The 225,680-nt window shown below is 39.4% G+C and overlaps 2 protein-coding genes across 13 annotated transcripts; both read left to right on the top strand.

The window, feature by feature from the left end:
* The first annotated feature begins 1,289 nt into the window (after positions 1-1,289).
* tekt1 (tektin 1) lies at positions 1,290-8,287 on the top strand. Its single transcript, NM_001016652.2, is given in 8 exon segments — positions 1,290-1,322; positions 2,208-2,419; positions 2,969-3,134; positions 3,879-4,007; positions 4,294-4,437; positions 4,799-5,021; positions 5,898-6,094; positions 8,045-8,287. Coding segments are annotated over 7 exon segments (1,209 nt in total). The 5' UTR covers positions 1,290-1,322; positions 2,208-2,229; the 3' UTR covers positions 8,205-8,287.
* A 24,450-nt stretch (positions 8,288-32,737) lies between these two features.
* Positions 32,738-217,898, top strand: cdkl5 (cyclin dependent kinase like 5). 12 transcript variants are annotated; one of them, XM_031896710.1, is made up of 24 exons: positions 32,739-32,873; positions 33,555-33,647; positions 33,744-33,864; positions 56,551-56,613; positions 89,323-89,389; positions 99,147-99,204; positions 103,872-104,065; positions 108,242-108,276; positions 159,840-159,885; positions 171,704-171,840; positions 175,907-176,027; positions 181,824-181,883; positions 182,351-182,441; positions 186,679-186,868; positions 193,325-193,405; positions 193,507-193,664; positions 194,432-195,452; positions 199,048-199,149; positions 203,180-203,285; positions 203,461-203,584; positions 207,227-207,323; positions 209,564-209,686; positions 214,888-215,007; positions 216,470-217,898. In XM_031896710.1, exons 7-24 carry the CDS (start codon positions 104,002-104,004, stop codon positions 216,860-216,862), a joined length of 3,069 nt encoding a protein of 1,022 aa, XP_031752570.1. In that variant the 5' UTR covers positions 32,739-32,873; positions 33,555-33,647; positions 33,744-33,864; positions 56,551-56,613; positions 89,323-89,389; positions 99,147-99,204; positions 103,872-104,001; the 3' UTR covers positions 216,863-217,898. The 12 variants fall into 12 exon arrangements, with proteins under 12 accessions (XP_031752572.1, XP_017946961.1, XP_031752565.1 ...); XM_031896706.1 differs by lacking the exon at positions 99,147-99,204; XM_031896709.1 differs by lacking the exons at positions 33,555-33,647; positions 33,744-33,864.
* The last annotated feature ends 7,782 nt before the right edge of the window (positions 217,899-225,680 follow it).

Raw genomic sequence — 225,680 nt, 5'->3', positions numbered from 1 at the left:
CGTGGGGAAAGGGTGTGGGGGGAAAGGAGCCGTCTTTATTCCTTGCATAACTGTTCAGAAGAGACAGGGAGTGGGATGCAGGGAGCGGGGACTGGACTTTCAGCATAAGGCTAATGCCACACGAGGCGTAGGGCGGATATTTTCGGCAAGTGTAAAAACGCTTGCTGAAATTTCCACCCTACGCCTCCTACATGTGTCTGCACCCGGATGAATGAGATACGCTCGGGTGCAGGCACATGTTGCCGATATACGCATGAAAACGCGAAATAATGCAAAGTCTCGCGTTTTCATGCGTATATCGGATACATGTTTCTGCACCCAAGCGTATCTCATTCATTTGGGTGCAGGCACATGTAGAAGGCGTAGGGCGAAATTTTCAGCAAGTGCTTTTACGCTTGCTGAAAATATCCCCCCTCCACCTCATGTGGCATTAGCCTTACTTACCCCTACTCTGTTCGTAAGTGACAGGGAGCAGTACTAGCAGCTGTAGCATATTAAAACGTACTACAGCGGAGGCAGAGTTAAACTGATGTGCTTTACTGCCTGGGACTTAGCTATTGCTGTGGAAACAGTGCGATAAGGACACCGCAGGCTAAACGCCCTAAATTACAATTTCTTCCATTTTGCCATCGTTAAAGAGAACCTGTCAGTTTTCAGTTAACAAGAGGAATGTGTTTAGAGTATTAAGTGTAATGACATACCATAACTTTTTTTTTTTTTAAAAATGACCAGAAGCAGTAGTTTTAAAACTGTGCACAAGTTACTGACTTTCTGAAAAGTCAGAGAGCAAAGCCCCATGAAAAATAATTCATTATCAGAGAAGAACTCCAAGTTTACTGTACTTCAGCCAGCGCCTCGCAATCCCTGCATCCTCCTCTTTACAAGCGGAGGAGTTTCAGTGATAATGCGTGAGGCACCATTCCCCCCTGCAGCCCCCTCCCTGTGCCTGTGACCGGAGGAGGAGTTTGATGAGTCCGTGTAATGGTCCGTTCCCCTCTGCAGCCCTCCTTGCTGTGCCTGTGACCGGAGCCAGAGGAGTTCCCCCTGGGGGGGGGGGCAGTATGGCTGCAGGGGGAAACTCCTCCAGCTCCGGTTACGGTATGTCATTACACTTAACACTCTAAACACATTCCTATTGTTAACTGAAAACTGACAGGTTCTCTTTAAAGATAGATAGCAAGCGGAAGTACCGCCCTCGTTGCCATGGGGGCGCGTCTACTCCGTTTCCCATAGCACCAGTTTGTTGGGGCTGCTGTCAGTGAGGAGAGGAAGGACAGAAGTTGGACAGACTATAGTAGACATCTGCATATACAGCCAAGCAGGTAAGAAGCCTAGTGAGCCTTCTTGTATTAAAAAGCCTCTTATTCCGCTGTGGATGAAGGGGAATCATTCTGAGTGTTAGTAGCTGCCACTGGCCATTAAGTCACTTTAGCTATGTTGGTGGGTGATGCAGCAGCCCATTCACATTTATACACTGACAGCAATGTAATGCAACTGAAGGAATACACAGTGGGACTGACAACTACACCTTGGCATTTTCCTTTCCTACAGAGTTTCTGATAATAATTTAATTATCTCTTTTTATATACAAGCATTTTTTTTCCTATGGCTAAATGATTTGGCTCTGGTGGCCTAACACACAGGCATTTATATCTGCCAACCCAATCCCATACGGCAGCTTTTTGTAAATTGCATGTTTGGCCATTTCAGGGCTCTGTACTAAGCAGGGAAGCAGGGTGCGTTTACCATATTGACACTCAAGGGACCCTGGCTAATGCAGAGGCAGATTCACATCTGACACTGCTGTAGACATGGCCCCCCAGCCATCTCTTCCCCTAGCTGATCAGTGCATGTGTAGGAATGTCTTTGTACATGCTCCAATCACCTTGGACAGAGGTACCACCCAGCTTAGCACTCGTGGAATGTCCTCAAAGCTGCCACCTTAGGTTTGTGCCCACAGGTGTTTTTATAGATAATATGCCCTGCCCTTATGAATATGCTGCCACTAGTCAAATGTATATTAAATGCCATAATTTAGCAGGTGTAGGTAAAACACACGCCAAATAATATCACATAATGTATTGACGGTGGAGGAATTTTGACAAAACATAGCATTTTCCCTATGAATTGTAAACATGAGCCTAAAATATTATGCTTTGTAATTTCTGCAATAGTTCTGCAAACTTCCTATTAATACTTTTTTTCAGATTCAGCGCAGTAAGGAATACAATGGCTAAACTGGTCCAGCTTCCACCCAAGTTCCTTCCTAAAGAGTGGAATATTGCAAACAAGACATGCTATGCCAGAGCAGAGTCTCAAAGATCCAGATCTGAGAGACTGGTCGCAGAGAGCCAGAGACTAGTTGATGAGATTGAAAAGACAACTCAGAACTCGCAAAAGGATGTCAACAAAAAACTAGGTATCAATTTCCTCATCTATCCATCCTTTAGTAATGTGTACTCAGAGCTAATGAATCCTTTTCTGGGGCTCCACCATGGGGGTGTATTAGACCATCATCAAAAACAGACACTGTGCTTAATGATTCAGTTCCAGCTATTAATGAATTTCTTATAAATCATACCCTCAAGAATTATATCCGGATAACGGATCCCATACCTGTAATTGTATAGTGGTAGCAGTCTGATAAACTAGTTTTTATATAATGAATATAGTGTAAAAAAAATAATTCTTAGGGGTTCAGCCTTCAAAATGTTTATTTGAATTCTTGATCACATGCATGGCCAATTTACCCAAGTGACCACATTAGACAGAGCCACAGACCCTTTTCTTTGCCCCTGTACTTTTACTTGCCAGGGCTTCTAGCGTTCATCTTTTTCAATTACACTGTTCGTTCAGTAGGCAGCACAAAGTGATTGCCCGTTTGTACCTTACATAATAGTTTGAAAATTAGCTGTATTGTTAATTTTCATTGAATAAATAATTAAATGTTATGTTCTCGTTCATTTAGATCAAAGGTTGGAGGAGATACAGTTCTGGAAGAAGGAGTTAGACAGCAAGCTGGAAGACACTGTCAATGATATAGCACAGCTGCTGGCATATAAAATTCGACTTGAAAAAGCTCTTGAAAGTTGCAAAGAACCCTTGTCTATAGCACAACAATGTCTAATAGAACGGTAAAAACAGTCTTTAAAATTCTCCATTATGTTTCTGTACGGAGCCGAGTGATCCCCTTACCTGACCAAAAATTCTGGTTTATGGGGGATGCATTCTTTACTACAAATTGTTGATTACATTGGTCCTTGACGTACTTAGCTTTTTTTTTTTATTTACATAAATCGGAAAAAGTCCCATAAAGTTTTAACCAATCACAAGGTTCATAGTAAAGCATCAATCACATGGCTTATAACATTGTGACATAGGTTAAAAGTAATACATACATAAAATGCGTAGGGCTTAAATGTACTATGATGTATTAAATTCTTAAATAAATAGCATATTTTAAGCAGCATATCTACGTCAGTCCGGTTTTGTTGCCAGCCCATGTGTCAAGAATTTCTTTGTTACCAGGCAATGAAGACCAGGAGCATATGCATTTAAAGAGATCAAAGACTAAAACTGGAAGTAAAGTCCCTTTCCAACTTCCTGGTTCTTACAAGGCAACTAAAACAAAATTAAAGTCCACTGAGAAGCCTCTTTATAATAAGCTGCTCTTTATCCCATAGTCTAACAAAGGCCAAATTGGGAGGAAGGGAATCATTTGTTAATACAATGGATTGGTAACTAGTTTCAATGACCTTGTAAGAATTAAGATGCTGGAAAAAGTTTTCATATATATATATATATATATATATATATATATATATATATATATATATATATGTCTTTTAATTGATTATAAGCTGTCATCCCTATTACAGAGAGAAAAGAGTTGGCATTGACTTGGTTCATGACGAGGCAGAACGGGAACTCATCAAAGAAGTAGAAGTGATCCAGGGAGTAATGACTTTATTAGAGCGCACAATAGAACAAATTACAGAGCAAATCAGGTAAGTTCTTTTAAATCAGAATCTATTCACCTGAAGGGGGCGTGGGGTTGTTAAAGTTTTTGAATATACTTTATATTTTGCTTTTCACTGGCTTGAAATTTTAAATGCTGTGTGTATGACAGTGCCAGTGACTCTGCTAGAGGAAAGGTGATTAACTGTGAGGCAAAACTGAGATTGTTATTATTTATTCACTTGTGAAAGTCTCTAGAAACTCACTGTATATTGCATATTTTTACAATGGTCAATGTGGTTGGAAGAATTGAACATTTTTCTTTAACCTTTATAGAATGAGCCGTTCAGCTAAATATTCACTGGAGAAAGACCTGAAAGACAAATTCCAAGCGCTTAAAATTGATAACCACTGCGCAGGTTTAACAAACAACAGTCCTGACATTGACTACAGTGCTAATACCGTGAGAATCGAAGCAAAGTAAGCAAGTTACTTTTTCTAGTCTGCTGCAAATTTCCTCTTTTAATGAATGGGCAAGTTATATTTGCCCAACGCAACTGCCTAAATGATCCCTATAATTTCCCAAGCACTAAGCTGGTGTGACTACACACCAGATACCCAGAAGGTTGAACCACCGGGAAGCCAAGAGCAGAGCTACAGCTTTAGCTGCAGAGGTCTGCTGTACAGGCAGTATTATTCAGCAGCCCAGTAAGAGTCTATTATAAAAAGCATTGTTGAGGGGCTTTAGTTTGCTTTAAATGCAATAAATAATTTTCAGTGTCAACATATGTGGTTCATTTAGCTTTGGCAGTTAACAGATTTTACTGCATATTATTTCCAGTTCTGTGACACCCATTGAATGGGAGGATTACACCAATACTAACATTTTAAAAGCTGAGAAACAGAGGAACAATGCAATAGCGCTCCGATCTTTGATTGATGGCATCTTGTCTGAGACAGCCAGTGACATATGCAAGCAGTGCGACACAGCGACCTACGCCCTGAAAAATCGCATACAGGAGACAAAAGATGCTAAAAATAAGTTGGAAGAGCATCTGGCTAAGGTACCCTTGCAATATTTATTTTGTGTATCAGAGTCATCCTTGTAACTCACACAAAATCATTCTAAACCTTTTTGCCACTTGGTTGGGGCTGGTTTTGCTATCCAAATGCAATGTGGCACTCAGAGGCGTAACAATAGAGGAAGTAGACACAGCGGTTGCAGTTGGGGCTCAGGGCCTCCATTTTACATTTAATTTAAAGGTAAAATTTTATTGTTTTTCCAACAACAGAAGCGAAAATAAAATAGGAAAGAAAAGTAAATAAAAACAAATAAACACATTAATGATGCTATACATTAGGTTACAATGAGACAGTGGTTGTGCGTTCTGGCTTAAGGGGCAGATTATTTGTCTAGAGGATAAGCTAGTAGGTTGGCAATGGGCTTCGTTGGCGTCACTGAACCCCAGGATTCATGTTGCACCAAACACCCCATACTTTCTCGAATTTGTCCGCTGCTCCTCGTTTCGCCATTTTACATTTAAATCCTTAATCCACGCTGGCTCTGAGGTAGGAGAGTGGGAAGCAGGAATTTCTATGTAAGTGGGTGGGGCGCATCAGGGCAATGGGAGGGTGTGTCAGGGCCACCGGGCCCCTTTAAAGAGTTTTTTGCAGGGGGATGAGTGCAGAGTAGTTACGTGAATGGTGGCACTTCTGAAAGTGTATATAAACAGTATATGTTCTGTATGCATGCAGAGGTGTTTAGATCAACAAGTAAAGTAATACACTGGCAGACAATGTATTTGCAATGCTTTGAATTTCTTACCAAAATAAGACCTTAATCATTGCACCGTCAACAGGAAGTGCTCCATGCTTTTGAAAATCATTTATGTTATATGTGTACCAAATCTCCAATAAAAACAAAATACTTTAATTTTGAGGTAATGGATGAGATCAGCTCACAGGAGAAAAACATAGAAATCTTAAAGAAAGCCCTAGCAGACAAAGAAGGACCCATGAAAATGGCACAAACACGCCTGGATACAAGAACCTTACGCCCCAATGTGGAGCTGTGCCGAGACCCTGTTCAGTACAGGCTCATCAATGAAGTTCAAGAGATAACAACAAATGTAGAACGGTAAGAGAATAAATGTTTCTATTTGCTTTATATTGCTGTGTTGGGGGGCCAATATCCACTGTACCTATGCTACATGTCATTATGCAATGTTTAATATATATTAAAATGTAATCCTGCACCACGCCCTACAAAGAAACAGACCATTAAGAGTAATTCTCTAGAAACAAAATAGTATTCTGCATAACAAATGACTGAGCCAAGATATTACAGTTTGTTATTAAGAGGACTAAAAGACGCAGCTGTTCCATTGGTGGCAATTTCATAGGGACTGGTAAATAGGGGAAATAGGGTTCCTTTTAAATTAACTTTTGTATGCAGATAATGCTATTCTTCATTTGGTCTTCATTTGTTATTATTTATGATTTTTGAATTATTATACTTTTCAGCAGCTATCTGGTTGCTAGGGTTCAATATAACCTAGCAACCAGGTAGTGATTTGAAAGAAAAACAGGAATATAAATAGAAAAGGGCCTAAGTAGATGGAAAAACAATTACATAAGTAGATGGATAAGTAATGAAAGGTAACAATAACAATAAAATTGTAGCCTCAAAAACCAAGTTTTTGGTGGCCCATTTGAAAGCTGGAATGAATCAGAAGGCGGCAAACAATTCAAAAACTATAAAAAAATAAAGACCAATTGATAAGTTACTAGCAATAGACCATTCTATAACACACTAGGGGCAGATTTACTAAAACTAGATTTTTTTCTGGCCACGAAACTCGTATAAACTCGACTTGGTATTTTTTTGCATTTAGTAAATGTCACCATAATGTTGGTAGGGTCGAACAAAAATATAGTTTATTGAGTGAAAATCATGATTTTTTCAAGCCGTAAAATATGAAACATTCAAGAAATTGTAAAATTTAAATGGCCAATCATTTCCATGAATCCTCTTTATTTTTCCCAAACAGGAATAGCTCCAGCAGCCATTTTAGGAGCATTGGCGCTCATTCTTAGAAAACAATAATGTGTTTAAGTTTCACTTGAAACTGGGTGAAGTAGAAAACAATGGGATTAACTGTGTAGAAAAATGCCAGGCTGAGTCAAACTTGAACATTTCTAGTATTTGAAGCTTTCCACAGGACTCAAGGGTACTCAGCAGATCAAACTTGCCTATTTTTTTTGGCGAAAAAAAGTAACCTAAGTCTCGAATTAAACAAGTTATTTGTAAAAAATAAAAATTTTTCGAGAAACAATATTTCATACATTAAGCACTGCCAAAAACCTATTCATAAATCTCGAAAATATACACCAATGGTCGCACGAAAGATCGAAATTGCAACGTGTATGGCCACCTTAGGTAGGTGGAGCAACCTCCAGATGTGACCTTAATCTGGTGTCTGAATAAGAGGCAGCTGTGGTGGGATAGCCCATTAGCAGAGAGAAAGATATGAGCTACTGTGGGATTTAATCTATTGGGCTGGTGCAGGTGTTCAGTGTTCATTAGTAGTGATGAGTTAAATTTTCACAGGCTCATGTAAGTGCTGAACGCACTCATGAGTACAAGCCCTTAAGAAGGCTGAAGAGGCTATTTTCTAAAGTTTGCTTTCATTTTGTTTTCATTCATGATTTTCTGATTACACCAGGAACTACAGTAGTTGACATGTTCACAGTTTAGTACATCACTTACTACAATAATGTGTGTAATGGTGGGCAATTTACAGGGTTCCATGGGTGGATTGTACTACATATCTGGCCTGTCACTTATCCAAAGCCAGATGTGCAGTCCCTGCTCCTGTACCTGCACAGGAATACCAATTTTAATATAAGTAATGAGCTAGAATCAAAGGGGAAGCAGTAGTGTGCAAAATGATGAGGTCTATCATGTAAAGTTCTGTATATGCTTCACATTCACTTGTGTGTTACAACATGCTGCTTGCTAGCTATAGCAGACTGCTTATTACTGGCAAAGTTGATTGTTGCTGTTGTTGCTTTTATATTGTTACAGACTGCGTGAAACTTTGGCCCAGGCAGAGGCTGAACTAAAAGCTTTGAACCGTAACCAGCTTTCTCTAGAAGAAGAAATCCAAGTAAAAGAAAATTCCATCTACATTGATGAAGTGATATGTATGCAGATGAGAGAAGCCATTTCTATTAATGCTTTCTAGTACAGTCTTATCAGTAGGGGATGTTTTCCAGACCCCACATTGTGATGGATAATGACATAAACATTAAAGAGCAATCTGTGCAACTCTCCTGTAGCTTCAGATCTTTCTTAGGCTCATGACACACAGGATCACACGTACTCTGCTAACGTTTTTCCAAGAATCCCCTAAACCTGACTGAGACGCTTGTTAATAGTGTTAATGGAAACTGCGGTTTTTATTTTTAAGTAACAACAGGCTTCTCCCTTCACAATGAGAAAAAAAGGGTGGTTTACCTTTAAAGGAGAAGGAAAGGCTAAGTCACTTGGGGTGTGCCAAAATGTTAGGCACCCCCAAGTGACTTAAATCGCTTACCTTGTACCCCGGGCTGGTGCCTGTTAGGAGAAAACCGCACCAGCCCAGGGTACCTGTAACGAGCGTTTTTTTCTTCTTCTTTTTTTCTGTGGTGAAATCCCTGGGCCGGCGCATGCGCATTAGAGTGAAAAGCCAACTTCCTTGCTAAAGTTCTGCATGCACAGTGCGCCAACGTGGAAGAAGGAAGCGATCGCTGCTACCCCGGGCTGGTGCTGTTCTCTCCTAACAGGGGCACCAGCCCGGAGTAAAAGGTAAGTCACTTGGGGATGCCTAACATTTTGGCACCCCCAAGTGACTTAGGCTTTCCTTCTCCTTTAAGTTAACTTTTAGTATGTTATAGAATGGCCTATTTTCTTTAAAATTTGCAATTGGTCTTCCTATAGTTTTTTTTTTAAATTTTCCTTTCTATTCTACATCTTTCCAGCTTTCAGATGGGTCACTGAACCCAGTTTTTATTGCATTTTATTCCGTATCTTTTTATTCAGGCCTTCTCCTATTCTAATCCAAACCACTACCTGGTTGCTAACAAGACCCCAGCAACCAGATAGCTGCTGAAATTCCAAACTGAAGAACTGCTGAACAAAAAGCTAAATAAATGAAAATACAAATAATAAAAATGAAACCAACTTGTCTCAGAATATCATTGGCTACATCATAGTAAAAGTAAAATGGCTCACCCTCGGTATATGTTGCTGACTACAGTTCAATACTTCTGACCAGCCACAGAGCAGACTGTATTTGCTTGGTGCTTAAAAGGGATGTTTACCGTCAGACAATAGTCCAAATTTAAAGAGCTCCAGTCAGAAAAAAAAACACTTTTGTATATCATCTTTATTATATGAAATGTTTAGTTTTGAAGCTACAGAATGTAAGCTGTGGATCAGCACTGCTAAAACACCAGCTTGCGGGCTGCCCAAATAGGAAATTCGCACTGAACTGGTTACTGTACATGCCTTCCCACTCCTGCTTCATTTGGATTTCATTGATCTGATTGGCTGAATCTTGCCAGCCAATGGTATGAAGGACCAGCCCTGTCCTGTTCCTATTCACTCTCATTTTTCACTTATTCTAAGGGAACCGCAATTGGTTTTCATTTTTTGTGTTTTTTCAGATATTTCACTTTTTGTTCAGATGCTTTCCAGTTTGTAATTTCAGCATCTGTCTTGTTTACCTTAACCAGGCAGTGGTTTAAATGAGCGACTGGAATTTGAATAGGAGAGGGGCCGAATTTAAAGATAGGAATAAAAATTAACAAGCCCACTGAGCAACAGTTATTTGTCTGCTGAAGTCAGTGACCCCAATTTAAAATCTGGAAAGATGTAGAAGAGGAAGGCAAATACTACAAAAGAATAAATAATTAAGACCAATCGCAAAGTTGGTAGGAATAGGACATTCTATTCACTACTACTAAATTTAATGTAAAGGTGAACCAACCCTTTAAATATCAGCTTTTCAAACAAGTTGGGAAGGGACAATTCAAATCCCTCAAGAGAAATATGCTTTTCTAGTTGATTAAAGCAAGGGATGTGCTATTTCTGGGGGATACTTCTATCAAATGTTATCCCAAATTAAATCACTGGTGATGACCCTTCTATCCAGCCCATTTATTACAACAGTTCTGTCCATGGGCAGTCAATGCAGTATTTTGCGCAGGCCACTATTTACCCAAAAAAATGGCTCCGCAGGCTGGAAGACTGAAATAAAAATCAACCTTCACAAAATATCAAGCAGAAGAGAGGGAGAGACAAAGAAATGTTAGACCCTGTACCACATTCAAGAACAGGGTCATACTGGGCCGCCAGGACACCGGAAAAATACCCGGTGGGCCCAATAGGCCTAGACTTGATCCTGTTGCCGCTTCCCCTTCCCGCCGATGTTCTCCCCTGATGCGTTTCACATACGCGCATTCAGGGGAGGATGTCGGGTGGAGCCCCCTGTGGGATGGGGGGGGGTTAGGGGTGCGCGGCGGGGGCCCCTGCAGGGGACGTGTCCAGCGGACGTACCTTGGTACCAGTCTGACCCTGTTCAAGAAGACTGACTGTACTATGCTAATGAGTAATGTCCAAGGCAAACTGTCTCATAACAAACCCACTAGAACTCAGAGCCTAACTCAGCTGCTTCAGTCACCTTGCACTTGAGCCAACCAGCTTCTAGTCATGTAACACCATGCCTCCTAAAACTTGTATGTCAAAAAGCAGAACAATTGCCCAGGTTCAAATCCTCAATTGACACAGTCCATGGTAATGTCCATAAGATTATTCAACCTACACCCACAAATTCATAGTTTTGTGACTGGAAGTAAAGCAAATCAAATGTCTAGCAAATAATTTTCCACATTAAACCAGTAAAAGAGGAAATGCCCAACCACAATGACTGCAGTATTCAAATTTGACCATTTGGCTTAAGCGTCCCATAAAATCACTATTTTTCAACACATGACAGTTATCTGTACATCAATAATCTAATACAGTGGTTCTAGATTTTTATGCTGGTAAAACATCCACAGCAAAATTCTGGTGGCCACATTATTAACTACATATATATATATATATTAGATAAAATCTGTTATCCACCTCCATATTTTAATCAAATACTTAATATTTTTTAAAAATAATTTCCCTTTTCTCTGAAATAAAACAGTGATTTGTACTTAATCCCAACTAAGACAGAATAAATACTTTTTGAAAGCAAAACAATCCTATCTGGAAAACCCTGGGTCCTGTGCATTCTGGATAACAGGTCCCATACCTGTATATAAAGCCTTTAAATCTATAAAAGTATATAAATCTCTTTAAATACTTGGAACTACAATCAAACAGACAAATCACATAAACCCATTTTTTCTAGCACTATTCATCTTTTCTTAACACAAAAAGCACTAGATGGCACTACTGTACCTTGTTTTCCAGCCACACTAATATAGGCACAGAAGCACATGAGAAATCTACAGCTGTCCACCCATAGGCCAGCTCCTATGTGAGACAGTCAATGGCACTGGAACAAAATGGCCTGGATCCCAAACAATTAGATCACTGGAGTGATAACATGATTCAGATAGGATGCCTAAGAAGTGACTCTGATGAGTGGGGGAGATTTGTGAAAAATGACTGAGCTGGCAAAGCTGGTTGGTCTTTGTGTAGCCAGCATGTACTAAATAGTAACCACAAATGGAGCAGAAATAAATGAAAAGCTCACCAAAAATGTAACTGTATTTTTATGTAAATATCAGCTTTGCAGCTGGTCTTTCTTTCCCATTTAGTGGGTTATTGAATAATTATATTAATGACTAATGAATATAACATACAAAAATCAGAAAGAGGGACAAAAAAAAATTTGCAGCGTGCAGTGTAGCAAAATGACCATGTACATTTTTGCCCAAACCCCTAAAATACCACACCAATTTTACAAAAACACATAATTTTCTGGGATGTGACAAGAAAAGACATTTTGAGGTATGCTATTAAAGTCACTATCTCTCCCTACTATCCCAGTCCCTTCATAAAGACTATTATCCCCACTGCTACTATAAGCACCATCTCTCCCTACTATACCTGTTATCCTATAGCCAGTCCCTTCCTAGAGACTATTATCCCCAGTGCTACTATAGGCACCATCTCTCCCTACTATCCTACAGCCACAGTCCCTTCCCAGAGGCTATTAACCCCACTGTTACTATAGGCACCATCTCTCCCTACTATACCTGCTATCCCACAGCCACAGTCCCTTCCCAGAGGCTATTATCCCACTGTTACTATAGGCACCATCTCTCCCTACTATACCTGCTATCCCACAGCCACAGTCCCTTCCCAGAGGCTATTATCCCACTGCTACTATAGGCACCATCTCTCCCTACTATACCTGCTATCCCACATCCACAGTCCCTTCCCAGAGGCTATTATCCCCACTGCTACTATAGGCACCATCTCTCCCTACTATACCTGCTATCCAACAGCCACAGTCCCTTCCCAGAGGCTATTATCCCCACTGCTACTATAGGCACCATCTCTCCCTACTATACCTGCTATCCCACAGCCACAGTCCCTTCCCAGAGGATATCATTCCTACTGCTACTTTGTTGCAAGACCAAAAACAATGTCAGTGGCACAGAAGCAAATACTAAAAGTAATGTAGAAATCAGAATTGTGATAGTAACTGTTGGATTATCAGTATTTAAAACTTAATCAACACCTCCTTATAAAAGATCATGCAACCCTTCTGCTTCTCTGCTGCTTTGTATCAAGATGCAGGATAGCATGGAGCAACTAGAGTAATATACAAAAAGTATGTATTAAAAATATACATCTACCTATGTTAGTTAAAAATAATTTTAAGAGCGCCAACTGTTATGTTGGCTCTTTTCCATTGTTTTCTTTTTTCTCTTTTTATTTTTCCTTTTCTGTTAGTTCTATTACCTCTGAATGATCACAAGAACAATGTGCTTAATATATAAAATGTTATGCATGTAAAACTTGAAAACAAATGTAACAATGTAACGGCTGCTGCCGTGAAAAAGTCCCTCATAATTAGGTTTCAACCATCCTTGTCTAGGATAGTAACACACTTTTCAGCACTTCTCGTCTGTAACTGCGTCCCACTTCTTCCGGCGCGGGCTTGTATTTCTACACTTTCCTCAGCTCTTCGCTGAGCTAAAGTCTTTTGCTTTTTCCAGCACTCTCCCAGTAATGTTTCAATAGTCGACTATTATGAAACAGGCGAAAGCTTGTGGTGTACAGTACCAAACTACAAGAGAAACAGGACATTGTACCTAAACTCCAGGGCAGTGGGATGCAGCATTAACAGTCGGACTGTCCTGTTAAACCGGGACAGTGGGGAAGTGTATGTATGTATAACTTTATTTATAAAGCGATACTTATGTACGCAGCTCTGTACAATAGAAGTGTGATATAATATAATAAATAATAATGTTACTGAGATTGTATATCATCCATGTCAGTGCCCCAGATGAGCTTATAATTTTAGTTCCTTATTAGATTTACACACCCAAGAGCCATTTTATAGTCATGAGAACACACAAATATTGGGAGAACACTGTTATTGAACACAGGTCATCAAATCAGCATGGTAGCAGTATTAACCAACTGACTAGCATGCCACCTCCTTTGGAAGTTCAGTTGGTGGTTTGTCATAAAATACTATAACTTACTACATTAGATACTGCAGTAACACTGTCACATACAATAGTGGTCTCTACCCTGTAACCTTACTTGCCATAAAATAATGTGAATGTTTATGCAAAGAAGAAAGCATTAGTCACCTTGCAATGCGCAGCCACAATCACCTTGAAAGCTATATATGAATCACAAAAGGAGAGAATACGCTATTACTGTTAATATGTAAAAAAAAACATTCTTGCATTTATACTGCATTGGCATATAGCTTATCCCCTTAAGGGTATTGCTGGTATTTATGTACAGCAACCAGTGATACTTAGCTGGTGACCAATTCTTTTGTATGGCTTTGCATTCTGGAGATATGCTGTTTAGTCACTCTCACCTGCTACTAGAGAATGGTAAGTGTCTTATCTGTAACACACACAAACTAGTGGCAGGTGGACCTCTTGAGTGCTCTCATGGGCGTTTCTACATGTGTCCCCAATTGTGGATCTTTCCTGTGTTCCACTGCAGGTCTGTATTATCTTTGAGATTATATACTTGTGGTACAGGCAAGCACCAAACTCATGTGGAATTCAACCTGATGTGTTCCACCTGTGGTCAGAGCTTGTCTGGGCCACAATGTATAGAACCTTTTAGGAACTACAGGTTAATGTTCCCCTGTGGTGGAACGCAGGAAAGACCCACTGCAGGTGAACGCGGGCACTCTCGTGTGTAACAGGCCCAATAGCATACTTTCTAATCGCTGGGCCTAGGATCCTTTTTACACAGGTGTGGTTCCTGATTAAAAAATTATAACAAAAAAATAATGAAGATCAATTGCAAGATTGCTAGGATTAGGACATTCTATAACATACTAAAAGTTGGCTTGAAGGAGAACCAATTCTGAATCCTGCAAAAAGTGCTTGGGTGCTCAGTCTGAGACATCATCTGCTAAAAGCATCATATATCATAATCACATATACTTCTACCATGATGTCTGTGCATTGGTCGTGTGGGCAATTGATCTCCCCAAAATGCTTTGCCACTGACAAAGTGAATTGCTGGTAGGAAGGCATACGAAGCGCTTTGTTTTCTGAAGTTTATTTTGCACACTAGTTTCTATAGAGCTCCCACTCTGACCACCTGATGTTCCAAAAGGTCCTGACCTGTAGGCAAGAGAGCACATCAGCTGATTTATTCAAAACTTCATCTTGTACTGTTCCCACATTATCACGGTTAAAAATTTTCCTATTCACCAACTATGGCCATCAAATGTCCAGGGCCACTAAAATACAAAAAGGCTTCTAACAGGACCATGCCATGTTTTTAATGAGGCCTAATTGTGCCTAGCTATCGGCCATGAACCAAAGCACCATTGGTTGCTAAATAACACACCAAATCCTGTTGCCCCTATGAACAATTGCAGTGATTCAGTGTCTACAATGTCATGTGAGACCATCAAATCATAAAAGGAATTCTTGCCATGCTCTTAAATGTTGCTTAACCTCTAATTTAATATGATAAAAAGTCCATCCTGTGGGCATTACCAGTGTGGAAAAGGTCAGATGACCAATGAGCGACTGCAAATGTTTTACTGGGTGGTCTAAATTCCATGACAACAGAATTTATTTCAAATCCCAGAAAGGTAATTACTGCACATGGCTGTACTGTCTTTATATCCGCCAGCAACAGACCTAGAACTCCCTAGACCAGGGGTAGGGAACCTGTGGCTCGGGAGCCAGATGTGGCTCTTTTGATGGCTGTATCTGGCTCGCTGCCAAATCTTTAATAAAAAAAAAATAACGAGGGCGTGGCCTGCGCACGGAGTATAGAAGACGTGTTCTAAGCCTTAGAACACATCTTCTATCCGCTGAGCGCAGCGGCCCTCCTCTGCATGGTATCCGCATCCGGCATCCTTGGCACCCACCCTAGCTTGCCCTGCCGCATCCGAGGCCAAACATATTGTATGGCTCTCACGGAATTACATTTAAAAATATGTGGTGTTTATGGCTCTCTCAGCCAAAAAGGTTCCCGACCCCTGGGTTTAGAGCATGTTGGGTTGTATTCTTAAAGTAAATGTGTTCAATAACAATTCAAGCTCAGCTCTCTAGTGCCCACAGCTGTATTAATGGACAATAGTGCTCCAATGAGAATCCCAGCTAATCTGTGTAAATCTGGCTCCATGTTCTTTGTTGCTGTATTTGTAGCATTAAGCGCAGCCTTCCCAACATTAAACAAGTCTGTCCTTTATCCCCAAGTCTAGTTACAGTGTAATATAATGTAGCTAATATTTGACAAGTGAGGAAAGTTGCGGTCATGCAAAAAAATATTGCATGTGTTAAGAAAGTCACACAGTAGCCACATATCACAATTTTTTTCAGCATTTCACTAAAATTTTCAGCATTTTCGCAAATTTATAGGCAAAGCAAAACAGGACAGATTCGCCCAATGTTAGTATTTACATACAAACCTACTGCATACTAATTAAAATGTACATTGTAAGAAGAACAGCATGTTTGATGCTTCATAGCTTTTTTCCACTTATTTGACGAGACTGTGACTTTTTGCCGGGCCAACATTCTCTTCCTATTGTTGAGAATGCCGATTCCCAACACTGTGTCAGGCATCTCTCTGCTACCTTACATACAGAGATTATTCTGGCATTTTGGCTCCATTATATGACACAGGAATCAGACATGGGGAGAAAAGACAGACTTGTTCAGGGCTGGGGAAACTGTGCTTAATGCTTCCATCAAATACAGATGAAAAGTGCATGGAGGCAGATTTATACAGATCAGGTGGGATTCTCATTGTAGCATTTTATTGCAGCCGCTGGCTGTAGAGAGCTGGGGGCTGGGTTTTATTCAGAAATATTGCTTTAAGAAAACAGTCCTAATGGTGCTAGACTACAGCTCCCAGCATGCTTTACCCTTGAATATATATAGAGAGAGTTATATATAGAGAGAGAGAACAGAGAGGAGCACACCGTAACAAGTCCAAATGCCCTGGGTGCAGGTTAACTGGGAAAATATATAGAAAGGGTACCGCACACACAGGGGCTTGATGCATAAGAAAAATGTATTTATTGAAAAAATTCCAATGTTTCGAGCACGACCACTGTTCTTCCTCAGAGACAAAAAAATCCTCCCTTGCCTGAGGAAGAGCACTGGTCATGCATCAAGCCCCTGTGTGTGCGGTACCCTTTCAATAAAATGATACTTTTAGGTAGAGAATGCTCCCATGCTCCTTATCATTCATTCTTTTACACATACTGATCACTTTCTTTATTTTAAGGAGAAGGAAAGGCTAATAAAGAGTTAATCTCAAGCTGCAGGCATACCTTCAGTTCTCTCAATAATGCCCTTAAGACTCCCCATATTTCTCCTGTTCAGAGGATCAGAAGCCTCATAGGAAAAAAAAACACTAAGCTGTGTAAAGAAAGTTCCCATAATGCCTCACTCCTGCACCAAGACCAAGACCCATGAATATGCTTAGTTGGTTAGACTATGGGGCACATTTACTAACCCACGAACGGGCCGAATGCGTCCGATTGCGTTTTTTTCGTAATGATCGGTATTTTGCGATTTTTGTGATTTTTTCGGCGTCTTTACGATTTTTGCGAAAAAACGCGAGTTTTATGTAGCCATTACGAAAGTTGCGCAAAGTCGCGATTTTTTCGTAGCGTTAAAACTTGCGCGAAACGTTGCGCCTTTTAAGTTTTACCGCTACGAAAAAGGCACGACTTTGCGCGCAAGTGTTAACGCTACGAAAAATCGCAACGTTCGTAATGGCTACGAAAAACTCGCGTTTTTTCGCTAAAATCGTAAAGACGCCGAAAAAATCGCAAAAAATACGAAAAAGTCGCAAAATGTTCGTTTCCAATCGGAATTTTTCCAATTCGGATTCGAAATCGTGTCTTAGTAAATCAGCCCCTATGAGTCAGCTTCCTGCTGATTGGCTCAGATCCACATTTCCTCTGGCACAGGGAAACAAAGAGGCAACAAATCCTGTTTCTTTTGACAGAGAAGTCAGTGCAGCATTTCTGTGAGTGCTTATGGCTGTATTTATAGAGACCTTACTTGGTTTTTAAATTTCCTTCTCCTTTAAAGGGGTAGTTCACCTATAAATTAACTTTTAGTATAAAAACAACATTTATATTCTAAAACAATTTGCAATTGACCTTCATTTTTTATGGTTTTTCAGCAATTTGGGGTTTTGTTCCCAGCTCTCCAGTTTGGTATCTTAGCAGCTATCTGGTTACTATGATGCAATTTACCCTAGCAACAGGCAGTTTGAACAAGAGTTGGGAATATGAATAGAGGAGGACCTAAATAGAAAGATAAGTAATACAAAGTAACAATAACAATGAATGTAGCCTCACAGAGTAATAGTTTTAGCTGCTGGGGTAAATCCCCTATGTAAAAGCTGGAAAGATTTAGTAGAGAATGGCAAATAATTCAAAAACTATAAAAAAAAATAATTATCAAGGTAAAACTGGAGTTTAGTAAAGGTATTGCAGGTTTTGAGGTTTCTAAAATAAAAGACTAGCCAACCATACAGCATAAGGGAACACTGCAAATGCTCTTCATGATACAAAATCTAGAGACATATACAGACATTACCTATTGATTTTTTTTGGTTTAAATTTAAAATGCTGCCTTTCTCACACTATTTATGTCAGGGTTCCCAAACTATGCACAGTCAGTCACTGGTTGACTACGTATTCAGGGTTAGAAAAGTGGGCGGAGCCACAACAGCCAATCACATTTCACCTATTTACTTTCCATTGTAAAGTGTAAAATGCTGAAGTGTTTATCCCTGAGTTCCCAAACTTTGCATAGTTGGTCACTAGGGGACTGCAGTGCAAAAATAGTAAAAGTGGGTGGAGCCACCAACTGCCAATCAGATGTCAATCTTTGACATTTAAATTGCTGCCATTCCGTCACTATTAAAACCAAGGTCCCCAAACTTTGCACAGTGGCTTTTACTGTATAACTGTGGTCCAAGGTTAGAAAATGTGGGCGGAGTCAACAACAGATCAGATTTAATTCAGTGACTTCACGTTTTTCAACCCAACATGAAGTTTGTTCTCAAACTTCCCTTTCTAGTTCAAGATTGCAGTCTCTAATTTACAAATTCAGCTTTGCCAAACTCAAATTTTCAAGATTTATCAGTAAAACATTCTTGAAAATTCGAATAAAGAAATGACTCATAACACATACATTTTTATTTTTTCAGTTTTTACAGATGTCTTGTAAATGAATGGAACAATATGATCTTTGGTTTTGGCTCAGGGTCAGATTGGCCCCCCCGAAAACTAAGAAAAATCCCAGTTAATCCCGGTAGTGCTGGGCGGTATGACCAAAAATTTATATCACGGTATTTTTCAAAATTATATCGGTATCACGGTATTTGACGGTATTTTTTTTTCCCCATGCATGATTAGGTGACCACCCCAAACACCCGCCACCCGCACCCCCCCCCGCCACCCCAAACACCCCCCCCATCCGCACGCACCCCCCCACCCAACACCCCCCATCCGCACGCACCCCCCCACCCCAAACACCCCCCCATCCGCACACCCCCCCCCCAACCCCCACCGCACACACCCCCCCCACCCCACCCCAAACACCCCCCATCCCCTTCACATAAATATAACCCCCCACCCCACCCCATCCCACCCCCCCAAACACAACCCCATCCCCTTCACATAAGTATAACCCACCCCCACCCCAAACACCCCCCCATCCCCTTCACATAAATATAACCCCCCCCCCACACAACCCCATCCCCTTCACATAAAATATAATTACTGGCCAGGCACCCCCCAACAGCTCACATTGGTATCCGACTCTGAATGCGTCCTAGCGATGGCGCTTTTGTAGAGTGTGCGCGCTGACGTCACGTGCGCGCTGACGTCACGTGCGCGCTGACGTCACGTGCGCGCTGACGTCACGCGCGCACCCGGAAGTATTCAGCACACCGGTATGTAGAAAATTCATATCGGTTTCAAAAAAAAACCGGTGATCGGTTTTTACCGGTATACCGCCCAGCACTAAATCCCGGTCCCAATGAACCCTTCTTACTACACAGAGCCCGTCTCCCTAACTTGAACATCATTTAGAAACCCAAGTTATGGTGGCAGACCCAGGCTGCAATAGATCCCTGTACTTACCACCTTATAGCTCTTACGCCCTTAGTGCTATTGCACTTTTATCTGGGTCTTTGTAAATGATCCTCGTGTTGTTGATCTGAACATACAGTTAATCAAGTGTTAAAGCATGTTCAGGACTAGAAGTCCACAAAATGATCAAAGCATATTCCTTGTTCCCAGGTTTTGTTAGCAATTTATTCTTTGCAGTTTACCCATAAGAGTTGCTTCTAGACCACAGTGACATACAGTATAAACAACTGAATGACAGGTAACTAGGTAAGCAGCAAAGGTAGAAAAGGTACAGGGAGTCAAAATTCTGTTGTATCACAGGATTCATAAAGCAGCGCCATGTTCTCCCTATTATTAATTTTATATTAACTATATCAAAAGATGAAGCGTTTTTACATTACAGCATTGGCTTGTCAGATTAGCCCCATGTAAAAATGTTTGTCTATTTGCTCTAAAACTCAAGTAACCTCTTATATACATATCTTTAAGTATATACACACAGTTATACAACTTACAACTAATGTTGAACCACACCTCTCTAAATTGAGCAGTTGTAGCTGGCAAGCATATATGAACTCCATATGTAGTCTCATATCACCCCTTCAGCCTTAGTCCAGACAGGTAAATGTGCTCACATCTAAATATGTTAAAAAAGGTTCTGGCTAAGTATGTAACACGCCTGCGCCTTTATATGTAAACTATACGGGCCTCAATGTTCTCACTTGGAGTGTGAAGCTGTATGCTGGGATGTACTAATGATAACTGAGATACGTTTAACCCTTTGTAAGGAACTATTTCACCTCCAATGTATTCTTAAATGTATTTTTTTTGCCAATTATGAAGTAAAACATCAGCGGTCTGAATTGATATTGATTTAACCATCTGGATTCAAGTGCAACCCATAACCATAGTGGGACGTACATCATTTTAAAAATGATCAGTTTGGGTAAAAACAAGGGGCCCCTCACCAATCTATGACCCCATGCTTTGTGTTTTTAGGTTAGGGCACATCTAATGTTTATTTGTTTATGAATAAAGATGTACATTTATGATTTTTAACTATTGCTGCACATTTGTATCTAATCAGATTTAAGCACATCCAGCTGGCTGGATTAGGTCTGAGGGGGTGGTATGAAAGTATACACAATTACACTGCCTGGCAATACAGTTCATACAGGTGTACAAGTATATGGTCACAGTAAAATAAACACACACTTGGCAATATCTGAGTCAAAACTATGTTTTTAACTAATGGCTTTTAGTCTGCATCAATTAGATTTCATCATTTTATTATTTGGCACTGTAACAGTTATAAGACATTTATACACCCCAATAAATAAAGAATAACAAAGTATGGGTACTTCTGAATTAAAGGCTGTGTTAATGTATCAGAATCAGTCACTGCAGCTAAAAATACTTGACTGTTCTCAAACATGATTTTCTGTTACATTGTCTTGTTTTAATTAATATATTTAAATATAAATTTTATAACAAATTTGAAGAGCTGAAGTCCATATACAGTTTATATTTGTATCCATGGCAACTGTTGACACATTTTGCTTGAGCACTGGATACACTAGAGAGGTATGCTTGGTCATGTGACGTGATACAGACATTGTGACATCACAATGCCCAAGAAGGGTTACACACATCCCAGGCGCAGTGTGATCAGTCTATACTCAGACTTGGTGACTGGCAGAGGTGAGTACAAATTGGTCAAATATGTTTATGTTTAATTTATTAGAAAGTATGTTGTTCCTATATAAATGAGCAAGCCTATGTAAACTAACCTAAATTGTGTTAACAAAGATTATTCTAAAAGATGTGTATAAACATTATAAAAATATATATAAACCTCAAACAATGAATAATAACAAAAGCACTTTCAATGTGAATTAAAGTCTGTATTAACACTTACAGTATCAGAATTAGTCGCTGCAGCTAAAATTACTTGATGCTTCCCAAACCTGCCATTGTTGTACAGTCTTGTTTTAATATACTTCAATACAGCAATCCATATACATTTTATATTTGTATCTATTGCAGTTGTTCAGTTGTTCAATACATTTCACTTGAGTATTAGTTACACTAGAGGTATTTATATATATATGTGCCTATTATATACTGTATGCAATTGCATGTAATTTAGTTAAACATCATAAAGAGTCTTATAATTGCTACGATGACAAAACTGAAATTCCAGTTTTAGATTTCAATACTGTAACATGTATATGACTTGTTATGATATTTATCTCTACTGCCACAATGCTTGGTCATGTGACATGATACAGACATTGTGACATCACAATGCCCAAGAAGGGTTACACACATCACAGGCACAGTGTGATCAGTCTTTACTCAGACTCAGTGACTGGCAGAGGTGAGTACAAATTGTGGCCAAAAGTGTTTATTTTAATTTATTACAGTTTGCAAATCTGTATACACTGGCAGAGATGAACAAAAGTTTTAGAAAAGTTGTGTTTCAGAACTGATCGTTCTCTTTATTGCTTATTAGAAAGTATGTTATTTATACATAAATAAAGAAAGTCTACCATGAAATTACTATAAATAAATGTGTAATGACATAAGGGCTTACAATTTGCATTAAAAGCTGCATAAACACATATTAGAATTAGACACTTCTGCAACAAATACACAGGGATTGACAAGTTCCAGCTACAAGTTCTAATATGCTTAAATATAGAATTGAATGCAATTTAGTACAGGTATAGGACCTGTTATCCGTAGTGCTTAGGATTTGGGGGTTTTCTGAAAAAGGAGTCTTTCCCTAATTTGGATCTCCATACCTTAAGTCTACTAATAAATAATTTCAACATTAACTCAGCCCAATAGGATTGTTCTACTTCCAAGATAGATTAATGATATTTTAGTTGGGATTTAATACAAGGTACTGTTTTATTATTAGAGAAAAAAAAGGGAATCATTTTTAAATATTAGAATGATATGGTTAAAATGGAGTCTATAGAAGGTGGCTGTACTGTAATTTGGAGCTTTCTTGATAATGGGTTTCCATAACTGTAGTGTTACACTTCTTTTGCATTTTATATTTATATTCATAGGAATTGTTTAACACATTTCACTTATTATTCTTAAATCCTGATTACACAAGAGATTTTTCTGTATGTGTGTGTGTGTGTACATAAACACGTACAAAAAATTATAAATGCATTTGTATGTAAAAGTTAAAGATCTTAAAGAATCTTATAAATATTATAACGACAAAATTTGCTTTAGCCTGAACCTGATATTCCTATTGTAATTCTGATCTTTAATTCCAGTACCTAAATGCCTTGTCATGTGACATTATCATGACATGACTGTCTGTTTCTATAAAACCAGTATACACTAGCAGCATAAGGTTTTAGAAAAGTTGCGCTAAAGAACTTATATATAGTAATGAGCTAATTTTTTCAGCAGGCATGGATTCGCAGCAAATTTTGCCAATGGCAAATTGTTACGCAAAACTTCTGCTAAAATTAGGCGCAGTTGTGTCAAAATGGACATGACCGGGTCAAAATAGATAATTTACATCACAATTCTTTATATTTAGATTTGGTGACTGTCTAAGAGGAGCAGAGGGTCAGAAATCCCAAGTTACTGTCATTTTTGTTTAGGATTAATTGTGCACCAGCTGTGTATGAGTGCATGATAGTTATTGTTACATTACACTAGTGATCATGAGAATTAGTAGACTTTGTAAGAACTTGCTTTTATAACATAATTACTAATTATAATTTATCTTTTCCACTTTAGACTGTGGTTATACCATGGCCTCTGTTAGGCGCTTTGGCTGTATCAGACGACTTTTTAAACTTTTTCAACTGTGTTCTATAAAAAATAAAAGCAAAAATTCAACAAAAAATGTATGTAGTGCAGAAGATAAAGCGAAGACAAAAAAGCGTTCTGGATGTTTTTCAAAGTTTTGTTTTTTTAAGAAAACAAACAAATTAGAAGAACCGCAAACCTGCACCGAAAATGTTGAACTAAACACTGCCTTATGCACCTGCATAACAGTGAGAAACGAGCTCCCCGTCCCCTGCAAAGCAGAGCAAGAAAGAAGCACAGACTTCAGTGCCTGCGCAGATGAGGAACAGATATGTGAGCTTCCCACCCTCTGCTTAATAGAGGAAAGCACCAAAGAGGTAGCAATTGTGGAATCTGTAGAAACCACAGAATCCAAATGTGAAGATGAAAAGAATCTCTCAAATTTGGAACCTGAAGAAACAACAGAATCTGAATGCAAAGATGAAAAGGAACAGAATCTCTCAACCAACAGCCTAGAGGAAGAGAGACCTGAGACATGCAATGAAAATCAAGATGATTCCACCACTTGCAAAAAGGAGGAACAGAAACCTGAACCTGATTCCCCTCTTTGCAAAATAGAGGAACATCAAAGCAAAACGCAGAAAAAGACCAGAAAGGTTACAAAGAAAGGAAAGAAAAATAAGAAACAAACCATCAAGGTGGAATTAGAAGAAAACCCCTCCACTATCTGCCTAACGGAGGGAAATAGCAAAACGATGGCCAGAAAAGAGAGGAAAGCTAAGAAACGCCTTATCAAGGCAGAAATACAGAAACAACCAGAATGGGACTCTGTGGGCTTATACAGACCCCTGTATGCCTGCACAAATGAGCCATCCACTTACAAAACTGACAAATGGAAAACTGATCCAGATTTCACTCCTTGGATGAATAAGGAGCATGAAATCACACCCTTCTTACATGAGAGAAGGGACAAAAAGGAGGCAAGGAAAGGAAGAAAGTACAGCAGACAGACTATCAAGGCCGAGGAAAAGAATAAGAGAGAAAAGATAACGGATGAATACAAATCACGCTTAAGATTCTATGCAGATGAAGAGAATGAATTCTCTGATGATTCTTGCAAGTACATTGGAGTTCCAGGCCAGCCCTTCCCTGAGGGGACTGATGCCTGGATCCCTGAACTGAACCTGACACAAGAGCATAAAATGGCCCTGCGAGGCAGGGAATGTCTGGACGACAGAATCATTGATGCAGCTCAGTCCTTGCTGAAAATCCAGTTTGAGGCAGAGGGGCTTCAAAGCTGCCTCCTTTCTCAAATTGGATTTCATGCAGTTAAAGGACCATCAGTACAGATACATTATGACAGTGTAGAGAGACATTGGTTGACAAGCTGCTTTAAAATGGATCATGTGGAGATTGCAGACAGTGCTGTGACTAAACACCACGGTACCTTACTGAGGAAACAGATAAATGAATGCTATAGTGAACTAGTGAATGATCCTGAAGGAACTATGGAAATACTGGATGTTGATGAACAAGAAAACACTTATGACTGTGGGGTTTATGCTATTGCTAATGCATTTGAGTTCCTGTCTGGCGGAACCCCCATCTGCAAGTACGAGAGCAAGAAAATGAGAAGACATCTCATTGGTTGCTTTGAGAGAAGGAAGTTTACTGAATTTCCTAAAAAAGTAGATTCCTGTGTGGTTGAATTGGAACCCAAACTAAACATTACATGGCTGGATAGAAAATAAGCTGCAACATAATGAGAGAATCAGCTTCTGAATCTAATCTGCCAAAAGATGGAGATACTGTAAGTTACTTCTACTCATTCAAAAAAGGAAGGCAATATCATGGGAAAGGCCAGCCAAACGATATATTCTCCCAGCAACGTTAATCCTGGGATAATGAAGAGGCCGGAGAAGAGACTGACAAAACCCGTTCTGTAGTTGGGAATCTGATTGTTCTAATAAATTGATAATAAAAAAAACACACAAATATTGTAGTATTGTATTAATAGAGTATGCGCCGGCTCCTATGAAAAATAACAGAATGCCCCATTTATTATTAAATACAGTTTTCGGAACGTATGGCAAAACAGGCTTTATATCTGTTATTTAAAGAAGTTCTAGTTATTTGCTAAATATGAGGTGCCGGAATGTGATCTGAATAATCAGGGGTGCATCTGAATCCTATGGGATAACATTGTTGGTAGCCAGACTCCCACCTATCAGAGCAGAATTTTAATACTGACAAACATTTTCTTTAACATGAATCTGCCAAGGTCCCATGGGTTATGGGATGTCCCATACACTATGAATTCAACCTATGGTTTCCTTTATGTATTACTTCTATGAAATAACATAGGCTTACAAATAGGGATGCACCAAATCTAGTATCCAATTTGGATCCTAACTATTTGGTTGCTAATATCAAAATTACCTTAGCAACCAGGGTGTGATTTGTATAAAAAACTGATTTTAGTAGAGAACTTTAATAGAATAATAAGTACTAAAAAGTAACAATAACAATAAAGCTGTAGCCTCACAAAGCTATCATTTTTTGTCAGTGTCCCCTGCTTGAAAGGCAAATTATTCAAAAGCTTGTAAAAATAAATAATGAAGACCAATTGAAAAGTTGTTTAGAACTGGCCATTCGATAACATACTAAAAGTTTAACCACCCTTTTAAGATCAAGTGATTTTTTGTCAGAAACTGGGAAACTGTTTGGGAAGTTGGACTTTTTCTCTGCACTGTGCATGTGATTCTCTTTAACCCTTCTGTAGCCTTATTTGCATATGCAAATTAGGATTCAGTTTGGTATTCAAATGAACTGTTCACAAATTATTTGGGGGTCTGGCCGAATCCCAAAATTGGGTGCATCCCTACTTACAAAGCGTTTTCTCATTTCCATGTTAGAATTTACTGCTGTTTGTATCCCCAAATCTCCATGAAGACCAGTTACAAATTTGTTTGGAATGGGACATTCTATAACTACTTAAAGGTGAACTGCCCTTAACACTCTCACAAATCTCACATATGATAAAGGGTTAGAGCAGGGGTAGGGAACCTGTGGCTGGGGAGCCAGATGTGGCTCTTTTGATGGCTGTATCTGGCTCGCTGCCAAATCTTTAATAAAAAGAAAATAACGAGGGCGTGGCCTGCGCACGGAGTATAGAAGACGTGTTCTAAGCCTTAGAACCCGTCTTCTATCCGCTGAGCGCAGGCCACGCCCTCCTCTGCATCGTATCCGCATCCGGCATCCTTGGGACCCACCCTAGCTTGTCCTGCCGCATCCGCAGCCAAACATATTGTATGGCTCTCACGGAATTACATTTTAAAATATGTGGTGTTTATGGCTCTCTCAGCCAAAAAGGTTCCCGACCCCTGCCCTAGACAACCAAAAGAAGCCTACAGATAAGCCCGTCATCAATCGTCCCAGACCCTGTAGGTTTTAGGTGTTATGGGGGGCTGGCCTTTTCTTGGATTAGCCAGGCCCCCTGCTGTTGGTGAGCTGCAGACTTCGGAAGGTGGGTAACAAATGTTCATGTAAAATCGCAAGAGAATTGAATAGGCTTGGGGTGGGGGGGACATCATCTTCTAATCTATCTAATCCCATTGTGGCTTTGTGGGGACTTAGGGCTTTTACTCATGAGCAGTTGCTTCAGTGCTTCCTTGCGATGCGTTCCTTGTAGGGAAGTGCAGAAACAAATACAACCTATTCTTCCTAATGTGCCGTACTCACACAGGTGCATGTAGGTGCCAATCGCAGGTGGAATACAGCATGTTGTCCCACCTATGTTTGGCGCTTACTTGCACCTGTGTGAGTACGGGCTCATTGGCAAGAATAGGCTGTTTGTTTCTGAGGTGGAACGCAGAGGAACACAACGCAGGGAAGTGTAGAAGCAACCTCTCGTGAGTACGAGCCTTAAAGTTTTGTGACAAAATGAGCGGTAGGGACAGATGTGTGGCTAATCCAAGCACTGCAAGGCCCCCTTTAAAGGCCAGTTATTACTTCCCCCAGACGTGTAGGCTAATAGAGCCCGCACTAGTGGGAAATAGCTTTTTTTCTACATATGCCCCTTGCACCAGGAGGTAGCACCCGGTGTGGATAGGCATGTTGCAGCACATGCATGCACACAATGAGCAAACGACACTACAGTAAGTGCATGTGCAACGTAAGCTTGGAAGGTGCATCATCCTCTCCTACATCAAGCACATACACATAATGAGCAAGCTGGGAGACTCATTATGCTCATGAGCACTATACAACATAGCAGCCCACACTGCATGCTCCCTCTCTAACCAGAGTGCAGGATCTATTAGCCCACACCTCCGTTGGGGTAAACAGTTTGGGGGTGACAGGTTCCCTTTAAATTGATATGAGACGTGGGAGTTGCAGCACATACTGGACGCGGATGTCAAAAGTTAAAAAAAGAAACCTATTTCCAATATACATTCATTAAAAAAAACTTTTTATAAAAGATGCAATCAATCTCTTGCCTGCAGTTCCCCCTATCATTCCACTGGCTCGGATTACTGTAGTGCAGCCAGTGCAATCTTAACATTTGTACGGTCAGTATTACAGGCAAGGGATCACGTTTTTTTATAAATGGTACCGACTTTTTAAAGAATGTAAATTTAGGAATTAGGAAATAAGTTTCTTCTTAAATAGAGAATCTGAGACCATTAGGATCTCTGCTACCCATGTGTTTTTCGGTTTGTAACCATTAGGCCCCTGATAATTTTGTTTTATTGGGCCCCTTGAAGTCTGATGGCACCCCTGCCTACAGCTGTCTGTCCAATGGGGGCGCAATGGGAGCACTTATGCTTAAGGGTGCTCTTTACTTAGTAGCAGCTCAGTAAATGATCAGCATTGTCTATTTTAGTAGCTGTGACAAGTAGCTGCTACTAGTAGCTGTGTGTCTTTACCAACCTTTCCATTTAAACTGTCTTCTCACAGGCAAAGCAGGCGTTAGGTTTTTAGGAAGTTATGCAACCTGTGGGTGTAGGGGCCACCCCCCCCCCACTTATGTCACCACTTTAAGTCTAAATGAACTGCAAGCTTCTGCCTAAAGTGAATTTATCACCTCACTGAAAAATCACATTACTACCTGTTTGCTTAAAGGGAAAAGAAAGTCAAAGTCACTTGGGGGTGCCAAAATGTTAGGCACCCCCAAGTGACTTTGACCACCTACCTTTTACCCCGGGCTGGTGCCCCTGTGAGGAGGGAACAGCACCAGCCCGGGGTAGCTGCCGGCGCTTCCTTCCTCTTGTTTCGCTGCGCGCGCATGCGCAGTAGAGAGAAAAGCCGAACTTAAACATTAAAGTCGGCTTTTCACTCTACTGCGCATGCGCCCACCGCTGGCATTCAGGAAGAGGAAGCCAGAACACGGAAGCGCTGCGCTCCAGGTGCCCCGGGCTGGTGCTGTTTTCTCCCAACAGGGGCACCAGCCCGGGGTACGAGGTAAGCGGTTAAAGTCACTTGGGGGTGCCTAACATTTTGGCACCCCCAAGTGACTTTACCTTTCGTTTCCCTTTAAGTGTCTGCATGAGCACTCCTCGTCTGAATTCTCTTTGCCTGAGCTCTCTCTGCACCAACTCTCCTTGTCTGAACTCCTGGTTCCTGAGCTCTCTCTGCATGATCTCCCTGACTGAATTCTCAGTGCCTCAAGTCTCTCTGTCTGAATTCACTGTGCTTGAGCTCTCCCTGCCCAAATTCCCTGTGCCTGAGCTCTCCCTGCCCAAATTCCCTGTGCCTGAGCTCTCCCTGCCCGAATTCCCCGTGCCTGAGCTCTCCCTGCCCGAATTCCCCGTGCCTGAGCTCTCCCTGCCCGAATTCCCCGTGCCTGAGCTCTCCCTGCCCGAATTCCCCGTGCCTGAGCTCTCCCTGCCCGAATTCCCCGTGCCTGAGCTCTCCCTGCCCGAATTCCCCGTGCCTGAGCTCTCCCTGCCCCGAATTCCCCGTGCCTGAGCTCTCCCTGCCCGAATTCCCCGTGCCTGAGCTCTCCCTGCCCGAATTCCCCGTGCCTGAGCTCTCCCTGTCCGAATTCCCCGTGCCTGAGCTCTCCCTGCCCGAATTCCCCGTGCCTGAGCTCTCCCTGCCCGAATTCCCTGTGCCTGAGCTCTCCCTGTGCGAATTCCCTGTGCCTGAGCTCTCCCTGCCCGAATTCCCTGTGCCTGAGCTCTCCCTGCCCGAATTCCCTGTGCCTGAGCTCTCCCTGTCCGAATTCCCTGTGCCTGAGCTCTCCCTGCCCGAATTCCCTGTGCCTGAGCTCTCCCTGCCCGAATTCCCTGTGCCTGAGCTCTCCCTGCCCGAATTCCCTGTGCCTGAGCTCTCCCTGCCCGAATTCCCTGTGCCTGAGCTCTCCCTGTGTGAATTCCCTGTGCCTGAGCTCTCCCTGCCCAAATTCCCTGTGCCTGAGCTCTCCCTGTGTGAATTCCCTGTGCCTGGCCTGAGCTCTCCCTGTGTGAATTCCCTGTGCCTGAGCTCTCCCTGCCCGAATTCCCTGTGCCTGAGCTCTCCCTGTGTGAATTCCCTGTGCCTGAGCTCTCCCTGCCCGAATTCCCTGTGCCTGAGCTCTCCCTGTGTGAATTCCCTGTGCCTGAGCTCTCCCTGTGTGAATTCCCTGTGCTTGAGCTCTCCCTGCCCGAATTCCCTATGCCTGAGCTCTCCCTGCCCGAATTCCCTGTGCCTGAGCTCTCCCTGCCCAAATTCCCTGTGCCTGAACTCTCCCTGCCCAAATTCCCTGTGCCTGAGCTCTCCCTGCCCAAATTCCCTGTGCCTGAGCTCTCCCTGCCCGAATTCCCTGTGCCTGAGCTCTCCCTGCCCGAATTCCCTGTGCCTGAGCTCTCCCTGTGTGAATTCCCTGTGCCTGAGCTCTCCCTGCCCGAATTCCCTGTGCCTGAGCTCTCCCTGTGTGAATTCCCTGTGCCTGAGCTCTCCCTGCCCGAATTCCCTATGCCTGAGCTCTCCCTGCCCAAATTCCCTGTGCCTGAGCTCTCCCTGCCCGAATTCCCTGTGCCTGAGCTCTCCCTGTGTGAATTCCCTGTGCCTGAGCTCTCCCTGCCCGAATTCCCTGTGCCTGAGCTCTCCCTGTGTGAATTCCCTGTGCCTGAGCTCTCCCTGTGTGAATTCCCTGTGCCTGAGCTCTCCCTGCCCGAATTCCCTATGCCTGAGCTCTCCCTGCCCGAATTCCCTGTGCCTGAGCTCTCCCTGCCCGAATTCCCTATGCCTGAGCTCTCCCTGCCCGAATTCCCTGTGCCTGAGCTCTCCCTGTGTGAATTCCCTGTGCCTGAGCTCTCCCTGTGTGAATTCCCTGTGCCTGAGCTCTCCCTGCCCGAATTCCCTATGCCTGAGCTCTCCCTGCCCGAATTCCCTGTGCCTGAGCTCTCCCTGCCCAAATTCCCTGTGCCTGAGCTCTCCCTGCCCAAATTCCCTGTGCCTGAGCTCTCCCTGCCCAAATTCCCTGTGCCTGAGCTCTCCCTGCCCAAATTCCCCGTGCTTGAGCTCTCCCTGCCCGAATTCCCTATGCCTGAGCTCTCCCTGCCCAAATTCCCTGTGCCTGAGCTCTCCCTGCCCGAATTCCCTGTGCCTGAGCTCTCCCTGTGTGAATTCCCTGTGCCTGAGCTCTCCCTGCCCGAATTCCCTGTGCCTGAGCTCTCCCTGTGTGAATTCCCTGTGCCTGAGCTCTCCCTGTGTGAATTCCCTGTGCCTGAGCTCTCCCTGCCCGAATTCCCTATGCCTGAGCTCTCCCTGCCCGAATTCCCTGTGCCTGAGCTCTCCCTGCCCGAATTCCCTATGCCTGAGCTCTCCCTGCCCGAATTCCCTGTGCCTGAGCTCTCCCTGTGTGAATTCCCTGTGCCTGAGCTCTCCCTGTGTGAATTCCCTGTGCCTGAGCTCTCCCTGCCCGAATTCCCTATGCCTGAGCTCTCCCTGCCCGAATTCCCTGTGCCTGAGCCCCGAATCCCTGTGCCTGAGCTCTCCCTGCCCAAATTCCCTGTGCCTGAGCTCTCCCTGCCCAAATTCCCTGTGCCTGAGCTCTCCCTGCCCAAATTCCCTGTGCCTGAGCTCTCCCTGCCCAAATTCCCCGTGCTTGAGCTCTCCCTGCCCGAATTCCCTGTGCCTGAGCTCTCCCTGCCCGAATTCCCTGTGCCTGAGCTCTCCCTGCCCAAATTCCCTGTGCCTGAGCTCTCCCTGCCCAAATTCCCTGTGCCTGAGCTCTCCCTGCCCGAATTCCCTGTGCCTGAGCTCTCCCTGTGTGAATTCCCTGTGCCTGAGCTCTCCCTGCCCGAATTCCCTGTGCCTGAGCTCTCCCTGTGTGAATTCCCTGTGCCTGAGCTCTCCCTGTGTGAATTCCCTGTGCCTGAGCTCTCCCTGCCCGAATTCCCTGTGCTTGAGCTCTCCCTGTGTGAATTCCCTGTGCCTGAGGCGCTGTACCTAACAGGGACTGACAGGGCGGCCCATACATTTCTGTCCAACAAGTCAGGAAGTCCTGAGCCTGACAGAAGCCTCACTCCGCTTCCCCGCATGTATATGGCGCTGGTACGGGGGATATCCCTCCTCCATTTAGTAGCTTCTCCTGAGGGTCTGAAGGGATTTCCCCAGAGGCTGTGAGGCATTCGGTAAGGACGCCCCGCACATGTTCTGGCACCGCCCCCTATCTCAGCCATTCAGTGATGCTGCCGAGCTCTTAGCTACGAGGCGTGGCAGCCCGGACTTCATCTATTCCCGCAATATCTGGGCACACAGCCGCTTACCCACTGCTAGTCCTGGCCTGCTGCTGCGCACATCGCGTTTTGTTTTCCATCTCTCCTGCCTTTGCTACTGAGGTGCTGCCTAATGGGTAAAGCAGTAGGTGGCTGGCTGGGGGTCCCATCTCTCTGCATTCCGTACCTGCAGCACACCATACCCCATCAGAATCCAACCCCGTTTGTTTCCTTTCTATTGGCTCGGAAAGCATTCAGTCACGGAGCGCATAGCGTCACTGGCTAGGAATCACGGCAGTCTGGCGTTCTGTTGCTATGGATACCTCGCTTTTGCGGAAGGAGTGGGAAGGTATTGGTGCAGAGGGCTGTCATAAACTGTGGGCGGGCAAATGGCTGGGGCGGGGTTAGACGGAGGTGGGCATGGTTCTCTTTTTTTCTCTTCTTCTCCTGCCTTTGGTATTGAGTTGCTGCCTGACAGGGAAAGCAGCGACAGGCAGGCGAGCGAAGGAGGTGGGGAGAAGGTCCCCGGGCAGAGCAGGGAGGAGAGGAGGTGAGTGACAGTAGAGTGAACAGGAGTGGGGCTTCCCTGCCCCCTGGGCCTGAGGATCCCCCTATGCATGCTGCATGACAAACCCAACCAGTGCCCCTCTCCAACTTAACCCACTGTTCTCCTATTAGCACCTCTGCTCTGCAATCACCACCCTCGGTATAACCCAGTGATTCTGCCCGCACCTTTCTTTGTATTGCTAAAAGCCCCCTGCAGAGCCCTCCAGCCATCAGCACTAGAAAAGCATCCATAGGCATGATGTCTACTGAGATAAGCCGACAGCCCTGTCTCTTCCATTCCCATTGATCTGGCCCACACCTGCCCATATATATCTGCAGGAATTGCTACAGCCTTATACCATAGCGTACAGACACATTGAACTTCCAACAGCACCACAGCACACTAACACCGCTTTCTTTCAAGCAGCACCTGTCCCCAACACCCTGTCTCTTCAAGCAGCACCCAAGCCTACTAACACCCATTCCCTCCAATCAGCCCCCTTCAACAAGCTTTAATCCTTCTTTTCATGAACCTGCCCAATACCTTTCCGTATATTGCTGCAGTCAGAGCACCTGGGAGCATCCCTCTGCACATTCCTTTATCACATAACTGCTTATCAGTGATCATGAAGCTGCCATGCTAATCACTGCTATTATCTTGGCTATGTATCCCTGCCCTTATCAGCTGCATCTGAAACACACTGGCATTTTATACCGAGAATCCCAGAGATCATCAGTAGCTCTACCTCCCTCCCCATCCAGCTCATCTGAAGCATAGGTAAAGTAGACGGGGTTTCACTAATTATTTCTATTTATTTGACTCCTTTGTATCTAAAGGCTTTTAGTCTAGAGGCATTTCTATTGTATTGCGCAGGAATGTGATAGAAGCGAATTTGCAAAGTGGTGGAAAACCTGCCATTTTGCCAACCTGGCTGTTGCTGGAGATGTGTCCTATTTTTACACCACGGAAGATGCTGTTTCTTTCTCCCTCACTGGTGGGTAGCATGAGTAATCCTGGATGGCATCTTGCAGTTAGTACATATTGTAATTCATGCATTAGGTGGGTAGTATTATTAAGTCCTTATGTCTAAACTGTTTATAATAGGGGGTTTTTGTCTCTGCTTTGGAGAATTCATTGTGCTTTAGCACCATGTGAGGTGCTTTTAATCAGAGAATGAAGAATAGAACAGCAATTTCCTTAGAGCAAAAAAGGAGCATAGTGAAATAACCCATTCTTTTCTGTGATGCTCTTTATACGTTAGATACATATTTCTTCCATCATCTGTTGTTTCTGTTTTCTGTACATGCTGTTGCTTTTGGCAATTAATACTTTTGGGCCCCATGTTATAGTTTTAAGATGATTTTACCTACTATTCCAATATTTACTGTATAGTCCCAGTGTGAAGTGCAGTTAATACTAGTGATCTCCAAAACTTAATCTAGTAGCAGATGGGTTGGTTTTGCCTACAACTGACATGTCAGAAATTGATGAAATTTAACGCTTTTTTTTTCGCTGATTAATGTTTTCAGCTTTTTCTCTCTTCTCCATTTTGTACTTGTGTTCTTCCTACTATAGTGGAATAAATCCTAGATTTTATCCAATAAATCACTTTGTTTGATTCATGTATCTTTCACTGGTGAAATACTGTTTAAAAATGTTGTATATTTGATATTTGACATGTTTAGTTACAAAAGTAATCTGTATTTGTCAGCTCTGCTGACTGGGAATTTTCACACCCCATTGGTATTTTATTTTCACTGTAGGGAAAGCTACCCAGGTATCCTTCACAGAGCTGCCTTGTGAATGATGGAACTGAAAACAATGCATTATGAATCAATATACCCTATGTTCTATACAGCAAGTCCAAAGCTTAGGATAGTTATTTCAGATATGTTGTATTTGACAGACCAGAACTAAAGATGGGAGATATGATGCACGTGTGGTATTGAAGTACATATACATGTCATGTTAATACATGCTCCAATAAGGGTGAAGACAAATGGAGCTACTTAGTAGCAGCTAATTGTCACGGCTACTAAATGCCAGAAAATACCCTGCCATAGACAGTACTGAGAATTGACTCTGCTAAAGCACACAGAGAGACAATTATCAGTAAATGATCAGCATTGTCTATTTTTGTAGCCATGACAAGTAGCTGTTACTAGTTGCTCCAAGTATCTACACCCTAAGGGCTGTGGCAGACGGGGAGATTAGTTGGAGCGCAATCTTCCTTGTCGCGGGCGACTAATCTCCCTGAAATGCCATCCCACCGCCAGCATGTAAATCGCTGGTGGGATGGCATACACAGCGCCGAAATCGCAGTAGTTTCCTCTCAAGGCAACTAAAATCGCCGCGCCGTGTATACCATCCCGTCGTTCGCGACAAGGGAGATTTGTTGCAGGCGACTAGTCTCACCGTCTGTCACGGCCCTAAAGCAACATGTACTTTTCCATTTAAACACTGTCTTGTTACAGAGAAAGCCGGCATTAGGTTTTTAGGAAGTTACTTAGTAGCAGCTACTTGTCACAGCAACCAAATGCCAGTAAATACCCAGCCATAGACAATACTGAGATTTGCCTCTGCTAAATCACATGCAAAGACATTTATAAGTAAATGATCAGCAGTCTATCTTAGTAGCTGTGACAAGTAGCTTCTACTAGTAGCTCTGTGTGTCCTCACCCTAAGGGCTGAGACACACGGGGCAATTAGTTGCCACAACTTTTTAAAAAGTCACAGCAACTAATTCCTGCGCTGCAATCGTAGTTGCTGCAAATAATGTGTCTTCCCCTAATACTGCCAGACTCACAGAAGCTAGATAGCATATTTGCTATAATACAGTGGTGTTTTTAAAGGGTTTTTGCATTGGTTAAATCTGTAGCTTTGGCAGGAATTCTGTGTGGCATAAGTGTGTTTTTAAAAAGTAAACATATAAAAGTCCTAGTATGAACATGTGGAACATGTTTACCTTTAATGACCTGGGCCAGTAGATACATTATTATTATCCTTGACTGAAGTGCCAACATGTTACTCAGTGTTTTGCAGAGATTGTACAGAGCTTTCAATTCCATGATGTGCCAACTCACACTTTAGAATGAGGCAAACAGTTATATTCTGAGACATTTTGCAATTGTTCTTAATTTTATATTTGTAGTAGTTTTCACGTTATATATATTTTTATTTAGCAGCTCTCTGGTTTAGTATTTCAGCTGGATGATAATAGGAGAGTGATAAGTAATGAGAGTGATAAAATAACAATAAAATTGTAACCTTGCAGACCAATAGTTTTTGGCTTCTGGGGTCAGTGGCCTTCATTTGAAAAATGGAAAGAGGCAGAATAATTAAAGGATTTACCCCTTTAAGCTGGCCATACACAGGCAGATTTAAATTGGCGATTCGGCCCCTTCAGATTGAGTCGGTAGCACATCTGCCCATGTATGGTTCCTGTCAAACAGCTAAAAATTGCCTATAGATCTATCGAACATGTTTAAAAATCCCTAGAGAGGACTGCATCAAGATCGCCAGACAAGTGGGTCTTTCTATGCATGGCCACTTAAGGTCTACACACTAGTTTCACAAGGAGCCAGTTAGCCTACCTGTGTGTTCTTGAAATATGAGAGAAAAAACTAGGACCTCAGTGCTGCAAGCATTGAATTCAAATGAACGACACCTTTTTATTTAAGATTTAAATATTTGGAAGTACCTAGAAGGCGATCTAATAAAATTGTTTTGTGCCCATGCTGGGCTGCTGTTAAATAGTTATCACAAGCTCAAGATCTACTGGTAGAGCATTGTCTTTTGTTTTTCAATTATTTAACATATTAGCTCTGGATCTCTCCAGTTAAGCTTCTATCTAATTGTTAATATTCTCTAGCATCCATACAGTGGCTTGATTGACAGACTGAAACATGAGTAGCAACACAATCCAATAGAAAGATAAATAATACTAATTATTAATTCAGGAAAACATAAAAACCGAGGAAGTAAAATCAGGGTTCTATTGTTGTCCCAAATTCAGTGGTCAGTTAAAACTCATGGGACCCCTGGTCTGGGGGTGGGGACTGGTTACAAAGAAATAGGACCACTCATAGTTGACCTATGCACCTTTAAATGATGGAGCTGATGCCACTGCAGTTCATCATACTGGTGTATTAAGTCCTCAGTTGCACCTGATTACTAAAGTGGGTTTACTTGCTCTTCAACATTTTACTAATGATCTAAATAGTGCAAAAGTTCAAAAGGGAGGCGGGTCAACCTACTAGAAAGCTGGTGAACCAGGCACAGTAAAGATGATAGGACAGGTTTTTTTTTTTTGTAGTTTGTACTCAAAGTATGGAGCGGACATGACAAAGTAGCACCACTTGAATGCGATGTGTATTCTGTGGCATGGCTTTGCTCCTAGCAGGGCCGCTCTATTCTACTGCATCTCACTTTTCTAGGTCAGGAATTCCCAGTTATTGAAGTTCCCTGGCACAGTTACATTTTATAAACATAACCTGTTATGACAGAAAATAACTTTTTAAAGGGGATATCCATCTTTGGACAGTTGTGTGAATTGAACAGACAATTTTCCAAATCTTTTTTTTTTTTTTTTTTTAGATACACACCAATGTAATAGTGGGTTGTTGATCCTAAAAGTTTCACATTCCCCTACCTAGCTTTTAATCTTGTGCCAGACCCTGTGACAATGTTCTTCCATTCGCTCTAATTTACACATCTTTGATATGACTGGCTGGCACGATTTAAGCAAATGAGAATGGAGAGGAAGGACATGCACAGTAGTACTTCTGTCCAGAAGTTTCTTTTGGGCATTGGGGATCCACTGCTGCACTTGTATTTATCTTGACAGGGCATTGTTTTTAAAAAAGAAGATGATTTGGTAAAATGTTATTGCTGACATGGGCTAGTCAGACAACTGTAAGCAAATGTAATCAGAGAAATTTTTTTTTTCAAGTTTTCTTTAAGTTGAAAGGTGGAGACTTTTTTGATGGATAGTTATCCACCACACTATTCATTGTGTATGTATATTTTTATTTATATTGTGCCACTTATGTACAGCAGAACATTAAATTAATACAGCAAACAGAGTCACTACAGTAATACAAGGTTTAATAATAAATACAAATAAATTCATAGTAGCACTAAGGATTTCACAGAGTTAAGTGTAAAAGAAACAAGATGATGAAGGTCCCTCCCTGTAGAGCTTACTATCTAAATGGATTGTAACTTACAGACACAAATAGAGGAGGGTATTAAGTACGGCAGGTTACAGTGGGTGCTGCTGCAATATAAGTTCCAGTTCCCAGTTCAGGTTGGTGCTCCAAGAGGTAGGCTTTGAGTTAAGTTCTGAAGAGACATTGGTGTGTACCTATTGTCTAGACAATTTATTAGATCTAACTGTCTTCCACTAACCACTTCCAACACAAAGCTGCGTGTAGAGACAGATTGCCAAGAGGGGAGAACCGAAGAATAACTTTAATATTTCAGAAACCATACAGAATTTATAATCCATAGTGTTTAGAAATCGTCCTATTTCCATGAAATTGAGCTTATACAGATTTTTCATTTTTGCAAAAGTTTCCCTTTAAAGGTTGGAAGATGGGTATCACTCATTCTGTTATACATATTAGCTTTGCCTTCAGAGTCAGTTTGCAAGTGTTTGCTTTACAAACAGCCAAAAAAAACCCCAAAAATATAATTCTGCGTAATATTTTTCTCTTTCACTTTCTGGCTTTTATTTAGCTAACAAAGGATACTGTGGTCATACATAATTAAAATAGAAATGGAAATGAGATGCAAGCTTATATTGTGTTGACATGACATAACGTGACATAATGAAAGCCGGGCAGAACGGCTGTGTCACATGATATGTAACGTCCAACAGATCTTCATTGGTAGTGGAACTTTGATATGTTGCATGGCAAAACCAGCAAGTCATCACTGTGGAGCAAATGGGGCAGTACAGCCATTTCAAGAGCAAGCTGTGAGGGCTTTATTGTGGAGTGTTAGCTGATTCAATATTCTCCATATTTTAATGTTGTATCCTTAGGTGAAAATAAAGTACACAGGGGTTTGGGAGTCGTTCACCTTTAAATTAACTTTTATTATAATGTAGCGAGTGCTAGAGACAGTTTACAGTTGGTGTTCATTTTTATTATTTGTGTTTTTTTAATTATTTAGTTTTTTGTTCAGCAGCTCTCCTGGTTGGAATTTGAGCAGCTATCTTGTTGCTTGGGCCCAATTTAACCTAGCAACCAGGCAGTGTTTTGAAAGAGAGACATCAATATGCATAGAGGAAGGCCTAAATAGAAAGATAAGTAATAACAATAAAAGAGCAGCCTTGCAGAACAATATTTTTTTGGCTCCATTTAAAAGTGTCAGAAGAGGAAGGCAAATAATTCAAAAACTATAAAAAAAAAAAAAAAAAAAAACCCAGCAGACCGATGGAAAAGCCTGTTGCTCCCAAGTTTTCCCAGCAACAGTAGGCATAGTTGCGCATGATTCAGTTACAAGAGGGAGGATGGACGGAATGGTGCATAGCCCAACTATACAGAAATGCAAGCAGCATGCTTGGACGCAATAAATGGTGTCAATAAAGTGGAACATTTGAGTCCAATTTAGCGTGACTGTACTTTTGGCATGTGCTTTTTTTGTTTTTTATTGTTTTCCTTGTAACTTTTAAAAATATAGGTCATTACTTTACACAAGGGCATTTCTGATAAAATGCCCATTAATGAGAAAACTAGGGAGCTTTATGGAAAGTAAAAATAATAGAACTATTTGGTTGATCCAAAACTCCTAGGCTTTTAGACCATCCCAACTTCTGGTTTCTTGTTATGATATTATAATACAATATCAGTGTTAAAGTGCATAAGAAAGGTTGTGGGCAGCCTACCAGAGCGATAGTGGCAGCTGCTAAAACTGCAAGTTGAGTTAGTATAGCCTTCATACAAACTTGGGTTATGAAGCAAAAATAAATATACATTGATTTCTGAAATGGGTAGTTCACCTTTGATTAACTTTTAGTATCTTATAGAATATACCATCCTTACCAACTTTTCAGTTAATCATCAAATTTTATTCCTTGTAGTTTTTAATTATTTGTCGCCTTCTTCTGCCTCTTTCCATTTTTCAAATGGGGTTACTGACCCCAGCAGCCAGAAACTATTGCTCTGCAAGGTTACAATTTTTTGTTATTACTTTTTAATCCTTATCTTCCCATTCCAGCACTCTCCTGTCATCTTTCAGCCTCTCATTCACACCACTGCCTTGTTGCTAAGAAGGTTGGACCTTAGCAAAAAATGCACTTTCACTCTTTTTCTCTAAAGATTTTATGCCTCGTACTAAGTAATGATGTGCCATCATCATATTATGTTTTACATTTGTGATGTTTATTGTATGAATATTCCTCTCTCTATATATATGTAGTGTAAGATTAATGATGCTTTCTTAAGGGCTACTTGTCGGTTGCTATGTGTGTTTGCTACGACCAGTTGCTGTAATACGAGCTTGGTCAGTATGCTAATGGTGCCTGTTGAATTCTCTATGTGCGTGAAATAATATGCCTATATGCGCATGCGTGAAATTACCTGCCTTTGTGCGCGTGCGCAAATTCGCACGTTTATGTGCACGCATTAAACTATACACGCATGCGGCAAAAAATACGCCTCTATGTGCATAAAGTCGCACGCTTTTGTGTGCTCGCTAAATTACGCAAAACAGCCGCGTTACTCTGCGGGAAAGTGTTCCTGCGGAAGTGACGTCGGCATACGTGACATCACGTACCCGGAAGTAAGCCAGGTGTTCGCTATGATAAAAAATTGGCGCTTAATGAGAGAGGGTATTTATATTTTCCATATGAACTTATGCATCAGGATTCCCCTTGAGAAAGGCTCTTTGCCGAAACCTTGGGGTAATTCTCATCTTTGGCAAGTGTATCTGCTAACTTGTTTGTCTTCTTTTGCCTATGCACATTTTGTGGTATGTATTATTATCTTATAAATCTATGAATTATTTTTTGTAATCTTGCAATTAAAACTGACTGCTGTTAAATCTTTTGTATACGATATAAAGGACTATATTTTTTAATACTACCACTGTGCTTGTAGTGCAAACCCTCATCCTATTTAAAGTTACTGACCCCAGCAGCCAGAAACTATTGCTCTGCAAGGTTACAATTTTATTGTTATTACTTTTTAATCCTTATCTTCCCATTCCAGCACCCTCCTGTCCTCTTTCAGCCTCTCATTCACACCACTGCCTTGTTGCTAAGAAGGTTGGACCTTAGCAACCAGACTGCTGCTGAAATTTCAGACTAGAGGGCTGCTAAATAAAAATCTATATAATTTAAAAATTACAACAAATGTAAATTCAAGAACAACTGCAAAATGTCTCAGCATATCACTGGTTGCATCATACTAAGGGCCCGATTCACTAAAGTCCGAAATAAGGAGTGCTATTTATAGCATGCGTTAAAAATCTTATCACTTCTTATTTTTCGCTCGATTCACTAAAAGGACACTTGTCATAATTAAGAAGCGATGTTCTTGGAGTTATTTATCTTGCGACGACATATTTTCAAGCAATATATTACGCAGCGCACAACATATTACGCAGCACGTGATATTTTACGCAGAGCGCAAAATTTTCAGAACGGTAGTCTTCAGAAAGTAATGGTTACGTGGGTAATATATTGCGCTCTGGGTAAAATATCGCACGCTGCGTAATATATTGTGCGCTGCGTAATATATTGCTTGAAAATATGTCGTCGCAAGATAAATACCGACAAGAACATCGCTTCTTAATTATGACAAGTGTCCTTTTAGTGAATCGAGCGAAAAATAAGAAGTGATAAGATTTTTAACGCATGCTATAAATAGCACTCTTTATTTCGGACTTTAGTGGATCGGGCCCTAAAAGTTAATTTAAAAGTGAACAATACCTTTAATATTTCCATTAGAGTTTTCATTGTCTCTTTAACTGTTTCCTGGGTACTGGGGAGCTCCGGGTACAGTTGCAGAGACATGGATCTTCCCTGTGATAGTGCTACTGTACCTCTGAGTTGGTACAGTAAGTAACTACAATGTATGTATAATACATTTTCTAATGTTTTGATGACTTTAGTACTTCATGCAAGTTTTTGAAACAGTGTTGTTACCCTTCACATATGTACTGCATTGTTATAAAAAATATTTCACTCCTAACTGCTAGTTCATTGGGAAGTTTAGGTTTTCTAAGCTTTCGTTTTGCCTTGCAGACAATTTATAGGTATTGTTTATGGATTTTAGTCAATAGCAGAATAGAATCTTTCCAAACAAGATCTCAAGATCTTCATTCCATTAGTATGGCTTCAGCATTTGTCTCCTGTTTCATATGCTCTTGGCAAAGAAAAACCACATTACATGCATATGCCTTTATTTGCTGTGACTCATTTCTTTTATGACTTTTTGGCTTGTATTTAGAAAGCCGTCAACTGTGTTTTAAATTAGAATTTAGCTATTAATGCAGTTGATAAACTGTTCTTGAAGGACTTTTTTTGTTAATTGCTCTGAGAGTGAATACCACCCTTTGGGGCAAATGTAACTGAAATAAGTTAAGATTTAATATGCAAATACAATATATTTAATGCAGAAAAGCAATTGCTCCGGAAACAAAAAAGGTTCATTCAAAATTCCTAAAGGGTCCTGTGTATTATGGAGAGAGTATACTGTAACATGTACACCTGTTATTGGTGCTTTAACAGTATTTAGCAGTGTCAGGGTATTCTGGCAATAAAAGCATACAAAGCCTACATAACATACCACTACAAACAATATTTCTAGTCTTTTTTGCCCTTTGTTTTTAGTTTTCAAGAGGAGGAGTGTCTCATTTGAAAACTCTCTCCCCACTTAGTCCTGCCGCATAGGAGCAATTCTAGCTCTGTTTGTTGGCCAGATCTGGCTTTTCTCTATAGCCTGCACATAGAGCATTGTCCCTATATATGGTGTGAGCTTGCAGAGGAGATTAGGGGCTTTGCTGACCATTTTAAATACCCCTAGTCTTAACTTTGACATGCAAAGACCCTTATTCATTGCTCTCAGGCCAGTTGGTCCCTGGAAGTATGTATAGGATTGTGATAGGTGATGGGTGGGTCAAGAAAAACTCCATCTTCCACCTAACACTAACCCACACCCAACCTTAATTTTCGAAATATTGCAACCCATACCTGCGTCTTCTGCGAGCACCTCTGGTTTAAAGACAGGCAACCTTTGGGAGAGGAGGAGGAGTGTACTTCCCCAGTCTGCCCCGAACCCACAATGATTACACAACTTTCACGCCAAACCTGTGGGTTTTATTCCAACTTGTACATTACTAATTGCGATGCTAATTTGGTCTGGTAAATAATTTGATCATTAGGGCTATATCTGACTGGTTGAGGCAGATAAAATATACTAGTTTACATTGTGTTATTTTACTCTTTTAGTCGGGGAGACCCAAGTCCATTTAGGATCACACTTGAGGAAACTCCTACAATAGACAATGTGGCTTACTCTGCTCCACATAAGCCATTGTTATATAGAACTGGCTGATCTAAATGTATCTGATTAATAGATCTTTGAATATGTTAGATGGTATGCTTTATATTATGGTTAAACCCTTTCTGCACTATAACTATAGTGAGTTTCTGCTCAGTGTTAAAATGCATTAGCACTGCAGACGCAGTCTGGTTGGTAGGCATGTAAGCACGTGTAGCCGATATGCCATGGAATATTAGAGTAGATATTAAAACTGTTAATGAATTCCATTATACCACATAGAAGGTAAAAGCTGCCAAGTTCTTGTTGGATTTTAGAATCCATCATATCCATACAGCGTTGCTATATTGGTGCCAGAATTCTCCCACATTAAAGTTATGGGCTAGAAATGGCTGCATGCTAGGTCTTGAGAAATGTACCTTTTCAAAAGGCAGATAACAAATTTGAGTTCCTGCAACCATTTTCTTACTGGTGGTGTTTAAGTTAGTACCTCTGTATGAGCAGGTTAGATGTATGCTCTAATATCTGACCGGTGGTAGGAGCTGTTTTAGAGTACAGCCAATGTGAATCCAAGGCTCAAGCATATTAAAAACTGTGGTGTCCACCTGGAGATGGGACCACATGTAACCTTCTCCAGCAAGGGGACCTGATGAGTACCGGGGGGTTGAATACAGCAGGTTGTATGGGTTGTATGTATCCCAGACAGTAGAGCCTATGTCTTGTTGGTTTGCGTGTAGAATACCAAGAAGAGCAGTATGGCAATTCCAGTCTTTGAGTCTTGTCGTACATTTATGTTGGGATGGCAGGAAACCGCCCTGCTATACAGCAGGCTGACTGCAAAACTGCAAAAACTTAACTACCAAGTGCCCCCTGATACTGCACAGAAGCAAAAAAATATATTTACCAGTGCTTGCTGCTTAATGGTCTGGGAACAGTGAATCCTAAGGAAGTTGGGGTGTGTCACACAGTTATCCTACACACCTCTAGCTCTGATATTTGTATATATAATTTTTTCAAAACATTTAAACAGTTAATAGAGCTTCTCCAGCAGAATTTTGCATTGAAATACATTTTTCTAAAAGACAAACAGATTTTTTTTTAAATTTAATTTTGAAATTTCACATGGGGCTAGCCATATTCTTCATTTCCCAGGGTACCAGAACCTGTGATCTGAGAAACTTCAGTCACACTTTACTGCTGAGCTGCAAGTTGAAGTGATATCACCCCCTCCCAGGAGCTGATCAGCAAAACAATGGGAAGGTAGAAAGTCCCAGCAGGTCCCAGTAGATATCAGAATAGCACTCAATAATAAGCATTGGGACTCCTCCAGTTCTGATGTGTAGCGCTGGCTCCTTCTAAAAGCTCAGACTCGGACAATGCACTACACACCAATATTACAACAACAAAAAAATACATTTGTTCAAGAATAAAAAAGAGTGAATTATTTGCTATGGAAACAGTGTAATTTAGAAATAAAAAGTATACCATAAAAATCATGACAGTATCCCTTTAAAATGCAAAAGAGACCTACATAAAACTGTTTATTTTCCTTTTAAGTACAGGCCCGTAAATATCATTTTGTTGGTTCTAATGCATAAGTCTGTTAATACTAACCATATGCAACACAAGTTTAAGGTTAATACCATGCAGAGATGTTTCTTGGCCTGCAAATAAGTGCAGGCAGAGAAACAGCTCCTCTGCTCGCATCTATGCTCTCCCCAGAAGCACTTTGTCTACCTGGGTGCAGACACATGGAGCGGATTTTGCTGCCAAAATGTGAGTATGGGAAGTTAGGACCTCACACACCATGTGCCCTGTATGTTATGTCAGTGTTAGAGCAAGCTGTAGCTTTAGTCCTGTCTGAGCAGCCAAATACATACATACCTATTCATCAGCTCAGCCACAGCCACTGTTACGCTGGAAGCAAAACTGCAGCAACAGTAGCAGCCCTTTTTCAGAGATACCATTAGTCCCCTTACTCAACCTTGAATGCTTTTCCATTGTGGATCAGTGCTGTTAGGCAAATAAGTGGAAAGGGTTGGAGCTCATAAAATTCCATTAAACTGGCAGAGAATTTTCAGCTGGAGGGTTTCAAAAATAGCTATTGTGACTCTGTGTTATTGTTAGTAGCAATATCTGGATTTGAGATTTCTTTTAACAGCATTCTTAACATGTATTTTTCTTTGTGTCCCATGACCCAATTATATCCATTAACTTTAACAGGATGCCCTATGTGTACATTGCAAGCTGAAATGACAAAGTATGAAGCGCAATTGAGAATTTGGGGATATTAGGGGCAGTCATGAAAGTAAGTATATGTATATATATATAATATCATATGTCAATGTGCATAGTCACACTCCTAGAAGATGTAGATATATAAGGACTTGGAACTCTTGAGGGCTCTGTCTGAAAGCGCAGTGGGCAGCTTGTGATTTTTCCCACAGTCAGTTGCAACTAAAAACATTTTTGTTACCTAAAACCACTTTCATTGCAATTGTGCTTAAAAATGCACTTTGCTCATTGCACAAAAGTAAGCGAGAGGCACTCTATATAAACCACATAAAAAAACAAGCCATTTTGGCTAGTAACAAACTGCCTAACGCGTACCTATCAGGGCGGGAGTGACTGAAAAGCATTCACTAAACAGTGTAAAAGAACTAGTGGGTGTTAGCTGCAAATATGTTGATAGCATTTAAATAATGTAATGTTTAATTTTTAGGTAACTTCTTGGATGGGGAGAGGCATTCTAACGGCAAACTATACTAGTTTAGGATTCTGAAATGAGTTCTTCTCTGTTGTTGCCTGCCACTGACATTAATACCTTTGTTACCGTGTTGGGCAATGATATTCAATACTGGAACTGGTTTCATACAGATGGATACTTAATTGATGCATCTTGGATACAAGGCTCACCTTTTTTTCTATCTGCTGCGTTCTTTCCCTGGTGTAGGAGAATCAGTTGGCCATTTAGGTCTGGTAGATATTACACAGTATTTAAAGGAGAAGGAAAGGTATAAACACTGGGAGTGACAAATGTTATTTAGGCACCCCCCCCCCAGTGATTGTAATGACTTGCCTGATACCCCAGGCCGGTGCCCTTGTTGGCAGAAAATTGTACCACGCCAGAATACAAGCAAGCAAGCATTCCTCTTCTTCCCTTCTTTTTTATTCAAAATGCTGGGGCCAACACATCCACCATAGAGTGAAAAAGATGGATCTTTTGTTAATGTTTAATAGCCCTAGAGAAATGTACTAGAGCCACTTCAATGGCATGTTGTATTTTATAAAACAAGATTTTGGAGAATTAGGGAATATAAATATTGGGAAACCTATTATACAGAACATTTTGAATTGCGGGAAGGCTATCTCTGATAAAGTCGCTTTTAGGTAATGAATTCCAATTTTTAAAAATGATATCCTTTTTTCTCTGTATTAGTAAACCAGTACTTGACCCCATCTAAGCTTCATGAATTCGTAATGGTGGCAAAATCATCCTAGCATTACTGGTGATAGATCCAATACCTGTACATTATTTCAGCACTTTTTTGCATCATTCTAGACCAGGGGTCTGCAACCTTTAATACATAAAGAGCCACTTGGACCCGTTTTCCAAAAGAAAAAAAAACTTGGAGCCGCAAAACCGTGTCTGGCGGTGCGATGACGTCATCGCGGTCCGGCGGCCTCTCTGATAGGCTGCCGGCTAGCGGCAGCACACACATCATCCTCCGCGGTGAGCAGCGCCTGGAAAGCCACTGAAAGACTAGTCACTAGTCTTTCAGTGGCTTTTCAGGCGCTGCTCGCTGCACCGGAGCCGCACCTAAGGCCAAAACGAGCCGCATGCGGCTCTGGAGCCGCGGGTTGCCGACCCGTGTTCTAGACAGTACGTTGTGATGTAGAATTATTTATGTTTGATATGTGATGTGCAATGTTCCCAAAGGACATGCAAGTCTTCAGTTCTTGCTCTTTCTTGGTACTACTTTGGATCACCATTTTGCTGAAAAAATCTATTCAGTTTTCACACAACTTCACACAACTTCACAGGGATGGCATGATTTTCCGCTGTACCAAAAGCCCATTTGGTAAAAATTACAGATAGTGCCAAGCTTTTTCAGCACAAAACCCAGCATGAGTTAGTCAACTCATCCGGTGTTTTCTTTATGATTGCTCAAGCTCGAAAGCTCAGGCAATCATAAATGTGCCCTATAGAGTGGACTGAAGTCCGTGGATTGATTGTTCTTCTCTGGTTTTCTTAAGAGAGTAGAGAAAACAACAAATGTGTTATTAGCCAAAGGGATTTATTCAGCTTCTAAAATAAAATTGGAAAATAAATAATAATAATTTCATATTCTGTGAAGAAAAATATTTTTGTGCTGGTGCTGCCAACTGTTTTGTTCTGCCACTGGATTTAAGATTTAATCCCTATCGGCATGTTACTATAAAAGTCTTGATCGCAAGCATAAGCGATAATGAGGTTCAACCCTTGACATAAAATAAATGTCACTTGTGTATACCTTACAGTTGTGACATTCAGAACATAATTGTACACCTCTGTTCTGACAGCCGCACCCATGACTGCCTTAATCATGTCCATTTTGTTACATATGATACCTCATTTGCCCTGAAGGGGTTAGGACTGACTTGTGGAAAGCAGAGTTGTTGAAGGGTATGCTTTTTCTTTTTCTTTTTCTCTTTAAAATTTAGTTGAGATCAACATAAACAAATTCAATTCAGTTAACATACAAATTGTATGTGGAGAATACTCTGTTACTGTCAGTGCTTATGTAGACCATGCCAAACTAGCATAGTATATTAGCATCAGAGCAGTGCTATAAATCACATGCAGTTACATGTGTGCATTTTGCTACCCTTGTAAAACAGGTTTTTGTCATGGATATATTTTAGACTTATGCCTTAAGTCTTGTTTGACCCATTTAAGTTTATTCAGGGAAACTGGGGTTTGGTGTAAAATATAACAAGTTTTAAAATGGAAGTGTTGGATGGTGTGCTTTTATATATATGTAACAGGTTGTAAAGTAAGGAAGTAAATATGGAAGCAGCATTAATTTTTTTACATGGCTATTTTGCGGTGGTAATGGGCAATGAGTTATAGGCTATTTTTACAAATCCTTGGTAAATGGATGCCTTCATCTCTGTTCTATATGCCATTGTTTTGGGTATCACCACCCCCTTAACTAATGCAAGACCATGTCTGCAAACACTAGGTTATGCTCAATACAAATGTTGCAGTTTGAGGCAGTAGTGCAAGTATACAGGTGTGGTTGGGAAGGGATATTCTATCAGACAATATAACTTATATTTCACACACAAAATGCTAAACGTAATCAATATAAATCCAGTTTTTACATTGGTAATATGTTATTTTCTCTCTAATTTATATTAGAGAAATGTTTTCTGGATACTGATTACTCAATTTATATCATGTGAACTATTACTTAATGTGTTTAATAAAATCTTTAGCCAAAAAGGCGCTTACATGTTTTGTACATTGCACTTTTATTGGTTATTATTTTTTACAGTTATATTTTAATAGACTTTCACTACTACATGTTTCCAGTTTTCAAATGGGGCTCCCTGACCCCGACTGCAAAAAACTATTGCTTTGTGAGCTTACAGTTTTATTATTGTTATTTGAATTCCTTCTCTTTTTATTTATTCTTTTTCCTGTTCATATTTCAGTCTCTCATTTAAACTGCAATGTAGTTCCTAAGGTAAATAAGAGGCTAACAACCATATAGCTTAAATGCCAAACTGAAAAGCTGCTGAACAAAACCTGAATTGAAAAACCACAAAAAAAAAGAAACAAAAATTAAAGACAGATTACAAATTGTCTCTGAATATCAATGTATATATCATACTAAACATTATTTTAAAGCTGAACAACCCCTTTTACTATGGTACATAAAATATATACATTTATACAAACAATTTGAAACCCTAAATTGGCCGTTACTCTTTTTGTATTATATAGTCACTTGCCCAGGGTGTAGTAAATGCACCTGGAAATCCATGGGAGACAGTTTCTTAGCACCCTGACACACCTTTGGTATGGATATAGTATTAAAAAAAAAAAAACTGGTTAGTTACCATCTTGAAAAAGTTACTCCCATTTTAATAGGAAGGTGTGTTTTTATGTGTGATATGTAGTTGTCTGGCTCTAATTTCCAGGAAAAGTTGCTTTCAAGATGAGATTGAAGTACCCATTAAAATATACCTGTTTCCAGAAAACTGTGGGCACTGTTGTCATTTTCTCTGCATGCTGTAGTTATGGAAATTTTGTAGAAGTGCTGTAATAAGCACACCCATTTGGTAGAAAGCCTCCTAGGGCACATTAACCTGGTAGCATAATGTTGCTAGAAATAGTTTCCAGATGTTTAAGAATATCCTTCCATTATTGACAGAGGAGAAACCTGGCTATAAAACTAAACAGAAAACACACTGACACAAGACTATATAAGAATATTTAAAACACCCACGAAGACGAGGAATCTGCAAAACGTCCAATATATAATATCATAGTTTATTCTTAGATAGATAGTCTATCTCTATCTCTCTCTCTCTACCTAACTAATACTTAAAGGAGAAAGAAAGGTAAAAACGAAGTAAGCTTTATGAGAAAGGTTTATGTAAATACAGCCATAAGCACTCACAGAAACGCTGCTCTAACTTCTCTGAAAAAAGATTACTTGTGTCTGTAATTCCTGTGCCAGAGACACTCAGCTATCTCCTCTCTCCTGCTCCCCCACCCTCAAGAATGCTAAGAACTCACTCCCCCCCCTTAGGAATGTGGATCTGAGCCAATCAGCAGGAAGCTGACTTATAGGGGCACATTTACTAACCCATGAATCCGAATCCGAAAAATTCAGATTGGAAAACGAACATTTTGCGACTTTTTCGTATTTTTTTCGATTTTTTCGTCGCCTTTACGACTTTTCAGAAATTGTTGCGACTTTTTCGTTACCAATAGGATTTGCGCGGAAAAACACGAGTTTTTCGTAGCCATTACGATTCGCTCGTATCTTGTCGCGACTTTTTCGTATTGAGCGCTCGTAAGCGGCGGGCGAAACTTTCAGACTTAGCATGATTTTGGAAGCCTCCCATAGGACTCAATGGCACCCTGCAGCTCCAACCTGGCCCAAGAAAATTCACCAAACTGAAGCTTGAATGAATCCGAATCTTTCGTACTCTGCACGAAAGCTGCGAAAAAGTCGCGACTTTTCGTGCAAGTAGTAACGCTACGAAAAAATCGCAACATTTTGCAACATTCGGAATGGCTACGAAAAAGTTGCGACAATTTTCCGAAAAATCGCCAAATACCGATCATTACGAAAAAACCGCAATCGGACGCATTCGGCCTGTTCGTGAGTAAGTAAATATGCCCCATAGTCTTACTAACTGAGCATGTTCACTTGGGTCTGCATGTCTGTGCAGGAGTGAGGCATTATGGGAACTTTCTTTACACAGCTCAGCGTTTTTCTTCCTGTTTGGCTTCAGATCTTCTGAACAGGTGAAATATGGGGAGACTTAAGGGCACTATTGAGACAACTGAAGGTATGCCTGCAGCTTGAGATTAACTCTTTATTAGCCTTTCCTTCTCCTTTAAAATTAGGTCTGATGTCGCGAGCAGTGATTAGTTGCCCGCAATAGATTTCTGCTACCACGTACGACTAATCTCTCCTAAATGCCTTTTCCACCTGCAACAAAGGGAATCTGAGGTGGAAAGGCCTACACATCGCTTTGGTTTTCCGAAGTCTTGTGAAGTTTCCTCCTGCAGGCAACTTTACGTGACCGAAGCGATATGTAGGCCTTTCCACTACCAATTCCCTTTGTTGCCGGTGGAAAGGCATTTAGGAAAGATTAGTCGCCTGTGGTAGCCTAGATATATCGCGGTCGACTAATCTCTGCATGGAACATCATCCTGATAAATGGTTTCTTGCTTCCTTATTTGCTGCATAGTATAGCAAGGGCAGCCTATTAACAGACTTGGAGGTGAACAAAGTTAAAAATGGATAATCAAATACTTTTTTTTAAAATTACAATTAGAGGTATGAGATCTGTTATCCAGAAACCCAATACCCAGAAAGTACCAAATTACAGAAGGGCCATCTCTCATAGACTCTATTATAACCAAATAATTCTAATTTTTAAAAATGTTAACATTTTTCTCTGTAATAATAAAACAGTACCTTGTTCTTGATCTGAACTGAGAAATTAATCCTTTTGGGTTTTTTAATCTTTAAATGATTTTTTAGTAGGTTTAAGGTATGGAGATCTTAATTACGGAAATACCCCTTATCTGGAACACCCTAGGTCCCGAGGATTCTCGATAACAGATTTCATACCTGTACTTTTGCAAATAACTTAAAAACCATTTTAATTTTTAATTAATGTATAATGGAAAGTTGTCTTGAATTATATTTTATATCTGTTTTGGATGGGCAAGTGATGCATAATATTAAAGCCCTTATAATTTAGGACACAGGGACTTTCATTTTCATTTGGACTCCGAACAGAATTGATTTTTTTTCCACACTGAATGGCATGTAACCTTGAATACAGGAAGGACAGCCAGTTCATACCAATCCAACAAATTGGAAATGAAAGGCTTGCATATTTGTTTAAGATTATTGGACAATTTACCCTCCCCTCTGTTCCCTCTAGGAATGTATGACATAGTTAAAATGATTTATTTAATTGGTTTTTGAAAATATAGCTGAAGTCTATGTTATAGAACTGGAAAATATAACATGTCGTTAAACTGCTGAAGCTGAAGTTTTTATTAGTCTATTTTAACTAGGAATTCACTGAATCCAGGATTCTGTTTTGTCAAATTGAAGCACTATTTGCAGTATTGGAATATAACTGGTGTTCATATGTAAATAATTGTTTGATTCAGGATTTTCACAAATTCTTACTGAAGGGATTGGTATTGAGTTAGATGCACAAATGACAGATCTGGTAAATTTCTAATTTTAAGACAGTTGCACCTTATAGATGTTTTCACATAAATAAAACATCAATGTTAAATGCTTTTTAAAGCCAACTGGTTAAATTAAATTTACTGGTATTTGCATTTGACCAGTGGCATGTACAAATCATTTATGGAAATTGAAAAGCAACCTGTAAGGGAGGCACAGGCTGGCATAACTTTCAGTGTTCACTTTCAGTTCACCCAGCACACCCTTACCTCCTCCAAAAATTCTAACTCGGTGCACAGCCCAGAGAGTCGGCACTCCCGGTACAGTCCAACAAAAAATAGTTGACCGGCACAACAAGTGTAATGCAAGAGGGGCTTAGCCCCTGCGTGTTTATTAAAAAAACACAGCAACGTTTTGGGGGCCCTGCCCTTCGTCAGGTATTGCTACTATTTTTTGAATAAACACGCAGGGGCTAAGCCCTGCTTGCATTACACTCGTTGTGCCAGTCAACTATTTTGATAACTTTCAGTGGTCCTTCACTGAGCAGGAACCCATTGAGAATTAGGAAGAGGTAATAAAAGTACGAAAGTTAGTAACACACCACTTACTATGTAGGCAGTTCAGCTGCAGATGGAGTACAATTAGTGATATTGTGTCTGTAGTAGCAGTGGGATGATAGCCTCTGGGAAGTGTTGCTGTGGGATAGCAGGTATATTAGGGAAAGATGGTGCCTATAGTAGCAGTGGGGATAATAGCCTCTGGGAAGGGACTGTGGCTGTGGGATAGCAGGTATAGCAGGGAGAGATGGTGTCTATAGTAGCAGTGGGATAATGGCCTCTTGAAATGGACTGGGACTGTGGGATAGCAGGCATAGTAGGGAGAGATGGTGTCTATAGTAGCAGTGGGATAATGGCCTCTTGAAATGGACTGGGACTGTGGGATAGCAGGTATAGTAGGGAGAGATGGTGTCAATAGAAGCGGTGGGATAATAGCCTCTGGAATGGAACTGTGGCTGTGGGATAGCAGGTATAGCAGGGAGAGATGGTGCCTATAGTAGCAGTGGGGTAATAGCCTCTGGGAAGGGACTGTGGCTGTGGGATAGCAGGAATAGTAGGGCCAATGCACTAGGGCCAAAGGATCAAATTAGCCTCACCCACATGTAGGTGGCCATATCAGGGGAACAGTGTATGGCCACCTTAAGACATATTGCAAGGTGTAGAATACAGAATGCAAGACCTGTATGTCCCAATGACTGCAGCCATATTACTTACACTATTCAGTTCATTACTGCGGTATCTCAATGTATTGGTATGTATTGGTAATAACTTAAAATACTGTATTGTCCATGCTCTATGGGAGCAGCTTATTAAGCAGCAGACTTTTCAGTTGTCAGAGCAGGTCTGTGTCTGTATATTTCAGCTGGTAAAATGAATCATTCATTATCTCATTACTTTTACAGCCTTAGAAAAAACAGAATTTCCTCTGATTATTACAGATTCATTGACTGAGGTCAAAGCTCATTTTCACGTCTATGAGATAGACTGCAGTTGTGATATCTGCAATGAAATAGATGCCATAATTGGCTAGCAAGGTCACTGGCCACTCTGAACGCTTAATTTCAAACTGTACTGCTAAAGCATTTTCTTAAAGGGGACCTGTCACCCTAATAAATCATTTCAAATTCTTTTCTATTGCGTTAGTTGAGCAAAATAATATTTACTTACGCTATATAAATTACTTAAACCTTGTTTCCTTTAGTCTTGGAATTCCCAATCACAGCAAGCAGGCAGGTACCATTTTGTGTACATTGTTATTAAGGCAAACTTTGTATCGTCCCACATATCGAGCCGTAATTCTGATTTACCAAGAGCGCTTTTTGTTGCCCCTGTTAAATTCAGCAGCAGCGCCCCTGGTTTTGTTTTTAATAAAGGACCATTTATTATACTGCTGTTCGGGTGACAGGTCCCCTTTAAATCATTTTGCTATTTAGCCAGAATTGGCCAAGTAGGAGCGATATATACAGTATTCAGGGATGAGAAAAACAGATTGGAAATCTACTTTAAAGCATGGTTGCTTGCAACATTCTTTGTACAAAAGTCCCTAATGGAGGATCATATATAATACTCGATATTTATATAGACTAATTTTACAGTTTGATTAATAATAATAATGAGTACAGAACCTTGTTTTATATATATATATATATATATATATATATATATATATATATATATATAGTGACATTCTAACTGCCTGTACATGTACTTTTTGGGGGAATTAGCTATGGTAGGCAGGCAAGCAGAAGATCTGGAGCAAAGAGACAGGGACACCACTTTTTGAGGCAAAAACACAGGTTTATTTAGGGTAAATTCTTCCCAGCATCAACATAACAGCCAGTTCTTAAACAGTTCAGGTTTATGATGTGTCCCTTCTTCAGGGCTCTCAACTTCCATGGTAACTTCCACACTCTGGAACCTTTATGGGGTTTCACACCATCCCCAGTGACTTTCTCACATCCACGGTGACTCACACTCATGAACACTCAGGCTTCACCTTAAGCCTTGCTGACTCCTCTCAGCTCTAATCCGCCTGGTCACGAATCCCTCTGCTCCTCGCAGTGGCAGGTGGCACCCCCAGCCCCTCTGGGAGTTCCTGACACAGGTGGGCAGCCTTCCTGCTCTGGCTTTCCTGATTTCACTCCAGGAACCTATTCATTTGGCTTTTCCTAAGCTAGTAACTTAAACACAAAATTACCTGCTGCAAAACCAGGCATTTTACCCGGTGCTACTCATATCCCACCTTTAACACTGGTGAAAAACAAAACAAACAATGATGATTATTCATTGCATTTCTCACAATATATATATATATATATATATATAATATGTATAAATACCGCACTCACAGGACTTATGAAAACAAAAAAGTATTTATTAGCAAGGACTAACGTTTCGGCTAACACAGCAGCCTTTCTCACTTTGAGAAAGGCTGCTGTGTTAGCCGAAACGTTAGTCCTTGCTAATAAATACTTTTTTGTTTTCATAAGTCCTGTGAGTGCGGTATTTATACATATTATACTTATACTTTGCTATCCTGCACCCAGGCATTATTTATCTCTACCTTTACGTGAGTGCCTGATTCCTACACTTGTATATATATATATAATTAAAAAAAAACAGTCCTTCTGGTGTCTGCACATCCTCACTTGTTGATTCACAGCAATCAATTTTGTGACTTAGGCCACAAGTGCCAAATCATAAGAAACAAAAAAACACCAGCCTGTAAAGTGCTTTGAGTTCTGTGTGAAAATAAATTTTATATAAATCATTCCCTATCATTTTAGTAAAAATAGCTTTCTATTGCACCCTGGTCATAAAAACTAAATTTGAGCTAACACCTATGTGTAACTGTTTGTCATTGTCTGTCTCATTGTCTGTGAAATTTGTAATTAACAGATTAACATTGTCTCCAGTTCACCAATGAGCAAACACGCTGCTGTAAAAATAAGGAACTTAAGGAATAATTTTAGGTTAACTTTTACTATGTTATAGAGCAGTGATCCCCAACCAGTGGCTCGGGGGCAACATGTTGCTCACCAACCCCTTGAATGTTGCTCTCAGTGCCACCAAATCAGGTAGTTATTTTTGGATTCCTGACTTGGGGGCAAGTTTTGATTGAATAAAAACAAGATTTAATACCAAATAAAGCCTCCTGTAAGCCCATAGTGTGCATAGAGGCTGCCTAATAGCCAATCTTAGCCCTTATTTGGCACCTCCATGAACTGTTATGCTGCTTGTGTTGCTTTCCAAGTCTTTTTACATTTGACTGTGGCTCACTAGTAAGAAAGTTCGGGGATCCCTGTTATAGTGTCCTTTACTTTGTCATTTGATTTACCTTGTCATTTAAAAAACCTAGCTGGTGGGGCCACTGACCTGCCAGTGCTCGTACATTACAGTCCCTTTCCTATTCATCTCTCAGTCTGTCTTTTAAATCACTGCCTGGTTGCTAGGGTAAATTGTATCCTAACAACCAGATAGCTACTGAAATTCCAAACTGGAGAATTGAAAAAAACAAAAGATCAAAACCTGTTGCATTTAGAATATCACTGCATCATACTACGACCAAATTTAAAGTATGAAAAGGTGCAACCTAGTATACACTATTTAATATGTCTTTTCATTATTTTATATCTTGTTATAATTTATTTCATTTCTCTTTTTAAATGCATAGGTGCTCATTGCTTTGGTGACGTCTCTGATATTCATGTGATAAATTATTCATGTTGCTGCCTCGGTAAGACACTTTCTTTCCTGTTTAAATATGTATTGTTGGTCTTTGAATATTATTTGCTAAAATGTGTAATTCTACTAATTTCTGATTATGTCTTACACTTGACTCCCCCCCCCCTCAATCTAGTCACCCGCAATAGCAGGCGGGTCACCCATCATTGCACTTGAACTGAGTATGTCCCGCCATTGAAAGGCATAGGCAGCTGGGATCCCCAGAAACAGGGAGTGTGATTGGGGAGGTGACCTGGGTGGAATGGGGCATAGCCTGGGGCAGAATGGGCGTGGCCATGACTTACCTGCAAGTCAGTTCTTGACTCTGCATTTATATAATCAGATTTGGACTTTAGGTATTAATTATTTGACTCAGTTTCAGTATGTCATGCTGAAAGGATTTGCCTTGTGTATTTCCACTTTATTGTGTTGTTTTAAAACCTGTAGGTTCATGTTGTATGATCTTTATATCCTCTTTATATTCTCACTGGCATGAAGATACCTAATTATTCCTATTACATCATTGTTTCTTACTGTAACATGTAATCTGCATTAAATGAATACTGTTCAGGACAGATTGTAATCATTTTAAAGGGGTGGTTCACCTACAAGTTAACTTTAAATGTTATAGAATGTCCTATTTCTCACAACTTTGCAAATGGTCTTTAAAAATTTTTTTTTATTATTTGCCTTCCTCTTCTGCCTCTTTCTAGCTTTCAAATGGGGGTCACTGACCCTGGTAGCCAAAAACTATTGCTCCGTGTGGCTACAGTTTTATTCTTATTGTTACTTTTTATCACTTTTCTTTCTTTTCAGTCCCTCACCTATTTATATTTCAGTGTCTCATTCAAACATCTGCCTGGTTGCTTAGGTAAATAAGATCCTAGCAACAGCATAGCTGCAAAAAACAAAATAACTGTAAACCTACAAAAATAAAAAAATCAAGACCAATCGTAAATTGTCTTAGAATATCAATATCTACATCATACTTTAATTTAAATGTAAACTACCCCTGTAGGAAACATTTAAAGTGAATTTGAAGGGGAAATGCAACCAAGGTTATCACATATATAGGGCCATTATCTGGACCTCCGACTGACCCCCTCCCCCTTGCCGATTGATACATGTACAGAACCGTCTGCCCTCTCAGCACCAGATATAGCCACATGTGTATGGCCAGCTGGGGACGTTTTATTTACCTAGCAATCCGGGTAAGTAGTCAAAAATGCCTCCTTCTACATTTACAGTGCAGATTCACTGCACTGATTACGAGGGAGATTACCATGAGATTGAAGTCCTCCCATGACATTGCCCTTTGAATGCTCACTTTCTAGGGTGTTCTTTGTGAAGGAATGTTCACTTGCCTGGCGGAGGGACCGCCACTTGCAAAGTGATTTAGGGTGAAGACACATAAAGCTACTAGTAGCTGCTACTTTTTCACAGCTACTAGACTTACCGTATAGAAAATACTAGAAAATACTCTGCCATAGACAATACTGAGAATTGCCTTTGCTAAAACACACGTAGAGACAATCAGTAAATGATCAGCATTGTCTATTTTAGTAGCTGTGAGAAATAGCTGCTGCTAGTAGCTCTGTGTCTCTTCATCCTTAGGGGATACTGTGTCCACTTTCTATCTTCTAAATTATTGCTTCTTAAGTGAACTAGTAAGATGGGTGGCACTGGACTTAAAATCAATGAATCCATGTTTGGATTTAGCAACAAAACATATACATTTTTACAACCACCATTATCCTGTTCTGGTTGAATTGGTTATTTTCCAGTATCATGACTGGGCACAAAAACTGTGGTGTGTGATATACTACTGCTTCCTAAAGGCAGTGCTGTGCTTTGTTTTAAGAGACTTCTGTACTTACAGCCTCATGGTACATCACACTAAGGGGCATATTTATTATAGTGTGTAATCCAATATCACTGGTGATGTTGCCCATAGCAACCAATCAGCAATTAGATTTGAATGGTCACCTACAAGATCTGATTGGTTGCTATGGGCAACATCACCAGTGATATTGGATTACAGCTCAATTAACTTTTTCCGTGTTCTTCTCATGTATTGCCACATGTCAAGATCGATGGGGTGCATGGCATAGATAAACACATCACATCATTGTTAACACTACACATGAGCAGACAAATGTGTCACTGTAAAAAGCGTTCTATGGTTAGTGCCGTGGGGATGGGGGGTCAGTCTTGAAAGACCAGGACTAAATCCTTAGGCTATGGAGAACACAAACATGCATTTTTCTTGATGTTCTCTCTTCGTGTGGATCTGCTGTCTGGGCTCACTGTGCTTTGTTGTAGTCATGAAAGCTACGGATATTTGCTCTGATTCACATCATTAGCAACGAAAATCCATCTTGGTTCCTGCACAGGTGTACTGAATAGTTTTTCTCTAGGTCCAGGTTGTTTAGCTTTACTAATATAAAAGAAGTGTGTACACAAATGTGTAGAAAGCAAAGTAGCTGCAGTGCAGGCATGTGTAAATTTGCCTCTCCTTGATTGGTTTGTTCAGTTTCCGGATCAAGCCCTAAATCCATGATACTGGAAAGCACTTATCTTGTTCACATTGACGGTGGGTTAGCAAAATAGTCTTTTTATCTGCCAATATGCACTTAGATCAGTGTAGTTATCGATATGCTTAAGGTTATGTTTCTGTTCAAGCGCATGTAAATTTCATGTGTATGTTATATTATAAAATTAATATGCATGGTGTTAGCATAATGTACAGTTTTATTTGCAAAGGTATAGTAATTCTTTAGTTATGTGTATTGTGGGTGCACCACCGCTACACTAAGAGGGCAATTTAAGAACGCTTGAGCCTTTGGCTACTAAACCATGTGAGAGCTTCTAAACTCTTGCGTGGTTTCTTCATTCAAAAACCTTTGTTTCCTGCCAATCAGGTTCTTTTTCCCTGAATGGGTTTTCAACAAAAAAAAAATAAAAAGCTCAGCAGGTGCTGAGCCTTTTAATTTTTGAAAAACCTGTTCTGGGAAAAAAAAACCAATTGGCAGGAACCCAAGGTTTTTGAATGAAAAACCACATTAGGCACTCTTGCATGGTTTTAGTAGCAAAATACTCAAGCCCAAAGGCTATTGATTGATATATTGATATCAAAGGATCACTGCTGGCTTGAAATACATGCTAAAACTAGTATTATGAATAATGCGCTGTCATAATTAAGGTAACATTTTACCTGCTTTATGCATCCCAGTGCCACATGGACCATGTTCCACTTTGTGCAATTGGGCTCTTCATCACTTTCTCTGATAAAGCACCCGTTAATTTATTGGTTTTGGTTATTTGCAGCCAAAAAATGATTTTCTGTGGTACACTGCTAATTTGTCATTTGGAATCCCCCCCCTTTTATGTAAATGTTTTATTCGGCAGCACTTGCTTTTAAGCTCTCTGACCCACGGACCCTGGTGTGCAAATTTTCAGCCCCTGGCACGCCCCTACCCTGTCCCCCAACATGCCCATACTCTGCCCTGAAACACCCCACAACCCTCCGTCGACACTGGCCAGTAAGCTTCAGAGTAAATAGTGTTAACCCTACCTGGAAGTAACAAGGGTATTTTCTCTCTAAAATATAATGCTAAAATAGCAGGACTTTTCCAACGTACATATTTGTTACACCTTACATTTTTTCTCCTTTGAATTCTTCCAAGAGAAATGTAGATTGCATCCTGAGGCGAGCTGCCTCTGCTTAGCACAGTGATTTACAAACTATTAGAATAAATTTTGTTTGAAAGGAGAGACGTGCATTTCGAATTACATTGGTGTCTGCTACACTGTTCTTGGCACTTGCTTAATGGCTTTTGTCATACTGCTGCCCAAGGCCATCAAGTCTGATTAGCCATATTTATTTTAATGCATTAATATTATATATTTAATCAGCCCACAGGAAGTCGTTCAGTAACAAGTGTTTGTGTGCATCAGGCTGTATTTGGTATTTGGCGAAAAAAATGGATAGTGATGAAAATACAGGTATAGGAATTCAGCATGCTCAGGACCTGGGGTTTTCTGGGTAAGGGGTCTTCCTGTAATTTGGGTCTCCATACCTTAAGTCTACTAAAAAAAATAATTTTAACATTAAATAAACACAATAGAATTGTTCTACCTCCAGTAAAGATTGGATTTTAGTTATCATCGAGTACTAGGTTCTGTGTGATTATTAAAGAGAAAAAAAAATTGTAATTGTTTGCTTAAAATGGAATCAGTGGAAGATGGCCTTTCCGTAGATTGGAACTTTTTAGATAATGGATCCCATACCTGTACAAAGTACACTTTGTTCAATGTAATAAAATACTTTAGTGATGAAAACTGCAAAAATAAGAAAAAAAAATTATATTTTGTGATTTTTTTTTTTTTTTACATTGTGGTTTATGTGTTACAATAGCACATTTCTAATACCACTACGTTAAAGTCTGATCTATTTTTGGTGCAAAATAACTGCTATTTCAGTAAGTTTTATGACATACATTGTGCACTCGCACAAACAAATCATACAGTCTTTCTTCTGATGCGGATGGGTTTCTAAGTATATTTTAACTGTGCATAAAGGAATTATTATTCCCAGTATAACTAGTAATCAAAAATATATGCATTGATGCACTCTGCATTTTTAAATAAATGTGAAGAAGTCTTTTAATATTTAAAAAAATCTAGAGTGCGCCAGTGCATATCATTTTCTTTTATTATTTATTCCCTGTTTATCTTATATTATATATTTCAGTTTATATCTGTGGAGTTCAGCTCTAACTGAGCTGTAACAGATTAAAGGGGAACTAAAAAATGAATTGATGTAAACTTACTCAGAGTTATCCTATGAGCACTTTTGCAGTTGACATTATTTATTTTTTTGTTTCTGAGATATTAGCAGTTGAAAAGACATGTCAACCCCCCCAAAAAATGTTATGCCTAATAAAAGAAAACATGATTTCAATCAACGGTCCAATGTGAATTTCTTAAAAATTATTAGTGGTTTAAGAGTTATTTGTATATGTAATTGCTATAGAAAGCTGCTTAGAGTTAAATTTTCTTTTATTGGGCAAAAAATTATTTTGACATGTGTTGGTGCTCTAAAATGTATGCAATCGTGAGGGTATATTGACACACTTCATTAAGGTACTTGTGTCCAAACATGCTCCGACACTTCCATATGGTTGCCAATGCATTGTCTTGCCTCTTTGATGACGCAGATGCTTCTATTAAAGCTGAGGAGCCCTGTACCTACTCCCACTCTGGACTAGGCGGTCTCTCCAGTGTTCTCACTGCGGGTTGCATCAGTTGACGCATCAGACTTGCGTGCAGTGAATCAAATGAAAATGTATGCTCTGTGTGACTTCACAACACTGACAATTGCTTCCATGTTGATGCATCGGGCACAGAACGCAGATGCAACTATGCTGAAATTATGGTAAAAAGATTTGTATTATGGGTAAAACAGGCCTATTTGCATCCAAATTTGCACTTTGCACACTGCAAATGTATTCACACCAAGTGACACCAAGAGTATCAGCAACCCTGTTAAGTAACAATACATGAAGTGCATAGAAAGATAGGGTTGCTGACCCTCTGGCCTTCAGAGACAGCTGTTGAGCCAAAAGCCTGATAAACTGCTAATATATCGCACACCACTAAAATCTGCTCAGAGGACCACAACAAATAACTTTATATAAATTTTTTAGAGAACTCCTTTAACTGCTGGATGGTTTCAAGTTAAGCGCCCCTGATGTATGGCTTATGGGAGGTCCCATCCTTCCTACATTGCCAGGAGCCCTTTCTTCCTTTAAGGCCATGCTGCATGATATTTTCTTTCCTTGGGCTGATTGTTAGTGATCTTCCTGTGTTTGTTATTTCCATCCTCAGTGTTTTTCAGCGAATAGCTTGCAGAAACTTCACCAGATGTCTGTTAACGTTGAAGTTATTTTTGTAGAAACACACAATTTGTTGGCAAAAAGGAGCATCTGTCCCATCTGGTCTGCCCCACTTAAATGGATATTTTGTTTAAATGTATTTTGTATGTTTTCAAATAATAACAGTTACTCCATTAGTCCTCACAGCCCGCATGATGATACTGGAAGGCTGTATGCACATTATCAAATTGTAACTCCTTATGTTATTTATTAGCCTCCCCACCCTCTACCTTAATTATTATTGAGAAAAAAAGCAATTAAACTATTTTCATTTTATTGTAGGTTATAGAAATGTATCCCAGATCAGCATTTAGGTGCATGTATTTATTTTAGCAGGTTTTTTATTATTATAGGTATGTGACCTGTTATACAGAATGCTTGGGATATAGTTTTCTGGATAAAGGGTCTTTCTGTAATTTGTATCTCCGTGCCTTAAGTCTGCTAAAAATAATTTAAACATTAATTAAACCCAATCAGATTGTGTTGCCCGCAATAAGGATTCATTATATCTTGGGATCAAATACAAGGTACTGAAATAAAGTTAATCATTTTTAAAAATGTGAATTATTTGATTAAAATGGAGTCTATGGGAGTTGGTTTTCTGGTAAGTTGGAGCTTTCTAGATTTTATCAGCATACTATTGCATTTAACTGATTTACAAAAAAGAAATGACCTCAGATAAATGTCCCTGAAAAAGGACAGGATTGTAGTGGGTTGCAGTGAGCGTGAGAATAGTAACAACTGGAGAGAGCTCCAGGCTGAAAGTCCCCGTTACAATACAAAGCCCTATTAATAACATTGCCCACAATAAATTCTGTTACTTAACTGACTGTCATGACCATATCAGGAAAAAAACCCACAAACAGAATGCTTTGGCACATAGACAAGGCAAAGACTGCTAATCTTTAATTGTGTGACATGTAATTTGCAAGCAGATGCTAGTTTGGCTGCAGCAAGTAAACGCCTCTGTTCCAACATCTGCTGTCCAATGAATGATACAAGTGAGTCGCATTTCTCTCCGAGCAACAGACGCAGATTAGAAGTGACTGTGTGATATATGGGAACCTTCTGCCAAATGACATTTTTCCAGGTGGTATGCGTACTGCTACCAGACAGGCTTTTACCATGATAGAGAAAATATAGGGGGATTTAATATTTTTGCAAAATAGTTAATAGGTACCACCTAGTGCAGTGGTGGGCAAACTTTTTGGCTCACGGGCCACATTTACTCACCCCCGGGCCGGACTGGGCCAGGGCGGGCAGGGCCAGCGTTACGCCCCCTTAATCTGTGATGAGACTTGGCGTCGGCGGCGGGCTGGATTAAAAAGGCCAAGGGGCCGGATGTGGCCCGCGGGCCGTAGTTTGCCCACCCCTGACCTAGTGTCATGTAGACTGCGGAAGCAAAAGGATGTTTTCTGCTCATTCTCTGTTTTAATTGACACCAGGCATAAACATGATGACGTTTTGCTTTAGAAGAAAGTATGGAAGTTCGTGTGGAAGGGGCACACCAGCCTAGGGCTCACAGGGGATGCCAAGACATTGGCACACTTTAGAAATAACAATTTGTTCTGATGGCTCACGGGACATTTGTCACCTGTGGTTAAATCTCGGCTACCGCTGGTGACTAATCTCCCTGAAATGCCTTCCCACCAGCAATAAAGTAAATAACTTGGTTCAGCTCAACTGGCAACCTTGTTAAACAAGTGGATCTTACAGTTTATGACCAGCTTTAAGTGAGATTGAGAAAGAAAAATGATGGGCGGTAGAATCTTAGTAGAAAAGACAGTGTAATAGTTGACATAACTGTAGAATAACCAGTGGGGTAAATTAGAAGGAGTGTAATTCATGCAGATGATTTGCTACCGCTAACTGCAGCAGAGCATAGCATAGATGCACTAGATTTGTTGCCACACTTAAAGTGCAACAGAAAAGCCAAAGATTGCATGTGACTGTCACTTTTCACTGTTATAATATTCTTGCACTGTTTAAGGCAATTGTTTAATAAAAGGTACAAATGGCCTTAGAAGAAGAACCTAACTCAGTCCTAGATTCTCCCATGTAGTTTTCACATGCTAAACCATGGAATATTTTTCTTATCTAATTGATTCTGTCCCAAAGTGTGCTTAAAGGAGAAGGAAAGGCTAAGTCACTGGGGGTGCCAAAATGTAAGGCACCCCCAGTGGCTTTAATCGCTTACCTTTTACCCCGGGCTGGTGCTCCAGCTGGGGTAGCTGCGAGTGTCTCCTCTTCCTTCTTCTGTCTTTGCTCGCTTGCGCAGTAGAGTGAAAAGCCGAACTTTAACAAACTTTTTATCCCAACCCCGGGATTCAGAAGAAAGAAGGAAGAGCAAAACACATGCTGCAGCTACCCCGGGCAGGGTGCAGGGTAAAATGTAAGTGATTAAAGTCACTGGGGGTGCCTAGCATTTACATTTCTTGCCGGTGTGAGATAAGTCAAATCCATACCTATCAACATTGTCAATGTATTTAAACATCTGAGCGGTCAATCATACAGTGGTTCTTAAAAATTTGTAAACCCTTTAACATTTTCTATAATGTTTTATGTATGTAACCTAAAACATCATCAGATCAAAGAACAAGGATTAACAAACTGTCAAACACCACTGTATATTGCCTGCCCCGCCTCTATGCCTAAGGCATAAAGGTGGAGCAATCAATTACTTTCACTTTCCATTTAGCACTTTCTAGATGTGGCTGCATTCCTTACATTCTCCTCCCTCCTCACTGTGTATAAGTGTGTATCCTGTGCATGGACATTGGCATCAGGTCTCCAATTCTGTGCTACGACACACAGTATGCAGGCAGGGTGCAGAGGCTAAATTGGCAGCCAAGAAAAATAATTTGCACTATTTAAATTTTGGGGTCTGACGCACCAATCTAAGCATACTGGGCATCAAATTATTTAGTACAGGTATAGGACCCGTTATCCAGAATGCTCGGGGCCAATGTTATTCCGGATAAGGGATCATTCTGTAATTTGGATCTTCATACTTTAAGTCTACTAAAAAAACAATAAAACATTAAACATTAAATCCAATAGGATTGTTTTGCATCCAATAACGATTAATTATAAGTTAGTTGAGATCAAGTACAAGGTACTGTTTTATTATTACAGAGAAAAAGGAAATCAATTAAAAAATCTGAATTATTTGATTAAAATGGAGTCTATGGGAGACGGGATTTCCATAATTCGGAGCTTTCTGGATAACGGGTTTCTAGATAACTGATCCCATACCTGTATGGAAAAGGGCTTTGCTTTAAAATGGGTAAAACCAGAATGTATTGGTGGACAAGGATTCTTGTAACTGTGGGTGTGACTTCTAATTGTGGGAGGAGCTTATTTTTAGAACGCCATGCTACACATTGTGCACATAGCATCCCTTTTGTTTTTTTACCTCAGTTCAAGCACTGAGTGTAAGTAAACCTTATTTTGCTCAACTATTATTTTGGAAACAGGCTTTGAAAATTTCCCTAAACAAAACATCAGATTAAGATCCAGTATTAAGGAATTCAGGTAAAAAGGGTGACATTTTTGTTTGGAGAGGCTTGCAACAGATACCTTTCCAGTGCAGAGCGAGCTTTATATAATATTACATAATTATATATCATTATTATATTATGATATATTATATATGTATAGCAGTCAGTCTTAGTAACCCCCTCTCCCTTAAATGTAATTATCCTGCACCTCTGATGATATTTATAAGTGAAATACAAACGTTTTAAAGAAATTCCTAATACCAGCTCTACTGATAGTAACAGACTCTGGAACCACCCACACTACTGCAGGCCAACCAACAGTAGACTTTTCATCAGGACTGAAAAAAGGGGTGCGCAGAAAAGGCACAACAGTTGGGGGGGCACTATTGGTGGAGGAAGTGGGTCTTGTGTAAAAGGGTCATGGGTCAGTGTCATGGGCTTGATAAAAGGTCTTATGTGACCTGAAACGTTGCTGCTGTTGTTGTTTGCCCCAAAAAACTTTGCAATAAAGGCATTTTAATCTACAAAGACAAGAGGTGCTGTTCCTGTTCTTCTGTACCGTAAAGGGTCATGGGAATGCAGAGATCAGAGAGGGTTTTGGGCAGCTGACATGCAGTCACAAGCAGGGTGGCAGTGTGCACTATAAGCGCCTGTTCTACTTGTCCCAGCTCTTTTAGTCAGCATTGAGTAGCATAGAGTATATTATAATCATTTCCTTTCACAGCTATTTCTCCCTAGTCACAAGTGAGTTCATCGGGCCTCTGATTTCAAAACCCACTAGGGCAGCAACGTATTGCTCTGAAAGATACCCAGGGAAGCCACTGTTTTATACCTTAGATCCCATTACCTGGGCAGTATAGGTATGTTCTAAACAACAACACATAAATGATTTCTATAAAGCCTTATTAAAGGGAAATGCGCACCACTTTTTATAGGGAAAAATAGATCAAAGTTACATAAAAAGCATTTGCAAAATCAAGTTTTTTAAATGAAAGAAACCACTTTACTACTGTACCAGTAGCGTTATTTAACCAACAGTACACAGTCTGATTCCAGATACGCATAAAGTCTACAAATAGAAAGTTACACATCAGATCCACTGCAAAATATTGCTGTCCCCCATAGCTTCAGGTATATGTGTGGTACTGAATCTTGCATGCAGGCCTGAGCTTTAGCTGAATACCAAACCTGCCTATCTAGGATCAGACAAAAACCAGAATTATTATTTTAAGCCTTTGAAGAAGGATTTATGAAAAATGTGAAGAGCTTACCTATGTATAAGGTTTTTTTTTTTTGTTTATTTAAAATTCACACAGCTAGTTACCTTTAACCCCTTCATCACTGCCAGAATTATTGTGCTTTTTAACTTTACTTTAATTCCCAGGTTGCCTATGAAAACTATTTTTCTTTGTTCAGGATAACTTAAGCTGCCTACGTTTTTGTGCTTTTCAACTTGTGTAACAAAACTACTCTAAATACCTAAAGGTGAAAAGAATTCCCTCATTTTCCTAATACAGAGAAATATATTTTATGTGCAAAAATGCAAAAACTGATTTAGAAAGGCCAATGTTTCCCAAGTGTGCCAATACTACATTTGTGTAGCTCTATGAAGACTCCTGACTTTTGTAGATCAAAAACCCACAGCCATGCAATACCAGAAACACATAAACTTTAGTCTAATGTCAGAAATACAAGGTGTCTGGTGTATATTTTCGGCAAGCTGAAAATACTGCCTTACGCCTCATACCTGTGCCTGTACCCGAATGAATGATATACACTCTGGTGCGGGCACATGTAGCCGAAATACACATAAAAACGTGAGAGAATGCAAAGTCTTGCGTTTTTATGCGGATATCGGCCACATGTGCCTGCACCCGAGCGTATTTCATTCATTCCGATGCAGGCACAGATAGGAGGCGTATGGCGGTATTTTGGGCAAGCGATTTTCAGCTTGCCGAATATATGCGCCAGACGCCTCGTCTGACATTAGCCTAAGATTGCAGGGCCATAAAAAGGGCCCCAAAAATAAGCTGACTCCAGAAAACAATTTTTTTTCAAGAGTACACTTTGTTGCACTTAGCCTTACCACCCTGGCTGGTATTTTATCAGACTGGCTGGTATTTTACTGGCCTGATCGGTAAAAGCAATGTTATTAATAAAGAAAAAAGATAAAAATATAGGAAGGCTGTGCAATTCCAATTGCATCAAGCGGGTGATATAAATAAGTAACATCCTTTGGGAGCTGGTGCCTTTGCTCTCCAAAATGCATACAGCTGTACCATGTATATTACCTTGACATAATGATATTAGTGATATTTTGGAACAAGAGGTAAAAAGATCCTCGAACAATGATTGGGTTAGTAGGAGAAAACAATGAAGTGTTGTTGAGATGGTACTTGGTCCCAGCACATATAACCAAATGTATTCTATCTGCTAACCCTAAGTGCTGTAGAGGCTGTTCAGGGATGGGCACCATGCTTCACATAAGGTAGACCAGCCCAAATGTCCATAGATTCTTAATTAGGGTCTTTAATATGATATACTCAGTATTTGAAATAACAATTGCAAGACATCCTAGAACTGCTTGTTATGCAAAAAAATAAAGAGAGAAACAATTTTCAGTTTCATTTGTTTATCATTTGTAACATCTAAGAGAACAAAAAAGAAACAGTATGCATGTAAACTGCCTCAATTTACAAAAGTGAAAGAGCAAAAAGTTAAGAAATAATAAATTAAGATTTTCTCATATCACAAACCTCAGTCTAGGTCACAGGCAATAGTCATTCAAATAGCAGATGGAGTGAGAATAATAAAAAAAAAAAAAAAGCTTTATACTTCCTATAAAAGGCTTTATATGTTTTTAAACATATATTTTTTTTCACTGCTGCTTTGGTTTTGTTTTTTTTTTTATTATTCTCACTCCATCTGCTATTTGAATGGCATCTAAGAGAACCTTAGCTGGGGTATGGAAAATAAAATAAATTGCATTATGATACAGGACAAAATGACCAGCATGTTATTTGACACACATAAGAAATTCTTAGCAACCTGGAATAGATACAGAATAGATCAGATTCTCCCACAACTCTCCTTTCCCTATAGGATGACATAAGATAAACAGACACTTGCTGGTATTTTCTCAGTTTATTTAGTATGACAATAAAACATGTTCGTAAGTTGTGTTTTGTTTTAGATTTCTGTACAGTTGTTTCTGTACAGACTTTTCATGAATGTGAAATAAAGAGAAATGCACACTATAGTGATGCTATGGTAAATTTTAGCAACATTTAAGCTAAGGTAACTTTGCATAACAATTCTATGACATATGCAGCTTTATGTACTATCGGATATAAACCATTGTCTGTATGCTTATACATATAGGAGGGCCGTTGTGATGTGCAGATTGACCCAATACCCATGGGTCAGCGAGTTTGGTCCGACCTTGGCACATCAATTGCGGGTTGTGGGCGGGTTCAAGTTGAGCTCTTCTGCTCACCCTACCCGCCCACGACCTAACACTGCCAGCTTCCTCTTCTGGTTCTGTAATTTAAAGGCGCATATCTGACATGCCCCACCCCTTCTGTGATGTCATTGTGGGGCACACGCGTGTCTATAGAAATTAGAAATTACCTTCAGTGCAATGGGGAAATTGCAGTGACTTCCAGCTCAGTGAGTTTTACTTTCAGCGATTCCAATCGGTTTAAATGACAATGCTTTCTTTGTAAAATCGCTCAAAAAAGTGTCCCATAGCAATTCAGAGCGATAAGCGACTTAAAGTAGTATTGTTGGTTTAGTTACTGGCGATTTATATTCTTCTCTATGTAGAGACAATATGAGCAACTTGTTGCTGGAACCCACTTTTTAAAAATTGTGGCAACCAAATCTCGCCGTGGGACATTAGCCTTAAATTTATTGTATCTTATCTTTTCCATGTCCTTAGGTGCTGAAATAAAATATCTGAATAAAATAATGAATTTCAGGGGTTTTCTGAACAGTTAATTGCCAAGATGCATAGGGGTTGCCAGAGTTTGTTGCATGTAGAGTAGGGATGAACTGAATCCACTATTTTCGGATACAGACGAACCCCAAATCCTTCATAAAGGATTCGTCCAAATACTTAACCGAATCCTAATTTACTTATGTAAATTAAGATATGGAAGGGTTAAAGGGTCAAACAGGGATGCACGTGCAGCAAAAAACTTTTATCTTCCATGTTTATGTGACAAAAAGTCATATGATTTTAAGGATTCGGTTCAGCCAGGAGCTTGATTTGGCCAAATCCTGCTGAAAAAGGCCAAATCTTATCTGAATCCCAAATTGAATCTTGGATTCAGTGCATTTACCCAAAAATTTAAACAGTGTGTATGTATTTTTATACACATTTCACATTCTGGCTGGTAAAAGCCACTAAAAGTAAGTTGACCCCAAAAATCATATATTTATGGGAAGAATACATTCTGATAAATGCAATAAATAAATAAATAAGTCTTTTTATTCCAAACTACCAAACAGCAAAGCTAAGTTTAACTTTCTTTCTCCTCTCTCTCTCTATATGGAAAAAAAAATATATAATTCTTTTTAAAAATGAATATCATTTCATTTTACAGGGATTTTGTTTTGCTTTTATGATGTAAAGAACATATTTCTATATACCGTTTTTGGCATTGTATATTGTATGGAAATGTGCACTTCACATTGCCTGTATAACAACAGAAGCGTGGGATGCGGAACGTGGTCTTCTTGATCCAGCACCAGCCTTCTGAGTATGAGCTCACATTTGGATGGCTTTTTGTTTAGTGGCACAAATCTGTTAATCAGATAAAACTCTCTTTTAAACACTAATTCAGTAGCCTTTGGAAGAACAGGGGGGTCATTTAATAATGCACCAGTGCAAGAAGACCAAGGGGCGCACAATATTAACCCTTAGTTCTCATGTACTGAGCATCTTGATGTACAATCTAAGGGGCATTCCAGGGGATGTCCATTGGCTGCTTTTCTCTTATGAAAACATCACTGTATTGAAGAGGAAGGCGCAGCTCTATGCATGTCATTCTAGAAAGTGCAATACTCAGTGAGCTTTACACCCTGCCACCACCTTTGTAAATGAGGCTTCGTGTATTTTCTAAAATGGATATTTGCACAATTTTAAATATTTTTGGTATTGGGCATGTGGTCTCTATCTTACACCCAAACGTTTACCAGATAAACAAAACTGTTTTAAACTGTTTCAGAACCAGACATCCAAACAGAATATATAGATATATTTTTGAACTAATAATCAAAACACATGCTGGCACAAAAAGCAAACAATCTGAGAAGAACTGATGCAGTTAAAAAGTACATTTAAAGAAAACATTGCAAAAAGCCTTATGGGTATTTTGCCTTGAGGGGCACTTAATCACAGGTTATGAGTGCCTCTCAAGGTATAAAACACATAAAGTTTTAACCGCATTAATTCTTCTGAGATAGTCTGGTTTTTGTGCCAGTCTGTGTTTGAGGATTAGTGACTATAATTTACTTAATCTTAGTCTGGGGCATTGTGTGTTCACCCCCTTCTTTGTTACATAGTTACATAGGGTTGAAAAAAGACCAGAGTCCATCAAGTTCAACCCATCCAAGTAAACCCAGCACACACAACCCACACCCACCAATCCATACACCCACATACACAAACCACACATACAACCACCAACACTAACTGTAGATATTAGTATCACAATAGCCTTGGATATAACTGGATATTTTGTTCAGCTAATAGTGAGATAGATGGACTCTTCTAAGTATTTGGACATGTAAAACAGTTGGTGAGCCAATCTAATGGCTTGTTGAAGGTGCTGGGATTTATAACTCATGACAGATTGTGGGGATATGAGCCATTGCTGATTCACATCGAAGTGCAGATGGACATGCCAGAATTACAAGTCTAATATTTATCTTGTGAGCTCTGTGATAGGGTTAACATGTACATTATTTTGGGGATCCAGGTTGTAAGTTACTAAACAGCAATTAGGGAAAATCCAGCCAGAATGAACGCACACCTAATCCCCTTCTGTGTAGAATTCTCGGCTGCAAAGTACTGCGTTTTGCAAATTAGAAGTCTTTCCACTGGCACAAAAATCTGCCTGAAAGGAATCTAATTGGTGTTTCCATGGTGATATAGAAATTCAGTCACCAAGAAAAACTCTGTGCTTTTCCATGTGACTCACGGATATTCTTAAAATATAAATTTGCTTGAAAGGCAATAAAATCCATCCTCTTCCTAAATGTGGCATTTATTAAAATGAAATCTAATAACTAACACCTCACAAAATAATTCGTATATAAATCGTATATCTTGTCACTTTCTACATGGATTCAATTTGGAATAGGGTTGGTTTTAAACAGACATATATGAATGCATTTATCCCCATGACAAGGAGATGGGTTAAGAAGAGTAATTTAGGTGGTATAAGATTCTAAATGGACATGTTGGTAAAGATTTGGTCTGAACCCACCAACCATATTGATTAGTCCAGCAACTGTCAACTAATCATATCAGACCTTTACTGCCCAGTTTGGCTCCTAATATATTCACTGTGCCCCAGCAATGCCACTGTAGTGCCTAGTTTTAATTAACTTAACAATACCCCATTTGTTATAATACTGGGGACATAATTCCCCTACTTGCTTAGGAAATCTCAGTACCTGTAACATATGCACTGGGGTGAGTTGTGTCCCCATAGCTCCAGAGGTTAAGTGAGTTAATAAATCATGTAAGGGGTGGGAGCACATAGCTCTTTCTCTTTAGACCTGGTGCCAGGGTGGCTGCACTGGGCAGCAAAAGCCCCAGTAGAAGCTTTGTGCCCTATGGGAAGTCAATCCCTTAGTGAAGTCAGAGAAACTGGGGCCCAATGAAAAAGGTATAAACAGTGGATAGAAAAATTCTGTCTAGCCCACTCTGGGAGTTGTGAACTAGATGGGGTAGATAGAAAAATCAGCGTGTGCTTAACCAAGGAGGAGTAGATTCTCCTCAGCTACCTTGCCTAAAGTTAAGAAAGTAAATCTTTAAATCCACGAGAGGCTTCCACTGCAGGGGATTTGGGCCACTAGAAGCATTTATGACTACTTCTAAAGGGGTCTAACGTCTTCCACCTTTTGTGAGGGCTCGTCTAAGAAAGAGGGTCACGCTGTGACTGAGAACAGCTGGATTTAGGCAATACAGTAAAACATTGGTTACAATAGTGTCCAAAAGAAAACAAGCAATTTTGGTGCAATTCCATTATTTGTGATTAATTGCCACATGAATATATATATATATATAAATATCCTCGTCTTTAGCATGGCTATTTTCTGTAATGTTTACAGAATTACAAAGAAAGACTTGAGCAGCTTTTGGGGGGGAGGGGTGCACAGGTATAGGACCCCTTATCCAGAATGCTAGGGACCAAGGGTATTCCGGATAATGGGTCTTTCCATAATTTGGATCTCCATACCTTAAGTCTACTAAAAAATCAATAAAACAATAATTAACCCCAATAGGAGTGTTTTGCATTCAATAAGGATTATTTATATCTTAGTTGGGATCAATTAGAAGACACTGTTTTATTATTACAGAGGAAAAAGTTAATCAGTTTTAAAATTTTGCATTATTTGATTAATATGGAGTCTATGGGAGATGGGCTTTCCGTAATTCGGAGCTTTCTAGATAATGGGTTTCCGGATAAGGGTCCGATACCTGTAGTTACAACACGGTATGTAAAGTCACTTTCTTCTAACGTTTGCAACAACCCCTAAGCCCAGAGCAGACTGAGCATTTGCAGTGCCACTGACACTAAAAAGATGGCCTAACAGGGTCTGTAGGTGGGGAGCTGTTGTAAGGTTGTAAGTAACCTCTTAGCTGCTACATTAAGGGAACAGTAGTACAAAAAAATTAAACTGTATAAAAGTAATAACAATATAATATACTGTTGCCCTGCACTGGCACAGCTTGTGTATTTGCTTTAGAAATATTACTATAGTTTAATAAACAAAGCTTCTGTGTAGCCATGGGGGCAGCCATTCAAAGGAGAAAAGGCACAGGTTACATAGCAAATAGATAAAAGACCATTGTATTGTATAGAATTTATCTGTTATCTGCTATGTAACCTGTGCCTTTTCTCCTCTTTTCCAGCTTGAATGGCTGCTCCCATGGCTACACAGCAGCTTATTTATATAAACTATAGAAGAGTTTCCATAGCTAACACACAAATTATACCAGTGCAGGCAACAGCACTTTGTATTATACTTACTTTAAAACACTTTGAATTTTTGGTGTTACTGTTCCTTTAAAGGAGAAGGAAAGGTACAATCACTGAAATGTTAGGAACCCCCCAGTGATTGTAATCGCTTACCTTATACCCTGGGCTGGAGCTCCTGTTATAAGAATGAAGAGAGATGGAAGAGAATTGCTCCCTCGCAGCTACCCCAGGCTGGTGCGTATAAGGTATAAGGTAAGTGATTATAATCACTGGGGGGTGCCTAACATTTGGCACCCCCAGTGATTTTTATCTTCCCCTCTACTTTAAAGGAGAACTAAAGCTTAACTAAAGATGCAGGCTAGACATGTTGTAACATGTTCTGTACCAGCCCAAGCCAACCACAGCCCTTTAGCAATGAAGATCTGTGCCCCCAAAGATCCCCCAGTACCCCCTTATAGTCTTTTTTGCTAAATCACTGCAAATGCTCTGTGCTGCTGTCAGTTACTGAGCTTAGGGACCCACTCACAATATATTTTATATACAGCTTATATCAACAGCTGCTCAGAGCACACTCTCAGAGTGTCACAGACACTTCTAACAGAAGTGTCCAGTATGGTCACCCCCTGTAACAACTTTAAAGGACTGAATTAATACTACTATAGAGATATTGAACCTTTAGGCTGGTTCAATATGTTAATTATATAAAATATGGCTTGTTTTGCCATATTCTTTTTTAGCGTATAGTTCTCCTTTAAGTTTAGTATAGAAAACACATAATTTATAGCCGTATTCTCTTTAGGCTTTAGTTCTTCTTTAAACGTTAGTATGTGGCGACGTTTATGGCTAATGCCACATGGGCGTATTCTTGGCAGGCCGAAAAACGCTTGGTGAAAATACGCCCTGCTACTGTCAATTTAGCCTTCCTTTTGTCTGCAACCGAATGAATGGAATACGCTCAGGTACAGGCACATGAAGCTGATATCCGACGAAAATATGACGTCTCACTTTTTTTGCTGGATATCGGCTACATGTGCCTGCACCTGAGCGTATTCTATTAATTGGGGCGCAGGCACAAGGTATGCCAAATTGACAGTAGCGGGGCGTATTCTCGGCAAGCATTTTCCGCATTGCCGAGAATACGCCCGTGTGGCATCAGCCTATTAGTACAAACTCTTTGTGGGATCATATTGTTAATCAGAAACCACATAAACACCATTAAGCTGGTAAAGTGCAAGCAGTTCATACATATATATATATATATATACATGGGTGCTTTAGGATTTTCTGTCAGAAGAGCAATCAGCAACGTTCCTGTGCAGAAGGCAAGTTATTTAGGTGCAACACAACTGCTGCGCGTCGGATCACATTTCCAGGAAACATTATGAGCAGCTGGCAAATACATCATTGAAATAACTTCAAATTCTTAGTTGTTTTCTAAATTCACATGAGCGCGTGACTAACATCCTGATTTTAGCCATCAGCAAGAAGGGAAATGTTTCCAGTACGATATCTCTGTGTGTTTGAAGGCTTTCATTGTAATCTGGGTATTAAATATTGCTCCTTTACTAACATAGGTGCTCTAGGGTCGTTATTTATAGCAAACACAATGTTTACTAAAATAAAGCAATCACAACTATTTGCATTTTAATTACACTTCACCTTGCCAGTTGTTATTGCTACTCAGAGATTTGTGAAATAATGCCACAAAATTATCTGATGGATGACATGCCATTATTAATGTAAGCAGCAAACAGTGGGGATCATTTAAAAAACACTGGGTAAATTTGCACCTCTGCAGTTAGGTGTTTGCTTTCATTGTTCTGGAAAAAAAATCTAATCGCTGATTGGTTACTATGTGTTATTGCCTAGGTGCAAATTTGGCTACTGTTTGTAAATGGGTCAAACTGGGAAAGAATGAATACACATATCGTATGCAGAATGTGCAGGACCTGGGGTTTTTCTTAATTTGGATTTACATTTAAATCTACTGAAAAATTAATAAAACCCAACAGGATTGTTTACCTCTAATAAGGATTAATTTTCGGCTCTTAGAGTTACCAGGAGCGGCTTTTTGCCTCCCCTGGTAACTGCGGCGCTTCTGCTGCCTGAGGCAAGTTTCTCAACTCGCCTAATGGCAGAAGCGCCCCTGATTCCATACCTATATTAATAAATTCACTATTCATCATCATTATTATCTATGGTGCTATAGTGGCTATATTCAATTCAATGAGAAGTATGTATCACCTGATTCAATTCAAGATTTTTGTATAGACTTCAGTAAAGTCTTCCGTGTTAAACCATGGACAAACGTTTTCTCATTGGATTGAATCTGGCCCATTATGTCTCCTGCATTACTAATGTCAGTTATTGCAAGACAGTTAATTAACATGGACACTGTGTTAATTTTGAGCTTAAAAATGTTCTGCATTAATGGCTAATGAGCTGCAAATAGTCCCTGAAACCATTTGCATATTATTTAATCCCCTGCAATGTACTGTTCACCATGTGCAATGTACTATTCACTGTATTCATTGATGTGTAAGGAGAAGTCACACAAATCTGAATCATTTGGCTGCATCTAGTGTGTTACATGGTGTATAGTATTATGCTGGTGTTTATTTTGTAATCCACTTACAGGTAGCAATAGGTTGGCATCAATAGTGTATGTATATTGAGCTTTTATTCAAGATTTGAAGAGCCAGTGACTTGAGAAGGTACCATCTATTTACATAATTTTGTTGAAACCGCTACAAGACATATGTGATCTTGCTTTATAGCAGAGACTATATATAGAATCTCAATACACACCCAACAATCCGGGAATGTAAATCCTGTCGGGGGGCTGTTCTGCAATTGGATTAAGATTTATCAGTCCTGAAAGAAAATTTCTGTTGGTTGTTTGATCAATCAGACTACTGTACAGGTCTGCCTGTGTATTGTAGCCAATGTCCCACATGACAAAGCCAGATCAAACACCCCTTAGGGTGAAGGCTCGCACTATCACATAGTAACATAGTAAGTTGGGTTGAAAAAAGACATACGTCCATCACGTTCAACCATAATGCCTATATATAACCTGCCTAACTACTAGTTGATCCAGAGGGAGGCAAAAAAAACCCATCTGAAGCCTCTCTAATTTGCAGCAGAGGGGAAAAAATTCCTTCCTGACTCCAAGATGGCAATCTGACCAGTCCCTGGATCAACTTGTACTAAGAGCTATCTCCCATAACGTTGTATTCCCTCACTTGTACTGCACATAAGTGCAGAAATAGCCTTCTGCATTTTTCACTGCTTTTGTTTTACCAGTGGTGATCCATGCAGTATTTTTGGGCATTTTGTTGACCACACTTGAGGAGATTTAGGGTGGACAACAAAACATCCCATCTGCCATCACCCTTTATAGGTAAGGCAGATAACTTATAGGTAAATGGAATACCTGACAGTGATTTACTGATAAGAGTGGCAACAGTGGCAGTATTCTGTGCTTTTCCCCACAATTCACTTTCCCTCCATCTTTCTAGCATCAGTAGCATAGTTACCCAGGTCTGTATCCATGGGGCCCATTACAGACACAACAGCATGAGGATTGTAAAAGTATTGTGCAGGTCCGGTAGAGTTGGCACCTTTTTTTTAGAAAAAATTACTGTCATTCATATATTTCTATCTTTCCCTCTTGTTATTAACATTGGCATCAATTATCATTTTACCAGCTCCCAAACCACTGGCCATGTGGCAACCCTAATGTCCAGGGGATTATAAGAAGCTGTGTAGAGGGTTGAGGGGGCCAGTCTGGAGGTCAGAGGGGCCCAGGTGGAAATCCTGCTCCCAGACACGGTCAACCCTAGTTTCATTACTGTCTAGCATAATTGCAAAGTAAATTAGCACACTGAACTTGTACACATGTGAAATCTTCCCCTTTACATTCTAATTTAAGTGTTAAAATGAAGAACTACTGTACTTTCAGATCCCTTCTGTTTGATTGTAGAGTGTTTGTTGGTGGAGTAGGAAACTGTTGGGGTGGGACCTGGCAGTTGAATATAGAAGGAAGGATGCTCTGCCTTTCCTTGCATAACATCAAAAGCAAAGAATATTCTGTTTACTCTTTTCACTTAAGATATTTAATATACTATCACTATTCTTGTGTGACCAAATGAAACAAGCAGATGGACGTTTCGGTCATAGATTCAGCATAATATTTGAGGTAAGTCATAATTATTTAGCTGTGTACAGAATGTTGATAGAAGCGCATGTAAAAATAAAAACAATATATAGTGCAAACGAGTAAAAACAAAAAGTATCGATAAATCGGGTGAGAGCTTTAGTTGAACACCACCTTAAATGTGACCCAAGCTCTATATATGTACAAACTGCTCACCAGAATAACGTATCAGAACGCATGTAAACAAAACCCCCACTGGGCTTTTGATTGAAGTGAGATCCAATTCCACGTTGTATATAGAATAGAAAATGAGGCAAATATAGTGTAAAACTATTTAATGAATAAAAAGCCCTGCGCTCTGCAGGCTACTTACAGTACAGCAGTAGTGTATAAGTAAAAACAATCGGAGTGTCCTCCAAAGCTCAACGCGTTTCACGTGTTTAACTACACGCTTCCTCAGGAGCAATAAATCAAATGTGCATTTTCTCTGCCTGATGCATTTTTTTCCTGTTGGAGGAAATTGTGACATTTAAAGGGGTTGTTCACCTTTCTTCATGTCCATATCTTATTAAAGGGATACTGGCATAATTTGCATGGTGTACATCTTATTTCTAAATTTCAGTATTTACATAGCAAATAATTCACCCTGCCATTTAAAATTTTATTCATGAACCAACAAATGTATCTTTTTTTTTAGTTGTAATATTGGTGTGTAGGCACCATCTCCGTGCATTGTGCCTGAGTCTGAGCTTTCAGAAGGAGCCAGCGCTACATATTAGAACTGCTTTTGGGTAACCTATTGTTTCTCCTACTCCCATGTAACTGGAGGAGTCCCAAGCCGGACTTGGATTTCTTCCTATTGAGTGCTATTCTGATCTACTGGGAGCTGCTATCTTGCTCCCTTCCCATTTTTCTGCTCATTGGCTGCTGAGGGGAAAGGGAGGGTGATATCACTCCAACTTGCAGCGCAGCAATAAAGTGTGACTGAGATTTATCAGAACACAGGTCACATGGTTGTGGTACCCTGGGAAATGAAGAATATGGCTAGCCCTATGTGCAATTTCAAAATTAAATATAACAAATCCTGTTTGTATTCCCGAAGAAAGGATTTCAATGCAGGATTCTGCTGGAGAAACTCTATTAACTGATGACAGTATCCTTTAAGTTAATATCTTTAGATAAGGAAGGCTTGTTACTGTGCTTATGCAGTACATGTATGGGATCTTTTTACCCCCCCCCAATAAAGCACAGGGTCTGTGCAGAAGTGAAAGAAACTGCAGAGGCATGATTCAGCTGCACATTTTTTGTTAACTATCTATATGGCAAAGATTGTTCTATTAAGGTAAATATATATATATATATATATATGTGCGTGTGTTGTAAGCATGTGGGATCCACAACAGACACTTTCTTTAAAGAATAAGTAAACAGCCTTCAGAATTACCTACCTTTGTCCCAGCATTCTCTCTGACCTGGTTCCTCAGTCAGAAGGTGATCGTTTTTCTTTGCTTCCTTGTGCAGAGTGAAGCCCTGCCCCCACTTCCTGTTCAGTTCTCTCTTCGACTACCTGTAGTCGATCTGGAGAGCCTTCTGGGCATGCCTGGAGGCAGCAGGAGCCAGTCTGTTCAATAGCAGGGTTTTTTTTTTTTTATGTGAGACCTGAACAGGAAGTGGGGGCGGGGCTTCACTCTGCACAAGGAAGCAAAGAAAAACGATCACCTTCTGACTGAGGACCAGGTCAGAGAGAATGCTGGGACAAAGGTAGGTAATTCTGTTATCAGTAAGATAACACATGTTTAAGGTCTCCCCTGTACTCATGATACTCGTTTGGGGGATTAGTCAGCTTGGGGGATTAGTCAGCTTTTCCTATATATATATATTTTTTTTTTTTTTTTTTTTTCACGCTCTGAAGCGTTTCCTTTTTCTATGTGTTTTTAACAATAAAGTGTTTGGAGTGCAGGACTCTTTTGGTTGATTTTTGTATGTGAGCCTCTACCAAGGGGCTAAGTCCAATTGCACCCAGATTTCACAGCAGTTCCACTTTTCTTTGGTCAATATATATATCTGTATATATAAAAATGGTATGCAATTGCCTTATGCCAATGCCTTAGAAGCCAGGGTTATCCTTCCTTAGTTGATGTTGCAGTCATGTCATTTGCCAGTATAACTGTGCCCTAAATGCTGCCTTACCTATTTGCACGGGGATTCAGCTGATTACATATCTATTTGCATGCTAATCCCACGTGTCCCTCCTTAGCCATCTGAGCTTTGGGGTTGAATTTGCTGGAAGCACAATTAGCATATCACATATTTCAGGACACTGACCTATTTTAGAATGTACATGGAATTTCATTTCCTTATCAGCTATGCATTTTCATGTGTTTATAGGGCAAATCACATAGGAATTTGTGTAAAAAAAAATCACATACAAATACATACAGTATTCCACTAGAATCATATATCCCCATGGCTCAGTTTGAGCCTAAAATTGGCTCAATGCATTGAGCTGTTAATTATATCTTGAAGCTCAAATTCTGTTTTCACTCATCAGTGATCATATCATTTTTGTCTGAATAACCAGGGAAAGTCGTGTACAGTAAATCTGAGCAGAGGAGGACTTTGCCTCATTTGGGTGTCAGTGCAAAAAATCCTTTGCCCAAAATCCTTTCTGGTCTCCTGGTAGATATTCAGATATCAGGTTTTAGTTCAGATTGTTCTTCCCTGCATTGTCCTTACCTCCCTTCAGCTCACAGATGGTGCTCCTTTCTTCTGTTCCTTTCCCCTTATCAATCCACTCATCCTTCTCTATGCCACCACCCTGAATGTGCCACTAATACCTCCCATGTGCTTCTGTTTATTCTACTCCCTAATGCTTATACTAACCCTAAGGTTCAGTTTTAGGGTTCCGGGAAATATTAGGATGAATAGAGACAGATACTGTATAGATGCAGCCAGTAAATTTTCTGCTTTTGTCTTACCATGTCCAGACACCATTTATTGAGTGTTAATTCCTGCCTCTAGAGGGTGCTGGAGTGCAAAGTCTTGGCAGCAAAACAAAATAGAAAACTCCATAGACCATGGGCCACCTGGTGGCAAATTTTGGTATTTTTTTCCCCTCTGCTAACTGAAAGAGCCATAATGCAACAGCATTATAATGGAACTTGGCTGCATCTGTATTTAGGAGGGCTGAAATCATATATAGGATGAAGGAAGTCTGAACTTTGACAACTAAGGAAGAGAGGGTGCTAAACAGAGGCCACAATGTTACTTGACTTCTGCCCTTTATGGAAATATATTATTGCAGTGACATCACTTATTTCCTTATAACTTCCCTGTTGCTGTATGTAGAATAATGTAAGCATATCCAGATGATTGCCAGTGCATCAGTGCGGTTGACAAGTGCATCCCATAATGTTTTAGATGTTTAAGTTATGTTGATGAACACAACTTTTACTACAATTCCTCATTGCCTCCTTAAGGCGATATTTAGAAATAGTATGAAACTTCATTTTAATCATTTTTGTTCTAAGAGGTTGTCACTGGTGACTCATGCAGGCTCTTGGAAACCAGTTGTAACAGAGAGACATAATTCTGTTTCAAGGCTCTTCTTGTCAGGCATACCAGAATAATTGTTTTGATATTACCATTAGAGGAAAGGAATAAGGTCTTGCCCAGGTTATATATCCAGTTAGTTTTAATAACTATAATTCTGAAGTGTATTAATTTTTTGACCATGCATTTTGAAAATCCATATGGGAGCAAAAGTCAACATTTTGGTGCAGCAGGCAGCATGCCACCCCCAAATTTGTGCCACCCTAGTCCTGGGCCTTTGTAGCCTCTCCACAAATACGGGCCTGCTTATGGCTCCAGCACACATGAGAGATGTATGTACAAACACTTCAATTCCAATTCATTACTTGTAAGTGTGGGTTTTTTGTATACACAGCTTTTCAAAAAGAGGGAACATAGGATGGCCATACATGTAAAGAGCTTCCTTAGCCAGGTCTCTTGCAGCCCCCATTGTAGGATGCCAATACATGATTTATTATGATGGATTATTTTACTGAATCTTCATTTTTATCTTTAAAATACTGCTTGATTTTGTAAGATTATTTATGGAATATAATGGCCCTTTGAAAATAAACTTTTAATAGTGCTATTGCTCCTATTTTTACCATTATATTTCTTTGACCTATATAACCGACTTTCTACAAAAATTTAATTCAAAATTTTCTCTTCTAGTGATTTGGCAAAAGCTTTTATTTGCATTAGTTTTTTATAATCATCAAAATAGCTGAAATGGTATTAAAATTTGAAGCAGAATTTTTAATAAATGCTGCCCTCTCTTTTATAAAAATATTCCTTACCTAAGTAAATGAATCCAGTTTGCATTTCTAACTGGTTTATTGGAAGGCAGAGGAATTATTTTTCTTTATAATATGTGGGGTAGAACAGTCTGCTAGTTCAGTTCCATATATAAGGAATTTGTATGGTTTCTTTGAGGTACAGGTATAGGACCTGTTACCCAGAATGCTCAGGACCTGGGGTTTTCCGGATAAGGGATGTTTCCGTAATTTGGATCTTCATATCTGCTAAAAATCTTTTAAATATTGAATAAACACAGTTGGCTTGTTTTGCCTCCAATAAGGATGAATTATTTCTTAGTTGGGATCAAATACAAGGTACTGTTTTATTATTACAGTGAAAAAGGAAATCATTTTTAAAAATTAGAATTATTTGGAGTCTATGGGAGATTACCTTTCCGTAATTTGGAACTTTTTGGATAACTGGTTTCCGGATAAGGGATCCCATACCTGTATTTTGATTTCCTCCCACATCCCATAATCATACAAGTAGGTTAATTTGCTCCTCCATGTTTAATTCATTCTAACTGAAAGTTGTTTATTGCAAAATATATTATACTGCCACTTGTAAATATTGAGAATATCAGATGCCAGCACTAAGTTCCCTGACTTCTGTGAAAGCACTTTGGCCTTTTTATTTATGATAATGAAAACTCCCTGGTGAACCTTTATATACCACAATAGGGGTACATTAATTCCAATAAAGGTATAAATACCTTGGATATATTTGAAACCGCCATCTAAATGCATTTTCCTGGTTAATTTTTTTAACATATTTCTGAATTTTGCAATTCCACCTTTTTATGCTTATTGGGAAATTTTTGTTTCTGTCTTGAAATGTTTAGCACGTTCTTCTCACATGGCTGCTCTCTCCAGCATCTCTTCTGCCTTGTGCCTCCCACACTGCAGTGCAATGTGTTCAGTTCAGAGTTTCTCCTGATTTCTATATTCAGATGACTGCACAGTCAGACCTTGTAACATATGTTGCAAACTAAGGATCTGCTTGGTTTCTAATAAGCTACTGATGTTCCTTAGCTCTCTTACAGCAGAATTTTGACTTAATATTCATTTTATATTCTTCACTTGTATTTCAAAAAATGATTAGAACAGGGCAGAATTATTATAGATAAATAAAATGTAAATGTTGCATTAGATCAGTCTCATCATGTTTAATTTTCTCCTGGAAAAAAACCAATGTAGTAGCCCAAAATTGTTTAAATATTAAAAACGGTCAATGGTTAAAATGAATAAAAATAATAAAGGCTCCTACTAATACCTCTCAGTTACCTCAGTGTCTGTAATGGCCTACTTGAAAAAGTCAGTGGCAAAATGAGCTCCAGGGCAACTAAGCTGAGATTAAATATAATTGCTTTTATTCTTTTTAAAGAATAAAACAGTTAATATGTGAATCCCTGTTTCATTAAAGTAAAGTAGTATGTGCCCTTGAGTAATCCTAAATAGAAAGATGCCATTTTAAGTACTAAGGGCCTCCCTCTGGGATCATACAATTCACGGTGCACACAAACAAACAAAGGGCACACATACAAGTTAGGCCACATGAGCCAATTAATGAACACAATTTTGTCTTTTACTCCCACACTTAGTTCTGTTACAATTAGAGCTGCATTATTTCTGGCCAGCTGATCACTGAGGGACCACACAGCCCATGACAAAATGGTGGCTAAAGAGAAAAGATGTAAATGGGCAATATATACAAATATATATATATCCCATATTGAATCTGTTGATTAGGTATTCATATACTATTTTATTTTTCCTTTTGTAATTTGTATTACATGTTACACACAAAGGATTTATTGAATTTAAATAATCTAATAAAATCATATCCTAACTTTATTTTCATGTTGCACCAATCTTTTGAGTGCCACGGATATGCTCAGTGTGCCTTAAGCCGCAGTTGAGAATCTCAGTTTAGGAGTTGTCGCATGCTGTCACGAGAAAATGAGGTCCTGTCAGACCAGGAATGGGATTCAAAATAGACCTTGGCATTTCAAGTACACAAAGGCCCAAGCGCGCCAACAGCCCACTAAATATCCACGGTCAATGGCATGGGGCTGCATGACAGAAACCATTTGACAGACCATTTGTCTGTCATAGAAGTTGGTACTATAGGGCTGATTATTCAATTCTGATGCAGAATGCACTATTTTTTATGTCTATTTTAAATATAGATTTTAATTAATTATTATATTAATATTTCAAGTCAGTCCCTAGTTCAGGCAACTGGCGGCAGCCAAGAGCATGTGCCATGAACCAGAAGAAAAGAAGATGGGGAACTAGTGGGGGCATTTCTGAGTCACAGATTTTCACTTTGAAAGAGTTTGGTGGTTGCCTCGGGCTATTAAAGAATCCCAAAACATTGTGTGTAGCCTAATTCTTTGATAAGCTTTAGAGTTAATTTATTAGTCCAAGGATTACTGAGAGATGGAGAACTTATTTCAGTCAGTTGATGTGGTAAGAACTGCTTTATGGTGTGTTGTGGGCACTCTTTTAATGTGACTGCACTGCATATAATATATATTTAACGCATATGTATGATATGTGATCAGCCTGCAGGAAGTGAGATTAAGAACTGTTTATAGGCACAGAGTGTAATACAGGTATCGGACCCCTTATCCGGAAACCCGATATCCAGAAAGCTCCGAATTATGGAATGCCCGTCTCCCATAGACTCCATTTTAATCAAATAATTCAGAATTTTAAAACTGATTTCCTTTTTCTATGTAGTAATAAAACAGTACCTTGTAATTGATTCCAACTAAGATATAATTAATCCTTATTGGATGCAAAACAATCCTATTGGGTTTAATTAATGTTTTATTGATTTTTTATTAGACTTAAGGTATTGAGATCCAAATTACGGAAAGACCCCTTATCCGGAATACCCTTGGTCCCGAGCATTCTGGATAATGGGTCCTATACCTGTACCTTATAAAGTGGACTAGCATTCTTGGGGCTATTATCTCTACATGCCTGTTAGCTAGTTTCAAAAGATGCTGTTAGCTTTAGATTTATTACTAGGATACTAGAGATGAGTATTTATGTTTACATTTCTGGAAGTCAACAAAGACAAACCAGAGGAGGGTTTTTTATGAGTGTGGTCACCCTTGCAGTGTACAGTATATCTTTACAGTTGACTTCACAGAAAAATGCACCCAAGTTCTATTTACTCCTATGGGATTTTTAGAAGTGTATTTATTAAATGATGAACTCTAACACACACCCATTGCTAAATATGCTTCTAAAAATCCCATAGGAATAAATAAAGAGTAGGTGAATTTTTCTGTGGTGAGCCTTGACACATGTCTGTTATTTACAGATCACATACACACAAATTAAGCTATGGTTAGCTACACCTAATACTGTTAATCCATAATAAGCCTTTACGAACGGTTCACTGTTCTATAGCTGCCATACAGTCATAAGCAGAACACAATGAAGGTTAAGGTATCCAAGCCACATATATAACTAGGGAGGCTATTTCTTGCTTCATAAATTTGTGCCGCCCTAGGCCCGGGCCTTTGTGGCTTCGCCACAAATCCGGGCCTGAATGCAAAACCTTCTATTGGTAACATCCACAAACAAAGGTTTTACCATGTTCCCCTGCATACAGTAAATTATTTAGTAACCATCCTAATCCCCCAAAGATGTGATCATTTTAGAACACATGTTGAAAATATTAGTATCAAAACCCTTTTAATTCTCCTAGGCTTTAGCAGCCATTGTTTTGTGTCCTTATTGCCCTTGTATTTACTGTTTTTAAAGGAGAAGGAAAGGTTCAATCACAGGGGAGTACCAAAGGTTAGGCAGCGATTGTAATCACTTTCAATCAACCCGATACTACAAATATTCTGGTCGCCTTAGTAAACAAGCCCAATATATTTTTATCTTAGCTTCAAACACACCAGCCATTTTTGCACTCTCCATTTTTAGTTTTTTTTCATCATCTTTGATTACTTTCTTTTTGTTGTCCACTAAATCAAATATCTGTATTGGCTTGCCGAGTTCATCTAAAAAGTACCATGCAAAAGTATCTTAGATGCCACCAAAGCTCCTATCCACTTGACTTTGATTTCCAGACTGCTGCGCCTTCTTCATAGCGGGCTTTTACTTACTTGCTTAGCCTCCAATCCATCACTTCTTTCAATATCTGTACATCTATGTAGTTTATGAAGGCCGCCAAGCGAGCAGATTTTTTCCCAATATCCTCTACAGGTGGGTGATATCGGACTAACTCGGTCATTTGGCCCTTGGGCCAAAGGATGGAGTTAGAACGACGGGCATAGGCGTCCTCCGGTTCGGGGACCACATCAACGAGCCAATTTGGTCCCCGATCCGACTAAATTTCAAACCTCCCTGATCGAGATCTGGCCAATTTCAGGCCAGATGTTGGTCAGGCAGGCCCGTCTTTAGTGCCCATACACAGGCCTATAAGCTGCCGAATCGGTCCAAGGGACCAATATCAGCAGCTAGAATCAGCCCGTGTATGGCCACCTCAAGTCAAATATTCCTCCCACTGTAAAAGGAGGGGTTAACTTTTTGATTAATTTTATTATTAATAGATTTGGGAATGATGCTTTCAATTGAAATTAGTAGGAAAATGTTTTAATAGGTCAGGGATCTATAGTAGTGATTTACATATGTGCGGTATTTACTAGAACCTCTGACCAAGATAGATAACAAAACACTTTTAAACTGTGTATATTCATATCAGCCATTCTGAAACTGCAGTCATGACCCAGAATAAAGAATGAAAGGACCATGATAAACTATCTCAGCTCCCCACCCCCCATATGTTTGCACATTAATGCTACCCCACCCCTACCATGTTTCTTTGTGAAGTTATGGTTTCTCAACCTGAAGTCCATAATGGGCGGTGCACAGATTCTTTGCAAAGCAGTGGGGCTTCAAGTCCCAGAATCCTTTACTTCACAATGAAACAGGGTAAGAGCAGGGTTGCGTCACACTGTGTCTAAGGGATTGTGAGAAATTACTTGTACAGGTATCATGGTTTTCTTGCAATCTGTGAAATCGTGTTTGTAAAACCATTTATATTTGTTCCTGGAAGTTCAGATTGTGTTTATGCACCTTTTTTACATAAACCTAACTGAATGAGCAAGTGTCAAAAATGGGGAATATATTTTTCCTTTAGGAGAAATAGATGGCAGAAGAGAGAGTATTGATCTGAGTCTGTGATATTTTGATAGATTCTTTTTGTGCCATATACCACCATCAATTTTCTCCCATGTTGTACCACTGAGACACCGTGAGGTAATTTTTGGGATAGGAGTCCAAGCCTATCAGCGGCCTTTAAAAATATAATTAATTCTAAACAAAGCCTGGCTTTTCAGTAGAATTAAGATCTATTATTGTGACAGGTTTATTTAAGGTTTACACAAGTCAATCCCTCAAACACAGCAAATAGACTTGTAGTTCTTTAACATAGTTAATTACCACAGAATGTTTGCTGCTCATTTAGTGACCCCAGAATATAGAAGGGAATAGAGAGTTTTAAACATTGGATTTATTTAATGTTTAAATGATTTTTAGTAGACTTCAAGTATGGAGATCCAAACCCCATATTTACTTGCATGCAGTAAAACTAGATGCAGAGATCATATTCTGACCTAAAGCAGACTAGAGAGGGAGAAGGCAGAGGAGAGAGACCTAGATATATTTGGACTGTGGATCTGTGAAGACAATAAAGATTTATCGCACATACCCATAAGCCAATGAGTACTTCCAGATTGCACAATTATTGACCAATAAAGAAAAGCATCTGGGAGCCTGTCAGAGAGGTGGTGAGTGCCAGTTTAGGAAGCTATATAAAGAAATCCAGCACAGTTTTTTGGTATGAAAGTCCTGAGTGTGCAACATCTTCCAGTAATAACAATTTAAATTAATGTGTAAGGAAACAGAAAATTGCAATTGAATTAGTTCCCATTTGGCATTTCAACAACTTCTGAAATTCAGACTGTTGCACTTGTGCATATACTGGGTGTTTTCCACTGATTATAACATAAGCAATTCAGAGCAAATACTGGTTTTGTGTAGTCCTTTCACTTTTTCTTATAATTTTACATACAGTACAGTAGAAATTATACATGGAAGGGCCTTCCTTTCAATAAGCTCTCAAGAACCTGCACTTCTACTTAGAGCAGCAAGGGGCACAGTGGTTAGCATCACTGCACCGGGTCCTGGGTCCATTTCTTAACAGAACTCTGTGTCCATGATCTTTGTATTTTCTCCCTTTGTTTCCTCTACTGGCACAGGTACCGGTGTGAATAATGTTTCACTGATTATAATGTGGAGCAATTATTTATCTCTTGTGTAATGACAGAACTATATAATTGATAAGATAATTAGCAAATATGACAAAACACAAGACTTTTTGAGAAGAAAATATATCCATATGGTCACACATATTTGATTGCAAACCTGAGAAAAAATTAAATGGCTAACAGGAATTAAACAATACATTTTAACAGAGTTATAACAAAATATTTTTGTGTTTCTGTTCCTTCAGGAAACTCCAACCTGTGACCTCAAGAATTTTATCAACTGCTGCATATCTTCTTTAGTCCTGCTATAAGGTACCACTTTATATTCTGTCATGCAGGAAGCTTCTTTAAATTGTCAACATTCCTTTTTTTTCGGAAGGGTTGTTAAAAGCTTTGCCACCAAAAGTAACATTAACTGTGGCTCCCCTTGTAGCCATCTCCTTAACACATTCTAGCCTCAAACCAGAGAGTCTTTTGCTAAAACCCACATCTCAGCAGCTATGTTTAAACCACACTATACACAGCGAGGTGATGAGGCATTTACCTGAAAGAAAGACTTGAACTAGATGAGTACTGTACAGGGAAGATAACAAAATTGCTTGAGGTGCTGTACTCAAATATCTTGGCCTTGCATTTCAAACACACCAACGAGGTCAAACAGGATTTATGCTGCAGTTTTCACTCCTGTTTATAGCCATTGGCTGGCCATATACTATACCTTCCAGTGCTGTGCCAGTAATGACTGGAATGCATATAAAATGAAACCAATATCTTTCTTGTTTATTCCTACCTTGTCTGGAATCAGTTGTAAATCCTGAAAATCTACATATGTTTTTTCTTGCACGTAAACCAGCAACATGAAAGTGAAAGGCAGTAGAACACTCTTTCTTTTTTGTATATATTGAGGCAGATTTTTGCTAAATATATACAGGTATAGGACCCATTATCCAGAATGCTCGGGACCAAGGGTATTCCGGATAAGGGGTCTTTCCGTAATTTGGATCTCCATACCTTAAGTCTACTAAAAAATCAATAAAACATTAATTAAACCCAATAGGATTGTTTTGCATCCAATAAGGATTATATATATCTTAGTTGGGATCAGTTACAAGGTACTGTTTTATTTCCACATAGAAAAAGGAAATCAGTTTTAAAATTCTGAATTATTTGATTAAAATGGAGTCTATGGGAGACAGGCTTTCCGTAATTCGGAGCTTTCTGGATAACGGGTTTCCGGATAAGGGGTCCGATACCTGTATTAATAATTCCTGTGCTTGTAGTTTATTAGTTTCGTAAGTTTCTAAATAATTTTTACAGATATAATTTATGTTGCCTGTGACTGTTTTTTTCTTACCCCTACAATAGAGACTGAACAGAATTTCCTTTCATGGTCCCAGACTTTGCTCTTATGCCCCAAAACTCTTATTAATAGTCATTTCGTTTTAATTCTAAATAAATATTTTTTAGAGAATTCCATAAAATAGTATTTAATTTTGAATTACCCTTCCCTTAATAATTGTCAAGTTTACAGTTTTCAGCCAAGAAAAAGAAGTCTAATTGTCTTTATAAAAGTATTAAATGTAGACTTTTCCAAGAGTAAATATTGCAGTGAGCTGGAAGCATTTATAGCAACTGACCTTTCATTTGTCCTTTACATTCCTTTTCCTACAACCGTTTAAATAACTTTAAATGAACTTTAACCAGTACCTGCCAGAGTAATCGAGCTTTGTACTGCAGCAGACACCACTGTTTTAACAGTAGCATAAATGCCCCTGCACCAAAAAGGTTTAACAGAATGATTTGTAAGATGCACAGAGGGGTAAGTTGTATTTGCCTGTTTCCTTCAGTTTAAAGAGGAAAAAATCATTATTGAGAAAAATGTTATTAGGTATCAGTTAATGAAACAAGATAAAGTTAGTCATCATGCTAATTTCTATGATAACTTTTTACATAGGATGGTTTGATTTATTTCCTTTGTTTTTTATATATTTAGGAATATAAAACTGATCTTAAACTTTTATCATGTGTAGCAGTTGTGAATAAAACTTTCTATATGTTTATTCTGTGTGCCACCTAGTACTGTATGTTAAATTCAGACCCTCTACAGCTGTCACAATCACCTAATTATATTATTTAAAGGGACATATACCGTATTTATTAGAAGGTTTATATCACTGTAAAATTGCTCAGAAAACATGCTTGCCTTATTGTCTGCAAAATGTGTTTTTTTCATGTTGGCTGCCATGTTTTGTCATTTTGGGCTGAAATGAATTCTGAAAGTTGCTCTATTCTATGTTATATGTATGTATGTATGTATGTATATCTTTATTTATAAAGCGCTACTTATGTACGCAGCGCTGTACAGTAGAATACATTAATATAAACAGGGTGTTAAGATAATAGATAAATACAAAGTATAATAAATACAGATAAATACAGCAGCAATAAGTTAAGAGTCGAGGACACAAGAGGAAGGAGGTCCATGCCCCGTAGAGCTTACAATCTATATGGGAGAGTAACTAACAGACACAAATAGGCAAATATAAGTGCTGTAGGTCACAGTGGGTGACACTACAATATAAGTGCCAGTTCCCAGATCAGGTGCTGGGCAAGTGCTCCAAAAGGTAGTCTTTAACCTTAGTTTTAAAAAGACTGGGGGAGGATTCTCTCCGGAGGAAATCAGGGAGGGCATTCCAAATGTAAGGGGCAACCAGGCAGAAAGGTTTAAGACGGGAAACCGCAGTAGTAGTGGGGGGCGCGACCAAACGATTGCTCTGCGAGGAACGAAGGAGTCGGCCGGGAATGTACGGAGACACAAGGGACGAGATGTAGTGAGGAGCAGAGGAATGGAGGGCTTTAAAGGTTAGGAGAAGAAGTTTGTAAGCAATTCTTTGTTTGATAGGAAGCCACGACAAGGACTTTAGCAGGGGAAGGGCCTGAACTCTCCTGGATGAGAGGAGGAGAATTCTGGCAGCAGTGTTTAATATAGACTGTAGGGGGGAAAGATGGGAGTTAGGGAGGCCGGTTAATAGCAGGTTGCAGTAGTCCAGTCGTGACAGGATGAGAGCATGCATGAGCAGCTTAGCTGTTGCAGTAGAAAGAGAGACGAATCTTGGCAATATTGCGTAAGAAAAAGTGACAGGTTTTGACAGTGGTGTTAATGTGGTTAGAGAAGGAGAGACTGGAGTCAAAGATCACCCCCAAACAACGCGCCGAATCGACGGGGTTGATGAGGGTGCCATCAATAGAGATAGAAAAGGGGGGGGGGGTAGGACCAGGCTTAGGCGGAAAAATCATTAGTTCAGTTTTTGTTAGGTTGAGTTTGAGGTGGCGTTGGTTATATATATGTATTTATTATAAATTTGTTTTTAGGTAAAGGATGTTTAGGCCCCTGCCACACAGGGTGGATACTTGGCCTGCAGATAAATGCAGGGTAACTGTGTTATCTGAAGCTTATTGATCTGCCTACACAAGGAGTTATTGCATTGACCCAGGGGCAGGCACACTGGGCAGATTTCAGAGCGTAACTGCTCGAATTTGCATTTTGTTGCCAAAAAAATTAAGTGTGCCTGTACCGAGGCCGACTCAGTGGCTTTGGGTACAGACACATGAATAAGCTTTTTGAAGCATAGGGGTGGATTTTCTGCCTTCCTTTATCTGCAGGCTGAAAATCCACCCTGCATGGCAGAAGCCTGAGTATCCTGGGATAATATAATAGCAGTAAAAAAAGTTGGCCCACCTATGGCTTTCTGTAGCTCGAATCAGTATTTAGAATTGTTGTGGTTAGCACAGTTAAAGCTTTAAGATGGGTATATATATGGGTTGATAGAAACTGCAGACCAAGTCGGCAGCTTTTTGGGACACCAGTGGGCATGAAATCATTTAAATAACAGGAAGGCTGGAAATCCTATTAGAAAAAGACTCCATTGGCACTTGATGCAATCCTCATCCAGTGGGTTTTTGTAGGCCCCAGAGGCAAACAATTGTGGATGGCTAAATCATGTGGTGGGTCACCAAATGCGCAGCTCTCCGGTGTATGGCCAGCTTTAGAAACAGTCTTTAACAAACAGTCCATAAAACAAAGTATTTTGTGGCACAAACTAAGCTAAGCTTCATTGAGCAACACCTAGTACAGAAGATACCCTCTCTAGAGAAGAATGGTTGCTGGACTATTATAGTTCCAGTTCCCGTTGGACATTCAGCCTTTGGTCAGGGACTCCCCTCAAACAGTGTTAGGGGTAAAGGAGAAGCAGTCATTTAGCCACTGGTTTAATAAAACCACATTTTCACCCATATCTCAACTAATTGCCTTTTAAGATGGGCATTCAGGCATTTACCTAGGACAGTAAATAATCATCTGGCCAAACATCTTGGGCTAACTACCTTCAAGCTGAGCCTCCTTACCATGGCAAGATCCACGCAGAACTAGGGTAAAGACATTTGGGGATGGGCTCTGGGATTACATATCAAGGATATCAAGCATTTAATACATAACCTGTTGAATCATCAGTGAGGATGGTATAAACAAGAACTTCATTCTAACTGGCTAGTCCCACAGTTTTTTGCCATAGGATTAAACTTATATCTTGGCCTTCTTATACAGAACAGAGCCACCCACCAGCATTGTGATGTAAAACATGGAGGCCCCCCCCATAAAGAAAAGGGGATGTTGCATGTTTGCATGTTTTTCATGGTACAATGATCAAAATTTACAGGCAGCTATTTTAACCCACAATGCAGCACGGCTTTCCAGCATAGTTGCAATCACCCACTAAAGTTATGGGCTGCATCTTAGTTATCACTGTGCACTGCTCTATGTAATCTTAGGTGATGTATTAGTACATAAATAGTGAATTAACTGTGCATTAACTTTTCCACCAGGAAACCCACCTGCTCTTCTGTATAACATGCTTAGGTTGAATAATATTATATAAAGTCAGTTATAATCAATGCAGAGTGTCCTGTAGGGGAATCAACTTTAGAATACAAAATGCATTTACAGTACAAAATGCATTTTAAATTGGCACCAATAATTAGCAGCAAATAAGTCTATATATTCAAGCTACTAGGCTCTTGTGGTTTACAGGCTTATTCATTTTAATTTGCCTTTTGGAAAAATGGAGTAAATGCTTTTAGGTTGTTTAAACTGAGGTTTCCATGAATACTACTGGCAAATACTGTGCTATCCTAACAGATGGTTCTGTACCATCCCCTGGGGAAGCAGAAAAATATGAGAATCCTGCCAGGACTTCATGGAATACTCCTGAATTTGGCAGTGTATTAATCCCCGGATATCACTATTGTTTCACTCTGCATCTCAGCTCAAGCCTTAACTCTCCTCTTCTCCATGTGTCCTATTGTTTACATGTATGGCTGAGCAGTAATTATTTGCTCAATCACATAGCTGGGAAAGTTGTATTGGGAGGCATGTTTTTGTTTTTTTTATAACTTTGAATAACCAATACACAATGTATTTAATTTAATGGAAATGGAATTTGGTATATTTATCCTTTATATAATTATTTTGCATCTGAATTCTAGTATAACATTACCTTTAAGTGTACATTTGCATTTCTTATGCACTTAAAATGAAAGCAGGTTTCTAATTGGTTGCTATAGGATGCTGTGTAATAAATTGTTGTATAGTATGGCAGAAATAGAGTTTTTGGTGTTTTTTTTATTTTGACTTGCAACAAAATTTACTGTTTTGTAAAGACTTACGGAACCAATTTTCTATTACCAGTTGAATGCATGGGAGATAGTTGTATTGTGTTTTACAGTTCAATATTGATGCAAGAATGTATGCATGGGCATGGTATCAGACTCTGAAGGGTACGAAAAAGCTGTTTGGTCTGATATAGCCCAGTTTCTGCCTTTTTTACAAGGAAAGATAGTTACAACATTTCTCATCATGCGTTCCCTTTAGAAAAAATATGTTTCCTCCTACACTCTATCAAACCCTACATCAACTCAAGTGAAACATTTTGGAAATGTTGTAGGTAAAAGTACAAAAGACAGCTTTTCAATGTACTGCTTTGAACTGACATGTGAAAACAATTTAGAAATCGTTGTTAGTGGCATCTGAGTGGGTGTAAAAAAATTGTATCCAAACCCCATTTTTGTTCAGTTGTCAAAAGGGCCTGGTATTTAAGCGCCAACCAAAGGACTTCTGTATTTAAATAGTTGACACAGGAGTAAAAATGCTTAAAAGGTTCTGTCATGATTTTTATGTTGTAGTTTTTATTACTAAATTACACTACAGATAATTCATTCTACTATTTAACATTTTATTCTTGAACCAATAAATCTATTTTTTTAATTTTAATATTGGTGCGTAGGTGCCATCTCAGGTCATTGTGCCTGAGTCTGAGCTTTCAGAACAGCCAGCAAACACATCACAATGCAGCTGCTCTCAGATAAGCTATTGTTTCTCCTTCTCGGTATAACTAAAGGAGTCCTGGTCAGACTTGGGTTTTTTAGTACTGTGTGCTATTCTCATATTTACCACTTGACGGGAGCTGTTATCACGTCCCATTGTTCTGCTGATCGGCTGCTGGGGGAAAGGCAGTGGGTTGATGATACCCCAACTTGCAGTGCAGCAGTAAAGAGTGACTGAAGTTTATCAGAGCACAAGTCACATGGCTGGCACCTGGGAGAAATCTTTTTGCTCTTTTAAAAAAAGGATTTCAATGCAGGATTTTGCTGGAAGAGAACTATTGATGTATTTTGTAAAAAAAAAAACATGTTTTTCCGTGACTGAATCCATTTAATAAATAACTAGCATGAGTCGTGATATGAACATTCCATTGGAAAGCTTATATGGTTTCTTATCAGCTGAAAGTTCCCATATTGATTGGAAACATGTTTATAGGGTCAGTTATGCTTATTTCCTGTCTTTATTGTAATGTGTGATTATAACAACTTAATTTGCTGTTTTATTGGTGTACATTAAAAGTTCTAATTGGTGGAATTAAGATTGGTTCTGCATAACATTGGAGCATGTTATCATGCATTTCTGTGCACTTCTGCTGTCGAGTTAAATGGTTAATAGGGATTGAAAAGAAATCTTATCAAAGTGCTTATATGGCAAAATATTATCACAGGAAGTACAGTACATGTTTAAACAATCAATCATTTTAAAAGGCTGAGGATTAGTGTTTGCACCCTTAGATATCATATAGTGTATGGAGAATTGAATCCAGACACTTTCCAACATCAAATTCTGATTAATGGTATTAATATGAAGTTGGCTCCCTCATGCTTCTGTAACAGCCTTTAATGTTCTCTGTATGCTTTGAGTAACCAGGCCTGGCTTGTAGTCGGCATTCCATGTCATCCCACAGGTGCTCAGTTGGGCTGAGGTCATGGCTCTGTGCTATGTCAAGTTCTTCCATTCCCATGTCAGCAAACCATTACTGAATGGACCTTACTTCATACAAACAGGAAAGCCCCCTGCCCCCCGACAAAGTGTTGCAACAAAATAGGAAGCTTATATTTGCTTTTGCTGGAACCAGCGGTTGTTGTTGTTGTTTTGTCTTTCTAGCACAAACTCACTTATTGAGAAGGTGGTAGTAACTGGGTCAACCTGGAATAATTAAAGGGGAGAATCTAATCAATACATCTACTGTACATCATTAAAGCCACAATGTATGGTGCTTTTATTAGCATTCTGCTGTGGAAAATGGTACAGTAGGTGCAAAGCTTGGAAATCACCCAGCTTGCAGAGACTTTGCCTTTGCATGACTATAACTAGTAAGTGACCTTAGAACACTTTCTATGAAATTTGTGAGCTCTGTCATTATGTGATGGGAATTGTTCATCCTCTCTGCCTCAGCACAACAAGCGCTAATTATAAAAGCCCTTTCAACTGTCTTAACACTTAAGTGGTGAGTGGTGACCTTCAATTACAGGCTTTAATCAGGACTGCATTTCAGCTTGCCCTGTTTGCACTTGTTGGATTGAAGAGCAGAAGTTGCCCCTGGAGGCATAATTTAATAACAAAGGAACAATTAGGCTTTATAAGGAGCCTCACTTGTAATCACTCATTGATAAAAGAACTGTAATTATGCCTCTAACTTTAATAAAATGTGCAGCAGTACCACAGCATCAGGAAGTGAGGCTCCGAAAACCCATCATTTTATTCATTCAACTTTGGATTTGCTGAAACATGGGCTTCTCCACTGGGTGGAATTTGGCTTTCAGGGTAGTACACCTTACCTACCCTGCTACCAGTTTGTTCCCACAAGATGACATTCTCATGTTTATTGCGGCACCCCTCCAGTTGCTTGTTTGTCATGTGGACTTCATTCATGGATTGATACTGGCCTGGGCCATGGAGGCAATGGTCCTGACTCAGCATTTGTGCATTGCATCTCTGAACACACAGTTTTTGCTTGGTGCTATCTGGCTTATTGACTTATTTAATAGCTTCACATTCTGACCGTTGGGTTATGTTTGTCTCTATTTGATGTCTTTAGGACACTTGGCCTTCACTGTTTGCTGCCTGCCCTGATCCTTGTCCTGAATACCACATTTGCTGGTTGCTGTCTGTCCTGACTTTGGTCTGAGTTGCTAAGCCAAGTACAAATTCTCTTTGCCTATTTGTTACATCTGGTGCTCTGCACACCTTTCTGGTGCATTTTTTCCAAGTTTGCAAGTGTTGTGTGCTCTTCGCATTACCATAAACTACCATAAACTAAGGAGTCGGAAGGATTTCTTTACAACCTCCACAGCCCTGCTCCCCGTCTGTGATAGCATGCATCTAGATAATGACAATATAAGATGCTGAGATGCTCTAAAAGGTGGCCATTCTATCAAGCACATTTGGAATGTGCATGTTACTATATAAAAAGGCATATGCAGGAATGTGGTGCAAAAATGTTCCCAATCCAGTAAGCAGTATCAACCAATTAGCAGTTAACTATTACTGGGCTGACTGGATGCTATGGGTAACTGGACTGGACATCCTACAGCAGTTTGGTAATGAGTTAAAACAGCTGCATCTGGCGAGCTTTAGTGTTTCTTTTAGGTCCCCGAAACAACCAGCACAATAACTACATTCCTGCTCTAAATCCATACGCCATCTCGTCACAGGGCACAAAAATTGTTCTCCTGTAATTATTCTTTTCTTGCACATGTACTAAAGCCTTCACATTTTAAATACGCAATGACCTGTAGTTTTAAAATGAAATGTAATTAGAATATGGTGCATGAATCACAGGCACTGATTCACTCTTTAATTACAGTGACTGTTGTTTCCATAGGCCTCGCAGGAAAGTTTCTGTAGGGGAGGGGCAGGTAATACAAATGAAATGCAAGGGGGTTGCAAAGAAAGACGAGTTCCTTTTCCTGCAATACAACAGTAATAATGAGTTTATACACATTATTTTTAGTGTGTGTTTTTATGTTTTTTAAGTGGCAAAGCCTGGTGATATTTGTTGCTCTTTTTTACACTGCATAATAAATCTTCATCTTAATATAGATAGACTGACAATAGATTGATACACATAGAGGGATGGATAGATGGATGGATGGATGGATAGATAGATGGATGACAGTTGCATTTATGGCATAGCATCCCAGCTGTACAGGAATGAGACCTCTGTACATGAATTGCTTTGAGGCTTTCCTGTTTTCTTTTCCTAATACAATGTGTAGGCAGGCACAGGGGAGATTTCTGTGCACCAAGAACACTTAAGAGTGATTTTTGAATTGACTGTGACGTTTGTTGCTGTGGCTTAGCAATGGGGGGCTGCTTTCTGGCTGCCATCCAACAGTCAAACCAGACTGCAAGGAGAGAACAGCCCGGGCCTGTAAAGCTTGTTTAGAAGCAATGCACACAGTAGTATGACAGGCTGGAATGTACTAAGGAGGTACCTGATGTATTCACATCAAAGCTTGTTAGGGGCTTGTCATGTCTGTTGCTAAGGCCATTATTTAGCCATGCTGTCTCCATAGTTGTCCTGATCACGGGATTTCAACAACTTATATCATGTTTACTGATTCTTTTAATCCTTCATGGGCCTGAAGTTATTTTTCATTAGTTGCATTCACCTTTTTTTGTCTTCAGCAATTGCCATCATCCAAACTTGTGTCTGAAACACCCCCTCCTTCCTCCATATAAACAGGTGAGTTTGTACTAAAGCTTCTTATTGACAGAAAATTCTATTATGGGCAGAATTTTGTTCATGAGGACCCTGCTGTACAGATAAAACGAAAAATACTGGTAGTATTATAAAAAGGCGGCATTCAGCAGAATAGCTTGTAAGCATTCCTATAGAGTATAAGAGTATGGTCTGCTTCATCTTGGGTATAACATACCTGTATGTATAAATGTATGTGGGTGTTAAGATTTAATCCTCCCTCCTGTGGGAATTTCACATCTTGGTTAGACATGCCCATTGAGGCAGGGGTTTTCTATTTGCCCAGGGCTTTCAAGAGTTATTTCACTTTAGGATAATGGGGAGAAGATACCTGGTTTAGGCTTGTTTGGAGTTACATAGTTACATAGTTACATAGGGTTGAAAAAAGACCATTGTCCATCAAGTTCAACCCATCCGAGTAAACCCAGCACACAACCTATACTAACCAATCTATACACTCACATACATAAACTATATATATACAACCAGTAATACTAACTGTAGATATTAGTATCACAATAGCCTTGGATATTCTGCTTGTTCAAAAACTCATCCAGGCCCCTCTTAAAGGCATTAACAGAGTCTGCCATTACCACATCACTAGGAAGGGCATTCCACAGCCTCACTGCCCTCACCGTGAAAAACCACCTACGCTGCTTCAAATGGAAGCTCTGTTCCTCTAATCTATAGGGGTGACCTCTGGTGCGCTGATTGTTTTTATGGGAAAAAAGATCATCCCCCAACTGCCTATAATCCCCTCTAATGTACTTGTACAGAGTAATCATGTCCCCTCGCAAGCACCTCTTTTCCAGAGAAAACAACCCCAACCTCGACAGTCTAACCTCATAGCTTAAATCTTCCATCCCCTTTACCAGTTTAGTTGCACGTCTCTGCACTCTCTCCAGCTCATTAATATCCTTCTTAAGGACTGGAGCCCAAAACTGCACTGCATACTCAAGGTGAGGCCTTACCAGGGACCTATAAAGCGGCAAAAATATGTTCTCATCCCTTGAGTCAATGCCCTTTTTTATACAAGACAGCACTTTATTTGCTGTAGTAGCCACAGAATGACACTGCCTGGAATTAGACAACTTGTGATCTACAAAACCCCTAGATCCTTCTCCATTAAGGATGCCCCCAACACACTACCATTCAGTAGATAGTTTGCGTTTATATTATTCCTACCAAAGTGCATAACTTTGCACTTGTCAACATTGAACCTCATTTTCCAGTTTGCTGCCCAGTTTTCCAATTTTGTCAAATCGCTCTGCAAAGCGGCAGCATCCTGCATGGAACTTATAGTTTTGCACAATTTAGTGTCATCAGCAAAAATAGAAACAGTACTCTCTATGCCCACCTCCAGGTCATTAATAAAGACGAATGAAGGGAGAACCTCAGTGGGAGTTTAGGAGAAGCAACCACTTGGAGAACAAGTTGCAGTAAGGACTGACTTCAGCTTTAGCTCTAAGAATGAGAGCTAGGTATACAGTTTCTAGCAAGAGTGGTTCAGACCCCAGATGGGCCATATTAGAGATGAAACTGAGCAGGCCCAAGGTAGAGGAGAATCCTTTTGAGGCACCATGTTGTGACTTGATGTAATTGAGTTTTTATCTATTAAAGGACAATAAAAAGTTAATATAAATTAAAAGTAAGCCTAAAGGCATTCTTTTTAAGTACTTACTGCATATCTAAATTCCCAGATCCCTGCTTGCTTCTCATAGATATGGTGCTGGCAGCCTAAAGCAGTGTGAAGACTACAGTGACATCACTGAAATCTCTCTCCCCTTCCTGTAGGTGCCAGCGGCAGCCTTCCTATTCTCTGAGCATGTGTGTAACTTGATCCTGTCTGCTGTTCTGAGCTACACATGCCCACCAGCCAATCAGAAGTGGATCTGGCAGGGGGGAGGGGGAGGGAATGAAACACGTGTGCAGTATGAAGCAAGGAGGGAAAGGAAGGGAGAATACCTTTTTAGAGATGGCTGCCTGTTCTAGAAAATGTGAAGTAAGTGTGACTGAGTAAATATTTGATTAGGTGAGCCAAAAGTGTGGCGTTTTTACTAAACAATAGGAGGACTATTGGGCAGTATGCTATTTAAATTTTGACTTGCATTCTCCTTTAAGGAGCTCTATACTGTGTACTAAGTGGAACTACCTTTTTTGGCCAAAACAAAAACATTTATAATGTACAGATATATGATTTCAGAAAACACTGAATTTACAGAGATCCATGAAATGTACATGCGAGATTCGATGTAGAAACTATTTCCTTTAATACCACCTGAGAGAGTCACACATAACTCACAGGAGTAACATTGGCTGGACTGGTATACCCCCTAAACAAGCTTTACATAAATAAAAGTACATGTTTCTGATTCTGCTTCGAATTATATTCTCTACCTTATCTATTTTATAATTTCTCTGTTTTGACAAAATTATATTTAGCTCTTGGCTGTAAATCTCAATTTACCAAACAGTGTTTAAAGTTATGTTTCTGCCAGTAAAGCAATGCCATTGTTGGCTCATCGGAATAGAAAAATAAATTTCTTCAAGCCAATGCTGCACTTGTGATTTCTAAAATGCTGCTGTGCAATCCAACAGTTGAGATTTTAGTATGGCCATCACCATCTGTTAGCCAAGCAATTGTACTTGTTTTTCTCAAATAAAACTAGACAATTTATATTGCATCAGTATAAGAGTTATCATACATATTTTGCAAGTGTTGTTGGTTCTGTTTAGTAAGCAGTTTGTTTTTCAACTGTGCAATTCCCAGTTCCTTGAAACAGCAAAATACACATAGAATAATCATCATCATGTATTTATATGCCTATTTATGTGCCTTCCATTAATTTATAAGAATGTTCCTTTTGTGAACGATAAAGATTTTAGAAGTGATTAAAGAGATATGTGACCATGCAGATAAGAGGTTACTGTCAATTTTACTGTAGAAAGTGTATTATTCTTTATAATAATATTGCCCAAATATTTATTTGGGGGGTTAGAAAATCCAGTTCAAAGAGGACCATGTTGGTGAGTTGATGCATGTTGTTGTTAACTGGTGGATTTTCCATTATTCGCCAGGGACCAAGCAATTGGATTGTTATGATTTTCCCCAGCACGTTACAAATTCAAATAAAGATCCACTCATTTGCTAACCTTATTGTACAAATAGATCTTGCAGTGTTTGAGTACCAAAAGGCGACCCTACAGGGGCTGATAAAACCTGCCGAGGGTCGGAGTTGGCACCTTATCGGGCCATTGTTACTGTATGTAGCCAAAGGCAATACTGTAATTCTGTACATACACATAAATTATGCTCTTTAAGGGAAACCTGAGAGGGGTTAAGAATTTACATAGGCAACATTTGTCTTTCCCATAATGAGCCTTTGTATATCTTATGCAGAAGAAATAAATGTATTTATACAGGTATGAGATCTGATTTCGAGAATGCTTGGAATCTTGGAGTTTTCATATATGGGTTTTTTTCTCAATTTGAATCATTATGCCATATGCCTACTAAATACATTTAAATAATAACTGAAACCAATAAGATAGTTTTGCCACCAATATGGATTTACACAGCTTATTTACCATTAAGTACAAGGTACTGTTTTATTATTGAAGAGAAAAGGGAATCATCTTTTAATAATTAGATTTATTTGGTTTAAATAGGCTTTATGGGAGATGGCCTTCCAGTAATGTGGAGCTTTCTTATATGGTTCCCAGATAAGGGATCCCATACCTGTATTATAATTAACAAGGCCTTCACAATGTTATTGAAAGACAGAGATCAATATTTTTAGTGTACTTGGACCCTCCTTGCAAAAGCATAAAGCCTATGAGGAACAACTGACATATCAAGTGGTTGGGGAGTAGTGGTGGTTATGCTTTATGGTAAATTGCTAGTGGAAATTCAGGGTGTGTCCCATAACAATTCTTACACAGGTGGGAGTGCTTGGAGGTGATGAGTGAATCTATTGTGCTGTAACTGAAGTGTGAATTTCAGAAGAAATCTTGTTTTTCTAGATATCCCGAGAATGGGATACAGTTATGGGTGGGTTATGGTTGGTAGCCAGAGCGTAGGGACAGTCAAACAGTGCGTAGGAAGGTGAGCCTTCCTGCATACTTTTGAAGCTAATGGAAATAGTGTTTTTGTTTATATCTTTGAACCACCTGCGTTAAAAATAATCAAAGCACTGGATGATGTTACATGGCAGAAGCTGTTCATATTGGTGATAACAACATCAGTAGTTGTATAGCAAAGGAGATCAAGATCAATCAACAAGTGTTGCCTTAAAGCTTTTTTTTTTTTTTTTTTTTTTTTTTTTTTTATATTTGTGCTTTAACTTATTTATTGAACCTACCTTTTTACACACGTTCCTAAGGATAATATCACAGGACCTTTCTGGATCTTGCGCCTCCAAAGCATCCCCACCGACTTGCATTGACATTGCCTTTCAAAAGTTCTTTTAGACAATTAAAATGTAAGTCAATGGGGGCGATTGAAGTGCTTGAAAACACACTTTGTGCCTTTACCCTAATTCTTTTTAACTTTGATATTAAATGTATTCTGTTCATATTAATATTATGTACCCATACTATAACCTCTTTTCAGTATCGGACAATAAACTGTGTACCCCTTCTATTATCCTTAGATAACATGCTCCAACCCGAAGTCCAGATTCTCATGAAAGCATTCAAGCCCAGTCACATGTGAAGACGGTCAGCACCCTCCTTCCTTTCTGCCATGTTCTGTGGCTCTTAACACAAGGAGGGTTTGTCTTCATGAAGATTCCCAATCTTGGTAATGTGATGAATAAATTTGAGGTCCTTGGGGTTGTAGGTGAAGGTAAGTTAGTTTTCTCTGCGTTTACCATGACTCTAGGGTGGGTGGTTGTGTGCATGTAGGATTCCTCCAAGTCCTGAAGTTTCTTTTTGTATGGGAACTTAATCCCGGATAGTGTGTGGCAGTGAATGATGAACAATCCCTGTAAAGAGTTTTGCAGACGGATATCATACAAAGGACCGTACATGGCATTGCCACCTTTCTATCGTTCCACTAGTTCAGGCTGTCAGCCCAGAGGCGGGCCAAGCTTCCTAATTGCCCTAGGAAACCCTGCAGAATACTTTGTATTTTCATGTTAGATGCCTTTAATGCTGCAGTAATATGTAAACACAACATAATGCAAATGTGCCACTATGTGTAGAATCTACATCAGGTCACACTTAAAGGGTTAACAAAGTAATAACCATCCCAATGAAAACAGTAGTGCATTTAGAACCCCCATAAAAATGCAGCCACAATGATGATATAGTAATTTATTTCTAAATGCCTGTACAGTATAGGGATTTCGATCCCTATTTATAAATAGCCAATGTAGAACAGAATTTAAGACGGTTACTGGTCTCACCAGTAGTTACCGTTTTCACCTTTTCTTTAAAGTACAGGTGTGGGATCCCTTATCTGGAAACCCGTTATCCAGAAAGTTCTGAATTACAGAAAGGCCATCTCCTATAGATTCCATTATAAGCAAATAATTCTAATTTATAAAAGTGATTTCCTTTTTCTCTGTAATAATAAAACAGAACCTTGTACCTTGTTCCAACTAAGATATAATTAATCCTTATTGGAGGCAAAACAAGCCTATTGGGTTTATTTAATATTCAAATGATTTTAACTAAAGTTATGGAGATCCAAATTACATAAAGATCCCTTATCCGGAAAACCCCAGGTTCTGAGCATTCTGACTAACAGGTCCCATACCTGTACTGCATATGTACGTGGTTCTTTCTATAAAACGCTTTGTAAACAGATGGTATTTTAGAAATAAACATACAGTATACAGTGCATACACACCCATACTAGCCAAGATGAAGGCAGAATAGTAAAACTCAACATATTTGGATTCTTTATACACCAGGCATATTTCACCTGGGGCTGGAATCAGTTTTGTTGTGCTTTGCCTACCCATCTGTTCAGAATTAAATTACAGAATTTTTCTGATTCTTCTGAATGCAGACAGGGATGCACTATTTTGCCAGGGTTACAAAATATGGTGAAATTTATTTTGCAGATTAATTTTTTAATACATTTAAACATCTTTACCTCTGTCTAGATTGTAATACAGGTATGGAACCCATTATCCAGAATGCTCGGGACCTGGGGTTTTCCGGATAAGAGGACTTTCCGTAAGAGGACTTACCTTAAGTCTACTAAAAGAATTATTTAAACATGAATTAAACACAATAGGATTGTTTTGGCTGCAATAAGGATACATTATACCTTAGTTAGTACAAGGTACTGTTTTATTAGTACAGAGAAAAATGAAACCATTTTTAAAAATGTGAATTATTTGATTAAAATACAGTCTATGGGAGATGGCCTTTCTGTAATTCGGAACTTTCTGGATAATGGGTTTCCGGATAAGGGGTCAGATACCTGTACTATAATAATGTGTATATACCATAGGGTATAAACATAATGATTAAATCTGATGCTTTAAAAGGTATTCATGAATATGGATTGTGTTGACCACCATCACATCTTAAATGGACCTACAATTAAAACCCATCTTTAGCCTATGGTTTGATGGTTCACTATCTCACAAAAGTAGAAAAGAATGTTCCCAGAATCCTTCTTATGTTATGTTGTGATACAAAACATAACATGGCATCTAATGTGATTGTTTCATGGGAGCATGTTACTTTCTGTAGAAAGTTATTACTCTATAGAATTTGATCAAACCCCATATACAGGGACCAGCAACAGGGCAGAAGAATTATTTATTATACACATTAGTAAGCAACACTGCAAGACTAGCTACATTTGGGAGAAAGGCCTGTCAAACTGTAGATAAACCTATTGAATATAACCCTAAATATGAAATAACACTAAAAAAGTTTATGCAGGTCAGAAATAACAAAGCAAATGGATAAAATGGGATATCCTTCTATTTATAAGACAAGTACATAAGAGTTAGCGTAACACGTTCGCATATAATTTGCAATTTCAACTTATTAAATTGAGTTAGTTATTAATTGCATTGCTTGGCATTTACATTTACATATAGGTTTTCCAAGTGTAAGTAACACTTCACAAGTTCTGTTACGTGGATTGTGTTTATTTAGATGACAAAATTTATGTTTACAGTCGCAAAATCAATTTTCTTATATTACAAGGTATAATATTATGTTGTGCAGAAACTTAGTTTTGTTCTCATGTATGTGTCCATAATTACATATGTACCATGGGATAAATTCATTTTGAATTCTGGGGATACAGAATGTATTTTTGTAGACAAAATATCTACAAAAAAAACCCACAATGTATTTTGCTGACAAAATGTACTTGGGATAAATTGCACCCCATACTAGCATTCTGCCACACTTTGATTTCAAGCGGGGTGTATGGGAGCATATTTATCAATTGGTAAATGCGTTCTCTTTGATAAATACTGTTTTAAAAATCCCATAGGATTATAGAGAGAAGTGACATTTTTAGCTCTGTTTCACCACCGTTACTCTTATGTAAAGTAAAATCCCCAAAAATCCAAAGGGCACTGACCACAATTTGTCCCCTCCTCCAATTATATGATTGTTGAGATCACTTTACATTTAGGGACAGATTTATCAAAACACAAGACATTTCCCTTATCACAATCTTGACTAATAATAAATCTCTTTCAAATCTCTTTCACACAGATTGAGATTTTTCTGAGATTTGTACATTTTCTCATGCTTTTTCATCTGGATTGTCTTGCCTAAATAGTACTGAAAACTAGTCTACCCCATGTAGCACACTAGCTTTTATGTCTAGTAAAGTTTCTCTAGAATTCTCAAGGTTGATAAACATCTATGGGAATTTCATATCTTTGTGTCTGAGAAAATGAATGCTAGAAATTATACATTTTTCTCTAGAAAAACCTAAATGGCACCAGGAATTGCTCACATTAGTGAAAAAAGAGAATATGTCTTGGATTGTGATAATTATGCCTCTAATTCAGTGATCCCCAACCAGTGGCTTGTGAGCACCATGTTTCTCACCAACCCATTGCATGTTGCACCCAGTGACCTCAAACTATGTGCTTATTTTTCGTCCTGACTTGAAGGCAAGCTTTAGTTGCATCAAATTCAGGTGTACGGTCAAACGTAGCCTCCTGTAGTTTGCAAGTCCTTATAGGGACTACCAGTAGCGCAACACAGCCCATTTGCATGCTTTTCTTGCTCCCCAACCCTTTTTACATTTGAATGTGGCTCATAGGTAAAGAAAGGTTGGGGACCCCTGCCCTATATCATCCGTGCCACACCCAAGGTATCTTGAGGTGTACAGTAAATCCTCCTGACCCTCTACCAAGTGAGTTATGGGGTTTTCTAAAATAACTTCATCAAGAACCTGTTTTAGGGGTTGTAGACTTTTCTTCATCTTATTACTTAAATGTTGGCAATTAAACACAACTCTTTTGTGTATATGAGTGCAAATACAGTATCTTTCTCTTGGGTAGATAAGCATTAGCTATGCATGCACCTCAATTTAATGTTATTAGCAGTTCTTAACAGTGACCACAGGCTTAGCCTCAAAAAGAGCACGAGTGCATTAACTTGCCCCATTTAGGCTCCTATATATTGAAGCTGCAGCCCCGGAAAACTCCAGGGAAAAAGTGTTGCCAATTTCACCAATCATCCACAAAAAATAATGCTAAGTTTAAATTATTCTGTTAGACTGATTGTGTTATATTTTGCTAACATGCAAAAACTACTTTTAGAGACTTGGTTTATTTGTACATTTCTTTTGCATTGATTAGATTTCTGAAGATGTATTTTTCCCTTTTTTATTATACTATATTTTAACTGTAAATCATATGTGCCGCACAATAGTACAAGTTGTTGAAAACATCTATAATTACCAATCCTACAGTGAGGTTTCTATAAGTATGTATAATTGTGTATTTATGCATGGGAGTGCTTTGTTTGTTTTCTTTCTAAAAGGCAGAATACTAACCATATCCATCACTGTAATTCTCTTTAGGAGCATATGGAGTGGTGCTTAAATGTCGACACAAGGTAAGAGCAATAATTTTCATCACAGAATTTATTTGCCCTCCATTTTTATTCAGAGAATGTGAATTTATTGCTTCTGCTAATGAATCTGTGGGGCTGTATCTGTCACTGGTATTAATTGTTTTTGGTGAAAACTGATTGGGTACAAGCAGAGACACATTTGTCCAATGGGGGGGTTCTATTCAGAAATATTTTGAGCTAAATACTAAGCTTTAATGATTATTTTTGAGGAAGATGCCTTTGCCGTGTGTGATTGGCAAAATAGAGCACAGATTTTCTAAAGCCAGTAAGCTCTGGGGGAATTGAAATCTTAATGCAGAATATTGATGTGATTAAAGATGAAGTAAAGTCATAGGTATGTTTTCTTATTCTATAAAATGCAGCATACAAGGTGTCAGGGACATGGCCTAGCACGGCATGTGCTTTACCCAAGCTGCTCCAGAAATCAAAGGATGACAGGGGAACAATACTGACAATACTTTGCTTCCACTACTCTATCACTGGGAAAAAAAATGTCGAAAGGAAAGGTGAAACGACATCTGCTTAAGCTCACTGCTTTTTATGGATCTCAGCCCAGAAGTGTTGCTGTGGAAAAAATCTAATATGGCAGCCTTGTCTGGGGTCTCTGCAAGCCCCTTACCTCTGTGTGCAGATCCTGACCGAGAACGGCTCATAGACAAGTATAATGGACAATAGCACTCCAGAACACACCAATGCTGTTGCAGAAGTCAAGATTAATGAAAGAATAATTAAACCTTTTCATCTTTAAAATTACTCTGTACAGCCCCCCCCCAGACATACATTTCTCCCTGCATGCAGAGTTATTTTGGTTTTTTTGTCTATTACAAGCAGCTGAACTGCAGCTCTTTTTGTTACTTCCTTGTATAGCGTGAAGCTCCACCCCCTTTTGCTTTCTGAGCACTCATTTCTTCGACTCAAATAGGTACCTACTGCGTATGCCTGATTTTAATTGAAGCAGAGGCAGTGAGCATGCGCAGTAGGCACCTCTTTAAGGTCATCATAGTTGGGGAGAGAATGCGTGTTCAGAAAGCAAAAGAGGCAGAGTGTCACTCTAGACAAGGAAGTAACTAAAAGAGCTGCAGTTCAGCTGCTTGTAATAGAGAAACAAAATAAATCTACATGCAGGGTGGGGAGAAAGGTATATTTTTCTTGTGGTGGTACAGAGTAATTTTAGGTGGTTTTAAAATAAAAGGCTTACTTATTTTTTAAGGACAGACATAAGCTCTTGCAGACATCAGAGCAGATATACAGGAGCTTGGGGGACTTCACCAGTCACATTGAAAGTAAAATGTCAGACATGGTGAGAGCTCATATGTGACACTTACTTTTATTTTTTACCATAATATCAAAGATCTACTAAGAACACTATATCTTTTCCACTACTGCATGACTAATTACAAATATACAATGTTATCTCACCACTGACACCAGCTGAGAGAAGGGAATTGCCCAGTTTTTGGCAAACTGTTTAAAAAGGGTTGTTCACCTTTGAGTTTACTTTTTGTTTGAAATCATTTTTTATTTGTGTTTTTTTAATTATTTCTCTTTTTGTTCAGCAACTCTCCAGTTTGGAATTTCAGCAGGTTGCTAGGGTTCAAATTACCTTGGCAACCAGGAAATGGCTTGAATGAGAGACCAATATAATTATAGAAGAGGACCTGAATAGAAAAATAAAGTAATAAAAAGTTACAATAACAATAAAAGTGTAGAAGTAGTTTTTTTGCCTTCTGGGGTCAGTGACCCCGATTTAAAAGTTATAGAGAGTCAGAAGAAGGCAAATAATTCAAAGACTATAAACATGAAATAACAAAGACCAATTGAAAAGTTGCTTAGAATAGGCCATTCTATAACATACTTAAAGTTGACCCACCCCCTTAAACTATTTGAAGATTTGGTTAAAACATGCTTTTCTTATTTCTTTTTCTTTCTTTTTCTTTCTTTCTTTCTTTCTTTCTTTCTTTCTTTCTTTCTTTCTTTCTTTCTTTCTTTCTTTTCTTTCCTCTCAACAAGGTGACACACAACTAATGCAATGCATAGAAGTTATACCATTTTACTTAAAACTTGTAACCACTGTTACCATTTTACATGTAACCGCTGTGTACTTCTCTGGGCGAAGCCAGACACAGATGTGCAAACTCCCATCAGCAACAGTGGGTCTTTTACCATTAGACACTAAGGAGTTGAATTTCCCTAAAAGAGAACCCATGCATTGACAGAATTTAGGAAACTTAAAGTAGTTCTGGTATGGGCCCACCAGACTCCCTTTCTAAACTCTGACACAATAAATGTTATGCAAAAATAGTTTGTGCGTCTGAAAAAACAAAAAAGAGGTGTATTTGTGCCTAGGGACCGACTTACGTGCAAACATCGACTGGCAGACCCCAGAGGTTGTTGTATACCCTGGTGAATTTTTATTCCCAAATTTTCTTATTTTACTTTATATATAACCAAACAAACCATTATAAAACATAGACAAAATACACATTTTACTCAAATAGTATTATTAAATCAGAATAAATGTTGTTTTTAACTGACCCTTATACACTGCAAAAAATACTTAGCACACAAGTTGAATAAATAACATGGTTAGACTACGCTCCCTCACGATCAAAGAACAGCATCAATTTCATACTAGACCTTTGTGATGACTAAACTACTCCTCGTAGATCCAAAAATAGCAACGGAATTAGTGCATTAAAAGTGTACTTTCAGTTAAATGATGAGGCAAGAAAGCGACCCACTTAACACCTGGTGTGCCCATAAGGCAGTTATAAGAGCCGGATAATAAGCAGAACAGAACACAAATAAAAGGAAAAAAAACAACAGAACAGACCAGCCTATACATGCAGCTTGCCCAGCTACAAAGCTAAACCAAGAAAAACTCTTAGCTGCAACAGCAAGACATATAAAATGAATAAGATAAAAGATTAGTTCCAGAACACTCCAAAAATGTCTTTATAAATTGCAGAAATTAAAGGGCTTACCTTGCACAGCAGGTAACAAAGCAGTTGGCATGGGCAAAACTATGACAAAACTAGCAGAACAACAGAAAATAGAATTGGTTCACTCATCAGACAATGCTAAAGCAATAAATCAATGATACAGCAAATACTGTTGCTAAATTCCCTTCCCCATACAGTTTGAAAGCAGAGCCTTCCTACAAAAGATAAATCTACCTAGCCTGTAGCAAGGTCATGCAAATGACTTAACTACTCTAATCTCACAACAAGATGCTTTAAAAGCAATAAAACATTGCAGATAGTGTAACAAGCATTCTAAAACCAATGTACATATGCTCACTAAGTACCTCACTTAAGCTCTGAATTAAACAGTACAAAATGGTTATTTCCCAAAAGAAGTGCTGCTCTCATTTATTACAGCCATGCCAAAACCAGGCAAAGATTCTATAATATGTACAAAGTCTGCCCAATTTCCCTGCTAAATACAGCTCCTATAAACAAAGCTACCCATACAAATAATCAAGTGGGTTTTTACAGAAGGGAGACAGACCAATGACAATACCAGATGTCCAATTAACTAAACCCAAATAATATGAAAATCAAACAACATTCTACACTTATATCCACATTAGATGTATAAAAAGGATTTACCAGGGTAACAGGAACTATATAGAAAGTACACAGAGGCACAAGGCAGGGCTGCCCACTATCCCCACCTATATAGTGGATACCCTGTAATTTATATAGAAGTCACAGAGAAGTTCCATGACCATATAAAACCACAAGGCTGAAGACAGAGTACTTTTATACAAGTCATGGAACTTCAAAATGGCTTCAAGTATCCTCATATTTTATAACAGGGGCTACTTTACACTGTTTATAAGGAATATCGCAAATGCTAAGACATTTTTTCTTAAACAGCTTGTAATGTACTTTATTTGGCAAAATAAAAGGCCAAGGGGGGTCGGATTTTTTTTTTCCTGATTCAGATTTTTTAGTGCTAAAGTCGCAGAAAAAAAAATTTGCAACTTTTTTGACATTTAGGGGCTGATTCACTTAGGTACGAATCCAAATCACGAAATCCGATCATTTCTGATGATCACAAATGTCATGAAAATTATTTTCGTTTGAATCCCAAAATTTCGTACTTACGATCCGAAAGTTCAGAAATTTTCATATCATTTGCGAATGGCCGCAATGGTCACAAAAATTTCGTATCCGAGCGATCATAAACGGCTGGAAAACCTTTCTGATTTTGGAAGCCTCCCATAGGGCTCAATGGCACTCTGCAGCTCCAACCCGGCCCAAGGAAAGTCTCCCATAGGGCTCAATGGCACTCTGCAGCTCCAACCTGGCCCAAGGAAAGTCTCCCATAGGGCTCAATGGCACTCTGCAGCTCCAACCTGGCCCAAGGAAAGTCATACCGAAGCTTGAATGAATCCGAAACTTTCATACTCCTTGCGATTTTGTCGCACAAATTGTCGCAAAGTACGTAAAAGTTGCGCAAAAAAAGGCAAAAAATACGCACAGTTCTAAAACTTAGAAAAAATGCAAATTTTTAGTATTTGGACTCAATCGTACATTGAAAATCAGAATTGGACAATTCACCAGCTAAAACTTGTCTAGATTGTGTAGAAGTCAATGGCAGATGTCCCTTCCCTGGAGGATTCTTCTTTGATTCAACAGTTTAGAGATTTCGGATTTTTGACGCTGCAACACTTCAAAAAAGTAGAGGTTTCAGTGTGACAATTTGAAATTGTTGCAATTTCACAACTTTTCCCACATGTACTATTTCAGTTCAGACTTTTTAGTAAATGTCAGACTTTAGTGCAAATGAGCTTATTTGAAAAGAAAATAAATAAGAAAAGTTTTAGCATATCTGCCTCCATGAGTATCTCAAAATGGATTTATAAAACTTAAAAACAAGAAGGCCTCTCCTGTCTATATCTTGGTGCAAATTGGCACATACCTATAAAAAATTAGATACTACTTGAAAACAATGCAGTTTTTCTGAATAACCTCCTTGGCATTTTTCAAACAAAGGCCCCATCTTTCAAATTCATTGCAAGACAGCACCCTGGAAACCATAGCAAGGTATAAGGAACTAGAAATATGAACAAAAAGCCTTCTCCGTACACATTCTGTTAGCTAGTAGAACATTAATAGCCAGGAATTAAACATAGCAACATTTACCATACCAAAAATGTAAAATCGATGAAGACATAAAAATAGCCATTATGATAGCTTTTATTATATATTTACCATAACTGCAGTGGACTAATTTCCTAAAACAAAACAAATGTGAAAGGAAATAACCCAAGGCCTCCCCTTTTGAGATACTATAAGAATTGACTTGCCCTTTTATCTTCATGGACCTTTTGCAAGTTGCAGGAGGCATTTCAAGATCTATGGACTGTTTTCAGTCCTTCTGTATAGAAGTGTCCTTCTAAACATAGGGAACTGACAGGCCAGAAGTGTTTGCCTGTTCATTCTGTAGACCTGTCTTGCTCACTCACATACACTTGCAAGTAATTTTAGAAAGACGCCCTTCATTAGATGCTGTTGCCTTTTACAGATGCATGAGGATGGGTACAATACAGCCCACTGAAGGCAGACATATATTTTAAAACACAAAGTTTTTCCGGTCAAATTCACATTTTCCAGTGCCCTCACACACACTTCATAAACACTTATACATTATACATATAATATGCATTAAGTTATATTTTTGCAGACTGTCAAAGACATGTTTGACTGGCTATTTAAACTTTGCATATCATTTGCAACACTATTCCACACAATAAAGATCTTTTGTTATTACCTTGGTGAGTAATAGTTACTTTTACTGACCATAGAACTTTTGCAAATTTTAGAGTAAATAATGACATTTTCCTTCAGCTTTCTCTACTTTTTCTTGTTTTTTTATTACCTCTTCTGATTAATTACCAGAATTTATAACACAGGTGTCTGTTATAATTAAATATTCTATGTACTATTGTCACTAAATTGGTGGAGAGGGCTATGTCATGATGGCGAGATATAAGGCCTCAATTTTGAATGAGATGCATGGATCTCCAAAAAATTTCTTTGTAAGCCACAAATGCCTGGGTATTGCCACACCTACACATTCTACATGAACACACAGGAGGCAATGTACAGACTCTCCCTCTATTACAATGGTGCACTGCCTCAGTGTGTGCATCTTTACCACTTTCCCCACCTGCCCAGCACAGTATATCACAGCTTTGTCTGAACATGCCCCTCTGTATGGTAGGGTGTGTGCCACCAATACAGTCCAAAAACATAAAGGGAAGATGTGGCTGGGCATATTATACATAGGGCAATGCCTACAAAGCAGAATTGGTCTTATTGAGACATTATGTATATGCAGTGCACTTGTGCTCTTGCACTGGAAGTGGTATAAAGGCCAATACTGGGACAACCTAAAACAAATTTGGAGAAACTGTGGTCTGGTATAACAAAATAAGGCATATTTACTGGCATTCCCTGGGTGCAGTTTTCCTTTAACAATTATGTGCATAAAAAAGTCACTTGTCTGGTCAGGTCAAATATTATTGGTGTTAACAGTTTTTAGCTCTTTCCCAAAAATAATGTGATCATTTCCAGCTTACTCTTCCTAAAAACAATGAACATTTTGTTTTGTCATTTGTTTCCTTCTATTTCTTCAAGATGTGCAAAGTGCAAAAAATGGGTGTACCATTCTGACTTTGGTCTGGGGGCCTTTGTAAATGAGCCCTTATTTAATTTATTAGCTCTGTACATTCTCCCTCTTCCCATAAGCAGATTATGTTTTAAACAGGGGACCCCAAACTTCAAAATGTGTGAGCTTCATTTAGGATCACTTATATGTAATAAAAAGTACTACATTTGCTCAAAGCAACAAAAAAGATGTTTGCGTTTCAACAGGTTAATTTTAGTGTCCTTTATAGCATAACCCCATATGATAACTCCCATTCATACACAGTGAGGGGGTGGATGGAACCTTTTGTGCACACAGTAATATACTGCCATTAAGGGTCATTGAAGGAAATATTCTAGTATATATTCCTATCACATGTTATGTTGTGGCCAGGTTTTAAATACTACTTAGCCAATGGAATTTTTCATCAGCCTTTGTGCTTGTTATTTATACAGAATCTGCCATACAAAATATTTTCTTTGCATGATATTTTCATTCTAAATCCACATATATAAGTCAAAAATATGAAGAAACAGGTGCCTAGAGCCAGTCCATCACCTCCGCAGAAATATACGCCATTGCATATCTCTTAAAATGTTCCCCTTAATTTGGATTAGGACTATGAGAGCATTGAATTTTGTGCTCCTAGAATTCATTTTCCCTTCTCTCCCTCTCTCCCCCCTCTCTCTCTTTAGTATTATGTGTGGAAAAAATAAATAGTAGACACAAAAGCTATAATTGAGCAACATTAATTACAAGAGAAAAAGAGTAAATCGTAGCTGTGAATGAGTTATGTCTGTTAAATGAACATATAAATAGTGAGGTGACATGGTATACTGTATAGGCGGGCATACTCTGTATCATGTACTATACCTGAAAACATTGTAAAATATAATGATGGATTTACTGTCAAATATGAAAATATCTGTTCATTTTTAATTTTACTATTAGCAGTTGTGTAATTAAAATAACAAAAGATGAATATATAATTAGTTCTCTTTTGATTTTTCTTGGTTTCTATGAAGTTGTTCTTGACTCTGCATTGTTAGCCTTTCATTTTATCATTCTCCTACTATAGTGTGATAGTCCCTTACAAGATGCCATCAAATGCAAGGCCTAGCAGCCAACAGAACATAGCCTGATATCACATGGACATAAAAATTTGCCATATTTCTATGGGGCAGGTTTAAAAATGGACTTGTTGATGCAGTCCTCCTCCCCACAGCCTGTATCCTAACAATGTGGTCTGATATCGCCCTCCTCAAGATGGTCATATCGGGGAAAGATGCGATCTTTCAGTGTATGAACAGTTTAAGTCAAAACAGATGGTACTGCAGTTTAGAATATAGAATAGTACCACTCCATTATTAATGCGGATAACAAACTTGTAATTTGGATAAAACAAATGTAATTTATAAGGCGTATAAGAAGGGATTGATGGATGTGAAGCCACAATAAAGCACATAGCAGTGTGCAGACCAGGCCCAAATTTTTGCAGGAATCTACAATGTTATTACTGCAATAATATGCTTTTATTTTAATATGTAGGTATTGATTTATGGTGGTGCACATAAAAACAAAATAAAAAAACACATGACAAGAAGTTTAGGTTCCATGTACAGGACCACAGGCCAGTGAATTATCTGACCATATAACAATTAAATTAGGGGTGGCATAAGGATAAGTGTGGATTTGTATACGGTTGGCTGACATGGATGCAAATTTATGGTAATAAAGCAAAAGCATAAAGTTACTGGTAAAGCGTGTTGGCACATAATCATTATTTCTTTATGAATACAAAAAAAAAAAATAGGAAAGGATAGATTATAGTTTCTAAAGTAAAGAGACTAGGGATTTAAACAGATTAATTAATTGAGGAGATGCAAAAATTGTTTGGAGAGTGGGCCTATGGTTTATGGTAGTGATCCCCAACCAGTGGCTCAGGAGCAACATGTTTCTTACTAACCTCTTGAATGTTGCTCACAGTGGCCTCAAAGCAGGTATTATTTTTGAATCCCTGGCTTATTGGCAAGTTTTGGTTGCATAGAAGCCACAAATACTGCCAAACAGAGCCTTCTGTACCCTGCTAGTAAACATAGGGGTTACCAAATAGCCAATCATATTTGGCACCCCAAGACCCTTTTTGGGGTTGTGTTGCTCCCCAACATTTTACATTTGAATGTGGCTCACGGGTTAAAAAGGTTGGGGACCCCCCCCATCTAAGATTGTTCTCATGGGCCCCTGGCATTCCAGGCCAACACTGGACAAAAGTAATCAAAAAGCCCCAGTGAAATAGATCTAACAAAGACAAACAGTAGAGCCTGACAAGTTTTGTTTCAAATTTCCACTAATGGTGAATGCATGACAATGGCAGTATATTGAATAAAGCTACAGTTAAGACATAGGAACAAAAGTTCTAGTTTAATATGCTCAGAAGAAAACTTATACCTGTTGTGTTCTTTATCTTTGTATGTACTAGGCATACATGAGCAAGCACACGGAAGCTATTTTCTGCTATTTTCAGCTTGTATATATGCATACTCCTATTTACAAGACATACATACTATTAATACTAATAGATTTAAAAACAAAACTATATGAAACTGCTGCCCTAAACATGCCACTGTAAATTTTCTAATTGTTTTCTCTCCGGGCATTATGCATTTTACATCTAGTTAAATTTGCTTGTACCATTGATGGAACTATCAGTATGAAGCAAATGTACATTTTTTTGTGTGCATTTCTCAGACATTTTATGTGTTCCATGCAAATGTAACCTTTGCATTTATGGGGCTAAGTATCTAAATAGGACAGCACTGAATTTTACCAGTCAAAGAGGAAATCTCTAAATCTCCCATTGGAAATGTCACACAGCTCATAACAATGTTTCTAAATGTAAAATCCAGGGTTTCCACTGTAGATTGGGTCTTGCGTGTATGTACTTGTCTTATTACCTTTTTACTGTTTAAACATTGTATATTAATTACTTATTAATACAGCATGTATATCACAAGAATATCACTGTCATCCTTTTTATTATTATTTTATTATCATGCTGTATAAGTGTTGGTTTGCCCTTAGGGCTGTGGCACACGAGGGAGATTAGTCACCCGCGACAAATCTCCTTTGTTGCGGGCGACTAATATGACATCCCACCGGCAAAAATGTAAATCGCCGGTGGGATGGCATACACAGCGGCGCAATTTCCGCAAATTGCCATACCGGGTATGCCATTGGGATGTAATATCGGGGAGATTAGTCGCCTGCAACAAGGGAGAATTGTCATGGGCGACTAATCTCCCTCGTGTGCCACAGCCCTTATACCTCACTGCTTTTCTCTAACTTTTCACCACCCCCATTCATTATAGAAATTGTATGAAAATGATGTCTTGACGGTAGTTTCATCTGTATCAAAGTTTGTAAATACTTTTACTTCTGTAATGAGTAACTGATTAGCTGATTGCACATTCCAAACCTATCTCAGTTTCCTAAAGTGGTTTATCTGGGTGTCTAGACCAAAGCACCTGTATTTGGCTGACTCTTCCCATGGAATCATTAACTCTTGGCATAGAAAAATAGGTGGAAATATTACAAGCTTTAATCAGACTTATACATTCAGTCTTTAAAAAGGCTTGAACATTTCAGGGAAAGGTTTTTTTTTTCATTTAAAGGAGAAGGAAAGGCTAAGTCACTGGGGGTGCCAAAATGTTAGGCACCCCCAGTGATTGAAATCGCTTACCTTATACCGCGGGCTAGTGCCCCTGTTAGGAGAAAACCGCACCAGCCCAGCCTGCGATTGTCTCCTCTTCCTTCTTTGCGCGTGAATAACATAGTGAGGACCGAAACGTCGGATTCTTTTTAACAATATGTCTTGAATAAATTTTTGACAATTTTTAAGGGTGTGCCGGCCACGTAATATTTATTGCTATATATATATATATATATATATATATTTATATATATATATATTTATATATATATATATATATATATATATATATAAGTACACAGAGAGGAGCACACCCTATACAAGTCCAAATGCCCTTGGTGCCGTTCAAAAACAAAAATATAATAGAAAGAGTGCCACACACACAGGGGCTTGATACAAAAGAAAAAGTGTTTTTCAATAAAAACACTTTTTCTTTTGTATCAAGTCCCTGTGTGTGCGGCATTCTTTCTATTATCTATTTTATATGGATAACAGGTCCCATACCTGTATTTATATATATATTAGTTTCCCAATAATCGGCACTCACCAGTCCAAGAAATATAAGGTGGGTGCTTACCAACAATTCATATCCAGTCTACAGAGAGCACTCACTGTATAAATATCCATAGAAAAAAATCTTTTATTCAGGCATAATATTGCGTTTCGATCCCCATAGGATATATATATATATATATATATATATATATATATATACATACATACATACATACATACATACAGGTATGGGATCCCTTATCCAGAAAGTTCAGAATTATGGAATGCCCATGTCCCATAGACTCAATTATAAGCAAATAATTCTACTTTTTAAAAATGGTTTCCTTTTTCTCTGTAATAATAAAATTAGGTCCTGAGTGTTCTGGATAACAGGTCCCATACCTGTATCTATATATATAGATACAGGTATCGGACCCCTTATCCGGAAACCCGTTATCCAGAAAGCTCCGAATTACGGAAAGCCTGTCTCCCATAGACTCCATTTTAATCAAATAATTCAGAATTTTAAAACTGATTTCCTTTTTCTATGTAGAAATAAAACAGTACCTTGTAACTGATCCCAACTAAGATACAAATAATCCTTATTGGATGCAAAACAATCCTATTGGGTTTAATTAATGTTTTATTGATTTTTTAGTAGACTTAAGGTATTGAGATCCAAATTATGGAAAGACCCCTTATCCGGAATGCCCTTGGTCCCGAGCATTCTGGATAATGGGTCCTATACCTGTATATATATATATATATATATATATATATATATATATATATATATATATATATATATATATATAAAATATGTGTGTATATAATGTATACAGCAAAAATGATTGGACTTGAGTTGAGCTTAAACTAGAAATTATTTAACTTTCATGTGCTATTCTTTTCTCTCTGAGCCGTTTAACCTAATGAATGTAGATATGCATTATTTGCTTGCTCCCTAACACACACCCTTATCAGCTGTGTATTCATGACTGTGTGTGTGAATGTATCTGAACACAGACTTTGTCATTCCATTTTTCCAGATAGGTTAATTACTTGCTCAGACCTGTGCTAATTTAGCTGCAACCCCACCTCTCTGCATTCTGTATGTGGTTGTAAGCACAAGTAGGAACTCGCACATATTTTATTCAGGCTATCGATGGGGGCGTAGAGAACATTTGTTAACAGCACAGTCCCAATATTGACACAACTTACAGAGCGGGGAACATTCCTGCTGAGACGGCAAGACATTTTACATCAATGCACCAGCACATTCTCACTGACCCAGCATGCCCTTCATTAACATGCACATCTAAATTGGAACTTTGCTAAAAGAACAGGCACTTGGCTCAGTTGTACCAGTCCCACAAATACAGCTTTCCAGCTGCCGGCATCCCTGTTTATTTGCTTGCAGTAGGTAACATTAGGGTAATAGGCTTGCTTGAGGCACGTTTTCATGTCGGTGCTCAGGAATGAAAAGAAGGGCAGGTTAACCTGGAAACATTGATAGTGTTTCTGCTAATGGTGGGTGCTGGCAGCAGCATTGTCAAGATCACCGCTCTGCTTAGGGGCCAGCAATTGATTTATTGCTAGAATGGGCATAAATTCCCGTGGTGCTTGTTCCCTCATGATCTGCAGTGATGCTGTAAATTGGATGTGATGGGAAATGTAATGAACGGCTACAGATGGTAAACTAACATGCAGTATCTATTGAACCACTAAGGTTTCTAATATAGTCATTAATGGCAATCCGCCTACCTTATATTATGTTTACAGGAGGTGGTCACTGAGTTAGATCAGTTAGAAAAAAAATGGAAGTATTGCAAGGCAGGTGTTTAGAATCACTACGTGTCTGGTTCTAATTGAGCAGATGTAGGTTTAGCAGGGTCTTTACAAGGGATACCCACCAAGCAGCCACCCAGCCAGGAGTATGAAGTGGACTCTGTGCCATCTGGAGCTTCTAGCATGGCCTTGACTGATGCTTAGTTCAAAAACATGTTTGTAAAACAGGTCTTCTTCCTGAAGTTTTTGGTGGCCCTAAAACCAGTAAATTTTAGTTATCCTCCTGTCCCCTCCAGCTGTCATTGTCAACTACAACATACAGTAATTGTGGCTTCTATCTTGCTAACAAATGAGAAGCGTTTTCAGGGGGTGGAATGAAGCAGGGTGGTAGGGGTGCCAATTATTACTTACTGATACACACTTGCATTAGAGGTGAGTGAATTAGAGCAGCACCCCTGAGGTGTGGGCTACCTAGAAAGATTGTGCTGCTGGGCCCAGTAACCGGTGCTATTCGCATTTACATCTGAAAAAAATCAAGTTTGGGTATTTTCACCTAAATTGGGCGATCTCCAGCAAGTCCTTAAAATCATTTCACCCACAGCATGAGATCTGCACAAGGAACAGATGACTGCTTACTTAACATATTACAAACCATCTGCCGGGGGAAGTGAATGTTCCAATAACTCTTGTGTGGCTCTTTGCATTGTTTGTAGGGCAGTGATCCCAGCATTGCATAACACTGTCACTCTCACTCAGGCAAGCCCTGCCAATATTACAAGACATTCTAACCTTTTTAAGGAAAGTCTATTTTTATACAAACATCTTTTTATTTATGGCTCAGCATCAAGGATTACCCACTCACTTAAGGGAATATTTCATTTTGTTGGTGGACTTTCTTTTTATCAACTACGGCGTGATGATTAATCACATTAGGGCTCATGTACTGTGGATAGGTGCAAGCATTAAGCACATACTGTACAGTGGAGGAAATAATTATTTGACCCCTCACTGATTTTGTAAGTTTGTCCAATGACAAAGAAATGAAAAGTCTCAGAACAGTATCATTTCAATGGTAGGTTTATTTTAACAGTGGCAGATAGCACATCAAAAGGAAAATCGAAAAAATAACTTTAAATAAAAGATAGCAACTGATTTGCATTTCATTGAGTGAAATAAGTTTTTGAACCCTCTAACAAAAAAAGACTTAATACTTAGTGGAAAAACCCTTGTTTGCAAGCACAGAGGTCAAACGTTTCTTGTAATTGATGACCAAGTTTGCGCACATTTTAGGAGGAATGTTGGTCCACTCCTCTTTGCAGATCATCTTTAAATCCCTAAGGTTTCGAGGCTGTCTCTGTGCAACTCTCAGCTTGAGCTCCCTCCATAGGTTTTCTATTGGATTAAGGTCCGGAGACTGACTAGGCCACTCCATGACCTTAATGTGCTTCTTCTTGAGCCACTCCTTTGTTGCCTTTGCTGTATGTTTTGGGTCATTGTCGTGCTGGAACACCCATCCACGACCCATTTTCAGTTTCCTGGCAGAGGGAAGGAGGTTGTCGTTCAGGATTTCACGATACATGGCTCCGTCCATTTTCCCGTTAATGCGAATAAGTTGTCCTGTGCCCTTAGCAGAAAAACACCCCCAAAGCAAAATGTTTTCACCCCCATGCTTGACGGTGGGGACGGTGTTTTGGGGGTCATAGGCAGCATTTTTCTTCCTCCAAACACAGCGAGTTGAGTTAATGCCAAAGAGCTCTATTTTGGTCTCATCAGACCACAGCACCTTCTCCCAGTCACTCACAGAATCATTCAGGTGTTCATTGGCAAACTTCAGACGGGCCTGCACATGTGCCTTCTTGAGCAGGGGGACCTTGCGAGCCCTGCAGGATTTTAATCCATTGCGGTGTAATGTGTTTCCAATGGTTTTCTTGGTGACTGTGGTCCCTGCTAATTTGAGGTCATTAACTAACTCCTCCCGTGTAGTTCTAGGATGCTTTTTCACCTTTCTCAAAATCATTGACACCCCACGAGGTGAGATCTTGCGTGGAGCCCCAGAGCGAGGTCGATTGATGGTCATTTTGTGCTCCTTCCATTTTCGAACAATCGCACCAACAGTTGTCACCTTCTCTCCCAGCTTCTTGCTAATGGTTTTGTAGCCCATTCCAGCCTTGTGCAGGTCTACAATTTTGTCTCTGACATCCTTGGACAGCTCTTTGGTCTTTCCCATGTTGGAGAGTTTGGAGTCTGCTTGATTGATTGATTCTGTGGACAGGTGTCTTTTATACAGGTGACTAGTTAAGACAGGTGTCCTTAATGAGGTTGACTAATTGAGTAGAAGTGTCTAACCACTCTGTGGGAGCCAGAACTCTTAATGGTTGGTAGGGGTTCAAAAACTTATTTCACTCAATGAAATGCAAATCAGTTGCTATCTTTTATTTAAAGTAATTTTTTCAATTTTCCTTTTGATGTGCTATCTGCCACTGTTAAAATAAACCTACCATTGAAATGATACTGTTCTGAGACTTTTCATTTCTTTGTCATTGGACAAACTTACAAAATCAGTGAGGGGTCAAATAATTATTTCCTCCACTGTATGGGTGCAAAAATGTATCTTTTAGAACACCATACACAAAATACTACAGAGGTCATTAGCTCAGGAGCACAAGGGGACATGAAAGCAGTAGAGGTGTACATGTGGAGAACCATAAGGCCACTTTCATGCTCACCCTCTCATGGCAAGTATAGTACAACAAGTTGCACCTGAAAGCACCAGATAAACCTAGGGAGCAGACATTATGTAGGAAAAAAAATGTTTGCACCCCCCACCCCCACCCCACCCAGTGAAATGAGACCAGTGATGGTGTTGCATGATTCACAACTATGAACTGTAATGTCATTATTATACTGTAAGGTGCACAAACAAAACTATGATTCTTCTCACCTTGCCTGTGCCTCAAGCCACTAATGGCCCCTTGGTGGAGGCACCATCAGGTCTTAGGATACCCCAACCCTTGAATTTTTGGGGGTTGCCTTTGAGTAAAAACCCTAAAAATACCCTTCACCCCCCCCCTTTTTAGAAAACATACAAGAGCTTGTAAGCAGAATGTGAGTTCCTTTCCAGGTTATTGAAATGATTCGCAAATATGATATTAAGTTTAGTTCTTTGGAAAAGTTAGTATTGGTACTGAGGAAGAAAAATGCATTCAAACAATTGCAGGAATGGCATAGTGAAGCCATTGTTAGGCACATTTTTTCTTTTAAAACATACAGCATACCATTGTAGCTGCTCTCGACCACCTTTGGTGACACCCACAACCCCCAGTGATACACATAAACCAGCAGTATAATGCTAAGCACTTTTATTGGATCCGGAGACCCATTAACAAAGATAAATTGAACAATCTCTCTACTAGCGATATGTGTCAACAAATAGGTTGTAGCATCTGAACACAAAGTTACATCAGCAATGCAATATCAAACAGTGAATAGAAAATGACAATGAATTGTTGAATGCACTTTAGATAACAGACTTATATAAACAGACTGATATAATCAACTCAGATTTAGATTATGTTTAAGTCAAGTTCCCTGAACACTGGCCAGTGTTAGTATAAGCAGCAAGGCCGGCAGTTGGAGCTCATATATATTAGTACTTGTAATCCACAAGGCACATAAAACAGTACTGGTTATCCACAGGAATCACTCACTGAAAACTGGGCCTGTGAGTGTGCAGGGGCTGCAATATAGGCAGATGATAAAGCATACCAATAGACTGGATCCACTATCAGCCGATCACTGCTGTCTCAGCTTCCTTCACACTGCAGTAATAAAGTAGTTTCTCCAGGTATTAGGCCGAAAAAGCAGTGGTCTGTAAAACACCTCTTCAGAGAGCAGTCAGTCACTGGTCACTCTGGAGAAAAGGGATTCCACCTCCCATACAGCCCAGCTCTGTGCATGCTCTGCCTTGGATACACCCCTGCGTTTCTCTCCTTCCAGCCCTCCCCCTCACAGCTCCAGAAAGTTCTCCTCTCCCTGAAGTAAGTCTTTCTCTCACTGGCTACAAACTCCTCAGTCTGAAAGCTGCTCTCCTATTGGTGGGAGGAATCTTCCTTCTTCCTGCAAGCCCAGCAAAGTCTTCAGCAATTAACTGTTTCAGTGCTGAAGATTAATAGAATTACAAGTCCCAGCAATATGATTATACACAGAATTATACTTTGTACAGTTATTTAATAGCCATGTTAGCAGAATGGCTACACTCTCTCCCCACTGAAAATACTTGGGTCCTCCCAAGTCAAAAGTAATTTACCAGCAAAATACAATTATAACATTAGTGTACCATTAACTCAACCACTGTTTTATAACGTGGTATCTCAACTGTAGAAGTCAACTGAGGTGTGGTGTCACCAACTGAGTAGAAAGCGGAGGGAACATGGGCGTAGATTCTACGATGAGCAGTGACCACCGGCTCTTGAGTACTATTCCCTAAAGTATCATATGTGAGTCTCTGTGGGGGTTTCACCAGTCTCTGAGGCCTTGGTTCAAAGACATTAACTGAAGAACTTTGTTCTGAGGGTTGATCACTTGTCACACATTCAATATCTAAGTTTTCAGCCTGTATGTTGTCTTCTTCTAAAATCTCTTCTTGAACAGCCTCAATCTTTTTCTCCAACACTGTACCACTGCCATCAGGATTACTGTCAAAACTTTCAGTGACATTGAATTCTGCCTGAGGCATGGAAACATCTGTCAGTCTATTGCTAGAAACTGGTTGTTCAGTTTGACAAGGGATGAATTCTGATGCATCTGCATTTAGATTACTGTTGATGGAATTTTGAATATTGTCATAGAAAAGTCCATCCAATCCCCATTCATCCTCACTGTCTTCTTCCTCTTCTGGGGACGTACCTGAGTGTTGAACAGCAGGAAGGGCCTCTTGTCTCTGTCTTAGTCTTCTAGATCGCCTTGAGTTAGGCCTGCGCTGAGACATTGTAGGTTCAGAGTTTATAAGCCTCACTGACTCTGCCAAAGGCATCAAATTATTGCGGTGCCAGGTTTTTATAGGTCCTTCTTTACCTTCGGGGCGGACTTGATAGACTGGAATGTTAGGTAGCTGAGAGCAAATAATGTAGATCTCAGAGCCCCATCGATTAGCTAGTTTGTGCTTTCCATGCAGGCCCAAATTTCTCAACAGAACTCTATCACCGGGTTGCAAATCATGCAATTTCACGTTCTTATCATAATGAGCTTTGTTCCGTTGATGCCTCTTACCACTTGCATGTTCAGCTAGATCATAGGCTTCTTTGAGGTTCTTCTTGAGTCTTTCTACATAACTGGCATGAGATCGCAAAGGAGTATCATCAGCTGTAACTCCAAAAGTCAAATCAACAGGAAGACGAGCTTCCCTTCCAAACATTAGGAAGTAGGGTGAAAATCCTGTAGCATCATTCTTAGTGCTATTATAAGCATGCACTACTGTAGCCACATGTCTACTCCATTGACTCTTCTTCTCAGCAGACAGTGTTCCTAACATATCTAGCAAAGTCCTATTGAAACGCTCTGGCTGGGGATCACCTTGAGGGTGATAAGGAGATGTACGACTCTTTTGAACTCCCAGAAGCGTAAGTAGTTCATAGATGAGTTTGCTTTCAAAGTCACGCCCTTGATCAGAGTGTATTCTTTTTGGCAGACCATAATGTATAAAGAACTTTTCAACCAGTAGCTTGGCCACTGTGACAGCTTTTTGGTCACGAGCTGGGAATGCCTGAGCATATCTGGTATAGTGATCAGCCACTACCAGCACATTGCTGATTCCACCTTCATCGGGTTCAATGCAGAGAAAGTCTATACAGACAAGTTCCATAGGTCCACTACTCTCCATTTGACCTAATGGGGCAGCTTTAGTGGGCAAAGTCTTTCTCTGGATGCAGCGAAGGCATGAACGACAATAGTCTTCAACATCCTGTTTCATACATGGCCAGTAGAATCTGTCTCTTACAAGTCCCAGAGTTTTGTCATAGCCCAAATGGCCATGTTCATCATGCAGTGACTGAAGTACCACCTCTTGATACTTTCGGGGAAGCAACAATTGCCACTTTTCATTGTCAAGAACACTAGGGGACCTTCTATACACTAGGCCATTTCGTATCTGTAGTCTGTGCCATTCTTTTGCTAGAATACTTGCTAGTGGATGAGAATCTGTATGAAGTATATCAACCTTTTTATTCTCCAAAGCAGCAACACATAACTGTCCCAGGGGGTCATTTCTCTGGTCTCTCCTGAGATCACTGTTGCTCAAAGCTGGTAAAGAGTAGCCTTGCAATGAAACAAGATTACAGTAGGCTTGGGGTATGCTTGAATCTGGCAGACTCAGCTTCCGGGCCCAACATTCGGTTTGCTGACAGTAAGCTACCATCTGGCACATAGCTCTCACTCCTGGTGCTGGAATTTCCACCCATTCATCCTCAGGGTGTGAGTCTGCATGTGGCCTTCTTGACAAACCATCAGCATCCCCATTCTGATGTCCTGGACGATATTTTAAACTGAAATTGTAGTTGGATAAAGCAGCCATCCATCTATGTCCAGTAGCATCTAGCTTGGCAGTGGTCCGGATATATGTTAAAGGGTTGTTGTCAGTCTGGACTTCAAATTCAGCTCCATAAAGGTAGTCATGCAGCTTATCAACCACAGCCCACTTCAGAGCTAGGAATTCCAATTTGTGTGCAGGGTAATTTCTCTCTGTTGGAGATAAGCTTCGACTGATAAAGGCTACAGGTCTCAGTTTCTGGTCATGCTCCTGGTAAAGGACTCCTCCCAAACCTTCTCTGCTAGCATCAACATGTAATGTATATGGTTTTCTTGAATCAGCATAAGCCAGTACTGGGGCATGTGTAAGACAATACTTAAGCTGTTCAAATGCCCCTTCACACTCAGAAGTCCAACGGTTCTCTATGCACTCTTTAGATTTCCTTGGTCCCTTTGGCTTCTTCAAAAGAATGTCTTCATCGGTTTCATCAACTCCTATATCATTTTGCAGCAGTTGGCTGAGTGGTCTAGCTGTCTTTGAGAACCCTTCCACAAACCTCCTATAATAACCACAAAACCCAAGAAAAGACCTCAGTTCTGTGATGGTTCTGGGTCTGGGCCAAGATGTCACAGCTTCAATTTTGCTGGGATCAGTTGATATTCCTTCTGCGGACACCACATGTCCCACATAGGTCACTGAAGATTGGAAAAACTTACATTTATCCAGGGACAACTTCAGCCCTTCTTTTTCAAGTCTGTCCAGTACTTTCATCAGTCTCTCTTCATGTTCCTCTAGTGTCTTCCCAAAGACAATAATGTCATCAAGGTAGACTAGGACTTCCAGGAGATGCATATCTCCAACTGTTTTTTCCATGATCCTCTGGAAAGTTGCGGGAGCACCTGAGAGGCCCTGAGGCAGGCGATCAAATTCAAAAAACCCCAAAGGAGTAATGAATGCAGTCTTTTCCTTATCTTCAGGGTGCATAGGGATTTGATAGTATCCACTCCTCAAGTCTAACACACTGAACCATTTGCTGCCCACCAGGCAATTAAGAGCATCTTCGATTCTAGGTGTGGTGTACTGGTCAGGAATGGTTCGCTGATTCAGAGTGCGATAATCAACACACATGCGAATTGATCCATTCTTCTTTCTGACAACAACAATGGGAGAAGCATATGGGCTTCTTGACTCTTTAATTATTCCAGCCGCTTTGAGGTCTTCCAGATGTTTTCTCAAGTCCTCCAAATCACCTGGAGCAACCCTTCTGGAACGTTCTCTGAATGGCCGGTCTTCTTTTAATCTTATATGGTGTTGCGCACTTTTTGCACACCCCACATCAAGCTCACTGGTGGAGAAACAATTCCTCCTCTTCATCAACCTCTTTTTAACTCTGGATACCCATTCAGGTGTCAGCAGACCACCTCCTATATCAAAATCTTCCAGCTTCAACTGTTCCGCATTACCCTTGTCACTTGTCAAAACAGAAGCAGGTAAGGGAGTGGCAGCGTGTACATTACCCAAACGCACTTGTGAGCTAAGAACAATAGGGGTACTTCCTTTATTCATCAGTCCCACAGATACAGTATCATAAGGATGTTTCAGCTTGTCAACAGGCCAGATTTCTGGTACTAACTCAAGTCCAGGTGGCAGTTGTAATTCTGGATCCATTTCCATCATAAGATGAGATGTGGCTGCTTGCCCACACATCCTTACTTTGGCTTTGAAACACTTGACATGACCAGGGGGTATTACATATTCTTTCCCAGATAGAGTCCATACATGTCCTATTTCCTCTCTCTTGTTGTCCTTTTCCTTCTGAAGGGCACAAAATGCTGGTCTCAGAAGTGGATGTAGTGTTGGATGTTCTTGAGTTAGCTGAGGCTTCAGCATTCTCCTGACAAGGTCAGTGTTGGTCCCCACTAGAATAGAAGCTATACTCTTTTCTTTTGGTCTTGGACACACAACAGCAAGAGTTTCAAAAACTTCCGTTGACCCAACAACAGAGCTGGGAAATTCTAGTTTCAGTGAGACATAGCCATAATAGGGAAACTTAGTATCACTTAGTCCCCAGATCTGCAAGTCTTCTAGTTTCAAAAGAGGCAAATGCTTTAAATATTTCTGGTAGAAGTCTCTAAACAAGATAGTGATTTGTGCACCAGTATCCAGTAATGCCTTACTGTACACATCTTCTATCTTTACTGTCACTATAGGAGAAGGTCCCACTAAGCCTTCAGGTAATTCCTCTTTTCTGTGCTGCTCAGCAGTGCGACAGTCAGCATGTTTTTGAGGAACAGTTGGCTGCTTCCAGCCTTTTAAAGCTTCTGTTTGAGGACAGGATTCATTTGTAGTGATTCTTGGTGAGTTTCGATGCCAAGACTCTTGCCGAGCTGGTTTTCCGCTTTTGCTAACTGACTTAGATGAGTTGAAAGGGGCCACAGTGGGTACTTTCCCCCTTTCCCTGCTAGAAGCATTTGGAAGGTTAGATCCAATGAGACTTCTGTTTCTGTTGGTCTTCGTTGAGCTCCTTTTAGCTGGGCACTCAGCTGGCTCCTTCACTGAGGCCCTCTGAAGTTTTCCTGCATCGCACTTGCCAATAGCAGTTCATTTACTTTTCTCAAATTTTCAGCATTGGGACATTGTCGCTTCATATGCCCTGTTTCTCCACAGCGGAAACAAAATCCAGATATAGCTATGGACCTGGGCTTTGCAGATTCTCCCTTAGGTCTCACTGTAGATGCTTTGGCAGGGGTATCCTTCCCTTCAGCTAAAACTACCACAATCTTCTGCAGCTCTGCAACGGATCTGGTAACTTGGGTTATTGCTTCTGTTAGTGTAGACACTTGCGCTTGTAGCTGTGATACCTCGGTACTCACAACACTTGGGACCATGACCCCTGTTTGGGTAGTATGTACTGTTGCAAGCTCCGGCTTACTTCCGCTTGCAGCTTGAGTTGAAGTCTGAGATTTGGCTTCCAGCAGTGCTTCCTCTTCCCTCACTTCTTTAACCAACTGTGAATAGGTGAGAGTTTCTCTTCTGTCTCTCATCCTCAGTTTCCACATGATGGGATCCATAGCTTGAGCTCCTTGCAAAATCTGACCAATCCGCACCTGATCAGCTACTTTTGGGTCCACTCCCTTCTTTAGGATGATCTGGTGGAGTATTTTGTCTAAGCGATTAATATAATCAGATAATTTTTCACCAACCTCTTGGTATGTATGCTCAAACTGGTACAGGAGGTCAGACGCCTTCTCTGTTCTCCCGAACACATCATGCAGCACTTCTAAATAGTCTTTAGCCGTGCAATCATACTTGCTCATCTTTAAGTTGCGTATGGTGTCAGCAGCTAATCCTTTTAAACTTTCAGCTATTCTTTGTTTTTTTTGGGTTTCTGGGATGTCCCATTCTTCTACGGCCTGTGAAGCCTGATCCATCCATGATTCAAAATCTTCCTCTCCCTGAGGGGTGGGTTGCTTGCCGGAAAAGAAACGTAATTTGCGGTACCCAAATCCAGTAAATGGCTGTGTGGGCTTCAGGCATTTTTCTACAAGACTTCCCAAAGCATTCAGAACTTCTGGTCCTATGGCATTACTGGGTAGTGAGACTTCAACCTCTGTTGTAGAAGGTGATGCAGTGTCCCCAGGTATTTCTTCTGTCGGTGAAGTAGTGCATCTTTCAGGGAATATCACATGGACTACATTTTCTCCTGGACCTGACACACTCTGAGGTATTTGCTCACGCACCAAGGGATTTCTCCATTCTAATAAAGCTAGAGTCTTGTGTTCAGCAGTATCCATGATGCTGTCTAATACAAATCCACGGCCAACCACTGGTAAGGACTCAGCTACTTTACGTAGTTGTACATCAGTCCATTTAGTATCTGGCAACGTGAAAACTAAGCACTGTTCCGGCTGAGCATTGTGCTGTTTACACCACTTTGCAGCTGCTTCTGGGTTCATTTTGCCTTCTGTATCACTTTAACACTTACTCTAGGGAAATAGGGGCGGAGATTTGGGCGGAGCAAGGATCCCGGACGAGCCCCCAAGTGTAGCGCACCCGTAGGTGTAGCTGTGTTATATGGGTCCTGCTCTCGACCACCTTTGGTGACACCCACAACCCCCAGTGATACACATAAACCAGCAGTATAATGCTAAGCACTTTTATTGGATCCGGAGACCCATTAACAAAGATAAATTGAACAATCTCTCTACTAGCGATATGTGTCAACAAATAGGTTGTAGCATCTGAACACAAAGTTACATCAGCAATGCAATATCAAACAGTGAATAGAAAATGACAATGAATTGTTGAATGCACTTTAGATAACAGACTTATATAAACAGACTGATATAATCAACTCAGATTTAGATTATGTTTAAGTCAAGTTCCCTGAACACTGGCCAGTGTTAGTATAAGCAGCAAGGCCGGCAGTTGGAGCTCATATATATTAGTACTTGTAATCCACAAGGCACATAAAACAGTACTGGTTATCCACAGGAATCACTCACTGAAAACTGGGCCTGTGAGTGTGCAGGGGCTGCAATATAGGCAGATGATAAAGCATACCAATAGACTGGATCCACTATCAGCCGATCACTGCTGTCTCAGCTTCCTTCACACTGCAGTAATAAAGTAGTTTCTCCAGGTATTAGGCCGAAAAAGCAGTGGTCTGTAAAACACCTCTTCAGAGAGCAGTCAGTCACTGGTCACTCTGGAGAAAAGGGATTCCACCTCCCATACAGCCCAGCTCTGTGCATGCTCTGCCTTGGATACACCCCTGCGTTTCTCTCCTTCCAGCCCTCCCCCTCACAGCTCCAGAAAGTTCTCCTCTCCCTGAAGTAAGTCTTTCTCTCACTGGCTACAAACTCCTCAGTCTGAAAGCTGCTCTCCTATTGGTGGGAGGAATCTTCCTTCTTCCTGCAAGCCCAGCAAAGTCTTCAGCAATTAACTGTTTCAGTGCTGAAGATTAATAGAATTACAAGTCCCAGCAATATGATTATACACAGAATTATACTTTGTACAGTTATTTAATAGCCATGTTAGCAGAATGGCTACACCATTAAAAACACAAAAAAAGTTCAGAGATTTGGAAACGATGGGGCCTCAGTATCAATACATTTCCATACACTGGGAATATTGCAGTGTCATGGCCTCTCAGATCTTGGCCTTACTGGATGTTTTACATGAATCACAGCGAAGAGATTATTTTAATGATTACTGTGTATGAATAAGTATCACATGCCATCTGTTCCTTGACGTTTCAGTGTATTTATGTTCTAAATAGAGTTTTTCAGATCTTGTCTGTACATGGATGAATAATTTAATCAAACGGTAACCTTCACTGCTCACCATTTGTATTTCTGTGCTCTGAAACCTTTTCTGCCAGGAAAAAAAACACTAAATCATTTCAGACTCCTTAGGCAGCAACAAATGTTTATTTGCTGGCCCAGATGTACTGCAGTGACAGAGAAATCACATTCTTCTAATGTGAAGAAACAAAAGTATTTGTAGATAAATACAGTATGGGTCCCCAAAATGTTATTTCCCGGTTTCTTTTTTAATTAAAGAGAACTATATCTGCAATTGTCGCATGAACCCCACAGCCAAAGGTTACAGTGGGAGGAAGTGAAATCCCAGAGGCCCCCAATCTTATAGCACCCCAAACTGTGGGGTTGCACAAACATTCAATGGGGATGTGACATTTGTCTCAAAGTTGTCCCAGAATTGAACTCCAGCTGGTTTTGAACTCTTCTAACTGCCCCTGTACATTTTGGGGCTGATTTACTAAGACACGATTTTGAATCCGAATTGGAAAAATTCCGATTGGAAACGAACATTTTGCGACTTTTTCGTATTTTTTGCGATTTTTTTCAGGGTCTTTACGATTTTTGCGAAAAAACGCGAGTTTTTCGTAGCCATTACGAAAGTTGCGCAAAGTCGCGATTTTTTCGTAGCGTTAACACTTGCGCGCAAAGTTGCGCCTTTTTCGTAGCGTTAAAACTTAAAAGGCGCGACATTTCGCACAAGTTTTAACGCTACGAAAAAATCGCAACTTTCATAATGGCTACGAAAAACTCGCGTTTTTTCGCAAAAATCGTAAAGACGCCGCAAAAAATACGAAAAAAAAAATCGCAAAATTACCGATCATTACGAAAAAAACGCAATCGGACGCATTCGGCCCGTTCGTGGGTTAGTAAATGTGCCCCTTTGTGTGCAACTCTGCCTTGGAAAGGCTGACAACTGGGGCAGATTTTGGTGAATGTTTTATTAGCACATCTTACCCAAGTTCCTGGTGCTTGACCAAGTGTGTGTGTTTGTTTCTTTTTCTTTAAATGAAACACTGTACAGGTATGGGATCCCTTATCCGGAAACCTGTTATCCAGAAAGTTCCAAATTACAGAAAGGCCATCTCCCATAGGCTCCATTATAAGCAAATAATTCTACTTTTAAAAAGTGATTTCCTTTTTCTCTGTAATTTTAAACCAGTAACTTGTACTTGATCCCAACTAAGATATAATTAATCCTTATTGGAGGCAAAACAAGCCTGTTGGGTTTATTTAATATTTAAATGATTTTTTTAGCAGACAAGTTATGGCGATCCAAATTATGGAAAGATCCCTTATCCAGAAAACCCCAGGTCCCGAGCATTCTGGATAACAGGTCCTCTACCCATATTTAGTTTTTGGGTTTTGGGAAGATGCTCGTGTTTACTTATATAATGCTCAAATGTCATAATTAACAGTAAAATGTATAATTTTTGCACTGACTTAGTCATGGTATCAGGTCTTAACAATTTTTTAACATGTAACAATACCACATATCAGCTATGAGTTTATTGCCTTGTGTAATAGAACTACGTCTGCTGGGTTGTATTATTATATAGTCATGGAACCTCTCAGTGTCTTCTCATATACAGCTTTTGGATCTGTTATCCAGAATGCTCTGGACCTGGGGTTTTCCGGATAAGGGATCTTTCCGCAATTTGGATCTCCATACCTTAAGTGTGCTAAAAAAGCATTTAAACATTAAATAAAACCAGTAGAATAGTTTTGCCACCAATAAGGATTAATAATATCTTAGTTAGCATCAAGGACAAGGTACTGTTTTAGTATTACTGAGAAAAAGGAAGTATTTTTAAAAATGTGAATTATTTCCTTAAAATGGAGTCAATGGGAGATGGCCATTCCGTAATTTGGAACTTTCTGGATATCGAGTTTCCGGATAACGGGTCCAATACCTGTACTTATATTTACAACTGGGAATGTAATATTCTAATTCTGATCAGTACACTTTTATCTGAGTTTGTGTGTTCTTCCTATTCTTATTAAAGCTAATTGCTGACTACTTGCTATGGCTTACTGCAGTGGTGCAAATTAGTACTTATGTTAGTAAATCAGCCAGATAATTTATTTCAGCTTTCCCTTTTTTTAGCATAGATCCAAATTAACATTCACATGAAACTGAACATATATATGGACCTTAGCATGGTTTTAAATCATATATGCCCCACTTTCTGTTTTTAGCCAGTAGTCCCAACATATAGGGCCCCCTCCACAAGCGTATCACTTGTACTAGCTCTCTATGTACAGAGTTACAAAAAGGAAATAAAAGGCAGTAGCTAGCTATGTAAGATGTGGTATATAACAAAGCATTGGTACCAAATCTCTAGAAAAAATAGTCTAAAGGAATCATTGCCCTATTTACACAAGGTTTACAGGAAATATTTATGTCAGTAGTGGTGTGAGTTCTATTATTGTCAAGTATAGACTAGTTAGTATAACAAATTGATACTTATGTGTTTGTCAAGGAGTTCAGTGGTGTTGGCCTCCTAACTATTGAAATGGTTAAGCAATATGCTGGGAGGATGCAAGTGATGTTGCTACTGAATACTCACCTAGCAGTTAGCTATTACTTTAAACCTGTGATATCTTAACCATCCACCTGGTTTTTTTTTTATACCATAGCTAAGATTGCTCTGTTTTTACCTATGAAATGACTGTAAACACACAAATGTGCATGAACCATAAAATGGAACTAAACATTTGATTTCCACTTTGGGAGGTTTACAATCATGGTTTGAGCAGCTTTTGGAAGTTAATAGAGATTTTCCATCCTCTAGACTGACCTTGGTAGAGGCATTAATAACATTTGCTGCTTAATCAGAGGAAAAATAAGCATTCAAATGTAGTTCTGGTTACACAAAATAACCATTACTGGAATCGGCATCCAAAGCAACTAACTGGGAGCCAGTAAAGCTCTCCCAGGCCTTGACAGGCCATATGAAATGTATTGAGGTTTGGGGATGAATGTTGCCCACATTAGACAGACATGCTTTTGCTTGTGGTCAGTCATATTATAAATCAGAGGTTTTGGCCACTCTGTGGTGTTGTATCAGGTTTGTGAACATTTTCAAACATTAATGTCCATTTTGTGCAACGAGGACAATATAGTTTCTTTAACCAGACTTGGGAAATTTCCCTTACCCTGGCTGACAGCCTTCCCAAGAGTAGAAATTTAGTATTTAAGAAAGGAATGCTTGATTAATATGGTATTTTGGTTAGGTTTGTCATGCCAGTCTTTGTCACAAGCATTACTAATTTTATCCAGTATTATTAGTCATCCCCTATCAATCATCCAGAAATGTAATATAAACTTTTCTTTTTCTTTCTTTAAATGTTCTGTAATTTAAAGCTGGTATTTCTAAAAAAGAACTCATATTTCTGTATCTTTCTATATTCCGCATTCTGAAATGGCAAGCTTATATTCTAACAATGTGTTTTATTTATGACTCCAGCCCGACCTGACACTCACCCTATTACTGTTAATCACTTACCATGGTTACTCCTGAACATATTGCCCTTTTTTTTTCTTTTATTAAGATAGAAATCTGATTAATGCCTTCTGTCAACATTTTTTCCCTGTATCATACATGTTCTTGTACTACAGATGAGGGATCTATTATCTGGAATGGAGTATGTCTGTGGTTTAGAGAAATAGTTTTGTTTAGCATGAAAATGTATTTATGCTAGTTTAGTTATCATCAACTAAAACTAGAGATGCACAGAATCCAGGATTCCATTCGAAATTCAGCCAAGATTTAGCCTTTCAGCATGATTCGGCCGAGTAAAAAGCTATGTAAAATAAATGTAAAAGATCGCCGTCAGACTAGTATATTACTGGACAGACAGGGCCAATTTGTAAAGGTATGGGATCCATGGATCAAATACAGATATCCAAATGGGTTTGGTAATTCCACGTTAACCTATTAAAATATGTTTAACTAAATAAGTTCTGTTAAGTAGTTTGGACGGACAAAGTATATATAACATAAGCTAGAGCAGTGGCAAGGCAGCAAATTTAAATCTGGATTTTTCCTTTCCCCCTTTCCTTCCCCAGTTATAAACTTTCCTACTTTAAACTCTCTACCTCTTGCCCCTTCCTTCTTCCCCACTTTCTATAATTTTATCTACTTTATGTTACATATACTAACAGATAACTGAAAGGATTATACGAAATAAAAATTAAGAGAAACAAAAATATATGGTAAATGTGAATTTATAATACACTGTTACTAATGCTGTATAAGTGGAAATGTATATGTAACTGACGCTTTTCCTTTCTTTCTGTATATGTTTAAAAAATGAAAACCTTTAATAAAAAACTATTGAAAGTAAAAAGATCGCCGTCTGAACACCGGATATTACGCCGTTATTTTCCATAAGTTCCGGTGGAAGAAAAAACACATAAAAAATTACGTTGATTTTACGCCATTTTTACACGGCGAATCCTGGGGATGTGTGGCGAATTGTCTCGCCGTTTTTTACACAGCATAATAAATATGCCTCTTAGTGTTGAGGGCAGAAATAATTCCTCTACACTAGTGATCCTGCTGCACCCAAGCACCACGGTCTCCCAAAAGGAAGTATGGTGAAAGGGGGCAGCATCAGGTCCGCTGCTTTAGGTGCCACAGGCCCACATGTACCCTTGTTGAAAAACAAAAATACAGTTCAGATATATATCGTACACAGTGAAGCATATATCATAAAATGCCTAAGTAATGCCAATCAACTGTCAGATTGTTAATCCTAAATAATATACTGTACGTCTCCTTTCTTCTTCTGCTGAGAAAAGAAGAGCTGTCACTGTAGGAAGGATCTGTCATTAGCCTTAGGCAAATTCACACTGCTGACAATACTCCTAGCACTACTCTTATTGTTTTGTTAGTGGTTTCTCATTTAGTTGACTCAACAGAACATTTAAAGAAAACAAAGCAAAAAGAAATGTACTCCTACATATCTAATACCCATTCATTTCTCCAAAAGGTAGAAAAACAAACACATTAATTAGTATCACTATTCACCTATTTATAGGCAAGTCTGGTAGGAAAGGTTGTGTTCTGTAATCCTGTGTATATTTCCTAAATTTATATATAACAAGTATGTTGCCCAGTGATGTATAAGACAGTGTGTATATAGATATACTAGCTGTATATATTTCCCAATTATCTGCTTTTCATTGGAAATCCCCTTTAAAGTATGATCTTTCCATGAGAAAACCACAAAATGCAATTATCTTTAAGTTATAACTGTGCTAATAAGCATAAGTGTATGTTTATTTTGATTGTTTTAATTCTTTAATTTCATATCTTATTACAACTGCCCCTTTGAGATTGCCCTATAATGTTCAAATTTTCCGGTTATGGTTCTTCTAATACAGGCGCCACTTACAGTATGCCTGCTAAAGTGTTGGATGTGGATATGAGGCTTGAGCCTTGAATGTTAGGACTGATTGATTGCAACACAATACTGTAATAGAAAGATATATGAACGTATATTACAAGATGGATCTCTTTCCTTAACATGTACTTAGCAGATCAATGTTGCTCTGTTACTGTGAAGAACCTTCTCTGTGCACACAGTAATGTGATTTTAACCCTGAGTGTTTATTTTGGGAATCATTTAGGAAGCACTGTATGGTTATTATTATTATTATTATTATTAACATTTTTTAATTATATCATACATTGGACATACAGAGTAACATATAAAGCAATCAATAACCGATACAAGAGGTGAAGAGAGTTAGTACTGTCCTTTATATTATGAACATTATGCTGTGTATCACATGTTTCTCTGGTATAGAGGTCTGGGACAAAACAAATCATTTTTTTACAGATTTCCAATAACTGCTTGTATGGACTCTTGCACAATAGCTTTGTTGTGTGTTATATAATACAGATCAATAACTGTTCATTAGAACAGCTTATGGCAATGGCACGCCTTGAGCATATATAATGAAAAAGAAAATAGCACAAGTGCAATAAAAAAACAGATGTAAAGGACAACTAAAGCTTAATTCATCATGCTTTGTTTTTATAAATGTTATGGTTTCCTTGTTGTATTGAACTAATGTTCACTATAACAACAGATAAATACCCCCTATGCAGCTCTCATTTATCTTCTGGTTCCGCTGACAGGCCCCTCCTTCTCCTGTTTTTCTAAAAAACAGGAGGCATCAGGCATCATTTTACCTTGACTCTTTTTATGCATTTAGCTCAGAGAGTGAGTAGGTTGGTAGGCCTAGGTCCTGAGAGGAAGGTAGTGAGCACTGGAATGGGAATAGGAAAAATTAGGCAGGAACCAGGCTTTAAGTTCTGGCATAGGGTCACTCCTTTTGGAGGCAAGTTGGCATTGAGCACTACAATTAAAGTTTGTGATACATAAGAAAAATAAAAAGCGAGTGTTACACTTTGTTAATTGATTATTGTTCATAAATAACCCTGCCCTTTCCAACCCTGGTTTTTATATTATCAGCGGGATGAAAGGTTAATGGGGGGGGTGTAGTCATGGGGAGGGGTTGCAAACTTTACACTGCACCTAATATTCATTTATACTTATTCTCTTCCTCCTATGTTCTCCTATTCTGTTAGAGCAATGCCTTTTCATTGTCCTCTATGAGAACTGAGTGAAAGCACCAGCACTCGCGCCTGTCACACAGTTTGTGTCTAGAACCATAAGAGTAGGGCATAGACCATAGAAAAATGTCAGTTTCTTACAGGACATACTAATACTCTGATTATTGTTTCTAACAATATTGTTATAGTAGGTTTTATTACTTGTTTGCATTTTTTCTAAGATTCTAGTCAAAATGGGCCGTTGCTAATTGCAGGAAGTAGCAGCCTTCCAGATGTTGGCTATAGGGGGGATGCTGAAAGTTGGACAGAGCATGTTGCCCGTAGCTAAATAGAGAGGCTTAGTTCTAGCTAGCTGTCATGGAGGTATACCAGTGCTTTGTACATCCTGATTAGAATTTTTCCTTACGTGGGAAGGAGACAGCTGCTAAAGATATGACAGCTGTTCTTTGGCAGGCAACCAACTAGCACGCAGCAAAGTATCTTGTGTCTCACCGGCTGATTCCATCTGACAATGCTCAGCTACATCAACATTGGGTTTGAACAGGACAGCATGACAGTAAAGCAAGGCCGATGGCAGCTCTGCAGCTGAAACTAGCCACTGAAAGCTTGTACAGTTCCTCATGTCACTGTGACCTTATTTAAATACATGTACTCAGAAATACTGTACTGTTTAAAGCAATCATTCCTGTAGGGTTCATACTTCTACTGCTATTAACCTATCTGGAGATATAGGAAAGATATTCTGTCACTGCATAATTGCCTTGTTTCATTTGTATATGCAAAAAGGCTCTTTTATTATTATGGGGCAAAGTGCAAAATGCAAAAAGCACTCCCACTTGTTTGCACCTTGTCCCTAACCAAGTCTCATGTCATGTGTCAAGTTCCATGATCTGAAACAAATGGAACAATTAAACAGGAAACTTAATACTTATAAAAAGACAAATCATAATCTTTATTAAGCCCCGAAACCAGTGATCCTAATATCTCGCAGTGCCCCGGCATATGCACCTGTTTTAATAGAAAAAAAGTCTTAAATCTGTCTCTGAATACCCTATTTCCACAAAGTGTTTTGAGACTAATAACTTGGTATTGCCATCGGTGGGCTGATGTTGTGATATACGTTTCTTTATCTATAACATGGTCTCACCAACATACTGGTATATTGCAACAGCTGATTCCAGTAGGTTTACTGGATCACATCCAAAAAGATGGGCAATCTCTTATCCATATTTAAAGTATATGATATATTGGGATGTATAACACTTATAAGTCCACTCAATTGATAATGCAACACGACATGTGAACTTCTCCTCCATCCACAGCATGAAGGATTTTGTGTATGTGTATGGTTACATTAGACTGTAATGCAGTTCCACAGTGCTATACATTATCTTTGAAGCAAAAATAATTGTCATAAATACAGTAAATCTGAACTTTGGTGTACAGACCACATTTTTCTTAGCAGCCAACCATAAGCCATCATCCAATATACTTGGGGAGGAATGTGTACAAAGAAGACACTTCAAGTGTGCCCAATATTATCTCATTCCAATTATCCACTTGTGTTGTGTTTTTTTTTTTTTGTAAACTTTGTTTTTATTGGTTTTTCACATGTTTCATTGTTGCAGTTATTTCACATGTTACATGTATATCATTGTGTATACCGTAGAAAGAAATAAGAGAGAAAGAACAAAAAAAAAGAAAAGAAAAAAAATTAAAAAACAAAAGACATTTTAACAGTTTGCGCTCTAGGTCTCTAGGCTGATGTTTATTACCCCCTACTAACATTTCAGTTTCACCATCACTTATTTATTACTTTTTTCTGTTTTAGTTAAAGGGGGTTCCTACCCGTAGCATTGTACTCGAGAGAGATTGTCCTTGTTTAATATCCAGGTGTCCCATATCTTTGGGTATAGTTCGGTTTCATTGTCCAATTGATATTTAAGGGCTTCGTTGGCGTGTATATATTCAATTTTGTCCAGGACTTTCTCTATGGATAGTAGATTTGATTTCCATTGGACTGCAATATGGATTCTAGTTGCCATGCATATATGTTGTGTAAGGCGTTGTGCAGAATTGTTGAGGCCTTGCAATTTGTGTCCTAAGAGCATTGTCTTAGGGCATGGTGAGATATCTGTATGGAACAGTTTAGAGAGAATAGTGGCTACTTGTGTCCAGAGTTCTTGCACTGTTGGGCAGGTCCACCATATATGCCACATAGTGCCTCGTGTTTGTGTTGTGTTTTAACTGTTGTAGACAATTGTTACTTACTCTGATATATGATGCACCTTGCTTTACCAAAAGAGCAAGGAGAATGTGACCCAATTCCAGAGGCTATGATCTCCACTGCAACTATGGACACCATCACTCCCTACTATACCTGCTATCCCACAGCCACAGTCCCTTCCCAGAGGGTATTATCTCCACTGCTACTATAGGCACCATCACTCCCTACTATACCTGCTATCCCACAGCCACAGTCCCTTCCCAGAGGCTATTATCTCCACTGCTACTATAGGCACCATCTCTCCCTACTATACCTGCTATCCCACAGCCACAGTCCCTTCCCAGAGGGTATTATCTCCACTGCTACTTTAGGCACCATCTCTCCCTACTATACCTGCTATCCCACAGCCACAGTCCCTTCCCAGAGGCTATTATCCCCCCACTGCTACTATAGGCACTATCTCTCCCTACTATACCTGCTATCCCACAGCCACAGTCCCTTCCCAGAGGCTATTATCTCCACTGCTACTATAGGCACCATATCTCCCTACTATACCTGCTATCTCACAGAGGCTATTATCCCCACTGCTACTATAGGCACAATCTCTCCCTACTACACCTGCTATCCCACAGCCACAGTCCCTTCCCAGAGCTTATTAACCCTACTGCTTCTATAGACACCACACACTTGTGTGCCTTAGTGCTTTTGCACTTCTGCCCTTGGGGGGTGTAGTTAATTCCCCCATGTTCTACATTTTTCATTACTGTAAGCTTCTAATCTAATTAGTCACTGAATGTAAAGAGCTCTCATAGGAATGCATAGACATTGCTTATTCTACAATTAGTTATTTAAAAGGCAACCTAGAGTATAATAAATTATGTACACTGGAATAAAATAATGGAATATAATATATGCTCCTGGAGACCTGAAGAAGAGAATTTGCTCACCCTCTGTACAATTCTTCTGGACAACTCTTAAACCCAATAAATGAGTATTTATCACATGAAAAGATAGGATGCAAAATGGCAAAAACAGACAAAGAAACAGCATCTAAAACCGCTACCCATGTAACCGTTATGCTGACTGCACCTACAGTACAATGGCACTGCTGAAATCAGTGATGTTTATGTTGAAGTATCAGGACCACAAAAGATCTGCTGTTTGGCCCCAAGTAAAGTAATGTGTATTATGCAGAATCCATGGAAGCTTTAATTTTTCATTTGCTTAGCACTTGTACACAAAATAGAAAATAAAGCAGGTAGGATTTGTGTCCTAGGCATGTAGTGTTATTACAAACAATTATCAGTAATTGTAGTTATCTCTGATTATATACCTTTATTCCCTACCTTATTCAGATTGAGTCTTTTTTGGAAGTAGACTTTGGGTTAACAAAAACAAATGTATCTGGTAACTACAGGTAGCTCTACGGATAATAATGCCTAAATCTAATAAGGCTAAGGCAGCACAAGAAAAGGAGAGAATAATTCCTCTCAGTGCTAACCAGCCTGCTGAATGGAACATTGAATCAGGAGAAAATGACAGTTATCTGATTATATTCCAAAAATGTGTGCTCCAAACCCCAGTAAGTGAATGCACCTTCAAAATATAGTGGATATCAGCTTTAAATATATCTCTCAGCCTCCGCATGAGTAGGAGGCAGAGGTGGAAGCTGAATCAGGATGCGGTTGATAACAGTTAGAGAAGTTACAGAGATTGTAAGAGTGGACAGCAAATGTTTGTGGTTTGAATATAAATCCAATTTTTTTAGATTGTGTTTTTAATTTATTTTATTCTTACAGATACATAAATCTATCATACAGATGTGCCCAGTTGCTGTTGAGATGTAGGGAACATAGGCAGCGCACAGACCCAGCAGGTCAGTGAGCCTGCTGGGAAAAAACATGGCAGTGATGTTTGAAATTGCACTTTGCACACTGCATCTAGTTAAGTGAATGTGCCATATTGTGTGGCTTGCCACCATTTATTTAAGGGACTTAAGCCTCTCTTGATTTGACCCGCACCTAATAAAGAATCGAGTGCACCTACTGACGTTGGGAAACAGTGCGAGGCCAAACTTAGACCACTGACCCCCCTTCCTTTGTGTGCATGCACGCACGGGTTGCCAGGACAACTGGAGGGGGGATGATGCGGTGGGGGGGGGAAAGGGCCCGGATTAAGGGGTAGGCATCCTCCCACCATTGCACCCTAGGCAGGTGCCCCTTCTGCCTACTCCTCTACTCCTAGTTCCAGCCTGCTGGGATTCACGTTCCCAGTTCCCAGTGCATTGTGTTAATAGGCACACCAGACTTGCTCCTAATGAACTACATGCTAGTGACATATTTTACATATTTTAGCTGCTACCAATTCATGAATTCTTTCGGAACCGCCTTTTTTTTTTTTTTTATATATATAGGGTGCAATGTCTGAGAATTACATTGCTGCACTAAGCCACAATGGCACTGAATTCTGTGCAAAAATGCATATAAAATTGCTTGCAACTGTAAGTGACCCCTTATGGATGTGACACACGGGGAGATTAGTCACCGTGCGACAAATCTTCCTTGTTGAGGGTGGCTAATCTCCCCGAAATGTCATCCCACTGGCTAGAATGTAAATCACCGGTGGGATGGCCTACGTGGCGCAACGATTGGCCGAGTTGCCTTGAGAGGAAACTTTAGCGACGTGGCGCAGTGTATGCCATCCCACCGGTGATTTACATTCTAGCCAGTGGGGTGGCATTGCAGGTAGATTAGTCGCCCGTGACAAGGGCGACTAATCTCCCCGTGTATCTCGGCTCTTAGGAATAGGGGTTATTTTAACTTGTATGGCAAAAAGAGCAAAGTCTGTTTTTATAAAGACAAAACTCTCTCTACATCACATTAGGCTTCTTAAGAAAATACCCTGCTATAGAGAATACTGAGAATTGCCTCTGCTAAAACACACGTAGAGACAATTATCAGTAAATGATCAGCATTGTCTATTTTAGCAGCCACGACAAGAGCTGCTACTAGTAGCTCTGTGTGTCTTCACCCTAAATTGTAATGAAGAAAATACAGCATGTTACAGTTCTTTTTCACAAGTAACAATCATAATAAATTAATCCTCTGCTGTAAGAATTAATCCCAGTGCGTAGTTGTATCACTAGAGTGAAGTCCAGCTGAACTATTATAACCGTATTGTTTTCGTTTTTTGTCATTTGTTTAAACCTTAGGTTTAAGGAATGTTTGTAGTTTCTTTAGTAAATGAAATGAAAAGCCACAATAACATAGGCTTATTTATAGATTTAGACCCAATCTTGAATAGTATCCTCATTCATGGTGGCAGTGACAGGCTTTGATGGTCAATAGGGCAGTGCGTCAGCCAGTTTGGTTTGTTCCCAAAAGCAGGCACCATCTTCCTATAGCTGTAAAATTGCTGAGCTTTGGCAGTGATGAAATGCCTTGTATGTTGTCTTCTTTCAATCAACATATTGATATACATTTCGTATATTAAATGAACAGTAACACCAAAAATTAAAGTGTTTTAAAATAATCACAATATAAAGTACTGTTGCCCTGCACTGGTAAAACTGGTGTTTTTGCTATAGGAGCACTACTATAGTTTATATAAATAAGCTGCTGTGTAGCCATGGGGGCAGCCATTTAAGCTGGAAAAAGAGGAGAAAAGGCACAGGTTACATAGCAGATACATTCAGTAGAATACAATGGCAGTCTACACAGCTTATCTGTTTTCTGCTATGTAACCTTTGTATTTCTTTTTTTTTTTTCTCCTTTTCTAATGTAAATAGCTACCCCCCATGGCTACACAGTAGTTTTGGTTATATCAAGCTATAATAGGGATTTGAAGGAAACAAAAAAATGTATACAAGTGCAGGACATTATACTATTATACTGTTTCATTGTTTGGTGCTACTGTTCCTTTAAAAACAAAGTCGGACTTGTAATCAAAGGATTTATCTACTGCCTCCACAGCCCTGAGTTGCGGTTTTTTAATTATTTAGCTTTTTATTCAGCAGCTCTCCTGTTTGGAATTTTATCAGCTATATAGTTGGTAGGTTTAAAATTACCCTAGCAACTAGGCAGTGGTTCTGGATAGAATTATAAGTGACAATAAAATTGTGTTAGTAAAGCCCCATTAAGAAGAATGGGATGTGTTTTTTTCCTGCGCTCCCCTGCAGTGGAATGCAGGAGAATGCCACCACTTGGAAATGTGGAAAGCAGTCAAACTGGGTTACCTGGGGCCCACCAGGTACCCAAGTCAAGGGCCACTGCTGCTCGTGCTCTTCCCCCAGCCACCACCGCTCCTGCTCCTGCGCTGCTAAGTTACTGTGAAAAAATAAAGATGGCCAAGCGTTCTGCTTTTAAAAGCATGGCCATCTTTATTTTTTCACAGCAAGTAAGCAGCGGAGTAGGTGTGGCTGGGGGTGGAGTGGGATGTGGGCAGGGTGTGGGGCCCATCAGGTTTTTTCACGGTAGCCTGGTGGCCCAGTCTGACACTGGCAGGAAGAAATGTCCATGAGTACGAGCTCTAATACACAAGTCCTCCTACTGTACATAATTTACAATGTTTTATAATTGTGTTAGTCATTTCTGCCAGGAATTGAGATTTGTTTCTTGCCTTTGGAACACAAAAATAGCCATCTTGGGAAGCTCTGCAATTATCTTAATTTAAAGCATTTGTTATTAATAGACAAGTCCCTTTCCTTCTCTCCTTTGTATTTTCTTCCAGATTATGCTGTGCTTTTTCTGTCTTTAGTTCCTTGTACCAAGTTGGAACAATGTTTTATTGTGCACAAACAAAGAAAGCATTATGGCATATTATAGCAGATACAATATATTTATAAAAGCCCATCATTGTCTGTACTTCACTGTCATCTTGTTTTACTTCTGTATGAATGTACACACAATGCTTTGTCGCCTATCAGTGCTGTGGTGCATTCTGTTGTGTTCAAAGCTGGGAGTGTAAATGCTGAGGCCAGGCCTGAGATTAGATTTGTGGTCATTGTGATTCTCCTTCACACTGCATCCTTCTGGTGCCATAATATCCCAATATCTCAATTATCATTACCCACAAAAAAGTGTTTTTACGTAGTCTATGGTGTTTCCTATTGGAGAACCCACACAAAACAGTATGCCCAAATGGAAATGCTCATCAGTCATGCACTATTTAGGCTAGACTCCATGGGAAATTTTAATCAGATTTTGTGGGTCAGATTTTATCTGATCTTGTCATGCAATGCAACAGTGCAAGATTTTAAAGGATCCTACAATATCTGATCTCCATAGGCTGTAATGCAGGGGTCCCCAAACGTTCTTACTCATGAGCCACAGTCAAATGTAATAAGACTTGGAGAGCAACACAAGCAGCATAAAAGTTCATGGAGGTGCCAAATAAGGGCTGTGATTGGCTATTAGGCAACCTCTATGCACTATATCAGCTTACAGGAGGCTTTATTTGGTAGTAAACCTTGTTTTTATTCAACCAAAACTTGCCACCAAGTCAGAAATTCAAAAATAACTACCTGGTTTGGGGGCACTGAGAGCAACATCCAAGGGGTTGGTGAGCAACATGTTTCTCACAAGCCACTGGTTTGGGATCGCTGCTGTAATGTAATGTCGAACCAGATAAAGTCGGTTGGTGTGTTTTGTTTCTGCATCTACATCTGTCAGTCAATATACAAAAAAAAGTCTGTCACACACCATCAGATTTAATCTTGTTGGATAAAGGCAAGAAATACAAAGTTCATTAAGGGATAGAAATCAGGGCCCATTGTCTGGAGCACCCAGAATGAGAAATTGAGTGCACAGAGTACAGTTTGTTTATTTTTTTGTTTTTGCTAAAAAAAAAAAAAAAAGTTAAGATGGCATATCATGTCCTTGTTTAAACCCAGCATCTTAGTAAGAATGATTGTACTGGTGTGCCTTATTGAGAGCAGTGTCAGAACACTTACATGAGCTGATCTCTAAGTGCAGGGGAGCTTCTGACAATCAATGCCGGCCTTTCTAAAGTAATAAGCTTGTAGCCTAGAAGCTCAGTCAGTTATTTTGTATGTTGGACCTCATTGTATCTTTGTTTGTTGTATTAATATAACTTTTATTTCAGAAATTATAGGGACATTTTTCCCAGCAGCACAGCCTAACAGCATTCGGCAGTAGCAGTTGACGCTGGTAACTAATGGTCCCCAAATATATATAGGGTGGTGCATTAATCCCAATTGACTGATTAAACCAAAATAGAAAGATGCAAGAGGGTGAAGAGGCACACTAATACCAACACCAATAGGAAAAATGTTAACAACATTTAAAGGTGTACATACAGGTGGGTCCCTTGTTTTTACCAGAGGTATTTCAACACACGCAATTTCTATTTCTACAATAACTGCTCTATGACTTGCCAGACCCCTCCTCGTTAGTATGAGAAGAACTCAATTCACAAGCAGTGTGAATCCTAAATTGGACACATTTGTCAATTCTAAGCAGGCAGGCCCTTTTCTAGTACTATTCATATGGCATATGAACGTAGCATTATTCTTCTGCCAAGGTGCATGCAAATAGTTAATCACACACCAACCGTCATTGTGATGTAGTAGTCAGTCACTTTAGTGCGGGTTTTAAGCCAGTGGCTGCATAAATATGCAAAATAATCCTCCAATGAGAATCCCAGCTGATGTGAGTAAATCCGGCTCCCTGTTCTCTGTTCCTGCAATTGGAGTTGGGAGCAATAAGCACAGTTTCCCAGCACTGAACAAGTCTGTCCCTTTATCCCCATGTCTGATTCCTGTGCCATATAATGACGGGAAAATGCCATAATTATCTCTATATGTAAGATAATATCATAATGGCTGATATAGTGCTGGGAATCTAATCAGCATTCTCATTGGTCAATGCTTTTGTGTATATATTTTTTTTCCTTCAACCTCCATAGAGAACTAGGTGGAACCTACAAATGACCCCATTGGCACAGAGACACAGGTGCATCATGGGTACAGGTACATATAAACTAGTGCTGCCCTATTATATACATTGTATTACAAAATATAACTAAAAACAAATTTTAGCTCAGTATTTAAACATAACTTGTTTATAACAGACTCCCAAATATTCCCTTATCTCCATCCCCCAAAATGTCAGCTCAGAAGATAATTGTGGCTTTTTCTAATATAAACACATTTTTAATTCTATCGTTCTATAAATGACTTTCTCTTATACTCACATTACACTGACCAAAGCAAAGGGCAGATGAGCAGACTGGGGGTTCCATACACAGCCTGTTTATAATAGTGAGAGCCCAAACTCTGAGCTCAGTGTCAGTCACTTTGGGAAGGAACATAGTGTTTGTGCAGAGGTTCCCCTGTACATATCATGTTGTTCTGCCTATACACCTACTGGCACAGTTTGGCCTCTCCCTGTGTGTAATGCACACAAACCCCCATGCAACTGCTTCATAAACACTTTGAAAGATGTGATTTGTCTGTTGTGTGGTTGTGTATATAAAAAAAAAAAAAAAGCCAGCCAGCCCCAGTGCTAAAGCTAGTAATATTCTGTACCTTAGCCATGGGGGAGAGTGTAAGGTGCATATACAGTCACTGTATTACATACAGAAAAACCTTTCCAATGGGAAAGTTTATTCCCAGATGGGCTGTTGGGTAATAGCAAAGTGACTGAAACTTTTGTCACAGCTTCTCCCTATGTTTCCAACCTTTGTAACTTATATTTGTTACACAGCTCAGTATTTGGAATCATTACAAGGAGGAAAGAAAAGTCACACAATAAGGATTCAGCTAAAGTCTCGCCCCAAGCTCAAAAGGCCTTTAGTTTTTAAGAGAGCAGCCAGACAGGACTGTGATTGGTTGGCTAGTATGCATGTTTAATAGTGACCAGACCAAGCAGGCAGGGGAAAGAAAAATATTGTGAGTCGATCCCTAAGCTCAGGTCACTGACATCAGCCAAGAGCAGACTGAGCATGTGCAGTAGTTGGGCAAGGCAAAAGATGGAGAGCTACTGTGGGCATCTTCAGGGGCATGAATCTTTATTTCTATAGAGCTTTGGGGATATTGGGCTGGTACAAGGGCCCAAAATACATAGCTAAACATTTCTAGCCATATTCATTTTTAGGCTTTAGTTGTCCTTTAAATATACATGGAGTCTGTTTCACCACCAAGGCCACATTTGTAAGCATAACATTCACTGGTACTTGGTGCACACAAGTTATTAAGCCATGCCCCATTATTATAATGGGGAGGTGTCGTAGTGGACTTAGATCTCTTGGTATATGTAGTCAGTCAGACCACTAAAGCATAAAAGCAAAATAGCACTTTCACACACATAATTGCATCCTGCATCCTTCAATGTCTCAATGAGCCTTTCATATCTGTATGCCTTAAACTGGTGCAGGTGTGATTTTACACATTACAGGTATGGGATCCCTTTACAGGTCATCTCCCATAGACTCCATTTTTATAAAATAATTCAAAATTTTAAAAATCATTTCCTTTTTCTCTGAAATAATAAAACAGGATTCCAACTATGATATAATTAATCCTTCTTTGAGGCAAACAATTCTATTGAGTTTATTTTATGCTGCCAGTTCATCCCCTAGCATTTTTCTTCTTTCTATTTTTTAGGTTTAATTATGCAGATATGTAGTTGCGTTCATGTATACCCCCAAGATCCACCAGAGATACTGGAAACTGACTTATCTATCTCATGTCATCAATAGTTTGAGTCTGTTTTATTTGAGCTTCAATCTCTAGGCTTTAGCTATGTTAAATCTAAGAAAGGTTTATATATGTATTACAATTTTTGTTAAAAAATATTTGCAGGCTATTGTGATGGAGCCCTTCTAGCCATTGCTGCTTCCCTTTGCTGACCTTTAGTGGTGATTAAGAGGCTAGTAGAAACCTGTAGGGCTTATTTACGAAAGGAGCACAGAAAATCAGCAGATTTTGCCGTGATTTTTACTGTTAATGCAACATTGTTTCCCAGAATTACAGAATAATTGTGCCCACCACAATTAGGTGCCTGAGCTTCAACATTTTGTGCCAGTGGGTGAAATTTGTGCAAATGGTTGAAATTTGTGGAAGGGAAGGGGAAGCATGCAGGTATATGGGCATTCATTTATTGAAATATCTCTTTATCAGTTTTCCAAAAGCGGAGCAGTAGAAGGAAAGAAAAATACAAATATATGGGCAATAGAGTTTGCAATAAGTACAATTGTGGTACAAAGTTATAGCCATTCCAAAGAAGAAAGTAGGAAGGGGGGGGGGTATATTAGTAAGGGCAGAGATGGAACTTGGGTGAGCATTCCAACCTTATTTACTAAAATATGGCCCTGCTAAGTACTTTCTCAAGAGTGCTCTAGGTTTGTGTCCAGGGTAACATGTCTCAACATAATTCAAGTATTTGTGCCCATCTCCAGGCCATCAATAGTGCTGTGTTTGAGGTTTTCCTCCCTGGTTTGCTGCCCAATAGTTCTTCTGAAGCCATGTTTATTTGGGCTTCTCTGAGGACATGTATTAAGGTGGGAGAAGTGTTGGTTTTCCAGAATCTGGCGATTTGTGTTTTAGTTGCTAGTTTGGGGGCAACACGTGAAGAAGAGCCATTGTGGCTGTGATCTCAACTTGTAGATTGAACTTAATCTCAAGGTTTTTAGTGATATCTGCCTTATTTGTAATGAGCTATTTATAGTGTGCTAGGCTGTCTGTCAGGGTTTTCAGTATATCTATGTGTGTAATTGGCATTGTATGTAGGAATTACCGATCCATACCTGTTAATTTTATAATTTACTGAAATCCTCCCATAATTTAAAACAAATAAATGGTTGGGGTTTTTTTGGGCCATAACCTGTTTTGCCCCATCTACCCCAAACCCACTTTTGGCAAACTTTACTCCCAATCTAGGATTGTCTTACTGAAATTAGGGCCATTGGGGGTTTTCATAGATAGACCAAATCAGTAAAAAACCAGTGTCGCTGTAAATGCATTTACCACACAGCAACCAATTCATTATTTTTTCTGCACAAAAACAACCAAAGCTTACTGCAGACCGGTTCTTATGGTTTACAGCACATGTATTGGGAAAGGTAAACCTAGATCTTTCAGAAGTGTGCCATATTCATGAAAATGAAATATTATTAAGCATCATTTAATGTAAAAAACTATTTAGCCTCCCTGGATATTACTGCAGCATTTGTATTTATGTAACTTTTTGCGGCACAAATCTACTTTTTAGAAGCACAAACATGACTTTTGTAATGGGTTCCTGAGATCATAAGATCAATATCTGCCTAAACTATGGCCGTGCATAATAATATCATATAATTTCAATCAGTGCCACTAGTCATCCATTTTTCAGTATTTGACCAGGTGATAGATTCACTGTTTTCAGTTCTACTGCCAATGTTTCAGATGCTGGGGTGAGATCCAATCATATCCTATTCAAGTTGATAATGGCAGCCATATAACAATGGTTACAAATCTGCTTGGGGTGGTATGTGGATTCAGCACAGCTCTTATGGTATGCCTGGCTGGCAATCTGATGCCTCAGTGGATCATAAGAAAGATGAACTGAGCGCATTGAAGTTGTAAAATCAGGCAGATGCCAGAGGGGCTGCTGTAAGATGCCACAGACACTATTGAGTGGGCTGTTGGGGGGCTGTTTAGTACAGAAGAGCGCCAGGGCCACCCAAAAAAATAGAAACTCATGTTAAAACTCATAATTTTGACTTTTTAAAGTCACAATTATAAGATTAAGAGTCAGAATTTAGACTTTTAAATTTATAATTCAACAGATTTTTTTTTGGTGGCCCTAGTGCTCCATATTTTGGGCCTCTGTGTACTTTAAATGCATGCGCCTATTTATCCAAGTCTGGGCCTATGTAAAACAGATAATAATGGCCCCATATAAGAAGCATTCAGTTAGCATAAGAAAGAAAAAGCAACCAAAGCAAAAGAACTCTCTAGCAATTTCCCAATTTCCCAGTCTACAGAGACCAATGTTTTTTTGTTGTTGTGTCCATTAAAGTTTGTTATGATTTCTATGGCTGATCTAAGCCTGTAGACAAGCAGGCACATTTTTCAGGCTTTTACACTAATTCATATTTTCAACTCTGAATAATGTTTTTTTCTTGGATTAAATAGTGCTGACGCTTCCTATAACTGCCAGTTACATAATGAAGTAAAAACATGATTCATATGCTTTTTTTTTTTTGGCTTAAATCATTCTTTCCACTAATCACCCTGTCTATAAATGATGGAAACAGCATTATTTTGAGAATATGTTTTTTTGTTTTTTTTTTGCACACTGCTTATTTTACCAGAGGTTTTATGAAGCAGAGATGGTTTCTTTTCTGTCATTAATAATTCGTATTGTGTGTGAATTGTTTCACTGGATAAGAGTTTGCATACATTACTAAAATATAGTGGTGTAATATTAAAATGCATATTATTTACAATTTTGCATAGAGTATGTCTGAATAACATCATAGGTAGGAACCAATATAGGTTGCAGTTTCATATATGCATTCATTTTCTGACTTATATTAGACTGTTTAAAGGGACTTGCTGCTTGGTTTACTTCACAAAATGTAATATCAGGACATTCAAGACACAAGAGGGATCATTTACTACCTGCGGGACACGGTGCAAACAGAAATAAAGGGGGCAGGAGAGGCGAGGCATGTAGGTGTCTTCCCTACTCAGTCCCTGATTGTCCCCTAACTGACATGTCATTCAGACTGCAAGCCTTTATGTCTGCATATGTAGGATTCATCCAGTTGCCTAAGAAGAGGCAAGAGCACTACAGTGCAGTGTGTATTTAAAGGGATACCCGCATGATATTTATGGTATACTTTTTATTTTTAAATTACACTGCTTACATAAAAAATAATTCACACTGACTTTTAAAATTGTATTCTTGAACCAACAAATATTTTTAGTTGTAATATTGGTGTGTAGGCGCCATCTCAGTGCATTGTGCCTGAGTCTGAGCTTTCAGAAGGGGCCAGCGCTACACATTAGAACTGCTTTCAGATAACCTATTGTTTCTCCTACTCCCATGTAACTGGAGGAGTCCCAAGCCGGACTTGGATTTCTTACTATTTAGTGCTATTTTGATATCTACCGTTTTTGAAAAACGGATTCCAATGCAGGATTCTGCTGGAGAAGCTCTATTAACTGATGTGTTTGGAAAAAAAAATTCCCATGACCGTATTCATTTAAGGAAAAGCTTTAAATATTGGTCAGTGACAGGGGATCAATCAGAAAATTTGGGGCCTGTATAAGTATTTTATATGGGGTACCCCATTAACACAAGCGCAGTGCCAACATTTTTTTGTGTGTGTGCAATATAAATAGCTGATGTTACTCTATAATAAGCAGCGCATATAAATAAATAAAATCAGTAATTAATGTAAGTTTATTAGGGAGCAGTGGAATTTACCTTAAGTTTTTTAATTCTTTGGTGGCCAGTGGTGTTTGTCCCATATAACTTGATATGCAAGATCTGTAAGTTTCTAGGCAGTTTTTTGAAAATGATGTAAGTTTTGATGTAATTTATATAGCTAATGTACTTACAGAAGAGGATTTCAGGGCCCCTCTTATGGAAGAGGATTTTCGTGGTCCTGGGTTGTACAGATGTTCCCCACTGCGCTGCCTTTCAGCATTGCCAGTTGAGCTTGAGATGCCTGTTCTGACTGCAATAGCTACAAGGCAATAGACAACTGAACAAATCATTTTGATTATTTTGATTTCCCTCTTACTGTAGACCTTTCATTTGCATAATACAGTTAAAACAATCCATAATATGAAGTCATTTTGCTTTGATTTCTACTCAGTCCACAGCAGACTTGTTTCACACGCTCAGAAGCCCATGCTTAATTGATGCTTCAGCTCGCTCATTGGAAGAGAGAAGCAAGAATGCATGGACCATTGCTAATGTAGACATGGGCAAACAGCTGTTTCTTTTGCTGTGCTTTGCCCGCTAAACCCCTTGGTGTTTAAAAGGCTTCCGGCACATTGCAGACAGATGTAAATATTAATATCACATCATTTAGCAGTGTTATAATAAAAGGAGCACTAAAAAGATGATAATGTGACTGCATGTACGATTAAAGCTCTTTTCATTGCAGTACAGGAACTCACATACACATGGCAGCTACACAAGTACCTCCAATTGATACTTAGCAAATCAGTTTGTTGTACACAAGCAAACCTGGACCTTTATATTCAGCAGGGTTAAAAGAGAATTAGAGATAGAACCACTTGGGTGGGAAGTGTACAAAGTTGTTAGGCGCCTACATTTGCTTCAGGCCTTTTCCATGTGTAGAATCAGGTGCACACATTACCAGAAATGAAACTATTTTGCAGCACCCACCCACAGTCATGGACAAATAGTGTAGCCCTGCATCACTGTTGATGTGACTTCCGTCTCTCAATTATTTATATCCTTCATCTCCCAGTGCAGCCCTGTGTGTTACAACTGCCCACAGCAGAGAGGCTACAGAATTTCACTATGCTGTCTCTAGCACAATGAAGCATACCACACAAGTCTCTGCTGCTGCTGCTCCTGCACCTGTCAGGTTCCTGGGACTCACCTGAGCTCTACATGCTGTATTTCTATATATGGGTCATTACACAGTGGGTTAGTAGTTGACTGTTCTCATAGCTGCCGCTCAGATGAGCTCCACAAATACTTACTTGCCACTAGCTAGTCTTACACACAACAACCTGCTCCACTGGGACCTGGGCAAGAAGCACCTACTTCAAAGGTCTGTGCTGTCTATTTGATTTTACTTAGACCAAATAGACTCTTGCGTTTTCCCCATTCCCACCATTCCCAGTAATTCAGGGCTCCTGGCTGCATATTCACAAGTAGCACGCACCCCTTCCCCTTTACAGCCCCCTCTCTTTTACACCACCGGTTACTGGGCTTAGGATTTACCTCAAAGCCCTCCAAAAGCCTCCATCCAGACATTAACTGCAAATTATAGTTAAATATACAAAAATATAGTTGTGCAAAAGGTACATGGATGACATTTGCTCTATCTGTAAGGGTTGTCTAGGGCAAAGCAACCGTAAAAATATAACTGTTCTGCATGACCAGCAACCTGTAAATGAAACCTTCCATTCTCCCCAGTGTGAGTTATTGGATAAGACATGGTGCCAATGTGAGCATACCTCCACGTGGAATTGAAGATGCATTATGCATGTGTGTTTTCTTCTCTTCTTTTGTTGACTTGTTAAGGTGACTACATTTTACAGCTATGGGTCTTTTAGCCCTGAGACTGTGAAACAGGATCGAATAGAGTCATGTTAAGGAACCAGAACTAATAAATAATGAAAGGAATTCATTAATTAATTATTGGGTTAAGGTGAACAAAGTTTAGTCTTTTCTAACTTTTTTTTTTTTCTTCAAGTTATGTGTTTATCCCTAGGTGAGACGTTTTTTCACTATGCTGTAACAGGTATATAGCTGTATGAACAATGAAAGTTTCTTGACTCTTGACTTACTCTTAAAGCAGTGTAGCTGTAGTCAGTTCTCCAATATATCTATAAATCAACAGGCTTCAGCTACTTTGTTTCAAAGTCAGGATCAGTAGAGCAATATAAACAGTTGCCTGCCCTAGTTAAAAATCAGAATTCTTCAACTCCAACAATCTTTCAAAAAGCCATGATGCCGCCTATAAATAATATCCTAAAGAGATGGATGTTTACAAAAGTCTTATGTAAGGTTGAACCGCCTAAATCTTCCCGGTCGTGATCTTTTTACAGTGGTCATACAGTAACAGTTGTTCCACAACATGTAATTTTCTTCTTTTTGTTGCTGTGTGTTTGCCGAGGACTCTGGCGTTTGCAGACCTCTGCTCCATTGTTTTTAGTGGAATCTTAGATTATAGGCATTAACAAATGGTGTCCCAAAGCATTATACAAAGAAATTAAAAGTATTATTGCCTTCTAGAAATAGTGCATAACTACCGAGTGTGTAATATAAATGCATATAGGGGATTCATTCATACAGAGATTTTAGTTTTCTGGTTTAATCGGCCACTTTAAAGGAGAATTTAAAGAGCAAATATGACCTCCAATATGTTTTGTTTAGCATTTCAAGGAGTGCAGAAATATGTAGCTATGGTTTCTCCTGCACTTTTATTATGGGCGAAAAATGAAGTCACAGAGCTAATGGTGCAACAGGGTGCTTTTGGGTGCAAAGTAGACACAAGCTCATTGGCTTGCAGTTATATTGAGGTGGATAAGTCTTTCATACAGCAGAACAGAGTCTCGAAGAAGATCAAGGTCCCATCATCTCGTTTTAGTTATTTTTACTTTTGAAGTGCTCCATTGGGACAGTTGCTTTTGCCAGAAGCAGAATAAAGGCAGACATTTACTTGGGCATGTGCAGTGTGCATAGGGAAATTTTGGATGCAATTCGCCATGTCCTTTGCCTAGAATGCCGTTTTTTTTTTTTACCATAATTCCAGCATAATTGCAACTACATGGGGGAGTTGCATCTGCTCCACTTGTGGCTGATGCATCTTAACACAAACAATTGCACAATTTGACAAATCGGATACAATTGTGTCAGAAATGTTTTGGGTCAGGATCACATCATTTCTGGCAAAATTATGTCTAGGTGCTAAACTTTAGTCACATAATTTGGAACAGGCGGTAGGATGGACACACTGATATATATAGAAGTGCAAGGAGTCTGTTTAAACCCAAGTACCTTTTATGAATAACATCACACAATGGGGCTGATTTACTAATGCACGAATCCCGAATGGGAAAAAATCGGATTGGAAACGAACATTTTGTGACTTTTTCGTATTTTTTGCGTTTTTTTTCGTCGGCGTCGCGACTTTTTCGTGAATTTTTTTTCGTAGCCGTTACGACTTGCGTGAATTGTCGCGACTTTTTCGTAGCCGTTACAACTTGCGCGAATCGTCGTGACTTTTTCATATTGAGCGCTAGTAAACGGCGGGCAAACCTTTCCGGTTTTTTTGCACCGGCTACGAAAAGTCGTAACGGCTACGAAAAAGTCGCGACGGCGACGAAAACATCGCAAAATACCGATCATTACAAAAAAACCGCATTCGGACGCTTTCGATCCGTTCGTGGATTAGTAAATCGGCCCCAATGACTATGTTTATTTTTGAACAAGGATTAGTTAGGATTGTAACTGAGCCCACTGGATCTGCATGGTGCAGCCTCTGCCTTTTAAAGGCCGCAACAATCCATTTCAGCTATGGTGGGTGATCAGCTTGCTCTCCTTCTTAAAGAGAAGACTTGGAACCCTTGACCTTCACTCGGAGGGATACTGTGTTATACTACTGTATATACAGGTCATTCATAAAGGTAAAGAATTAGTCAAGTTGGCCAGTGGTGTAACTAGATGTTACAGGGCTCATCAGCAATTTCAATATAGGGCTCCAAAACATTGATAAATTGACCTGTTCTGCCAGAATATACCGTTTTACTGGGCATATGAGTGAGACTGCACCAGGTTTTTATTTCATGCTTGCTCGCACGGTATAACAGCAGCCAGGTTTGTTCTTAATGGTTCCTGCTCTCGAGCTTTGTAAAAGATTCTGTTCCAAAGTGCAATCATTTATTTCAGTTTAAAATGGTGTAGAATGCAAGGCTGAGTAAGCCCCGTCTTGCAAGATTGGCTCAGTAATATATGTTTTGATGTTACATATATGTAACATCATGTTCTTGCTTCACTGAGATTCCATGCCTTATGACTTTGACTTGGGTCTGTCTCTTTAATAACAGAAGTCAAATGTGTCCCTGCCCCGTAATCCATAGCAACCAATCACATTTTTGCTTTCATTTTCACACAGCAAATCCTTGACTGTTTGATATACCGTATTTTTCGCCTTATAAGACGCTCCGGAATATAAGACGCACCCAATTTTAAATGAGGAAAATCTAGAAAAAAAAGATTCTGAAGCAAATACTGTAGTAAAATATTTTATATCAACTGTATAAAGTTAATTGTCTCTGGGCTCGCACATAATGAGGCTTCCCCCAGGGCCCCCCCAAGCATCCTTCAGCTTCCCCCAGGGCCCCCCCAAGTACCTTCAGCTTCCCCCAGGGCCCCCCAAGCATCCTTCAGCTTCCCCCAGGCCCCCCCCAAGTATCCTTCAGCTTCCCCCAGGCCCCCCTCCAAGTATCCTTCAGCTTCCCCCAGGGCCCCCCCAAGTATCCTTCAGCTTCCCCCAGGGCCCCCCCAAGTATCCTTCAGCTTCCCCCAGGGCCCCCCCAAGTATCCTTCAGCTTCCCCCAGGGCCCCCCCCAAGTATCCTTCAGCTTCCCCCAGGCCCCCCCCAAGTATCCTTCAGCTTCCCCCAGGCCCCCCCAAGTATCCTTCAGCTTCCCCTAGGGCCCCCCCAAGTATCCTTCAGCTTCCCCAGCCCCCCCCAAGTATCCTTCAGCTTCCCCAGGCCCCCCCCCAGTATCCTTCAGCTTCCCCCAGGCCCCCCCCAAGTATCCTTCAGCTTCCCCCAGGGCCCCCCCAAGTATCCTTCAGCTTCCCCCAGGCCCCCCCAAGTATCCTTCAGCTTCCCCCAGACCCCCCCCAAGTATCCTTCAGCTTCCCCAGGCCCCCCCAAGTATCCTTCAGCTTCCCCCAGGGCCCCCCCAAGTATCCTTCAGCTTCCCCCTGGGCCCCCCCAAGTATCCTTCAGCGTCCCCCAGGGCCTCCCCAAGTATCCTTCAGCTTCCCCCAGGGCCCCCCCAAGTATCCTTCAGCGTCCCCCAGGGCCTCCAAGCATCCTCCAGCTCCCCCACGGCACCCACAGCATACTTCAGCTTCCCCCCGGGCCCCCAAGCACCTTCCATTTCCCCCCAGCTGCCTTCGGCTCCTGTGATGTCTTCCTCTGTGCCGCGGCTCCCAGCGACTTCTGTGCTTTTATAAGGTTGCGCCCTGTGCGTGTGATGTCAGTACGCACGGGCGCAACCTTATAAAAGTGAGTATGCGGCAGAGAGCCGCGGCACATAGAGGAAGGAGCATTCGCCGTATATGACGCACAAACTTTCCCCCCCAAGTTTTGGGGAAGAAAAAGTGCGTCTTATACGGCGAAAAATACGGTAGGTTACCACATTGGTGCAACCCAAGGCTTTTTTACTAGCATATCAATAACTGTACAAAATCAAGGTCTAAAGATGTAAATTCTTGCTGTCAAAACATTTATTGGTGATTTTAATTTCTAAATTGTATTTTTTGTTTATTTTTTTTAGGAAACAAAAGAAATTGTGGCCATCAAAAAATTTAAAGATAGCGAAGGTAAGTCTTTATCTGTGCTGTTATATTGTAGGCAGTTATTATATCATTCTAGGTCTAAGCATAAAAGTAACCTGCCCTACACCCTCATACCTGCATTTTGCAGCGCTGCTGTATGTGAGTTGTGCTTGTGACCAGCGTCTGACTGGGGTTATTTGGGCCCAACAGGGCTGCCACTTCAGGACCCCCCCAGTCGTGAGCTGACCCTGCAACTCACTGCCACCCCCCACATGTGTACCTTATACTACTCTACTACTATACTATTCTGGCCACAGTCGTGGGGAAGTCAGTGGGGAGTGCGAATAGAGCGGGTCTGGATCAGCGGGGCCCACACGTGTTACATAGTTACATTACAAGTTACAAGGTGAAAACGATGTCCATCAAGTTCAACCCATGCCCAAGTAAAGCCCAGCACACTAACGCCACACCTATCCAAATCTAATACACTCACATACATTAAACTATAAATACAACCACAATACTTAACTGTAGATAATTAGTATCACAATAGCCTTGGATATTCTGATATGAATCCAAGAACTCATTCCAGGCCCCTCTTAAAGGCATTAACAGAAATCTGTCCATTACCGCACATCACTGAGGAAGGGCATTCCCAACGCACTGCCCTCACGTGAAAAACCACCTAACGGCTGCTTTCAAAATGGAAACTCCTTTCCTCTAATCTTAAAGGGGTGACCTCTGGTTGCGTTGATTGTTTTTTATGGGAAAAAAGAACATCCCCCAAACGCCTATAATCCCCTCTAATGTACTTGTACAGAGTAATCATGTCCCCTCGCAAGCGCCTCTTTCCCGCAGTGTCCTGACAGCCCAGACTGACTGCGCTTGTGATTGCAGTGTTCCAATTCTAGGTAGCAACATTATATTTTGTACATTTCTACATAATTGTTTATGAGGTGTTTTTCATTAACTGTATGTATGTACATATAAAAAGAATGATAAAGACACATTTTAATTTTTCCAGTATGCTTTAGCATATCTAATACTATTTTCTGTATTTTTTTAAGAGGAAGCACACCTTTAAATAAATATCTACTGTTAATAGATGGACCTGCAACTAAAAATGGTGTCTTATTGTCAGTAACCCAAGCAACCAAAAGAGAGCTGCAGCAAAAATGGAAATAGTTAAAATACAGATGCAAAACATAGAAAATTAGGACTAGTTGCAAGTTTATGAAAACTTGTGGGCGAAATAGGGGTTTGGCTTTCTGGAATTTGCCATGGTCTGTGAGGATCAGGGACATGGCCTACAATGTCTCAGTATGTATTTGCCAGAGGTAACATACAGAGGTAACAGTCTAACATGTCATTCATAAAATGACTAACTTCATGTTCTACCCAGTGCTTAACCTATGCAGCAGAAGCTAAGCTGCAGGCAGTGGCATTACTTTATGTTGTTGTGACAACAACAAATGTAGGGCCCCAAAACATTGTGACCAAGATATATTAAAATTGCTCATTATTTAGGGCAGGGATCCCTAACCGTTTTTTAATTGTGAGCCATACTCAGATGTAAAAAGTTCTTTGGGGATGCAAATTAAGGACTGTGATTGGCTATTTGGTTGCCCCATGTGGACTGTTGGCCTGCAGAAGGGTCTGCTCGGTGTAAAACTGTGTCTCTGGGCTTCCATAACTTGTCTCCAAGCCAGAAATTAAAAAATTGGGAGCAATATTAAAGGGGGTGGTGAGCCCCCTCTGCACTGCTGCCCCCGCCCTTGCAACTGCAGGGTCTGCTTCCTCTGTAGTTATGCTTCTGCAGGTGTGTTTATGTCTAGCCTTCCCTATGGTTAAAGGAGAAGGAAAGGTAAAAACTAAGTAAGCTTTATCAGAAAGGTCTATGTAAATACAGCCATAAGCACTTACAGTAATGCTGCCTCTGAGTCCTCTATCAAACGTAACACAGGATTTCTTGTTTCCTTTTTTGTAAACATGTTTTTAGGGTATCTGACTTCCTCTCTCAAAAAAAACTGGACCTGTTAGTTCCTCCTGGATTAAGTGTGCATTTTGTTGCACCCGGGGTGAATAAAGACACCCTTTAAAGTAATAACCTGTATTCACTCATTCTACTACATAAATAAAATACTTTTTCATAGCAAAACTTTCTCCTATACAGGCACCTAGAGATATGCAAAGCCTAATGCTGTGTATCTAAAGCTTGCATGCCTCCCACCAGTATCGCTTAAAGATTTCAAATGATCAGCCTAGATGAAACATCCCTGATATTACTCCTAATGTGTTTTGGTTCTTCTGGGAATGTCATTGCAGTCCAAATGCATCCACCGAACATGTCACTTATTTAGATTTTTTGCCATAGGAAGGGATGTAAGGTTTTTTACTATTATGATTAAGGGCTGTTCCACAAAATGCCTTCGGCACTGATAAAAAGCATGTTTTACAAAGTGTTATTTAACTGGGGGGGGGGGGCAATTTCTTAGGCACCCCCAGTGATTAAAAGTGCAATCCTCAGTCTCCTGGTGATGCTCCACTTTTTGCCAGCTCTGGGGAAATTATATTAGTGACTAACATGCCGCCATCTTCTTGACTTTCCCAGGAATCCCTTGTGGATGCTGCTTGGTGTGTGCGTGTGTTACAGGAAAAGACAAACTTATACATGAAAAATGTAGTTTTGCTCTACAGCACATGTGCACAGCCACAGGGCAGCAGCAACAATAATAGGGAAAGAACAAAGATGGTAGTGCAGTGATTACTATAATAGAACCATGGGCTGGCATGTTTTTTTGTAAAGGGGAGCACCAGCCAGTGTCTAACATTTTGCAGTTCTAATCACAAGTCATAATCACAAATCACCCCCCCATGTGACGATTCTTCTGCACACCGCTTCTGGCTTTCTACACTGGGGTCATAACACAGTAGAAGGACTATTGGCCAGAGACACCAGCACTTAGTCAAGGCCAAGCTGCAAACTGATGCCTTCATAGAAACTTGGGGAAATAAAAACATTTAAACATTGAGTACACAATTTAGTTGCCTTTTATGGTGAGCAGGAACCTCAATGCTAGGATGGCAGTGGATGAAAAGAAGGTTAATGATAAAATTGAGGTTTATTGGCCTGAAACATAATATTTGTACTTGGATAGAAAATTGGCTGAAGGATAGATTACAGAGAGTGGTGGTTAATGGGAGTAAGTGGTGGAACATTTTCTAACTGGGCCAGTGTTGTCAGTGGGTACCGCAGGGGTCAGTCCTTGGTCCTTTGCTTTTTAACTTGTTTATTAATGACCTGGAGGTGGGCATAGAAAGTACTGTGTCTGTTTTTGCTGACGACACTAAATTGTGCAAAACTATAAGTTCCATGCAGGATGCTGCCGCTTTGCAGAGGGATTTGAGATGTGATAATGGCAGATTCTGTTAATGCCTTTAAAGGGACCTGGATGAGTTCTTGAACAAGCATAGTATCCAAGGCTACTAATATCTCCAGTTAGTATTGATGTTGGTATATATAGTTTATGTATGTGAGAGTATAGATTGGTAAGTATAGGTTTGTGGGTGCTGGGTTTACTTGGAAGGGTTGAACTTGATGGACTCTGGTATCTTTTCAACCCTGGTAATTATGTAACAATATTTCCATTAGATAAGTCCTACAGGAAAATTGAATTAACCCTAGTAAATGTATATCACTTAATGTGTTAATAACATTTAATAACATTTGCAATGGAATCAGCTTGGGCAGGGTTTTAGTTGCTATTTTGGCTAAAACTTAGCAGTTTAATTTTATTGTAATGTTAAGGTGCACAATTCCTCCTTTTGTACGATGCAAACATGAAACTTGCATTTCCGCCTATTCCAAAAATTGTATTGCAGTGCCAAAAATAATTGCTGCCTTTCAAGCTTATGAAATACCTCCATTCACTGCCCGCCTCCATATTTCTACAATGGTGTGCTTATGTTCTTTCTGTTTCCTAAATTTGTGATCAAGGCATGGGCATTAAGCCTACTGTTTTCAAATCTATTCACATTCATATATAAAGGGAAAAAACATATATGTTTAGGCTCTAGTTCTTTAGGTATGTTTGTTTCTTACCATTTTTGAAACTGGTAGGTTAGTTGTTTGCTTGTTTGATTCTGAGATTGGACTAAATGAATGGCTCATTATAAGTACCACTCATTCCTGTTTTCCAGAGTATAATTATGTTGATGGTTACGTGTTACACCATTGACTTAGATAAAAAATACAAATTATTTAGTGTACAAATAGTTATTATTGCTGAACCTAAACCCAGTTTGCCCAGAAGTAGTAAACAGGTGATGAGTAAATGTTTCCTGTTGATTGGTTGCTATGGGTTATTGCCTTTTAGTTAGTGCCTTGTATTAAAAGAAAGCAGAGCCTAACACCTTTAGAGGACTGCCACTTATTACTTTAGTCTAGGCCTTAACATTGTGTTAAGAGGCATGAAGGTGCTGGGAACTAAGAGATTAGAATGGAATTGGCTGGTGTTTTAGCCCAAATGAACAAGAGGGAACTAGTGCTTTGGATATGCCGTTTAATTACCAGTCCGTGCCATAGGCTGGTTACATACAGAGGCCTGCGCCTATTATTCCATGCTCAAGTTGCTAAACATATATATGAGTGCATGTACCTTTAATAATACCATCAATGTACACTCAGTTTTGCATCCATTCCAGCACTTGGCTCATAAATAAGTCTATATCTATAAAAATAGAGAAAAATAAAAACATAGCTTATTAACATTTTTTTGTTTTTTTTCTGTTATGTAGATCAGGCAATAATAAAAGTTTAGGCAATAATATAAGTTGATATCTGCAGATTTAGACCCTAATAAGTAATATCAAAATGAAAGGAAAACTATACCCCCAAACAATGTAGGTTTTGATAAAAATATATTGCATAAAGCAGCTCATATGTAAAACTCTGCTTCTCCTAAGTAAACAATTTTCGTAAAAATATACTTTTTTAGTAGTATTTACCATTGGGTAATCCTTAATAGAAAACTGCCATTTTAAGTACTAAGGGCTGCCTCCTGGGATCATAATAAGTCACATCAACCAATTAATGGACAGAGTTCTGCCTTTTGCTCCCACACTAATTCCTGTTACAGTTAGAGCTGCATTATTTCTGGTCAGGTGATCACTGAGGGAGCACACGGCCCATCACAAAATGGTGGCTCAAAGGAAAAAATGTAAAAAGGCATTATTTACTGATATATATATGTACAGGTGTAGGACCCATTATCCAGAATGCTTGGGACCAAGGGTATTCCGGATAAGGGGTCTTTCCATAATTTGGATCTTCATACCTTAAGTCTACTAAAAAATCAATATAACATTAAACCCAATAGAATTGTTTTGCATCCAATAAGGATTAATTATATATTAGTTGGGATCAATTACAAGGTTCTGTTTTATTATTACAGAGAAAAAGACAATCAATTTTAAAATTCTGAATAATTTGATTAAAATTGAGTATTTGGGAGATGGGCTTTCCGTTATTCGGAACTTCCTGGATAATGGGTTTCCGGATAAGGGGTCCCATACCTGTATATATATATTTCAGTTTGGTAAGATTCTTTAATAGGCCGGCTAATATATAAGCCGGCTAAAACTGATATAAGCTATCTGTTTAGTTAAGTATTCATCATGGGGTTATAGTTTTCCCTTAAAATGTTGGTGGAATTGTCTATAGACATTAGTTTTTTAATATTTGTATTATTATTGCTAAAATAACACTAAATATGATCATAAGTAAGGATTTGAGTACCAATATGCTATGGGCTATGGATGCCTGGACAACTCAAGATCATTTCACCTTACAATAAAGATAATTTGCAGCTCTCTGGAGGAGTGGATTTAAGTGCTGCCTCTGCCATTATGATAAATGTGGTTTGGATATTGCCAGTTATTTTAGCCATCATATAGCCAAGAAAGTATCATTGTTAAAAAATCCAAATTTACCAAGATGTCATTAGAAAGTTGAAACACACAGGACATTGAAGATCCTACCTAGATTTTCGAGAAGGCATGTGTATTTTTATACTGACTGGGGCTAGGGATGAAGCTGGGGTTGTTGTCAGGGCTTAGTTGTGTGCTGTTGGTATAACCCAGGGTTCAAAGAGTGGGGCTGGGGCATTCAGAGGATGTACCCTGAGGTGCCATTTCTGCATTTGTGGGTTGGGATTTGTAACATACTATCTTTAAAGGGGAACTCCACCCAACACAGTATTTTGAAAACTAAACATAATTTCAAGCAACTTTGCAAAATCAGTTAGAAAGTATGTAGAGTTTTCACAGTTTTTAACATAATAACATGGTTTGGAACAGTAACCTAAGCCTGCCCCCCTGTTCTGCTGCTGATCTGGCTGACTATTTTGAGACTAAAATATAATGTAACCGTAACAGTCAATTGTCCTCAGCCTGCCTTCAGCCTGCACCCTCCAAATCCCACAATTCCCAGCACATGAATTTATAACATTAATGTTTTAGTCCCTCCTTCCCTGCCAGGATTTCAAATGATGCAGAAAGAGAACAACTGTTTTGCAGGTGGATTTCATTATATAAAAATGGTATTCACACTCTTTGAAGGAACAGATTACAGTGATAGGTATTAGTATGTGTGGGCCGGCCCGATACCTGCGGGACCCGCAGGTTTACCTTGTGCACTTGTGCTTGATCTCCCCGCCCGCGAACTTACACTACCGGCTTTCCAGTTCCGGCTCTCTTATTAATTAACAGATTTTGGTTCAGAAGCCAGAGTTCCCCCTGTGAAGAGACTTTACCAATTGCTTTTTTTTAGCATTTTGTAGCTCTGGGATTCCACTTACATAGTGGATAGACTTCAGGATAGACTTCAATTGCTAGACTGGTCTTTATCTTTTATGCAATTGCCTTATGCCTTGTGGCTTGCCCAGGCAACAAGCATTTCAGTAATCCTAACACCCAGAGCCCAGAAGACTACTTCTCTGTTGTATCCAATACCCCTTGAGGTTTGTGGTGTAATAAGGGTTTTGTACATTTACGGAGAACAGCCTGCTTTACCCAACCCTTTGCAGAAAATAGAGCCTTTGCTGTGCGCCAAATAAAATTGTCGGTCTGAAATCCGAACCCCCAAAAATGTGATGTTACTGAAATTCTCAAGCAACACAAATTGTTTTCAGTACACCATATCGCCAGCTGTTTAACCTCTTCTCTGTGTTGATTTATTGACACATATTGGCATCATTTTTTCCACTGAAACCTTTAATGCTTTTAAACGGCTACTGTGCCTGGGTGAAGGCTGGACAAAGCGGCAAAAGCATAATGTACTGAAGCAGAAAGCATTTCCTGATGCTTCCCTGCTCAATGCACTGTTGTCACTTTTATTAATAGAACTATACCGGAAATACCATTACCAGCAGTATACTGTTCACAGGGTATCACAGGGTATCCTCTCAACACTTTTCCCAAAGTAAATGATGAGACCTTAAGTTTTTGCATCAGGGACTTATCTTCCCTTTTAGCTTGTACAGGTATCGGACCCCTTATCCGGAAACCTGTTATCCAGAAAGCTCCGAATTACGGAATGCCCGTCTCCCATAGACTCCATTTTAATCAAATAATTCAGAATTTTAAAACTGATTTCCTTTTTCTATGTAGAAATAAAACAGAACCTTGAAATTGATCCCAACTAAGATATAATTAATCCTTATTGGATGCAAAACAATCCTATTGGGTTTAATTAATGTTTTATTGATTTTTTAGTAGACTTAAGGTATTGAGATCCAAATTACGGAAAGACCCCTTATCCGGAATACCCTTGGTCCCGAGCATTCTGGATAATGGGTCCTATACCTGTATTCACTTTCTCAAGTACATTGGTTTCTATATACATTTATTTAACCTAATCATATACCATATTTTGGTGCTTGTTATTGCACATGATACACTTCAGAGCTACCCGGGGGACAGTTTGTCTCCACAAGACTCTGTGTTGTTTCATCATTTAGTCCCTTTGTACAAAACCAAACACTGTTTGTTATTCTCCTGCCTGTGCATCTCAGTAGCTGTTGTTAGGTGGAATCTTTACCCAAGCTCATGTCAGCTAAATTATTAACAGACATATCCATGCATGAGTATACTCTGCTGGCTCTTCTGCCATATTTCATTTTGCAGACATCCCTAGGAACCCCTCACTGTAATTTGTAAGGCCATGCAGAGCCTAGCCATGGATTATTGCTTGTTTGCATTGTACCGCACCTGGTTGCCCCAGCATAGTTGAACTACAAACTCATAACATTCAGCTGTCAGAGGATATTTGGGTAATTTAAGAGCCACTGGGGCATAGATCATGGAATCTGTGATGATTTTACCTACTTTAATCTCCAAATTAAAAAAAATATGGGAGCAGCATAGCAAAAGCTGCTTCAGGGCGGCAGAGCTGCTGGGTCCAATGCTTTTTCATTTAGAGTCTCTTTAGGAAAAAAAGTTAGAGGTTTGACCTAATGCCATTCAGTGTTTGAAAATCAGCAGTTACCCTGTATGAGTGGCACCACTGCTGCTGGTAAGTGACTTTTGCCATTTTCAGTGAGAGACCATAGAAGTGGGCACCATCCATTGTCTTGATGAGCAGGATGGTCTCTCCCTCTCACCCCCAACTCTGACTGTGGTACTGGCAGCGCAGAGGCTAACAACAGGATCCAGGCACCAAACAGGTTTAGTGGTATTTGCGTGTTGGTATCTGGGAACAATGCTACATAAAAACCTCAGATTTTTAAAATATCGTTGCCATTATAAATCTCCCACAGCTTTTCAAGATGTTGATATACGCCTGCCTCAGGCAAATCTAATATTTAGAAATAAAAGTGCTGTTGTTTAAAGTACTGCATTGCCAACTTGGGAGCCAATTAGTTTAATAAACCTACATCCCATGTTATTGATGGGCTCTGCACTGTGTTTTTCTGAATGCCAGTAAAGAGAAAATATGAAATATTTATTCTCGTTTATCAAAGCTCTTTTTCTGGAGCAAGAAGGAAACAGACATTTAAAGGAGAAATAAAGATCAACATAGAATTAGTCTAGATCAGTGCTGTCCAACTGGCGGCCCGCGGGCCGCATGCGGCCCTCGACCCCCCTCTGTGTGGCCCCCCACCTGTCTGGCTGCTTTGATGGCTTAACTTTGTGTAAACTTTAAATGGTATCAGTACTGAGATTAACTGCCCCCCCTGCATGGTTCTCACCTCAGATTCAAAAATGTAATCACACCTTTTAATCCCGGCATTGTTCACCCCCTGCAGTGTTCACACCTCAGGCTCAGGCTGTAATCACCCCCATTGTTCACCTCTTCACACCTCAGACATTGTATGTACTGCCTGGCCTGTGTATAGGCAGCATAGGGTAGGCAAAGTATGGCACATAGGCAGCATAGGGCAGGGAGTGTATGGCACACACAGGCAGCATAGGGCAGGCAGAGTGCTGCCTGTGTGTGCCATACTCTGTCTGTCCTATGCTGCCTGTGGGAGGTGAACCTGGCAGGGGTTTGTTCTTGGAGTTTGTTAGCAGTTGGAAATAGCCATTAAATGGTTCCTAAGGTGTGTAATTATGTGCTGCGGGTTGCTATGCTATCCACAGGGGAGGAGGTATATGGACTTAAGGGTATGTCTTAATATGACATAATATAATTCTTTAACATATGAATGATAGTTGATATCCCTGCAGCGACCATTGTGATGGGTGTGGGTGTGGTTTGAAGTGGGGGTGGTTTCAAATGGGGGAGTGGCCAAAACTGGCTTCCATTATCGGCCCTCCACCATGTATGCGAGAGAAATTCCGGCCCTCGGCACCTCAGAAGTTGGACAGCACTGGTCTAGATAAATTATACTAAATGTTTAGAGCTTCTGTTCCAGCCCAAGGCAACCTCAACCCTTTAGCAGGGAAGATCTGTGCCCCCAAAGATGCCCCTGTAGCTCCCCATCTTCTTTTCTGCTGATTCCCTGCACGTGCTCTGTGCTGCTGTCACTTACTGAGCTTAGGGGCCAGGGGCGGGCCGAGCTGACCGGGCGCTCTAGGCAACCCGGTCGGCCATCTCGCCCCTGCACCTGTGCTAACGCAAACACCCCCCCCACAGTTTTGGGCGCGCATGCGCAGTTTGCGGGGGGGGGGGGGGGGTTTGCGAATTGATAGTTTGTTGCCCCCGCCGAGTAATCACAAGCGGCGGGGGCAATGAAAATGGAGTGCACAGACATGGGGTAGGCAAGAGAGGCTGGCGCCCCCTAGTCATTGCGCCCTAGGCAGCTGCCTCTTCTGCCTACCCCTAGTTCCGGCCCTGTCACAATATACTGTATGCATACATTATAATATTGAAGAAACAAATATGTATTAGGGATGCAGGATTAGGCCAAGATTAGTTTTTTCTTTTTACAGAATTTAAGTGCCTTGCTTCATTGAATTAAAATCCTTGAAATCACATGACTATTAGTCACATAAACATGGCAAAATAATGTGAGTGCTTTGATGTAACCCTTCCATAGGCAATGCAAATGAGGATTTGGTTTGTATTCTGCATAATCTTTTACAAAGGATTCGGGATTCGGCCAAATCCCAAAACAGTGTGTGTGTGTGTAGTTCACCATGCAGTCTCCTGTCTGTTTCCACCCCTCCCCACACACACCATTTGCCTTAGCTCCACTACCTAGCTGCCCAGACCCCACCCCTTCCTGCCTTTCTCCCCCTGGTGCCAGCCCTGCTTGTTAGTGTGGGTGGAAAGTGATGTGGTCTCATACAGATGTGGGCATGCCCTGTGGGATGGTACCCTGGGTGTGTTTCACCAATGTAGGAACTAAAGTGTGTCAACTCATGGTAGTAGAGAATCATTGGAATTTACCTTGGAGGGGGCATTAACACAGATGCTGGGGTTCCAGAGTGAATATTACGTGTGCCCACAACTAATTGCACTGTGTAGTATTGTAACATCTGAAACCAACCAGCTTTGTGATCTGTATCTCACTATATTTATCATATTGCCGTAACTGGGGCCAAAGATTCTTTACGGACGACCTTGCCAAAGAGCAGATCTTAACGTGTATGGCCACCTTTACAAATAGGCTTATAAATTATATTGAAAATCTAGTGCCAGGTTTAGAACACAGTGTCCATGCTAGGAGGTATGGGCACCACCCACCCCTTATAAACGCACAAGCAGCACTGCATTCAGAGGAAGGCTCAGCTTTGTGTGCGCAATTCTAGGAGTGCAAAGTCACAATCCTCAGGGCAGGGTGCAAAAAACATGCCACTTTGCTTTATGAATGATCCTTTTATATCTCCACTTTGCTGCGCTTTTTCTTCATATATAATATATATATATAATATTTTAATGAATGATACTGGCTTCAAATAATTTATATAAATGAAACCAATCAATTGGATTTCTTATCCAGAAAGCTCGGGACCTGGAGTTTTCTGGATAAGGGTTCTTTCTGTGATTTGGATCTCCATACATCATGTCTGCTAAAAAAACATTTAACCATTAAATAAACTCAATAGTATTAAAAAAAAAAAATGAAAATGATTTGCTTAAAATGGACTTGATGGTAGATGACCATCCCATAATTTGGAGCTTTCTGGATATTGGGTTTGTGGATAATTGATTCCATACATGTATAATGAATAGCTGTACATTTTGTTCCCTGGTTGAGTGAAACTGAGGGGTGGCTGAAGGCAGCATTGTGCCTGCAATTACCACTTTAACAGAGAAGCGCTGAGGGGACGCCAGCATGACATTCAAGCAAGGTGCCGCAGAGGAGCACTAACTGTTATCACACTTATAATTTGATCTTCCTTTTTCCTATTTTCTCAGAAAATGAAGAAGTCAAGGAGACGACACTTCGAGAACTTAAAATGCTTCGCACCCTGAAGCAAGAAAACATTGTGGAGCTGAAGGAAGCATTTAGACGACGAGGGAAATTATACCTAGTATTTGAATATGTTGAAAAAGTAGGTGAATGGCAAAGTCATTGGTGCTTCAGACAATGTACCTGAATATAGAGCACAGCCTTTTGTGATAGTGGGTAATGTGTGCCTTTCAGCTCTTTGTTTTGTAAAAACGTAACAAAGGAAGAATCCTCATTAGTCTTGGGCACATTTTATGCTTTTTTTCCAGTGAGCATTGCTCAGTAATTTTCTCCAAAAATAATTTGCTGCCATATAAAATCAGATTTAGGTTGTCAATGTGGCCTTTCTTTTTTTTATATCCTTAATTTTTTATTGTCACAAAAATCTTAAAAGACTGGTTAATGTTTCTTTTACAAACTGAAGAAGGAACAGAATGCTGCTTCAATCAAGATGCTGCAGCCCCCTTTATTTTGTGAACTACAGTGTCAATGCAGTCCAATGGCTACATATTGTGTTGTTCACCTTTTAAATGAACTTTTATTATGATGCTAAGACAGTTTGCAGTTGGTCTTCATTTGTTATTTCTAGTGTTTTTGTAGTTATTTAGCTTTTTGTTCAGAAGTTCTCCAGTTTGGTATTTTAGCAGCTATATGTTTGCTAGGGTCTAGTAACCAGGTAGTGGTTTGAATAAATATAGGAATAGGAATAAGTAGAGAGGGACTGAAAGGAAGATAACTAATGAAAAGTAACAATAACAACCCCCGTTTGAAAGCTGGAAAGAGGTAGAAGAGGAAGGCAAATAATTTAACTATTGAGAATAAATAAAAAAGACCTATTTAAAAGTAGAAAAAGGTCATTCTATAACATATTAAAGGTTAACTTAAAGGTGAACCACTCCCTTTTACACTTCCATTCTCATTATAGTTCCCATTTCCCTCAACAACTCCTCTATTAGAGGGGGCTTTTTTTTGCTTTTTCCAGCACAGGAACAAAATTAAGAAAAGGGAGGAGTGTACATAAAGTTATACATAACGTTTAGTCATCAGGTAGGGTTGACATCTAGACTTGGTTCCCATATCTTCTCAAATTTCCCAGTTGTGCCCTGAGCGTAGGTCAATTTGATTAGGGCAATGTGACATTTAATAGTCAAGCCATTGTTGGTGTGTAGGGCAATTGGGGCTTATCCATTCTTAATTACTAGTTTTTTTTTGCATAGAACAGAATAGAGCATAGTAACGTTCTAAATTTTTGTAAGGGCACTGACTCATCTATTATACCCAATAAGCCAGTCACAGGAGACCTGATTCCAGGGAGGGATAAACATTCATTAATATAGAGAATGACTTCTGTCCAGTGTGTTACTACTCTAATGCATTGTGTAAGTGTAAGTGCTAAGCTAAGTTTGAGACATAATTAGGTTTAGATATAAATCTAAAGTAATTTATTATTTTAACCCAATTGAAATTGACATATTTAGGAGGACTGATTGCCAGTATTAAAGTATCATAGAACTTTATCTGATCCATCAATACCTTCCCTTTTAAGACTCACCAGCGATACCAGTGATATAACTGAGCATGTTGCAACTCATAAATCAGATTCAGGTTTTCTCCAGTTTTAAAGTTGATGTAAAGTCAAAATCTCTATTCATTAGGAGTCATTTATAAAGACTGGACAAATCTGCACCTGGGCGGTAACACACAGCAACCAATCAGGTATTTGCTTTCATTGGTCAACCTGCATTGCTATAAGTTACTGCCCAGGTACAAATCTGCCCAGTGTTTATAAATGACCCCCATATTTATATTTATAAATGACCATCCCCCCCGGGATGGCAGACGCGGCGGGGCGATTTCCGGAAATCGCCGAAAAAGACTCGCGAGGCTTTTTCGGCGATTTGCGCGAAATCGCGCCGCCGCGTTTGCCATCCCGCCGGCGACTTACATGTTCGCCAGTGGGATGGCAGGGGTAGGCAACTCGGGGAGATTAGTCGCCCGCGAACAGGGAGTTAATCGCGGGCGACTAATCTCCCCCGTGTGCCAGAGCCCTTATTGGGCTAATTCAGAGATCAGTTGCATTAGGCAGCATTGTATCCATCAGCAAAGTATTCTCTGGACATTCACTTTTCTCCCTCCCCCATGTAATTACATTGTTTATATGAGCATCCCGAGCACTAGAAAAGGGTCAGATTTAGCCACTAAATGGGTGACCAAATTGGCCAGCCAAGTAAAGAGCTTAGCAGTCTAGACAAACAAGTGTATCTTTAAATGAATGACAAGCTTTAGAGTCATTGAACTTTAACATCCACTTGTACTCAAAGTTTGTCAGCGATTACAAGGAATTGTAGTTTAACAACATCTGGAGGGTTGACTGATATAATACAGTAAGACATTTACAAACGGCTTCAGCCAATTAAAGTAGTGGAAAGAGGGAGCAGCATGCAAAACAAGCCTTTAGCAAAGTTATTTTGCATTCGGGACATACACAAAAAAGTGTTCGATGCCCATGGGTAGATCTCTTTGTAGAAACCAAAGTATGTAATTGAATCAAATTATTAAATACAAACTGACACAATTATGTTGGTGACTTTAAATCTGAAGAAAAAAACTCTTTTTCCTTTCTATTTTTCTTCAGGGCGAGCTTAAATAAATAGCTTTAATGAAAGAGATGAAAGGCCCCTTCACGTCTTGTCTCATTCATTAGATCTGTTTGTGTAGGGGAAGTAAGATTGTAATGCCATCAAAGCATTGCGCCTAACAGTGAGGGACTCTGTATCCAGAACAAAGGACACGTAGTTTAGATGTTTTCAACCAATTTTTTTTATCTTTAGGGCAGTGGTACACCGGGAGATTAGTTGCCCCAAATCTTCGTTGTTGCGGGCAATTAATCTTTCCGCAATGCCATCCCACCGACTAGAATGTAAATCGCAGGTGGGATGGCATATGGGCAATGTCCTGCAGTCGCCTGAAGTTGTCTTCGGAGGAAACTTTGAGTAAACTTAAGGGGTATTATGTAATGTTGGTGAGTTTTTTTAAGTAGATCTCTTGGAAATAGGGGCAAACATGCTTCCAGTAAACTGACTTCATGCCACAAAACTTCTCTAACCCTTGAATCTCTCACTTGATGAAACATTGATTATTTTAATAGATTTTCATAGAGATCTGATTTTACTACTGTTTATATTGTATTTTTCATAGTCCCTTCTGTTATTTTAATATACAGCCAGAAAATCTATTCTGCCAATGTGTCAGCTTGTGCAAGATCACTGGCCTTCTGGGAAGTTACATGAGCTGTGCCCCCTTTTCCCTTAGAATCTGCTTTCTCATCTTGACTATGGGTGTCCTTGATGCACCAGTATAGTTGGTCTTCTTACACACTCTATTCGTTTTCTTTCTAGCTTGAACTAATATAATCAAACTAGGGATGCACCGAACCCACCCTGATGGATTCTGGCGAATCCCGAGCCGAATCTGAATCCTAATTAGCATGCTAATTAGGACCGGGAAGGGTTAAAAGTTGACGTGCACTGTGCGCGCGACTAAAAATCCCCCCCCCCAAATTCTAACCCTTTCCGAATGCTAATTAGCATATGCTAATTTATGCTAAGTAGCATTCGACCGCGACCAAAACCGAGTCCATCAAAAAAAGGCTGGATTTGGCCCGAATCCTGAACCGAATCCGGGCTTGCGACTCCTCCAGTTACATTGAGCAGGAATGCGTTGAGATGGCGCCTACACACTAATATTACAACTAAAAAAAAAAAATCTAATGGTTCAAGAATATAATTTTAAAGGGTAGAGTGAATTATTTGTAATGTATACAGTGTAATTTGGTAATTAAAACTACGCCATACAAATTATGAGAGAATGCTTTTAAGAATCCAGTGTAAGGTGCAGAAAGCAGCACCTTTGGGACCCACCTTATGAAAGCTGTATCCCCTTCATTAGGGTGCAACCCATAGGGCACAGTGCAAAAACACAATGGTTGAGCACTTTGCAGCTTGCTGTGCACTTTGTAAATGACCCATCATGATTTGGGTATTTTGAATAAAATATTATTTGCATACATTTTGGAATGTTTAGTAGCTAAAATATGGTAATGGCCAGCCCTGAACAGTATTACCCTGCAGTGGGGTCATCCCTGAACTGTTGTGCTTTTCTTTATTCAGAACATGCTTGAGTTGCTGGAAGAAATGCCGAATGGGGTTCCTCCAGAAAAGGTGACAAACTACATTTATCAGCTAATCAAAGCAATTCACTGGTGTCACAAGAATGATATTGTCCATAGAGGTGAGGAATCTTTTTATTGATTAAATAATATTCTGAATTATAGGTCCAGTTGCTTTAGGTTTATTTATACTAGATATATCAACAAATTTTATTAGTTACTCGTAGTGAAATGAAAGCCCCACCTAGAGTTGCCACCTTTTATGTCTTTTGAAATCTGGTGGGACCAAAGACATTGAAGGCGCGTGGATGACGCCAGGGGTGTGACAGGAGATGTTTCGGGGGTGAGACATGATGTCAGGAGACAGAGTTATGACTTGGCGATCAGCGATTGGCTGATCCCCGCACAATTAATTCAGAGTGCTGTCTGGATTTCCTAATTTGGAAAACCAAATAGGCAGTTTTCACCCAGACAGCCTTTCTGAAAACTGGACAGGTGAAAATTGGACAGGTGGCAGCCTTAGCCCCTTTTCAACATGAACTGCCCTTATCAGTCCTACCAAATAAATATGCAACCAGGGACTGTAGGAAGGTGACAACTTCAGCAGAGTTAGCAGACGATTTGGAGCCAGCCATTTTGGGCAGGAACTGGGGCCATTGGCTTGTTGATCAAAGAGAGGCAATGGTGGTCCTAAGAACTGCAGGGGGTGCAGCTATGAGAAAATATGGATTATAGAAAGGGATCCATATGAGGTCCCATGCTTCCAAATGATACCAAACAGGGACTGCCTATACCCACCAGTTAGGAGGGATAGTTTCTGGGGGACTGGGACATGAGCCACCCCTCATGTTTGGTATCATTTTAATGGGCCACATATGGGTTACAGCAAGCCCATATTTTCATTATAATACAGGTATAGGACCCATTATCCAGAATGCTCGGGACCAAGGGTATTCCGGATAAGGGGTCTTTCTGTAATTTGGATCTCAATACCTTAAGTCTACTAAAAAATCAATAAAACATTAATTAAACCGAATAGGATTGTTTTGCATCCAATAAGGATTAATTATATCTTAGTTGGAATCAATTACAAGGTTCTGTTTTATTATTACAGAGAAAAAGGAAATCAGTTTTAAAATTCTGAATTATTTGATTAAAATGGAGTCTATGGGAGACGGGCATTCCGTAATTCGGAGCTTTCTGGATAACGGGTTTCCGGATAAGGGGTCCGATACCTGTATTGGGTTCTGTCCTTTGGCTCTAAAGACTCACGTACCTTCTTTACATGTGAATATATTAATTGCTTGGCTGTGTGTATTGAGTAGGGGGGCAAGTTCTGTGTAAATACTAATTAACTAGTTGACTGCTAGCAGGAGAGTGTGTTTGTAAATTAACTCTTTGGCTGCTAGTGTGTTTGTGGAACCCTAACTACAGTAAGAAATATGTGTGATATATTTGTGCATTAGGTTTCTGTCGCCTGTTAATGATAGATGGTGGCAGCGAATAGATAGTTGCCTGATGTTAGTCTAACTTGTATGAAAGGTGACTGAGTGTAACCCCTTGTTGCCCCATCCCCGTGCTATACGCGGCTGAGAGTGGCATGTTTCTGACACTATGGTTTAAACTTTTGTGCCTGATTGTGGCACATGCAATTACAGTATTGCATTGAGGGTAAAAAAAACAAGCCAGAATTGCACCATTTTCTTTGCACTCTTTAAGTAAATAAATCCCTTTTTGAAACTTGTTTTATCGCATTTGCACTTCTTGGTGTTATTGGCCCATTACTGACTAGTTCAATTCATATACGGAAGCATCTGCTATCAATATATGTTTTATCCCATGTTTACACAAGTTTTTTCTCTGTTTTACTAGGAACAAGGTCATTTTCTGTATTACAGCTCCTTTAAAGTAAATATTCAAAAAAAATCTAAAGCACTTTTTGAGAGCACACATAACTAATGAATGGAGAGCACACTAAATTAATACATTTTCATTGGGGAAAGCCATAGCTTATGGGGTGTTAGAGATAATCACCACCCCCTAAGACCTATGTATTATTATACCAAATAGCAACTATACAATACATTCTGTGCACCCTTTCAGTAATTAAACAAGAGGAGGTATGATCATTAGAAACAGCTTACTGAAGATTTAAGTACATACAGCAAGGTAAATTTTCAATCTCAGATAACAAACGATAATACAGCAATAATATACATAATCACTTTTTGAGAGCACACCCGTGGTTAATCTAGGGCTCTGAAAGACATTTTGTTTTAGTTGCATACCAAGGTCTTTTTATCATGCAGTAAATACAGATAATCAATCTAGGCAATGAATTGCCTCAGGCTATTTATGAAGCTTCCAAGTTCCAAGCGGAGCAGGCACACATTTATCCTAAGAAGCCCTTGCTCAATGGAATTGCCTGCCAGCGGGCAAACTTTTAGCAAGTTTTTGGCTGTCTCATGCTTTGCCAGGCTGAATATATGAATATATATATGTGTTCTAAGAACCTTCTCTATTTCCATATACACAAAGTTTTGAATGTACGATATAGCCGCTGACACAAAGTGATAAAATTGTATTATATATTCCCCCTTCTCTATTTTGAAAACATAGCCATAATTTCACAAAAATATCTATTTTCTCTCATAATGCCAAACGACTGTAGCAATTTAATAGATGGTGCTACGCCCACAGCACAGTATTTGAAATCAGGTGTCACAAAAGTATTGTACAATTTTTTCAGCTGTTTTGCAACAAACTGGCCAATGGCTAAATGCAGAATTTCGCAGTGGATCCGTACCTGGCGAAAAATTTACTCAACACTTGATGAAAAATCTCAAGCTGCAGGCATACCTTCAGTTGTCTCAATAGTGCCCTTAAGTCTCCCCATATTTCTCCCGTTCAGATGATCAGAATTCATATAGGAAAATAAAACACTGAGCTCTGTAAAGAAAGTTCCCATAATGCCTTGCTCCTGCACCAAGAACAAGACCCCTGTACATGCTCAGTGTGTAAGACTATGAGGAAGCTTCCTGCTGATTGGCTCAGATCCACATTCCTAAGGGGGGGGAGTGAGTTCTTGGCATTCTTGAGGGAGGGGGGAGCAGGAGAGAGCTGCGTGTCTCTGGCACAGGAAAACAGAGACAACAAATCTTTTGACAGAGGACTCAGTACAGCGTTTCTGTAAGTGCTTATGGCTGTATTTACATAGACCTTTCTGATAAAGCTTACTTAGTTTTTACCTTTTCTTCTCCTTTAATAAATTCCCCATTATCTGTACACAAGCTATGACTCTAGTCTTAGGAATTAATTATCTTGTCCTCACTGTCACCAATTATTTTCTAGCTGAACATTGTAATCTTTTGAATTCTGAGCACTAGCGAATAGGGGACACCGACAGTTGGCAGTGATATTTTGAGTTTATTACCTCTAGCTTGTATGGTGATCACAAGGCAGCCATCAATAGATCCAAAAGGAAAGATATACAAACTATCATCTTGATTATAATGACTTTTCTAAGGGATGGTATCACAAAGGCGTGCACAGAATCTATTTGTGTTTTGTGATATCATGCCTTAGCTATAGATCCGCCTTAGTGCCGCACAGTGCAGCATTGCTTGCAGGCTGTAGCTTGACTCATACAGAGTAATACAGAGTATTTGCACTGGCTGTTCTGCCTCAGTATATCTGTGGTAGTATATGTAGTAGCATTCTAGCCTGTATAACCCTTGACAGTGGCAGCTCCCCAATCCCACCCCCTCCCATTTACCTACCAACACACCACACCATTTACTGTACATCTTTTGGGTGGAAAAGGCCACAGCTTGTTTATTAGCATATAACATACATTAACATCAAAATATTTGAACATCTGTTAAATGGAATACAAATTAATGCCAAAACTAACTTCCTTCTTATAAGGCTGCAAACCCTTATAGTCAAAGTGAGGGTCACCTTGCATTTACTCCTGGGCCTAATTTCCTCCCATAACTCACTGGGCCCCTTCATCACTTTTGTCCCCAGGCCTGACCCCTGCCACACCTCAACATTTTACTTCCCCTCATCGGCTACCCCCCACCCACGAAAGCCCCTTCCACCGCTGCTGTTATTCCTAATGACAAGTATCTGCTGCACCCCCCTTTCACTTGTCCTATGTAGAGCGATGGGGGGATGAACTGCCTGAGGTAAAAGACCACCTACCTACTCTCTTCACTCTTCACCTTCAACACGTTGCATCCACCACTCGCTGCTTTTAACGACAAACCCCACAACTTCTCTCTCCACTCCTTGCTCATTCTGTATGGGCTCCCTTGTCTCATATTCCCTAACCTTGACAGGCATTAGATGGTTTGACCTACTGTAGTATATAACCTTGTCAGCCTCTTTACTGCAAGCTGCTATCTTCGGTGATCAGTTATTTTAAGCTCAGAAACTCATTGTAATGTCCTTCAGGAAGCTTTATACAAGCAAGTCAGGTTTGCATAGGTTAAATGGCCACATCCATGGCTTAATCTGCAATGTTTCATTCTTTTGGAATCCTTACATCTGTTACATAAGGCATTTTTAGGGCTACTAATACAGAAACAGCTTTTCTGAAGTACACTAGCCCCATACAGTGTTTATACTCAAAGCTAATTACTTGTTGGTTACTATGGTGCACTGTTACTATTAGTGCAATGAGGTATTTATTTACTACAGGTATAGGACCTGCTATCCAGAATGCTTGGGACCTGGGGTTTTCCGGGATGTTTTCATGATTTGGATGACCATACTTTAAGAGGCCCATTCATTTAAGCACGAATTTCGGATTGTTAAAAGCACAATTGGAAAAATTTCCACCAACATGATAATTTCTGATGCACGTAAATTGTTCGAAAATTCGTGCCGAAAATATTGTGGTTTGTGGATCCGAAAGTTACGAAATTTTTGTAACAGAATGATCATAAACGGAGGGAAAACCTTTGTCTTTGAAACTTCAATGCATGATTCGTTAACAGTATGAAAAATTCTAAACTCTAAAAAAAAAAAAATACAATTTTTTTTCTACTCGTGGTCATTGGGCTTTAATGAATGGGCCCTTAGTCTAAAAAAAAAATTAATTAAACATTAAATAAGCCCAATAGGATTGTAGGCTTAAGGATTAATGATATTTTAGTTGGGATCAACTACAAGGCACTATTTTATTATTGCAGAGAAAAAGGAAATAATATGTAAGAATATGAATAATGTGATTTATATGGAGTCTATGGGAGATTACTGGATAAAGTATCCTATACTTGTATATACACTATGTGCACAGTCCTATTTGTATTTAAAGGAACAGTAACACCAAAAAAGTGTATAAAAATAATTAATATATTATATACTATTGCTCTGCACTGGTAAAAGTTGTGTGTTTTCTTCATAAACACTACTACAGTTTATATAAATACCCTGCTGTGTAGCCATGGTTGCAGCCATTTAAATTGAAAAAAGGAGAAAAGGCACAGGTTACTAAGCAGATAACAGATAATTAGCAGAGTCCCATTGTATTCTACACAGTTTATCTGGTATCTTCTTATGTAACCTGTGCCTTTTCTCCTTTTTTCAATTTAAATGGCTGCCCCCATGGCTACACAGCAGCTATTTCTATTAACTACAGTAGTCTTTCTGAAGCAAACACACAACTTTTACCAGTGCAGGGCAACAGTACATTATATTTTAATTATTTTAAAACATTTTTATTTTTTAGTGTTCCTTTAAGGTCAGTGCAAGTCACACTTCACCATGCATTCTAACCATTGCTGCTGCATTCGCATTATATATCTGAGCTTGTGCCGTGTTAAGGCAGAAAGAGCAATAAAAACGTATTTTCAACTCTAGTATGTTCTGTTGTGATTTCTAATCTGTAATGTTTTGCCTGTTCCTTGTAGACATCAAGCCAGAAAATCTTTTAATTAGCTATAATGATGTCCTAAAGCTTTGCGACTTTGGTAAGTTCAGAGAGAAATATTTCATATGTTTGCTATATTACAAAAACATGACTTCAGATTAAATAATACTTTAAAAATGGTATGCTTGTACAGAACTCTGATAATTGTTTCAATTCCTTCCCAAGCAAATGCTTTAGTGATGGAAGGTTAAGGTTTTTTCATTGCAAATTTGAGTAAAAATAATGTTTTTTTTGCTTATCTGTCACAACAAAGGGTGAAGGGCGTGGGTTGTAGACTAGTAATCTTAATATCTACCTCTCAAGAACTAAACATGGCATAGCTTCTACTTCCCTGTTTAGCTTAACAAAAAACATAAGAGTTTTCATGAGTAACACAATTGGAAATTGGTATGATCAGCACAGGCTCCCTATTTATTGAACAAGCATTTTACAGAGCGGGTGGGGGGGGGGGGGGTATACTGCTGCTTTCAGTGAGCCTCTTCCAGAATATGGTATCTCCTGTTTCAGGTTTTGCACGGAACCTGTCTGAGGGCAGCAATGCCAACTATACAGAGTATGTGGCTACACGATGGTACCGCTCCCCAGAGTTGCTTCTTGGGTAAGTGTTCTGTCCCATGTGTAGTCATGTGGTGCAGCTCCAAAACTGGTATTAATCACACATATATCTATTAACCAGATATCCAGATGATTTGTATTAAATCAACCTGTTTGTATTCCGCATGCTAAATTTATTAATTGGAACATTTATTACTAGGGAAAAATGTCCTATTTTACTGTTTATATTAAAACATCTCTGTAATAAAATTTAAACCAGTAAAATTAAAATGATTTCACTGTGGGGCCCAGTAATCTATAGTTACTCTTCTGCTAACAGACCCAGAATTCCAGAGGCTGTCACAGAAAGAAGGACTGACTACAGAATATTGTTAGGGTTGCCACCTTTCTGATGGACTCTTACTGGTCTACAGACGGAAGTCCTGATCAGTGATTAAGTTTGTCCCCTAACTGGGCCATGGCCAGGGCCGGTATTGCAAATTTTCCAGCAATGTACTATAATTAAATTTGTAATAATTAGTCTTTAAACCCTGGCAAGCCTCCGAACCTCAAGTCCCCACCCACTCTGCCTCAAATCCCCTTCTAATCTACCCCTAAACCTCAAACCTCAACTCCCTTCTACCCCACACAACTCACGTATTCTGCTCCAACAGTGATCCCGATGGCATGGTCCCGCTGAGTTTGCGTCATTGTCATGCCCTTCATGCCATAGATCCGCCCCCACCCCAGGCGGTAAAGAATTGGAAAAAAGGTGGCACCCTATCAGTGGTGATATTTGTGGGAGGATCAGTGGTGTTACATGGAGTCTGCCAGTGAAACATTTTAGGGAGGGTCAGAAAGGAGAGGCAATTACAAATGCACTTGCCAGTAAATTTATAATAGTGACCTTAGCTCAGGGATCCCCAACCTTTTATACTGGTGAGCCACATTCAAGCTGAAAAAGTGTTGGGGAGCAACACAAGCATAAAAAATGTTCCTGGAGGTGCCAATGAGAGCTATAATTGGCTATTTGATAGCCCTTATGTGGACTGGCAGCCTATAGAAGGCTCTGTTTGGCATTATACTTGCTTTTTATGCAACCAAAACTTGCCCCCAAGTCAGGAATTCAAGAATAACTACCTGGTTTGAGGCCCCTGGGAGCAACATCCAAGGGGTTGGGGAGCAACATGTTGCTCACGAGCTACTGGTTGGGGATCACTGCCTTAGCTGGTAATGTACTAGACTGGTCAAATGCCAACCCTATAAATATAGTATATCTGTTTCATTTCTAAACCTTAATAGTTACAGATGTGCCGATTAGTGGAGGTATTACTGATTCGGAATATGCGACTCCATGTTGTGATGTGAAAAAAGCCAATGTGTAAGGAACCTTTTCCATTGATGTTAAGGACTAATTGAAGTGTCCATAAGTGCAAGAAATCTTGCCAGGATTTTTCCTTCTTAGTCTGGGAATTCTTCCAAAGGCTAGTGAAATAATTAGTATTTTAGTAATGCAGTATCAAATCATTTCCTAAAACATGAAGGGTGTTTGAAAATTACCTTTAATTAATGTTTATGCAATTAATTTTATATTTAAGCAGTGGAATAGTATTGGAATGAATCATTTTAGTCTTCTAAAACTTATTCATTAAGTTATTTATATAATTGTATAATTCATTCTTTCCGTATATGTGCTATAATAGTGTGACATCTGAAAAGCACACTAGATAGGGATATAAAAATGATTTATAGTGAAAAGACTTTACACATTGGCATGAGTGGCTGGAAAGGACTAATGCTTGTATCTATGCATTCTCTTCTGCTTGTCTTGGAGTGTTCTACAGGCAACCCAATAGTACTTGCCCACAGTTTCTCCTCCTTACACTTTTTAACCTTTAAAAGCCCTGGCTGAAGTTTGTAGAGCTCATTTTGAGAACAAGTATAAATGGCAGACTCCCCTTCAGTCAATAGAATGTTTCTGGTGTAACCTTACAAAGTTTTTCTTGAGCAGAAATGTCATTTCCAGAAGCCAGTTACACTCACACATTATCTGTATTTGTGTAGCATTTTTATTGACAGAGACCAGCATTACCTCAGGCCAGTTCTATAGTAAAATAGGGCCTTCGGGAAATGATTAACTGCTGCTTCGACACACACAAAGAATTAGTGGTAAAAGCCTTGTCTTCAAAGTGCCCAACTATCAAATTACAGTGCCAAAGTTTTGCCATGTATGAACATTAAAGCAAGGCAGAGCATGGTGCGTTCTGCCACTCCAGGTATCTCTTTAGGTAATTAGCTAACGGGCCACATTTCACTGGAACATTTTGTTCACAGTGGGTGTTGTGGTGGTCGTACCCCAGCAAAAATGGACCACACAGCAGTAATGATGAGTCAGTCTGTCCCTGAAATGCAACTTTTTTGTTGTGACTGCACCCATTTTTGACACAATCGCTGCAAAATTTTGCGGCTGATGGTAAAATGCGGAATTTCGCTGCAAATCCATGCCTGGCGAGAAAAAGTGCTCAGCGTTGGTAAAGGAGTTGATAGTCAGGGGGCCCTGGACAGAAGTCCATTTACTCTTTATTAAGATCTTGGTTATGAACTGTAGTGAAAAAATATTTACTTCTTATATCTATGGACATATTGGGTCATGTGATCAAAGGTGCAACATTTGCCACAAATCCAGTCATGCACCAGGGAAGCTGCATTTTATTATATATTGGTATACATTTCTTATACAGCAGAATGCTCAGATCCTGGCGATTTCCAGATAAGGGGTCTTTCTGTTATTCGGATATCCATACCTTAAGTCTACATAAAACTATTTAAACCTTCATTAAACCCAATAGCATTGTCTTGCCTCCAAGAAGGATTGATTATATCTTAATTGGGATGAAGTAGGTACTGTTTTATTTTTACAGACAAAAAAATTAATTACAAATTGGAATTATTTGACTTTAATGGAATCTATGAGAGATAGCTTTCCCATAATTCTGATCTTTCTGGATACAAGGTTTCCAGATAACAGATCCCATACCTGTAGAGGGAATTTCACACATATTTTTTGTGTTGTTGTTTATGCTGGCATTTGGATTTTCTTAGATTTAAATTGTGGACATACTAATTTGAACACATCTGACTGGCTTGGAGTGATGGAGTGCCTTACTATAACTAATTACTGCTCAAGGCTTAGTTTATGATGACACTATAACAACTGTTTGTACCTCAGTCAGGATTTCCAGGGATTTGTCTGTTTTTTGTTTCAACAACTTTGCCCTAAAATGTTATTTTTTTTCATAAGGACAAGTATATTTGTTCCAAATATGTCATTTACACTGTTGATCCTGGTGCAACAATAACCTTAGAGCAATTGATTAGCTGTTTTCCACCTTTGTGTCTCTTCAATTCTAAAGGAGACAGCCAATTGAAATAAAAATAATTTAGTAAGAGGTAAAAACTGGCACTTCATTACTACTTTCTCTGTGATGCAGGGGGTATACATTTATATTCAGCCTTCTACTCTACTTTTATAGTTTGCCTGAACCAAATGACCAAGTCATATGTCCCATTATGCATGGAGCCTGGTTGCAGAACAGACATCTCTAATGGTCAACCAGTTAAGTTACATGAGAGTTTTGACTCAATCTGTGCCCATTTTCCTCCAGTGATAACAAATATAGAGTATGAAATATTTATTTCAGGGGTACAAAGAGGTTGGCGTCTTCTGACCTAAGCAAAAAACTTTTTGTGCATGTAGCCTGGAGGAGATAGGGATGCTTGGGAGAAAAAGAGTAATAGAATGGTAAGGTTGTATTTAGTCATAAGGAAAGTAAAGCTGCCTTTATTCTTGCAATGATATATATACTCTATTGGATATAGTCATTGTAGATATGTATTTAAGGTCTGCAGATAAGCTATGTGCTGAGAACAATTGGCTATTCTTAGGATCAGCATTAGGGGAAGCAGTAAAAGCCTTTAAACTATGGAATTCTCTGGCTCAGGGGTTGGTACTTGCAGAAATGATAACTTATTTATAGTGCACTGCAAGGATTTACGATTGGCATGCCAATACAAACTAATACCTTCAGAAAAAATATGTATATCTATAACTTTTATAAGTGCATGGTTTCCAGGATTATTATGTTAATAGTTGTGATTTCTTTGCAAGTGCGTACTAGATACAATCTAAAATGGCTGGTGAAGTCTTTGGCCTTCAATTTGCAAAAAAGGTCTTAACAATCTTATGCAAGTGCTAATCTGTTTGCTTTAACAACTCCCCATATCGTTATGCTTTATTTTAGGGCTCCATATGGAAAGGCTGTTGACATGTGGTCTGTGGGCTGTATTCTAGGAGAGCTCAGTGACGGACAACCACTTTTTCCTGGGGAAAGTGAAATTGATCAGCTGTTCACTATCCAGAAAGTCTTAGGACCTCTTCCAGCAGAGCAGATGAAACTCTTTTACAGCAACCCTCGTTTCCATGGAATGCGGGTGGGTGAGAAAACCCTCTTTAAATGCCATAGTGTTGACTTTAATTACAATGTATTGCGTCGTCAGGTTCTCTGAATTACTCTTAACGCTAATATAACCCTATGAGCCTTCAAAGCATCAGATAATTACAGTAACAGGGAACTGCCAGCCTACAAGAGTTAATCAGACTTGTTTTTGCTTATCATACATTGTTGGTCACTCATTTTTGAATTGTTGTATACAACAATACACATGCATTACAGGGATAATAATACATAAACTATTAAATAAACAATTTCTTTTTGAGGTTGCAATATAATTGTTATATTTTAGTAGGCTAGGGTGCCAAGGTAATTTGGACACTAGCAACTGGATAGCTGCTAAAATTCCAATCTGGTGAACAAAAAGCTAAATAAACCACATATAAAAAAAATGAAGAACAGTTACAAACTATCAAAGAACATTACAGTTAATACAGGTATAGGACCCATTATCCAGAATGCTTGGGACCAAGGGAATTCTGAGTAAGGGGTCTTTCCATAATTTGGATCTCCATACCTTAAGTCTACTTAAAAATCAATAAAACATTAATTAACAAAATAGGATTGTTTTGCATCCAATAAGGATTATTTATATTTTAGTTGGGTTCAATTACAAGGGACTGTTTTATTACTACAGGGAAAAAGGAAATCGGTTTTAAAATTCAAAATGATTTGATTAAAATGGAGACGGGCTTTCCGTAATTCGGAACTTTCTGGATAATGGGTTTTCCAGATAAGGGATCCCATACCTGTACAAAGGCAAACAACTCCTTTGAGCACAAAGGAGAGTCTCTATTTCTTGTCTCTTACATGCCCACCTAGATACCATAGATGCGGTTATTAATAAATTAATAGATTACTACTTAATGGATAAATTGTGTTTATTGTTATTTAGTCACTAGATAGCAGAGGACTAGGAGGTATTAGCAGGAAGAGGTTCTCTGGTGTCATTAAGGTAGAGGAGATAGCCCTGCAAAGATTATACAATGGAGTTGATTCTAGCACAAGCTCAAGTCCCATCAGTTCCTACTGGATAAAGGGGCAGTTGAATTGCTCGTAGAGTGCTGCAGTTGTTGTGTTGTTGCCATACACTTACAGCATTTTAAATTTTTGTTAGTTGCCTGGTACAGATGTTTAGCTATTAGATTTTTAAATATTTCAACTGGGGACAGTGGACACTAAGAATATCTAACAATCTACCTTGGCTACCTAGGCTTTCCGCAGAATGGATTTACCCTGTGAAGGAATATTCCATTCCCTGTGGGGAATAGTGTGTTATCCCAGTGTACATTATTGAAAGCCACCTCTTTGCAGTCACTGCATGTCTGCATCCATTAGGTTCTTGATTAAATACATCAGAGAACAACAGCTGCTTTATCATATTCAAATAAATGCAGGTCTCACTAACAGGCTGGATATTAGAAAGGCGCATGCAACACATTCAGGGAATTATCTGTTATTTATACATCTCCAGGCTCAGCAGTATTGGAAAGAGTAATATAGTTATATTTCATGGGATTTATTTAACAAATTGCTTAACTGCTAGCATGCATTGTGCTTTATCGCTGCTATGTTTTATAATTGCTCTGTTTTATATTGTTCTGTTAAAGGGACACCATCACTAAACTCTAATCCAGGGATCCCCAACCTGTTTTTTACTTGTGAGCCAGACTCAGAAGTAAAAAGCATTGGTAAGCCACAGGAGCATAAAAAAATGTTTTTGGGGATGCTGTGATTGGCTATTTTGTAGCCCCATGTGCACTGCTGGCCTGCAGGATGCTCTGCCTGGAGTAAAATGGTGTCTCTGGGCTTCCAAAACTTGTCTCCAAGCCAGAAATGTAAAAATGGCCACCTACTTTGAGGCCACTGGGAGCTTAATAAAAAGGGGGAGGTGAATAACATGTTGCAAGTTAGCCACTGGTTGGGGACCACTGCTCTAATCCATACTTAAAAAAATTGAATTAATTCTGCACTCTAAAATTTAAAAATACAAAAGAACTATTATAACATCATGAACATGTATATCAGTTCTGCAACCTCCCGGCCATAGTTTGTAGGTGTGGTATACATTTTAATGATGCTTGTTTTTAACATCCTATTAATACTTACTATAGCACAATCCTTTAGATTTTTTTAACTAATCCATATGTCCATGAATGTCACAGGAATTGTGGACAAAAGTACTGAAGTATTTCAAGAAACAAAAATAACAAAACATGAATGGAATAAGACCCCTGCACTGGGGCCTGCTGAAATCCCTTCCTGCCACCACTGGGTTCCAACTAGACTCCTGCTACTTGCAATCCTCTTTCTTACCTGAGCTCTCTTTGAAGTAATGGAGGAGAGGGTGTTAAAGTTGAACTGAAACTCTCATATGCAGTATCTTGTACTAATTAGGGTGCCAGGAATCAGGGTTAACCAGAAAAAGTTGATGTACCATGTTAGCCGGTCAAAATGTTACAGGGAAATATAAAATAACTGTATTTCTGAGTGTTCTGTTTCAATGTTTATTCATATGGTGCTGGATAGTCAGCTTTTAATTTTTTTTTTTTTTAAAAGGAAGAAGACATTAATCATTAGCACTAATTTCTAAAACACACTAATATGCACATATACACACTAACATCTGCTTTGTGAGATCAGTTATCCTACTAGTAAGAAGTGTGGCAGATATCTGGAACAGCCAATCTGGAGGAAACCCATACAAACATTGCAAGGAAATGTAAAGTGATAGGAAAGAAGGAAGGTGAATGTAGCCCTGTGTAAAAGCAAAAAATAAGTTATTAAATAAACCTCTGTAAGAAAAAAATGACTCCTTCCTCCATTTTGCCTAAGAGACATTTTAGAGAGCTTATTACAGTGCAACCGAGAGGGGAAGGAGATACATCTTTTGGTATATTATGCAGCACTCGGTACTTTGGGACCTGTCTGCAGTTTAAATGTATCATTCCATATAATGAGTAATGAGGCGATAACATTACATATTTTATACATATTTTTTGAGTCCCGTGCTGTCGGCAGTTTATACTGTTCTCAGTCGTGGAACAATAAGCGACCTGCAGTAGTTGCCATTCCAGTAGTCATCCGGTGGATTCCTTTGGGAAGTGTTCAGGGAAAATACATTTCTTTTGCTGGAAGTGGTAAAGAGAAACTTGATAGCATTTTACATTTAATGAATTTGCATTCTGTTGCTATCCCACAATTACATTATATTGTTTAGTCCAAAAGGAGCTATTAAAGCATGCATTGCCATAGAGTTGAAAAATACAAATAGTACATTACCGACACATCTCCTAGAATGCTTTTTACATTTTCCACTTTTACTTTGCTTGAATGTACAAACCTGAAATGAATAGTTGACATGATTTTAAAGCCATGTCCTTGTCCTTTGTTTATCGCAGAAACTGAAGGTGCAAATGTGTTTTTACTCCATTGATACCAAACCCATTATTTTAGGATGAGCCATTAATTATGGCTCTTTAACAAGTGGTGCATGAGGGGAAAATGGGCACAGAGCTCCCTATTTGTTTGCACTTTGCCCCAGCTAGATTTGTAATGTAAGGGGTGAGCAACAGCAAAACATGGCAATAATGGGGAACAATTCGATCTGTAGCCGAAAAGCAGCAGGAGTTGCTACGGTTATGCAGGGCGGGCTGTAGAAGTTGGGGAGGGATCAGAAAACAGTGACATTTTGATAAGTGGAGTAGCAGCAAGCTTTTGCCCTCCCTCCCAGGTAAATAAGGGATAAATAGGAGTGTACATTTAAAAAAAGGGGGGTGTTACAAGATGGCGCTAGAGTTTGTTACTGTGGTCAGCTGTGGTGGCTCATGGGAACAGGTGGCAAGTTGCTGTGGTGTGGTGGCCTGGCCGGTAGCCTTTTGGTTGGTCAGAAATGGTGGGGCTATAGCAGGCTACAAAATTCTACAGTTCCATTGGCGATTTGCCAAAAAGAAGAGTTAAACTTAGTAAAGTGGTTTATGTTAGTTTTTTTACCATCTTGTCATTTGTTGTAATATTGTAAGATTATAAATGCTGTGGCCTTTTTGATCCAATGTAATGTGTAGCATGTCAAATATTGTGTAATTGTCACAAAGCCATGGAAAATGGGTAGGTATACAATATTGTTGCTATGCCCTAGAGCAGTGCTGTCCAACTTCTGTGGTACCGAGGGCCGGAATTTTTCCGGCCTCCGTGGTGGAGGGCCAATAATGGAAGCTAGTTTTGACCACTCCCCTTTTTAAAACCACACCCACTTGAAACCACACCCATGTTATCGCATGACCATAGCCATATTAATGGTGGTAGTACAGCAAAAACCTGCCATACTCTGCCTTCTCTACCCTGCCTGTGTGTGCCATACTCTGCCAGGCCTACCCTGCCTGTGTGTGCCATACTCTGCCTGCCCTACCCTGCCTGTGTGTGCCATACCCTGCCTGTCCTATGCTGCCTGTGTGTATGGCACACACAGGCAGCATACGGCAGGTAGAGTATGGCACACACAGGCAGCCTACAGTGACACAATGCTGGCACTGCTCCTACAGTCTGCACAATAACTATATATTAAAAAACTTTTTAATTGCAGTACCACCACAGTATATGTTCTTTTTATAGTGTGTAGGGTATATTTGTGGATTTATACTGCTGAGGTGTGAACAGTTGAAGAATGTGGGTGATTACAGCCTGAGCCTGAGGTGTGAACACTGCAGGGGGTGAACAATGCAGGGATTAAAAGGTGTGAACAACACAGGGGATTACATTTTTAAACAATACAGGGGGTTTACAGCCTGAATCTGAGGTGTTAACCATGCAGAGGGGCCTGTTAATCTCAATACTGATACCATTTAAATCTTATACAAAGGTAAGCCATCAAAGCAGCCAGACAGGTGGGGGGCCACAAAGAGGGGGGTCGCGGGCCGCCAGTTGGACAGCACTGCCCAAGAGTACAACTCTGCTGCACTACATATGCAACCCAGGCTGTGTTTAGTAGCAGTGCATACAGAAGGGGCAGGAGGTGGGTGGCACATTGGCGCCCCCTAGAGCATCCTGGGCTTCATCCAAAACATGCAAGATAAGGGGAAACTAGGGGTGCAAAATGCTAGTAAAGCCCAGTACAGCACAGTGCAGCTTGCAATAGCCTATCATGCAGGGAGTTGTGCCCCTTAGCACTCCAGCACTTGTGTTTCTAACAATTATTAACTGTATTTTCACTTGATACTTGTAGGAAAGTCCCATTCTAGTGCTTTAACCCTTTATTCCCAAGCACAGCCCAGGACAATCACAGATACCTACATACCTTGCCATGTCTACCGTAATGTGCACATTTTACAGGGTTATCAACAGAAACCAAGCAGCAATGAACGGTGCAGTTTATATTTGCTACATTGGCCAGTTTGTCAGATTATTAATTGATAGATTTTTTTGTTACTTAAATTACATTAAGGAATGCCATATGTTTGGCAAACTGTTCCATTTCTTTTTGTAGCAGATACATACAGCTGTAAGTCCTGTGCATACAAATGGAGTACAGGTTTGAAAGACCACCTGGTGTTAGAACCTAAAGTAACTGCTTCATATGCCTGCAGGTTTTCCTTGGGGCAATGCTGAGCCATGAAGAGCCAGCGGCTTGCTAATAGCTATTTCTAAGAAATTCTTCAGCAGTTATTGACCATTACCTTCCAGTCAGATTTTTGGAGAATCACTTTCCTTTGAATTGTGCCGAAGTTTAATGATCAAAGGCATTCATGCTTGGAGCATTAACATTATTGTGCCTTCATTTAGCTTTGAAAAATACTCTCTACTTTGTAGAACATTAATAATAATAAAACCATAGTTATTTTAGAGGATTAATGCTTTCTAAAGGTCTTTTAATCCTATTTTATTCTGTAGGTCTGGGAGTTTTTTGTAAGGAATTGTCAACCTAAAAATCAGGGGTGGGGGAATTGTGCATGAGTGGAAAACTGAGAAATTAGAAAAATTAGGTCTAAGCATATTTCTAATACATACATTTATTTTAAAAAGTTTAGTGTTTTTCATTGATGTTTAATTGTTGTTTTATATATCTAACCAGCAGTGCAATAGGGGGCAGGCTGAAGCTGCTTTCAGTATTGGTTATATTTACAAATACCTTTAATCATTCAACATTTTTTTTATGTTGGAAAGAATACCTATTCTTTCATTATGCACTGAAATAAAATTAGTTTTTTGGGAATGAAAATCCCCCTATAAAATGTTTGTGTGTATATATAACATTCATCTAATCATTTTTTGAGCATGGAACTCTTTATTTTCTACAATTTCTATTATATTTATTATACTATATTATAAGATTTAGTGAGCCACTAATACAAATGTATAGGTAGTCTGTAAAAAATTGTTTTATTGATGGATAGTTGGTATACAAATTTCTTTTAGTAACACTTTTTTTTTTATTTTTAAGTTTCCCGCAGTTAATCATCCTCAGTCACTGGAAAGACGATATCTGGGAATAATAAGTAGTGTTTTACTTGACCTAATGAAGGTAGGATAATTCTTTGAGCAGAAATGTTTAATTTTTGGAATGGAAAATAAATCTAAATATAAAACATACAAGGCCTTAAATGTGTGTTTCTCTTTGGCTAGAATTTACTGAAGCTGAATCCGTCTGATAGATTCCTGACTGAGCAGAGCTTGAACCATCCAGCATTTCAAACCCAGAGGCTCTTGGATCGAGGTGGGACCTCTCCTTCTAGGTCATCTAAGAGGAAAACTCACCATTCTGAGAGTAACTTGGCTAGCAGGTAATTGGATTTTACAGATCCAACATAGGTCTGCTAGCAAGCTGCTTGTAAATGTTATTTTTGCAAGTACATTTAACGTGCACAGGTATTCATTATAATTTATTATCATGCTGCGCTGATTTCTATTAGGGCAGCAAGGACATTTTTCCTCCAGCAGGACCTCAGCATCAGAGAGCCCCCTTGGGGGTGATGCACAGATAAAATTGCAAAGATTATTTTATGTTATTTTCAAGTCTCCAAGGACACCTTTGGCACTCAAGCCTGTGTGTAGCCTATATGGAAGCAACAATTTAAAGGGCAGATAACTAATTGCTCTTTCGTTCTCCAGTTCCCTTTCTAAGTTTTAGCCCTAAAATACAAGCCCTATCTATATCTGCAGATGTGTCATACAATTGGTAGGTAGCTTGAAGCAGTGGGGGTCAATTATAACCACTGGCAAAATTTGCACCTGGGCAGTAACCTATAGCAACCAATGAGATGTTTGGTTTCATTGTTCAATTTGCAGCTGGCTAACAAATTTGCCCAGTGTTTATAAATGAGCCCCAATGTCATTATATTATACCTAGTACTGGCAATTGCACAGAATATATTTGAGGCATAAGAAGGCTTGAACGTATTGAAATCAAAAGACACCTATGTGTCTTAACAGGATGTTATAATGTTCCATTGTATTTTTCTACAATACAGTTATACTTTATTCACTTTCCATTATCTTGGTTTCTGATGATTTGATGCTTGAGGTAAAGTTTAATTTTACTGTCTTTTAGAAAACAGTCTAGCAAAAGCTCTTCAGTTCAGCCACACCACCGATCAAACAGCAAAGATACACAGACTCTTTCAGTTGGACCAAAACGAAATGAAGAAACTCATCCTCCAAATGAAACCTTTATAAATGGAGCTCATCCTGCAGGATCCCATAGTCCGACAGTTCACCAAAAAAAAAATAGTCAAAGTGGATCGGGCAACAAGGATCCTGCTAGTAACAACTTACCGCATTTACTTAGTCCAAAGGATGCAAAGTCAAAGAATGAGTTTGATTTTAGTCCAGAGCAAAAGACTTCAGATGTACCTGGGGCCAAATATACTAAATCAAATTCACGTTCTCAACATAATCGCCATTCATTCATGGAGGGAAAAACAGGAAGCTGGCAACCTAGTGAAAAGCATACTCGCCACAGCTATATTGATACCATTCCTCAGTCATCAAAGAAGAGCAGTTCTTACATGAACTATTCCAAAAATCATGGTGTCCTGACAGACTCTAAATCAGTCGGAAATCTTAGTGAAGCTAGAGGCCAAATATTAGAACCCAACAGTAGATATTTTCCATCTAGTTGCCATGACTTAAACTCTCCAACAAGTCCAGCAGCCCCTAGGCATGGGGACAGTAGAGGCATGCTGAGCCCCTCTGGGAGAACAAATAGAAAAGAGGGAACTTTGGAGTCTCGAAGACCCACTACAAAACACTCAAGAACCATGGAAGAGTTGAAACTTCCTGATCAAATGGACAGTAGTCATTCACATTCTCTGTCAGCCCCACATGAGTCTTTTTCCTATGGCCTTGGTTATACTAGTCCTTTTTCCTCACAGCAGCGCCCTCACAGACACTCTATGTATGTAAGCCGGGATAGAGTGCGAGTTAAGGGTACAGATGCAGCACTAAATGTCGGTCAGGGCATGGCATCAAGAGCCAGTAGTCTCCAGCTATTATCACCTCAGGTACAGCATCGAACACTGACAAGGTCTGTTGGATCTTCACGTGAAGATTGTACAGAAGACACCACTAGGGTGAGTTTATAACGATTATGTTATTTAATCTCTTCAGAGTTTTGTGCTTACAGCAGTCGGTAAACCTATTACATGTTTGCACTACTGAAAAATCAAATAGGGTAATGTAATAAAAGGTGCAAAGTTTGCCCAAGTCTAGCAACACATAGCAGCTAATCAGATTTGTTTTCAAATTCAGCAATTTAAACTGTCCATCTAGGATATGGAAAACTTTTTGTTCGCAATAAGTGCTTTAAAACAAACTCTTTTTGCCCCAAATGTAACGAAACTGTTGTTAATTTATTCCACTACCTATGGTCTTGTCCGAAGATTGGTAACTTCTGGAACATGGTGGAAAGATTCTTGAACCACAGGTTGAATTTAAATATGAAGTTATCTCCTAGTTTCACTCTATTACACATTAAAAAAGAGGAGGTGTTATCAAGCATTTTACCAGTCTCCTTAGCACAAAAATTGATAAATTATTATTTTTGTTTATGGCTGCCTATAAAAAAGCATTATTTTATTATTGGGTAGAAGAGGAAACCCCTCCTATAACAGAAATTATTTCTTATCTTAATCAGCTTAGCTGGCAAGAGGCCATCAAAGCAAAAACAAGTAAACCTAAAGCCAGGATCCCTTTTAAAAATACATGGTCATTTTTCTTTAATGCTATAGATATAAGTAATAAGGATCAGATTTATAAAATGCTGCATATATAGATTTATTTCAATAATTCACGAACATATAAGCAAAATTATCTTTGATTTTGCTCTCTAGGAAACTTTTCTTTTCTTTTTATAGTTTATCCACTGGGCAAATCTTTTTGAAGGACAAACTGTCGAATGTGACTATTGTTGTACAACCTATATTTAAATAATTTGTCATTATTCATCCTACATGTTTATTGCAAAACTTCAATAAAATGTTTAAAAAAAAAAAATTGTTTTCAAAAAGATGACTAGTAAAAGTAACCTGCTGATTGGATGATGTGGGTTACTAAACCTTATGTTGGCTACCCCCAAAGAAAGGAATCCTTTTTACATAGTAAAAGGCACCCAGTGGCTGCAAATATGATTACTATCAGTTTGGTGCCATCATCAAACACTAATTAGACTGATGTTTTATAGTGTATGGTTAAAAGATTCCAAACTGTCCAACTTCAGCTGCCATTATGATCACTCTTCTTGTTCAATTGTTATTTTAGTGAAGGCCCTCTGTTAAAAAAAAATATGCCTTTATTCCAACTGGGATGTTTGTTTTATTCTCACATATAACCATCAATAGTGGTTAGGAGGAAGAGACTAGATCAGACACACAGTTGTTGGCGTATGCCATATAAAATTACCGTTCCTAAATGTGACACCCAACTGTATTTACCTTGGGGGAAGTTCACTGTAAAAACAGAGTATTAGATTTAGGATTTTCATATTTTGGTTTAAATTTGTTACAGCCAATTACAAAAGGAGACTATGTTACATTCCAGCACACTATTTATTATTATTTTTTATGTTTGCTTAATATGTTTTAAACTTCTACACCAAAAACACAGTATATAGTATAATATTGTTGTCTACTTTATATATTGCTCTCACTGCTTTTATGGCCTATTCATTTTAGTGCATTGCATCTATAAATCATGTCATTAGTGTAAAACTCTTATTATAATAGAAGTACATGCCTATAATGAGAGTTCTTAATGAATAGTGTATACACTGCCTTTCAAGCATAACTGAACATAAAAATGACTTCTTGGAACAGGATGCACAATTGGCAGTTATAATACTGTATAAAACTGTATATATAAATATACCTGACGGATTCTATTTGCATGAAAACATTGACTGAAGTAAAAACCTATGGGAGGTTTATCAAAATTTGAAAATTATTTGTAATTAATTTTGTGCTAAAAATGTTTTTATAATTTTTCTCACATTGCTAAGGTTATAGTTAGACAAATGGGGTACAGTAAATAAAAAAATTCTCCACAACTCTTGAGGATTGAATGGATCTCACCAGCTCTACCCACAGATTTTTTTATTTTAAACCCCCAGCAAGAAGCTATGGGGGAAAAAAATCTATGAGAGACAAGAACTTTGAGAAAAAAAATATGTATCTTGCCTTATGATAAATCTGCCCTCTAGTGTTGCAGAAAAAATGTTCTGCCTGAAAAACAAAAACACAGAGAGAGAGATCATTTACATTACAATAAGTAAAGGGAGAAAGTATAGAATATTCCTATAAATGGTAAAGGATGTAAATTAACCCAAGGGTCAATTGAATACATACATTGCATAGACAGTCAGAGGTAATGACCCTCAGGGCCTTTAAATATGGCTGTTGGGCCAAGCCTACCTGGCAGTCTAAAATTTCTAATCTCTCAGAAATGACTTAATATAGAAAAGAATGTGATTTGCAAAAGTGCTCTTAGATGATTGCGCTGACGATTGATGTTTTTTTCTTACCAGTTTATATTTTGGTGGCTTTCATCCCCTTTAAATAATGTCAAGAAGTGCATAGATGGTTATGGTTGATGGACACTGACTTTTAAAGAGAGCTGCTGATCTAAAAGCCTAGTATTAGCAGTCTAAACCCAGCCTCTCTAAATAATTTGACATCATGTAAAGGGGTTTAGATGCCCTTTAAAATAGTTTGTAATTTTATAAGACAAATGCTTATAAGGAAGTTAAGAATTATTTATGCCACAAAATTTGCAGCTTTGACCTAACAGGAAATCTACTGTATAGGGTTTTGTCTCGTCTGTTTAAATATCAGCTCCCATAATATCCCTATATCTTTGGTTTAATTCTAAATCTCTACAAATGAGTAATGTCTGCTGCACTGGTTTTAACGTAGCCACACACTGCTCACCAGAACGAATTGCTCTGGAACTGATGTGACTGTTTTGCCATGTGTGAGATATTGTAACTATTTCTGCACCCCAAAAGGTTGTATTCATTTGCCCATTTAAAAGGTGATTGAAGCATTAGTTAAAAATGTTTGCCACAAGTGGACCAATGCAGACATTAGAAGTTTAGAATTACAACCCATAGCAACCAATCAGTGATTAGCATTTTTCAGCCAGCTGCAGGTAGAACAATGAAAATAAACATCTGATTGGTTGCCATGGAGCAAATGTGCCCAGTGTTTGTAAAACACCCCTTGACTAACAAAAAAAATGAAAACTAAAAAACTATAGGATTGCAGAGATTTTAGGCCACCATGTAAAACTGCTTTTAAAAAGCTGTCCTGTAGAATGCGGGAGGGTGTGGAGTCTGCCATGCAATCCTTTATTCAATAGTCGAGAAATACCCATTTCTACATTATTTTGCTCCAGATGTCCTAATGTGTTCCTAAGGGATACATAGCTTCCTCATAATAATAAGATGCTATTTATATTTTCTACATGCCTTCTGATAACTGCAAAAGGGAAAGTGATTTTTCTTGACCTGACGTCCCTTTATTTAAAGTGAGCTGATCTGTGGCTCTTTGTGCCGCTATTGATTTATCTGTGCTTTATTGTTGCTTTCCAATGCTGTGTCTGCCCTGTCAGTCAATATATGTGTAATGTCTTGCTCCCCAAAACCACGTGAAACCTTTTTTTATTTGCCGTTAGCAGGGGGACCAGGTTCCATCTGAGGTGACCCACTCAAGAACATTAGCTAAAGACCCCAACAGAGATGGTGCAGCTTCATTTCACACGCGACAAAAGACTGAGGTCTGAACCAAGTAAAGAGTAATATAAATGATCATAGTTATATATAAACCAAAACTAAAAATGTAAGTTAATACCTATATTGTAGAGTCTAACGCAGCCTGATATATTACTCTAAAATGAGAATTGTCTATTAATTGGTGATCACCATCTCTATTTACTAAATAAGAGGATATACAGGCATCTAGAAATATGAATAAAATATCTTATCTAAAAAGTTTACCTCCAGTATTTAGTAATACTGTATTCATCATCAAGCCCAGACATGGGAAACAAGATGATAATTAAAATAATGCAGTCCTTTAATCCTCTCCCTAGATATTCTGTGTTAATGTTGCGGCTATTGTGTAACCAAAGGAGCACATTGTGCATTGCGATGTTTTCCTATGTTCTGTAGCTCTTGCTTGCTGCATAAGGTATATGTTGCCTGTGCAACCCACTTGTTGTGCTTTAAATATGCTGCTGAGGAAAGCAATATATCCAGCTAAGTACTGTTATCCCTCTTTTTATTTCTGCATGGGAAAGTGCTCTATAAATAAACATACCATCTGACCATATGGTCAGCAACACTAAACTTTGAAATATAATACACTAGCTAAGGTACCAGCATTGTTGTCCTGATACACTTGATGTTATATCTTTAATATAAACAATTTGTTCATCATTAAGTTCACTCTTAGTTTGTTAAAGAACATCCTATTTCTGAATTATTTGTCTTCATCTGCTACCTCTTTTCTGCTGTCAGGTGGGGGTCACTGAGTAGCAGCAAAAAGATTTCTTATACTTCTATTTAGAACCTCTCTTATTTATCTTCCAGTCTCTCATTTAAACCCTGAATGATTGCTAGGTTAAACTGGACCCTAGCAACCAGATAGATGCTGAAATTTCAAACTGGATAGCTGCCGAACAAACAGCTAAATAATACAAAAAATGAAAACATATTACAGATTGTCTTAGAATGTGCATGTCTACATCATCCTAAAAGTAAAAGGTGAACCAAACACTCTGCATTGCAAATCATTTGTTCTGCCAGATATTATGGAATGTCACAATGTCATTATTCAGGCAGGACTGTACGTAGCATTGCCCAGGAAGCCAATCAGTTTTGCAGGCAATTGTTTGTATAATTGACATCCCTGACAGGCCCTAGGGCACACCTTTTTGTATTTGCTTATACCCTATGGAATGCTTAAATCTGATTAGACACATTGGTGGCCTGTTGCTTTGTCAACATATAATAGCCGATGCCTAAGGGCCGTGGTAGACGGGGAAATCCGGTGGGATGGCATATGCGGCACTGCGATTTCCCAAAATCGCGTAAGTTGCCTTGAGAGGAAACTTGGCACCACATATGCCTTCCCACCGGCGATTTACATTCAAGCCTGTGGGATGGCATATCGGGGAGATTAGTCGCCCGCAACAAGGGAGATTTGTCGCGGGCGACTAATCTCCCCGTCTACCACGGCCCTTAACGGAGAAGGAAAGGCTAGTAAAGAGTTAATCTCAAGCTGCAGGCATACCTTCAGTTGTCTCAATAATGCCCTTAAGTCTCCCCATATTTCACCTGTTCAGAAGATCAGAAGCCAAACAGGAAGAAAAAACGCTGAGCTGTGTAAAGAAAGTTCCCATAATGCCTCACTCCTGCACAGACACCCAGACCAAGTGAACATGCTCAGTTAGTCAGACTATGGGGCACATTTACTAATCCACGAACGTCCGAAAAGCATCCAAATGCGTTTTTTTCGTAATGATTGGTATTTTGCGACTTTTTCGTGAATTGTCGCAAATTTTTCGAGCTCAATACGAAAAAGTCGCTACAATTTGCGAAAGTCGTAATGGCTATGAAAAAGCCGCGACAATTCACGAAAGTCATAATGGCTATGAAAAAGTCGCAACAATTCACAAAATTTGTAATGGCTATGAAAAAGTCGCGACAATTCACGAAATTTGTAATGTCTATGAAAAAGTCGCGACAATTCACGCAAGTCGTAACAGCTACGAAGAAGTCAAGACGGTGACGAAAAAATTGCACAAAATACGAAAAAGTCGCAAAATGTTCGTTTCCAATCCGATCTGCCCTGGTGTTTTTTTGCACAAAAAGTATTTGTAGGCCTCCTCCTGGGTGAGTAGATGGTCTGAGAAGTATTGTTGTGTTTGTTGCATAATGTATCTGAATAAATAAAGAAAAAATCCACAAACAGGCAAAAACCCTCCCCAGCCACTGCCAGATACTTCCTTGCCAAATATGTGACGTCACTTCTGATGGAAGCTACCTCATGCATAGGGCAAGGGATGTCACGCGCATCCGCAACCAATGGGCATAGTTAGGCCTAGGTTGGCACCGGACCTAAATACAGACCCGCTCGTAAGCAGTGTTGGTTGGGTTATTGGAAAACGCCCTAATGCTGCCTAGAAAGGGCTGTTCTCTGCAGCAGTGTAGTGTGGTGTAGCAGCTACAGGACCACTTTGGTACGTTGTGCAATGTTGGATGCCCTTAAAGGGGTTGTGTACCTTTAAATGAACTTTTAGTTTAATGTAGAAAGTGATATTCTGAGTTGTTTTTATATTACTAAGCTTTTTGTTCAGGAGCTTTCCAGTTTGGAATTTCAGAAGCTGTTTGGTTGCTAAGGTCCAAAATACCCTAGAAACCACGCAGTGGTGGGAATGAGAGGCTAGAATTTGAATAGGAGAGGGCTACTGACCATTCTGTAATATACTAAAGATCAATGAAAAAGTGAACCAACCCTTTAAGGCTATGCTTTTGTTCATCTGAGTACTGCACAAAAGGACCTTTGGAGCTTCTTTGTAATTATGTCAGTCTCACTCCCATTGTATAAAATATATCTTAACCCAAAGCCTAAAACAAAGTTCTTTTTATCATGTGAAAATTTATCAGTGAGATTCAATTCAAGGAGAAAAAAAAAATATTTTACCTAGTTCAGATTAATTTTTTTCCTATAGACTTCATAGACTTTCCTATAGACTTCATAGAGTTTTCATGTGATAAACAGTCAGATAAAATTTTCTCATTGAATTGTGTCTGGCTCTATGGGAAAATATGGAAGTCTTTTTCATCTTAACTGAATCATGCCCATAGTCCAGTAACCCAAAGGAACTAAACAAACATTGATTTGGATTCTAAACCAACCTTTGGGGTTATGTATTTTAAAACACTAAGTTTGCCCAGGAGCAGTAACCCATAGCAACCAATCAGCAGGTAGAATTTAGTGGTCACCAGTTTAAAAGCTCTTGCTCTTGGGCAAACTTAGTGCCTCTTATTACATATAGGGAATAGTGTTTCAATAACTGCAAACTGCTATATTTCTTTCTATTACTTTGTAAAAAAAAAAACTTTACTTGTATATAGAATATAAGACTGTAGAAATATTGCATTTCATAAATATTGGGCATTATGCTCAAGCCTTACTGCAACTGTAACCCACCTGTCAACCATATTCCTATTGGCCTGCTTGTCATAGCAAGTACTAGGTCTACTGTGAGAGAATGAAAAAGGTCACCAGGAGGCAAACTTAAATGGAGAAAGAAATGTAATTGCATCTGTGCATCTTATAGTAGAAGGGTTTATGGCTGTAGTACAGTTCATAACATGGGATCTGGGATGCTTTAACCAGAGCATCAGAGGACACCCAGTGGGCCAAGGAAAGGACAATACCTATCAGCCCATCATTATTTCCATCGTGGGCCTATGAAACAACCTATATAATCACTGTTTGTATCTAATTGCGATGAGAGTGGGCCCAGTATGTCTGCTTCTCTGGTGAGCTTAAAGAGACCCTGCCCTACACTGCCTACGTACATATAGCTTGTAACAGCTACCCCAAAAGAAATGGGTATTAACATTTCTCAGGCCACCTACTTCAAAAGTGCTTTGAGTATAGTATCAATATTTCCTCTTCCTGTGTACATGGAAACTGGTAGCATCAGCCCATGAAATGTGTATTTAAAGCAAATAACGGAATCATGCATCATTTAATAAGTAATGTTTTGTTTTTTTAAACAAATATGTGGTTAGGGAGGGCCTTACCATGATTCGCATCCTGATGATGGAGCTGCGTCTAAAGAAAATCGGCACATATATAGCGACACAGTTCCCAGACGGGTTGGAAGCTTTTACAGAGGTAAGATGGATGGGAGGAGGCATTACATGTAGCCCTGAGTAGTGGATGTACATAGTCATATATTTCAAAACATAGTGAGGCTCATTTCCCAACAGTGCACAGGAAGAGTTATTTGTAGAGTATAGTATGTTCGACTTCATCACTAACAACATTTTCATCTTTTTCATCTCCTCAGTTCCATCACCTCGCCCAGAGGGTACGTTTCATGACAACACAGTATCGAGTCGTGGCTCTTCTCACCCGGTTGATAGCAGCGGGGTAACAAATCACTCCAAGAGACAGACTACATTTGATCACTGGTTAGTGCCTACTTATTTGTGCAGTCATGTTTGGAACAATGGTGCAGCTCTGGTTTCTATGGATAGATGCAAATCTGCCAGATACAGTAAGGCTAGAACCACAACTCTACTGTGCAAAGATTCAGTGTGCTCTGTGTATTAAAAGATGGGCTGTATGAGCATACGCATAAAAGTATGCTGTGTATAGCAATATCCAGAGGTCCAGACCAAAAAAAATTGTTATACCAGTATTAAATACAGATGGAGCTATGGAGAAAAGTAGGAAAAATATCAGTTATGGATGGGATATTAAAATAGAAGCATATATACTGTATTGCTCACTCCAACGATAAAATATGGCCTGGGAAATGTTCCGTAGTACAAGTATGGGAACCTTTATGCTTGGAACCTAGGGTTTTCCCAGATAAGGAATCTTTCTGCAACTTGGATATCCATACCTAAGGCTATTAGAAAAGATTCCAACGTTAAAAAATCCCTAACGGCGCTTTTTTGCCATCTCCATGGAATTATTCTTTAATTAATTAATTACTATGAAGAATTTTTGTAGACAATTAGTGGATGAGTAAGATCATTCAATATGCCTATATGTGCAAATGTACAGAGTGAAATGGATGCACAAATAGCTTCAACGGTAACCCTTCTAACACCCTTCTAAATCTTTTTTTACTTGTTATAGTCATGTTATAAATTAACTGTATCACAGAATTTAGTTCAGAAAGCTCAGAATTATGAAAGGCCATCTTCAGTAAACTCTATTATAAGCAAATAATTCTAATTTTTCTCTGTAATAATAAAACTGTATCCCAACTAATATATGATTAATCCTTATTTGAGGCAAAATAATCTTATTGGGTTTAATTAATGTATTAATGATTTTTTTTAGTAGACTTAAGGTATGATATTTCAAATTACTAAAGATCCGTTATCCGGAAACCCCAAGGTCTTAAGCATACTGGATAACAGGTCCCATACCTGTATAGGAAATGGTGCAGCATGGTTAGTGGTACAGGCGAGTTTTTAGCTGTACCAGTGGATCTTGGCCAGTCTTTAGATGGGGCTTCACATTATTCCACTATGAACATAAAAATACCTCCAACTTATATGGTGCAGAACACATGAATAAGGAACATAATAACTCTTATGGAGATGACAACAGAGATTTTAGAACAGGAGAAGTATTACTGGTATCATAGGAATATCAAACAGAGAGCCAGATGCAATGCAATGAGAAAACCTTATATCACTGTTTACTAAATGAATAGAGTTTTCATGTAATAAGCAGTAAGATGAGTTTTCCTTATTGAATTGCATCTAGTGCTTTGGGATAATCTGGAATTGAATTAGGAAATGAGCATATTTTATCAAATTGAATCTGGCCCATAGACTGATATGAAAATCAGAAGGGTCATTTACAACCCTGGGATTGTAGCTCTCTGCACAAAGTGCTGAATCAAAAATCTGGCACTCCATGCAGAGAGCTGTGTCTCTTGCCACTCCTATGTTGTGCCTCAGAATGATACGCAAGGTAGGGGTAGAAGGGCATTATGGTGACGTGCCCATCCCCACTGCCCCTTTTCGAATCTAGTTCAGCCTAAGGCAGGCCGTAGTAGATTTAAAGAGCAGTACGGATTTGCTTTATGCTATTTTAATCATATATTAGGGCTGCTGTTAAACCATATCCTTTAATGCGTATAGCTTTATTGAAGAAAGAACAGATAAGGGGTAATTTACAACCCCAGGGGGCACAAATGCAGGAGTGCTAAGGGGCACAATTGGTGCCCCCCAGGTCTAAAATCTCTCATTGCTATGAGATGCAGCTTAACCCTGTCCTTATAACCTACCATAAGGCATAAAGGACAGGGCTCAGCAGTGAGCTGTGCTTTCTGCCACTCCTGCCTTGCGTATGACACACAAGGTAGGTGTGGGATGGGAGGACGCCTACATGCCTCCCCCATCCGCCTGTTAATCAGTAAACAAGAGAATTAGAATGGATTCCCCAGTCTGATGCTTAGTAAGTCCTGCCCAACATACAATTGATTTGTATGAATTTAGAGGTGATTCCCTGAATGGCTCAGTGCTGCCACAAGTGCAGGTTTCTGTAACAGCCAAGGCACTGTATGGGATTTCCTAACACCATCTCATCTATTCTGCAGGGTTGCAGGTGGATTTCCAATGCTTTTCCCCTGCTCAATTATTCATTGTGGCTTTTACATGGACACAGTATTTGTCTGATGAATTTACAAGTCCATCTAATGTAATAAATGTGTTTTTCCTCATGTTAGGATGGGAAAGCTATAAAATGAGGTCGCTGACTGTGTCTCCTAGCGTTCCTTCCTCCTGGGATCCCAGTCATAGCTGCTGAGTTAACGCTGTGAATAATTTACCATGCTATCATTTCTGCAACTCGAATGCATTTGCAAAGGAAAAGGGACCAAGAGTGTTACACCATTTAAACGCACAGCCCTATGGAGCCATGCCACAGTCTCACAGGCATACAGGATGTAAGCTGTTTTGCAGAGTAGAAAGATGTTTACTGTCAGTGCCACTTTCTGATGCACCCTGATATTAGACTGCTTATATGGGGACAGTGTAATGTGCCATAGTGGCCATTATATGAAGAATATATCACTAATATACTAATATTCCCAGATACCATATGAATGAACAGTGTCGGAACATTGCTGCATGCAATTTCTGATTTTGGCAAGCTACAGTCCATCATGGCTGTGTATGCTTCTCCCTTATATACAGGAGACAGTAATCCGCTAATGCAGGCCATAGCTGGACAGACTCCTGCTCCTTATTGCAAACTGGCCTGATTATTCTGAAAGAAATACAGACCAGGATACTTCATAATGGAAAGGGATCCTCAAAAATTTGTGGGCTTTAATTCTTCAACAAACTCTGTGCTTTTCCATAAACCTGCTTCAATTTAAAGGGGTTGTTCACCTTCAAATTAACTTTTAGCATGTTGCAAAGCAGGGATTTTTGTGTGGTGAGCTACACAAATATAAATAGGAGAGGGACTGAATAGAAAGGTAAGTAGTAAAAAGTAGCAATAACAATAAAATTGTAGCCTTGCAGAGCAAAGTTTTTTGGCTCAAATGAAGACCAGTTGAAAAGTTGCTATGAATTGGCCATTTTAGAACATGCTAAATGTTAATGTTAAGGTGAAGTGATTAACAGCAGCCCTGGTGTATGATAAAAATGAGATGAAGTCGTTGGTGTATATAGAAATAATGGTTAACATATTTTCTGATAACAGTTATTTGTAGGAATTAAGCGAACTGAGAATTCAGTTCAGGCCCTTTGTGATTTGATTTGGTTGTTTTCAAAACCCTATTGTTTAGCTGAACAGAATCTGAACCCATAATATCATAGCACCCTTCATATTGTGGGAAATCTTTGTTCGAAATATAATATGCAAATTAAGTTTCAGACTAAAAGGTTTTTGGCAATTAGTGTGAAAAATGCTAAGGCACAGCTGCAGAACAGTAGATGGTGGCTGGTCACAATGTTCTCATATGGGATGCAGAGCTGTAGCTGTTGGCCCTGGCCTATGGTTCTGTCACACAGTTGTTTTTGCTGTTGAGTGATGAAACCAAATTCCTAAGACTCTTCTTTTCCTTCCATGATCTGCAGGACAGGGGCAGAAAAGAGCCATTCTGAACAAATGAAGGAGAAGGAGAAGCAGGGATTTTTCCGAGTTATTAAAAAGAAAAAGAAGAAATCCCAAACAGTAAGTTACAGAACACATGCATTAGAGCATGGGGAGTTCTTGATGATGTTGGGAATAACTCACAAAAAAACCCAGAAGGGGTTTGACAGCAGGTAAAGAGAAGTTTAGACAAGGTATAGAATATTGTTGAGTGGGTCCCTGATCTAAGGTTTGCCTCTTATATCCCAAGGTGCAAGAAATTGTTTATACAGTACATTGTAACCCTAGGAAGAATAATGCAGAATCAAGCAACATTTGGACATTAATACCTCCTTCTGGAAGGAGATCAATGGGAAGGTGAAGTGGCAAAGAACAGAGAACTGAGATAGGGAGAAAACTTTTTCTTATGAGTTCTCTATCTGTATGTATGGCTTCCTTTAGACTCTTAGCCCCTGGTCTGACCACTGATTGCTTGTACATTGCTCTTTGCAGCACTGTCTAATTAGAATGGCTCTGACCTCTTTGCTCATAAAGTGTAATTGGCCTGAGTGCCAAATTATATTGCAGCTCTTGGCTTGTAAAATGCATGTGATTAGTTATGCCAGATTGGATTTCCAGCTCTTGGCTTGTACAATACTGTGGTCAGTATGCCAGATTAGATTGGCAAGCGTTTGTGCTGAGAATTTTACTCCACATAGAAGCAAAATGAGGAAAAAAGAAAAATACATCTACAGGAGAGGAGGAAATGGAGGAAAGAAAAGAGAATATTCGTCCCTAATGACTTTGCTAGCAACTGGCATAGTACCTTAACGGAGGCCCACTAAACAGATATATATGGGGCAATGTAGTGTTATTTATGGCTTTCAAGATCTACCCCAGCCCAAGAAGAATGACTGCCAAAGCAGGTGGCACAGCAACACCAACATATATACAGTATATAAATATATATATATATATATATATAGTCTTGTAAAGAATCGGCACTCACCAGTATCGGGCACAGGCTGGGTGCTGACAAAAATAATGCATCAAACTCAACAGTAGAAAGCACTCACAGCTACAGCATCAATCAGGTCAGTGATTTATTTCAGCATACCATCTACGCGTTTCGATCACCACAGGATCGTGCATCCTGATGACGATCCTGTGGTGATCGAAACGCGTAGATGGTATGCTGAAATAAATCACTGACCCGATTGATGCTGTAGCTGTGAGTGCTTTCTACTGTTGAGTTTGATATATATATATATATATATACACTGCATGAATGAATGCAAATTCTCAAATTGAGATTTATATTTTATGCACTGTAAGCTATATATATGTATTGTTTGCTGTCCTTTAACAGATAGAATTGGAACAAATATACATGGTAATTACTTCCCTTCATGAGAAACCTGTGGGAGCTAATTACAGAATCCTCTGTTACACATGAAGCTTTTTGTGTTCAGCCTGTGTGGCTGCAGTGGGTGCCTCATGGATGGGGTACAAGTGCCGGACTGACTTATTTATTTCTTTAACTTACATGTATAGGCAGGGGATGTTTACCTTTTAGACCAGTGATCCCCAACCAGTGGCCCGGGAGCATGTTTCTCACCCTTGGATGTTGCTCCCAGTGGCCCCAAAGCAGGTCCTCATTTTTTTTTTTTTACATTTGAATGTGGCTCACAAGTTAAAAAAGGTTGGGGAAAAAGTTTGCAAATTTACAATGAAAACTGTTATTTTAGGTATTAGACTCCGAACTACCCAAACAAACAGGAAGGGAATCTAGCACTACATTTAGTATTTGTACTGGGGTCACAAACCCTGGCAACCATAAATCATTTTAAGCTTTATGATCCAAAGAATCAGAAAATGTTCCTTAGTTCAGTACACAGAATCCATCATTTATATTTGCTGCACTTAATACATTTCTTTCCTTACAGCCTGTCTGTACAAGGAGAATCATCAATTAATAACCATTTAATGTTCTGTTCCTCTGTTATTAATACTTGCTATTGCCTATAATGCATAAATGAACTTTCATATGTATGTTTTTAGATCACCGTACCCATATACTCTACTGGGGTGATGGATATTTCTCTAAACCTTCCTTACAGGTCTTGGTTATAAAGACTTCAGTATATACAGTTATGTCCAACCTGTAGTTCAAGGGCCTCACAAACTAAAGGGCCTCAGTTTAGACATCTGTAATGTGTGTGTATATAGATATCTGTGTTATAAATGGTTTATATGTGCAAGTCAGCAATCCCTGATTGATTCTGTCTCTTCCCTCTGACCCTGTAACTATACAATTAGTTTATTTGTATCTTATGTTGCAGACAGACTCCAATGACCCTGAGAAACCGAGACTCAAGAAAAGCCTCTTCCCACTGTTTAGTTCAAAGAACCATTTAAAGCGCAGCTCTTCTTTGAAAAAGCTGCCTGTAGTCAGTCTTCCAATGGTATTCTGTTAACTAAGCGGGTGATGGCAAGCTCTTCTTCTTGCCATGAAGGGAAACAGCATGGTTTTCAGCTGTGGCGGTGCTTTCCTTCTGTATCTTTATTTAATTTTGGGGGGTAGATTGATAAATCCTCTATATATATCTGCAAATATTACATTGTGTGAAATGAGCTAAAGAAAAGCCAACCCACCTGCTTTGCACTTCTGGGCTCAGTTTTTTGTTTAATTCTGTTCTGCTGCTTTCCACAGACAATGAACTCTCTTCACATTTTCACAAAAACACCCACTTCAGCCTTAAAATGCTGCACTAAAAATGGCATTGTGGATATCGGTATAGTCCTCATGTGCTGTATCCAGATAACCCCAGTTATTCTGTCTCAGAATATTACAGGCATACCTGTTACTGGCATAGTGCAGTACAAATAATAAAAGCAAACATTTGATTGGTTAGTCTGCTTTACTTGACTCTTCCAGTGACCTTGGATGGTCCCACTTCTGCCATTTTCCAAACCTGTAAACCTGTGCTTCTGTTAGCTTCCCTGTGCATTAATATGTATATATTGACTTGTTACATACTGGTCCATAATGCCACTTTAAACAGCAGCTTTTTATTTAAGCTATTTATTTAAGTACACTCTCGCACATAATGCATGTTTTAACAAGGACAATAATCATACTGTACTTTACTTAATCAAGAATTATATATGTGTGTGTGTTGATGAGTATAGTAATCAAAAAAAAATAGGGGGTGAAGATGACTACCATATTTTAATAGCCATTTTGTTGCCTGTTGGGGGTTTAACTGTGCCCACAAGCAATGTGGAATTTTATATTGGTGTTATCTCAACTGCAATAGCCTTAGTGTTTTCTAAAGTCATTTCTAATTATATGTTTGCCATGTGTGCTCTGTGGGTGTGCAGAGTTTGGTGTGGATGGACATAGATTTGTTTTCCAAACATGTGGGGCCACGTGGCTTTCCAACCTAAAGGCCACAAAGGCAGAGGTTTGGGATGTATTTTTAATTGTTTTCCTTGATATTCCTAAAACCACAATCTGCTGTGCTATTTATTTGCTTACATTAGTTCAGCACCATGTGGCATAGTTCTAAAGAATAAGGTGAACTTTCACTCAGAGTGGATATACCTAAATCTGTTTCTGGATCTCTGAAAGAACACTGTAAAGTAGATAAAGTAGTCATTTTCTTCACATTTGCAGGTAGCCAAACTGACTAAATAGGATTATCCAATCTAATGACATGACTAAAGGTGGCCACACACTCACTGATATTAATGTATCATTTTGCTGATATTCGGTGTGTGTATGGTGGGAAGCAAGGCAGCAGATATTGTCAAAAGCCTTGGATATCGGTCCAAGGCTTTCCATGGGATGGAAAATTTTAAAACTACAGTTCCCAGCATGTTGTCATTATATGTTACATTATTCTGGGATTTATAGTCCAGCAACAGGTTGCGCAGTGCAGCAGGGTTTAGTTCCCAAATAAGACAAAGTAGATAAGTTGAAAAAAAAAACAACACATCTACCGTTCAATTTCTTGTCAAATAAATTGTGCATAAAATCTAGCTGCTTTAGCCTAGAGGGCAAAATCATCCCCATCAGCCAATGTTGGCAAGTTGCTTAGGATATTGGACCAATTTCCCAATAAACTCTATGTTAAGAGGTTTGTTTTTTTTACTAAGCTTGTGTTGTTTCTTGCTTAAAAGTCATCCAACCTAAGGTGACCAGATCACTTGAAAATTCAGGGTGATGTCTAAAAAATACAATTAGTGCAAACAGTGCAGCCCTGCAGCATTAATTTATGTGTCCCTGAATTTTCAATGGATCTGGTCACCCTAGTCCACACCAGAAACTATATCATAAACCTGCCAGAACAATCACCTTAAGGAAAACATGTCTGTGCTATATCAATACAAAAAATAGATACATTTCCCTAAAATACTTGTTTAAGTGTCAATATTTCCAAATTAAACACCATTTGTGGCTTAGTTGCTTTTTTTCTGGACTTTTCTTTTTTAATAAAGTCACTTTCACGTACTGTAGACCGAACTTGCTCTTCATTTTCTAGATGGGTCCTTTCCAGTATAGTATATGAACATATAGGATGCTGTCCCCTTAAAGAGGGGCTAAAGGGAGCCCAACCCTTTACATTGCAAGGCAAGGCCTTTTAAAATAGAAGGTATTCATGTGTCAGGCTACACACATAGCACTGCCTTAAAACCAAAAATGAAAGGCTTTGACCTTTACTTATGGCATTATAGGGGCAAGATGGAAATGACTCCTTAATTTCTGCTGGTTTAATAATACACATACAGCCTAATAGTTCAGAGCCATATCCCATGTCCCTCATTTCCCTTTGATTTCCTGCACTGAAGCTAAAAAAGATACAAATTTAATTAAAAGTAGGTTTTGGCAGAGAGCCCAGAAATCTTAACGAGCATCACCTGCACTTATATACATTGTAACTAATAAGATAAACAGGTCCCTTGGGGAACTGAGACTTGCAGATTAAAGGGCAATTTCACATTTTTTCAGCAAAACTGTAATAACACATAAAACAGGACCCCAAACCCCCCCCCCAGAAATGTGTTCAAACTTTAAATAAACTGCCAAATTTAGTCAAATGGGAGTGGTATTTAGGGGGTTGGGTTGCAAAAATGGGCATGGTCATTAATTTTTGCCTCTTTCTGTTTTCAAAATGTTGGGAGGTATGAAACTTGCAAGCTTATCAGTTACTCTCTGTCTTAGTATGATATAGACACTGATATTCAGAGATCATTTTCAGTTTTTTTTTGTTTTAGTTAAGTCTAGGTGCCAGTTTGGAGAGGACAATAATTTGGATATTGTTAGAACACTGTCAGTTTTTTTTGTTTTCTTGTTTTGCTGTAGATAACTCTTTCCTATCCTACAAAGGCTCAGTGTCATCACCAGAGCAAGCACTGCTTCATTTTAATCACCTGAATTCCTTTCCTTTCAGCTAAAGAACTAACTGCATGCCATGCTTCAGTAAGGGGCCACCCCTGCATGATCATCTTGAGATGCTACACTCTTCTTCCTGAAGGTGCTTGCAGTACATGGATGAATAATAAGGGCACCCTTTATCAACATATTCATCAAGTCTTTCTGATGCAGTTAAATCCTTGGCTATAAATTCTCAGTACAGTTCCTTTGAGATTATTGTGCCTCAGTCTCTCTCAGGAGAGAAGTCTAATGTTCTTATAATGTATGGAAATAGAATCAGTAGTACAAGACAAGATGTAAAATGTAATGTAAAATGTGTGTGCATCTATAGGGTTACTCCAGCTACAGCATGTATTAATAAATCACACTCCTAATCTCATATAGTGCTGTACGTTTCTCAGTTCTTCTATTGTATATTCCTGTCCCACATATCCAATATACATAGATTCCATGTCTAGCTCAAGGTTACAGGCAGCTGATACAGCAATAGAAAACAATCCCTGTACTTTCCAGACTCTTACCCCTTAAGGTGACAATGCACAGGCCCATGAAATCCGCTGACAGAACGTGTTAGCAGCTATTGGCCAGTGTATGGGGCTCCCTGACCGATATCTGCACAATTTTTGATTGGGCGGATTAAAAAATCCTGGACAAGGTACACATTGCTCATTGATATAAACCTGGCCCTTACACCCCCCCCCCCCTATACTGCATTGTGATCCAATCATTTTGCCCATGGGCAACCTTGACAAATGAGCAGATCTTTACATGTATGGCCAGCTTTATCCACTGCAACTGTATCTCCAAGTGATGATCAGAGCATGGGCTGAAGGGCTGCTGTCAGACTCACTGTGAATTCCATTTATTAATCACTAAAACTACAAATCACAAGTGAGTCTCTGTTCAGAAGTCGGCATATAGGAAGCTGGAATTTTGTGAGCAGCACTTGCTTGACACATCCATTTGGCAGTTATATTCACACAGAAACATTGGTGGAGAATTTTTTTTTTCCAGCCCAATTATCTTTTACATTTTTTCTCCAAATTACCTTGACTCCCAGAGTCTTTATGTCAGTTATTTCAGGCCCTGCACAATCTCTTGGGACAGAACTGGCAAAGCCAATCTGAGCTGTTACAATGATTCCGTTCCTGACACAGAATTCTCTCGAGAGCCCGGTAGATTTATTAATAGACTTCAACAGCGGAAGAACAGGGCAGAAGTGTGATATCCACAAATAAATCACCTCTGTGCTCCAGTTCAATCGCAGCACCTTCAGACTCCTGTACTGCAAATAATTTACCCAGGACAGTGCTATTAAAAGAAGGAGAAATGTATACAGTTTCTAGAACACATATATTTTCAACAATGACAAGGACATTTAAAAAAAAAAAAAAAAAAAAAAAGTTGGAACCCGGCTTCCATTTTTATTCTTTCCATTTCACTATGAGAATTTAATTAAAAAAAGAAAATATTGTGAATTATCTAAAAATAAAATGCTAACATATACATAAATAGGTATCCCCTAGCCCACAGATAACATACACCACTACTGATCATGTGTGTGCCGCGCTTACGCTGTAGTAGGAGGCTGTGCCTGGCTCTCATAATACAGCACCAAGCACTTTTCAGTAGGACAGACTAATGTATCAGGTGGCTTGGGGGGAGTATCACATATTGTAGTTTTGAACTGCACAGAAAGTGTCAGCATCACCTTTAGATAAATATCTTTTCTAGGCTATGGTCAGTTTATGATAACAGCCCTTCTAGCCTGTCTCACCTTTCCTCTCTGCTTATTGGTCTCATTCTACTGTACAAATTGCTAGACCCAGTCATGCAAAGGATAAAAATTTTCAGTACAAAATAGATTCTACAGCCCCATACAAACTAAATTGCTATCAGATATTGTTATTATCACATATTTATAAAGCCCCAACACATCCCGCAGCTCTGTGAATTGGGGGGGCCATTATTATTTTGTATAGTCAATCTGAGTTGCACTTTACACTAGTTAGCTACCGTAAAGCTTGCATACCTGAAAACAAACATCATTCATTATATCTGAAAATGTGAGTTGTTGAGACAAAGCGCTTCATTTTATAAATAGCCTCTGTTGATTTAACTGCTACAGAAAAACTACATGTGCTGCCTGTAACTTGTAACTCCCCACATTGAGACTGGTTTCCTCTCTGAGTTATACTAATCTTTTTATTGGTTACTGTTTCTCAGATGCCTAGTGCCGATGGGCAAGACCATCTCCCTGTTCAGAAAGGTGTGCACTCTTCAAGTCACAAAAGCAGCCGGCAAAAAGAGTGGCGCCCAGACAAGATGGCAGAAATACATTCTCATGTGAGTATCAGACCTTTGAATGACTGCCATTACATTTTGCCTTTCAGTAAAATAAAATGGGAGAGGAAATGGTTCCAGTTGCTACAGAAGATGCCTACTTTCATCTCCCATTTCACATGGCAGAAATTTACCACCTGCTTTATTACTGGGATATCAAAATGTGGAGCTCTCCTTGAGTTTTGAGAAATATCAAAAGGTTCAGTATCTCTATAGTAGTAATGATCCAGTAAAAAGTTGTCACAGGGGGTCACAATACTGGAATCTGTTAGAACTGTCTGCGACCCTCACATGCTTAGTGTGCTCTGTGCAGCTGTCAAGAAGCTAAGGGGCTGATTTACTTACCCACGAACGGGTCGAATGGAGTCCGATTGCGTTTTTTTCGTAATGATCGCTACTTTGCGATTTTTTCGTATGTTTTGCGATTTTTTCGGATTCTTTACGAATTTTTCGGATCCAATACGATTTTTGCGTAAAAACGCGAGTTTTCCTATCCATTACGAAAGTTGCGTAAAAAGTTGCGCATTTTGCGTAGCATTAAAACTTACGCGAAAAGTTGCGCATTTTTCGCGTAAGTTTTAACGCTACGAAAAATGCGCAACTTTTTACGCAACTTTCGTAATGGATACGAAAAACTCGCGTTTTTACGCAAAAATCGTATTGGATCCGAAAAATTCGTACAGAATCCGAAAAAATCGCAAAACATACGAAAAAGTCGCAAAATGTTCGTTTTCAAGTCGGAACTTTTCCAATTCGGGTCGGATTCGTGGGTTAGTAAATCAGCCCCTAAGTGTAGGGGTTGTAGCAAAGAATCAAGCAGAAAATTATTTTTGTCATAGAAGCTAGTGCCACAGGGCTGAATATTACTTTGTGATGCACTGGTTTCAGAGCTGCCATTTACTAAAAATCCGTATTACCAATCAGCCTTATATTGTGACATTTATATTCTATATATACAGTATATTGTGAGTGGGTCCCTAAGCTTAGTAACTAACAGCAGCATAGAGCATGTGCAGGGAATCAGCAGAAAAGAAGATGGGGGGCTACTGAGGCAACTGTTAAGGCATAGTTATTCCCTGCTAAAGGGCTGTGGTTGCCTTGAGCTGGTACAGAAGCACAAAACATAATGTACAAAATTTCTGCCCTACTTGTTAATTAGGCTCCAGTTCTCCTTTAATGGCTGCTTAAGGAAAGGAGCACACTGCCCAAGCACAGCTTTCACTTTTCCCTGGTAGCCTCAAAAATAAGAGATCTGGTCATGTCGAAATGTACCTGTCACTTTTATTATGATGCAAGAGAAATCTCGTATGAGATGTCTCCTACTGAATCTCAGATATCTTTATTATTATTATTTTATTATTCTGGCATGATCCATAACAAACATAGAGTTATTGAGCTATTTGCCAGATGTCACTTTTTAACTGTAAATGTATTTGTTTTTTTCATTGTTTTTGCTACGTTGTAGAGTCAACCACTAAAATCTCTTTGGAAGCTTCTTCATCCATCTTCATCCTCAAACCACCCAATGCCACCAGATCCTCGTTTTCAGCCTTTACCAAACCAGCCACCTAAAACCCCATCCTTCCCAGAAGCTAGGATTCATCCTGTGGGTCAGACTTCAAGTAGTGGAGGAGTTGTCCATCGGCAGGATCCACAGCCAAAAAGCAGACAAGGTCTTCAAATTCCTGGGCAAGCTGAAGCTGTTTGGCATGTTTCACCCTTAAATAGAGGGACCAATGAAGGAGCTCCTTTTCCTGACCAGCTAGCTTCAAAGACTGGACAAAACGGGCTCCCCTTTAACCGTACAAAAAGAACACGATTGCCAAACCTGAATGACTTAAAAGAGACAGCTCTTTAGTTGCCACCTATATTCAAAGGCAATGTATACATGAAAGTGACTACCGGTTGAATGCTGATTTGGAGAAGCGGCTTCAAACAAATATTTAATCCAGTTCTTATAGCTATTGATATGTGCAATACGCTTTTGTGAAGCTACACTGTGCAGCGAATCACCCCAACTATTCTTAATTAATTGTTAGGTTATCTGCTACCAGTATTCCTTGTGGCATTAGAATGTGCAATAACAGAAGATACTGTTGAACTATTGATTCCTCTATTTGTTTCAGGTTAAAGCAATGGCTCGGATTTCTTCTGGTTCACCCATATAGAGAGGAAGTTTTATTTTAGAAAAAAATAGTATAGTTACATTGTGGCAGCATAAATGGGGACTGACCTGCCAAACGTTCATAAATTGAGTCTGTAGAGCCATAAGATCAAAAATATTACTCTTTAAAGTTAAACCTGGTTGTTTACATGTAGCACCTAAAGGTGGACGACAAAGAACCCTTGCCTTGATCCTATTCCTTTATGACAGAGTGTGAATAGAAATGCAGACTTCGCAAACTCTGTAGACCTGTTTTCTGTCCATTCACATTGCCTAAGTACTAAAAAGTAGAGTTTGTATGATACAAGTTTACCCCTGTCTAGGGTATTTTTTCTAGAAAAAAAAAAAACTTCCATATTTGATATTTTTTGTAATATTTATTTATGACGAATTATTTCCATAAATTCATATCATTGTTACAATGTCGAGTTATTTTGAGCTGTTCCAAACATTGTGAAGCCGTACCACAGCTAAAGTAGTTTATATGAAAACTTACAATATAACATTTATATATTGCATTAAGAGTATTATATTAAGTATTATATAGATCTCTATATATATGCTTACACACTCAAACATGGATGTGTGTAATTTGTTAATATGTTAAATAACTGTCATTTTTATAACGATGAACATATAGGGGAAAAAAAAGTATTGTTATGACACTTCTGCCATATTTTTATACATTTGTGCAGTATTACACTTCTAATAAAGGGGAGTAGTAAAACTATGGATGTCAATGTGATGGTGTCCTTTAAACAAACAGTGTGAGTTAGTGACATTTATAGTTACAACTCAAGCCAATGTATAGTCTTACTTACCAGGCTACTGAAAGAATGTGTAGAACTGTGCTTAGAACTGCAGGACATTAAATTGTGTTCCTTATATACACCTCTATTAGCTAATTGCCTGATCCGGTAATACACAGTATAGGTGTTCTTCTTTTAAATTCCATAGGCTGTACACCAAAGATTGAAAACCTTTCAATGCCCAATGTGAGCCTAATTACCCTACAAGCCCGGAATACTCAAGGTATTCAAACTTAGTCATGTCACCCAAACGCAACATGGCAAGATGGCAGTTTTCAGGTGTATATGGGGTCCAGTATTGTATAGTAACCCATAGCAACCAGTTTGCAGGTAACATTTACTTCTAGCCTGGTCTTTGAAAACACACATCTCATTGATTGCTATAAGTTACTAGATATGGGCAAACTTTAGACCCTTTATTACATTACCATATTTTTTTTTTAAAGGTATATTTTATTGCTTTTCATACAAACAAAAACATAAAGTAACACATTTAACAGTACAATAAAGAAAATATGCTAGTTTTTCTTTTCAGGTCTATTATTAAGGCTATTACAAACATCCAAGGGGAAGGTGTAACAGTATAGAGTTTGGCCATGGATCCGGCGGCAGTGATATAAAAACATTACCATTTTAATAGCAAACCATAAACATAGAATTTATTTGAACTTTGATAGAAAATAAAAGAGAAGGAGGAGAAGAAAAGAACATCCAGTCCCTTACTTGAAGGCAACATACTTGGCTGTCTAAAATTTAATAGATTTTGTAATTTTACAAAATTAAAATTGTTGTTGAATAGAAGTATTTTATGGCTGACGACTGTACTCAAGTTGGCAGAATTGCCAAGAAACCACAGGATGAGGTCCAGAATTGATAACTTTCAGTCTCCTATCTGGAAATACTTTCCTTGATGCATACCACTATATTTCCTAAAATGTATGGCAACTGCAAGTACATATATGCTGGGGTACCCCGAATATTAACATCCATAAATGTACCAGCTGGGGCACAAAACTGATATGCCAATATACCCATCACCTAGTCCTAGATAAATTACTATCATGAAAAACCTGAATGTAAAACTTTGGCATCTAGAAGATTGGCAAAATGTATATGTTTATTTTTAATTTGATGTTTTTCTAATTTTCTTGCGACTTTGTAAAAAGATGAGAAAAAAACAGATCTGATTCAAGTTTTTTTTCTCGCAGTTCACAATATGTTTCAATTCACAATATGTTTCCCAGATTTATTCAAGTTGGGAAGGAGTCTGCTAATGTTCCCTGATCTGTTATTTGCCCTGCCTTTTCAGCAGCCTCTAGCAATCCAAAGAATGGGTCTGTTTTTGCTCTGCATTTATCTGGATATAAAAAGATTCATTAAAATAACAAAAAAAAAGAAATATGCCCTTGCAAAGTAACCTTAAGGATTAATGCACAGCATTGGCCATTCTCTTGGTCTCGTAGCCTACTTTTCAGCGCTCGCCTTCCTCATGTGGGAATTGCCAAAGAGCCGGATTTACAAGAGTTGCTCTGGATCTGTCACAGAACTGGCAGCAGAACTATCAATCAATGCACTGGCTTGGCAGCAATGAACAATGCTCAGAATGGCAGGGCTGTATGAACTCTAACGGAGCACAATGTAAAGCTTTATTATCTGCTGCTTCTGAGATAATTATATGAACAAGATGCCCGAAAAATGTATATTTAGTGATCAAACTCCTGCACACAGCAGAATGCTCCATTCAAACTGATAAACCTACAAAAGAGAGGGGGGATTGATTGATGCACATTTCCTGGTCCCCTGTTTTACTAGGTCATTAGGGTGTCATTGCCCTTTGGGCTAAGGCAGGCAGGGCAATTTAGTCACTGCTATTTTTAAAATCCAGGATGTCAATATCAAGTATTGTACAACTTTTGTTGTATATTTGATTTATTGATTTCTCTGTATGATAGCAGCAGCTGGGACCAAGCACTTGTGCAGTACTTTTTGTGGTTTAGGATTTGGGACCTTGCAGTAGGGTGTGTGGTGCTGGAAGTTTAAGTCAGCTATTATGATCGCCTAACCTATTGGCAGCCCCAGCAGTTTATACTTCCCATGCCCTTTAACATGCAGTAGAACAGATAGGGGCACATTTACTAATCCACGAACGGACTGAAAGCGTCCGAATGCGTTTTTTTCGTAATGATTGGTATTTTTGCGACTTTTTCGGCGGCGGCGCAATTTTTCGTATTTTGCGCTGTCACTACTTTATCGTATATTTTCGGCGACTTTTGTCGCCGTTGCGAAAAAATCGGATTGGTTTTTCCGCCGTTTACAATTGTTTAATACGAAAAAATCGCGACAGCGACAAAAAAGTCGCTCAAAATACGATAAAATCGTGACGGCGACAAAAAAATTGTTCAAAATACGGAAAAAACATGACGGCGACGAAAAAGTCGCTAAATTTTTGTTTCCAATCCGATTTTTTTCCCATTCGGGATTCGGATTCGTGGATTAGTAAATGTGCAATAGTCAGCAATAGTCAGGATAGTGTTGCAAGGAATCTGCAGCTTCAATGATAGTAAATCTTTCTCTTAGACTTTAAGGGCTCTGGCACACGGGGAGATTAGTCGCCCACGACAAATCTCCCTGTTCGTGGGCAACTAATCTCCCCGAAATGCCATCCCACTGGCGAAAATATAAATCGCCGGTGGGATGGCTACGCGGCGGCGCGATTTCAGTGAAATCGCGAAAGTTGCCACAACTGTGCTGTGATTGGATATTTCTTCTTGTGGATTCTCCAATCAGAGCACAGCTTTCTTGACAGACCGTAAAATTGACCAATCAAGGCACAGATGCAGACAGGTATCAGGAGATATTACAAACTGAAGGCAGTGCAATGAAGACTGAAAAGAAGAATCTGCAGGCTGTAAACTTTACCTCAGAACCAAATCTGAACATTTACTGCAGATTTCATCCCACTCCCACAGGTACTATACTGTATCATCCTCCCACTCCCACAGGTACTATACTGTATCATCCTCCCACTCCCACAGGTACTATACTGTATCGTCCTCCCACAGGTACTATACTGTATCATTCCACTCCCACAGGTACTATACTGTATCATCCCACTCCCACGGGTACTATACTGTATCATCCCACTCCCACGGGTACTATACTGTATCATCCCACTCCCACGGGTACTATACTGTATCATCCCACTAACACAGGCACTATACTGTATCATTCCACTCCCACGGGTACTATACTGTATCATCCCACTCCCACAGGCACTATACTGTATTATCCCACTCCCACAGGCACTATACTGTATCATCCCACTCCCACAGGCACTATACTGTATCATCCCACTCCCACAGGTACTATACTGTATCCTCCCACTCCCACAGGCACTATACTGTATCATCCCACTCCCACAGGCACTATACTGTATCATCCCACTCCCACAGGCACTATACTGTATCATCCCACTCCCACAGGCACTATACTGTATCATCCCACTCCCACAGGTACTATACTGTATCCTCCCACTCCCACGGGTACTATACTTTATCATCCCACTCCCACGGGTACTATACTTTATCATCCCACTCCCACGGGTACTATACTGTATCATCCCACTCCCACAGGTGCTACACACAGGCGCTGCACACAGGTAATATACAGTTGTAAAGGCTGAATCAGTAGCTGAAATTAAATAGTTTTTTGTCACCTGACATTTATAATATTCCTATCACCTACCCTAATAGATAGATGGTAAGTTAACTCTTTCCCCCTGAAAAAGCTCATTGTGCTTTTATATATTTGTTGTTGTATTTTGCATTTACCATTTTTTTTAACTTTTGTCATTGTTTTGTTCATTTCTAGTTACGGTGAAGCCAACGTTGTGTATCAGTGCCAGTGTTACAGTGCCAGGGCCTGAATATCTGCCCTCAGAACCCACTGCCTCTCACTGTATATAATGCTCTGGTTTTGTAAATACAGACTGCATCTCACTGTATATAATGTGCCTGGGGATGTCAGTACCGACTGCCTCTCTCTCTATAAAACTAACTTCAACACATCTAAAGGGGTGGTTCACTTTTAAGTTAACTTTTAGTATGTTATAGAATGGCCTATTCCTAGCAACTTTGCAATTGGTCTTCCTTATTAATTTTTTTATAGTTGAATGAATAGTATGAATAATTTGCCTTTCTCTTCTGCCTCTTTCCAGCTTTCAAATGGGGGTCACTGACCCGGCAGCCAAAAAGTATTGCTCTGCGAGGCTACAATTTTATTATTGTTGTAATTAACTATTCATATTCCAATCTCTTGTTTAAACCACTAACTGGTTGCTAGGGTAAATAAGACCATAGGAACCAGCTGCTGAAATACCAAATGGAGAGCTGCTGAACAAAAAGCTAAATAACTGAAAAACCATTAAAAATAAAAGAGGTTAAAAGGGAAGTTTCAGTAATTGGCTGAAAGCATAGGTGTCTTAGTGTAGGTCTATGACCTGATGCATATGATTAATCTCTAAATCACCTAAATATTTTCAATCAATTAATAAAACTTCTTTTTTAACTTCTGGAGTGCAACAAATGTCTCATTTTATTTACAGATATAGGATTTGATAGTAAAGTGTAGACTAGAATATTAATGTGTTTATGCTGAAAGAATGGATTTCACTAAACATGATTTATACATACGGTAGTTTTATTAAGAACATTTGTACAGTTTTCCCAAAATATAAATTGACAAGTAAAATATCTTAGTTCCTTTCCCGTCATCCTCCTCTCAAAACTGGGTCTAAGAACCGGGCATGGAGTTGCCCTAGAAAAAGCAATCGGGGTGAATATTTCTGGCATTGCTGGGTTGTATTCAGCAACAGATGCCATTGCAGGTGGCTGGGGCTTAATTTGTTTGCATGTAGCAGTGGGGCTTAATATGTTTGCATGCAGCAGTGGGGCTTAATATGTTTGCCTGCAGCATTGGGGCATAATATGTTTGCATGCAGCAGTGGGGCTTAATATGTTTGCATGCAGCATTGGGGCATAATATGTTTGCATGCAGCAGTGGGGCTTAATATGTTTGCATGCAGCAGTGGGGCTTAATATGCTTGCATGCAGCAGCGGGGCTTAATATGCTTGCATGCAACAGCGGGGCTTAATATGTTTGCATGCAGCAGCGGGGCTTAATATGTTTGCATGCAGCAGCGGGGCTTAATATGTTTGCATGCAGTAGCGGAGCTTAATATGTTTGCATGCAGTAGTGGACCTTAATATGTTGCATGCAGCAGTCTCAGCTGAATTCTCAAAGCAATTCCAAAGTAAATCCAGGAGCAGAATGTTCTGGCTCAGCACTTGGAAACTTGGACTATAGATTTGCACTGGGTGACTGCAGTTCTGAACATTTTAGTAGAAAGTGGAACTTTTTACTTTTTCTAGGAGACTTGGCTCCTTCTTTCGATTTCTTACTGCTTTTTATTTTAATATTTGAATCCATTTTATCAAAACCTAAAAACATGTTAAATCCTCCCCTTCTCCTCCATCCTTCAGTGTTTTGTGTTTGTTGGGGAGTCATGGCTTGTTCAGTCTCAAGTTGAGCTTCATATAAAATGTCCTTACCCTTACAGAAGGACCTTGTGCTTTCCATTTCTATGGGTGAGGACAACAGTAGCCTAAATGTGGCCAATTCTTTTCCTAGTGGGCACAATTTCTCACCTTTTATTCTCACCCCCAACCTATATCTCCATTAACCTGTGCTTCAGATAGTTCTTGCTGTAAAGCAATACCAATGTTACATTTACAGATATTACAGAGCTTTGCTCTAGATCACTGATCCCCAACAGTGAGTCGCCAATCCCTTGGATGTTGCTACCACTGCTCTGGTACAAAATGGCTCTTTACATTACTTTTACAGTTAATATAACTTAAAAAGTAAATATACACATTTCTAAATAGGGCTAATTTTTGCAGCTAAAATGGTGCTTTTATACTATTTTTATACTAAGTTTTCCAGTAGGAATCTATTGCATTTCCAAACTGCATGTAGGGATATCTTATAATACATTTTGAGCAGCAATAATCTGAAGAAAATGCGTTAAACAACATTAAAAATGCTGCAAAGTAAAAGTCAACAAAAAATGATTTTCCCATAAAAAGTAAAATATTTAAAAAACTAATTTTTGGTGCAAAAAAAAAAAAAAAAAAATACAGCATATTTGTCTGAATACATTTGGCCCATAGCAAGTCTATGCTCCTTAAAAAGACAATGTGCTTTTGCAGGGTTGTATACAATATACTTTCAGGCCAGAACATAGTGTATAAACATCTCCTTAAACTTTCATTCATACTGTAAAATCTACAGTATATATTCTATAACTGTTCCATGGATGTGAATGGGCTGTAGCATCACTATAGCAGCAGCTACTAACACCCAGAATGATTCCCCTTCATCCACAGCAGAATAATGAGGTGCTGAGAGGCTTTTAGTCACAAGAAGGCGCAACAGGTTCTTACCCGCTTGGCTGTATATGCAGTTGCCCAACCTCTGTCCTCCCTCTCCTCTCTGACAGTCCCAACAAACTGGTGCTATGGGGAATGGATTAGATGGGTCCCCATGGCAACGGGGGCGGTCCTGAGTCCGTCCGAGACCAAACTATGGCAGAACGGAAGAGATTGTAATGTAGTACTTGCGTCTCCTTATTACTTGCCCTGGCCTTGCTTGTAGTCGGTCCCAGCGATGAGATATCTTAACAAGACTGGACACAACAAAGTACAGGCATGTTTTCCCTTCTGTTATACAGCGTTGCCGTTAGAAGGTGAAACTTCAGGGGCGCCTCATTGTATTGGTCGGAACACTGGCTTAAGTTTTGGGATTACAGAAAATGGCGGAGTGTTGTTATTCGAGTACCACAGGGAGGTAAGTGCTCATTCCTTGGCTTATTACAAGTATTGTTACTGTTACCCATGCTGCTGGCTGTGTGGTTAAGATAATGGAGGCAAATTTACTGAGGCTCCCCAATCTGCAACAGGGCCAAGAATCCTACTCCTGTCCCTAAATACTGCATTGATTATTGCATGAAGTGATGGAGGGGCGGCATGATTATTGCATGAAGCGATGGAGGGGCGGCATGATTATTGCATGAAGTGATGGAGGGGCGGCATGATTATTGCATGAAGTGATGGAGGGGCGGCATGATTATTGCATGAAGTGATGGAGGGGCGGCATGATTATTGCATGAAGCGATGGAGGGGCGGCATGATTATTGCATGAAGTGATGGAGGGGCGGCATGATTATTGCATGAAGTGATGGGGGGGCGGCATGATTATTGCATGAAGTGATGGAGGGGCGGCATGATTATTGCATGAAGTGATGGAGGGGCGGCATGATTATTGCATGAAGTGATGGGGGGGCGGCATGATTATTGCATGAAGTGATGGAGGGGCGGCATGATTATTGCATGAAGTGATGGGGGGGCGGCATGATTATTGCATGAAGTGATGGAGGGGCGGCATGATTATTGCATGAAGTGATGGAGGGGCGGCATGATTATTGCATGAAGTGATGGGGGGGCGGCATGATTATTGCATGAAGTGATGGAGGGGCGGCATGATTATTGCATGAAGTGATGGGGGGGCGGCATGATTATTGCATGAAGTGATGGAGGGGCGGCATGATTATTGCATGAAGTGATGGGGGGGCGGCATGATTATTG

The sequence above is a fragment of the Xenopus tropicalis genome, chromosome 2 (assembly GCF_000004195.4).
Source record: "Xenopus tropicalis strain Nigerian chromosome 2, UCB_Xtro_10.0, whole genome shotgun sequence".
Taxonomy (NCBI): domain Eukaryota; kingdom Metazoa; phylum Chordata; class Amphibia; order Anura; family Pipidae; genus Xenopus; species Xenopus tropicalis.
Note: the sequence above shows the minus strand (reverse complement) of the source record. Positions and strands in the feature narration are given on the sequence as shown.

Bases quoted from the DNA above. Each gene is read 5' to 3' on its own strand.
- cdkl5 (XM_031896705.1), top strand. From the start codon at position 104,002: ATGAAGATTCCCAATCTTGGTAATGTGATGAATAAATTTGAGGTCCTT. The intron at 108,277-159,839 runs GTAAGAGCAATA...TATTTTTTTTAG, and splicing joins TGCTTAAATGTCGACACAAG to GAAACAAAAGAAATTGTGGC. The intron at 182,442-186,678 runs GTAAGTGTTCTG...GCTTTATTTTAG, and splicing joins TCCCCAGAGTTGCTTCTTGG to GGCTCCATATGGAAAGGCTG.